Consider the following 216,158-nt stretch of genomic DNA (forward strand, 5'->3'; position numbering starts at 1 on the left):
GCAAAGGAAAGCAGAGGAAAACACCAGAGGGAACGATCCACCCCATACTCCCACGCAGTTCACACGTTGGCCGCGTATTTACCTCCCTTCGCCCCGGCCATCCCAGCAGAGCCGTGCACCAGCAGGGACACAGCAGCCAGGGCAGCCTGGGGCACAGAGCGGGGCCAGCTCAGCACCATACACACGGGGCTTAGGGCTGTAAAACCCTGTAGTTATTACAATTAAAAACATGGCTGGGGAGCGTCTTCCTAGGAAGGCGTATTAGAATTAAAATAAATGAGAGGCATCCCCACGGCAACACCTCAGCCTGTTCATACTCTGTGATTATTTCCAGAGGCGAGGGGGGAAGAGCACACTGCAAATGTCATCAGTTTGTGTCAGGAGATGAGTGGGAACAGACCACCTTTCCCCCAGCCTTTGACTTTTTGGGAAAGCCTTGGCTGGGTCAGCTGCAAACAGGGCAGGGATCTTTCATCAGCCCAGTTGCCTGCCCCACACCCCCTCCTAATTTGACAAACTCGTTACTACAGGTTTCAAGAAAATCTTCAGCAGGGTGGAGGTGAGAGACCTTCCCGGGGGGCAGCGGAGACATCAGCTTGTCCCCTGTAGGACACCAGGCCTTCCAGAGTCTCCGTGCAGAAGGTGGAAGAGGAGAGAAGCACATGTGGAAAAGCAAGAGCGGGGAAATAATTGAAGAAATAGCTGAGAAATACCTGACGTAATGGGAAAGGGGCATATTTTCCTCCATTTTCTAAGACTAGCCCTACTTAGAAAATCTTGGGATTCCTGGAAAGGATTTTTCTAGGGGAAAACAAAGGATTAGCCCCTTAATGAACAGACAGCAGGCTTGGATTTGCTCAGCTGTGTTGTCTGAAGAATGAAAAACAATAATCAGCTATTTCATTCCTGGGTTCAGCCCTCTTCGCACACTAAATCCCTTGGCAACATCACACCGACGTGATAGCTGAGGCATGTAACCCCCAACCCCATTTATCTGCAGCTTACACAGACCTCAGTCAAGTCCAAGAGCCCAGTACAACATGCAAAAACCAGAAGAGGTTCAACATCACTTACATCCTCCAACACCTTCCTCCAGTGCACAGAACACTGCTCGGGCTCCCCGCATCAAGCTGCTGCTCCTCCTGCAAAACCCACCACATAAACAGGGCTCACCCTCTGCAGGGAACTTGTAACTGATACGAGAATTATGGACACCTGGATGGGCTTTGAGAGTTACTAAGAAAGGTGGGAGACTGCTGGGGGGGGGAGTAAAAAATTGCTCCCAGGTGCTCTGTCTGGCTCAAAGGTGTGGTTTGCTCCAAGCAAGAATTAAACAAGTGAGCAATGCTATGTGTAACCCAAAAGTGCATCTTGCAGAGGGGGGAAACTGCTGTTCCATTGACAGCCCCTGCAACCAGGACTTGTTTCAAACTCATATGGCAATCACAAATATTCTTATTAGTTAGTTTTGTTTGCATAGCATGACTGCAAGAAGCTCTTAGGCACCGAATATATCCGGTACTAAGCAAGCACAGGCAATGTGGAGTCTCCAGCCTAAAGAGCTTTTGACCTCCCTGCAATACTCCTAGCAAGGAGCTATTCTAGCAAGGCCAAAGAACTTATAAAAGAAAAAAAAAAAAAAACCTCAACAAAAAATGTACAAACAGAAAGCAAGAGCCTCTTTCTCATGGGCCATGAAAAATACCATGCACCATTCATGTACACGAACACACCCTTTTTTTTTACTTTAAATGAAGAAAATTCTAATTACAAACTAAAAACCACTTTCTGAGCCTTTACACAGCAGTGGTAAGGGAACACAAGTCCCCGTCACAGCTCAGCCTGCTGAATGGGACAGAGCTCTTCCTCCAAGGAGGTGGGAGAAGTCCAGTGCAGAGACCGAGGCTCAACTTCTGAGCATCTTCAGACTACGTTTAAGCCCAGTTTGCACCAGCACGCTTTCTCCTAGCAAGGAAACAAAGCCAGACTTTCCCCTTCTGCTTGAAGCTAAACTAATGGTGAAATTCGGCATTTTAGAGAGAAAAAAAACCCAAAAAACAAAAAACAGATGGCAGGTTAAAACATCTCCCCGGGCAGCAGAGTAGCCCCTTTCCCAGACAAGCCCAGCACATCTCTTCCCTGCTCCATTGAAAGGGTAACCCCCCCACCTTTGGCCACTGCAAAGGGGCACCCTGACCTCAGGGAAAGGGGGGTCCCAAGCACTGTAAAATATACAAATGTGAAAAGTGTCTCGGGTCCTCCTGAGCAGTGCCAGCTCCTGGGATCCCACTGCCAGGGAGTGATGGTGTCTGCATGACGGCAGATGTGGGGAGGAGGAAAGACAAGAAGTTCTGGCCTGACCCCAAACAAGTTAATCGAGAAGTTCCTCTTCACTTTAATAGGCTTTAGATCTGGCCTTTAAATCCTAATTTTCTGATGGGGAGGTAACACCCACACCCTTTTTAACAAATTAAAAAAAAAGAGGTTTATAGAAATTGCACCGGGGAGGTTTAGATTGGATATTAGGAAAAAATTCTTCACCAAAAGGTTTATCAAGGACTGGAAAAAGCTGCCTAGGGAGGTGGTTGAGTCAGCATCCCTGGAGGTATTTAAAGGATGTGTAGACATGGTGCTTAGGCACATGGTTAGTGATGGACTTGGCAGTGCTGGGTAAACAGTTGGATTTGACGATCTATGGTGAATGATGGAAAAGTGGCTGAGAACCAGCATCCCCTCAAAGAGCTCTGGAGGCTTTTGCTGAAGGCGCAACCTGTTAGACCAGGGGTATCTTGAGGACAATTACAGAGGGTCCAGTGTCAGCACTCCCAGCCTCTTCTATCCCTACTTTTCATTGGGGAAAAAATACCCAAACCAGGCATGAACAGGATTGTTAGAGCTGCAGAAACCACCTGCACGTGGATGTGGTGAAAGACTTCCATGGAGCCGTAACCTGGCCCAGCCCCAGCAGCAGTGCAGGGGGACAGTGGGTCCAGACAGCACCCCCAGTCCTGCCCAAAAGCTGCATTCAAATGTACAACTCAATGCCACCATCGCTGTGGCGGTGCCTGAGAGGAGCAGTGGTGGGTTCACCCAGCTCTAACCATAGCCATCATGGCCCCAGCTGCACAGCCCAGAGGTTTAAATGCTTTAATTTCCCCCAGGGTTCTCCTGGACGATGCATCATCACAGAGGAACACTGGTCTGGCACCTCCGGCAAACTGTGGGACCAGAGCGGAAGAGCCCTGGGTCACCTTGCTGCCGTGCTCGGGGCCAGCATCTCGAGGCTGAAAGCTGGAGGATGCCAAAGGGCTGTGTCCTTGGCTCCCTGCTTGCAGGGAAGCCTTGAGCTCTCCCCCCTTGAACTGCTCGAGCAAAGGGTCCATGTCTGACACACACATGCACACTCGGAGAAGTATGTAGGAAATGAAAACTGGTATTTCCAGCCACTGTTGTACAGATTTCTGATATTTTGGGAGTTTTTCACTCTTTCAGGGGAAAGGGAGCAAGAAAATTTAAATAAAATGAGAAATGGGAAAAACTGCATCTTCAGAAAAGCCCATGCACCTGCAGCCCAGCCATGATGGAGTTTGCTAGAAGCCTCTGAGCACTCTGCTCAGCCCGATGCTGGGTCCCTGTCCACATGCCCCTGCAGCATCCCAGGTGGGATGCATCCTGCGCACACCTGCAGCCGCAGCCCGACACCGCTAAGCTGTCAAAACAAACATGGCAACGAAGCGCACGCAGCTTCCAAATCCGCACACCATCGGTTCCGGGACCAAAGCAGGGCCTGGAAATTCCCCCCAAGCTGGCCGGCAGCTCCAGCAGATGGGATTTACAAGCCTCACAGGAAAAATAACATCTAGACGAGCATCTCTAACTGCCTGTAAATACACACCAGATGATGCAGGGACAGATGAAATGGGGCAGAGACAGGGATGAGAATGGAAAACAGCAAGTGGGGGTGGGTGGGGGTGGGTTTGTTCTGTGCTACCCCTCCCAGCTGCTCACCTGGCTTCTTCTCCTCCTCTTCCTCCTCCCTGCAATGGCTCCTGGCTTCTAACTTTGTATTTATTCAACTTCAAGCAAACAAAATTAACCACCCACTGTCCCCAAGCCCTTCCCATCCCAGCTGGACTCTGCTCCCCCTTTTATCCAAGCAGCAGGATGAAAGCAAGCAAGGGGCCTTCCACTCGCTGAGCCTTCTACAGAACAGGATCCTCACGTTAGCAACACAAGGAAAAACAAATCTGGCTTCCCCAGGCCATTGCTCACATCCCTTTGTCCCCAGCAGCATTGCTGCCAGGCTTGGTACCCTGCACCCTGGGGCGCATCCCTGCCCTGAGCCATCCCTGCTCCTAACAGCATCTGCACCTTGGTCCATGCCTGGTGTGGTCATGGATGCTCTTCTTTGGAGATGGAGCTGGCCCAGGCTCAGGGCTTACCCTGCAGGGAATTACTGAACCGCACACTGGGCTTTTTGCTGATGAAGGAGCTGGCTGCAAAGCCCCCTCTGCCTCTGGTGCACCCAGGGATGGAGGCAGCTGTAAATGTGCTCTAAGCAATGCTCAGGATGAGTGAAAGTGAAGCAAGCACTAAAGAAAGGGGACAGATGGGGAGGGGAAAGAGGCAGTAATTTGGCACTGGGGTAGCAAAAAGGTGCTCTTTAAAGCTGGGCTGGCACGGCTGTAGGTGCAAGCCAGGCTGGATCAGAAGCTTTGCTTGCAGCTTTCAATGCAGGAGTAAAAGGGCCGTAATTGATGGGGCAGGATCATGCATTACCCTTTACAGTGAAAATAAGCACAGGGAAGTGTCCGCCTGCTCCAAGCTGGCCCTACAAATCCAAACGTCATCTGAAAACTGTCCCAGGGCCCACGGCGGGTCAGGGCACGCTGGTGAGGAGCTCACCCGGCACAGGGAGATGCTGCAGGTCAGGGCTGGGGAGGCTGGGGCACAGCAAAGCCAGCCAGTGCTATGCCCTGCATCCCTGCCAGGTGCTCAGCCCCTCACAGGATCAGGCCTGAGCAAAAAGGACACAGAAGCAGTTCAAAAGACACTCCTTGAGCATAACTGGCTAAGCATAGAGCACACCCTTATCAGCACCCATAGGCGCCAGACGCTGCAGCACACACAAAAGGCAAAAGGCAGCCCTTGGGCCAAACCAGCTAGTCTTAATATTTACATTTGGTAAAGCAAACCAATAAATCCCCATGAGTTTATCCATGCTTCCAGTTTGTATTTATTAGGAAGAATGACAGGCAGGTTTTCCTCCTGGTTACACAGGTAAATAGCAATACAGCTCCCACACCCTTCCCTTTTCAACGGCCTGGCTTTCTGTTTGCTCAGTCTCTGAACAAGCTGGGACTGTATGACTGACCGACACTAAAGGCAACCAGCCTTTGAAGTAAATATTCATTATGAATTCCAAAAGGTCCTCATCCAAGCACTGAGCTTCCCCCCTCCATCCCCAGAGCAGGGTCTGCAGCCGCAGGGCAGAGGACAGGCAGCACCAGTGCCCATCAGCAGGTCCACGCAGGCTGGGATTAGCAGGCTGCTCCCAGGAGGGGGGATTGCTGCTAAAAAGGATGCCACAGCATGAGCATTGGCCGTGGCATCGCTGGTGTGCACTGGACTCCTCAGGTCTGAATGGCCCAGAGCCTCTGCTTTCCCCATGGGAATTCAATCTCCGCACGCCTCAGCTCTCCTACACGGACATCGAGGCAATTCACACACGTAGCTTAACACAAAGTGGCAAGGAGAGATGTAGGGAATACTGCACCTGGCAGCACCACGTCAGCCAGCATCACTTCTGGCACACTGCCTGGCAGGGGTGACCATGGGACCATCACTTGGGGTGCCCCCCGTAGCCACAGCCTGTATTTCCATCCGGAGAGGTACACTGTGGCTCCCCAGCAAGCCGAGACAACGGGTGTCACAGCCAGCCCAAAAATCCAGGTTTGACTCACGGGTGAGAACCCCATAATTTGCCCGAGGACTGTTCCTACGCGCTGCTGCTGTCTGGGGCACAGCCCCAGCTCCACCGCAGCTCCCAGACCTGAGAGGAGAAACTACTAGGGAGAGAGTCCAGGGGAGCTCAGGGCACCCAGTACCACCAGCCTTACCCTTGTGCTGGTTTGCTTGCCATGGCTCCGCTCTGCACAGATGAGCAAAGGCATCGTGTGCGGCACAGTAACTGCATCCTAGCCTCCTCCTGCGCCCGCAGGACCCACTTTCTACCCAGAGAAAAGGAAGAGCAGGGTCACCCTCTGCTTTGGACCTACCTTGAAAAGAGCAGCGGCGAAGGGCAGACCATCACCTCCATCCCACCACGCTTCAGGGTGTCCGTGCTCACCACCAAGGCTCTGCTGGCCTGCAGGAACCAGCTTTGGCTGCCGGCAGCTCACCTGTGCCTCCAGGGTGTCATTTAATTGATGCAAATTAGTTTGACATTGGATTTTGTTAGGGCCTCCCCAAACCCATCATCACCACAACAAAAATCAAGTGAAGTTTCATGCATTTCTGGGCTTTGCTGTTCTCTCATAGTTTTGCCCAAGGGCATAACATGGCTCTTAAACTCTCCGAGGTGCTTGTGAGCTGAGTAATGGATTTCAAAGGAAAGGACCCAAGATTCCATGTTTCTGACCATGTTTCCGCAAGTTTGTCCCAGTGGGGACTCACCATGCAGAGAAAAGAAGCCAGGGCTATGCAGAGAACCTACCAGTTACAGCAGTGAGTTTGACAGAGTCACCGCGGTTGCACACCGAACAGATACACTGAATCCATGCTCATGAGGCTACTGTGCTTTTTAAATGAAAGGACACCTGTGGTTCTTCCTCAATCTTAAAAAAAACAATAACAGGCTATTTCCATTACATAAATATCCTTTTTATGTTGCATTTCCACACGGCACCTTCCGGTGCTTCGCATCAAGTCTGCAGGGTGGGAGGGAACACACGGCCAGAGACACGGAGCAACACGATTTAAGGGGAACTAATTTGGGTTTCAGTCGCTTTCAGAGCAGGAGGCGTGCTAGGGGAAGCTCAGGCGGTGATGGTTAAGGGTTGCAGAAAGTGGAGGGGGAAAGGACAGGGGAGAAATTTTCTGCAAAGCAAAGGCATTAAACTCCTGGCCTGGCTTCGTTAGGGCAGAGCCGTTTGCCAGAGCGCTGGTTTCCTGTACAATCAAACGCATCCCCTCGATAGGGCCATGATGTAAGTGTGGCTGAGCCAAGACAAATGGAAAAGAACATCAAGCACTCACAGAGGCAACGGGTTTTATTAAGAAGTTTGTTTCTGAGGGTGACATTTTCCCCCATGTTGACGTTCCCCTCGCTGTGGTTTGGCATGCCCCGCTCCTGCGCCCACTCCCCAGCACCATCTGGGCTGGGGTCCACAAAGGATCTGCTGGGGCCGAGGGGGCTCAGTCGACTGCAGCAGAACGACCCTCCCCGAGGCCACCCAACACCCATGACACAAGATGAGACTCTGCCAGACAGTTTTAAACCCTGGAGCACCACAATCACCAGCTCAGCTTCTGCCCCATGGCTCTTCCGAAGGGTTTCACCCCTCCAGTTCCCACCACAGGCATCAGCACTTTGTGACGCCACGTGCTGTGGGCTGGGCCCAGCCATCCTCATGAAAAGCCCAAAACACCAGCAGGCATCAAAAAAAAGAGCAGAGAGGTAAAAAAAGAAAAAAAATCCACAGCTGGTTCCCTGGAATCAGGCAAGCACTTAGTCCTTCACAGAGAAAAGCATGGAGCTACTGTTTGACCCACGAGCATTTCGCCAGTCATCGCCAGCACTTCCCAGCCAAAAGGATAATTTCCAAAGCCCAGCAGCTAATTAAGTTCTTTCGGCTCTGCATGGGGCTGGGAGCGAGGTCAGTGCTGGGAGGAAACCGCCCTTGCTGGGCTGGGGACATAGAGCCCAGTAAGTGTACGAGGGCAGCTGGTGGGGAAGCTGTTTTCGGTGGTGGGCACTGGGTGAAGGAGCTCCTGATGCTCCGTTGCTCCCTGGTGAGCTCAGGGAGAGCTGCTGGTCCCTGCTGTCCCTCTCTCTGTCCTTGCAGCTGAAGTGCTTATCCTCAGGAGGATGCTCCGGGGTGTTCTGGTCATGATGAGCGCTGCAGCACCTTGCTGTCTCCTCTCAGGTCCCCACACCCCGAGCCTTCACCAGGGACCCTGTGAAGGAAAAACACAACGTTAATGGAAGGTCCCAGCTGGGAGGCAGCTGGTTGTGATGAAGCAAGTTGTGGTTCCTCTTTGCCAACAAAATAAATGTTTGGAGCAATGCGTAAAAGAGGAGACACGCCAGCAGCCCCAGCGCCTCCCCTAAAAGCACCTTCAGCACTGGTGCCTTGGAGCTCACCCTATGATCAGCAGCACCGATGGCCCCATGCTTTGGAGGCTGAAGCCCATCCCAGGCCCTGGATCTTGGGACTGACGGGGACCAGTTGTGGCTGCAGGGGCCACATCTAAGCAGGCTGGGAGGAGCTCTGCATCCACAGCAGCTCTCAGTGACAGCTGAGCTGCCGGCACTGCCATCCAGATGCCGAGAGCAGAGGATGTGCTGACAGCACCCATGGCGAAAGCAGCATTACTCAGCCACGTCACTCCAGAGAGCCCAAAAGCAGCGGCAGCCCCAAGGCTGGGCTCCCATGGGATCAGCAGACATCACATGGGGCTGTGGGATAGCACAAGGGTGGATAAGAGACATAGCCGGGGGCTGATGGAAGAAAATCAAATGGCCATTTCCTTGCGGCCAGCAAAACAACGGCATCTGGGAACACAGAGGAAGGGAAAGCAGCTCATCTTGTTTGTGTGTCCGTGGGCTGCACTATGCGGTCCAAGGGATGTGCAGGTCGCTGATTTAACATCCCAGCGCTGAGCTGGGTGAGCAGCAGTGAGACCACCGAGGACTGCATGGGGAGGGGGGCCACAGGCAGCTCGGGTAGCTCTGCCTGAGCTCAACCTCCTCTACATACCGGGGGGGCTGCAGCCGGCCCATGCCCATCCCTGTGGCCTCACTGCTGTCCTGGGCAGCCCCAGAGGAGCCGGCAGAAAGGGGGTCCTCTTCCCAAGCTGCCACAGACGTTTGGAAGGAGACAGGGAGAGGAAAACAGTCAGACAGCAAAATGAGAACGGATCTCATTTGTCCATCTCTGTCCACGGGCTCCTCACCTACAACCTCTCAGATCAGCTGCAACATACTGGAGGATCCAGACTCCACCATTAACTGTGGCACAACCAGGTCCATTTGGCTCAGACAAGCTCTTGGCCCATTTGGGGAGGTTAATCATTTCTCTCCTCTTTGGTTCTGACCCTGCTCACTCCGTAGGATCATTAAACAGCTTTTCTCCCAGTCACACCCCACCTGACTCCCCGTTCTGCTCCAGCATTAACTAGAGGCACACAGAAAGAAGGATAGACGTTTATACTCATTTATCGTGCAACACTTATCATCTGTTTGCTTTGGACTTCTCAAGGAATATGTGGAAGCAAGATTGGTACCTCCTGGCCAAGATATCACACCCTCAGCAGTGCAGTGTGGAGGTATAAACCAGCCCCCAAGCCCCTTCCCCAGGGGAAAGCCTGACAATCAGCTTTGGGCTTTTGGAGAAGAAAGAGCGCAGCGTCTCCGAGTTTGCAAAACCCTGTGTGCAAGTGTCCCTGGCTCTTGTAAATGTGTTAAAAAATAAAACCCTTTAAGAGCTTCCAGATGTTCTGTTTATGTTGTGGTGTTACCCAGCTCCATCCTCCGGAGGCCAATACACAGCCTCAATGAAATTGCAGCAGCCAAGGGGAAGGCAGGGGGAGTGGAGGAGGTCGGAACCCTTTTCCTCCTCTTTCCCCCAACTTCCCAACTTTGCCTGTTAACTCCCATGCCACTGGCAAACATGCCGAGAGTGGCTGCAAATCCTCCCTCCTGCTGTGAGCATCTCCCTGCCTCACAAGCATCACTGGGGTTTGCAAGGCACTAACCCCAAACACCCAGACTCTGGGGATCACTGCACAGCAGGGTCTGGGACAGGGCAGGGAGCTAAATGCATCGGTGGTGCCATCCCAGAGGCACCCAGTGCCCACCAAGAAGGTCCAGAGGGTCCAACCCCACTGCATCCATCTACCCAGCCACCTGAGCAGGCCTTGAATGTCTACCAAAAACTACCTGATGCTGGTGTCAAGATGTGACAGGGCAAAAAGCCTTGTCAACGAGCCTTGGGCGTAGCTGAACACACATAGGTGTGTGTGCAGAGAGCCCGGCTCAGGACTCTTTGCACAGGGCGGTGCAGGTCCAGCGCACTGCTTTTGAAGTTCCCTTGAGTGAGCTGCATGGTTAGTAGCAATCAAAGCTCCATAAAGGAGCGATAGCACAGCTATGCGCGCAGGCTCTGATGTGTTATCTCCCCTCCCCAGCGGGGAGGAGGGCAGTCATTTCTGCGGCTCATTTGAAAGCGTGTTAGTGCCCAGAGATCAAAGGCGCTTCCTGATGTGCTCCACCCCGGCGAAGCCTTTTGGCCAGCGCGGTCCCTCCTCGGGTCGGGATGCAGCTGAAGCAGCGCGGGAGCATGGCGCGGTGCAGGAACCGCCATACAGCCACACGGATGGGAACACCAGCAACAGAAGCATGTCCAGCCCGGGCAGCCGCTGCAGGATGTGCTTCTGCCCACGTCGGGGACATTAGCACATCCTTCCTGCATGGATTAGGTACTTGTTTGTCTTCAGCACTTCAGAGCCCAGGCAGGTTCAGTGCTATGTGGGTGCCCCAGTTTAATCACACAGAGCACTCCGTTTTGTCCCAGAGACACCCTCAGTGAAGGACCATCCTCCCCAGACTCTAGTGATCTGAACAAAACCAACTCGGGACAAACCTCCCTCCTTCCCCCCTCTGCACATCTCCCAGCACTAAACCTAAAAAGACAGTAACGTCGCAGGTGCAATTTATTTTTTTCCCTGGGCTGGTTGCCTCCCACAAACCCCATGCTCCCCAGCGAGGCATCATCTGCTTCCCCGCACCCTGGACCACTCCAGCCCTGGGAGGACGAGCAGCAGCACAGCCAGGCCACACACTTCGAGCCCTGAGGCCACCGGTGCCTCCTGGACACCAGCCCCCGCGCTGCTGTTGTTCTCTCCATGCTCCCCCCGGGGCGGGAGAGCAGGGGCGAGACAGCAGGCGCTGGAACCAAGGCACGAGCTGCCTCCACGCACAGCAGCAGCCTGGGAAGAAGAATTCATCTGTCCAGAGCAAACAGAGGAGGAAGCACCGAGTTTGCAGCAAGAACGTTGATCATGTGTGCATTTGGAGATGGGGATCTGCCTCCTGCCCCATCCCCCCAAACACATGTTTGCAAAGGAGCAGAGCAGAGCACAGGAATAGAAACAGGACTTTCGGCTATGGAGGATGGGAGCATCGCGTCTACAGACAGCTTGAGCACAAACTGTGTGGGCAGCAAAGCCAAACAGGAAAGGAAACCAAGAGGCAGGGAAACTATTCTGGCAGCGCTCACGTTATGGCTCGCTCGGCACTCATACCTCCCTGCTGCTGCCTCTCCCGGGTGTCCCTCCCTCAGACCCCTCACCCTGCTCAGACATGCCCCAATTCCACTTATACTGTCAAAACACTTCCCATCCAAAGAACTGGATTTAGAAAAATGCAGCTGGAGAGCTAGAGCCTGTTTGCAGGAACCGGTCCCAGCACCGCCGCGTTAGCACCTCGCTGCGCTGTCCCCGTGCATACCCGGGCAGGGCTCAGCCTGGCCCCAGCCCCCGCAAAGGGCAAGGGCAGCTCCGACGTGGCCAGGGCTGTGGAGAGGAACGGGGACCTGGACACGCTAAGGGACCTGCAAAGGGATGGGGCTTCAGACCGACACAGCCAGGTTGGTCTTACCACTTCCAAACTTCCAAACTGTGGAGGCGAGGGGCGGCAGGAGGGACACACGGGGCTACGATGTGCCCTTCGCATCCCAGCCAGCGGTTTGGTACCGGCTTTAAAGCGATTTACAGTTTGGAGATGCAGGTTTATTCACATGCCCCAACGTGCTTAATGACCAAAGCGCTCTTCAGTGAACCCAGCAGTAGATTGTAAAATAAAGTCAATGAGGCAAGTGGATTAAAGAAAAAAAAAAAAAAAAAGGCAAAAGATCTAAGAAAGATGAAACGGACCCGTTGAGTCACAGCCTTCGCCTGCCAACGTGCCGTGTCCTCCCGAGCCTCGGCAGCCTCCTGCTAGGGGACAGCCAGACCTCCTGCAAATGGACCCCCGCTGCCACCATCCCCCCCTGTGCAAGCAGCCCCCCCAGGCAGGTCAGGGCAGGGTTTGAACCCGGTGCTGCCGAGGGGACCCATCCATCACTCCCTGCTTGTTTTGCACGTGTCCCATCTCACACGGGGCTCCTTGCAGCTCGTTCCTCCTCTCCTCCTACCCACCGGCTCTGCCGAGCCAGCCCCGCGCCAGTGCCAGCAGAGCCCCCCACGATGGGCCATCCCACGTCCACAGGCCAACAGTTATTGTCAGGAAAAGACAAAGCTCGACAGCGCTGCTAACTAACCCACGGCTGTGCTCGAAACACAACAGGGGCTGCAGGAAAAACTGGACCTTTGCAGGGTGCCTGCCCCATGCCCTCCCCGCGCCCCAGCAGGATGCAGCCTTCCCAGTGCAGCCACTGCCTGGGAGTGCTGGCTCAGCACCGCTGCAGAATGACTCCCAGCAGCATACCATGGGCACACACTCCATTGGGGTCTCTCCAGCTCCACCACCATGGCACAGCAGAGGTGACAACCCCAGGAGGTGACCTGGGGTGGGAACCTGGGATCCTTGGGGAAAAAGTATCCTTGCCATGCTGCTCATTCCACCACCAGCACTGTGAGATGTGCTGCATCCCAGCATGGCACGTGGCAGGACATCCAGCACCCCCCTGTCTGAAACTGCTGCCTCCAGCTACCTGCTCACACACAGTGGCAGCATGGCCACTGGGCTCCACAGAGGGCTCAGACTGGTCCTGGGGACCCCTCAGCCCCGGTGGCATCTTGCAGCTTCAGCTGGTGCAAGCAGCGCACTCCCGCCATGGACCCCACCAGGCACTCCTGCCAAGGGGTGGGTGAAGCCCACCCGAGCGTGGGTGGGTGGGTGGGCACGCGTGGCAATAACCCACAAGCACCATGCCAGGGGGCCACTTCTCCCAGTGAGGAGCCAAGCTGGCCACAGCACAGGCACCAAACCCCAGCCTGGTGTCCCACGGAGACCCTCAGGTGGTAGAGATAAGGACCCCAGCAGTGACCAGCCTGTGTGACCCCATCCCACACTGTCCCCAACCTGCAAATGAACATACAAGATTTCAGCATCCAGAGCTGCGTGAAAACCACACTCAGAAGGGATCATTCTTCTAAGAAAGCCGAGTGATCCAGAGGGAAAAGTGAGGGGCAGGAGCGGGGAGCCCAGCCTGCCCCCAGCTCTGCCTGACCTTGTGCACCTCAGCAAACGGCTTCTTCCCATCTCCCCATCCTGCCCCCTTGGACACATCTTTGTCTCACTCAATGTGGCTTTAATCTGGCCACAAAGAAGCCCCCAGGCTTGGGGTGACCCTTCGACACCGCTGCAAGACAAATGAACCTTCTCCTTAAACCGCCAGACTCCATTGCCCCGTTGCCAGAGCCAACCTAATTCCCAGAGTTTCAATCCAAAGAGATTATCTTCGTTTACTAACCTAAGCATACGATACAAAAAGCCTTGCCAAAATCCCAGCCAGCCTCAGGAGCGATGTCATTAAAACTCCTTCAGCCAGAGGAAGCGAAGCAAGTGTTTTGTTCCCATGCCGCCCTTTCTGGTAACGTGTTAATAAATAACTGTGGCCCAGACAGGTGCTGTCAGCTTCTGCCATGAGTCATCGACCTGCCACGGTGCAAACCACCGTGAGTCATGGGGAGACGGTCCCTTTAACCAAACGCACATCCACGTGCCTGCCGAGTGCCAAGGGCTGAGGGGGGATGCTCTGTGCTGGAGCATGGAGGGGTCAGGCTGTATGAGATGCCTCTCTCAATACTGGCTGTTTAACCCAAAGATAGCAAAGGGTATTTGTCCAGAGCTCGCTGTAAGATGCAATGCCCCAGAAAAACTTGCAAGGTTGAGATGCAGCAGGTTGAATTTGCAGAAAGGGTCCCGTAGCTGCTCCCAGCATCACAGCAGCCTCCTGCTCTCTGGAGAAATGAAAGGCAATAGCTGCAATTACCAGCGTGCACCGGCTGCATCCCGGAGGATCAGGGTCCAGGAGAGATGCTGCTGTTTGCCGACCCCACCAGGATGCACTCAGAGCACAGCATCTGCTGCAGCCCAGAAACATCGCTCCCAGCACCAGGTGCAGGTTTCCTCCTCAAGTAACACCCTGATCAACACCCTGAGACCTAAACACAGGCACTCACCCTAGAATAAGTAAGACTAAAAATACAACTTTTAACCCCCCCCAACAGAAACACCTCTGAGGAATTTCTTGTTGCGCACACACTCCAACCTGTTCTGCATGTGGGATGAGGCTGCCTCCTTCTCTGGCTCTTTCTAGCAATTTTCCCCCCTCCTTCCCCGCAAGAAAAGGCCACTTTTTTTTTAAAGCAATGTGTCACGTTGAGACTGACAGGCAGCTGAAAGAATGAAGAAAGTCCCATTCTCCTTCATTTTTGCACCAAGACGATAAGCACAGAATGGTGTTGGGGCTTGGACAACACGGACTCCCCGGAGAGGCTGCAGGCAGGTTTCGGGCAGGCTCCAGCACCCGGTGACAGTTCTGGCTCCTTTATTAAAAGCATCCCCAAAGTCATAACCCTCTGACAGACTGATCGATGGGCCTGAGCAGCAAAACGATGTTCCCCGAGCATGAACTGTTTACCTCCCAGCATTTTTGCTTCTCCTGCTGAAATCCAGCAGTCCCCACTGTGGGCCAAGCAGCTACCCCTTGGTTTCTGCCATCAGCGGGAGCCCCTGATGATACCATCAGATACCATCCGATACCTGGGTTCTTCCGAACGACGTGGAGGGCTTTTTCCCCTCCTCTTCTCACCAACAGGGAGAGCAAAGCCTGAACCCCCCCTCTGGCAAAGGGGATGCCCGAACCGCAGAGACCACATCCCGATCGACCATGGGGTGGGTGATCTCCAGCACAGACATAAGGGCTTCCCACAGCCCCAGGCAGCCCCACATTGCTCCCCCACCACCTAAACCCTCCTTTATTAGGACCAAACTAATTCACCCTTAACGCACAAATGCCTTTGGATCTCACTTAATCCTGTAGCAAGCTCTTCCCCATTGCAGGCTACAGGTGTAACCCACCACACCGGCTGCCTCCCTGCATCCTCACCCGATTTGGGCACTTTGATACCCACCAGGCTGTGGTGGGCTTTGCAGGCAGGGGATGGGGCAATCTGCCAGGAATCACCCTCCTGCTGACCGGCAGAGCCTGGGGAGAGGGGCCACGCGCTCTCTCCTTCCCACAGCAGCCCCCTACCACAGCAGAGCTGCTCTCCCAACTTCCCCGAGCGGCTCCTTTCCATCCCCCAGGCTCAGCCTTGCCATCCTCTGGGTTCTCACACTGAAAGAGACACAGATGCCAGTGCAGCATCACACAAAGGCACAAAGCAGCATTTGCTCTCCACCAGCACAGTATCTCCCCATATTTTGGGCTGCCTAATCCCAGAGAGAGAGAACAGGGAACACTCAGACCCTGCATTCGGGCTCCTCTTGAGCATGCTGGGGTCCCCTCGGAGCAAGACCTCCACTCCCTGCCTGCTCCAGCAGAGGCAGAGGACGGTGGAGGAGCTCCTGGACATACCGGGTGGGATAGGACAGCACCACAAAACCAGTCCTGGTGCATTAATCCCAGACTATTTCCAAGGCAGTTTGTGACTGCTGAGCTGCCCCCCGGGCTCTTCCTGGGGCTCCACATCCCACGTTTGTGCAAGACAGGCCTGAACTGGCCCGGCTGTCCAGGCAGGGGTTGCACGAACTGCCCGCCCCCCCCCCGCCCCCCCAGCACTGCCAGCGTCCCCCCGGGCTGCTCTGCAGCACCTCATGCCTCCAAGCAGAGGCAAGCAGGGATGGATCTCCAGGATACAAAGGATTACAAGGGGGTACCATCCTCATTCCCACACACCTCCCTGCACACCCATGCTGGTGCAGCATTGCACTGGCTCACAGGATGGGAAAAGTGCTGCAAAACCTTCTGGGTTGGCTCCAGGGAGGTGATGCGTTCAGCCACGCAACCCACAGGGTCCCATCTTGAGGATGAGCTCCTCTTCTCATTGCCTGGTGATGTTCAAAGTCCTCACATCTGGGTCAGGGTATTTTTTGGAAAGCTTTGAATCAGGGAGTGAACGTAGACAAGGGTGCAAAAGCCTCCACACTGGATTCCTGCCCTTGCTGGAGGCAGGATCCCTGCCACAACCCCCTGCCCTCTGAGAACAGCCCCGTCAGGGAGGCAAGAGAGGAAAAACCATCCGGCTGCACATTTATTTTGTGGCTTTGAGCTGATTTCTATCCCCAGGGATTACCAATTTAAGCAGTGTTTTTTCCTGTTCTGACCCTAAGCTGATTAATTCTCTGTGCCCCTTTCTCCCCCCATTCCCCTGCTTCCTTTTGCATGAAAAAATGAGGATATGAAATGCTGGCAAAGTGTGCCACGGCAGTGCCATGCACGCGGGGAGAGCAGGGCTGCAGCCGCTCAGTGCAAGCCCAGCAAAGGCAGGATGCTCCCCCAGCCTGCGGCGGGCCAGATCCCTCCTCCCCTACAGGGCTATCAGTCCTCTGGCTCTGGGTGTGCAGTCAGGTTCAAACCCCAGTTTTACTGTCTTTATCTTCTTAGTGCAAAGGAACCGATATCCCCGAGGGAGGGGAGAAACCTCCCCATCCGCTGATCCTAGCCCGTCAGGGTAAGGCCCATCGGCACCAGCATCACTCTCCCAGCGCAATGGAAACAACTGGCTTGTACCAGAGACGCTGGTGCGGACTCATCCAAGAGGAGCGCAACTTGCCCTGGCATGATCCAGCTGCTGCTTTCCGACTGTGGGAGCCTCCTCTTCCAAGTGCCGTTGCTCACGGCGGCACGTAGCCCAGCACACCAGCGAGCCCCATGACACACCGGGGTTTGCTGCTCTGAAGGAGAGGAGTAGGGGATGCTCCGTGACTCTGGGGTGCAAAAGCTGCAATTCTTGGGGAGCCTCCAGGGTGTTGCCTTCAGGGCTTGTCTTTGCTGAGGTGATGCAGGAGCTCAGGGACAGGCTCCGATGGGACAAGCCACCTCCCATCGCCTGCCAGCACCATGCCTACACAGGGGCTCCTCACCCATTTGGCTCTAGCAGCCACAGAAAAGGAATTTTGTTTGCAGAGTCTCTGCATGAGAGTGTGGTCCCTCATGGGGGACAGCTCAGGTCACCCTTTCCCCAAAATCCTGTGCTAAGACCGGCTTTCACTCCCAGAGCTGATCCATCACACCCAGCTAACCGAGGCGGATTAACCCTTTGCCACCTTAGGGCAGCTCTGCAGCCACAGACGCTCCCACACCCTTCAAAATCCAGATGCCATCCCACGGGAGCCACCAAACACTGACCCATCCACTGCTCCTCTTTGTGGTACCACCTCCACAGCATCCCTGGCTCCACCGAGCCCCAGCACCCCTGCGCTGGAGGGAGATCTGTAACAGACGATAATCCCCAGCTAATTGTCTCCAATCGCCCAGCAAACCCAGAGCAGATGCCAGGTACGGCAGAGCATCTCCTACGCACCGACACAGGCACCGCCAGCTCTGCCCCACGGTAGGAAAGCCCGGCACACACCCATCCCTATAAAAAGATAATTATACAATCTGCGGTGGTAAATTAGCACAGCAAAACGCTGTTTAATTCTCACAATGGACCTCAACACCGGATCAAGGGGTAAAATTACCTCTCACCTGCAGTGAGATGGGCCCCCGGGTCAGGATTAGGGCTTATAGCTGAGGCAGGGTGGGAAGATTCAAAAAATGCCCTCACCCAAAATTTGGCCTTTGGAGAGGAGCGAAGTTGGGCAGTTTGTCCTTTCTGGATGCTTGAAACTGGTGAGCAACAACAACAACAAACCTTCGTGGGCATAAACTGAGGCAGAAATCTGAACCACGGTTTCACTGGTCTTTTGGTTTCAAATGGTCAGGCATAAAAGTTGGAGATGTTGGGTTTTTTTTAAATCACTACATTTAAATAACTTCCCTTTAAGTGGAACAGAAAAAATGCATAGAACAACCAAGTCTCACAGTTGGTCCAGTCCAACCCAAGGACATGCGGCCAAAAGAACAAAATAACCCCGCTTCAGATACACGCACAACTCACAAACCATCCTCAGGGGACACAGAGCCCCGTGTCCTCCCTCGGCGTGACAGCCCTGCCACCCCCCCACTCCTGCCCTGGGCTCTCCCCATCGCAAACAGGGACAGAGAAACAAATCTGCCACCTCCTGCCCTTTGGGGCCTGAAGCGAAAGGGAAAAAGTGTAAGAAAAAGGTCTTTGTTTTAATTCAAATTCGTTGAAAGTGGGAAAGGCTCTGGGGGGAAAGCAAGTTTTTAAAAAATAATTTTAATGGATATTAAAAAAAAATTACTCTTATTACACCCTCACTAACACAAATCTATTGCTGATAATTCTGCAAATGGAACTGAACCACGCGTGGCCGCGTTTGGGATGATTTGGCATCACCCAGGGATGCCGTGCTGTGTCTCTCGTGGGCAGTCCCACGTGGTAACATCCAACATTGACCCTCAGCAGGGGACTTCTGCACTGCCATGCTCGGCAAGAGAGCTCCCAAATTCAGTTCCTGGGATGGAGGAGGTTCACGGTGAAGGTTTGGTGACCCCTGGAAATCCCTCGGGACCATTCCCAGCAGAAGGAAAGCAAGCAGCACCCGCCAGCCGGGCCAGCCATGGGGGTGACCTCGGCAGAGGGCACACAGAAATGTACTTTCAGCCCAGCGTTTCCTAGAATTAGTCAGGAATTTTTTGAAACTGTTACTGGCTGAGAAATGCCAATTGGTTGAAACTTAAACTTAATGCAGGAACATAAAAATGTAGGTCAGTAAAAAAAGCATCCAAGTGAAAAGCTCCTTGTTCCTCGGCGCAACACCTCGTCCGACCAGCCCTGCGGTGCCATCCCCAGGCAAAAGGCGTGGGGAGGGCTCGAGGTGAGGGGCACCTGGAAAATGCCTCAAACCTCAGGGTTTTTACAGGGCACAGCAGCCGTTCCTGTGGTGCCTGCGGCCAGAGGACAGCAGCAGTGCCATCGCAGTGGGGCTCGTGCTGCCAGGGCATGCTCAGCCCGCCCCGGCTTGCCCTCAGCCACAGGGCAGACATGGATTTCGCACAATTTCTATGTTTTTCTTAGTTATTGCAGGTACTCTGCTCTTCAGTTTAAAGCACAGACTGCAATGGAGCAGTAAACACCTGCTCCCATCATCGGGACAAAATCAGCCTGGGGTTTTTTGCATCCCCTGGGGCAAAGCAGGGAGGGGAAAGCCAAAAGGCAGCAATTTCCCAGCACAATGTTAAATGCCACCAGAGCAGTGCTACCACCCCTCGAACAGCGTCCTGACATTTGATCCCAAAAACCCACCAGCTGGGGTATAAAGGCAGTGGAGTTTCATGTGCCCCGTGAAAGAGTCCGAAAGCATCCCAGAGTCAAATGGGGTTTGCTTAGGCAGGGGCGCATCCGAGGATTTGTCATCCAAACCCTGGCAGCAAACAGCGGCAATTCTGTGCTGACCTCTGGGATAAACCCCTTCGGCTCAATCGATCCAGCCACACGAGCATCTTCGCCCCCTAATTGATATCCAATGGGAGATCGACACAGGAACGGATCTTCAGGAAAAATCCATCTTACAGAAAAAAATGGATGATTACCCCAGCAATCGTGGGGCACCCCCCAGCCCTCTCCCCTCCTGAGCAGGGAAATAGCTGATCCCTTTTCAACACTTCCACATATCCTAGCTGTAATTTACAGAGCTAATTTAACCACACGCAGCCGCGCCTGCGCCCAGCACTCACCATGCAGCACTGAGCTGAGCCCTCTGCAGCACGCCGCAACAGCCACCTCCTGCAATTTGATTTTTGTTTGCTTTAATTGAGAAAGCGGAAAAAAATAGAAAGAAGGAAAAACGCCTCTCCCAACCCCATGGTTTCATTTTTCAGGTGCCTTGATTTATCGATTGGCCTATTCCCTTTTAATAGGCGCTCCCTGTCCGGAGCCAGGGTGTTTCCTGCGGGAATGCTGCATGCACTGTGGCTCGAGGGGGTCCTGCCACATGCAGCCCAGGTTAGGGCCTCTCCTGCTCCCAGCAAGGAGACTAAGTCCCCAGCATCATCACTTTGATTTGAGGAGGAAGACAGCCAGGTGCAGCTGCATTCCTTCTGGATGCTGCTGTAGCCTCCATCCCTCCATCCCAAGCAGGCTACGGTCCAGCCCTGCTCAGCCCCAGAGGTGGGTCTCCCCCCTTGCAGGCAGCAGGCACCTTTTGGGTCTCTGACCCCCCTCTTCCCAGCACCCAGACAACAAAAGCAAGTCTACAGCAAAGAAAACTTCCAAGAGAAACACTTTCACGTGATAAGGAAAGAACCACAGGCACAAAATGTGATTTTTTTCAAAGCTACACCCACTGCTATGTTGGTTTAAAATCCATCCTGTTTCCTCAGAGACAAAACGTTGCCAGTGCTCCAAGAAACCCAACTGCTCGTCCTGCAGCCAGCGGGTGACCCTCACCCCATGCTCACCAGCATCACACCAGTAAACCCACGGCATCACTTATCGGGGTGATGAGACCTGAACAGCTGAGGCAGCCGAGCAAAGCTGAGGCACCTGGAAAGTTTGCAAGAGATGCTTCAGATTCATATACGTGAATTTTCTTGAGTTCATTTTGTTTCGGAATACAAACGTGCGCTTCTGCATATAACAGAAAATTAATGGGGTTAAGCTTTCAGAGCTGACTCTCTCTCCAGCACATAACCATCCTCCTTTAAACACCTCAGAAAACCAGAGCAGCACTAACTACGCCACACCAGCACGGAGCTCATGCTCCCCTAGGCACAGCACGCTCCCCCAGGAACCAGGACCAGCACGAGCAAGCATCTCCCCAGCAGCCCGGTGCAGGATGCGGGTGAACCCCTCACACTGGAACGTTACCCCCTTCCTCCCGGGTGCAATTTTATGGCTGAAGCCACCAAGCCAGGGTTTGGGAGGGGAAGCCCGAGGGCAGAACAGCTTCACCTCAGCCCCATCCTTAGGGCAGGCAAGGAGATAAACCCGGCTAGCGCCGGCGGAAGGTGAGATGAGCCTGGCACTGCCCAGCTTTCCTCCCACCACCCTCCTCCCCCAGCTCCCTTTGTTGCCTTGGGCATGATCCACGGCACGGTGCCCACAAGAAGAATTCCCAGCGGATGAGATCTACATCTCATTTAATTAAATTTTTCCTTTTAGATGAAATAAGAGGACTCTGCTGAGCCAAGGGCTGGAGGAGTAGAGCTGGCCAGCCGCCAAGCCCTGAGCCCACTGGGTTTTCCCTCCCAGGTTGGATGCAGAAGCCGGAGGAGAGGCTGACCCAGCATCTAGGAGGGTGCTCAGAGGAGCTGGAGACCTTTGGATACATGGCCAGGGAAGATGAGTGAAAACGCATCCTTTAGCACTGGAGATCCACATGCAACCCAGCTAACCCATCCCATGCGCTGGGTTGCTGAGGGCAGGGAAGGACTCGATGAAATGCACCGTTTGGGGGTGGGACAGCCCCCGCGGTTTTCCAGCTTTTCGGACTCTCTTCCACAGATTATCCCCAATTCCAGACCTGGGCCAGGCAGTCATTTGGGAGCCAGATCCCCACCCTGCTACCCATTAAGAGCAGTCAAAAACCACACTGCAATGTGCAGGACTTCAAGCAGCAAAACTAAAGGGGAAAACTGGACACCTACCCCCACCTGCACCCCTTCACCAGCCCCTGTGACAAGGGGGAGAACCACCAGCTATTCAAGGCTCCTTGAAGCATCTCACTGAAGATGGTGATGTTAAATCTGCTGCTGCACCCTGCGGAGCAGCGGGTGCATCCCCCAGCTCCCGCCTGCCCACTGGCACAGCTCCACCAGTTCAGACTGGGTAAAACTGCTCGAAGCCGCATTTTTCATCAGCACAGGGAGCAGGCTTGGCCTCTCGACAACCAGAGCTTTTTTAAATAATATATATATCAGTCTAGCTACGCTACTGGCTGAGCCCCAGATGACTGCAACTGGGGCCAATCCCCAGGATAAACACAGCCTACCTGGGTTTATAAGTGCCAGAAGCATGTAGGCACCATGCACGATCTCTTATATAAACAGCACTGCAAAAACAGCCCTGAGCACTGTAGGAACACTTGTAGTACGCACCGTACACGAGATGAAGTGTTTGGGAACATTACTGCAATGGATCCCGGGGGGGAGATGCTTTCCCTCCCTCCTGCCTGCCCCATGCATCAGCCTTAAAGGCAACCCTGAGCACGAGGCTCGGTCAGAGGAGGAGGATGGTGTGCTGCAGCCCAGGATGCTCTCAGCCACCCAGGGGTATGCGACATGCAGGTGGAGATGCCTCCACATCACTTAACGCCTGCTGGGGAAGGTACAATCCTGGGCAACCAGCACAGCAAGGGGCTGGGATGCAGCGGAGCAGGCAAGGTTGGACCCAGCCCTTTGGATGGGCACAAAAGGAAAAAAAAAAAAAAAAAGCTGCAGAAAAGGCCACAGGCTATGGGAAACCCAGGACTGAGGTCTCAGGCACGCTGGCCCTGCACGAGGTGCAGCTGCTCTGCGTCTGCACTTACAGAATGAAGGCTCCTGGCTCCAGCAGCGCTGGTCCCCACCGTAACACCTCATCTTGCAGAAGGAGCGAGGAAAGGTTCCTGCCCGCCAAAACTTCACAAGCAGGTGCAACAGTTCAGGCTGTGCCAATGTTTTCAAAGCTATTACAAATATCTGTGCTTCCCCACCCTGTCTCCTTCTACCTGGGCTTGCCCTCTAACCCTTCATTTTCAAGCCAGCCGGCAGCTTTTGGAGGGTTAAAAAGGTGTGTGCACCCGCAGGGCTGGGTTCCCCTCCCTCCTCGCCCCTCTCTTCCCGGCATGGACTTGGAGACCGAGGCTCTCCAGATTTAATCTCCAAGACAAACACACTGTAGCTGGAGCCTGCTCCATTTGCACTTACACCACAGATATTAAACAGCAACAGCCAGGCTCCCGGCTCTGCCCACCTCACCCCGCAGCATCTCCTTCCATGCATGCCATGTCAGTGAATTGTCATCAGCTTTGCAATGAAGCTGGAAGGGATGGTCTGTGGCTGGGAGTGAAGAAATACCCACCCCAAGGGCCAACGTGCCTCTGGGGGGCGAGGAGCTGGGGCTTGCCCAGGGTCCCCTCTGCCCAGCCTGAGCCAGCAGCACGGCCAGGTGCAGGCGGGAAGGGTGGAAGAGCAGCACAAACCATCAAATGTGACTGACAGCGTGGCTCAAGGTGCTGACCCGGGGAGGGCCACGCGTCAGTGTTTTGCAGAATCGACACCCTGACGAGGTGGTTCGTCTCAGAGAAGCCACGGTTTCATTCCCTTTCCTCCCGAGGTCCTGATGCGGTACCCAGAAACATCAGGTCCCCCCACCAGACACCAGGAGGAGGAGGTATGGAAGCTGCTAGAAGACACTGGATCCAATCCAGTGGTTTGTACATTGTTCAAGGCAGTTATTACTGTGGCAAAGGTGAAAACCTCATGTCAGACCAGAACGTGCTAAGCACTGCATCTCACAGAGACGCAGTTAACACCTGGACCATCTCGTTCAGAGGAGGAGGAAGGAAAGGGTCTCCAGGCTATTTGGCAACAGGAGCCTTCCAGTAAACACTTATCTCACATCTTACATTTCAGTCGGAAGTTGAGCGATTTGGTTCATTTTCCACGGGGAATGAGAGAGGCGAGTCTGGTGGCGCTGCCAGGCTCAGCCCCAGAGCTGCATGACAGGGCAATACCCAGCCAGGCCATACCAAAAGCCACCTTCTGTCCTTAAAACCTCCAGGCAAAAACCTGCTGTGCGTGAAGTTGGTCTGGTTTGCTCTGTGTGCTGCCTTTCTGGGCAGGTAACTTATTTCACCACTGAGAAATGTATTTTCCTGTGACAACACGGGACTTCGAGGAGAGAATAACTCACCCAGCCAAGCTTACAGCCTCCACCACAGCCTGGAAAACAGGAGCCTGAATTAGCTCCGAACAGGGTGAAAAGCTCAAGATCAGCCCGGAGCTGGCACGGGACAGCGCAGCAAGGGGTCCGATGGCAGTCGGGATCCCAAGCACCGTCTGCCGCTGCCCGAAATCCAGCTATAAAAATCACTTTCTGAAGATGATGCATGGATTAATCACACACACATACACACTGATGTTTTCATGAAAAAGGCTATTATATAAAAATTGTGGGAGCAATAAAAATATAAATAGTCCTCAAGGCACCGCAAAATGATGCCATTTTAAGTGCATTTATTTTTTCCTTGAAATCTGTGGGATGGTATTTAAAGATGAAGGGAGGAGGAGGAATACGTCCTGCTCTGTCCAAATGCCAAATAACCCCGCAGAGCTCTGGTGGTCTCCCAAAGCCAGCCAGGGGCTCCAGGTCCCCCATTTAATGACCTCTCCACACCTTTTATGTGCCACCCCACTGACATACATCAAGCATTTCGTCCCAACTGCAGGCCGTGCGCGGTGGCTACAGGCACCCGAGAAATGCCCAGCCCTGCTCCCCCCCACCCAAAAGGGTTTCTCAATATTTGCCTTTGCGATATCAAAAGGTGGCCACAGCCCGATTCCTGAGGTGCTCAGCAACTCGCTGGTGGTCCCTAAATGAGCAGCCAGATGATCTCACACCAAACATCCTCAGGTCCTTGCAGGCAGCCTTCATGCAGACCACAGAAACCTTCAAACAAGCCCTCTGAACAGCAGAGGCACAGTTCCCTCGCAGCCACCATCCTTCTCCAGCTGGATCCACCCAGGGGGACATTTCTCAAAGTAAACTCAGTGTTCTTGGGGTTTACCCAAAATACAAGCCAGGCAGGACAGACAGACGCTGGGAAGGCAGGCAAGAGGGAAAGAAGGAAAACCCACAAGCCCTGTTGCTCCATCCAAGTCACGAGTCCAGTGAGTTCCCTGTGGTTCGGTCAAGGGGAAGAGGATTTTTCCCGAATGGTACGATTCCCTGCTCACATCCCCTCCTGAGCCCAAGGAGGCACACAAAGACAACAGTGTCCCTCCACTCCCACCTCTCCAGGAAAGGGGGGACTGACCAAACACTTCTGATACCCCACGGCAGGCAGAGTGCCCCGGGGCCAGGGGTCCCCCGGTTCAGGGAGCTGTGGCTTGGTGGACCAAGAAGTTCCTGTGTGTTTCCTCATCCTCTCTGGGACAGAGCTGCTCATGTCCACAGGGTCTAGGAGGGATGGACTTAGGAAAATGAAAGCAATTGTGTCTCCTGCAGCAACAGTGATAGTAAGCAACTGCCACTGATGTGCTGAGATGTCCTTGAATCAGGTCAGTGAGAGGGGTACCACCAGCCAGGATGAGGGAGAGAGCATGGAAACTGCCGTACAGCCCAGAAATGGCAAAAGCCCTCAACCTTTTACTGTGTCCCAGTTAATTACTGCTGGAAAAATCATCAGCAGACCCTGCAAGTCGTTCACCTCTGTTTATCCTGGCACATGGGGCACCCTGAGCCACAGCCACAGGGGCCACCGTGCCATCCTGCAGCCTCCACTCACAAGTGGCACAAGGAGCATGGAAACCCTGCAGCAACATCCATCTCCGTGCTGGGGAGAGCACGGCGAAGAGTCTGCTCTTGCCTCCAACTCCACGAGTGGAGAACACGTCTCAGGATGGAGTTTCACCCTCCACACCTTCAGGTCAGGAGAGCATGCAGACGAGAGCAGGCTGAGGCTCCCTGAGCCATCACTTAGTGGTGGTCTTTCTGAAGTAACTGAATACCTGCCCAGCAGCTGTCATACTTTAAGAGGTGGTACAACAAAAATCCTTCTCTCTTACCCATGGGTTTGTTTCCTTCCAAAACACTCAATCCAGCTTTTTTTTTTACCTTCCTCCACTATCACTGAACTCTCTAGGTTTTCACATGGGCAAAGGATAGAACTCCAGCTCTTCTCACTGCTTTACAAAGCAGCAGCCTCACTGTCCATGTCACCCAAGTGGGGAAACTGAGGCACAGGGAGGTGGTCGACTCCAGAGCATTTGCCCCAGACCCCGAAAGGCTGCCCGGGGCTGCAGTGCCATCAGCTCATCCCTCTCAACCATGCTCATCACCAGGGAAAATGCCGCCAGCGTGATGGACTTGTTTTACCCCAACTCCCACGGGCTCCAGGGAAGCTGAGGAGTTTTACGAGAGCTCTCCTAAAGCAAACAGCTTCACCTCGTCCCATGCATGCAAGCAATAACCTCGTCATTAGAAACTGCAGCGCTTCCCTGCTACTTCGTCAGAGCTCGCCCCAGAGCGATGCTGGCTCCGCACACGCCCCGGCTGCCCTCTGCGCTCCCCCTCCACCGCTGCACTTTCTGTCCAACCGGTTCTGCGCTTTATTTTTGTTTCAGGGAGGATTATCGCCCCATCGATCTCCAGCTGACAGGGGCAGAAAACCCACCTGCCACCCCCGGCAAGCGCGCGTGGCCAGAGGCGGGAGCGGGGCAGTTGTCCCAGGTCCCACATGAGATCGACTAAGGAACAAAATCACCTCTTGCAAACGGAAGGCACTTACCAGCTGCGCTTTTTTAAGGCCAAGATAACAAGAGACCAAGCTGCTTTTTCCATTTGAAGTCTCAGAAACCAATGATCCAGGAAGGAAGAGTTTCTGCACTGGACAGAGGGGACAGCTTTGCGGTCTTTAAGCATCTGGTTTGCAACACCCAGGAGCCTGTTTTGGCCAGCAGCCTCATGGCTGGAGCACAGGGGGTCTTTAAAGACTTTGCAGCTGCTGGGGAGAGCCTGGCTGTGCTCCTGGCGTCCTGTGCCACACCGCAAGTCCCCAGTCATCATCCACGGTAAATCTGCACAAGGAGCCCAAGATGCCATTGCAATTAGTCCCTACCCCAGATTACCTGGCCTGAGAGCCGGGCTGGCTTTTCTTACCTCCATTTACATGTAAAAGAGTGATGGCAGGTAACAGTTTCATCTCAGCACTTGACCCTACTGACCACGCAGCAGCCCTGGGCTGGGGTAGAGCAGGCGAGCGCCCCGTCCCTGCCCACGAAGACTCCGGGCACCCAGGTTGGGAGCCCGCGGGCAGCAGGATGGCATGGATCAGCCCACGCAGCAAGAGTCCAGGCTGCCTCACCCAGTCTGAGCCTTCTCTCCATCACTGCTGGAGCAAAGGGCCTCCCGCAGCCTGAGCTGTTCAGCATGATTCGCCACCCTTCAGGCACTGGAATACACTGTCAACACATGAAATTTAGAAGAAACTCCAGCCCACAAGGCAGAAAGACACCCAAAAGCCAAATTAACCTGGGACCCCGCACCGTCCCGTGTCCCTTGGGTGTACGAATTTCAGTCTTGCTCCATCCTGGCCTGGGGACAAAGTGGAGATGGATCTGCAGATCCAGGCACTTTCCCTCCTTACCTCAGGGAACACACATGAATTTTAAGATTTCCTGCCAAGTATCAATTGTGCAGATGTTGAATTCTTGGCAGGGACCTCGAATGTGCTCCCTGAGGTACTAAAGAAAACTCTCCCGAGCACAGGCTTTGGCCAAACAGATTTCTGAAGCCCTGTACCCAGACACTGGGCTTGCACAGATGTCTATGCAAGCAACACTGTGCACAGGAGCAACACCCAGGAGTGGAGCACAGCAAGTGCTTGCTGTCTACAGAATTTCCATCCTGTAGCACTTTGCTTTCCAAAGGTGTATGCCTGCTAATTAACTTGGTCCTGGCCCCACATGAGGAGGCATGATACAGAGCCAGAGCATCACCTCCAGGGACCCAGCTGGCTGGCTGAAATCAGTCACACACCTTGACGGTGCACATAACCTGAGCAGAAACCACCAGAAATGCATGCAGGCAAGCACGCACGTCCACGCACACTCCCTCCCCACGGCAGGGTGACCCCAGCTCCCAACGCTCCATTTAGGAACTGTAGGAAAGATAAAAGGGGCTCTGCAGTAAGGCAACCTGCTCGGCAGGTCGACTTAGTTTGCATAAGCACACCTAATTTTCCTGAATAATCAGCATGAAAACCAAGAGCAGAAGCAGCACACGAACAGGACAGCAGAGGCATGGAGAGATGGCTGGGCTGTGGAGGGGAATGAGCCCGGTGTGGTGGCTGTGAGCAGTGCCAGGTGCCCAGGCTGGGGGCTGAGCTGCTGCCCGGGGCTTAGGGCACATCCTGCAACTCGCAGCGATGCCTGTGACGCTCTCCCAGACCCAGCACGCACCAGGGATCACCACAGCCATCGGAAGGGCAGAAAACGATCCTCTCGTTATGTCAAGCTCTTGGCAAGCTCCCCCCGATGCATCCTGTTCACCGCTTCGTATCCGGCTTGGGAATTCCAGGAACATCTGCACGCCTCCCTCGCCCAACCGCACATCTGCGTGTCCGTACCTGCAGCGCAGGCCATGCTCCCATCCCGCCAGCACGGTGCTTGCCCTGCCGTGCCCTCCCGTGCCTGCAGCAGGCATCCCCTGCACCAGCCCCACCGGCCCTTCCTGCTCACCAGGGGTGCAAAAAGCAGGGAGCCTTCCCGAGCATCACGCCAACTCCCTCAGGAGCCAAAATGTTTTGTCCCCGGCCAGTCCCCTTGGGTAAATAAATAAATCAGCTAAGCCGAAATCATCGCTGCTCATAAAACATCGTGCAACATCTGGAGAGGCAGGAGAGGAGCCCCCACACAACTGGGGTCGCTTGCAGCATGTATGGCCATGCATGCAGCATCTTCCCATCGCCTGAACAGATCTTGTCCTCTCCAGGAGAATAACTAGCAAAAATATGAGCATCACCCCCAATCGCCAGCAAGGAAGGGGCAGAGATGATGTGGCTGGGGATGCAGTGCACCCCCACGTGAGCCACCCTGCCAGGCATGCAGGATGCTTGCAGCTCTTGCGCAAATCAGATCGGTGATTTTTGAAAAGGAGCCTGTAAAACACCAGTAATCCTGCCCCGAATGCTTCATGGCACAGCAGGTAGAGCAGGAGGGCTCTGGAAGCCATCCACCGGCACACCAGGAGAAACCTGGGAATTACTCTCCTCACCAGGAAGCAACAGCACCGGCCCTCCCATCCTGCCCCTCTTGCTAGGTGGGAGAAAACTCCCAGTGGCAGCACTGATGGAAAAGGGGCCTGGCTGGGGCAAAGGAGAAGGAACAGCTCTGCCCCTCCGCCCCAGCACTCGCCATCCCCTTGCCCAGAGCAGATGGACCTGGCAGAGCCATGTTTTCCTAGCGCCTGCCTGAGTTTTATGGAGGAGCAGAGCTCACCTGGCATCTGCAGGCTGAATAATAAACCCTTTTAGGAGCAGGCTGGGTGTGTGGGACGGCGGGGGAGGCAGATCCCAAACCCACACGCCTGAGTGACTTACACACAGCCCAGCAGCATCGCAGACGCCGTGCTGCAGACGTGGACGGGACTGCAGGGCAGTGACTGCCCCATGGTGGGGTTCAGCATCCCACCCTGCTCCTGTTCAAACCTCAGCACTGGACTCTCCCAGTCTTCCCTCTAAGCCAGCCCGGTCAGACCCACATAGCTCCAAATTGTGCCCAGCTGGGAGGACAGGAAGGTCTGACCCCACAGCCATAAGCCATGCTCCTTCATTTTTCCCATGGGCATCCCAACACCCCTCTTCTCCATGGAGGTTCTCCATCCTTCACATACTTAAGGAAAACTTTATCCCACCCACCCCACCAATTTGCCATTCTTCATTCCTGCTGTCCTGGCCCATGCGCGGCATTAAACCTCTCCAACTCCTTTGTCCTTCCTTGGTTGATGCCCCTTCCCCAGCTTGAACCGCCGCACCGCAGGGATTCCCCCAGAGCTCCCACTCCCAGCACACACACACATCGCTCTGTCTCCACTGTCAGCAGGAACAGCCCAAACTGCAGAGGCTCCACTCCCCCCCTCGACCCCCACCCCGCAAGGGTTTGTACTCCAAGGCCACATCCACTTTGTCGACACTGAACAGTACATCCCTCCATCCCCAGAATTAAGAGGGCAATGAGAAGCTCGGGGGGGGGGGGGATCGGGAGTCTGCTCAGGGGTACATTAAGAAGGAAAATGTCCACTTGAGATGTTGCAGGCTGCAAAAGTAGCCTCATCTCTTCTGAAAGCCAAAACATGAATTTACTGTCCCCTCCACAGAGCAAAGCAGCCGTAAGACCTGCCCCTTCCCCACGGCTCACTGCCGCCAGCATAGCACGCTGGGGCTGGTAGCAGCTCACTACAGACCTGGCAAGCAAAGGATGCGCTTTGGCACTGAGACCCAGGACCTGGAGCTGGTGTGAACAGGGCTAAAAACTGCTGGTGTGAAAATATATATTAAAAAAAAAAAAAGTACCCAAATTCTGGGGGGTGGCGGGGCGAAGCTGTGAGCCAGAATATCGGTGATGGGGTGTGAGCAGCTGCCTGCAAAGCGAACACCTGCAGGTACGTATGGACTCACCCTCCCTGTGCCTGGACAGATGCCCCTCTGCAGACACACTTTCATACCTTTAAGGCACGCGCCTGCCCAAAAAAATCTGACGCCACATTTTCTATTCTCTTTACACAGCAGCTGAGCATGGTTTCATGCGAGCAGCAGTTACCCTGTGTTTATTTTAGCACTGTAGAAAGGTTCAGTTTTAAAAGGAAGGACTGTTTTTGGTGGCTCCAATTTGAAATTTTGTTTAACAGAGAAGGAGCAAGGGGGGAAATAAGGCAAGAAGGGGAAGAAAAAAGTTTGGGTGATATTTAAGAAGTCCCATAAACTTTGCTGAGTCCTGTAGAACATCCCTTGCAGCCCCACACTCCCACTGGAGCAGCTGAGGCTGCCAAGGGAGTGAACAGACCCCGTTATTATTAGGTACAGCCAGACCCTGCAAACACTTCTGCTCACAAGTTCTCCTCCAAATTGCAAGGGCTGGAGCAGTCGCATCCCTGCTGCCCGTACATGCATGGATAGGTACAGGTGTCCTCTGCCCCACCATTCAGGAGAGGAGTGGGCTGAAGGGAGATGGGTTCATCGGCATCAAATACACAAAAAACTGCTACAAAGAGGAAGGAGAAAACCTGGCAGAGGCAGGACACAGCGGCACCAGCCTGGGCTGCAGCAGCAATGGGGTGGACTGCCAGGACGGTGCCTACAGCCTCCTTGGAGAAGCTGGATGAACCCACCAGGGCTGACACAAGTAAAGCAGCTGGACCAGAGCTGGGCAAATACTAAATGCCACTGAGCTCCTTCCCAACCCTGTTTTTATAGTTTCACATGTCTCTGCTTCCATCATCCATCAGCAGGGATGAACCCCACTGTGCAGAAGAGCATCAGGGCTGCCCACAGGCTCTCCACCCTCATCCCATCAACACAGACCAGTACCAGGGACAGGCACAGAAAGCTGGGTTTGGTTCCCAAGAAAGAAAGGAGGGTTTGGCACGTGGCACACCTGCTACGAGGAACAAGGCTTCTCATTTCAGAGCTCATTTGGCTGCTGCAGGTAAATTAAGGGGAACAGGGAGATAAGAGGGAGGGCAAAGGGATGCGCAGCCCTGTGCCCCTGCTCCACCCCGGCCACCAGTGCGGCTCAAGGGCAGGCGATGCACGCTCCCGCACTTCAGGAATGAGATGGAGAAAGACAAAAGGGACGCTTTGTGGAGAGGCTAAATTAATTCAGTTTCATGCAAAAGGAAATTTGTTCCCTCTGCCAGAAAGAAAACAAAATGGAGCAAGCAGCGCAAAGGAGCGGCTCGGCACGGCATGGCTGCCTGCAGCACCCCGACGGCAAAGCAGCTCCTTCTGCCGAGGCAGCCGGCGCTGACCCTGTGCACCACGCCAAAGGCACCCGTGTCCCCCCCAGACAGCCGAGCAGGGTGCAGCACCTCCAATTAGGATGCCAGGGGACAGGGAATGAAAGGCAAGAGAAACTCCGCTTAATTGAGAAACGGCAGCCAGGCCATGCTTGCCTAAGATTATACAGAGGAATGCAAGTCTCCTTTACAGCGGGTTCATTCGCTTGAAACAGAAATGAATAGAGCAGACTCCAGGCGGGAGAGGAAAAGAAAAATAAAGATTCATATGACCTGGATTTAGGGTTGAGATGAGATCTGGTGACTGCCTGAGGACCGGAGAGCGGTTGCATGCTCCTGCCCCATTGCAGCCCCATCTGGTGTCTTCCTCCAAAAGCCTCAAGCCTGGCCACAAAACCTGCTGGGTCAGGAGCACCGAGCTCCTCACAGGCCCCCAGGCACGCAGAAGAAAGCCATCTCGTTTTCTCCCTAGTCCGTAAATCCAGACAGTCACCAGCTGGAAGGAGCCAGCTCCAGCTGCAAAGCAACACACTCCTGTGCCTATCCTGCTGCAAAGGGAAGGCAAAAAGCACCGGCATCCCCCTCTCCCAGGCAGTTTTACCAGGTCCCCATCCCAGTCAGAAAGCCGAGAGCCCTCAACCACCCTGCAGCCCCACATGCCGCCCCGACAGCCCAGGAGGCACTTGCTTAACCCTGCATCCATCTAATCTCTACTGGATTATGCCCATGGGGGAAAATTCATCCTCAGCATGGACAGGGATCACAGCATCTTTGGAAGAGATCGCTACTTAATGCTGGCCAACAGCCACCTTGCACCCACGAGCCGGATCCCCAGAAAAAGGCTCCTAACTCCTCCTTCAGCACTTGAGCTCCCAAGGAAATCAGCGCAAAGAGCCCAAATCCTTCTGTGGATCTTGGCTGAAGGGACTATTATCCTGGCCCAGGCTCGGCAGGCACAAGAAGGCCATGTTCTGTGCTCTGGCAGGGAGGGCAGCCCCCAGTCTCCCCAGCAGTGACCCTGCACTGCTGCATTCCAGTAGGATTCAGGATCTGGAGCAAATCATGCCATGTATTTGCATTTCCAAATATGATCTTTGGTCCTCGATATCCCTACCCTGAGCCAGGCAGGGCCAGCAAAGCTGCCTGCAGAGACACACTCAGGGGCTGGGGCAATGCCTTGGAGGAGGGAGGGCAAGCACAGCATGGGACTGCATTTTCCTACTCTTTACCTGCCCCTCTATTCTATTAAATACTGTTTTGTTTTGTATCAGGAGGTTTGCAAAGCTTCCCCTTCCCACAAACCTCCTCATCACCAGCAAGGCTCCAATGCCAAGGAGAACATCCATTATTGTCCACAACCCTTCTGCCCTCCTTCAGACTTCAAACCCACCAGATTTCTCCTTCAGAAAAAAAAACCAATCATCAGAAAGAGAGGGACCAGCACACAAGGGCATGCAAAGAAACAGCAGCACCAAAATCTTGCAAAACTGCATTTCAGAGAAACTGATGGGGAAAGCTCTTGGGGTGCCGGGTTTGGAAATGCAATACACAACGATCCTGCATGACAGAAAAACCCACGAGCATTTGGCACTTGCACAGACTGGCTGCAAAACCAGACTTTTTTCCTTTTGTTTTGCAAGTCTTATCTTCCTTGGAGGAAAAAGAAAGCGCAGTCACAACATCCCATCGCCACCAGTACTATGTACACAGACGTCACGGCTCAGGAGGCAGCCAGGCTCCCCCCCTCACGGATCCTGCTCACCTGTTTCAGTGGTGCTTGTGGGGATGGAGAGCAAGCTCACACTCCAGAGCAATTATCTGCATGGCTTCCAGCTCCCACTGACGATACAGCAGCATTTAAGGCTCTCACTGGAGAACACTGAGCTTGTTCTACGCTTGTAGGTGTAACAGCAACATTTCAAAACTGTCAGCAATTTTGGCTGTGAAAAGTGCTCTCTCCTGTCTCCCATCCTTAGCTCTGAGAAAAATTGCAGAATCATCCTAAAAATTGGTTACCTGATGGCATCTCAGGGCATCGCGTGCCTGCAGCAGCAGGAAGCCAAGCCCCACGGAGAAGCCTCCCCTACCCTTGGCCACACCACACTCAAGCACATCTTGTTTTAATGCCATCCACGCTGGGATAAAGGCGCTTTGTGTAACGCTCATCTCTCACCACATTCCCATATGGAATTTGATCAAATTGGACTTAGCAGAACTTTGAAATCCCCCCTTCTCCTCTGCTCCTGGCACAACCGCGGATGTCAGCTGTGACGCTGAGGGGAGGCTAGCACCCCGGCAGCCCCCGCACCGCCAGCAGCGAGCGGTGCTCCTCCGTGGAAGGTTAAGCCCAGCTTAATCTCTTGGTGAGGGGCAAGGCAATGCCACAGAAAACAAACAGGACCTCAGATCAGGGTGGGCACGCTTGGGGCCACGGTGGCCTCATAGCCCCCATCCCACAGGGCTGGTGTGCACCGGGCTCCCCCCGACCCCCGCACCCCCATGCAGACACCCCCCCTCGCCCAGCACAACTGGGGATTAGCACACAGCCCCACACCGAGAGGCATCTTCCCATCAAGGACCTCAAGAGATCCACCTCACTGCCCCTTCCCAAAGCTCCTCCTATTCCTCCTCCACAGGGACTGGAAAATGGTTTGCAGGGACCTTGAGGTGCTCACAATAGAAGCGCTGGCTTAAAGATTCACCGGATCCAACTTAAAGAAATAGAAGGTTAAACAAGCAAAGAGAAAGCAATTGTGAGTCTATCCAAGAGCAACATCATTTGGCAACTTTGTTTGGAAAAATTAATAATTCTACAAAATTTCAAGAGAAGGGAAGTGGATGGAGAGAGGGAAAGAAAAGGCAGTCTGGAAACCCAGAAACTCCCTTCAACTTTCTATCCACAATCAAAAGCAAGGCTGGGAAATAAAGAGAAACACAACATGTTGTTGATGACTTTTCCATTAAATACGCACATTTAAACCCCCTCTTTGTATTCCAGTCTTTGCTTGCAGCCTCAGCAGGCCCCACTTCTTTTTTTCCTCCCTTCCCTCCTTTTTAATAATAATAAAAAAAGTTATATGACTTTAATTAAATGTACTTATTAAAAGGGTGAAATATTTGGAGAGGCTGTTTTTACGCTGGAGGCACATTTTCCAGCATGCTGCAGAGTGTCTGCATCCGCCCGCCCCAGGCAATTTTTAATGCACAAATAAATCCCCACCTGAAGTGCTGACAGGTTATTATGCAGTGTGGCAGCCAACTAAAGTAAACACAGGGGCAAAATTTTAACCTCTTGCAGTCGCAGAGGCTCTCCCCCACCGAGTCGGGCTCAGGTGTAAATGACCAGCAGCAAAAGCGTCTTCCTCCAGTCCGCCCAGTGAGCCCTTAACAGGGACAAGGCAGGTCGGTGTGTGAGCACCAACCCGACCAGCCAGCACAGGCTAACAACCTCGAGGCATTTTCAGCTGATGTACCAACTGATAGTAATCAGTAAATAAATATAATAGATAAATATAAATAGAGTAATAGGAAAGGGCTGCCTGTCCCAGGTGGCACGCAATGCTTGGGAGGTGGCAAGTGACAGAAAAAAATGGGATGAGCAGCGGAGATGAATGTTTCCCACTGAATCCCGCTGGGGTGTTCCTGTGTCAGCATCCAGAATAAAGAAACTCAGCTCACCCAGGCTCTCCCGATACCGAGAAAATATTAAACAAACCAGAGCTCAGTGCATGGCCAGAGCATTGCTGACCCCCAGTGATGCCGGGCAAGCTGCAGGGATTTGGGGACAGCAAATCGTGCTAAACTTTTCTTTCTGCTCAGCACCATATCACGCCTGGCTGTGCCATGAAGAAGTTCCAGTTCCAGAAGATGGGCAGCTCCCATGGGTGCTTCCCACCCAGCCCTGTGCTTGCTGCAGTGGGGCTGGAGCTTGGGGATGCCAGGCTGTGGGTAGACCTGACCTCCTGTATGGTGGAGACAACATCTTCAAGTTAACCACGTCTGATTTGCATCTGTGTTTCAAAAGCCAAGCCTGGGGTTTGCATATACCTTCATCAGCGGTGAAACAAAGATGAAGCAGATAATTGACAAACCACAATCAAAAAACCTACAAACACAGGGAGGGAAGTAACCAAACCTACAAGTTGCTGCTTTTTTTTCAGGAAACCAGGGGGACACGTGGCAGCTCCCCCATTACTGTGCTGGAAAGCATCCCCTGTCAGCCTGGGAAACAGAGGAGTTTCACCAGGACTCCCACACTTGGAAACAGCAGCTTTTAATTCCGTGCAGCCATGTCCAGGCACCAACTCCCAAACCTCCTACCGCAATTAACAGCGACTAATAACTCCGTGCGCTCAGGCCCTGCAAAAGCCAAACTGTACGGGTGTCTTTGGAGCTCAGCTGCCAAAAACAGCAACTCCCAAAGCCAGTGGCCACCTCTTCCAGTTTGCAGTTGATAAATTAAACTGTTCTTTCCTGCGGCTGGAAAGATGCTGCAGCAATCTCTCTTTTCAAGGAGACTGAAGACCCTGGTACAAAGAGCAGCACCCCAATCTCTTGCACAATGTCATACGAGGAATACTCAGCCAAAGTAAGCTATTTACACAGAAGAGCCGGAGCTGGAGGAGGCAGGTCAGCCACCTGCACGGCTGCCTTTCACCATGGCCATGCACAGCCTGAGAGCACCAACTCGTCCTCCTCAGAGGGGACAAGAGACCTCGGGCCCTTCCAGCCCTGCGCGGGTCACTCGGACAGCACGTGGCGGAGACAGACTTGAACAGAAACATCCCTCTTGTCTTAAAAAATTAAGGCCTCCACTTTGCTTCCACATCTGACAAGACGCCGCATGCTTTGCTAATCCTTGGAGGAGATTAACTTTTTATTTAGAATTCCTTCCTCTGAATGTGGCAATTATGAAGGGTGGTTGGTTTTTTTCTTTTTTTCTTCAAGCTCTTGGCAAGGAGAACACTTTCTCCAAGTTGGCTGAAAACGGTTAGTTCAAAGTGAATCTCAAGTCTGGTTTTCCCTCTCTGATCAAACCCATGGGCGCCTCTTGCAGAAAGGGATGCCTCGCATCCCATAACCCCAGTCTGTCATTGTGCACATGGAAATCCAAAGCTACGGCACATTTTTGGAAGAAGAAGGGAGAAGCTGTCCCAATCCTGGCAGAAAACTTGGTACACAAATCTAATGCTATGGAACAGGCATGCTGCCGGCAGATCCTCATCAAAGGCATTTTAATTGCTGCTCCTCCACTGGGCTCAGAAACCAGCAAAGTGCTGTATTTCACTCTGAAATAGCTGCAGCTCACTGGTGGAGGAAGCCAGGCCCGGAGCATCCACGGGGACGTGAAAGTTATCATCTGCTCCAGGGAATCCCAAAAAAACAAGGCATTCAGTTACCTCTGCCAACATCAGAAGGGGCTCGCCCTGCTGAGCCGGTGCCTGGGGACAGCCGTCCCCGCTGCCACCCCTGCCCACAGGCTTGGATGCTGGCTGGCCAGTGCCCACGGATGCTAATTCCTGACCCTTGGACCTGACCCACTTGGAAGCTGATGCTGGAGTTATGTGACCGTGAGCTTCACCTGGAAGGAAGCAGCAGCAAGCTCCTTACCCCTGGGGATGCAGGGATGAGCGTGCTTTTTATGGCCCATATATATCTATACGTATCTAATCTCACTTCTCACTGGTGGTTTTCAGGGCTTCACATCACAGCTGAAGGGCTGCCAGTGCCAAATGAGAGGCCCCAGCGCAACACCACTAACGCAGACTCACAGTCATTACATGGCTTGAGCCATGGTCAACCAGCCCGAGGACAAGCCTGGCTGCCCAGCATTGATGTTAAGGAGACCTCTGGGCGCAGGGAGAGTTTGGACCCACCTGATTGCTCCAGGTTCAGCCAGCACATCATTTTCACAAAACAAAAATTCAACACAAGCTAAGACATATATATAGCGTATAAATTTGAAAATACGATGACACAGTATTTCTGCATGTGAGCACCGAGCCCGCTCCCACACAGACACCAGACCCTGCGCCCGCAGCTGTGCTCCAGGGCAGCTGTTTCCACTCAACAGACAGAAAGCAGCTCCAGCAGTGGTGAAGCAGTTTACATGAAACTCGAGGAAGGATGCCCCGAATAGAGCAAAAGCAACCCTTACCGTACACTAAGAAAAATAAGAAAAAAAACCCACCACACATATCAAGTGCCTGTAGCTGTCAGAAAGCATTTCTGCAGCTTTGGCAACTAATTTAGCACGGCCTCGCTGAGGTATATTAAGCTGTCAGTCTGGATGATACGAATTTAATCACTAGGAGCAGATCAAAGCTCTGCAGCACTATTGGTGGTGGGCTGGACACACAGGGATAAAGCAGAGGATGGATGTGCACGGAGCACGAGGAGCAGGAAAAGCCCATATGACATGCAACAGCCGCAGCGCGCTCCCGGGACATCACCTGCCCACGGGGATTGTCTCTGCGGGGTGTCAAGTCTCTACTGTGCAACGTGCCAAGGGGAGCTAGAGCTGAACAGTCCCTGCCTGCGACCCGAAGCCATCAGCTGGGCTTAGAGCTGGCCCTAAGGACTGAAATGCCAGCAGAGGGAGGACAAGCCACCACCGCTCCCAAAGGTGAAGGCTCGGGACAGCAGCGACCTCCTCTGCATCCCTGCTCTGCCGTCACAGCACCAGCCGCACCAGCCTGACCGAGCCAGCGCCGCGAGGACACCCCGATCCAGACCAGCCCCTGCATCCTCCGCCAGCACCGATGCTCCGCGCCGCAGCAGGAGAGGTGCGCGCTGCTGGCCCGGCTGCTGCTCCCGCCCTCGGCCCCTGCACACCGTGAACAGGGACATCACCCACAGCCACCGTTCCGGCTCCTGCTCACGCAGGGTACAACCCACAGCAGGGGTGTTCAGGTGCTGCCCCATTACCCCCCCCTCCCAGGTGAACATTCCTCTGCCAGGGAGCGCGGAAAGCCCAGGCTCCAGGAGCATGCCCTGCAAACCGGCAGCATTCATCGCCATGTAAGCATCCATCGAGGGGGGGGTGGGGGGGGTGTCTTCCTAGAGGGCAGCTGTAGCATTCCCACCGGACCTCCTATTACTAGGACCTGCCCCAATTTAAATCCCCGAGGGTCACACCAAGGCCCTGCACCCCATTCCCAGGGGCTCGCAGGGTGCTGGGTGGGGACAGCATGGCTCCCGAGGGGGGTGTGCTGCAGCTCTGCAATGCACTGATGCTCACAGACCCTGCCCGCTGCATCGCACTGCCACAGCCTTGGCATGCAGGACACGCGGGACGTGCCTCGCTGCATCCCCACCTCCACCCTCCCATTACACCTAGCAAAACCCACCAGCTGCACAAAGGCTTTTCTCCCCGCCCTGGCACCCCAGAAACATGCCCCGGTGAGCAGTCCTCAGCCCCAGCTGATCCCCGTCTCCATCCCACCTATGTGCAGGAGTGGCAGCTCTGCCTCTTGCTATAGAGCCCACCAAGCTGTCACAGAGCCAGCTCCTTTCCCCTGTCACTGCGATGCCAACGACGTTCCTTTGTGCCACTCTCCCTCATCGCCAGCAGAGGAGGGGGAACGGTGGCCAGGGAGCCAAAGGGAAAATTCACAATTCCATCACAGCTGGAAGAAAAGTCTCCCCTTGCTGCAGGGATTTAATCTACATTTCCCTGGGACGGATTAGCCTTTGACTACTCCATTAATTTTTTACTGAGGTTCGCTGGGCAATTTTTACTGGAGTTTGTTCAGCAGGAGGGAGCGGGCTGGCTGGGCCATCCAGATGCTGCGCGTTGCCTACCCAGCCGGGAAATTGTAACTGCGCCAACAGACCCGGGAAACAAAGCATCTCCCACAGGAATCTGCCCGCATCTGGGGCCCTGGCAAAGCCCACACCTCGCTTTTGGGCAGGAGTTGAACCGCAGTCTGCAGTACGAGGGGTCCACCGATGCTCGGCTGTTGCACGCACCCACGAGCAATGCCGCATGTTGACACAGTGCCACAGCCACTTCAATTAACCCCGCAAAAGGAGGCAACACTGGTGGGATAACCACCTCCTGATGATGCTTCACCTTCCAGGTGCACAGGCACCTAGTCCTGCGAGACAGGCAGAGGCTGCCCAGCAACGCTGAGCAGGGCAGCACGGCCAGGGAGCAGCTGCAGCCTCTGCGCTGCCACGGTCCGGAGGAAAAGGTGCCTGTGACACGAGACAAGAGGTCGGAGATATCTCCAGTCCCAGCAACAAGCAGAGAACAACGGTAGCTCCATTGCACAGCACGCATTTCTTGGTACTGCTGGAAGCAATGCTTTGCAATGCCTTTTTTTTTTTTAATTTGCAGAAGTTCAGCCCAGACTTCAGCAGTTCCAGTGGTCCCCAGGGACCCCAGCGTGCTTCCCAATTAACCAGCACAGCCGCCCCAGCTCTCCCCCCGTGCCCCTCACCGATTACAGGACGCCATGCGAGCCCGTTACATAAACCTAATTAGCAGGGCTCCACTTTCAGCATGGCAAATGGCTACGCTAATCCGGGATTTGTTCTCCTAGAAACTAATTTAATCATACAGTGCCAGCCAGCCTGCTCACGTGGCCGAGAGCAAACCCAAAATCCCCAGTAACGAGCCGTTACAGGTGAGCCAGCCTCGCACGCTGCCTTCCTGTACCGCGGCAGAGCAGCACGCACTTGGGGATATTAATCCTCTAAAACAGCCCCGGACAGAATCTACCACTTAAAAAAAAAAAAAAATAAAAATCTTGAGAGATGTGGGGAGAAAGGCCCGGCCATAATTAGACTGGAGCGACCTGACAGCCTCCCTCAGCACTGCCCATGCCAGCAAGCAAGCACCCGGGCTCCGGCGGCTCCCGCTTGGGATGGTGAAGAGGTCACGGCCACCGCCGATGTCCGGTTGTCACCTCATCCCAAAGCACGTGGCACCTCTGCTCCATGTTCGTCCAGCATGCAAGCTGGTGCATTAAAGCAACCAAAGCGGTCACCTGCTGAGACGCAGCCACACTGCCTGCCAGGGGCTGGGAACGCAGAGGGCAGAGCCCAGGCACCCCCCAGCAATGGGGGTACCGTGATGCCCAGCCGCTGCAGCAACAGCAGCCTGAGCAAGGCTGGGGTTTTGCTTCTTTAGCACGATGACACCACTCAGCCATAGAAGCAACATCCAAAAGCCCTTCCAAACATACTTGTGGTATATGAAAAGGAAGTTAATGTGCTGCCAACTTCAGTAAAAGCAGCTCTTTTTTAAATTAAGCTTAATTAGGTATCTCCAGGATAACCCAACATCAGGCTTCCCCAGGCACTAGAGCGTATCACCAGTGTAAGGTAATTGTACCACTCCTCAAGCTCAGTGGTGAAAATCACAAGATGGGTTTTTTTTAAAAAAAAAAAAAAAAAAAAAGGAAAAAAGAATCCTAACACTTGAACATACAGAAAATTTTGTTTACATCCTTTTCATTTGCTTTCTGGCTTTTGAGACTTCAGGGTTGTGTTTTCAGACTTAACTTTACAAAGCAAAGAGCTACAAAGTTACTTAATAAAAAAGAAAAATGAGACTAATGAGACTACAGTGTACTGACTCAACACCAAAATCTCTGATTTTAAGAAAAAAAACCAATTATCTCCAAACCTTTAATAAGCATGAAATTCCAGAAATTGCCACGGCTGCAGTGCTCGCTGCTTGGCTTGGAGCAGCACAGGGTGCACAGAGCGTATGGGGCAGGACACCCCCGAGCAGCAACACCTGCCCAGCAGCACTCCCAAAGCCTCTGCAAAAACCAGAAAGAGAACGAAGCACCGCACAAAGCCAACACCAAACTATTTTTAGTATGAAGTTTCCCGAGCACCAGGGGCTGCAGTACCTGTGCTGGCTCCCATCGCCCCAAGTGTGCTGGCACCAAGACTTCATCCTAAGTGACAGGGCTTTCTGGGATGCTGAGCTGGGACCAGGCTGGCCACCCCCCACCGTCCCCAAGCACAGCGATGCCAGCAGCCCCCAGAGCAGCGCTGGGGACCAGGCTCGGGGCCTGGCTGCATCTCATATCCCCAGGGCACAACCTGGCTGGCTGCCTGGGAAGACTTCTGCTCTCTCTTGGTGGTCAAACAAAAGCCTGTCGCTCCCCGTGCTCTCATTCCTCCCCACCACCGAGGGACTTCTGAGCCACAGAGCTGAGCCGGGGTCTTTGGCAGCCCGGTCACGGAGCAGCTTCCAGGGTGCTGGCCCAACACCCACTGTGTTTAATTTCCTCCTCTCATTTCTCTGTAGTGTCTATTGAGCCTCGCCGCCGAAGGAGAGCCTTTGAGCCAGCTCAAGAGGTAGCACAAGCTTCAGGAAGGGAAGACAAAAGGGAGGCCGTGCAGTCAGCAACTTCATTTCAAGTGTAGGGGCAAGGGGAGATGCTGGAGCCCTTCACAGGTACTAAATGGCTCAGGGGGGGTGGGGAAAACAGGGGAATGGCTGGTGGAGCTCCTGCCCACAGCGGTGGGATGCTGGGGGAGCCGCTGGCCCTCTCCCAGGTGGCTCCTGGATTTCAGATACTCAGGAATATAGAATCATTTTGGTTGGAAAAGACCTCTAAGACCATCAAGTCCAACTGTTACTCCAGCGCTGCCAAGCCCACCACTAAGCCACGTCCCTAAGCACCGCATCTATGCATTTTTTAAACACTTGCAGGGATGGTGATTCCACCACCTCTCCGGGCAGCTGGTTCCAATGCTTGAACTGAGCTGGGTTTTCGTCCCCCAGCACCCATGGAGCTGTCTTTCCCGCTTCCTCAGGGCACTAATCCTGCCAGGAACAGAGCTGTGAGAGCAAAGCCCCACTATCCAGGCTCCAAAACACAATACATGTAATCACAAGCTTAGCATCTTCTGGAAGGATGAGGGCTGGTAACTTCCAAATCCCTTGCAGCTGCAGTAGGGCTAGAGGAGCATGGGGTCCATGCTTCGCTCAATCTGCTGCAAGGCTCCTTTCGAAACCAGAGTGAAAACCTGCTGTCAGAGGCAGCAAAGAAAGCCCCATAAGCACAGCTGTGGCATCACAGCCCAGGCCTTGGTAACATGGCATAGAAACAGGCTTTAATTGAAAAAAAAAATTAAGAAGATGGGAAGAGATGGGTGGTCTCGCTAGCAGTGGAGGAAAACGAGGCCACACAGCACTGCCTTCAGCCTGCAGCACCCAGCGCTGCCGGAGAAACCTCCCCCAGCAAACCCAGCATCCAGATCCGTCCCAAGTGCCGGACCAGGTCAGGCACCAGCCAAGAGCCAGGTCTGCGCTGGAAGGTCCCAGCACAGCCAGGGCTCTGGGGCCAGCCCAGCTCCTCGCTCGGAGCCCAGCCCCAGCGAGCGGAGCGGGGCCAGGCTGGGGGGCCCGGCTACGTGATGGGTTTCACAGGGCACCAGCTCAGTATTTTACTATTTACACTCTTTTCTCTAGCCAAGTGTAAACGTTTTTTTCCCCTCGACTGCGGAAAGGTGAAGCAAGGACATCTGCAGCCAAGCGGCATCCAGACTTAGAGAGCTCTGGCAACAGCATTCAGTTCTGCAGCACTTTTAATTTATAACTGTGCTCACGGTAACCTTGGAGAAATTCAGAAATTTGACTCCTAATCCCTAAAATTAAAGACTATCCAGAAATCATAATTTGGGAGTTTTCTTCCTTCTGAGCTTTCCACTAGAGGACTTTGTTTCTGGCTTAAGAAAGTTGGCTTTCACAGACAGCCTTAAGTATTAAATCCATCACTGACATATGGCTCATCATTCCAGAGGATCCCAAAGCCCTCTGCAAGGGAAACTCCACCTCCCGGGCAGACTGTGTGGACTGAGTTCAGAGCTCCTGGGATGTAAAACCTGACTTGCCTGTTCGCTTAGAAGTAGTAGCAGGTCTATAAACCTCTTTATGCTGTCCAAGCACGAAGCTTTCCAGCACCGAGATGCTTGAAACGGAGCCACAGGCACCTGAACCAGTGCTGCGAGGCAGCCACCTCTGGGCGGGGGGAAGGGGCGATGCGTGGGCAGCACAGCCGTGCCACCACACCTCTGCCTTCCCCAAAGGTGAGTTATCACCCCACAGCACAGCAAACAATAAACCAGAGCCCGTGTTTTGTGTGGCTGGCAGGTGACAGGTATAGACATCACTGCTGGTCTCCCTGGGCGTGCTCCAGATGGGAGCTTGCTTTCACCCCCAGGCCCCGTGTTTAGCTTAAAGCCTGGCAAAGACTTGAGCACAACAGTTAAAAAAAAAAAAAAAAAAGAAACCACACAAAACAAAACAAAAAACCAAAAACAAAACAGGACAGGCTTTCAGGCTGACAGGGTCCTTGGAAATTTTTTTCCTCACTAGCACCCATCCATTCGGCAGAGAAAGGCAAGCTGGGCTCTTCTGGCACACATGCCACATGCCCTGCCCCATCCCAAGGATTAAGGATGGCTCCGGCAAGGGTGTGCTGGGCTGTGAGAGCCCCATCACCATCTCACGAAGGAAGGACCTGGCCCATGCCTCCAGCGCACGCTCCCCGCAGGGCACTGGGCAGGCAGGGAGAGCCCAGCCCATACACTGGCCGTGAGACCATTTCACGTGGGTGGAGAAACCACCAACCTTCACCGCGCGGCAGAGGTACGGCTGGAAGGGACTAGCCTCGGCAAGGGAACAGACACAGCACCTGCCAGCTGACCTGCTCCAACCCGGGCACACAGCTCTAGGACGTGCAGCAAAGCCCAGGACCCTTTGACTTTGCCCATGATGAACGTTTGGTCTCTGCTTCCTCCATCCAGAGCCAACTGTCATCTCCACTCACAGCCCCGTGCGGACAGGGGGACAGTGGGGACACCAGCACTTGGCCAGCTCTCCTGTCCTAGACTTGGGTGAGCATCTACCAACAGCCTCAAGCTTCAGCAAAAAAATTAAAAAAAAAAATATTCAAACAGCAACTTAGAACAAGCAAGGAAAAAAAATACCTAAGAAGTGGGAATATTAAAAAATGTAAGAAGTGGAACCTCCTTTCATGGGTAGACCTTTCCTTTGACCAGAGTTTCTGAAGACACAGCAACACTGGTATTTAACTAATCAGAGCAGAGTAGAAACGCATCCAAAGGGCAGAGGCTGCTCCAGACACGTCCCTTCCCAGCACTGGCTGCAGGTGCTGCTGTGCCCCGTGGGAAGAGCTCTGCCACTGCAGCCACATGTCACACGCAAGCGTCACCCCATGGCCTGGTGACTTGCCCTGTCTGGGCACGAGCTGCCCATGTCCTTGGTCTACAGCAAGCAAACATTCGGTTATCTCCCCTTGGCAAACAACCGGGCCATTAAGTGACGGGACTCAGACAATATTTAATTACCCTGATCGTGGGAAGGGGGCAGCAAGGGGGAGGCAGAAACTGCAGGGGAAATTCCACAACCAGAGATTAAATGGAGCTGCAAAACAGCGCTGACAGGTTAACAGACAGGTAATATCCCAGCAGTGTTTGCTTAACCAGGCGAGCTCCCCAGCATCCCGGAGGAAGGGTGCATGCTGTACCCCAAACGCCAGAAGGAGAGCACCAAAACCAGCACAGGAGAGCTGGACATTTCTCCTCCACCAGGCAGGGAGCTGCTGCACAGGGCCGGGACTCATCTCCTGGGAGGTGGGAGCTGACCCGGGGGGGAAACAGGGTCCATTGCTACATCAACATGACGGATACAGAAACCTTCAGCGCTGGATCCTGCCTCAGTGGGGTCAACCCAGAAGACCTTCCCTTGGACCTGCCCTCTGAGGTGGTCGTTGACACCCTAAAACCTCTCCCAGCAACGTCTCCATCCCCAGCTCCTGGGGAAGAGCAGGGCATGGGGAGGGCACAGCACGAAGCACAAGCGCTGCGGAGCCTCCCTGCTCTTCGCGTGCTCTATGGGGCTCCCCACCAGCCCTCGCTGGGTCCCCCGAGCAGTTGGGAAATCCTGGCACAGCAGGTGAGGTCCACAGGCTGCTGAGCACCATCCAAGCCACATTCAGCAGCAGGAGCTAACAGGTGATTAATCGAGGTTACAAGGCTGCATCAGACAGACAGGAATGTGTTATGAAGGGCAACGAGCACATCAGCAAAAGGTGTTAAAGAGCCCAACAGGTTGTTTATAACCCTCCATGAACAACTGATTAACCGTTAATCCTCCGTTAGCACCGCTCTTTATGACCGAGGACTCTCCCCGGCAGGGGAGCCCACCAGGTCTGTAGAGAACCAGAGGCACTTGGGCAAGAAACCCTGAAGCACACAGAAACCCATCGGCCTTGCTGGTGTTGTCCTCGCCCAGCAGGGCTCAAAAACCACGTGCTGTTTTGAGGTCAGAGTACAGGTAATCAGGGGGAGTTTAAAAAAAAAAAAAAAAAAAAAACACACAACAAAAAACAAGCAATGCCAGTAGTCAGATGTTTGTCATGTAGCTCCCACTCAGGGCTGAAGATGGACCATGGCCGAGGGAAGAACCGACAGCAGTGTCCTGCTCTAAGGGGATTTCCTGGTGAAATCTTGTTTCAGATGCCCACACTCCTGACCTTCAGCTTCCCAGCATCACCACCCTGTGAAAAGCACATTTGAGGTCACCCAGCTCCTTCCCAGCAGCTGGTTCTGGCCTCACCTTGGGATGGTGTGGAGACCTATACAGCCTCTCTCCACCTCATCCCAGCAAGGATGCTCTCGGCAGGCCTCAACACATTTTAAGAATGAGTCGCTTTTAGATTCATTACCAAAACAGCCGCCTCTGCCCTCACTCGGGGCGCCAGGGAAGCAGCATGCGGCCCAGCTCCCTGCGGCAGGCAAGGATGGTGCTGAGCGAGCGGCCGGGCAGGGCTGCAGCTGGGCAGTGCAGCCAGGGCTTCACCTGGAGGGCGGGCAGCCACCCCCCAGCTAGCACACACTAAACGCTGTGCCCCGTTGTCTTGCAAATCTTCATGCCTCCCAAAACCAGCCAGAGCCTCTTGGAACAAGTTTCAGGAGCTGGAGAAAGAAGTTTTTACGAGCATCCGGCTAAATCCTGGCCAAGAAGGGGAGGTCAGCACAGAACTCGCTCTACCTGTACCGACATCTCATCGTCCTTCTTCCAAGTGCTGGAAGGGATGCCAAAAACCATCAAAACAAAACACAGCTCTTGGGCAGACAACTTTACCCGAATGTTGGAGCAGGAGATGCCCCAGCAGGGACAGGCAACAGGGCTGCTCAGCTGAGTTGGTCTCTTGCCCTCCTGCCTGCAGGCTACTCTGCCCCTGCCCTTGGGGATTTTAACTGTATAAACTGGAGTTATTTGCCAGATACCAACTTCACTGCTGCCAGCAACAGCTGTTTCCTCTCATCCAGTCCCAAAAGACAACCAAAGAAGAGAAAGCCAAGCCCTCCCCACCTCAGAAATGACAAGCTGGACCATTCCCATCCTCGGTGCCCGCAAGGCAATGCATTTCTCGGGACCAAAGGGAAGCGATCACCACACAGACTGCCCAGGCCCAAGGTGCCTGGCTCCACGGCCAGCTATTCCCATCTCCCAGCTGGAAAAACAGCCCATGCTAAAAACTGATTTCAGGTTTACTCTATAATAAAGCTGCATACACAGCTCTGATACCGTGAGTCAATGGGGCAGAGCAAACACAAACCATCTGTAATAAACAGCGTACAACAGTCCTGAAAGCAAGACGTCATATTTTCACATGAAAAAGCACAGGGGAACGCAAGAGCAGCACCAGCAAAAAGCCTCCAGCAAGAAGAATCAAGCAGGAGTGCAAAAGGTACAACAGAGCAAGCAGCAGCAGCCGCCTGTGCGGGTGAGGGAGGATGCCACACAAAGCTCCCCCAGACACAAAGAGCATCAGAGCTCCTCCCTTTGCCTTCACACACTGCACAGGTTGCTCCAAGGTGAGCCGTATCACCAGCTAAGGGATTCTACTCTCCACTTGGTCATACATTTGCCTGAACTTTGTTTTCAAAGATTTGCTTATCACCCCCACCCCATGGCATCTCCCCCTGCTCCTGCCAAGCCTCTCCCATCCCATCCCAGCCACAAGGCAAATATCAGGAAATGAAAAAAAAAAAAAATAGGATGGAAACCTTGGTAGGTAAAACTCAAGGAGGAAGGAGTGGTCCAAAAAAGGCGTTTGCAATCATTGTGGTACCTTGCAGCTGCTGAGCAGCTTGGAGTTACTGGGCCATCACAGACCCAAGCTCAATGTTCTGCTCCAACCAGAAATTTTACACACGGGCTCTTGAGTAACTGAAGTGACTTGCAAGTCACAGCCTTCTTAACCAGGAAGCTTTAGAAAAATCCCAGCACTAATCCTGTGCTGTATTAGCTGCCCTTCCCTTCTGTAAAAAGGGGATAATATCTTCCTGCCCCAGAGGAATATTGCTAATGCCATTTTCGAGCTGCTCAGACGCTGGCTGCAGTGATAAGAACCTTGCAACAAGCTGCACATGGAGCTCCACGAGGAACTGCTCCCCAAACACCGCTTCAGCAGTGCCTTTCCCTCTGGGCATCCCCTGCCCCGGCAGCTACAGTGTTCATGGAAAGAGGAGAAGTGCATCCAGAGATACCTGCGCATCTTGCTCAAGACCAGGAACAGCAAGGCTGGGTGACTGCTCTGCCCCTCCGTCCTGAACACGGCCTGGGGCAAAGCACAAGGAGCAAAGCCATCAGCTCAGCCACAGCAAGACCGAAGGTGCAATCTTGCAGTCTCCACAGGGCTCTGTGCTTTGCCATCATTTCCCTACGTGATTTCTGGTAAGTTACTTCAGCTTTTGGAGCCTCAGTTTCCCCTCTTGAAAAATTAAAGAGAAGCAAATGCTGCTTCACCTGCCTGCCCGGAGGGGTTACCAGCCAGAGTCTGCAAGCAGTTTACAAACTGCTTGGAAACTACAGCAGGGAAAGCGTGAGAAAAGCCCAAGACGTGATGGTTGTTTATACGATGAAGAAATTCAGGCTGAGTCACAGAGTCAAAGCTGTGTGTTCCCAGAGGCAGGAAGCACACACTAGACACTCAACAAACTGGTTTCCAACGAAGGGATTTTGGTGCTCGGCCCAGAAGGGACTGAACAACGGCACATGGCTAACGGGGACCCTGTATCCCCAAGCTCCCATCCCCCCAGCAGGAAGGGGATTTTGGACCACCACTTGCAGGGGAGGTGGGATGCTTGGGGGACACACGCCATATCCCAACACAACCCAATTTTGCTGAGAGGCATTTCCAACCACACACTCAAAAATGAACTGTTTTATCACACAGGTGCCTCCTGCAAAAGGGGGCATAAAAGCTTGACTCACCCCTGCAAAAAGAGCGCTGCCCGTGGGGAACACACAGTTTTTCTTGCCCTTTAAATCACTCTTCTCCCTCCCTCCTGCCCACACCCACTCATTCAGCGATATTTATTATCGCTACCGATTTCCTAATCTCCAGCACATGATGCAAGAACAGAACTCAGAACAATGTTAGACATTAAAACCCAGCCACAAACAGACGTAGGAAAGCTCTTCTCTGCACAGTAAAGTCACTCGGAAAAGTGGGATCAGGGCAGGAGCTCAGGGCAGGAGCACTGGCAGCAGGTACAGCCCCAGACTGGCTGCCTAGGGAAGGATGTCAGAGGTTAAAAAAAAAAGTAATAATCCCAAGTTGGTTTCCCTGCTTCCCCCGGGACAGCCTCCAATGAGTCACTGTCCCATGACAGAGCGAGCAGCCACACAGGACTCCATGCTGGGGACCTCCAAGGCGAGCTGGAGGCTCCCATACTGCCACAGAAAGGATTTTTACTGGTGACAAAGTCCAGAGGACGCTGGGGCCGACAGAGGAGATTTCATGGTGCACAGGTGGGAGCAGCTCTGCAGCAGACTCCATCCCCACACCGCGGGACACCGAGACAGTTGCACCCTTTATTCTTTTATAGCATTTATTAAGTTTGGTCCAAATGCCCTCCTCTTTCCTCCAAGGAAAGGTGAATCCCCCTGCAGCTGGTCCAGCCAAAGCTCCTTCCGGAGAGCGAAGCCTGAAAGCAAAGCAAAGGAACTGCAGAAGAGCAGGTCAAGAAAAAGCCTTTAGAGCCCTTGACGCAGCTCCTGCAAATGCAGCAATGCTTCAACAAGAAAAGCAAGTGCCAGAGTTTGGTGGCCAGAAGACACCACCAGCAGCCCTGGAAGAATGAAGGAAAACAAAGCAGAAAGAAAAGGGAGGGAGGGAGGGAGAGGGTGAGTGGGACAGCCGAGGAGGGCACGGGATGGAAAGAGGGGGTAGGATCTGCTTGAAGCAAGATCTACAGCCTGTTCCTGAAACTTCCCGCTTGTGTGCCAGGCACTCCCGAATACTAATCAGAACTGAAAAAATATCAAACAATTAGGAAGGAAAGTCTCTTGGCAGGGTTTCTCCTGGAGACGTCGGGCTGGTTTTGTTTATGAGCTAGAGGAAGTGGTAACCGCTCCTGTTTGTTCTTCTGAAGAAAAGAGAAAGCTCCAGTGTTTTAATTTCTTCGCTGAAAACCCTGGAGATTTTGCCTTAAATGGATCAGAATGGCTGATCTAGATTCACCCTCAGCCTTTTGTTACAAGAAAATATTTTAGTCATTTTCTCCCTCCCCTTCTGCGTGGGGAAAGAAAGGGGCAGGGGAAACAAAGCAAGCATTTTTGTTCTCAGAAAATATCAATGAAAAGAGCATTCCAGAGGACAAGGGTGCAGCACAGCTCCTGGGGCGCAGGAGATGTCCTTGCAGAGCAGCTGGGCAGATGCACCCCCGAGGAAGGGCAAATCCATAAACTCAAAACCTCCTTCATGTCAGAAAGGCATGCGAGGCAATGCATGGGAAGCCTAGATAAAGTTTTGAAACAAGCCCTTTGCCTCACAGCTGACATGTGCAAGGCTGGGAGGGGGTCGGGAGAGCGGTGCAGCGCGGTGGGGTGGGCACACACACATTTATTTGAAGGTGCCACTTGCAGCTCATTCCATGCAAAGTCCCTATATAAACATTTCATTTGGTTTTCATGCAAGTCGTGTCAGGAGGGCTTGAGCTAGCACCTTGGCAAGTTAAGCCAGGTTTATTGCGGTTTGTAACAGCAAGTGGAAGGCACAAGGCATGCATAGAAGGAGTCAATACATCTGCCTGCTGCATTGCACAGGGACAGGTCCCAGCATGAGAAAAAAAAAAGTCAGTTCCCAGGACAGACCCATAACTCAGCCTCACACAGCACCCCAGGGGCAGAGGTGTGTGCTGGAGCCCACAGCAGCATAAGGACAAAGCTTGTGAGCCTGTCCCCAAGGCATCAGCTGTCAGAGGCCTTTGAAGCATCTCTGCTGGGCAGGCAGCTCTCCCCCAGAAGGGAGCAGCCAGCCAGGGAAAGCCAGAGGACCTCCTCCGGAGCAGCACGACAGCCCAACAGGCAAACAGTGACACTCATGGCAAAGAACTTCCCCAAAGCTCCAAGCTTTTAGGTGCAAAACCAAAATGCATTCACCATGGAAACCCAGTTCTGGGGCTGGTAGGCTGGTGGAATTTACAGTTGGCTGCAGCCATCAAGGAGGCAGCCTGGACAGTGAAACCTTTCAACGTGAATGGTGCCGACCAAGTAGTCTGTCACTGCTCTGGAAGTGCTTTTCAAGGCAGCCAAACACACTGGTTTATCCAGCAATAATTCACCCGCTTCCAGACAGAAGGATATGGAAGCGGAGCCAGAGCCAGACAGCGCTCCCAAGCCCCCCTTTCCTGCGGGAGTCAGAGGAGGGAAGGGAAGGATGATGAGAAAGGGAGAGGCAGAGCAGGTGGTTTTCAATACTTTTTCCTTGGAGAAAGGCTGCACATTGATCGTCCCTGCACCAGCCATGCAGCTCCAGGAATGCTGTGTAGGTGGCCTGCTCAGAGCACACTGGAAACAGGCAGGGACAGCAGATGCCTCCGCATCACACCCCTCAGGCAACCATCACCCCAAGCATCAGCCTCTTGCTCTCCCAGTGTCCTCCTGCCCCTGCGCACACCAGCCCCAATTCCCAAAGCAATGCCCCAGGTATGGTCCGGAGTTACCATGCGAGGAGTCCTCAGGACCAGCCCTGCCCTCAGCACCCACATTTCCAGGTCACGCTCATGGATCAGCAGCTTTTTAGATACAGCTTAGCATCTTTCCTACGTGTCAAGTGCTTTTGGCTAAAACCAGATCCAGAGATGTCATGTTTTCCAACCCAGATCTGCTCCCTCCCCAGCCTCATCCCTCACTGCTTTGGCATCCCGGTATCAGTGCACTTGCCTGTGGGTATATCCCTCCCTGAGCACCCCAGGATGTTTGGAACAGCTGGCAGAAACAGGGCTCAGGCAGCCCTGGAGTGGCCTATTGGGTACCCACCGTCACAGAGGATGCCCTCATAGGGGATTTAATTCAGGTCTCAAAGCACCAACAAACGCCCTCAGCAGCGGGTCAGCCACCTGCCAAGCCCACCCTGGGAGCTGCTGTGCCATAACCTCCGCTCCAGCCAGCGCGGGGATGCTGCTCATCCAGCAGGACCTTCCGCTCCCCTGCCCTCAACAAAACCACTTTCCATCTCTCCCTGCAGCCGCATCCAAAGGCAAACCTGAGGCCAAGCACGGCTTTGCCAGCTGCACCCTTGCACCCAGCCTCCGCAGGGATGGGACCGGGAGCGCACGGGCTGGGGAAGAGGGGGGGTCCGGGAGGGACAAGGGCTTCGCACAGCGGCGGCACCCACTGGCACCCCCCGCCCCCGGTGGCAGCTCCGGTGGGCGGTGCGCGGAGCATCGCTGCCATCCAGCGGCCGCGGCCCGGGCAGCCCTGCCGGCCCCCCCCGGGCAGCGCCCGTCACCCCCCGCCACTTCACCCACAACAGACAACAATCTTTTTTTTTTTCCTCCCACTATACCCCAATTCAGACGGCTGGGGATGGAGCAGCCCTACCCCACTCAACCTCCGCTCCCCGCGAGGCTGTGCCCCCCATGACCTGCCCCACACCTCCCCCCCCCCCCCTTTTTTTCAGCTCAGAGAAGAACAAGGGCAGCCTGTGGCATTTGCAGCAGGGATGAGCACAGGCACCGCAGCAGGATGTTTATACTGATTTTTTTCCTCCCCTAATAACATCCCATCTTCCAGTTTGACTCCTACTTGTACTGAGAACTATCTCAAGAAGTCTGGCTCCTTCTGGAGCTTCAGGCCCTCAGCACGTACCTACAGGTGGGATTCGCTTCCCTGTGAGGAGCAGCCTGGCCGCAGGCTCCTTGGGCGCACCCAGGGGAAGGGCCCCCAGGAGCTCCTGCAGATACGCACAGGAGGGGCTGAGCAGCAGAAGGGAGAGGGTTGGGGGGCTCCTGGGATGTTCTCCCAGCTCCCAGGCACCGCACAGAGGCTGCCCAGGCTGCTGTCACAGAACTAGTACCGTTTGCCACCTGACGCCAGCAGCAGCAGGGACAGCCCTGTACTTGCCGACTTTCTGGAAAGAAGCACCCACTTGGTACCCGAACCGAGCCCCCACAGGGTGCTCAAGGCTGTGAGGAGATAAAGAGGAAAGGAGCACAGGGAGGATTTGTCCCATCTGTCAAAGCACCAGTAACATCAGAACAAAGAGCATGCTGTTCATACCGCCTCTCAGCCTCATTTATTTTTTTATTAGAGATCCATCTTAAAAATTCACTGGGTAAGAAGAAATGTATCTGTTCTGCCACTCCTTTGCATTGACCACTTCAGTGGTTTGCAAGCACACCATGCTCTCCACAGCCATCTTCTCTCCTACCACCCAAAATCCTCAAAAATGGACTTCCAGCCTAAAACCCCTCAGATAAACCCCCCCACCAGCAATCACCACCTCGCCTTCGACACCCCCCTCTCAGCCCGAGGAGCCGCATGGCAGCTGGTGGGTTCCTTCCCTCCCTGGCCCCGGCAGAGGCTCACGCAGAGCTGGGGTCCGAGGTAGAATTTGGGGGAGTTTACCCAGAGAAAAGGGGTGTGAGGGGGGAAATTTGGCGTTTCCCAGGCCGCCAAAGACGCGCGCCCCCCCCCCCCCGCCCGCACCCGAACGCCCGGGCAGGCAGCGCCGCCTACCCTCGCCCGCCCCCTGGCGGCTGCGCGCGGCACTGCCGCTGCTGCCCGGTCCCTGCCCGCCGCTGCCGGCAGGGGGCAGCGCGCACCCAGGAGCGCCGCCCGCCCCGCCCCGCCTCCCCCCCCGCAGCCCCGGGAGAGGGGGCTCGGCCCCGCGAGGGGGGAACAGCCCGCGGGGGAGATGCGAGCAGGGAGAGCGGGGTGCATCAGACCCGAAAGCTTTTTGCCTATTTGCATGGGAGTTCCCGGGAGCAAACACCACCAGGCACCCAGCAGCACCCCTCAGGCAGAGGGTACCGGGCACGGCGCGGGGCGGGGGCAGGGGGAGGTGGAGAGGCCAGTCCGGGGATGCCACTGAGCAGTTAAAGGTGACAAAGCGCCTCTGACAGGCCAGAGTGCGTGACGAGGGATTGCCACTTAAGCTCATGTTAACAAGCTATTGCTGCCTGCTGGCAGAGGCAGGGATCTCCGCAGCAGACTGCGGTTTATGCTTCCTGCCGGATCCCTGGAAAGAAGGGCAGTGCCAGAAGGGGCTGCCCCAGCCCCCCCAGCAGCTTCACAGGAGGGCTGGCATCTGCACCAGGGACCCAGGCTCCCAGCAAGGTCCCTAGCGCAAGCAGGGCTCAGTGCATCACTTACTGCACCTGAGAGCAGCCAAGCAGACAGCAAAGGCATCCGTTCACAGGACATCTCTCCAAAAAAGCTGAAGATGCAAGAAATAAAACCAAACTCCAAGTACCAGCCTGGCCCCTTAGCGCAGAAGCCGGTGCAGAGCCAAGCAGGCCTGAGCTGCGCTATGCTAGTCCAGGGTGGAAAGCCTCTGCCTTGCCTTAGCCCCTCAGCTAAGGAGCTCGGCACTCAAGAACCTGCTGTGCTACCAGCGAGGGCACGTGCAGTCTCACCCCTCCTCCAGCCTGGGTTTCAGAGGCCCGGACAGGACAGAAACCCAAGAGACTCATGCTACAGAGGGATGGAGTCATGTACTTGGTACATTCAGATGCTCATCAAGGAAAAACCACAGTCCCAAGGGGCTGAGAAAAGGCCGAGATGTAACAGCACCAGTCAGACACTGACAAGGGAAGGAAATTAAAGCATCCAACTCTGTTCAAATAGCTGGAAGTTTGCAGTGCAGAACAGAAGTCAAGTGAGCTTCAGCCACTCAGTTCCTCAGGTTTGCATTTGCCATCTCCCTCCATCCTGAAGAGCACCCAGCTGGCAGAGCTGTCTCTCCAGGGAGGCCACGCACCTCATCCTCCTGGATCTGCACTCAGTGAAAGTGAGTAACAGCAGCTTTACAGTTCTTCTCCATTTCTCTTTAACCATACTGGCACAGCCCACTGCTCAGCTGCTGCAGAACATGTCCACAGCCATACTGGACACCAGCATAGACCTCACATCCCTGCCAGCCTGCATCAAACTTCTTGGACTGATTGATCACCAGCAAACAAGAACAGATGAGCTCTACCCAAAACCAGAAGTGTACTTTAATAAACCCAAGTCTCTCCCAGCAGCAGTTTTCCCTTTATTCATCACATCTCAGCCTTGTTCTCCCAGAGGAAAGTTCACGACAAAAATAGCCCCACACATGAGAAAGCAGTCTAAGCAGGGTGAACCACAGCAGCTTCCCAAGTGGAAGAGCCACCTCTGCTCCATGCCCCAACACCGAGCTGGACCCACTCCAGTTCAGAGCAAAGGGCCGCAGCCGCTGCAAGCCTGCACAGGGAACTGGGACCAAAGGAGGATGTCCTCACCAAAACACACAGGGACCACAGAAGTCAGGTGTCACTAGCAGGCCAGTCCCAGATGAAAACAAAGACAGGACCACTGCATTTATTTACCTCCAGACAAGAGACAGCACAAAAGGCTGGTGAGGGCAAACTCCATCTCCCCCAGCACAGGAACCACCAGCTATTCTCCACCGAAGCAGAAATCCCCATTCTCCCAGGCCACGTACCCTCACACATCCACAGCTGCTCCTGCGAAGCCCCTTGGGCACATCTCCCAGCATCACACCCCTGAGATATCAATGCTGCTGCAAGTCCCCTCAAAATACAAAGCCCTGGCAACATTTCCTAGCAGTCCCCCTGCTAGAATCCCCAGGAAAGTGGATATTCCATTGCAAGGAGGTTGACGCTGCCCTCCCCTCCAAAGGGAGCCTTTCAGCTCACACCCCCTGCATCCACCCAGGCCCCAGGAGCCCCGCGGTACCCCCAGGACAAGCCCCACATTGTCCCCAGTAAGCCCAACAAGCAGCAGGCTCCCCTGCACAGCCACCACTGCTCGCTTCGACACGTTCCAAGTGGGGGAAGCCAGGGGGGATCCCTCTTGCTGGGGAAAGAAAGGAAAACCTGCTTGGGGACTGCCTCGCTTTAACTCCTTTGTCCATTACTCAGCAAGGTAACTCCAGGAAGAAAACTCTTATTAGAGATTTCAGGCTCAAATAACACTAAGAAGTTAGCACTTTGGTTAAAACAGGAGGGGAAAGCCCGTTCAGCTGTCAGACACAAGCCTGTCTACTCTCCTACTGCCCCTAGTGCAGCAGGTCACTGGATTTTGCATTTTCCCTACAAGTGAGGGAAAATATAGTTTTCTAAGTAGCCAGTCCCACAGGAAGGCTTTTTTTTTTAAAAAAAAAAAAAAGAGGGGGGAGGAGTACATATTCTTGACTCACCTAAGGCCAGCAGGATTTGTCCTATATGTGCATATGGACTCCTTCCTCCTCCAGAGCCATGATGCTCTAAATAGCCCAGAACAGGAACTGTAGCACTGGGCTGTAACTGCTGCTGTTCCACATCTGTCAATTGGGAGATCTCGCTGAACGAAGCCAGTTCCACCAGATCAGTAAAAACCACAGCACTAGCTGAATAATACCAAAGAAATAATCCACCAGATTGAGAGAAGCAGATGTCCACAGCCTTCTGGCCATGACATTCCCAGCTACAGACAGAAGGGAGCATCCAAAACCCACACCAGTCCACGAGAGCTTATGACTTCAGAGATCCCAGCTGAGAGAAAACATCCAGAAACAAATCCTCTTGGCTCAGGATCATTTGCTTGGTGGAGCGGGAGAAGTCCCAAGCTTGCACATGGTCTGACTCTTGTTTCCTCGCTTCTAGGTATGAAGACAGTCCAACAGCTATTGTGGCTGGCAGCATCTGCCCCTTTCAGTAATGACAAGCTACCAAAACCTGTAGAGAAACAAGCGTCAGGACAAGGGAGCAGCAGTGACCCTCGGCCACTACAGCACAGTCAAGAGTTGCATCTTGTTCTCCAGGTCTGCCAGCAGCTGCAGGAGTATCTGAGGGCATCTGAGCACATCCCATGTAGCACAGCTGCAAGATATTCCCAAATTCAGCATTAAGCAGCCAAGACCGTGCCAAGATGAAGAAACATAAAGCAGGATTTTTCTTACTACTGCAGAGCAGAGGTGCCGGCCATGCTGGTGGACACGTCCCCAGGGAGCAGGCAGCACCAGCCAATCCCTTGCTTGGATGTTACTGTCCCAGTTGTTTGGTCAGCACTGGTCACGCTGGTTTCTGACACAGAGGATGACAGTTTAAATCCATCCACAGAAAAGAGACAACGATTTCTTCCCAGGGCAGCACGTCTCCTCCGCTCAGCACAAATCCAGCCACAAGGCTCACAAAAAGGCAGCAGTTCACACCACCAGTAGCATACCAGCTGCAAGGGCGTGCAGTGCCCACAGCAGGGCAAAGAGCTGAATTCTCCTCCTGCAACAGTTTCTTGATGAAATGAGCACCTGCAGCAGCGCTCAGCTGCGCTGAGCCCTTCCAAAGGTCTGGTCAGAGCTACAAGGGTCTGCTGAAGATGTGGCCAAGCACAGACCTCCCACAGGCCCCTTACCTCTGCTGACAACCTCAGCAGAGCACCCAGGACAGCACCAGCATCTTCCTCCCCACACCCCTCTTCAAAAGCAAACCCACGGAGATCACCAGCATGCTGCCCAGAGCTAGCGATGACCAGCTCTGCCTAGAAAGCAGTGGGCACACAGGATGGCCAGCATTTTTTCGGAGGGATTTTGATTTACTGCTCGTCTGCCAGGTCTGCGCACACACCATCACGTGTGCATGCACACACAATTTTATTAGAGATACATTAGTACGCACACTACCCAGCTTCGTTAGGGCGCTGCTGCTCTCCAGCACAAAGTCCGTATTTGTTTCCCTGCAGGGGTGGAAATAAAGGGGGTTTTGTATTTTCTTCCTCTTCTCTTTGCAGGCTGGAGTGAGTTTATTTGACACTCCAGCACTCTTTGTGAGCTGAGTGCCTGGGGATAAATGCTACCCTTAAGAGTTACTTGGCGTTAGACAGAGGGACCCTCTTCAGAGGAGAATGGGGGCTTGTTGGGATGGGGTGGGAGGGGGCACGGGGAGGGGGCCTCCGAAGAGCGCCTATGCAGCCCTCATAGAAGGGTCTCTGTCCTGGGCTTACAATAGAGCGAATTCTTAAAGATACCGGGAGCTGAAAGGAAGGAAGGAACTTTCCTCCTTTTAAAAAGGATTTTCAGGAACAATTGAAGAAGCTATAAAAAGGGGATCATTATTTCCCATCCAGTCTGCTGGGCTGGGAAGGCCCCCTGCCCCCTCCCGAGTCCTCGGCTGGGAGGATTTGACATATACCATTTGGACAAACGTAAGAGGTAGGACGACTGTCACCATCCAGTTCCCCCTTTGCTGAGGGAGCTGCCCGGACCCTGTGAGCAGATGTCTGCCTCCCTCCCACAGACAGGTACCAGCTACACAAGCCACCTTCTCCTCCCCAGAACCAGCTGCTCTGCTGCTTCCAGCTCCTCCTGCCTCAGGAGCAACAAGCTGCAGAGAAAGGGATCTCCCAGGAACAATGGTTGACTCAAATGCCCGCTGGTGGGCCAGGATGCCACTGTCCTGCCAGTGATACAGGAGCAACTGTGTGAACCCCATGCCCCCAGAGATGCAAGCCTGCACCATATCCCTGGCAAGAGGGGACAGCACTTCCATGGCCAACACAGCCTGCCCACCGCTCACATGGACAGACACCTGCCATCCAGCTGCAGGCCAGCAGCTCTTCCTCCCTGACTGCGATGATGAGTTCTCTGCAGACACACTCAGTCTTGCAGAGCTAAAGCCACAGCAGTTCGGCTGGTGAGCTTCAGCTCCAGCTTAGCACCATCACAGATCCCAATTGCTTCCAGAGTGACTGGTATCAGCTGTTGCTCTGCTCATGCCCACTGGTGACAGAGTCCCCCCCAAAGCACAGCCTAGCAGGACACTCTGGTACCCCCAAGGGCTGCATTGCAGTGTTTCTGGTATCTCACACAACACCAACCACAGCCCATATACCATTTTTTTCCCCACACACCCAAACTGAGCCCTGCTCATCATATTGTCACCCCAGAGGTACGCAAGCATCTCACCAGGACCTCAGTCCACCAGGCTCCCTCATTGCCTCCTCATTTTCAACTTGCTGAGGTGATGCTGGAACCACATGTGCAAAATTTGGTCCATAGCAGAGCTCCAGCTGCCCACGAAGCAAGCTGCTACAACTTGCACACAAAACCCTCCCCAGCAGGCAAGGGGACCTGCTCTCCAGAGTCTTGGAAACATAGAGAAGCTCCTGTCAGCTTTAATTCCTAGAGTTTACTTCCAAGCTCATTGCATCAGAGATAGGTGTTTGGCCATCCAGCTACAGAACAAGTCAGGCTGCCTCTTGGTGTCACTGGCACCCTAGGTCCCAGACGCTGGCAGGAGGCTCCCGTCCCTCCAGCAGTGACAGAGCCCACCTGGCCATGGGCCAGCCCTGAGTTTATCTGCAGAGAGCAGAGACAAGCAGAGGAGAATGCCACCTCACAGAAACACCACGACCATCCAGCCTACAAGACCCAAAACAATGCTCTGCCTGCCAGTGTGAGCCCATGCACTGAAAGTGTGTTTTCTCATACCAGCTTTGGAAAAAACTCCCAAATTTCAGAAGCCACTCCTGAAAGACACTGGCCTGAAAAGTGCATTTTAAAGGACCACCAGTGGTAAGAGCAGAAGCAAACTCCAGCAACAGCAGTAAAGCCCCCATCCATCCCAGACTGGAGAAGATGTGACACCGAGGTCCAGAAGCACCCTGCCTCCACCTGACCCAGCACAGGACACGTGTAAGCAGTCCACGGCAGCACTTCAAAGCCAGCCTAAAGATCCTGTGCAGTACCATGCAAAAACACCCTGGCCCTCGTGGCCAAGTCATGTTGCTTGAGAGGTTCAAGGTTGTCTTAGGCTGAGCTTTACTTAGAGCCATTGCTGTCAAGTTTTGTCCTTTGCAAGACCACGGAAGGTTTTGCTGCAGCTGCACCAGATAGATGACAGCTCTGGTGCCCCCTCAGGGAGAAAAGGCAAGAATAAAACCCCAGAGGAATAAGCTTTAAGAGCCTGGCTAGATAACATTTGCTTCCAGTATGAAACCCATTCTGGGCTCTTTTTGCAGGAAAGCTACACAACCACCAAGGGATCAAACACATTTATTTAAAGGCTTAGGGTTTAGCCCTCAGAAAACATCTGTGGCCTGGCAGAAAGAATCAGCCAACTGAAGAAAAAAAATGTTACCTTCTTAGGGCATGGGTGCAGCACAACCCTGGGACCAAGGTCCTTCACACCTCATCAGCTCTGTTTGGGAGAAAACACACTTACAGATGAACTAGAAGCAAGAACAACCTCCTTAACCACACGCATTCCGGTTTTCCTCTCGTGTGTCAGTCCTGGAAAGCACTGCCTGCAATTCAGATGCTGCCACAGGGGGGGAAAAACCCAAAAATAAGAAAAGGGGGAAGCTTTGAAGCACTGAAATCAGGCTGCAGAGCAGGACCTGAAGCCACACTGAACATGGGCTCTGTCCCCAGGGACTAATAAGGCAATGCACTGTAAACCCTAATCCTGTGCTAAGAGCTTTCATCAAAAAGGAACAGTATTTATTAGGGAGTTATAGAAGGTAATAAAAGTGTTTTCATGCAGTGTTTATACTAACATGGGGGACTTTATGCTAGCATTTGCCCCTTCATTTTTATTTTAAATACATCTTCCTGATGAAATAAGCCACTCTGAACAAGGCCGCCCTTTGTAATGTGGTTATAACTTTCTGGCTGGCCGTGGTAACTGGCAAAACACTGTGCTTTTCTTGCCCTCTCTTTTGTTGCTTTGCTTTTCTGTTCAAAGTTCAAACAAACAAAAAGCCCCCCAGCAGGCTGCATTGTGCTCCTGGCATTATCCCCCCATTGTCTGGGGCTCAGCGAGCCAGAGGGAGGGGGAGCGGGTGTGACCCAAAACTTTTGATCTCCTAAAATTTAAGGCACTCCGATCATTTCTTATACAGAATCCCTGACAGAAGAGCTTGAGCACAAGCAGTCTAGACCTGAGCCAGCTGCTACTAAAAAAAACACCCATCACCAAGGAGAAGTGATGCTACTACATCAAATATATTTAAAAGCAAGCACAAGAGGCATGCACAGCAAACCCCAGCGCTCAGAAAAGCTGGGTCAGAGTCCAGGGCTTCCAGATTTCACAGCTGGGCTTTGCTGCAGACAGAAGCTTTTGCTTCGGAGGGAGTCGGGAGTCACGAGTCGCAACATCCCCGAAGCCCTGTCTGCTCCACAGCCTGTAATCCACTGAGCCCCCCCAGGCAGTCAAGTGTAGATGAGACGGCACCTCAGTCTGGTTTAGCAACCTCCCTAATACATAGTTTATAGTAATATATTATTTTTAGCTGGTCCTCAAACAGTTCATGATGTCCACTGCAAGCAACAGCATGACCATCAATTTTCCTGGTCTGTTATAGGGCATCCCTCCTCTGGCAGCGCAGAAGGGGTGAACGCACCTTTCCCAGGCCACAGCTGCGGCAGGGCAGTGGCCGAGGGCTCTGCCAGGGTCCCTTCGTGCAGCAGCAGCTCAGTGTCTGTGAAACAAGTCCTGACAGAGTCCCCTGAGCTGTGGGGGTGAGACCGCCTGGGCTGTTGACCCCATGGCTCATGCAGCCCCCATCGCTGCAGGCAGAAGGATCCATTCTGGACTCTGCTGACACCAATTTAGGGGCTCAGCAGAGGCAGCTAGGCAGCGACACACGCCTGGTCCCAGCCTGTTGAGCAGGAGAAGCACCAACATCCCCAGCCGCTGTAATTCAACCTGCCAGAGCACAGCACCCGAGCCCAGCAGAGAAACCCGCCAGGGACCACGGCCCACCGCAGCCAGCATCTCCCCTGCCAGCTACAGCCTTCCCCACGCTCCGCAGCGGGTTTCTGCCATGCAAACAGAGATCAAACTCCAGCAGCACAGCCCTACCAGCCCGCAGCCTGGGAGACACCATGAAGGGAACACACCGGCTGTAAGAGCAACTTCACCTCCTCCTGCCAGCGCAAGAAGCGGACAGGACAGTATTTCCCTTCGCATACGTTGTACTTGACAAAGCACCTTCATGCTTCACTTAGGGACCCTCTCCCCACCAGAAACCCTCACAGCCCCACTGTCAGGAGGGCTGCAGAGAGTCACCCTGCTGCCACTCAACAGCACCCCAGAAACAGTTATCACCAACATGTCACACGAAGCTTGAGGGGTGCCACATCTCAGGCTACCTTTTGTTCGAGACACCTGAGCATGGAGAGCAACTGGTAAACAAGCAGCTTCATAGAAAGAGCAAGTTCAAACAGTTCTTTCTCAAAGACTTTGCTGCAAAAAGAGCCAGGAGAGCACAAAAATATTGCAACACCCTTCTGGCCCATGATGTCTCCTTGTTAGGGGGCTCAAACTCACCACAGCTGCAGGAAGGACATCCATCCCTAGTTTTACGGGGAAATGAGAAAGTGGATGCCCTGAAAACATCACCTGCCTGACAGTAGAGAAGAAAGGTGTCCTTGCATACCCTGCTCCAGCCTCCAGGCTGGAACCTCCCCTTCACAGTGCCAGGCAAACAGAGATGCAGCTTCTTCCCAAGGCCTGAGTCACTGCACACAGCCCTCTCCCCCCAGCTTTCATCCCACCAGCTGTGACTGTGATTATAAAAAGATGTCTCAATTAGCAAGAGAGCTGAGCAATTCCTCCAGTCTCAAAACCCTTCAGAGGAAATGCATTTCAAGCCAGCAAAGAGCAACACTAACAATGTCTGGGCAATAAAAGCTTCTCTTGTTTATATCAAAGTAACCTCAAACATCCTTTCCCCAAACAAGCATCCCTCGCCTTCCGTACGGATCAGCAGGCTCACACACTGGAAGGGCTGGTGTTCTCCTCGACACGCTGGGTCCCTTGGAGCAGACAGCACTAATTTTTGTGTGTGTTATTGGTTGCAGGTCTAGACTGGTGTGGTCTTTTTGTTGTAGCGAGCAAAATAAGGGAGTCATTCATATTTTTCCAGAATTCACACAAAAGTGCTCTTGTGCATCACAGATACCTTGCATCACCAACCCCGATCAAGTGTTTCTCGCTCCCGGACTCATGCCAGGCAGCACCAAAGGCTGGGGAGACCCCCCAGACCCCCAGCAGAGCTGGGGAAGGGGCTGCAGGCTCACCAGGGTTATACCTCACCCAGGCACCTGCCCAGGCACACGGAGCCCTCGGGGACCTTTCTAACGAGGTTTTCCCACAGGAAGGGATGGAAAAAGTCATGTAGTGTCCCCCCACCTCCCAGAAAAAAAAAAAAAAAAAATCACGAAGAAAAACACGCCACACACGTTTTTTCTTAAGAGAGCTGAGGAACCCCCCTCCTCCCTCTGCCAGCCGGGACCGCGCTCGCCCTCCCCCCGCGCTCGGCTGCGGAGCATCCCCGGGTGGGAGCCCCTCGCCCCCGGATCCGGCGGGACAAAGGCGGATGGTGCTGGGGGGTACCGGCACCGGGGGCACCCGCAGGTCGCCCAGCCCCGCCGTACCGGGCCCCCCGGGGTGCACCCACAGCTGCCCCCCCCCCCCCCCCCCCCACGGGGGCCGCGCCGACTAACGGGACCGGGAGGCGGCAGGAACAAGTGCCCGGCGGGGCGCCCCGCGCGGGGTCCCGCAACCCACCGTGGGCCGCCCCCCGACCCCGTTCCCCCCCGCCGCCCCCCCGGGGCCGAGCAGGGCACCTACCTCCGGCGGGCCGCACCGGCACGGTGCCGGGGCTCCGGCATCATCCTCACCCAAGGCCCCGCTCCCACCCCCGGTGCGAGGGACCCCCCCACCGCCGAGGGGCGGGATAGCGGCGGGGATGGCCCCGGGAGCACCGGGGCAGGAGCCGTGCGCGGGGCGCGCAGGTGACCGGGGGGGGGGGTGTGGAACCGGGACCGACTCCCCGGCGGGCGGGGATGCTCCGACTGCGGCGGCCGGGCCATTCCCCCCTTATATAGCCCCGGGGCGGCGGGCGGGCGGCGCGGCTTCACGGGACTTGTAGTTCCTCCCCCCCCGGGCCGGGAGCCGCCTCCCTCCGTCCCTCGTCCCTCCCTCCGGCCGGCCGCGGGGAGGGGCGGGCGCAGGCGGCGGGGGAGACCCCCGGGCGGGGCACGGTGGGGCTGGGTTTGCCCTGCAGCGGGCCCCGGGGCGGGGGGGAAGAGCCGGTGGCTTCGCCGGGAAAAGCCCGGCAGTTCCCCGGGATCCCGCAGCCGCATCCCGGTGGCACGGCGCAGCCATCCAGGGCAGAATCCGTCCCCAAACCGCTGGTGAATGAATAACCCCAGCAAGCGCTCAGCACGGAGACCGATTACTTCAATTGTCCCATGTATTGGTTATTGTTTAGTTTAATTATTCTCCCAATTATTAATTTAACTTAATTATTAACCCATCTGTGGAATGAATGAGCAATTAACTGTGCTGTTGACTGAGGGGCTAATTTAAGGCCCATTCTTGCAAGCACGCTCCGTCCAGGCAAAGTCACCTGTCTCTCCCCGCGGGACGGGGCCCTGTGCCACGCATTTCCCCAGTGCTTTTGCCTCCAGCCAGCGAAATGCCCTGAAGGGGACACAGGGCACAAGGTGGGTGGCAATAGCAGGACCAACACCACCATGCCCCCGTGCCTTCTCCAGGCACAGCCCCTCTGCCGGAGGGACGACCGGATTTTGGGCAGGGGAGAGGGTGGACAGTGCCAAAGGGGGGGCATCTCGCACACCCCTTGGGCTGGCTGGCCACTGGGCTCGGCTCTGGGTGGGCAATGTCCCACCCCACCGGCTGCGCAGGCGCAGGGACCTGGATCCAGCGTCTTCCCACCTGCAGCAGGTCGGGATTTATCCTCGCATGCTCAGGAGAGCTGCCAAAGCGAAACCACAGAAGTTTCCCAGGACAAGTGAGCAAGGAGGGCTGGGGAAGAAAGAGGGAGAGCGAAGGGGAAGGAAAAAAATCCCTCCTGGCAGGTTTTCAGGGCCCAAAGCTGGGGTGGAAATGCTTCCCTTCCCTTAATTGCTTCGAGACCAGATGAATTTCTTGAAGAAACCGCAACTGAAATGCTGCACAAATCACATTGTTGTGCTTGTGTTGGCTGCCTTTTTAAGGAGGTAAAAGGTCATCATTTATGGTATATTAAAAAGAAAAAAAAATAATATTTTAGGGCTGTGGAGGAGGGGGGTTGTGTTGCTTTTTCATACCCATGTTCTGGAAATTAAAACCTGTTTGGCAAGCGCCAGATTGCAACTTGCAGCAAAGAGCAGAGCTGGGAAAACGTGTGGATGCGGGGCAATGCCGCAGCCCCCGTTTGTCCCCCAGAGCCATCCTGTCCCCCGGCCGGGGGCGATGCCCATGCAGGGGCGTGGGGCTCTGGGAGCTGCTCCCACGGGGTTCGCCAGCCCTGCACTGCGCCCTGCAAGTCCCTGCAGCTTCAGGGCCCAGAGGGTGCAGCCAGCACTGTCTGTCTGACACCCCTGAGCTGCTGCGAAGTGGCAGGAAAGTCCTGATTCCAGCCTCCTGAGAGCTCCGCTGGTTTTATTCAAGCACAGAAATTTGGCTGCTCTCTTTTTCTCCCTTTTCTCACCCGTCAGTAAAATGATGGAGCCTATTCTCCTCCGGCTGGCTGCGTGTGAGCAGGCACTTGCTGCTCTGTGAGTCACGGGCAGAAGAGAGCTGCCTGCTCCTCTCCTCTCCCCTGGGCGCGGGAGCTCTGCTTGGCTCCAGCTGCCCTTTGCTTTTAGGAATCCTTCACCCGTTAGAAGCTGCACCTTCCCAAGTGTGGCAGGACTCGAACCAGCAAATGACAAACACAGGCAGGCAGCCTGCCCTGGGCACCAGGTGAGAAACCTCGGGAGCAGCTAACGAGCATGGAAAATAATAGCACCAGTGCCAAAAATGGCAGAGGCTAATTCGGTATTTATTGCGGGGAAGGAAGTGCTGGACATGCCCAGGTCCGGCGCGCTGTCCCGTGCCCAGCTCAGCCAGGAACCCCTCCTGAAAGCGGCTCAGGACTGGGCTGCAGGCGGACAGGCACAGGGATGCAGAACTGGCCCAGCTGCTCTGCAGGAAAGCCCTGTCGCACCAGGCAGGATGGAAGCACTTGGCCTTGTGATGCTCCTGGGCAGAATGAGACACAGAGCTCACTGGAGTCACGGGAATGGCTGTTGCTGACCCAATACCTGAACTGGGTCTCTAAAGGGCTCCCATCAGCTGGAGCGCTTGGAAGCACAGAGCCACATGGCTGGGTGGCCAGGGATTTCAGAAGGCAAATTACCATTTTAATAATTTAAAAGCTTTGCTCCCTCTTCTAGTGGCATTTCCTTCAAAGCCACGTGCCCACAGGCCGCGGCACTGTCAGACATCACCACCAGAAGCGACTCGCAGCGCTGTGAGGCTCTGCCACGGCTCCACAGGCTTTTGCTGGCGACATCTGACTGGTGTGAAGGACCATGCCAAGTACCCGGGTGGCGGTGAGGTACCCCTGCCCTGCACAGAGACCCTCAGTGGCCTCTGAGGGTGGTCTGAGGAAGGAATTGAAATGGAAAGGTGCGCAAATCCTTCACGGAGGAGCTTGGCATTGATTTATGGGATGCTCCCAGCCCTGGTTTTGCAAGAACATGACGTGATGGTTAAAGGTTTTAGAAGATGCTGAACTCTGCCAGGCCAGTGCCAGGTGAGGCAGCAGGCGAGCAGGCGCAGAGCCAGCAGCCCTGCACACCCAGGCATGGCTTTGCGTGACTACAGCTGGCTGGAAACACAAAGACATTGTTTTTAAGTGATAGCCAGCCCCCCCTTCCCCAGCTCCTTGCGAGAGGACAGCATTCCTGTCTCGCATTCCTCAGCCACTGCTGAGATGGGGAGGGGAGACCTGAGCCAGAGGAAGAAAGCACCAAGTTTTAACTAGGAAAGTGGCCCGTGTGCGTGTGTGATGGTGGTGGGTGGTGTGGGCAGGGAGGGAGAGCAGAATTGCCCATAAAGCAAGCTAAAGTGCATGCAGATCAGGTAATAAGGGTAATTACACAAGAGCCTGTGAATATAAGAATGTCAACCAGATGTTTCCAAGTCACGGAAAATCCGTCGTTTCCCAACAGATCCACTTAGAGCTGCTGAAAGCATCCTTTATCCCGCGAGGGCAGGGACTCGAGGCACTCCTTGGCGAGGAGGATGGGGCAGTTTGGTCCAAGGGCTGCCGAACACAGGCTAAAACACTGGCTACACCATCCCCGAGTTGCTTTGTGAAAGCTTTTAAGCAGAGGAAATCCTCAGTGCAATGGCAAGTGGAAAGGGAAGAGGGTTTTGCTGGAGAGGCAAGTTCTGCTCCTGGCTCTGGGCTGGCTTTGGGGTTAGGGGCTCTGTGTTCAGCCGAACGGGGCTGAAATACCACCGGGAGGATGAACGGGCACCGATTCTTCTCCAGCTGAAAATATCCTCGGGATACTGAATTGCCAATGGTCAGTGTTGGGCAGGGAGAAAGAACTGGGCTGCTGACTCCTCCAGACAAACAGGGCAAGCAGCACAAGACGGCAGGAGCCCCGCTGCCCTAACCTGCAGCTGCACCAGCCTTTCGTGGGAGGGTGGAGCCAGAAAAACTGCTTATTCTTGTAAAAGTTTTGTTAGTACAAACACCTTCTTGGTAGCACAGTTGGGTTCACAGCCTGAGGTCATGTTACTCTTACCACCCCAGTTTGTGAATGGCACATCTATAAAGTTCACCATGGACTTTGCTGTTGATTTTTACAAAAAAAAAATAAACAAACAAAAAAACCCAAATGCATTTAGTGACAGGCACCAGCATTGGCAAAATAAAAGCAAAAGGGATTTGGGAAGGGTGATTTGGGAATGAGTTCCCACAGGATGGCTGTTCCCAGGGCCTGGCCAGCACTGTAACCTCTGAAAGTCCTCTGACCTTCAAATACCCTCCCCAAATCAGTTAAATATATATAAATATATTGAAATATGGAAACAAAAAGCTTTTTATTTCATGCACTGAGAGTGCCAAGTGTCTGCAAGAGCCAATAAAGAACTGTTGCTCCAGGGAAGGGGGAGCTGCGTTTCAGGTAAAACACAAACAACCTGAATATTTACCCAAAACTTGAACCAATCTCAAAGTCCAAAAAAAAAAAAAAAAAAAAAGGAACAAAAAAACCTGAGGTTTTGTAAAAGAGGAGGAAAAGTGTGGTTATGTGTTTTCAGTGTTCTCTGGAGTGCTGGATTGCAGCCTGGACCACAGGCACACACCGGTGGGTCCTGGGGAAGGATGGGCTGCTCCCGCACTGGCACTGCTCCACATGCTCCGGCTGCCTCGGGCAGTGGGGAAAGTGGTGGGAAACCTCCTCGGAGGGAGCTGGAGCAAAGCTGGCCCTGAAAGCAGCCGAGAGGCCATGGGGAGCAGCGAGGGAAGGACAGCTACCCCTTGGTAAACACTCCTTTCACCTCCATACAGCTGCTGACGGTGTCAGCGTGCTTTGCTTGTGCAAAGCCAGGCTGTGTGATGTGGGGCCACGGTGCACGGCGGGGTTTGCCCCAAGCAGGTGCAGACAGGAACGCGTGAAAGATCTCGCTACCATCACTCGTCCCGATACATGATATGCTGCAGCTGGCTGGGTGATGGGGGTTCAGAGCGCTCGTACCATGCAATGGACAGGAGGGGCAGGGCCAGGCTGCCTGTCCTGTGCCCCGCGGCATGCCTGGGTCACAGGGGATGCCCAGGACCCCAGAGCAAGAGAGCAAAGCAATGATGTCCCAGTCTGGCTGTGGGGACCAGGAGCAGGGACTGCGACCTGAGCCACACAGGGACATGGGCTGGTCGGTGTGACGCTCCCTAGCACACAAGCAATCTCTGCCAGCAGATAACAAGTGTTACCTGTGCGCTTGCGAGGTGCACAGCTGGCCACAAGAAACTTGAAGGTTGACAGAAACCAAAGAATTCCTGAGCCACAGGGAGAGAAGTTTCAAGACACCCAGGAGCAATTCAGTACCCTGCTCCCGTGACTTTCTGCCCGCTCCCAACATCCCACCCACCCTCCACAAGCTTCCCAGCAGACTAGGAACGAAAAAGCCACTGCAAGTATGAGAAAAGGCACATCAGTCACCTGTTTGCATAGTGACAAAGGCAAAGCAGGGAAGAGAGGTTTACATACCATTGCCAAGGTCACACAGGAGATCTGGGGCACGGGACCCCGCTCGCCCGGACTGCTCTCCTCCACGGCACGCGGGTCTCCATCTCCTACTGGACTGCCAGCCCAGCGTCCTAGGGAAGACAAAACAGCCTTTAACACCAATGGCAAACGTGTGGTAAAACCCTCCAAGCCTTCATATAACAAAAGCAAAGGAAGGGAATAGGTAAAATTATGAACCGTAAGAGCAAAATGCGCTGTACATTGGGACTGGGACAAAGAAAATCCACGCTCCTGTGACGCTAACCCCATGCCAGTGTACATATAGGCTGTGTGTTTTAGACTTAAGTTACTTAAAGAGAACTTTAAAGCCAAAACACTGTTAAAAAGTACATTGTGTGCTCTGTTGTGAAGATAAATTCATTATTTAAACTTGAAAAGGTGACTCATCTAACATCTATTATAAAAAGGAATAAAAACACACACACATGCAGTGAGATTTTCAAGGAGTCCAGTGATTTAGTGTCTCTTTCTTTCTCTCCCCACACTTCTTGCCTCCTGCACAAGGATCTATTGAGAAGCTGCAGAACAAACGTTCCCTTATGCAGCTCCAAAAAAGTCTCCGTCAGTTTGTCTGAGACAGCTGCCTCCAAGCACGCTATGGTTACTCATTAACCGGGTCTCCCAGGGCAGGGGAAGAAGGAGTAAACTTAATAGACCCTAAACCAGAGGCAAAAAAAAAAAAAAAGAAAAGAAAATAAATACATCAGGTGTCCTGGAAAATGAAGTAGAAAAAACAGGTGGTAACCATGAGCACCTCCAAGGCAGAGGGTCTGGCCACGATGGGCAGCCAGCGACCGGAGCAGAAGGGCACAATGACATGGAGAGTAAACGTATGGGGACAAAAGAGTAAGATTATTAAAGGGAAAGAGAAGAAAGAGACGGGACAGAGAGGCACTTGTGTTCCACGGCGCTTTATATGCTCAGGGTGGCGGGGGAGGATTACTTCATTGCGGCAGAGTTGCCCAGCTCTGCTCCCCAACGGAGGGATTCATTCCCTCCCCCCTTGCACGTTTTGCATGAGAATGAGGGGCTGCTTTGGCTGGGGAGCACTTTCCAGTGGGTCAGTCCACTCCCGAGGCCTCCCAGCTGCCAGGAGAGCCGGTCACCGCTCCGCTGCCCCGTGGCGAAGCGTCCCTCCTGGCAGGTGAGAAGGACGGGCAGGTCCCCTCCTGCCTCCTGAGCACACACGTACGCTTGGCTTTCCGCTTCCACCACCGCACGCAATGGCTTCTTCTCAAGCTGGACCTTACAGACAAGATGCCTCATCCAGCCGAAGGCTGGGTCGGATTCTGCCCTGTCCACATGAGACCAGACGCTGCCCTGGCCATCGCCACCTCCTTCGCCTGCTCCCTCCCCATCACAACCCTCTGCAGAAAATGCTCCGCCAGGGCACGGGGGACGCGCAGCCCCGGGCTGGCTGCACCTCGTGCCTTCATTTCTCCCAGCCCCCGGGCAGGGGCTCTGGGGAGGAAGGCATCCCAGAAACATGCGCTCACCGGCACAGCAGCTCCGCGGCAAGGCAGGGGTCACCACCGGCTGGGAGCCAGCGCGTCCCCCAGTGCCTGGGGACACCAGGCAACATCACCTGCCCCCCTGGGCCAAGGCGGGCAGCCCTGCCTGCCCAGCCCTTGGTGCACGGGAGCAGGGAACGGCTGGTGCTGGCCTGACACCTCCACAGGATCCTGATGGAGAACAATAATTATAGTTGCAATAAAAAGCTGACTCTGTGAACAGCAGTAAATCAGCCCTGCCCGCCATTCAGACCCTGGTTCACCAAGCCTTGAGCCTCGGCCACCACCAGAATTAATTCTCTGTTTTCTATTTGCCCAACATGCTCCCCCCGGAGATAAGGCGGGAGGGGGGGGGGGGGCAAGGGACTGTAATTATCTCCCTGCCTTCTGTCATGTGCTTTTTTGAAACAATTAAGGGATTGCAGTCAAAGGAATGGGGTGGGGATGGAGCAGAGCCAGGCAACCACTCTCCTGCAGGACTGCAGCCCTCAACACTTTGCAGGATCCATCCTGAGCTGACAGTGGCAGCCTGGACCCACCTTCTGGAGGAGCCCAGCACTCTCAGCCCCACAGCAGCACGGCAAGGGCAGTGGCACAGGCATCCTTGTGCAGCCTCAGCACCCGGCCGTGCTCTCGCCATGTGGAGCAGAGCCACGGAGCAACCAGGTGCCCAGGGCTGTGCCAGAGCCCTTGGGGACAATCCAGACCTGCAGACCGCTGTCCCCCAGGGCCAGCAAAATCCCTGGTATGAACCTTTCCAGCTCTTCTCCCAGGATCCTCTTGCTGAGGCAGCATCTCCCATCCCAGAGATGCCCATTTCCCATGAGCAGGGGCCACAGGTGGGAAGCAGATATGCCCACCCATGACCCTACCTGTAGGCACCCTCCGACAGAGCTGTCAGAGCCTGAGCCACTGCAGAGAGCCCCTGCAAAAGGGATCAGCAAAAGGGATCAGCCCCTGTAGCCGCTCCAGCCAAGCACATCCCGGACCAGCTATGCAGGGCACCCACCCGCAGCGCCCCGAAGGGCAGCACAGTGACTCCGAGTCACCTGCGATGCACCAGGTCTTTTCTGCTCTCATGGCTGGGATCCGCTGGCAGCTGCCTGTGAGAGGGAAGGCAAAGGCTGGGAGGCAGCTCTCTCTCCCCATCCAAGTCAGCTGGTGCTCAAGTGAAACAGGTACCTTATGATTAAGTTTTTTGTGAAATGTTAAACATCTGGAGCTCAGCGGTACAAGGCGGCCTTTGTGCAGCTGGTAAATTATCTGCAATAAAACAGCACTTGTTTTGGAGAGCTTCAAGGAGAGGGGGAGGGGGGAAAAAAGAAAAAAAAAAGAGGAGAGAGAAGCCACCCCCACCGGAGGAGGAACCTCAGACCTCTTCTGGGGTCTCACCAGCATTTTCCACACTGTGCAGGGTGACTTGCTGCATTCACAGCAGCCTAAGACCCTGCAGAGACCCCTCCGCGTTGCCTGCAGACCCTTGCAAATGGGGTCTCTCAGCCCAGCCCAGCAGTGCCCCAGCCGAGGCACGCGGTGCTAAGCAGCCCCGTGGAGCAGCCTCCAGCTGTATTAAGTATTTGTGATTAAATACTCAGCATTTGGCTCTGGAAGGGACCTCGTCTCCTCCCAGCTTGCAGCTTCACAGCAGAAGGTGGTGTTTCCCACTGGTGTTTTCAGATTTCTTGATTTGAGAAGCGCTGATCAAATAATAATTAAAAGGGACCTGAAAGGTCAATGTCCTTAAGAAATGAAGGGCTGGGGTACACGGACAGTATCAAGCACATGGGGCTTGGGGAAGCTGGAGCTGGGGGTCCCTGTGCCTGGCAGAGGGTCCCACTCGCTCCTGCAGCTCCTGAGCCACAGCATCCGCACCCGCTCGCCACGGGAGATTGCAGTGCTCCACCTTATCAGCTTGTCATCTTGTCTGAGCACGGTGTGTGTCTAACCCTGGAAATTAAGAGGCAGACGAGTTCAGGAATTTTGCATCTTTCCTTGGCCGAAAGGAAAGGCAAGGCAAGGCAGCAGCTCCTCTGTTTCTTTCGGCAGCTCTGAGGGGTTTAGATAAACCGCACTGGCATTTTGGTGTGGAGGGGGACTCTGCTCACCTTTGCACAAAGCACAAGGGAAAAAGATTTGCACAAGTAAAAAAAAAATTTAAAAAAAAATCCCTTTTGCTCACAGGCCTCTTCCAAGCGTGGGGAAGCAGCAAGAGCAAGGAGCCGTCCAAGAGGCAATGAAACACCTCGGTGGATTTTAAGCCAAGGTCCGTTTAAAGAAACCATGCACACTTGGGAGGGCTGGGGAGCTCTCCCTCAGCCCCAGCCCCGGGGACAGGGACAGCACAGCACCTTGCTGGATGGGAGCATCACGTCAGGTGTCCCAGCCTGGGCTGGTGGTGCCAGCATGGCTGAGCCCCCAGCACCCCATGCCACCCAAGGGGGCTGGAGCTGCTGCTGGCTGTGCCAGGGGACCTGGGCGGGAGGAAAAATCCCCCAAAATCTCTTTGTCTCCTTTCCACCCACCAGTGCTGCCTTTACACAGCAATTACTGAGGCCTCAGGGACTTTCACACCCAGTCACCTGGGCCTCGCGTTCTAAACAACTTAATTTGTTTAATGACTTGGGAGGCCCCGGGGCCCCCTTGCTGTCTGGATTTGTTTCCCTGGTCTCCCAAAGGTTTTTGTGGGCGGTAGCCACCACCCAGAACTGGAGGGCACTGGAGGGCTTCTGTGAAACCTGCACCAAGACAAGTTTTAAGACATCTCCCCGGAATTCCTGGAGATCTCTGACATGCCAACCCCCCTGGAGAGTTTGTCCATCCCTGGGAAAAGCCAAGCTGGTTGGCAGGGCTGGAGGCAGAGCAGCTCTGGGATGGACCGTGACCTGGAAAGGAAGAGGGAAAGCAGCATATTGGGAGATGCTGCTTCATGCTCCAAGTCCAACCTCACACCTGCCCCTGCTGCCCCCCCTGACTGAACCACCAGCCTGGGAGAAACTGGGATGCCCAGCCCTCACTGTCAATTCAACCTTGGGAAAGAAAGGGAAATAAAGGGTTGGGAGAGCTGATGCTCTTTGCCTGGCCTGTGTGGAGCTGGGGGAGCAGCACTGCAGCTGGGGCTGGCACAAGTGGGGGTCCCAGCAAAGGTGGGGGCCCCGTGGAGGTAGGGGTCCCAGCAGAGATAGGGGTCCCTGTGGAGATGGGGTCCCAGTAGAGGTGAGAGCGCCTGTGGAGGTGAGATCCTAGGGAGATATGATCCTGGTGGAGGTGGGGGTCCTCGTGGAGGGGAGAACCTTGCAGAGATGGGATCCTGGTGGAGGCAGGGGTCCCTGGGGAAGCCGAGGGCGGCGAGGAGCCCTGCACCCCAGCCGTTACCAGCACCTCCCTCCATTGTTTCCCAGCCGGCATTTTTCCCTATGACCTAATCTTCCCTTGGCTCTCACTGGTAATTTTATGGCAGGGAAATTATTTTGCAGTAAAAGGAAAGCAGATCCAGGCCATTCTCTTCTCTCCTATTTTCATACGGAGTTTGGAGCAGCGGTTTTGTTTTCTGCTTCAGGCACAGCAGCAGGATTGTGAGACGAGATGGGGAGTGAGCGTGTGTCGCGTCTGTAATGCCTTAGTTGTTCCTGTAAGAACACGAGAAGGCAACAGTGAGAGAGAGATTTAAACAATTCCCCATGCAAACCAGCTCTGGACACAAAAGCTTTTTAGTTATCATCAGTATTTTGTAAGATTATATTAAAATAAACCTTCAGGCTCAGTTTCCTGCTCTCAAAACCCCCCTCATAGGATTATAAGGCACAAAAACATATCCCAGAAATCTCAACCAAGGACATACTAGGAATATTTTCTCCATGTTCTCGCACAAATGACTGCCCTCAACACTGCAAAAGCCTTAAAATAAGAAAAAGGTACTAATATTGGAGCTGTGCAATATGCAGGTCCCACAGTGTGTAATTTTCCCTCTTTTTCCCATTAGGAACAACCCTCCGGATAGACTGAAGTGTTTGCAGCAGAGCCGGTCCTGCAGCGATGGCATTTCACCCCCGTGTTGGCCTTTCGCACCTCACACACCACGTCAGGCACCACGTGGAGAGCATTCCGCCGAGGCGGCCAAGGAGCCTTCGCACAGCCACCCCCTTCGGTTGGCCGGCTGAGATGAAGGGGGTTCGGTGGAGCAGCCAGAGAAGGGCAACCAGGGGATCACCCATGAGCCACAGTCCCAGCACCCCAGCACGGACACGAGCACGTAGCTTTCCGTGGGCTGGATGACCACGCAAGGCTAAATACACTTACAGTGCCAACACCTGCCTAAAAAGAGAGAGAGGCATTAGATCTCCTCCAGGAACTCAATGACCCCACATCTGCCCTAGGAAAAGGGCACGCTGAGCTGAAATTCCTTTTCTTCCCTCCAGCCCCCCAGAACCAGGCTTGTTCCTGAGGCTGGGGGTCCACCCCGGGGCTGAAGCAAGGCAGCGTGGCACAGGCAGGGCCAAGCGCCATGGGCTCGGGGCGCCCGCGCCAGCCCGACGCAGGGAGAGGAGCCGCATGTTTGCTCCCGAGCTCGGAGCTGGGAGCCTGCGTGTGTGCGCACGAGAGCGAGCGTCTCGATTTTAATTGCAGCCTCGTTGCCAAGTACAACAAAGTCCGCGTACAAAGAATAGAAGTCATTTTGTCTTAAGGTTTGAATTGTTTCTTTCCTAAGGGGAGGGGAGGGAGGTGAAATCCATTCTTTTATAAGCAATGACTCAGGTGCTACGATCTACCCTGGGCGCGCATCTTGCAAGCCCAAGTAATGTTTTGTGCTGTGTTTTGTTTGACGGCATGGGCCCTAATAATGGGATTATTGTTCGGTTGCGTGCAAAGCCCTCGCTTGGGGTTTTGCTGTCCCCGCCCAACCCTGCAAACCGCAGCCGCCTTCGCCTTCCCCAGCACCCCGGCACAGGCTGGCGAGCGCCCGGCACCGCGGAGGGCCCACCCGCCCATTCCTGCTCCCTGACTCACGGCACCACGCACGGGCGACGACGTGAGCCATGTCATGCCAGTGCGGGGAAAGGCGTGCTTTCCCTGCCCCGGTTGCACAACCATAACCGTAACCCTTCACCGTGCTCTCTCGGGCTGGGCGCGAGTGAGCTGGGTAGGCAGAAGGAGCTGCCAGGGAGGGAAGAGCGGCAGCCGAGGCAGCATCATGCCACGAGAAGAGTGGCAGCCGAGCCAGCGTCGTGCCACAGTGCCAGCCTCTGCGCTTGCCACGTGCTTGCCACGTGCCACCCTGGCACCCACCGGGAGATGCCTGGCATCGTGCAGAGGCAGGGAGTAAGGTGGGATTTGCCTGGAGCAAAGGGGACGGTGCTTTCTCCTCGCACCGCAGCTCTGGGAGGGATGGAACAGCCACATCCCCGAAGCACGAAGCCCAACGCTTCACACCGCACACTCACCGCCCCAGGTAATCCCCTCTCCAAAGCCCTAATCCTCGGGCAAACACATCTGCAGTGCCTCGCACCCGAGCTATCAGCAGCCTCTCCATCCACCACTTAGTCATACGCACAACCTGCTGCCCATCCCCCGCAGCTCTCCTGGTTGCAGAGGAGCTTCCCCACGGACTCCTCCGCCGCCTCCTCGCCAGCCACCAACTGCCCGACCGGGTACCGTCCCCACGGCCATCCTGCGGGACAGCACCTCGGTGATTCAGCCTCTGAAAGAAAAAAAGAAAATAATCACAAGAAAAGCAGCAAAATATGCCCAGCGCTGCATCGCTGGGCTTTTTGTCACAGCAATACGCTTGGCGAAGCTCTCCAAGCACGAGCTGCACAGCCGGGCACACATGCTTGCACACGTAGTGCCGAACCCCCTCCGACTCCGCGCTGCCAAACGCAGCCACCTCCAGGGCCGTTAAGAATTGGGGGAATTTCCCATTTTCTACTAAACACTCGGGTCATCCCCCTTCATTAGCAGGGCTTGAAAAACCTCGAAACATCCACAAAAGCATCAGCAGGCAGACTGCAAACTTACGCTGGGGTTTTGGGTCATTTTTAAACCCCATTGCAAGAGCACATACATGCACTGCTTAGGAAAAGATCTTTACCGTTCGGGGTTTGAGGCTTTTAGATGGAGAGGAGCCACAGTTTAAGTTTTCCTCCAGCCAATGCAAAAAGTTATTACTGTTTCAAGACAAAACTCAAAAATCTGAAGTTTTTTAATTTTACTGAAAAATTAGTAGGGGGGAGAAATCACTGCAATTAGTATTACGCTTGTGAGGGGGTCAAAGGACACTTCAAACTGGTTGCAGGCACCGCTGTGCCCCTCCGAAGGCTGCCTGCCACCATCAGAAGGATGGAGAAATAGAAAAAAACCCTCCTCCTGTGCTCACCACGAGTGTATGTGTGTGTGTGCTCCGGCCAGGGGGTTCTCCCCATCTCACAGAGACACAGGACGGCTTCACCGAGGGGGCTCGGCAGCGCTGCCTGCGATGGGGAGGGACCACCTGGCTGCCAGAGCCCTCCAGGAGGGCAGAGCCCCCCTGCATCCCGGCACGGGTTTGAGGCCAAGCACAGCCTGGTCTTCCGAGACCCAGCTCCAGCCACGGGATAACTTTCCTCTTTTCCCTCCAGCTCGGTCTCTGCGTGAGAGCCGGCTCCTCCCTGCCGCCGAGCAGAGCCCGGCTCCATTTTGCAGGGCTCGGCTGTGTGTTTATATTACCTTCGCTCCCAACTCCACCTTTCCATTGACAACTATTGTATCCACGGGTAATTTCAGGCCTGGCCCCCAGCCAGCTTTTCAATCATACCAAGGAATAGATATATAATTTCATTCACCTCCAGGGTACAAACAGAAAAGAAGAATTTTCATATGTGCTTTCTGCATCACCCTCCCCACTCACTTCCTATGGGTCCAATGTACATAATTATCTCGGCTGGCTACATCTAAGCAGGATTAAATGCTTTACGTGATATTATCTCCCAGCAATCTGATTACAAGGCTGCCTTTAAATGTATAATGTGGGTTTTTTGTACCAGCTTACACCACACGCCAGAAATCAAATAAGAAAATATCTCCAACAGTCTGCAAGAAAACCCGACCCATGGACACCCCTGAGGTTTTAAAGTTTCAGGAAAAGGCTTTCGGCTGAAAACAGAGCGCTAAAAGCTTTGCAAACACTTCTACTGTGTCTAGAAACAAGGTGAAAAGCAGTGGGAGATCGCCCAGCCTTCCCACTGGTGGCACTGGGAAGGAGCCACTGGCTGCAGTGCAGGGAGCTCTTGTTCCCAGCCATGGGCAGGTCCCTTCCCTCTCCCTGCCCTGGGGCAGCAGGGACAGCCCTCGCCCACTGGTTTTAAGAAGAGGGTCCTGACACCCCTCATTTTTCCCACCAAGGGCCATAACCCCAAATTCCCCCTGTGCCCGGAGAGACCCAGCTCATGTCTGTAGCCCCGCGGATCCCAGGGAAGGTCGGGTCCCCGTTCCCATCCCTGTACCACAGGACAGCAGCTCTCTGGGCTGCCCCAAACGAGCATCACCCCTGTGGCTCATCCTGGGGCTGCGGGATGCAGGCACAGCATCCCACGGGGCTGCGATGAACCAGGGATGGCACCCACCCGTAGGTGCATGGGGGAATACACCCCCGCGTGTGAGCGTGGTACCGGCACCCCCGGGTCAGTGCAGGCAGAGCTGCTTCCCCCTACCCCAAGATTTCTTGCCATTGCTTTTTTCTGAGTCATAAGGCATGAACCAGTGACAGGCATTGCACCTGGGGGTGAGCTGGTCGGCTGCAGCAAACCCAGTGAACGCTAAAACACACTCACGGGTGCCTGGATGAGGCACTGCAAAGCTGCCTTCAGCTTTTTTTCCCCGTTTTTTTCCTTCCCTGAAGAGGCTGCCCTCCTGGTTGAGAGGCAGGACCTTGGAGAAGCCAGGAACAATTAAGCTGGAGAAAAGAAACGTAGCAGAACGGAGGAAGAAGCAGCAAAAGTATGGCTTTACAACATTAAAATAAATTAGAGCAAACTCTGAATTTCCCATTTATTTGAAAACAATCACAGTTAAAAGGTCAAATCCATTGGCAAACAGTAGTTTTGTATCATCCAGAGTGACACACGAAGTACAAATGAAATCCAACCAAAAAAATAAAATAAATGAACCAAACAGAAATGCATGGCTCTAGCTTAGCTTATTCAAGCCCGTTCCCTTTGGCCGCCCTTCCTGCAGCTTCTCCAGCAGGATGGAACGGTGGTCCCTGACCCCCCCACCCGCAGCCTCGCTCCCCCGAGAGCTGCATGGCCATGGAGGGACCGAGATGCAGGCAGCAGCCAGGCAATCCAGTTATTCCTGCTGAGGGGACTCATGAAGCCCTTCTTACCACAGACACGAGCATCCCTAGCGAAGAGGGAGGTGGGGTTCACAGCATCCTTCCACCTTCAGCATTTTGCTCCTCGCTTGAGCCTGCAGCAGGCACAGGGAGGGACGGGCAAGGCTGGCTCCTCAGCCTGGAAGGGACTAATCCTGCCTGCTTGGGAACAGCCGTTCAACAAGAGATGCTTGAAAAGCAAAGGGTGAAGAGGCAGGTACGCACGGTGCACGTTTCTGGCTCCTCAGGTACGATAATTAATTCACCCTGATGAATTATTTCATCCTGACGCTGCCCAGTGAGATGAGGGCTCCCAGCACGCTCAGGTCCTGGCTCAGCTCTGAGCTCTTCTGTGGGGTGAAGCGCGACCAGGGCCACCGCTGGGAAAGCCCTGCGCTGGTTTTCTGGGGAGTTATGAACCATTGGAAGCAGCAGCCGTAAACCAGCAATCGCTCAGCAAGGCCAGACACAGCCACGGGCTTGTGTGGAAACACATCCCGCTCTGCACCACGCAGGCAGCACATCAACGACAACACTGGTGACCACATCTTGCCTTTTCAAAAAGTACATGCTAGAAAACGCAAAAATTCTTCCTTCCCATTTGTTTGTTTTTTGGTTTTTTTTTTCAGAGAAAGCCTTGGGATATTGGACACAGTGCAGTGGATCAATGCCCCACCTAGGAGATAAACTCAGGAAAAAATGACATTTCCCTCTTACAGAGATCCCAAGACAATTCATTTTTATTTGCCTGGACTGTTTGCATCCATCAAAACAAATACCCTAAAACACTCCCAAGGCCCAGCGGGATACACGAGACCTGCGATCCCACAGAGGACTGTACGTGTTATCTTGGCCCTAACACCTTCCACCTGCCCTTCCAGGACAGTGCCAAGTTGAGGCTCTGTGAGGAGTTTACTCCATTCAAATGCCTTGGTACTTAACCACAGACCAGCTTAAACACGCGACATCAAACTTCTAATCTTCTACAGAACAAAGATGACCAAAACCCAGAGCGACCTAACTCAGAAACCAGCCCAGCGTGGCAGGGAAAGGACAGGGTGACCTGCAGCCTGGCCAATGTGGGGTCCAGCGACCCTCCTGGGAGGAAAAGAAAATCTGGTGGTGAAAGGAAACCAGGACCTGCACGGAACCACCCGTATTTGTGCTTTGAAAACCATCAACATGACATTGGAAGGGAGGAAGAGATATAAAATTATAGGAAATCAACACCGAACCAGATCCAAAAAAATATATATACAAAAAAAGTCTAGAGGATAACGTGTGTCCAGTTCCAAACACCGCTGCACAAATGGCTCTGAAGTCTTCTCCTGGGGAACGGCACACTTCCCTACCCCAGCCCAACGTCCAGGGACATCATCACCACAAATCCTAATATCGAAGTCCAGGACGCCAGCTTCCCGTTGCCACTGCAGGGAGAAAAGGGGAGGGTGTCAGCTCCTGGGACTGGCTTTTCGGATGGGGGAAACGCTGCTTTGTATCTCATCCAGGCAAGGGAAGGGATCTTCCAGTTCCCCCGTGTCTATCTGCCTTCCGTGGTTGTCACCGAGGGGCCTCACCTGGTCTGCGCCTCGGGGATGATATCGTCCATCACCACGTAGACCATCGCTCCGGCAGCAAAGCCCAAGGCGTAGGGGAGTAGAGGCTCCGCCACCACCACAGCGAAGGCACCAAAGATGCCAGCTAAGGGCTCCACCATGCCGCTCAGCTGCCCGTACCTGCAAAAGACCGAGACTAAAAGCCACCGCAGACCTGGCACATGGGTGGCACAGCCTTCCCGCGGAGCTGACGGGCTCTGCGCTCCCCGGCCCCACTGTTTTCCCCAGTGCCACAGTGGCCAGGAGCAGGTTGGCCACCCTGCCAAGTCACCCAGGTTATTTTAAACGGGCAATGAAGGTGTTTTGCCCTAACCCAGCTGCTTTTTCCAGGAAGGGAATTAAGGCACGATCTGATTCCTTCCCCCAGGAGCCCTGCAGGACTTGGGGATCCAGCTTGCAAGCAGGGATGGGTCAGAGAGGAAACATTTCCAACAGCATAGCTCAATCCCAAAGAGGCCATCTGGCCACAGCCTCAACCAGGATGAAACTGTGCTCTTCCCCCTCGTTGTCTTTCCCTCTAGGACTGTTTTAACTCTCCGGACCATGGGAACTCCCTTCCCGGCAGCAGCAATCCTGGTGCAAGTCCCAGCACCAGCTGCGCTTACTGCATTGGAGGTGGGTGGGAGGAAAAGAAAACAAAGCTTTGGCGGGAGCAGTTTCCAAGCCGCCCCCCTGCCCTCCCAATCCATCACCCGGCTGAGCACACGTGCACGGGCAGGAACGCAGCCCTGCACTCGCAGGGTTCATGCCCTTGGCTTTTTCACCTTAGGGAAAAGAAAAAAGAAAAAGTGGGTTTGAAATCCAGCTTGGAGTGAAGTAAGAGGAAAAACACAATAAAAGAAAAATGAAGAAGAAAAAAAATCCCACCAAACAAAAACCTGTTTAGTGCAGGATCTGGGAGCTCCCCACAGGCACTCGACAGGCAGCTGAGGCAGGATGGGGTGACCTGCCAGGGTCACCCATACATCCATCCCCTGGGAGCCGGAGGCTCGGACCTGAGCTCAGGCACTGCGGAGGGAGAGGGCAGTGCTCACCACCCTTCCGCAAAGCTGGAAACCAGCAGCGCGCCCGGCAGCAGCTCTCTGTGATGTAGGAGGGGACCAGGCAGGTTTGGAGTAAGCCCAGCCCAAGGGCAGCTCAATGACAGAGAGATGCAAACATATACAGGGATGAGATCTATAGGCACCCGCTCATCGGGAGCTGCTGGCAGAGGGCTCTCATGTCCATGGGTGAAGAGGAGCTCAGCTTACCAGAACGCTTTCCATGTTGAAAATCCCGCACCGCGTAAAGGCAAGCTGACAGCCAGGCCCTCCGGGAAATTCTGAATCCCAATCCCAATGGCCAAGTTCCTACCCACACAAAAAAAGCATAAATATATATATATATATATATTAGTGGAAAGTACAGCCTGGGGTAGGCTGCTGGGAGCTAAGAAGAAAAAAAAAAAAAAAAAAGGCGTTATTAAAGTATGCCATTTGAATGGAAGTGCACCTAGCCCTGGGGCTAGGCATGTTAATATTTAACATGAACACAGCAAATTTCATCTTCAAAGAGCTCCACAGCATTTCACCAGCATCAGCACCAGCCCTGGGAGCAACAGAGACCAGACAGAGAAGAAGCTTATCCAGGGAGGCCCCACGAGGCGTTTCCAATCCAAGCTTCCCGGGAGCTGCAGCATCCCCGGGCCTTGGCATTTCATAGAATCACAGAAGGGTTTGGGTTGGAAGGGACCTTAAAGATCACCTAATTCCAGCCCTCTGCCACCAGCCCAGGTTGCTCCAAGCCCCATCCAGCCTGGCCTTGGACACTGCCAGGGATGCTCTGGGCAGCCTGTGCCAGTGTCCTGCCGCCCTCACCATAAATAATTTCTTCCTTATATCTAATCCAAATCTCCCTCTTTCAGTTTAAAGCCATTCCCCCTTGTCCTGTCACTACAGGCCCTTGTAAAAAGTCCCTCTCCAGCGTCTTGTCAGCTCCCTGGAAAGTGCTCTAAGGTGTCCCCAGAGCCTTCTCTTCTCCAGGCTGAACAACCCCAGCTCTCTCAGCCTGTCTGCACAGGAGACGTGCTCCAGCCCTCTGAGCATCATGCCTGGAGCACTCCTGGGATCACAGCTTCCCCCCTGCTGGGGGGGGCGGTTTGCCAGAGGGACCCCAACACAGCCCCAGCCCTGGGGGGAGCTGGTCCCTCTCCTGTAACCTGCCCCAGCTCCCACTGGCACCATACTTAACCACTGCCTTACAGCCCTGAGGCTCGTCAGAAGAGTAGCACGTTTTAGCCACAGGATTTTGCTTGCTTTCTCTCTTTTTTCTCCCCTCTTGCATCCCATGGAAAGGCAGCACTTGGACTTCCAGAGCCAAAACCAGCCGGAGGGGAGAGCCAGTCTGTCCATCACCAAAGCAACACAGGAGGAGGCAGGCTGCTGCCAGGACCGATTCTCCAGGCACAAGAGAGAAAAAGCCTGATAAAGGGGGTTAGGCAGGCAGACACGGTGAACTTGAACCGCTCCAAGTAAAGCCTCACGTCCCCAGCAGGAGACAACACAGCTCTTAAGAGTTGACAGCTGAAGGACAGCCAGAAGAGGTTCGAAGAGACAGCCAAGTGCAGAGAACGAGGTGAGGTTTCTCCTTGCTTGACCTCTCCCCGTTGATACTTAAACCCTGTTTCAGCACCCACCTTCAGAGCACCCACCCGCTGCTCTCCTGCCCAAGCCTCTCCCATCAGCAACCCCATGGTGGGACCAGCACATCACCCAGAGCTGATCCAGACCGGGAATAGCTCTGTGAACAGCTGGCGGTCACGAAAGCTGGATTTCCAGTGGGAGGGCTTGTCAGTTCTTCTGCACCCCAGCTCCGTGCACCAGCACCTCATTGAGCAGGGGGTGCTCTCGGCACCCCCCACCCCCACCGTCACCCATCCTCAGCTGGTATTTGCTCCAGCCTTGGGAACGGTCCTTCCCCTTGGTTTTGATTTTTGGTGAAAATCAAGAAATTGGGATGGGGAGTTTTCTCCTTCACCCAAGATACAAAAATATTGCAGGCACCAAACCAAATGGGGCTCGTTTCTTTACGGCGTGGGCTCCTTAGGTTGAGCAGCTCCGTGAGAGCGGACGGGAACTTGTTCCACACTTGGAGCATTTCTCCCATCGTGGCTTCACTGGTGTGTGTCAGCGGAGGCAGCCGCAGCCTGTCCCTGGGGGGACACCAAGAGTGTGACCGTCCCGGGGGGCTCAAAGCTCCAGCAGGGAGGTGCTGGGCTGCGACCTGCCCCAGCCCACAGCTCGAAACGGGACCCCAGCGCCTCCCCGCAAGGTCAGTTATTCCTTTGCCAGCAGCTGAAAGCTCCCTTTGCTGCTTTAAACACTTGTTTCCTATTAGTAAAATAAGACTGGTGAGAAAAATCTCTCTGGGTTGTTTAAACTTCTACCAGGGTTTACAGAAGAGGGGAGGGGAAGGGGGAGAGGCTGTGGGTTTCCCTAACCAGGACAGGCTCTTACAATCAAAAACATTATTCAAGGGAAAGAGAGAGAGAACGGAGGGGGAAAAACATCCCTTTTAGAAAACACTGGAGCTGCTGTCTGTGTGCTGGGTTGTTTTTTTTTGCTCCTTCCCTAGCCTTCGCACAAAGCAGCTATTACTGGCCCCGACCACAACAAATTAATGGGGTGGGAGAGGGAGGTGTGAATGGAGGAGTCTGTACGGGAAGGGTGGTGAGCCCCCCCCCTCGCCCCTGGTCCCGCCGGGAGGAGGGAAGCCCACGCTGACCCCTTGCCCTGCAGCAGCCCCGGGGGAGAGAAAGCCCCGAGGGGCAGGAGGAAGGGGAACGTACCCCAGGGAAAGATCCAGCCAGAGAAGCCCAGGTGGGCGGGTTTGCCCCTGCTCCCCTCTCTCTCCAGCACACACCTCTAGCAAAACCCGTCTGGGCTCCCCAAAAGCAAAAACCAGCCCCAGCCGTACAGCTTGGGCCACCTCCCCAGCAGCACAAGATGCCCAGCGGGTTTGGCACGTGCTGGGGATGGGGCTGCAGCCGGCTCAGCAAGCACAGCAAGCAACGGGCTGCAACGAGCAACGTGCCATGTGCCATGGCACACACACGCCACGGCCAGCAACATGCAACGGCACGCAGCGTGCCACGCGCCACGGCATGCACACACCACGGCGAGAAACATGTGTGTGCAGTGGGTCACGGTGTGCTCCACACCAACATGGAACCCACTGGGGCCAGGCCACTCGTGTCCCCAGCCCTCGGCAGGTAGGCAGCACTGTGTGCCCCCTTCCAGGTCAAGATTTTAACCTGTTTTCCCCAGAAACACGGGTGTTGGCATCACGCCACGTGGGTGCTGGCAGTCGGGGCAGGCATGGGGCGCAGGCACGCGAAGCCTCAGCCGGCAGCACGGCAAGAGGCACAGGCCACCAGAGACCCATTGCCTGGCTGCAGGCGTTCCTGCACGTGGGGTTTCTTACTCCTGCCTTGGGACACCCACAGGCAGAAAGGACCTTCTGGGCTCAGCATCAGGCTCAGAAGGTCCCCAAGTCATCTCCTGGCCTCCAGCCCCGCCAGATCCTCACAAAGGTCTTCTGCTTGCCCAGACCACACTCCCCCACCCCTAAGACCACTCATTCCTTCAACGCTTCCTCCCATCACAACTCTGCTTAAATATTTCTTGGACTTTGGGGCCTTTTGAGCCTTTCCCAGGGACACTAATCTCACCAGGATGAGGATAACTCCATGACAACAAGGAGGCCAGGAACACATAAGCCTTCCTATTTGCTTTGCCTTGGTTCACTGCACGAAGGGTACCTCCACTCGCCTCTCAGCGGCCACCTCTGTTTGCACAGCACAGTGTCTCGGGAGAAGTCCAGGATCTATGGCAAAGAAGATTTACTTCCAGGGCCCAAGTGTGAAACAAAACCATCCCAAGAGACATTCCTCTCCCCCTTCACCACCGAGCTGTGCACACCTCACACCTTCTCCACAGCTCCTGTGTCGAGCTGGCAGCAACACAGCGGGTGAGAAAGCAACTGAATCAAAGCTGCATTGTGCGTGAGGAAAACAAAGGCGTCCTTATTACGGAAATAGGTGGGGATTCTTGGAAGGCTTCCCCTGACTGCAAAGAAATACATTGTAAAACAGATGCACAGACTGCAGCAGCCTGGCCCAGGGGAGCTGAACCGCTGCCCACGGTGAACGACTGGGCACAGAGGAGACGACAATGGGGAGACGAGCCAACGTAGCCAGAGGGAAAATCATCAGGATGAAATGTTCAGAGACCTAAGGGTCTCTAAGGGATGGCAGGTGGGGAATAAGTGATAGAGAGGTGTTAGAAGCAGATCCCACCTGGCCTGATGGGTCACCCATACGCAGCTAGAAGACATTTTGCAGACGAGGATAATCTGTGGCTCATCCCCAACCTACAAACGTGCATTGGTCTCAGTGCCCTGCCCAACATGAGAATGTCACTTGGGTGTCTTCTCCGTTTGGGCAGAAACAGAAAATTTGTTTCTCTGAGTCAACGGACTCAGGTGCCATTGGAAGCATCGAGGATCAAGGAACCAACATGCACTGGACATGTTACCTTTCCCAGCTCTCTCCCTCAGCTTCCCCATCTGTAAAATGGCCGTGACAACAGCGATGTCCTCCACAACCTTCTCAATCTGGGAACAGAAATACCACTAGCACACGTGCCATCTACACGTGAGCTCTGCAGAGACCCAGCAATGCCGGGATGGCTCTGCCCTTGCATTGGCTGATCTTCTGCAGCAGAGCCCAGTGTTGCAGTTTTAAGGAAGGAAAGGTAAAACCGTGGCATCCTGGCGGAGCTCCACTGAGGACCAGCTCCTTGTGGCAAGAGGGAAAGACTCCATGTCCCCCGGGAACGTACCAAGGCTGGACCTCCTACCCCCAGCTCGCCTGCCAACTGCTATGGCACCACGCTGGGAGACTTCAAGTTCACTTTCAAAAAAAAGTTGGCATCTCTGCATATTTGCAAGGTCAAGGCACAGAAAGCCTTCTATAAGCCTAAACCCTTGTTTTCAAGGGCCTATTCTTTTACAAACTGATTATGAAAGCAGGCTACATATTCTTAACAAGCCCCTTTTCACTACGGCTTTCAATTCCCTCCAGTGTATAATGTGCATGTGTATTCTTGCATGGCAGGCCCTTACATACTGTTTTGATTGTTATCGTCTTGCCATGAAAGGGCCGATTGTTTTGGGTTCCCAAGATTACATCATGGCTCCCACTCGGGCCGCCCGTCGAGGTGTTTGATCAGGGCTCGCAGGTGGGAAGGAGCTCTGCGGCCAGCGCGGGCCCCGAGCGCTTCCCCTACCTGCCCTACCTGCTCAACTCCGCTGCCGGCACGCTCTGCCCCGGCGCTACGGGGGGCTCTCACGCCTGGAGGCGGCCGGGGAGCGGCGGGGGGGACAGCGGTCCCCACTGCCAGCCCCCATGTCACGGGGATGTGCTCCCACCCTGAGCCATCCACGGGCACACGGGGCTCCTGGTGACTCCGTTGCCTGAGGTGCTTGGCATTTTAAAGGTCAAATCTGCAAAAGCAGGTAGGAGGATGTTACTCCCACAGATTTACCCTTTGATAACACAGTTATCTTTCATCTCAAATGCTCAAACCCATGAAAAATAAAAAAAGAAAAAGTGGATACAAATCTACTATGCCTCCTCCTCTTGAGTGCAGCTACCAGCCCTGGGGGCGCAGAAATGCATGGAACGTGTTCCCCCATCCCAGCCAGGGGATCCAGCACGTACCCCCATCCCGGGCAGGGGATGGGGCACGTACCCCCATCTCGGGCAGGGGATGCGGCACGTATCCCCATCTCAGGCAGGGGATGCAGCATGTGCTGCCCATCACACGATGCCTTGAGCCTGAAAGCCCTCAGGACCCCTCCACAGTGGCAAAGAAACAAGCAGGCTGGTAGCCACTGCATGATTGCCCAGTTACACAGACGTACAGACAGACTGGAAATTATATCTGAATGGAATCTGACAAAAATAGGCACCCTGTTTTCATCTGGAAGTCAACAGCAGAGCCTCCTCCCAAACCGTGCCATGAGCAAGGTGCTTTCCAAATGGCACCAAAGAAAGTCAGCACATCTGAAAGGAAACAAAGGGAAGAGGACAAGTGGCAGGAAGGAATTTGGGGCACAAACCCAGAGAAGAGCTGCAGAGATCAGGAGGCAGGAATGGGCTGGACAGTCACACGGACACCTATCTCCAATGAGAACAACAAAAGCACAAGAGGCAAGGGGCACAGGCTGGAGTGGTTTCGTAGGCTGTGCACCAGCCACGCCGCCAGCCTGCGCCAGGAGTGGAAAAGCACGCTGGATCCGCGCTAGAGCCATGCGTGGCAGCCACAATGGAAACAACACCTGCTCCACCGGTACTCAGCCATTTCGGCACTGCTCCTCTCAGTAGCCACTTCCATACCTCCTCCTGCCCCTTGCCTCCCTCTCCCTACCCAACTGCCTGGGCTCTAAGCAGCGTGCCGCCTGGTCTGTATCACATCTGCTCGGCTGGCCCAGCGCCAGCCTTAAATACACACCACCCTGGATCTGCATGCAGTAAACATTTACAATTTTAGGAAATTTTACCCTTAATTTATCCCAAAGGCACGTAAGCTAAGTTCAAAGTCATAAAACCTGCTCTCGCCTCTGACTACAGCAGCCAGGACGTGAACTTTAGCTGAAGAGCAAGAGATTTTCCAGTTTTCCCAATATAAATCCCCACCGGTGCCAGGCCAGCCCAGGACGGGGCTGCCACCCACCTCCCCTCTCTGGCAAACCTCAGCTCAGGCAGGGCTCGGGCTGGCAGGATGGGGAAGCCCCTGTGCCACCTGGCCAGCCACATCCTGCACCCCGAGGTGACGGGGATGAGTCTGTGCATGAAGCATCCAAACATGTTCACGTGCCTGAGCTGGCTCCATCTTCAAGTTACATCACTTTGCTAAAACACGCAGGACTCTTTTGTTTTTCTTTCCTTTCCCCAACCTGCCGTGTGTCGGTGCGCCCTGTGTCCTGCCCACGGCACACGGCCAGACTTGCACAAGTGCCGAGGCCCCGTCCTACCTCCCCTCCCAAATCCCAATCCAACCAGCATCAAACACAAAGCTCAGCTCCCCTCGGCATCTCGCAGTTGCTGCATCCTCCGGCACCCCCCCAGGAGGGCTGCCCCCCCAAACTCTCCCCACATGGACCACCAAGTTGTTGTCGTTTGGCCGAGGAAACTGGGGACTGGCATGTGAAAGGCAAGTCCTGGGGGCAGCTGGCTCAGGGTGTGACAACACCCCACAAGGTGCGGCACAGCGCGAGCGAGGGCTGTCACACCGGGTACCAGGCGCTGCCAGCCCGGGCTCAGATACCCCATGGGGCTGGGGCACCTCCCCCCCACCTCAGAGAAACCAGGGGGGCTCAGCCAAAAGCAGACAAGCCCCGACACCCGCCTCCAGCCATTCCCCAATGCCAGCAGCTGCCGGCAAAAGCAAGTTCAAAACCTCGACGTCAGCCGGGGCGGGCGATAAGTGATAGCAACCGCGGCTGGCCGGCCGTCATTGTTCTGGTACGGCAGGCGCGTATCTGCCGCCGGATCACACCGAGGGCTCCCATTGTCTACAGACTATTTATTCCTCTGAGGTTTTAAAATCTTTATTCTTATCTGCCTGGTTATTTATGTAACTGTTTGATTTATGAGTCAGACTCACGCACAGGGTAAAAGTTCACATCTCCCCTGATCCGGGAAGCACAAAGACATGTTTCATGAGCTCCGTGCACTCCTGCTCTCTTCTCTCTTTCGCCGTGTTCTGACCTCAGCTGTGCAGCAGGAAAAGCTTGGGGAGCCTCAGCACTTTCTCCTGCTGATAAGAGCCTGAACGCAACCTGCGAGTGCAGGATCTGGCCAGCGGCGGCCGAGCCGAGCCTGCCTGCAGCTCACAGAGGCTGGTACCTGCAAAACCAGGAGGAGACGTGACCGAGCCCTGGCAGGAGGTGCAAGCTGGGAGGAATTACCCTTGTCCTGCTGCTTGCTCCCACGGGACATAATGAGACGCAGGATCCATCGCACGGCCAAATTCCTATTTGCACAGTTACGGTCTACCTAGCTAAAAAATTAACAGGTACTTATAAATGCATTAAGTCGTCACTTCCCACTCTCAGCATTGCTCCCCCGTCATATTTACTGTGGTTAATTTCATGCCCGAGGAAAGGGACCAGCAGGAGACCCAGATATTCCCAGGTCCGACGCCAGTGACATCACCCACACCCGCAGGGGCTCCCGGCAGCTCTGCCCAGCCAGGCGGGGAGTGGGGACCTGGTCCGAGGGGGCACAAAGCTCTGGCTGCAGACAGTCAGCCCCATGAGAGGTGCCCCTCTGCCCCTGCAGCAGGAGCTGCCTCAGTCTCCCCATGCATAAAATAAGGATAGGAAAGCAGCACTAAAAAGCAGCATGTAGAGCGGCAGGACCCCTGCCATTGCCACTATTCACAGCATCTTTCCTTTTTCAGAAGCGTCTTTGCATCACTAGGGGCCACCCCAAGCCCTGCAGACACCCAGCCCCCAGGCACCCTGGAAATCCCACCCAATGGTTACAAGCAGAATGGCAACGACCACAAAATGAAAAGTTTTCAGGGATGGCGAGAGCTTGCACCTCATCAGAGCCGGCTCCCAGAGGTGATGTCTTGGCCAGAAATTTCTCTGTTTTCCAGCAGAAACCCAGAGCAGCCTCACCCAGCAGGCACCGAGGAGCTGCAGGCAGCACCTTCCAGCTCCAACCGTCACCAGGAGGCTTCAGTTAAGACCTACAAACCAGAAGCACCTATTTTTAAATACCTTAAGACGACCCTCACGTAAGCCCTTGTTAACTCTATTTTAAACAGTGTCAGGCTCCAGATAATTTAAATTTTACATATTCATATAGGCACGCCCATAAATAAAGCAGGATTTAATGACGCGGCTGCATTGATCTCGTGTAGGGATAGAGCTGGAGGGAGATACGGAACGTTGTGAAGGTTATTAAAATATTTTCTAAAAAATTAAACACACACAGAAGCTGGGTGGTCTAAAAGCAGGGCTGGGATTATGACCCACCTATAAAAATTCCTAATAATACCTGCCAATTAATGTTTATAGCTTCATGCAAAAATGCCAGCCCTCTCCTTTTTGTATCAATCTTCAAATTGTAAGCACATTTCACACAGAAAATTATTTTACATGCCACGGAAATCTCAGTGCAAATAACACGCTGGCACGGGGGAATGGTTTATTTTTATGGGTATTTTTTAGGGTATTTTTTCACCTTGCCCTCTAGATCCAGGCAGCCACCGGCACACGCCCCCATCGCTGATAGAACACAAAAGCCTCGAGCAAGGCAGAGGAAGGAGGATGAGCGTGGTTAATAAAGACACTATTCTTCCTCCCTGCTAAAGGGTGAAAAGAACGTGAAGGGAATCAAAACTCAGCTATACGTACAGGTAAATATATATGCATGTATTTCATGCATCCTCTCTCAGGCGCCTGCAGTGAGGCTGTGATGGAGCTCAGCATCCCCCTTGTCCCACCCGCCGTGGGCAGCTCACTGGCCACACAAGCAGAGCTCGCTGCCGCGGCAGGGCTGCATTGAGGGGCTCACCAAGGACTCCCATGTGCCCACATTTTCGCATCCTGATGGGGATCATTAGCTAAGAGCAAAATTAAAAGAACTGAAATGGTTTCTCCTCTTCCTTCTCCTGCAGCATCGCTGTTAAAGCATGCTGGGGGAGAGTGTGAAAGCACCAGAGCGGCTCCTTTATGCAGCCTGAAAACCTGGAACTAAACAATTTAGTAACAGCTGTAGCTATAAAAGGCCCTATTATCGCATCGTGTACAGTAACAATGTCTTCATTCAAATTGCTTCCCCTCCTTGGAGGGTTTATTTTTAAACCAGGCTGCTAAAGAGAGGAATAGGCCACTGGGGCTGCAAAGATGAACCTGGTGTTCAAAGTGAGCTTGGTTTGGCATTACCTTGATAAGATACACAGGGATAATGGATTTTTCTTTCTCTTTTTTTTTTTTTTTTGCCCTCTTTATTTTATTTTAAGGTGAACAGGAACTGAACAGGTGCACTTTGCAGATCAAAGCTGGGCAGAAGAGGCCTTTGCAGGAAGGTCCCAGAGAACACTGATTGTCAGGTTTTGGCTTTTGGGTCCAGGGAGGGAACGGCACCCGCTGCTTCATCCCGTGGAAGTGGGGACCAGGTTGAAAGGCAGGTACCAGCTCACCTCCTCCTGACTAACCCATCCTCTGCAGCGCCCGCTGTGACTGCCTGGCTGTCTGTCCTCCAGCCAGAGCATCACACACAGCCCAGGCTGCCACGGAGACCCCAGGACCGCTCCATGGTCCCCCCCTGCTCTGGGCAGCCTCCCCAGCCGCTCTCCTGTAAAACACCAAAGGATAACACAGACACCCAACAGGGCTGCAGTGAAACCCATGCATCACAGCACACTCAGCACCTCCTGCTTACGGGTGCTTGCAAACACAGAACCAAAGCTGCCTCCTCTTGCAGGACCACTGCAGGCTGCCGGGCCCTTGCAGCACCCAGCCGTAGCTCAGCCAGCACCCACTCCGTCGGCACAGCCGGGGAAAGCGTTGGGCAGCTCCCTGCGAAGCCCCCCAAGGGAGGTGAGAAGCCCAAGAGCTCCATGTGGGAGCTGCTCCTGGCATTCCCTGTCCTTCAGGCTGTATCTGCAGGCGCAGTGACCACCACAGAAAGCAAGCAACTATTACACAGACTTTCCACAGAGCCAGATGTTGTTTGGAAGACCAGCGATCTCTCCTAAGTATTACAAATCAACCAAAAACCCTCCTTGGTCTAGACACTTGAGTGAGGGATAAGGAGGAGTGAGAGAGAAGAGGAGGGGAGCCTATTTATACAAATGGTGATGTAAACGCGAACAGCCAGCGAAGGATTCGCAGCCAGCAGCCCAGCTCCCAGCCAGGCTTTGGAGACCTCCCTGCTGACTTGGGAGGTCTTCTCCTCCTCCAAGCCAGGGCAATAAATAAAGGCTCAGCACCCATCCAGCCCCAGGAGCTGGGGCCCAGCGCAGGCTGGGCTCCCACGGGCTTTCAACCCCCCCATCTCAGACACAGGGTGGGCAAGCGAAGAAGAACGAGCATTGCCACTGAACCTGCCATCACCCAAGTGGTGAAGGAGCCTCCGGCACACAGACACAAGCCACCGAGCCCAAGGGATTCTGCTCAGCCTGGCTCTGCCATGGGCTGCACCACTTCGGGCAGGTTTCCCCTGCTGAGGCACTGACTGAGCGCCTTGAATTTTGGTTTGTGAATTTCAGGAAAGCACAGAGCACCTGTTTCCTCTAGCTGCTTTCCACCTCCTGCAGTTTGGCTGCTTCTGGAAGATTCTCCCCAGCTCCCTCACCCCCTGCCCAGCACCTCTGTGGGACTCAGCAGCCGTTGTGCAGCTCTGCTCTGCAATTCCTCCTTCGGCATCTCCACGTGCTCCGCAGCAGCATCACCAGCCGAGAGTGACCTCTGCCAGCCAGCTGCTGTGGAAAGAGCAGCTGCCCTAGACGCAGCCACGCAATGGGAAACCACCCCTGGGCAGCCAAGTGCCCATTTGCAAGACTCAAAAAGCGAAAAAAGCATCCTCCAAAAAGCATCCCCCCTGCAGCGGTGCACGGGGACAGGGGGAACGGAGCCACGCTGACCTCCCCAGCCTGGCAGGAGGCAGGACCAGCCTCGCGGAGCCAAGGTAAACCATTCAGGGATGGTTTGCTGCCAAGAGCTACCGAGGAGCTGCTCTCCCGGCTGGAACCTTGCCTGACAGCAGCTGCTGATTTCAAACGGGTTCCCTTTGCCAGGGGGGCTCAGCACGGCTCCCCCGGCATCTGCTCAATGGCGGGACACAAGGGTCTTCCCACCACCGCCACATCACCCAGGGGACCTGAGGCACTGCAAGCAGGCAGGGGTCCTTGCTGGTGTCCACAGACCTGGGTTGCATCAGGGAAGTCTCTCCCCCAAATTTAAATTCACCCTGAACCCAGTCTCTAGCAACCCAGGTTGCTGTGACCAAGCCAAGCGACCATGTTTTCTGAGGACCAGCAAAATGTTTGTGCTCTGCTCCCCATCCAAAGAACGGAAAACAAGGTCTCTGCTCCCTGCCTGCCTCTCTCCACCTAAAGGACTGAGCAGCAAAGCACTGCAAGACCCCAGATTTAACTCCCCAGCACTGCACCAAAATGGGAAGCAGGTCTGTCTGCAGGAGGACAGACTATCCAGGCACTGCAGGAGAACAAATGTTTTTGTGGTGAGGAAAACATCTCGTAGCTTTGAAGGCAGCTCAATAAAAACACTGCAGGCCACACAGCTTTCCCATGACATTTTTTTTTGGCCGGCCCGCAGACCTGGCCACGCAAGGTGACAGGAGCCATCGGTAGCTCTGGAGCTGCTTTGGGAGCGGCTGAACACGCTGTTGTGTTTGGTGTCACGCTGATTTCATTATTCACACAGCAATCATTTTTCTTGCATACAGGAGGAAACCAAGACATCACTGTCAGTCTGGCTTCTGTCTGTCCATGGTTTAAGTTTGTTTCTCGAGGATAAGGAGCGGGAAGGGAGGCTACACCACTCCGCAGCCATCCTCCGTCCAGCCTTGTGCCAGGGGCTGCCCCGTGAGCTCTCACCTCTGCTGCAAACCAAGCGCATCAAGGCAGTCCTGCAGCATCTGCTACAGTTCAAACAGGAACGGGGGAACTCCATCCAAGACGACAGAAATGCTGGGGAAAGTCTTGGGAGGGGTAAGCACAGGCAGAGGCACTGCCTCATACTGCACAGCCCTACACACATCTTCGGGGAAGGGAGGAAGCGGTCTGAGCCCACCTCACCTTGCTTCCCAGGCACCCGCTTCCTTTTCCTGATGGCCAAGAGCAGCTGTAATATCTGTTCCCAATAAAACCTGTTTTCTGACGGGCAAGGAGAGAATCACAAGGCTCTGGCAGGAGGAGCACACGCGCACCAGCAATGCTGCTGCGGCAAGGCGAGTGCGCAGCATCTGTTTCCTCACAGCCAAACCGCAGTCCCGGCTCTCCCGGCAACTGATGGTGAAGAGGGCTTTCCAAACATCCATGCGGCCTCATTTCATCTGGACCGAGACCCTCTTCTGCCTAAATGGTGCGTTTCTTCTCTTAAAGCCAATCTGCACGTTTGCACACAGTGGCTGGGACATCTGCCCCTGAGGCTTCTCCTGGGAAGGCGCTGTCGCCGCTGGCAGGACCCTCCTCTCCATCTCTTCAGCCAGTGCTGATGAGGTTCATGAGCCACGATGAGGAAAGCAGAAGCTAAGAAGCCACAATCCTGTTTCATGGCTCACCAAACCCTTCCAGACCACCTTCTTCCTTTCTCCTCCCAAGCACCAGTGATGGTGAAAACACACCACGGAACCATCTCCACCATTCACAAAAGCAAACCCTCGAGAAACCTACCCTGCTCGGTAACTCTCAGTAATAAACACCTACCTTCAGGAGCGACTAACTAAAAGGTGCTTAACAAGTATCTTCCAACAGTTTTGTTTTGTAACCAGCAGCAGTGCTGGGCTGTGTTCTGCACCCTGGACAGGAGCAGGATTTGTCCAGGATCCCAGGGAAATGTGGAAATCCCTGTGCAGCCCCCCCTCATCCGCCATCCGTAGGTGGGGGTTTCTATTAGGTGTTTCCGTGCACAGCCTTGATCTGATTAAGAGGTCGGGATTTGACCCCACAATTTGATCCCACCCCAGCAACCTCTTTATTAGCTCCACTGTGGATCTATTCATAAGCGAGACTGAGATTGCATGTGTGAGAACGAGAGAAAAACCCAGTGGGTCTTCTACTGTCTCTCAGACCACAATGATTTCCATTCATTCAAAGAAAACACAGTATAAAATTTTTGCCTGGTTTCAATCTCCGTACATTAATCAAGCTTTTGCTTTTTTTTTTTTTCTTCCCCCCCCAGCCTGAGAGACACAGCGTGGGAGGCACAGGCTGTCCCATGAAATAATATTTTCCAAGCCATAGTCAAAGTCTGCCTGTCAACTCGAAGCCTCTTTTCTGTCTGTTTTACCAAAGCTGGACAGGAAACAATCTGTGGGCACAACAGATCAAAACAAGGCCAGCATTCCCAGCAAAAGGGCTGATGAATGGGAACCATTGTGCTGCGGTGGAGGAAACACCACCAACATCATCGGGGGGGCGCAGGGAATAAAAAAATATATCTGTTTACATCACTTCCACACTCACACCCGCTCTCCAGCTGCCCTAAATAGCAGCTTTCATTCAGGAGATAGCTGGGGCAGGTGGGATGCTGGTGGGAGCTCCGGTGCCACGATGTGATGGTCTGTCGGCACCAAAAGCACTTTGCAAGCTGAGCTGTGCCGGGGAAGGGCAAGCCCAAGTTAAACATGACACCCACAAAACCATGCACTTTTCCCCTTCCTTCCATCCACGGTGAGCAGGGCTCAGCCCGTAGGCAAAACATCACCTGCAGCTTGCAGAAGAGCATGCAACAAGCTCTTTGGTGGGATTTGGGTGGTGCGGAAGGGGAGAAGCAATCCACCCCTGCCCCGAGGAGCTCAGATTTTCGGTGAGAAAAGCTTGTCGGGTGCAGGTCCACCTTCCCAGGAGGGTCCCAGCCCTGGCAGTGCTGTGCCCAGGAAAGGAGGGTGCTGAGGGGGTGACACCCACAGCAGGGAGACATCTCTGCTTGAGTGCCGAGGGGTTCCCTCACCCTCCGACTGCTACAGCTGCTAAAGGGCATCCCTGTGAACCCCGAAAACAGCTGCCCAGGCACGCAGGGAAAGCTGCCATCGTCACCATGAACAAAGCCCCCGCCGACTCCCTCTGCTTCAAACCAGAGGCAGCAACCAACACGCTGCAGCCCCCCACCCCTAAACATACTCACCTTCATCCTAAGGCAAAGGTTTGCCAAAAATTTTTAACCTGAATTATTTGCATCCGTGGTATCCTATGAGGACTCGGTACCCAGACCACCCATGGCTTAACAAAACATTTCACTTTATTTTTTCAAACTTTTAGTCCTTGATATATATCATCTGCTCAAAGTAATTTACAGCATTTAACTCGATATTGTTTCCACTTCTTTGAGCGTTCTCCCGCATCTGGAAGCGCGGCTCTCTGCTAGGCGGCTTGCCAGCCAAAAAGCCGCATTTGGGAGTCCCGTTAGCCCCAGACGTGCCAGAACAGGCCGATAGGAACATGGATGTTACCACCTAGTGTCAGATGGGAGAGGAGCAGCAGCCAGGGATGGGGACAGGGATGGATGGGGACAGCACGGCCGTGGCCCTCGCTCTGCAGAAACCACCGGTGCTGGACCTTGGACACCTCAGCTTTCCTGGCCATCAGCAGGGACAGGAGCTTTCTACCCTTGTAACAGGGATGGATCTAAAAATAAAAATGCGCTATACACTTTTGAAGGGGAAGAGTGCAGAAAAAGTCCATCTGTGTTTTATTCTCTCTTTTCAGTTCAAGCCAGATTTGCTGGTATTTCTTGCCTGCAGCCAGCCAAGTTATTCACCGTTAACAGTCAGGTCCACACAGTCCTTATTCAGCTCTTGTTTTTGATGGAAGAAGCAGAGAGGCAGCTCTGCCCATCCATGCCAGGAGCATGGGGAAGGTGTCCAGAGCAGCCAGCAACAAAAATGCAGAACATAACAGGTATGTAGGGACAGGGCACCAGGCTCAGCTGTTCAAACCATCACACAGGCAGATATTTAGGGAACCAAGCACAGCAAACGTTCACCAAAGGAGATAATGCTTTTTCAGACCAGGCAGGAGTCACCCGTGGCCTCAGCACAGTCTGCCCAGCACATGGCACAGCAAAGCCGAAAGGCTGCGGGTGCACCCACGTGGGCAGGAGCTCCGGCCCCAGGCTGGGGATGGCTCATGGCACTGGCTGAAATTAAAATTAAATGATCCCTCTGTCAAACTTAGACCTCACTGATTACCCAGGACCTGACTGAAAATGCTACCGCAGTTGAAATAATTTTTTTTTTTTTTTGATATTTTATTTTCTGGCACATACTGTCCCTTGTGACCGGACTTAGCCTCGGGCGGTGACAAAGGCTGCTTTCTTACAGAGTTAACGCTGCAGCACACCGTGGCCCCGCTCCTGCTCTGTGTCACATGAGAACAGACAACAGCTCCAGCCCTCAGGGACCCAACATTCCCCCAGGACCCCCATCCTTTGAGGATGCTCTGTCCCTGCCTGGGGCTGCTGCCAGGCACCGCGGAGCTCACGTACCCTCTGTCCCACGATGGGGAGGAAGCCTGAACCAAACTGCCAAGGGCCATAAGACAGACAGTGAGGGCCAGGGAGCTGGAGGGGGGAGAAGGGAGGGCACCCAGGCAAAGAGTGCAGTTTGCGACACATGCTTACAAAAATCCTAGCAAAAAGTGCACTGGCAATCCTGGTTCCAGCACTTCCCAGGAGCTACAGGCTTGATTTTTCCAGCCTCAGTAATAAACTACCAAATTTTTAAGATTATACCCACAAGTGATGTTAAAATAATACTGAAGCCACGAGATAAAACACTTGGAGATTACACCGACGCAGCCACCGCATGCTACACGTAACACGGAGCCTGGGGGCAGAGCCCCCACGCACCTGCACTCAAGGGGGAACTGGCACACAGAGATTATTTCCACTGGAAGAGTATCCCTAGTGCACAGGGTTCACATCCCAGCTGGAAAGCAGCTCGGCCAGGGGAAAACCATGACTATCAGCCGGTGAATCGCCTGTTGCCTGTGCTGCCAGCTGGTGACGCAGTGAATATCCTATCTGCTGGAAATACAGCGCTGTGGTTCCTTACAGAGGAGCACACTGGCCAGAGAGGGGTTGCCAGTGAAGATCCAGACAGTTCAAAGTTAACCGTGCAACAGATTCCCTTCTCCTCCCCAAATCAGCCAGCCAAGGAAGCTGTCCAGGTCCAGGCACCGCTCACCACACAGACGGGACCAGCCGCAGAAACTGTCCCGCTTTCACCACTCACCCCCGTCTCTCCCCGCTGCTGGACATCAGATGTCCAGCAGCAAAGCCCTCGCCCTCCGTCCGCCTCCCCAGGGCAGTGGCTCCATACCTTAAAGAAATTCCCAAATCCTTCTCCTGTTACAAGCAAAACTGCTGGCACAGGCTTTTTACAGGAGTTTTCTCTTCGCTCTGTGGTATAACACAGGTACGTCCAGGAGTTCCTGCAATCCTGACCAAGGAAATTAATATTACGGTGAATTTCTCTTTGACAAAAAAAAATTCGCAGGCAGAAGCAACACTGTAAGAAAATAGATTTGACTTGTGTGTGCTTGCATACAGCACGATTACAAGCTGCCTCCTGCTTTCAGAAAGCAAAAAGCACACAGAGGATTTCTAAGGGGCAAAAAGCCAAACCAGGCTCCCACATCCCTGCTCTCCCCCTCCCCAGGACCCCCCTTCTGCTCCCCTCAAACCCTGTCACCACACCAAGGCAATGGCATGATGCTGGGTGGGATGGGGAGGGGGATGACCAGCCGCTCATGCTGATTCTCAAGGGAAGAGCCTCTGATGGGGCAGGGGGGAAAGAAAAAAGAGAGATGCCCACAGACCCTACCCCCCTGCTCTGCTCTTGTGGTTCCAGCCAAGGCAGGAGCTCTCACCGTGTGGGCATGGGATGCAGGAGTGAAGATGCAGGCTCCTGGGTGCCAACGCAGCAGCATGGAGGCAGGTCCCAAGGGAACGGTTGTGGTCTAGAGGGGACAGTGGAGTGGGCATGTGGGATCTTCTCCCTGCCAGCCCCGGCCCCCACCTCGCAGCTTCCCAGCATCGCAGGCATAACCCCCACGGGATGAGGGGCTCAGGGTCACCCCAGGGTTCACTGGTGGGTGCTTGTGTCCTCTAAAAGACACAGCAGGGACCTGGAGAGAGGAAGACCACCCTGACACACGGCACTGGCCCTGCACCGCAGCCCTGGGGATGGAGATGTGCAGAGCGTGGCCAGCAGCAGGGGCCTGCCCTGGCCCCTCTTCTTCCCACACACAGCCCCCCCAGGGAGGCCACTGCCAAAGCACACCAGCGCTGGACAGCCCTGCCCGCACCCCTGCCTGCACCTCTGCCCACTCTGCATCGGCAGAGCCGCCGAGGGACAGGCAAATTCAGCCCATCCTGGTCTCACCAGCAGCAGCTCCATCTGGTTCCTGTTAAATCAGCCACACAAGGTGGAGAGGGTTTCCTACCCCCACACTACGGTGTGCAAAGAGGGGGAGGTAAAACAGCTTTTTTAAGACATGGCTGCCCTTCTCTTTACCTTCCTGCCTGGAAGGCAGCCAGGAGCGGCTCATGCTCACATCTGGAGGGGACCTTCCCCTCCCAGGGCTCGCTGCACACCCCACACCGGGCACCGCTCCTCTGCGCAGGCATCGCTCCTCCACCCCGGGCACGCACTCGCTCTGGGTCTCGCTCCCCTTCTGGCACTGCAGCAGCTTTGTCCTGAGCCACTATTGCCAGCCCATGGGACTTTCTGATGTTGTTATCCTTGTGAGGAACTGGGCAAGCAAACCTCAGTCCTGCAGCAGGGAGGGAGGGATGCTCCTGCCTGAGAAAGAGCCGCGGCTCAGCCCCCCAGGGGAAACACGCCAAAAGCAGACTTTAGGCCACCCTAAGCCCTGTCTAAACTGCCATAAAAGCTACATCACCCTTCCAGAAAAGGCTTGAGTGTGCTGCCCAGCCAAAGGAGCACTGATATCCACCCATGCACAAAAGCAAAGATCCAGCCCCACCGCTGAGACCCACCTTCCTCTGGCACGGGACCGCATTTCGCTCACCTCCCCTAACAGGCCAAATAAAGCGGATTCCCCCCATGCTGCAACCAGAAATGAAACAGCTCGCAAGGCGAGGGGCTGTAATCCAAGGGCGAGCCCTGGCACCGGCGGAGAGGAGCTGCGGAGCAGCCAGATCGCAGGAACGGAGCTTGCACACCCGGTGGCAGCAAAGAAACGCGGACGAGTGCGGGCAGGGGCCTGGCAGGCAGCACCGGGATGCTCCGGGAGATGGGGTGGATGGAGAAGCCCAGAGGGACGGGTCCTGCAAGCACAGAGGTAAAGGGCAGGACTCCACCAGAGCCAAGAGCCCAGGGAGTGGCAGAGGTGACACCAGCACATGCAAAGCACCAGGTGTTTTAAAACGTGAGAATTCCACCCTGCTTCCTAATCACCTTTTTTTTGGTTTTTAACCAAACCCTGAAGTGTCGCCTAGACTCGGACCATCAGCTGCGGATCTATGCCTGCACTGCTCTGCTTACACCGCCCATGCCGGTGCTCCCCAGCCACGGTGGCTCCCAGCCAGCTCCATCTCTGCCGCACACCTGGCCCCACTCGGCTTTAAAACCTGAAATCGGTCCCTCGGCACGTTCAGCCAGCGCTGAGCTCGACCAGCACATCCCCTAGCGCAGGGCCAGGGCAGAAGCCCCACAGCATCCCTCCTGCTGCAGGCAGGCAGGGCCGGGAAACCTTCCAACCACCGGCACAGGGGGAAAGCCCTCCGCCTAGGAAAACCCTTGCGGGATCCTGCAAGGTATCAGGAACAGGGTGTTAGCCCTCCTCCAGGCAAAGCTGGGGAGCATTGCTGTCTTACAGGAAAAAAGCAAAGCACTTGGGGCTGTGCCGGCCAGCCGGGGCAGGCAGGGACCCTGCTGCAGCACCCACCCTGCAGCTGCTGCGTGCGCGGGGGCTCTCCTGGAGAGCTGGCTCAACCGCAAAGCGGCCCAGAGCAGCGCCCAGCCGCTCGCAATGCCCAGGCGTCACTGCTGCAGCACCGCTGCGCTTTGCAGGGTGCCTGGTGCTCTCCCTTTCTTCCTAATTGTCTCTTTGCAACCACACCACGGACTTGCAAAGCCCGTGGCTCTGAGAACAGCCCCTCAGGATGCAGCACTACCATGTCTCACCAGGGCCCCACAGCGAGCTGGAATGAATACAGGCTCTCTGCCAAGACTTCACCCCTCTGGGAGCAATGCAATCGGGCAGCGCTCCCCCAGGCCAGCCAGCATCCATTCGTCGAGCGCAAGTCGGCGAGGAAGGTCCTCTGGTTAGCGTGGGCAAGTCACAGCCAGCCCCGAGACATCTACCAGCCATCGGAAATATCCCCAGGCATCTGCAGCTTTTGCTCGGGCTCCAGGAGCGTCGGAGCGTTCATAAATACTTTTGCACGATTTAAGGTTTGGAAATAAGCCTTCCTGCGAGGCAGCTCACCCCGGCTCCAGCTCAGCTCGGTGACTCGCAGTTAGTCACACCCAGGGGGAAGCAGAATCAGAATGGAGAAGGTAAACAGAGTCACGCAGCCGTTTCATTAAAACACTATTTCAAAATAATGGACAAGAGGGGAGGATCCCAACTGTCGTGTCCGCTAAGAGCTGAGATTGGCCAAGGAGCAATTTCCCCTTCAGATGTGTCAAGAGTTAGCTATTTCTCACATTAGCTCACATCAAGTATCATTCCACTGCTATTTTCCAAGCCTACATAACGCAAATTAGCCACCTAAAATTTTATTCTTGGATATTTCCAAATAGCTTCACAGTGGAGTGGCTACACCGAGCAATTTTTCGGGCCGCCCGCAGATGACAGTGACAGACAGATTGATGGCAATGAAGTTATTTTGTCTCCTTTTGCAGCTGACTAAATTTGCATTGGTATTTTCATGGTACAGACTCCACCTTTCATCTAACATGATTAATGCTGTTGTAAATACAGAGAAAGAACCAGCTGCTTCTGGCTTCTTAGCTTCTACTGAGCAGCTGATAAAAAAAAAGTCCTTTTGTTCAAGCATCTCTAGAGCCTCTGCAGACTTTATGAAGAGCCTTTTATTTCAAAAGGTTAGAGAAACGTAGTGTCTAGAGACGGTATATCCTACTTTTCTCACCACAGATCTGGACGGCATCTGCTGCCGTGGAAATGCCTGGGGCAGCACACCCAGCGCCAGCCCGCGCTGTGAGGATGAGCCCCCCATCAGCCAGGGATGTAACAGGGCATCGGGTACAGATGGTTTTGCTCGTGTCTTTGCAAGGTCCCTTTGAGCACAGCTTGTGCCCAGCCAGAGAAGGGGCTGGATAGCCTGGAGGGCTCCAAAACCAGCCCCAAGGGCCCCCAAACCAGCCCCGAGGGCTCCCACAGATCCTCTGGCAGGAACAAGGTGGCTGAGACATCACAGTACTTTCATCCACGAGCCGTAAGGGCTGGGCAGTTATTCACGGACCAAACGTGCTGCGAGTCCCCAGACCACATAAACCACAGTGTGGGTCTGGGAAACAAAGGCATAGAGGAGGCGGTGTACCACGAGCCCCGGGAGTCTAATTCGAACAGAAAAAGAAAAGCTTTTGGTATCGGCACGTGGAGGAGCCCCGGCAGCAGGATGCCGTTTGCGAGCCAGCCACCAAGAGGTGCAAGCAGCTCTTCCAGCTTCACACCAGATTTCTTTCTTTCTCCCATTTCTTTAGCAGTGCCCCCAGTCAGCCCAGTTTTGGCTCTGACACGGGCAGCTGGGCATGGGGAGGCGGCAGGGCTCTCCCTGCCATCACCCACTCCCATGCCCAGGTTTTGCTCCGCTTGGTGTGAAGATGCACCCAAAGCCCAACCCCGTGCTCCAAGCAGTTTGGAGGAGCTGGATTAACACCCCACCACCGTGCCCACACCAGTCCCAGAGAGAAGCACAAAAGGGTTTGCCTGATAGCATGGGGGTAACGCTGGCACTGCTGAAAACAGAGCTGGGCGAGAGTGGCTGCTGGCAAGGCTGGAGCAGGCGAGCAGGGATGCCGGGAGCAGGGATGCCTGAGAGATGATTGATGACTGAGATGATTGAGAGCCTTTTTTGCCACCAAGTACAGAGTCCAGTGGCCCTGCTTGGCAGGAATGGAAAACAAAGCCACCACACACTTTCCAACAGCTCCAGCAGCTGCTCCTACCTGTTGGGGATGCTACTTCATGGAAAATCTCAGCATGGAGAGCGGGGAACCTGTGCTGGGGAGCCTGCCTGCTCCACGGGGAGCAAAGCCATGACTGCTCCCAGCTCAGCAGTGACAGAATAAGGATGAGGAGCTGATGGCATCCTTGCAGGGAGCCACGGAGACACTGGGCAGGGGCACTGGGGAGAGGAGGGTGCCCCAGCTCCTGCGAGCCTCTGCCACTCGCAATCACCTTTAAACTCTTGCTGCTGGCCCCGAGGAAAGGGATTTGCTCAGGCTAAGATGTCACTCTACCTCATCCAGATTTACATGTCTCTAGCTTTCAGTCTTATCTTCAGGGGTTTTTCTCCCCTTCCTCCGAAGTTCCCCAGGGGTGAAGCTCCCCATACAGAAACAGCTACCAGTGTTCAGCTAAGCCGGCAGCATCACCAGGGATGTTTACTGGAGATAAGGGAGAGGGGGAAAAAAACCCCAGCGTGATGCACGCAAACCCCTTGGCAGTGAGCAGCACAGTGCCTCCTGATGCAGCCCAGCACCCCCTAAACCCCCGGAGGGACGCGGGCTGTACACACCTCTGCAGACCCAAGGTCCCCCAGCAGCACCCCGCAGTGATGCCCACACATGCCGCCCCCCTCCATCAGCCACCCCAGCTCCACTGATCTGCCCAGCGAGGCAGAAACGGAACCATTGCAGAAACCAGGCATCGATGCCAGAAACCTTTTTACACGTCTAACAAGCACAACCACTAGGAAAATGCAACAACACTAGGAATTTCTTCTGCTCCCTCTGCCCACGCTTGTGCTTCCAGACAAGTTTCAGCCAATGCATCTCCAACCACCCCAGCACAGAAGCAACGTGGGACAGACAGACAACCTCCAAGAGGCAAAGGCGCGCACAAAACCTGATGCACGCAGGGCAGAAACGGTGTTGTGGCTTACCTGGCACTGTGGAAGGTCGCAGATGTGGATTTTCCAATAGCCCCAAATCCAACTCCCACTGCCAGACCTTCTGAAACGGGAAGGAAAAAACCAGTAAGGTCAAACCCTGCAAAAGCCCTGAGACCATCCCTCCTCCTGCATTTCAGTGGAGCAAAGACTGATGTGAGCAGAACGCCAGGCCAGGTGGTCACCCTTCTCGTTTTAACCTAAGCGCATTTAATCTGAGCCCTAAAGCAAGACCCTGCCACACTGCCCGGGGTGCTTCCCCACTGTGAACCCAAACCAGCAGCTTCTCGGGAAGCCAACACAAGGAGGAGAGGTTTCTGTATTTATGAGTGCACTGAAGGGGAAAAGATCACAATTCCCACCAGCTGAAATGCTTTTTTAATAAGGAGCACAGCAGTGCAAACCACCAATGTCTGTTTAGAAAGATTCAGGCTCAGCAAACCTCTCTGCAGAGAGGTGTCTCTGCAAGGTGCAGATGGATCAGTGCCCCAGGGAACTGCAGAAGAACCAAACACCAACTTCTCCCATAAAGTCTCTGGGACCAGGCTCCCGGCAATGCCACCTCCCCAGTTTCTGGTCTCCCTGTGCCCAAATACCAGCACAACGCCTGTACAGACAGTCTCCAAAGCAGAAGGAAACCCAAACTCTACAAGAAAATTCCCACCTTACAGATTATTTTAGATTACAGTGAATCCCATAATTTTAGATTACAGTTCTTCCCATAAACCCCAAAGAAAACCAGCCAAGAAGCCCTCCCAGGAGGGCGGTGGGTGCAGACCTGTGATCCACCACTGCTTCTTCCATGCAGCTCCTCAGGGATAACTGCTCCATCCTTCCCTGCTCCCCTCCTGCCCCTTCTCAAACTTTTCCTACACTCCCACCACTGGCACAGCTCTTTTGTCCCTCCCGGAAAAAAAAAATAATCTGACTTTCAGGAAGCACCAAACCACTGGTACTTCTTTTCCTTTGCTCAAAATGCCTTTCCCCCCCCCCCCCCCCCCCCCCCCCCCAGCCTTTCTGGTTCCACTCCCCTCCAAGCAAGGCAGAGGGGTAGGGGGGACATCAAAGAACAAAAGCAAACCTGTCTGTGTAGTGGCTGGGTTTTACTGCCTTCAAAGAAGGCAATTACCTGCTCCAGCTGCTGGAAACCATGCGAGAGGACAGTGGGGACTATTCAGATGAACATTCAAACAGGTTGAAAATGTCACTGAGAGTGTTTACCTGTGTACTGGAGGATAAGGTCTCAGAAGAAGACTGTGTCTGTGTTTGTGGTCTTCTGAATTTCCAGTTGCCTTGGAAACACACCATAAAAAGCAGCACTAACTCGGATAATCACGGCATTTGCATCCTCAAACCCAGGCTGAGCATGGCGAACTGAAACACTTGACAACCCCTCAGAGCCCTGATCCTTGTGCCAAAGCTCAGAGAAAACGACGGCAGCAGCCAACCCTTTGTACAAGGTTATGGGGTAAGGAGGTTCCAAATTATCCATAAAACACCACGAGTGGATGGTAACTCATCTAGTGAGACAGCCAGAGGAACTGAGGCACACGCCAGAGCAGGGCTCACTCGCTCGTGCAAAGTGCTCACACTGCCCCAGCAGCACCCACCCGAGCACTCACGGCACGAGCAGAGCTGCGGAGGACTGCGAGGGGGAAGGTCTCCGCTCTGCGGGCACTGCAGCAAACTTTGGGAGGCAGATCTTTCCAGAGGCCTTTAACGGCTGTGCTGGGTACGGCTGCGAGGGTGTAATGAAGCTCCACACAAACGGGTCTGGCACTGCTCTTCCGAACAATTTCTTCTTAAGCGAGACTTGCTCGGAGAGCAAGAATCAAAGGACAAAAGTGCTCTTTTGTGTGAATAGCAGAAATGGCTTTGACAGAGGGGGAAAACCACAACAATTTCCTCACTGCAAAGCGGATCTCATGCAATAAGAAACTCAGCAGCACAATTAATGAAAGCACAGATCACATACACATGGAAACAAATTATGGGAAATTAAAATCAACAGATGGTGTGTAGTGAACTGCTTATTTGGAGAGGGAGAAGCAGCCGATGGTGGAAGCTGCAGCATGGTGGAGATGCTCACCAGTGCGAAGGGGAGGAGGTGACCCAGCAGCCTCCAGCTATGGCCTTGGCCAGGTCCTCACCTCCCAGGAGAGGAGATAAGAGCTGGGGCAGGTTGAGCGCGACCACGAATCGGCCAACAGGCTGCTGAGCCCAGAGCACCCCACGGGGACGCACAGCCAAGCCAGCCTGGGGTCACACATGGTCCAGGAACAGCAGGGACCCCTGCACATCCCACAGCCCCTGCTGATGCCTGGGAAGGCTCTCATGACAGACAGTAGATACTGTGCGATGTACTCAGCCCGTTGCTGTGATTTGTTTCAAATATTTCATTTAGAAAAGCCTGCCAAGTTCACACAATAACTCTGCCACTTCAATAACACACGTTCAGCCTCTTTCAAAGAAGATGTCAAACCGCAGAATTGACTCTGCTTTGCAGGTAACCAAGCAGACACACAGAGATTTTTCACGGAAAACAAACAAAAAGCTTGCTGCCAATTTACCCACACCCAAAGCTCACAGCCAGTGCTCAGCCTTCTGGTTGCAGTCCCTCTCTCGGGCATTCTGCACATACTCAAATTATAAATAGCCCAAGCGGCTTCTTCAGGTGGGCAAAGACACAAAAAGAGAAAGGTTAATGTTTCTAAGTCAACCACTTCCAGATGCACAGCACTGCAGGCTCTGCAAACGCATGACTGGGACATCAGGCCACTGAAGACGGGGACGGCAGAGCAGATCTCATTACGCACTGAAGGCTCGGACATCAGCTTGAAAAATACACAGCCCTGTGTGATTCCTGGTTCTTGGCACCATCGCCAGCAAAGGGGCAGGGAGGAGCACAGTCCCGGGCATCCCTCAACCACCGGAGGATTTACCACGGGCCACCGTGCGGAGGGAAAGGCAAAAACCCCGCAGCTTAGCATGTGAAAGAAGGTGGAAGGCAGGCGCACATGTCCCATGGGAAACCCTTCCATCTCAGAGAGGGGTTTTCCAGGGATTTCAGTGGCCAAGGCAGTTGTCAGCCCCACTTGCAACCAGCGGCAGAGCTGGAAGAGCCAAAGGCTCCGCACAGCCCGGTGAGCCGGAGAGCTGGCATGGTGACAGCGCCAGGCTGGGTGTTAATTCGGCATCTCCCTGCAGCGCTGCAGAACAAAGCAAGAAAAACTACGACCAATTTCAGCCACTGTCAAGAAAATGCTTCTATTTAACCTAAACAAAGGGATTTTGTCTCTCTTGGGCTTCCTTGGCTTTACAATTCAAGACACTTTATCCTGATAAGGCATTACCCAGGGATCAGACTAATCCTACGCTAACTTAAGGATCAGCTACAAACCTTTAAGTCAACAGTGCTCGTTGCAAAGGCATGTTTTCCTCTCTGCTTGTTTTCCAAAAAAAAAAACAAAAACCAACTTCAAAACCTCTAGACTGAAAAGCGATAAAGTGCTGGAAGGTCACTACAGAGACTCCTGTTATTAATGCCAGACGGCTCTGGGATGCGTTACGGTAGCCTGCTGATGGCAGCGGCGAGGAAAAAAGCATGATATCTGTAAGTCTCCTTACATACTACATCTGATACGCAGATCTGATCTAAACCAGGGTGTCTTCATAGCACCATGGACCGTCCACCAGCTCCAGAGCCAAGGGAAATCCATTTTCCCTGCCCTGGGAGCTCATATCATCTCTGGGGCCAAGCGCTGCCATCCTCCTCCGCTCTCCCTTAGCTTCTGGCTGTTGCTGAGGACAGGATCAGCTCCCTCCTCCGCAGCCTCTGAGGGCACGTTTGGAGCAACATGGATGGGAGCCATGGGCACAGCAGGAGAGGACCACGCAGGAGCGAGGACAGCATGCAGGTCTAGTAGGACCATTGCTCTGAGCCCAAAAAGCGTTTCCATTTCAGGTAAGACAACCAGCAAAAAATTAGAAAAGGAAAAGCCAAGAGGGAACACCGCAGCAAGGAGGAGTCGGTGCAAAGGGAAGGACCGTGGGAAGGGGAGCAGAGCAAAGCTAGATGAGCACCCAGTCACGTCAAGGCACCACAGGCAGGCAGAAGGTGATGGCACGGTACGACACGACAGCCACAGCACCGAGCAGGGCAGCTGAGGAGAGATGAAAAGCTGGCAAGGAGGACGTCAGCCAAGGAAGCAAAGTGACGGCCATGCTGCTCCCAGAGCACCTCTGACACCTTCACGCTTGGCCTGAGGTCCCCAGCACTCAGCCACCAGCATTCAAGCACCAGCAAGCAGAGGGGGCTCGATACATGCAGCATGCTGTCACAGCTCTGGTTTTATTTTCACTTTAATTTCACTTCGGTGCCCCATCAGCAGAGCTGCAAAACAGCACAAGATGTTCTGTCTCATTGAGCCAGGAAGACAGTGACAATGTTCCCATCTGCTCTAATCCACAGGAGCACATGAATTGGCTGGGATGGGCTTTGGGATGAGCCCAGCACTGATCCATATCCTCCTCTGCGACATGGAGAGCTTCACACCGGGATGTTCCTGGAGAGGCCAAAGCTGAGGGGACCACGTGGGTTCCCGAGATGGGCTACAGGAGGGTGTCTTGCCTTTGGACTACCCCAAACAAAAAGTGCCCAGTGCTGCACTTCCCAGGGAACTCTTCTTGGCAGGGATGAGAGGAAGGTTTGCTCTGGCAGGAGCAAGGTGCCCACAGCAGAAGTGGGATGGTCCTGGGGCACCTGGATGCAGCTCTGGGCTGCCAGTTCCTAACCAACCCTGATACCAAAGACCTGGACAAGAAAAACGTAGAAAATACAAAAAGAACTTTAAAAAGGAGAAATTTACTGAAGAGGTGCTTCTACTTTGAAAGCAGAAGGCTCAGTCGCTAACAGAGACGGCTCCAGGCAGCCCAGGCTCGCTGCTCAGGCAGGCAGTGATGGTCTGTATGTGTCTGATCAAAGGGGATGAAACCCCGAACTACGCAGAAGTTGGGAAACTAAGAGAGATCGAAATCACCCGAGAAGCTGCTTTGCCTTCCCTGGTCTGAAATCTGCTTTTGGCCACCTTCCCTGATCTGAAATCGCCTTCTGCCAGTGCCCACAGCACTGAACATTGTTTCATCGCTTTTGCGTTCTCCAGTATCTACTTTCCAAGAAGCACCACGGGCTCCAGCCCTGCCCGGAGCGGCCAGCCACGCCGAGTGCCCGCTTCCACGCTCACAGAGGGGGGCTCGTCCCCCAGCGCCTCCGGCTGCAAATGCCACGCCAGCCTTAAGTTCAATGGATCAACTTGAAAGCGGAATGGCTGATCCCATCCCATCAAATCTCTCCCTTATCACCCACCACCCGAGTCTCCGAGAGCTTGGCAAGCTGAAAGAACCTGGTGAAATTAAGCAGGCTGCAATTTTAAATCCTATTCAAGGCAGCTTATGCAGCCAGGCAGGGATCACAGCCCTTCGCCGCCTGCTCTCCATCTCAATCAGCAGCCAGAAACCGCCCCCTGCAAAGCCAGAGTCCGGGTTCACGGGGCTCGCCGAGATCCTGCCCTCCTCGGCTCCGGTTTCGAGCATGAAATGAGCTTCACAGCCACTGTGGGAAGCCACTCATAATCCTTGGGAGACGGCCTGTTCACAAAACCAACTGAAAATAAAAGCCCTTCAGATTCCCTAGAAATCCAAACCAGTAAATAGCAAGCATCACTCACAGGGCCTTGATAAATTATAGCAGCAAGTAAATTAACCCCAGTTATTATGTTACTGTCATATGACATAAAGAGCAAGAAAATAGGCAGGGGATGGAGAACAATATCCTACAGGAATGTCAAAAAAACAGAATCCACTAAACAAAATTCGCTTTTCTCTGCAAATCAGTTTGTCATTGCACAGACAGGATTTCAGGAATAAAGCAAATGACGTCATAGCATCCCAGAGCTTGTGCCTTTCTGGGATCACGGCTATAACACGTGTCTGTTTTGCAGGCAGCAATGCCACTCGCCTGCTCCCTGCTCGGTCTCGTCTCCCATACGAACGCGGCAGCGGGCAGAGCGTGCAGGGATGCCGCAGGCAGACCTGACAGCCTGCTCCTGTGGAACAGCATCAAAGGTGTTAGGGTTTTGGTTTCCCCCCTTCTCCTGATGCACAAAAGCAGGTTAGGATGGCAGTGACAGGGGAACACAGACCGGCTCGTTACCTGTTAGCTTATCCCACGCCTCCTGCTCTCCGAGAGGATGCACTTGGCAGGGTGCCAGCAGCACAGCCCACCCATCACCCACCCATGGGTGTCTTTGCTTAAAATTACCCTTGCAGGAAACTCCTCTGGGGATGCAGCGTGGCCCTCCCAGACAGGCAGGGGAGGAGGAGGAGGATCCGTGGCGATGATAAAAACAAGCAGCAATTCACAGATCCTGCCGTCTGAGTAGAGGCAAAATCTTGGAAGGAGAGCAGAGATGAGAGGAAAAGCAGGGTTTGTAAGAACTTCTACCTACAGCACAAACACCGCAGCTCTGCCTGCCGGGGACATCAGGTTTCTGGGGCAGATACGGAGAGCACGGCTCAGCAGAGGTTTGTGCCTGCAGAGCTTTGAAAGAAATGGAAGGAATTACGGATTTAACAGCAGTAAGTGTCTTTCTTTGCGACCAAAGGAGAGTCTGTAATGCTGAGAAAACCCTTTGCATGAGCTGACTCAAACCTGATGACACACAGGACCGTGGGCACCAACACAGATGCCAGGCCAGAGACACGCTGGCAGGGTTAGCTGCAAAAGCATCCTCTGCTTAAAGGAAGGGAACACCGCTGGGCTGATCGAGGGCTGCCCGAGCCCGCCTCACCAGTAACGCCAGGTATCGCAACAGCCGCACGTACCTTCGGGCTTTGCATCCACTGACCCATGCTCTGCCTGCAAGGCTGGGGCCGCGTGTCCCCCACCGGCACCTCGAGCCTGGCAGCAGCGTCAGCAGAGCCGGGAGTGACATTATCTCCTCCTGCGAGGATTTACAAAGCTAATTCTCCTGGGTCAGCAAACGAACATGCTTCCTTTAGGAAGGTACTACAGATGCCAAGATGACATCAATTATTCATCCTGCTCTTTGAAGAACTGTTAAAGTCCTAGTGGGAAATTAATCTTGCTATAATGAGGTTTGTATTTCTATGAGAGTTTAAGCATGCCCCTGTTGCCACTATTCAAACTCCTAAGTATTTTCCCCCAAGACTGAATTCCAGTTCCCTCTAGGTAACATCATTTTGCCATTACTGCACAAGAAAGTGCGGAGAATACCAGATTTCAGTGATTTTCGTGTTTCTAGCTATCCACCATTACAAGACCAGCCAGCAGGAGGCTAATGTCGTTTTAGAAAGACCTTTTTTCCTTTTTGAACTTAACCAAGCCAGAAAGCAGCGGAACTCACTTTGCAACAAAAACCCTACTGCTGCTCCCGAGGTGGCCTTGCTTAGCTGTCACCCGCACGCACGCGGCAGCACATCCCACCAGCTCCAGTCCCAGTACGAGGCGTTTCCCCCAGAGCCCCGGCTGCCCTAGGACCAGAGGTCCTGGGCACAGTGCTGCGAGTGCTCTTACACTTGACAGCTGCTCTCCGCACCACATTTCCCTTCCACATCCATAACCACAGGCTCTTCCAAGCGAGAGCACCCAGATCTCCAGCACGACTTCCCCGTACGTAGCTGCCTGGCTGGATTTCCACCTCCCCGTGCAGTGCAGGAACCCTGGGACACCATTCACCTGCTTCAGCCCACGTGGCTGCTCCTCGGGGTGCCAGCAGCACCCTCCCTGCTTCCCAGGACTCCCAGCAAAAGGCACCAGCACAAGAGCGTGGTGATGCTACACACACACACACACACACCCCCCCGGAAAGCCCACAGCCCCAGCTCTCCAGCCCCAATTCCCTTAAGGGCTGTAAGGAGAAATGTGCCTTTTACAGACCCACATGAATTGCCCTGTTAGCACATTAAGGTTCTCCATCCTCACGCTAGGAACTGCTGCCGCCCGTGCACGCACGTACAACACACCTACGTCTTCTGGTTAAACGCTCATGGCACCCACCACGGCTGCCGTGCTCCTTAGGGAAACCAAAGCAAGCCGCAGTTCATTGTGAAAGATCGCTGCTCCTTGGAGTTTGGCTCTGATTCAGCTCACCCAGGCGGGACGTGGCTCGCTGGGCTCAGGCAGGGTTGCCACGGTGGGAGATAACCCTGGAGAGGTCCTTGTCCTCTAAACGTGTACGTGAAGAGGGTGCGGGGAGCAGCAGCAGATGGTGGTGTGGGCAGAGCAAAGGCGCGGGAGTCCCTCGAGTGTTACATTGTCATGAATTATTATTAAAGAGAGGGAGCGTGCTTGACCTGAAGGGAGCCCTTCAGCCACATGTACAAGCTGTCCGTAGAGATCCCAAGGCCAACAGGAGTAGTGACAAAGTGACATTGGCCAAGCAGGATTTCAACTTGGTTTATGCCTTCCCTGCAGCCCTGCATTAGCAGCCAGCTAACAGGGCCACATCACTCCTAATTATTACCTTAACCAAAAATCCTTTCATCAGAACACAAAGATAAAATTTAAATTATTAATTTGCAGTTTATAGCGGCACGTATTATTATTTGTGGTATGAATTATTCACTTGTCCCCTCTCTTCCCCAGGCTCCTGACGAACAAGAGCCTTTGTCTGAGGAACGTACGGTGGGATGGGGAAGTGGCCCGGTCCCCTTTTTCCCAGCAGATCCGCATGCCGCAGCCCACGCAGCACTTGCATCCTGACCCTGCCAACAGACAGTGACAGGACAGAGAAAACAAAACCCAAGGCACCAGCTGGATTAATCTGCTCAGACAAAGCAGTCCCGGGCAATCATTATCCTCACAACTATTTGCAACCACGGGCAGATGCAGGCAGCGAGCAGGCAGAGCCGCGAAGCCCCACGGATCCCACCCAGCAGAGCCACACCGCACTGCCCCTCCAACATGCCGGCTGTGAAAAAAGCAATAGCAGAAATAAACCCATTTCGGTGCTATTTTACACTGTGACACCCCAGAGGAAGGAAACAAATACAACATGAGAGCGTGGCTGGGCTCATGGGGAAGCGAGCTGCCAGCTCGCAGGGCTGGTACGGTGGGAAGCCCTGCAGTGCCTGCTCAGGTAATTCCGTGTTTGTGGGGGGGAAAAAAAGGTGTGTGGGGGCAACACTTGATAAAGGTTTGTGGGGACGGCAGCAGCTGGGGCGTACAGCAAAGCCGGGTGGTTTGAAAACAGACAAAAATTGCCTTTCTGGGTAGGGAACTGCAGGCAAGCCACCACAGGCCTGCTGCTGCATCGCACTTTTGCTCGGCTCCTCTCTCCTGCTCCAGGGACAGCTCTACAAACAACCCAGGAGCTTCCTCGTTAGAAGCATTAATAAAGCACCAATTCAGCAGCGGCTGAGGGCCGTGATGTGCATACACTAAGCTGAAAGAAGGTGAAACACGTCAAAAGCTTCTGACGTGCCCAGACAGCTCAACTCCACCGCTTTGATTTTAAAAGATAAAAACTAATGGCACAGCTTTGCCCCCAAGTTTTCCAGGGATTCACAGACAGGTCCCATCAAGGTTATGCAAGAGATGATGAAAAACAGCAGACGATGACAGGGTCAAGCCAGCCATCACCTGGAAAAGCAAACAGTCGAAATCCCCAGCTTGCCAGTGCTTAACAGCAAATGGACACAAAGCAAGCCAAACCACACTGCTGCGTGCGATGCCACGGAGTTAAAATGCCATTAAAGGGGGACTTTAACCCCCAAGGGGTACCAACTGTCTTACCCGGTGGGGTCCCAGGCGGTTCCACAGGAGCTTTGTCTGAAAAAAGCCTCCAGAACTGGGCACTCACACCAGTGAACCCACCTGTGTGCTACCAGCCGAGCTGGAAGGGTTTGCAACAAGGAAGGGACCAGAAGCCTGAGGTGCTTAGAGCAAACCTGGTAGGATGTGACATAAGGTGACTCTGAGCATCTCATGGCAACAGATATGGGTGGAAAAAACAGCCCAAGAGAAGCCCATGGCCTTGTTTGAGGGTTTGTGCCCATCAAACAAGGTGGAACTTGAGCAGCATGAGGCAATTCCCCTAACGCCACCTCCTGGTTTATCCCGCAGGAGCCAGACCACCTACATCCCCACCCCACTCCGCTTTTCTCCCCTTTTCACTCAAGCACAACGACATGGAGCAAATGGTCCTTTAAATCCATCCAGCTGCAACAGCTTCGCAGGAGCTGAAGAGGCAGCATGCGGCCACCACTTACACCGGAGGTACCTGATGTTAAAGAATAACTGCCCAACATCCCAAAGCTCCTTCCTCATGGAAATGCTTCTCTGGAAGAAGAAAATTCTTTCCCAAATTAACAAACCTGAACTACCCTAAAAGCAGGAACTGACCCGTGCTGGGAACAGGCTCTCCCTGACCCCACACAACCTGAATCCATCACAGGTATTTAATGTTTCATTTCTAGCACACAAATGATTTCTCAGGCCACTGCTCAGCGATGTTTAATGCAACAGACCTGCGAGATCTGATGGGAATAAGAAAGAAAAGGAGCTTTCACATGCATATTTCAGTGGACTTTCATTCCAGCTGGTGAAAATCCTGTGTTTAATTGGCTTTTGTCACCTCCGTGGCTGTAAGCGCTTACAAAACACTGATCACCAGATCAAAACGATACCGCAGAGATAAATGTACATTATCAGCTCTCTGCTGGCTTTCCAGGTGTCTGCCTACAAATTAGTTTTTGAAATACGAGCTGCTGTCAGTGGGGCATTAGAGACCCCGTGACTCTCACCCCCCTGCCCACACTCACCCCCCCCCTTTAATGGTGCCAGTGTGATGGGCTGTGACACCTCCAGGCTGCAGAGGAAAACTTCCCAACCATGCCCACGTAATACATGAAATTACATTTACATCAGGCTGTTATTTACGCACAGTTTCCCAAGGCACCCCGGACCCGAAGCCTCAGCCTCTGTTTGCCCAGGAGGAGCACGCGGAAGTCCAGAGGGAGCTGAGCTGGTGGCCACAGAGCTGAGAGCAGCCCAGAGCCAGGGCCAGGGTCCTTCCCAGCCCCAGCAGTGACACAGCCCTGCTCTGCAGAGGGGCACCCACATCTTGGGTGCACGCAGAGGACATGGAAACAGCAATGCACAGCATGCACAGGCACCCAGGAGAGCCCTGTTGTGCCCACAGGATTTCTTTTTAGCCTCCACCTTTACAGGACCAGGTTTTTGCAGATGATAACTTTCTCTGCTGAGCAGAGGAGCGGGGCAGAGCCATCCCGCAGCCACTGAGAGCATCACCCGCAGCTAGGGCTGCCACCCGCATCCTTCACCCAGTGCCTGCACCTCACCCCACCACCACCCTGCTCTTTACATCCCCTCACACAGCAGCTTAATGACTTTGAGCAAGTCGTTTCAACCCATCGAGGTGCTTAATAGATGAAAATGTCAAAATACGTGCTGATGAGGTGACAATTAATGGGAGATTTAATGAAAGGTTAAAGCAACCTTTCCTGGAGCAGGCACGTGCATGTGGCCATGCTGCTCCTAATCCCACATGAGTCACCGCCGCACCAAACACTCCGGTTAGAGCCGAGCACCCAGCTCGGTCTTCGTGGGCTACATCTGATCTGACCTTTCTCTGCTCACCCCGGCCGCTTGCGGGGCCATCACATCACAGCACCACTGTCAACAACAGCCACTCATCCCTGACACATCCACGCCCAAAGGGTCCCTCCAGAAATCAAATCTGAGACGCGATGGGCAGCAGCCTCGGAAAGCCGCATCCCAGGCTGGTTTTACTCCCCGGAGCAGAAAGCACTGTGAAAAATTCATGATTGTTCAAACAGTGCATCTCTCCATCCTTCTGAGCTGCGAGCGCAGGCTGAGCTGGTCCCAGGGCTAGTGCTCTCCTCTGCTCCCCTTGACCCTCCACAGCACTTGAACTCCATCAAATTGCTGCACAACACGCCCACTGCACACGCAGACATCCTCCCTTACCCACAGCTTCCTTCTCACTTGCTCGTCTGAAATGCAAGCTGCAGGGAAATCTTTTCCTCCTTTTTCTTACTAAAAATAACGCCTTTCAGTAGAACCCAAAAATGCTCCAAGAGCACCCAAGACTAACCGTTAATAGCAATGCAACCAGGAGAAGTGACAGTGGAAGGAGGTCTGCTGTAATTTCAGAAAGAAGCATCACACAGATGAGACACAGATTAATCGGCACAGCTAAATGGCTCCCACTCTCATGCTCTGCTGAACCCCAGTGGGTACTGAATGCATATTAAAGTCAACAATTGTAAAATAGTCTCAATTTTAATAGGCTAACAAAAAAACCCCATCATTCAAAATGAATGTTACCAACCTTTAATGGATTTCTGAGAATATTCATATAAATAATAATTTTTCTTTATAATTCAGATGCAATAGCACACTCATTGCTCCAGCCTTCTCTTGGGAGGCAGAGTGCATGGGAGTGCTTGTCCCAGGAGAATGAATCCAATCAATTTTTGCTAATGACAAAGCAGCCAGCCTGGAAATCACCCTCTCCCAAGGAACACCAATCTGACAGCACAGTATGCAACCTCTGCGCTGCTGCAGCCATCCACAAACCCCTCTCCCCACACCCTCCCCTTCAGCAGCAGGCAATCTGTTTGTATCCTCAAATTCACCATCATCTGAGGACCAGCTCCACCACAGAAAACACCAGCTCTGGTTTGGGTCTGACGGACAAGCTCTGTCTGAACCTTGCTGACTTCGCTTAAGGTTTAAAAAGCTACAGCCTTCAGCATCCCACCTCGCTGGCAGAGCATGTTGAACCTGGACTGTCAAACCACTTCCATGCATGCAGGATGCTCACCTGGGAGGCGTCAAACCACAGTGAGGTACAAACCTCACTGTGAAGCTCCCTCCTCACCGGTGGGAAGATACTATTTTGTTTTGGACACGTCTCCACCAGCTGACAATCAAGCAGCACATTGCACACCAGCATCGCACCCCTACAGCCCTCAATGCAGACAGAGACCACTTGGCTAAGGAGTGATGGATGGGACTAAATCACTGTCCACCACTAGAGATGTCCACAACAGGGGACTGGGCCAAGGAATGACAACGTTGGGGTCCCCACCAGCTTCCTCCACCTGCAGCTAGCAGCATCCCAGCTGGTGGAGCAGGGTGGCAGCAGCTCAGGGGTTCAGCTCCCATTTGCAGAGCAAGCTGCTAGCACAAAAACACCTCTCAGCCAACAACCAGCACCAAAACCTGCTGCCTGCTCCTCTCCCGCAGACAACCATAAAGCAGGAGACACATAAAAGGACATTGAAACTGGTTAAAGCTGCAAGAAGCCATAAAGAAAAGCAAGTGTCCAGGCAGCTCCCGTATGTAAGTGGGCAGTTTGCACTCCTGGGGCTGTCCCCAGCCAAATCCCACTGTGCGGAGGGCAGCAGGCAGGTCTCACGCTATCTGGTCCAAGGGCACTCAGCTGAACCATCCTCCTGCCCAGGCAAAGCTGCAAACAAGCGTGTTTCAAATCAATTTGACATTTACCATCCTTTGGTGCAGACTTCCCTTGTACCACCGTTTCCTTGGGATAAAGCAAAGCGGCAGCAGCACTTGCTTTACCTTCCTTAGGGACAGAGAGGTGCCACAGAGCTGCCACAGGGATGGGCAGGAGGTGCCTGGCTTAAATCAGTCACCAACGTGAGGAACTGCCACCATAAGTAAAGGACTCAGCTGTGCCTTGATGCCAGCCCCGTGACAAGGACACCGGCACAGTGCCAGCACTGTAAATCCCTACCCCCTCCCCTGCACCGGCACCAGGCTATACCTTCCCCCGGGCATTGTCTCACCCCCACTCCAAGCATTGGCCAGACCCTGACCTACAAGTTTTGGGGCTAAACCTCTCCCTCTTTGGCATGCAGAGAAGAAAGGTCCCCGAGAACACTGCTGCACGCCAAAGCACGGTGCCGGTGCCAAACCGTGGTGCAGCTGGGTGCCTCTTGCTGCCATCTCCAAGCGCAGTCCCAAGGGGGATGAACTGCAACGCTGTCACCTGGGGGTAAAGGGACCTCCCCCTCGACAAAGTGCAGCTTCCCAGGAGACTCATTCGTCCTTCCCATAGATGTCATCCTCTAAAAATTTCTGCATTCAAAATTTTTTCCCTCCTGCCTGTAGCAATCCCCCCCACATCCCTCCCTCCTCCCTGCAGCACCTTCACCACCAAGGGTGAAACTGTTCCGTATTTAGCTCACACACTTTGTCCTGCTCCTTGCTTTGTTCCTTCTCATTAAAAAAATATGTATTCTAGCTTATTAATGGGTTTCTGGAAACGGGAACCGGACAGAAAGCCTCAGGTGGAGCCATGCGAGATCTGGGGGGCAAGCAGGGGACATCAGTGCCACCTCACACCATGACCTGGCAGCTCTATGCACAGCACGGCGCCGCTGCCACGTCCCATTTGCTCCCTCCCAGACACCTCCGCTTAACGGTGACACTTGAGGCAGAAACATGGCAGAAATAGAATCAGGGAGCAAACACAGAGCGATAGGACTGAATACAGAAAAGCAGGATATTTTCTTGCAGGAAGGAACGGGCTGGAGCAGAGAACAATTCCAGCTCTGCTGGCAGCTCCTGGGGATGGGCTTGCCACGTGTCCCGGGGTCTGGGGCTGCCCCGCTCTGCCCACCACATAGCCAAGAAAAACGAAAATTCAGGTTTCCTTGGCAACGTTAGGGTGGCTAGAAGCATCACCTCATGCCTGCCAGCAACCGGCCCCGGCATCAGCCCCGCTGCCTTCCCCAGAAGCAAGCGGCAGCAGAGGAGGGTGCGCCAGCAGGGATGCTCCTCGGGGTGATGGAGGGATGGGGCACCACGGTCCCTGCAGCGAGCGGGATCCCAGCCAGGTGCCTGCCATCAGCTGAGCGGATTTTGTGGCAGAGAAACGTGCATTTCACAACTGCCAGAGGAAAGAAAGGCAGGCAGGGCATCCCACAACCCGACAGAGGAAACATCTGCATCCTTCCCTATCCTGCACACAAGCGTGTCCACTGCCATGTACGGACACTCACCGGGAATGGACAGACTCAGGCTCTGGTTAAGCCACCAAGGGTCCCAGGCAGGCACAGACCCCTGTGAGCACCGTGACTCCAGGGAGACCCCTGGGGCGTTTAGATGGTTGCAGAACATGGCCTTGGACCTGTCCTCCATCTCACCTAGAGCAGCGTGAACGTTGGGGGTTCCTGCAGCACCTCTATGCTGGAGGACTCCCCCCGATCTCACGCAGCAGGGACATCCCCACAGCTCAGCTCAGAGTGAAGCAGAGCCCTCCAGGACCACCCCTCCCAGGAAGCTGGTAGCAGAACCCCAGCCCCACAAGCTCCATCCTACCGGGCTCTCCTCCTCCCTTCTAAACGAGCACAAAGAGAAAGGTGGTTCAACTCACACCTCGGTAATTGTTATTTGTGATACACCAGTAACATTTTAATTAATCTGAAGTCTTCAGCATAACAGCCACCCAAGGTACAAAGATAAACCAGAATAAACAGGGCTTGATTAAATACATAATTAATGTTCCACTAAACCCAGCATATATGAATATTAATTAGCAGGAATACTCCACAGTTTGGCATCTCCTGTCATTATCAATTTATTCTTTGCATTGCCATTCACAGCTTTGGAACAAATTACCAAACCTTTTGCTTGCCGGCAGAGCCCACTATATACAAACTGAATGCAAGAGACTGGTCTTTATGTTCAATTCTATCACCTGCACATCGACCGGCTTCCAGCGTATTTGCCCGAAACCAAAGATAGATGCATTGCCAAGACTGAAACATGTTCATCCCTAAATGGGGCTCAAAGTAAATAAAACCATTCACTGGCGATTCTAAGAGCCCGTGCCACACCAGTGGGGGAGGAGAAGAGGGACAGACCCCAGTCCTTGCAAGGGTTTTACCCACGGGATGGAGGGACTTGGTAAAGTTTGGGCTCAGATGTGAAACACCGCACGTTTCAGAGGAGCAAGCCCATCTCCAGCCCGTCAGAGGCACTTGGGCAGCGCAGAGACGCAGCAAGATGAGCACGAACAGGAGCAGTTCCCCCCCTGCAGCTGCATCCTCCTTGCTGCAGCAACCCGAGCACTGCACTCCCCACCGAGGGATGTGAAGTTTTATGAAGCGTTATGGAGACAAGGCGAGGACACAAAACCCTTGGGAACTACCTGGACAACCTCTGATGGCTCCACACAAGTGCGCTGGGCTCGCAGGGAAGCAGAGCGAGCAGCAGATGCAGCACCAGAGCCGCGGGTTTCCATCAAAGCGAGCAGTTTTGCAAGCCCAGGGGCCCAGTGAGCCGGCTACCCGCTCCTGGCAGCTGTGCTGAGGCACTGAGCATCCCCAACTTCTCGGCTCAGCACCTCCCTCCTCCTCCCCCGGCACAGGCACTGCCACCCCTCATGCTAAACCGAGGTGTCATTACGCCGCAGGAGCCTGCACTAATTATAGTGTCAGCCTTTCTGCTGGCGGGGATGATAATTGAGGTAGAACATTACAGTGTTTCCAAACCCTGCGCCGCAGGCAGGGGCCGCAGCAGATCGGAGAAATGCCACTGGCGCTGCTGGGATCTGCTGGGAAAGCAAAAGACCTTTGGCAAAAGCTAAGCTGAGCCCTGTCCCGCTGCCCACCGAGAGCTGGACCAGCATCTGCCTCACGCAGGAAAGACCAGAGACCCTGGTAATGCACACAGCAGGCCACCAGCTCGCGGTTTAATCATAACCTGAATCATTTATTAGGGCGAAATCGGTGCTGGCACCCTGCCATCTCAGGCAGGGCTCGGGGCTGCACGATGGAAGACGCAGGCTCAAGTCCAGCCTCCACAACATGAAACCTCTGGATTTGGGCAAATCCCGGCTGAACGGAGGACGGTGGTGCTGGGCTTTGCCATCAGTGAGCGGCCCCACCGAGCACAAACAGCCACTGCCACCCACCCAGCCCCACAACAGCGCTGTGAGGCTGCTGGAAAGGCACATGCTGATGGGAAAAGAGCAGGAGGGGGACTTTGGGGACAGGGCTTGGTAGGGACAGAGCCCCACCCTGACCCAGAAACCCCCACCTAGCTGAGTGAAGCCTCCGGACAGGGGCTGAGCAGCAGAACCATCTGCAGGCCACCGCTCCCCCACACCTCTCTGGATATTAAGCTTTAATATTGTGACCTTTAAGATGCAAGAGAGAATTTCTGAGCCTCTGTACCTGTCCAAGGGTGGCTTTGTGCTCTGGCAGAAGCAATGAAAGGTTAGACTGGCGTCCCTGCGGGAGCCAGGGCCATGCTGCCATTAACCTATTGCTACAGGTGATGCTTTGTTCACTCCTCTACAAAACCTCCTTTTTTGCTGGTGACAGAGCCAGGAATCCCCGGCTGACACAGCCTGAGGCAGCCGATGCACATGCCACCCAGCCCTTCACCCCAGCTCCCTGACACTTTGTTTGAAGGATGAAATCCAATTACAGTTCGCTCGGTGCAAATGCTTCCCCTTTTTCTGCGTGTGTGGCTAATTTAAAGCTCCTACTTGCCTTGTCTGCCAGGCATCTGCCTCCCCCAGCAACACAAGGAGCTGAACTAAGGCATCCGAGTTATCTATCTAGAACCAAAAAAAAAAAAAAAAAAAAGGATGAAAAGAGGAAAATTATTTTGCTGTTGCTGACCAAGACTAGAGCTAATGTACAGAAACAGCCCGTGTTGGCGATGCACAGGCACATCACACACAAAAGGTGCAGTGAAATATTAACTCACACACACTCTCAGGGTAACAAAAGCCTGGCTGACTGGGTGCCCCAAGCTGTAGGAGCAGGAGCACCCAAGGGTGCTGGGAACTGATGACTGGCTGGAAGGAAGCGATTACTGCCCAGAGAAAGCAAGTTGCAGCCAGGCTGGCACAGCCCAGCTCCAACACCGAGGCAACCCACTCGTTCGCTTCGTTTTTTTCCTGCCATTTAACCCTGGAGTGCCCTTGGAGGGGGAGAAATAGAGAATCTAGGATTACAGACCCGTAACGGAGCTTCTCACCTGGGAAGCCCAGCCAGCGATGGCATTTAAGACGGATGCCCTGGCCTCGGATGAAAGTCGCTCTCAGAACAGACAAGCAGACATGACCCCACGAGGCAGCTGCCCCCTCCCCAGCTCTGACGGTTACAGCCAGCCCTGAGCTGCTGCAGCTCTCGTGGCTGACAATAGCCACCTCCTTGCCAACAAGCCACGCATTCACCCCAGCTCGGAAAACACGGCTCTTCCAAAGGCACTCATCGTTTTTCCCCACATTTACAGATCCAAGTTATGTAGAAAAGTGTTTTCCTATTCCACCTGAACCCAAGCTACAACCTGAAACAGGCAGAGACTGAGCGGAGAAGGGGGAAAGAAAAGGGGAGAGGAAGGAGAAGAGGAGGAGGAGGGAGGGGAGAGGAAACCAGGAACGCAAGCATTGGGAAAGGTTGCCTTGTATTTTTTACTTTCAACATCACCAAGAACTGCAAAGCAGCTGAGTGTCCTCAGCTGTTACAAATTTATCTCAGGGTTTGTTTTCTCTTATCACCTCTTTTTCCATAGTGTCAAAGCCCAGCCCCTGGCAGGACGCAGCCCTCTAAGACTCAGGGCTCTGCAATTTTCCATCTGATGGCAAACTCCATCCCTCAAATAAGAAAACCCCAACCGTATGTATTCCCGCAGAGAAGCAGCACCTTAAAACGCATCTCTTGCTGGTACAGAGATCAGAAGAGAAACTAAAAGAGACCAGAATTTGTTGTCTTTACAGTGTCGTCTTTCTCAATGTACTCTCAGATTTACAATTTTCACCCACAACAGGCTGGCAGTAGTGAGCGAGGCTGCAGATGTTCAAGCCTGAGCCTACAGGCTCCCCCCAGGCCCCCTCCCCGTAAGGAGTTTTGCTGCCAAGACCTTGCACGGTTCAGCCCTACCAAGACAGCAAGATTCGATGGGACAGATCTTGCCAAAAGGCAACCGGGCACCCACTTGGCGAGTGCCACCTGCGAGCAGCAAGAAAAAGAAGGGCAAGAAGGCAGCAGCCCTGTACGAGCCTCCTGGGATGGCAGCGACCCCGGGAAGCGGCTGCCCATGAGCAGAGAGGGACGGACAGATGGACAGGACTTACCTGGGATGTTGTGGATGGTTATAGCGAGGATCATCAGCATAATCCGCCTCCAGCTGCTGCTGCCGGCCGATGGGGCACCGTCCCTGGCCACGGGGAACGCTGGGGGGCCGTCTGGCAGGCTGGCCCCCACACCCTTCCTCCTCTGGTAGGGCTCCCCGTTCTCACCTTTGTCTGGGGGTACAGAAAAACAGCTGGGTCAGCCAAGGGGGCGACAGACGGACAACTGGGCATCTCCTGCCTCCCCTCCCAGAAGGAAAAAGCAGAGAGAAGGAATAACGCTGACCAAACAAGGGCTGAAGGTGTGTGCGTCGCCCACTTCATTTCAGGTCAGGGTAGGGCATTTCCCCCCATGCAGACTGCAGAGCCCACGGGCCAGGGAGACCCTGAGGCAAAGCAGAAGTTCACCCTCCGCCGCCTCCTCCTCCGGGGACCTGCTCCTGGCTCCACACAGCGCCCCAGCATCTCCCCTGGGCTCACACCTGCCTGCAAAGTCTCAGTCTGGGGGGGCCAAGCTCTGGCGCCGGCTGCTGACGAGGATGATGAGGACAGAGCTGCCAGGCAGCAGCCACAGGGACCTGTGGTGAGACTGTCCCCCCCCCACCAACCCCAAACCTGGCAGGTCTGCACTCCCGTTGCCTTTGCTGATGAAGGAAAAACCCTGCAACGCTTCATTCTGATTTCACCCCAGTCACCAAACGAGTGCTGTATTTAGCGACTGTTCCGCTACCAAAAGATTTGCCACTGCCATTTGCAGATACGTCACTGGATAACCCCAGGCTCTCCTCTGCTCCCAGCAGGACCATTACTACCGGCTCTATTTCAACCAGTTATTTAAAACCACACCACTAAAACCCAAGCCCCATGGAGAGCTGCGACGGGTGGAACAAGCACCAGGCAGCACCGCAGTAAAGCCAACACGCACTGAGCCCTTCACTGTTCACCTTCAACATGAAAAGGTGAAAAGAAGCCAAGAAACAAGGAGCACAAATTCCTCAACATCACACAGCAACAGCTACGGCTTCATATTAAAGCTCTGACATTTAGACAATATAATTATCTCCCCCTGGATTTACGTAATTCTCTCTCCTGTCCCTTGACCCACCCACTCCCAGATTTTTTTCGCAGACAGTGTAAGAAGCCATCTGAAACTGTTTTGATGGAATGCCAGTTGCTTCCCCTGCTGTTTGGCGGCAGGACGATGCCGACTGTCATGCCGCACATTGCACAGTGTGTGTTCTCAGCACCAGTTAAGAGCCTCGGCATAAGGGGGCTCATGCAAACTGACACAGGAGGTCACCTTGGGAAAGCAGGCGTGTCAGCACCACTTCACACCTTGCCATCTGTAACACAAAGATGGAGACGTAAAGGCATCCCAAAATGGCCCTCAACACCTCAGAATACAAACCCAAGGATTTCATGTATTTTGATACCAAAAAAACAGATCAAAGATGAAACCCCCACTTGACGGCAGTGGGATGAGGCAGAGCTCTGGTGGATTCCCTCCTGCTGCCCCCCATGCTACAGGAGCATCCCTGGGCAGCATCGCCAGGGCTGCAACCATGACACCGGCAACTCTCGTGCCTCCCCCCAGAAGGCCACCACCGCTGCCACGCCGTGAACAGAGCAAGATGCTGCGCAGATAATTATTTTTGTTAGCTGTAAGGAGCCAGACACTTTCTGTCCCCAAATCCCAGCCCAGTCAATAACACGCAGTAACATTTGATGGCAGAGCTGCACTCCAGCCTGTGGGGACAAAGACAAATATTTATTTTTTTGAAGCAATAACAAGAACAGCCAGATCCAGCAGGGTGGCTCATCCAATTCACTGCAGGAACGCTGGCGCAGCAGACCCCTGGCAAAGGGGCAGCCAAGGCTAAAGCCACTTACAGATGAAATTCCCTCCTTCTGCCAGACCACTGGATTACTTTAATTGCTTGGCACATGTCCCCCTGGCCCCAAAAATAGCGTTATCCTCAGCTGACCCTGTCCTGGCCACAGACCCATGGACCAGCAGCCCCATCGCTGCAGCATGACGAGCGCAGCGCTGCCCGAGCTGCCTGCACAAAAACCAGGGTGATGCGAGGATGCAGAGAGGTGCAGGAATCCCCCTCTGGTGTCAAGAGCTTTCCAGGGTGGAGAAAAAACAGTTTACATGACATTTAGAGATGTGCACTTACATTCAAGTGACAAAACACCAGCATTTCTCCATTTATAGAAAGCAACAAGTGTTCAATAAAAGCACAAGCGACCACGACACCGTGACAGCCTGGGCAACGCAGGCTCTCGAGGCAGTTTTGCGAAGTACAAACGCAGGGTGAATGCTGAAAGCGGAGGTCTCGGTGGCTGCTGGGGAACCTTTGCGTTTTGCAGACCTCAGGTATCTGCTGGGGGAATGCAGGAAAAACACAGAATGTGATTATCAGTGCCTTATTTTTAGTTAAATCAGGCCCCCAAAGCTGCCTGCTGACAGCGCAGTAGCACCTCCACTGTGTGCTCGTCTCTCACAGCACCAGCTACAAACAGCGTTACTGACACCAGACAGGCCACTCCATCGCCGGCAATTTTTTTCTACTTTTTTTTTTTTTTTTTTCCTTTTGCTCATCTCATGATGTGGCCTGGTCCAGTCCATCCTTCACATTTCTGACCTGAAGACTGTGCCTAAAACCAGACCCAGCTGTTCACTCATGTGCCGTCCGAGACAATGCCAGCCTGGGTCCAATGCATCTTCCTCTGCAATCTTAGATCTTCCCTTACCTCTTTCTCATCCACCCCAGCTCTACCCCTGACCAGGCTCAGGCTGGAGCCTGCCTCCACCTCCCCCGGCTTTATCCAGCCTCTTCAGCCGCAGCACAGCACGTAGCAAAATGCCAAGTCAAGGAGCCATCCATCACCCCGCGTCACTGCTCTGGCCAAGTCCTTGCCCATATCACCCTCACCTTCTCTGGGATAAACTAAATAATGAGTAACCAGGGTTTTACTTTATCAGGGAAGCTCTGACCGTTACAGTACGGCTGATGCCCACGTGCTGCCAGGCAGAGGATGGGCGCAGGAGGCAGGACCACCTCGCCCAGCGCCAGGCAGCAAACCCACAGCAGAGCCACGACGGAAACCCCAGATGTCAGTTATTCTCCCCATGGTTTAGGCAGAATGAGCCATAAAAATCAAAACCTCCCAAGCTGCTTTTCACTTGGCACTTCGCAGAACTGATAAACCAAATGTCATCAGCATTTCCAAAAATCTAGCTTTCCGGTTCTGAACAAAACAACCCTGCCTCGGCATCTGCTCTGCTTGCGAAAGGACGTTAATTTGCTCCCCTGCTATCACACTCCCATCTCCCTTTTGGCTATTTCCCATGCACCATTACCTGGGGAATCACAGCTCTCCCCGGACTGGCGGCAGGGAAGGGACTGCCCGCAGTGGCACCATGCCCAGGACTGCTCGCTGTTCCCTTGGGATGCGCACGGAATCCCCAGGAAGAGCAGAGCCACCTCCTGCTCCAGCCTGACCCAGCTGTCCAAACCCGCCCTGGCAATCGGGCTGCACTCACGCACGGGAACTCCCAGTGCTTTGAGCTGTTGGTTTGTCGGGCTTTTCATTGCCTTACTCCAGGCGTACTTTCTCCTTATTTCCCTTACTCCTGGATTTGATGGGTTCACCGTACAACTGCGCTGTCCCCCAGGACTCCTGCCGCAAGGCAGAGCAAGGCTTTTGCTGGTGTTTAAACATCAAAGCGAAGCCTTTCCAGGCTTTGATTTCAGCTCCCCCGACTCCCATTCGCGGGTGAATTTTCATGGAGAAGAAGCATGCTTTGCTAAGTGCCTGGCTGCAGCCACAGAGAAAGACCCGGCGAGGGGCAGCAAGCACCACGGAGGGACCCAGCTGCACCTCGGGGCTGCCCGCAGCCGCAGGCACAGATGCCCGAGAGCACCCAACATGGGCAGCAGCGCTCCCCCCGCACACCCCGCTCCGCTCGCAGGCACTCGGCTTCCCCAGCTCCGCGAAGGATCTGAGCAAGCGATGCAACAGCCGGCGTTCATCTGCTCGAGTGGCGTAACTGGGGAAGCTTCAGCTATCCCTGTTCTGCTGGGAATTCCCACAGTGCTTCGGCAGCGCTCCCTCCCCACTATCAAATTACCAGAAAAGATCCATTTCACAGCTCTCACTAATGAAAGCGAATGCCCAGACCAGCTCTGTTGCTTAATACGAACCCACCATCTCCTGGAGTACCACTTCTATTAGATAACTTTTTAATTTGTTATTTTATTTTACTTACAAGTAGTCTTCTTGCTACTGTTGAAAAAACCTTTAATGAAAATCAGACTTTTTGCAAGCATAGTTGAAGCAGATCCAAGGACAGCAGTGACAAAGGACAGGGGGGTGCCACGGTACCCACAGGGGCAAGGAGCTCTGCTCCTGCCAGCAGCAAATGGGGGAAATCTGTGGGAAATAAACAGAATAGATGCAGCTTTTCTAGGACAAGTTCCTATTGTGGTTTGGATGGACAATTTTAACACAGAATTGCCTCTCACACAAATTATCGGTGCATTAGCAGAGGATAAAGGCACCAACACCAAAGCCAGGGAGACAACCCCAGTGTCATTTTCCCGGTAGTGTCACATATAACAGTGAGACTACAAACCACAGATGGGTCAAGCGATGTGCTTTACTTCCAATTGCTGTTGGAAAAGATAAAAAATAATAATAATAAAAAAAGATAATTGCAGTGGAGCAATGATACCAGCTCACAGCGTCGGACACAGCCCAGGAAGGGATTTGTGTGGCTGTCACACAAAAAGCAGCACCCAGAGTGCTCCCAGCTTGAAACACTGCATCTTGCGCAGGCTAAGGGGAACAAAACAATAATTACAGCTAAACAGAGACTTGGCTGGAAATCAGGAAAGCCTCAACAGCAAATTGGCATAGTGATAAGAGCAGAACAAGGGGTGGTTTTTAAAGAATAGCTGACACAATCAGACAAGGGTACTCACAAGAGCGTTGCCAAGACAATTATTTGGCAAATAATTATCTGCGCCACATACATTATTTTAAATCTTGTTCACAAAAAAGTCCTCTATATATTCTACTCTATTTATCATTATTGAATTTCTTAGCAAAGCTGCAGGGCAAAGATTCTGCCAAAAGTTTAATTACATATGTGCAGCCTGCTGCATTTTTCATATCCTCTGCAGCCAGCACTGGAAAAAGATAAATGGCTTTGAGTATGGCTTAAACTGCTGGTGAAATATAAAAACCAACTGGCTTCTTATCAGCACGTGAAATGGCTTTTTATTTTTTATTATTTCTTAATGAAAACTGTTTGCATTAGCCGTGACCTCAGCTTTATTGCACTCGCAAGCAGTACATAAACAGACGAATACGCTATTTACTCTGTGCTCAAAAAACCCTCCTTACTGCATTACTTTAGGTCCCGAATTCAAACCAGTCTATGGAGCTCTTTAGCTTTTCACATCTGCTTTAGAGCCCTTGTCCTCCTCTCCAATTAGGCCTGGCTTTGGCCCTGCCTCTCTCCTCCTACAGCTCTCGCATGCTTGACGTTAACATGCTCAACCAGGCTGGGGCTGTTCAAATCCCCGTCGGCAAAGCCTCTGCGAGGAGCCTGTGCAACCCCTCTGAGGTGGCCCGAGACCCATTTCAGTCTCAATGCAGCTGCAAACCTCCCCCTCCAGCCCAGCCCCACAGCACCAGGGGGGCCCAGCACGGTGGGGGGACACAAGCTGGGGGACAGGAGTACAAGGGGGGCTGGAGGGACCTAGTACCCCCAACGAAGGTGTACCCTCCCTGGCACCATCCTGGTGTCTCCGCGCTGGAGTGAACACACTCATGGGAATCTGGAGCTTCCCTTGGCTGAAAATGCTGGAAGGAAAATCACTTACAGCTCCAAAATCCCCCTCCATCTTTTCCCCATTGATTATCCCATCAAACTCTTGCAGTGTGACTCTGTCTCACCAAGAAGGGATCTGGAGCTGCCAGTGGCCAAGGGAGGGATCTCGGCTCTCACATCAGCCCAAGTCCCACACTGGGGGCTCCAGGTCTCTTCCTTCAGCTTAAACTTGCAAGGGATGAATCAGCACCCTCATTTATACAAATTTGTCCGCTCCCATCTCTAAAGTGTGGGAGAAGGGGAGACAGCACCAAGCACAGATGCACAATAGACTTACTAAAAAATACGATTAACTGCCACTTGCCAGCTCTTGCAAAAATTGTTTGCTGATGATGCGCACGGGAACAAGGCAAAGGAAGAAAAGCATCACACTCCTATTCTGAAAGCCTCCACCCAGCAATGTCTCTCTCTGAATCTCTCATCTGTTTCCATGATACCCGTTATGATGGCACCCGCGGGCGGCAGCCCTAAGCGCAGGTAACAGCAAAGCTCCAGGAGGGAGCAGGAGAGCAGCAGCCGCATGTGAGGCCAGCAGCCAGCCCAGCTCCAGCCAAATCCCTCTCGGCTCCGCCGAGCCCCTCACCGCACACCACTCTCATTAGTGCCAGCACCTGCTTGTTTGCAGCTGGAAATCTGTATTAGGCATTATAGCTGCTCCATCAAAACCAGGAGAGCTGGGGAAGTGGGCTGACCCTTTGTCTGGGGGTGGAGTAGGAAAGAAGGAACAATTTGCAAAAGAAAATGATCACAAGCAGTTGACATCCCTTCCCGAGGTACAGAAAATAATTGCACATTAAATTCTCTCCCCTAATGGCTGAGATAAATCAAAATCACTTTGAAAATTTCTAAGATTCCCAAAGGCTTGATAGTCAATCCAAGCCCCTTAGAGAAACGCTCGCCCATTAATAGCATCGCGCTTGCAGTACATCTCCCACTCTGCAAATCCAAGCCCTCTCCCCGCTCCACTCGTCTCCATAAACTCTCGATGCTCCATTAACTTTAAGCAGATGTGACCAATGCTCTGTGGCAGCTGGGCTTCGTCCCCGTGGCCCACGGGTCCCATCAGTGCTCCCGCTCTGCAAAATCCACCCTGGACTCCACTCGTGCTGTAACAAAGGCATCGCTGGAGCCAGACAGGAAAAGCATCTCCATGGGTCCGCAGAGACCCCGGGCAGGGGGAGGACCACCCCTGAGAGAAGCATCCCTCCTTCACCTGAAGGCTACAGAAGGCAGCTGGTACTGCCCACGGAAGGGCAGGCAGCCCCTTCCCCCGTGCACCCCTTCACACATGGACCCGTGTGCACCATCCCCTTCTTCCCAGCCTCTTGTTTTCCTGCGTTTTTTGACCATGAGGAAGCACCAGAAGAGAAACTGCATCAAAGTGAACAGCCACAGCCTGCGGGAAGTGGAGCCAGACACACGCATGCTCCCAGCAGCACCCACAAATTGCTCCACGTTACAGCAACAGCATGTTCTGCCCTCTGAGGACACCACCCTTATCTTGCTTCATCTTCTTTTTCTGTTTTTTTTAAAGGCCTTTTTCAAGGATGAAAAGCAACACCTAGGTTTGAAGCCATCAGTCCAACTGCTCTCCCCAGCACCCAGTGCCCATCCCATAGCGGATACAAGTCATTGAAACTATTCCTCACACACGCTGGCAGCGAGTGATGGGAGCTCACCCTCCTCCTAAACTTCTCCACATCCTTATTTCCCTTGTCCTCCTTTTGCCACTGCAGCAGGAATTTCAGGGAGCACAGAAAGGCCATGATGCTGAAGAGCAGATGGGTGTTAGTGAGCATCTGCTCCCCGCTTCCGCACAGACACAACGCTCTTATCGGATACCTCCGTAAGAGGTTTTAATTACTGTAAGTAATTAAGCACAGCACCTCTTATGGGATAACTGCTATCTGCTTCGCAGACAGGTACGGGGAGAGGCAGCAAGTGCTGCAGGCTCCGAGCCAGGCAGAGGGGAGCAGGCAGGAGTCCCAGGTCGCACGTCTCTGCTCTGATCAGGTCTGACAGCACGGATCACATCGGAGCTGAAAATAAAACTGCCAAGGGAAAAAGGTTCTTTTTTAAGGAACGAGTTCCCAAAGCAGGGAAAATCCAGCTCCTGGAAAGCCTGCACACAGAGAACAAAGCTGCTGAAAAAGGAACTCCTTGGAGTTGCCCAACTATGGTCAAAATAAGGACGTATTTAAAAAAAACCCACCACATTAACTTACTGCTAGCAAAAGCTCGGTCTGCTTGCGCAGAGAGCACAGGCTGCCCAGGCTCTGGGTGCCCAAGCAGAGCCCAGTGCCACTGTGCTAGGCATTGTGGCCGGGATGGCAGCAGGACACCCGTGACACCCATTCGCATGTTGCGGCCCCAGCCTGCTGTCATGATCTCACCCCCCCACCCCCCCATACGTAACAAATTCATTTTCCAATGTTTCTGGCAGATAAAAAAGGCCCCTGCATCTGCTCAGGCTTTCAGCAAGGAAGATAAATAGAGTGTCATGACTCACTGTCTATTAGGCGCCTTCATTTATCCAAGCGTGCACAGGAGCTTTCATAAAAGGTTGTTTAATTCAGCATGACTGACTACACTTGCTGTCAGACACATGAATATTGCTGGGATCCGTCTGAAGTTTGGAGTCAGGAGGATGCTGGAGCGCGCCAGGGCACCAGCCCCACCAGGTCCCTCCTCCACCCCATTTCCAAAGAGGGCATCAGCTAACGAGCGAAGGAGAGCTTGATACCCAAACCTCAGCTCAAACATCACACTGGTAACAACCCAGCCTGAAAAGAGAACCAAGCATGCTTTCAGCACTCCCCCACTGCTCCCTCGGGGACACAGGGCACCTGCTTGCACCGCTCCCAGCAATTGCTCTGGAGCATCCTTGCTGGTGCTGCACTGGCTTGGCTCCCTTCCCAGCCTCCCCCAACTTTGCAACCTTGTCCCCCCTCAACCTTGATCTTAATGCCTGACCTTCTCCCCCACTGCTCCAGCGATCCATCATAGATTCTCACATGGAATTACTGTTCCAGCCCTCTGTGTGCCATCATTTACCCAGAGCAGCCTGAGAAACCACGTACCGGCAGATACATAATCCACAGATCTTTCCTGCTGTCCTGCTTTACCTCCTACCACCTTGATCCTTCAAGCTGCCATGTCATTCCCACACTCGGGAAAGCTCCCATCATCCCAGAGAGCAGCCAGCATGCATTCCGGTGCACTTTTATATGGGAAAATGAGTCCATAACGCAGCTCTTCATTCACAGGGAAAGGCGCAGGAGAAATGCAGCAAAGGGAAGGAACAGCACAGGTTGTCCCAATTTGGCCCAGGCAAACCAACCCTCCGGAAATCTCAACTGGAGGCATTAAACCAGCACCTCATTGCTCCAGAGCTGCAGGGATTCACCCTCACAAACACCAAACCCCTTGTTAACATAAACACTGATGCCGTAGCAGCTGCTTCCATGAGGATGCGGAGGACCATGGCCACAGCACAGGCTCTGAAGCGGGGTCTGCCAGAGGAGGGTCCCTCACTGCACCCGCTGTGTGCGGCAGGATGCTCAGGAGGAAGATCCCAGACTGGGAACCACCTGAGCCCCATCACTGCACGCTCCTGCCCCAGACATCATTGGGAAATCTCCCCGGAAAGGCACGGGACCTCCCGGTAAACAGTACCACCTTCACGGTGAAGGACCAAAACCCAGATGACAGAGGTGACACAGCATCAGTCGAGCACATGGTGACAACTCGCAGTAGTAGCAAGGTCAAGGTGTTGCTCACCCCTCAGGTGACACAGATTGCCCAGTGCCAGAAGGCAGCAGGAATACCAAAAACCTCACCAATTGATGTTTGCGGTGTTTACAAGATTAATTTCTTGGCCAAGAGCGACACTATGATGTTAAATGTAATTACATGCACGAGGTCCTTTTAAGCAAACTAATTCACACTAACTTCCAAGAGCTCTTTAAGGAGTTCCCAGTAGATAAAGTACATTGCTGAATCATTTTATGCTGAAATTTTACACTTTTGAGTTAATTTAATCACTTCATTTCGGAGGGCTGAGCTATGTTCGGATCTCTGATCCTTGGCAGGGAACAGCTTCTGATACGAGCAAGATCAAATGCACCAAATCTCTGAAGGAAGGGGGAAAAAAAATATAATCTCATTATCTGCTTAAAAAGAAAACAGGATTTTTTATCAGGAGCTGTTAAGGGACCAGGCAGCCCCTGCACCGGGCTCAGATGGCAGCCTTGCAGCGACGGGGGCAGTCGGGAGGACAGGGCTCACGCTGACCTTCCTCCGAGCACCCTGGTGCGGTGGCACAGGCTTGGCAGAGCCGCCTGCTGCTGGCACCGCCGGTCCCACCGCTGTCCCGGCACAGCGAGGCCACAGCTGCAGACGAGCCAGCGCTGCCTCCTGCCCAAGGATGCTCTGGCATCGCCTGCCCTCCGCACACACTCGCCTTCCCATCCACTTCTTATGGCCACATTACACCCCAGCTCATGTCCCCTGCAAGCTTCTCTTCCGCCTTTTTTTTTTTTTTTTTAATTAGAGCTGAGTAAGAGTATGGAAATCCACGGAGCAGAAACTAAGGCCGGCGCAGCCTCCGTGAGCAGTGATCGGTACAGATGTGGCCATGCTGGAGCTGTCGGCATCCCAGAAGAGGCAGAACAGAACGGCAGTTGTTGCCACTTGCCTTTTACCACAACATCTCTCTACACAAATTTCAAGATGCCAAACCAGAGACAAGCAAGATGGGCTGCTCAGTTCTTGCTCTCCATTATTTCTCTTATTCTTTCACCCTAGCTTACCCATTTATTCAAAGTCACCCAGCCTCTCTTACTCAGAAAGGACACGGTGGCTTTGGCTAGAGAAATTCTTTTTGCAAATTAATTAAATTTGTTTGAAAATAAAAATCAATGAAAAAACGCATTAGAGCCCAAAGGTTTAACTCGAGGTGGAAGCAGCACTGTGGAGCGGTGCCCGTAGTGACAGCTGAGTGACACTGTCAGCACCGAGTGAGAGCCAGCAACTGCCCTGCTCCAAACCCAGCGCTTCTCCAAGCGGCATCTTCCCTGAATTATTGCCTTTTTTTTTTGCAGACAAGGCTTCCTGGGGCAGGGGATAATTAGGAAAAATTATAAAGCAACAACTTTTTAAATCCAGGGGTGCAGAGGCCAGCTGCAGCCTCTGAATGGTCTGGGTGAGACCCCACAAAGGGAGGGGGGTTCTGAGGGGGATCTTTGCCATTCCCCTCGCTCTCTCCCACCTGCTCCGTGCCATGGGGTCCGGTACCCACAGACCCCTCCACCAGCTACGCATGCATCTCAGGGGACTCCACTGCCAGCCCCCACCGGGCAGCTTTGGTGGGCTCCGGTGCTGCGGCACCATCCCCCACGCCTCTGCCCACTGCTCTGCAGGGGGATTTACACGCCTGGAAAGGAAGGCAGGATCTCAGACCCATCCCCCCGAGCTGCAGAGCCAGGTACCAACCTCAGGCTGTCCCCAAGCCTAACGGGTGGCACCAGATATCGCCCTTCACACCGGCAAGCCACAGGCAGGGATGTTTCCCCAGCGTACGGCAGCTCCTCACAAGCCAGTTCCTAGAGTTTCCCCAAACCACAGGTTGCTTTTGCTGTTCAGTGGCTTCACGTGTGCTCTGGAATAAAGCCACCTCTGGAGGGACACAGCTGTGGTTCCCATCCTCGCCCCCCACCAGCCGCAGCCTGGCACGAGGGAAAGGCACTGACCCCCCTGGATCTGCCGCTGGCTCGGCCGGGCAGACCGAACACACACCTGGGGGAAATGGGCTGTTCTCACAGTCTGAAAACCAAAATTCAATAAATAAACAATTTCAGAGGAAAATAAACAAAGCGCTCCTTTGTTCTCAGCAGCTCAGCCCTTGGACTTACAAAATCAATCCTGGTTCCTCCCAAAGGGACAAACAGACTGGATCTTTGCCGGCTCTCCCGGCAAAACCAAACCGCCGGGCTGGAAGCACATTCCATCATCCCCCGTGCCAAGAGATGGGTGAGCTTCAGAGCGCGACATCCTGACGGTACCACACACACAAGCTAGGTTTCCTGAGCCACAGAACAAATTCCAGCGGAACAACAGTATTTTTTGCAAACAAAGCAGGTTTCAAATGGATGGCGGGATGGAAAGAGACCCGGCCAGCAGCCTGGAAAGGAGCAGCGCTGCCACGGCTGGTGCAGGGCTTGGGTGGTGGGACCCACGCGCTGTCCCTCCCACGGGACCTCACTGCAGCCGCATCCCCTCCCCACATCCCCCTGTGATGCCGGCACAGAGGAGCTGGATCCCAACGGCACCCGCGGGCACGCTCCCACCCCAACGGCCAGCCCGCAGCCGAGGGATGCTCATTAGCCAGCGTGTAATGAGCACCCAGGAAGGAGGACAGGATATTTCACTTCTCCCACTTCAGAGGAACCCAGCAGTTACAGCAGGGCAATGCCCTGGGGGAAGGAAACAGCTTTGAACTGAGACCTGTCAGAGGAGCAGAAGATGCCTTCTCACGTTAATGAAAGGATCCCAGACTTTTTCTTCTGTGTGACAGCACTATCTAACATCCTACTAAATTTTTAATTTTCCTATTTTAGGTAGTCCTTAGGGTAAAACCAGAAAAGCAAAACCAGGGCTCAGTCTGCAGCAGTATGTTGTGAAACAGGACTCATCAATAGCCTCAGATGCAAGAGGAGCCTCTTTGCTTAAGGTCTGGGCTTTTTTTCCATCAATACATTCTGATTTATGGATCTGGGATGAACGACTCAGAAACGAAAACACCTGTTTCTAGGAGAATTTAAGTAAGAACAGGCTGTGTGGCTACAGCCTTCAGCTCCAGCCTGGCTGTCCAGGATGGCTCGAGGGGGTCAGGACAGCCTAGCTCACACCTGGACTCCCCTGCACTCGCTCCAAGCCCTGAGGCAAGGACACACCAATTTTCCAGGGGTTTGACTGCATCTGCCCCCACAGAGAGTTATCGCTCAGCCCTGGCCATGCAGAGCACAAAGTCATGCCCATCATCATCCTCACCATCTACTAAGCTTGAGCTCGCTGCGGTCACTGGGGCTGGGGCAGAGAGGATGCTCCAGCAGGTCTCTGGTCCCCAGCATTTAGAAGATCTACAGGACCCCAGCTCCCAGGGGCTGTTCTCAGCTCAGCAGAGACCTGGAGCTAGGGGAGGGCAGAAAATACCTCTCAAAAAATCTATTTAAAAAGTGGGGACCTGAATCACCACCCATGTTTACGATGGGAAGAAGCTGGGCTCTTTTTTTCTCCTTTGAATCCAAAGCAAATCGATCTCTCAGCCTAGGGTGGGAAGACAGGGATGACTCAGCCAGCAGAACGGTGCTAAGCTCTCCTTCCTCCACTGCGGCACGGGAATTCAGCTGGGAAGCACACATACATGAAAAACAAAATCCATTTCTTAAATTTTCCTCTAGTATTTCAATAAAGGATTATTTTCAATAGCCTTTATCTGTTTTTTTCACAGAAAAACCCTCAACACTAAGCCTCCCAGGCAACTCCTGCTTCCAGTTGAACGTATTTCTGATCCTTTAACGCTGGGACCACAATGTGTACGACACGCAGAGACACGGTGCGGGGGCCAGTCCTGTTGTCCCCAAAGACCAACCCCAGAACCAAATCAGCCAGAAACTGACACAGCGCATAAAGTGACGGATGTTTCGCTGGGCGCTCGCATCCAGCAGCAATGCACCTTCCCGGGCACAGCCAACATCCCCAGGCCTGGCACGGCTGCAGCTCCGAGCAGGCTGAGGTCTCCTCTGAAGCTAACGAGATGTTAAGAGTCAAGTGCGTGGGCCACCTGGCAGCGCTCTGGGAAAGCTGTCGAGGTCCATCTGGCAAAAGGATGTGCAACTTAAAACAAAAAAAAGTTTTTCTAAATTGCATCTTCCCAGGATGGGATACCAGGGGACAGTCCCCAAGCGCTCACTGGAGAGACATTCCCAGGCAGAAAGAGCCTAACAAATATTGTACTGATTGTTTTTAAATCTGAGCATTGCTTGCAGATGCCGTAAATTCCCACTGCCCGCCTGCAGGGAAAGCTGCCCGCTGCAGCCCACGGCCGGAGCCCCTCACACAAAGACGAGAGCCGCCCATTAGCAGTGAAATAAATAAATAAATAAATAAGCACCATTTTAATTATACGTAATTGGGAATTCAGTGCTATTTCATACTGACTTTAAGGCGGTTCGCACCATCTGCTGCCACAGATACATCTCAGGGCTTTGAAGAGAATCAGGCTCAGCTTTGCCTCCTCTCTCCAGATGCCCTTGGGGCCAAAGTTATCGTCGAGCAACACGAGCCACGGAGGGCATCACCCGCTCGGCTCGCACCCAAGAGGGCAAAACTGGGGCCCGGGGCAAGCACTCTGCTGTGATGTAGAGACACAGATGGCAATGAATATGCCGGAGCTCTAGGACCTGCAGATAACACAGTTGAAAAAATTGAGACTTTGTTTAAGCTTAGAATAAATACAGATGAGAAACCACTAAGTCCTTAGGAAGAAAAAATAAAACACTTTTTTCTGCGAAGTTCCTGAGAAGCTGAGTACCAAACCCTGCTGCTGCCACCGTCCCTGCAGTGGCTGCGATGCCAGCAGCAGGTCCTGCCCTGCTGCCATCACCCCCCAGCACCCCAGCCCAGGCCCTGGTGATGGGGATGCTCGAGGGAACGTGTTCTCATCACACCTCCCTCGCAGGCTGCTGCCAGGCTTGGCTCCTGCTCTGGGTGCTGGGGCTGTTCCAGTCCCACCAACCCTTCTGCTTCCACAGCCTACTAGAAAAAAGGGGGGGAAAAAAGGCACAGTTTAAGATCTCTGCTCATATGCTACAGCTATTCTGCATCCAAACCCAGATGAAGTAACTCCCCGTGCAGCCTTCAAAGGGGAGGACAGCACCACTTCCCCGGATCCTGTTTGAGCCAGGAACTGTGCCGAGCAGCAAGCCAAGGAAAAAATAACCACAAGCCCAATAATAACTCATCCAGCCAGGCTGAATGCTGTTTGCCCCTCATACTGAGATGAAATAAAGCCCTCATTTACAACAGCCCGCTGAGCGGGACGTTCTGTGACGGACGGGATGCCTAAGCAGCTAACCCATCACAGGGCCTCAGCTTGAAACCAAAGTCATTCCAGTCCAGCAGTGCCTATGCACTAATTGGGATTATTTATCCAGCCCCTCTCCCGATGGCCAGGCAGACCAGGATCCCTGGTGCATGGACCTGCCCCAGCCCAGGCGAGGGTCTCTCCCCCCCCAGCCCCACATCCCCCTCCCTGTGTCCCAGTCACAAACCACATTTCCAGCCAGGTCCCCTGGGCATTGCTGAATGGCTTTGGGATGCAGTGGGCAGCACCAGGCAGGCTGGAGGCAGGGAAGGCAGGACAGCTGCTTCAAAGCTATTCTCCCTTTCAAGGAAACAAGCAGAGGAAGGGGGGGGATGACCTGCAGTTAGGGTTCCTTCCTCGGGAACAGCACCAGCAGGAATTGCTTCTCTTTAGATGCTGAAAAATTCAAATTAATTAGAGCCATTGCAAACGTCCTGGTGGCCACAAATCTTCAGCCACAGCCTCAGTCTTATTAGGCAGCAGAGACACAGAGTGAGGCAGGAGCCACAGGAACACAGCTCTCATTACCTCTGCCCCTTGCAGAGCTTTTTCCTTTAAAAACATAAAAATCCCCCTGTAACCACACAGCATCTCCTACTCCAGCCCTGGGGGCCATCTGTCTAGCCAGCCTGGCCTGGGGGGCCCCCGGGGAGCGGTTTGAATCCATGGTCACCCCAGTGCTGGGAGCAATGGACCAGACCTCAGTGCCTCTGTGTCTCCCAGTGCCCCCAGATCATGGGTGGTGCAGGACTGGGGTGCACTGGGGGACAATGCAGGCTGGCTTGGTTCAGGAAGAGGCCACTAACCCCAGCACAGCTGCGAGTGGGTGATGCACGCTGCTGACCACAGCATCACCTTTCCTTGAAGCAGGGAGAAACCAGCTGCCGAAAAGCAGCCCAAGATTTTTATGGTAAACATTAGTGTTTGGAAAAGCCCTAATATTTCTTTCCTGCATCAGACACCCTCCACGGCTTGACTGCACCACCCCCTACGGGGACTGGGGCAGAGCAGACACCCACCAGCTCCTCGCAGGCTGGGTACCACCTCCCAGCACAGGGACCCCAGGAAGGCGCCCACCACTGCTGCAGAGCATCATCTTTGTGCAAGGAGCAGCTCCATCCCACGGCAACCACCCAGCATCCACCAGCTCCATGAAGAGCAGTTACAGTGTAAACCCACCAGCCCCACTGATTTAAAGAGCAATTACAGCATAAACGTGGCTTTTATCTGAATAATCAATACCTGTATCTGGGAAAGCTTCCTGACCAGAGGGGGGTTGGGAAATAAAACATTGATTCTTAGTGAAAAGGCATATTCCATCATCCTGTGCCATATACCACATGGAAAAGGATAAAACAGAGCCCTGGACACAAGCAACTGTCTCAGGACACAGTGAACTGAAATGAAAACACATTGAAATTGAAATCAGATGGGAAAGAAATCACAAGCATAAATCACATCAGAACCAGTGATTAGGGGAAACAAACCTGCTGCCTTCAGAAGGAAAAACGGTTCCTGAACCTCTGCTCCCAAAGAGGATGGGCTCTGTCCCCAGAAGCTTCCCCAGCCGCTCGGCAGCTGGCCACGATCTGAACTGGAGCCAAACGGGTGTGCAAGACCAAAATCCACCAGGAACAGCTTCCTGCAGCAGCCGTGCTGCAGGAGACCTCGCCAAGAGCTCCCAGCCACAAACAAGATCAAAATCTTCATTTATCCATCTTTCCGGGGCACAGGCTCAGCTCCACAAGGCATTTGAGCACCCAAATGCCTGCCAGTCTCAGCTGGGACAGGGGGTGCCAGCCCACCAGTGGGTGCTGCCAAGTTTCTTGCCAGCTCTCAGCACCTCAGGAACCATTTACGCAGCCTTGCGAAGACAGAAAACCCCGCAAAAGCACTTCATGTTTTTAGGCAATTAAAGTAGGGTTCATGGTACTCCCCCATGCCCCTCTTTGCACCCAGAGCGTAGCTGCAGTTTGGCTGAGGAGGTTTGCACCTGGTCAGAGCTGACTCGAAGCAGAAGCAGAGCCAGGATGCTCCCAGCACGCCCCGACCACCACCACACACCAGCCACAGAGGTGATGATTAAAAATCCCAAAGCAGCTCGGGCTTTTACCTAAATAGATCCCTTGATGGCCACATTGCAGAGAAGAGAACAGATCACCTGAAAGCATGACCAGAACCACAGAGCAAATTAGCAAATTACCATATATATACACATATCTGTCTCCATAGTGTGGTCAAACCGCTTGGCACAGATGCGCTGGGGACCGTTTCAGTGCCCTCCCCTAACCCCACTTTGGGATTGCTCCAATCCCTGGCCCATCCGTTACAAATCCCATTACACACACCTTCACACGCTTGAAGCCACAGTCAATCCCAATGACACAGCTGGGTTATAGCTTTTTATCTACTTTGTTATCCTTAAAAATTTTTGTTTAGTTTGAATGTAGGGAATAGCTTGCCTTTTTTTTTTTTTTTTTTTTTGATGCAGTTTATTCCCTTTCCTTCAAAATAATGATGATGGCCTTCCTACACTTCATGGTACATGCCCTGGCATCACTCCTCAGATAATATTGCTCCTGTAATACAGAGTGACTGCTAAAGCTCCTGATTTTCATTTCACTCTTCCAAAGCATCCTTAGGGTGACTAAAAATTATTCCCATCTCCATTCAACTAAAGAACCATAGCTAGAAAATAAATGAATTACTGTGTTTATTGAATGAAGACAAAACAACATCCACTCCAGAGGCAACGACACTGGTTGTTAGTTCAGTTTAATAAACCTTGAAATTTAAGGGTTTCCTGAATGCAGCTGCAGTGGAGTCTGCTAAGTATCATTTGTGCTAATCCCCTTCCAGCCTGGAACTGGGCTGAGACAGGATTTCAGCCCTCCAGCCAGCTCCCAAGCCGCAGGACCACCACTCGGGGAAGACACGGGTTTGATGCCACAACACATCTCTGGAGATGTTCCTCAGGGGATGTTTTAACACCCCATTACCCTGCTAAGGCAGGAGAGTTACTTCTAGAAGACTAATTACAGCACCAGTGCCTACCCCTGCACACACCGGTCTGACTCTGCACCATTGCCACCCCCCAAGCACCACACAGAAGCCATCAGAGCTCGCTGCATCAACAGGCTGAGGATAGAAATGAGCTCCTGAGGAACTTATTTGATACAGCTGCAGAATTAAAAAGACTTCACAGATTGTCAGGTGTAGGCAGGAAATTAAAGCTCCTTGATAATATTGCAGAGCATTAATGAGGCTCAATTTGGGAAAGGACTCTTCTGATTAATGGCCATAAGCATCACAAAAAGCCTCTCTGCAGCTTCCACCTTTGCCAATAGATCTAATTTCAGAGCATGGGTCCTACCTAGCGTGTCATTCAACAGACTTCAATAAGCCTCGTAAATTAACAAATCGCCCTGAAACAGAAGGAGCAGAGAGCGGAGCAGCGAGCCCATGGAGCACGATGCTACGGGCAGCCCCAGCGCCCACGGCCCCCCAGGCTGGGTGCAGGGGTCACGGTGCCAGCTGAGGGGGCTGCCCGGGAGCTGCCACTCCTGCCCTGCCACGCACAGCGGGCACAAAGACACTCGCTCATCTGCCACCAAGCGCTTCAGATGAAGAACCCTGCTGCGTTGACGGACTATGCAGCCCTCTCTGCTTGCTAACTTCATTTTTCTAGGCAAAAGACATGACAGCAAACAGCAGCAAGGAAAGCCATGTCCTCAAACTGGTAAATCTCTGCCTGTGTTGACTTAGCCAGAATAAGAGGCTTACGGGAAAAGCCACCTCAAAGACAAAAGTCCTTCCAGTTCTCAGATAGTGTCTGTCCCCTTCTGCACCTCACGCACAGCACAAGGCATTGATGCACATTGCATCCTCCACCACAGCACCTGCAGAGCACAATTCAGTCCTCCAGCGACGCCACCAGCTGTACACCAAATCCCTAGCAAGCTAATTTTGTATTGACCTCTTCCACCCGCACCATCTCCCTCGGAAAGCTGAAATGCCACCTGCAGGTCCCACTGAAGGTCCCTTGTCTTGAAAGGGAGATGAGTCACAAGCAATAGGACAAGAGGAAACAGCCTCAAGCTGCACCAGGGCAGGTTACATCGGGTATTAGGGAAAATTTCTTCACCGCAAGGGTTGTCAAGCACTGGAAGAGGCTGCCCAGGGAAGTGGTGGAGTCGCCATCCCTGGAGGTATTTAACAGACGTGTAGCTGTGGCACTGGTGGACGCGGTTTAGTGGTGGGCTTGGCAGTGCTGGGTTAACGGCTGGACTCGATGATCTTAAAGGTCTTTTCCAACATAAATGATTCTATGATGGCAATAAGGCTATAGCTCTCCTGCAACTCTAATAGTTGAAGAGAATTAAACAGAGAAGCCTGTAGGTAGGCTAAGCCCTTCCGGCCACATTTCACTTCGGAGGACACTGGACGAAGCCCAGGAAAGGAGGACACATTAACAAGAAGCCGTGAAAGAAGACACTTGCAAAGAACAGCAGGAAGCAGCACAAGATGCCAAGAGCACAGTTCACACGCACAGATGTCATCTGCGGAGGGGGACGTTGTTTCCTCTTGGCACGGCACTTCTCCCTGTCCAAGCAATCATGAAAGCAGCAAGCATGGAGGCAGCTCATGCCTCTCCAGGCATGATAAAGCAGCTTTCCACCCTTGCCAGCAGCTCTCACGCTCATTACAGCGCTGTTCAACTGAGAATGAAGCAAAGGACAAAGCAACCAAATGTTACACCAGGCTTATTCTGAGGAGCCATCCCTCAAGTGTCCCCCAGTCCCTGACAGCCTTCCATCTCCAGACTTCTCCTCCTCTCCAGAGGGGCTGACAATCTTCCAACTCAAGATTTCTCCTCCTCTTGAAAGGCCGGCTGAACTCTGTGAAGACCTAACACGAACTCAAGAGTATCTTGGAACACCCATTCAAGGAATTTTGAAGTTATTTTGCCAGTGCTGCTGCAGCCTGGCTCTCCTTCTCCCTATCAGAAATAACGTAAGCACCACGATGTGTGAAAACAGGCTCTGCTCCCCCGGCACGGTGGAAATGAGCAACAGCAGACAGATGGGATACGCAACACTAAGATCCCCACCTCGAGAGCCCTCGGAGGCGGACAAGGGCAGCCCTGACACACAGGTCACCCAGAGCCAGGGCTCTCTCCTGACAGGTCACAGGTTGACATTTCCTTAGGGATCAGGCTGTCTGGAGGTGGAAGTCCTAATGACTTACACCCAGAGCAACCTGCTGAACTGGGTGGTTTTATTTACCACAGGCTGCGATAAGTGGAGGAGTGCAGATCTGGGTCCTCTGCAAATACAACCAAGACATACGTATCTTGGAAAGCACAAGAAAGGCAGACATTTACATCCAGTGACAATGCCGACCGAAAACAAAGGAGAACAAACCATCAGGCTGCGTTTAGCCCTCTAAAGTCAAAATTCCTAATCCAAGGAGTAAGGCTGTGACCAGAATAACAGGGGTACAGATTTACGTGTGAAGAAGGCACTTCATCAGTTTATGAGGGATTATGTGTTCCAATTGTTATTTATTTTTTTTGAAGCTGTGCGTATATAAATTCATATTTAGTCATGACTATAAAAACCAAGTATGGAACCCAGCCTGACAAGGATGGTCAATAACCATTTAAAACGCTCCAGAAAGGGGCATTAGGATGTTTTTAAATCAATACAGACATCGCCAGAGGCATTCATCATTGAGGCTGGCTATTAAAATTCAAAATGAATTGATGTCTTTTGAAAGCAGCAGTTTTCTGGGCCAAGCACAGTATGAACGTGTCAAAGTTATTATAAATACACTTGGAACCACCTAAAACTGGTGAACACCCCATTTTGCAGAAGGAGCCTTGTATTATATAAATTGCAATGACTTAATGAACCTTTCGGATGCACAAGCTAGGCTCCGGCTGAATTACTCCATTGAATCACAAGGGGTTTCATGGCTGAAGAGGCTTTATACATCATCCCCCCTTCACAGCCTCTGCTTCTGCTCAAGGAAAGGGGGAACACGTGGAAAGTTTATAGGGTAAACATCTGCAAACCGCTTGTGTTCTTATGATGGGAGCTGGACACTTCTATGGAGGCGATTTCTCCTTGACACCAGGGGACAGTCGCAGATCAGGACAGCCTGAAAAGCTGGGACAAGGCTGGACTTTGTGAAGCCAGCCGGTACCCCAGCCGTAACAGGGCAAAAAGTGAACTTTCTGGCTGCAAGGACACAACCAGAAGCAGAGGCAAACCTTATCCGTACGCCGCCTGAAGCACCAGTACCAGTCCCACAACTTGGCTCACGCCCTCTCCTTGTACTGGTCCCTAAGAGGTTTTTGCCTCCTCTTACCTGCCCAGCTCCCTTCCTCCCTTTCATCAGAAGTTTACTACATCATCCCTGGACTCGAACTGCCTGGGCACCGACGACAGAGACGCTACATGAGCAGGGTCTGCTTCCTCTCATATGGATTCCACTCCAGCAGCCCTGATGCACGGAAACTTCCTTTGAAGGGGAAAAATAAATCAAAAATGGAAAAAAAAATACAGCCTCAGGAAGAAGGTAGAAAATCAGAGCAGGTGATGCTGCCAAAACTGGCACAGCAAGTCTTGGGGCAGTGCAGCAGGCTGGGCCCACGCCGGGTCTGGTGCTGGTGGTGCCCCCAGCCCACGCGCTGCCCCTGCTCCAGGGCTTCCCTAGCCAAAACGCCGCCTAAGCCTCTGCAGCACTGCAGCTAGTTTGATGCAGCAGCTCAAATGTAAGGGAAAAAATACAAATTTATGTAATGACGTTTCTCTACAATGCCCCCAAACCCCATTGCTCATTTAAGTAACAAGTTTAATGAAATTTCATTTCTTAAGTACACTATTTCAAACACTTTTTCCAATTACTAAACCCATCTGTATTTACTTACTGAACACCTATGCAGGAACACCAGAATACCATTTCCTAAATCACGCCCCACCAAAAGGCAACTGAGTCATTACAACAAACCCTGGTTCCCTCAATAATATTAGTGACTTGGCGTTGGCAGCACGACACCACAGGCACATTGCACCCCTCGGCGCCAGCGTCTGTGCATCTGGGGCAGACAAGGCACGAGCAGAGATGCTGCTGGTTAGGCAGGTGCTTCAGTAGACATTTATTTGCAGCTTGGGTCAACAGCCAGCTCAGAGACTACTACTCTTAACTCCCAAGGGCTGGAGCTGTGCTGACCACTGAGGATGTTCCCAGCTGAGCACCAAAATGATATTTGGTGTTTTACTCTGAGCATTTACAGGCACATTGCTGCGCAGTCCCCTGCCCCAGCACACCTAGAAAGCATCTCCTTAGATGCAATCTCTCTCACCTGCAACAGAGTAGTGAGGACGTTAAAGCAAGAGTGGAAGAGGCTACTGTGGAGTATCGTTGCCCTCCTACTCCTCTCCATAACCGGATTTGGAGCAACGTGACTCATTCAGCATCAGGACACAATAAAGAATCAACACGCCTCGATGTTAAATATGCAGTTTATAGGAGCATGAGTCACAGCTCAGGTTTCAAGGTGCAATACTGTATGTAAATCCTTTCTGAGAACTACCCGAGAACACCGCGCACGTAGCTACAATTTCAGGGGTCAAACCTGGCCTTCCAGTCCTGCAGCCCGCGGTGACCCTGCCAAAACTATTTCCCCGGGGTTTAATGCCTGCAAACTCCAGCAAGCTGAGCTGCTCCGAGCCCTGGGCTGCAGGGGAGGCTTAGGGAGCAGGGCAGCCCCTAGTCCCCACAGCAGGGAGGGCACAGCCCACCAGGTCCCTCCACGGTGTCACAGGGGGCTTCGCCTGCACCCAGAGGAATGAACAACCCCCCCTCGGCTTTATCTCTATCTGTTCCAAGGGAGGCAGAGAAATACAGCTTACATCCCTTGCCTACCCGGATATGTTAGAGACAAGGCTGTATTCTCTTTCGTCTGTAGTAATTAAAGCCCTAGCGATTATCCCACTCGTCGAATGCCAAGTCTAGACAGAGACTTCTCACTGTAACTCATACCAAATCCACCCATACTCCATTTCACATGGATACGTGTGCCTTACTTCCCGCATCCACGAGGCAGCCAGCTTTCAGCAACTCACATAAAAAATCTAGTTTTGATTCAGCATCGATGCCCGTGATCGCACGGCAGCATCAGGCTGGACAGAAGCCAGAGGACAAGGGGAGCAGAGCCACAGCTGCAGCGGGAGCGAGGGGTTCCCAGCTCCATCTGGATGGTACCGAGCTTCCTCACTCCCTACAAACCACTCACAAGTCATGGGAAACCGAAGGATTTGAGATGATGGGGAAAGAACAGAGCCACCCCAATGCATTGCTGACTGGGGGAGAAAAGCAGAATAAGACTTTTTTTCCCCCAACAGAGTACACGAGGGATAGATCTAACTATTGTATTTCCTCCATCACCCTCTCTGCAGGTCTAGAAGAAATCTTCTCACTTGCTTAGTGTCGTTACAAGAATCGCACGACCACACAGTTGCTTCTGCTCCCAGCCTCTCACCCAGCACGTTAAATACACCTTTACAGCTCTAACACAAAGACCTCAGATACACAGGGCCCGGGAGAGCTGCGTATTTACACGTTCTCCAGCCACCTCCACACCAGCTCCCCTGCTCCTCACACCATCCCCAGGCAGCAGAGACAACTGCAAAACAAGGCAGTGGCATGCTTTGGGATTTTTTTTTTGTTTTCACAGCTTTAGCAATTTTAAAGCATGTAAATATGAAGGAAGGGTCAATGATTCAATAGTGATTAAGTCTGAAATATTCCACTTAGTACCCATTAGACTTCGAAAATACCCGTTATGTTCCCAGAGCATTCCCCAGAGCACAGCCAAGCAGTGCCCAGGGGTGGGGAAAGCTGCTTTCTCGGAAGGCTTGAGGTATCTTGTGAAAACACCAAGTTCGTTTTAGCAAGCAAGCAAATAAAAAAAAAAAAAAAAAATAGCGAGAGACAATAAAAGAATTAATGTATTATAGATTCTTAATACCATTTCCCCAGAGAGAGCAAAAACAACCAAGTCTAATGGAAATTTTCTATTCTCAAAACCATTTGCACTGTTATTGTTTGCAACAAAGAGAAGATGAAAACATAAAACCCCAGCAGCTTAAGTTTCCAAAAATTGCATGGCTGCCTACTTTTTTTTTTCTCCCTTGAAGAATAAAATTAAACTGCACCTGGGATGTAAAGTTTCCACCTTACAAAAATATCCAAATCGTTGCAACTATAAAGCCTTATAGTCTGCAGGGCTAGAGCAGTTTTCAAGCTTGCACTTGCCCCAAGAGCTAAAAGGACCCAAAAGCCGATTGAGTCTAGCACAAATCTTCCTTCCATCCCTTTGGAAAAATCCAAGCTGGTATTTCAAGTCCTGAAAAATCCTGTGGATTTGAAACGCTTTATGAAACACGCAATTAAGCAATGCAGTTAAATAACGGAGCCTGATTTAAGAGGCCAGCACTATTCTTTGCAAAAAGAAGGATTGTTTCTTCATCTCAGTCTGCTCCCAATTGTACTCAAGATACCATAAACCGCTATTTCTGTTTCTCTCCAACCAAGAAAAAGCAGAGGAGCAATAAGATTATTTCATTAAATTACATTTTCTTTGTCTACTGAAAAGCTGCTGTTAAGAAGAGAAAAAGAAAATTGTGCTGCCTCAGAGGACGCATCCCCACGCGGCCGGGTGCAAGGGTGCCCAGCACCCCCCACATACACACCCTGGAGCTGGGGAAGCCTTGATGAGGCTCCACCACCTTGACCAAAAACTTCCTTCTTCAAAATCTATTCAAGGAGGAAATAGCTGCCAACGAGACATTTTATTCCACGCTCTGGCAGCTACAATTCTATTAACCTCCAAACTAAGGAGTGACAGCATGAACGCCAGTCCTAGTCTATAATTAGGGAGGGCCACCAAGGGTCAGTGTCATGAGGCACCTCCACCGCGGCGTAACACGGCAAGGGCAGGGGTAGCGCTCACTGCGCCCATGCTGAAAATAAACTTGTCTCAAAGCTAAGCTGATGATTTCATTTCCCTGGTGAATGAGATATCTAATTATCAATAATTCATAGGCACAGACAGACGTGCAAGTGGTTTTGAGAACTGAAGTAGAAACAGAAGTAATGATTCTTGGAAGAAGAGCCAGGAGAAAGACAGATCCAGAGAGGGAAGAGAAAGTGCACTCTGCATGCACATGTCAAAACCAATCTAATTTCAATCACATACATGACAGCTTAGGTGCCAGTTTAAGAGGGGTATTTTCCCCGCACACTCTGCAGTTGGTATATGACAGGATGCTTGCCTGGATGGAGCCCAGCTCTACCTATCCGGATGGACAACTCGCTCTCGTAGTCCAGGGGATGGGCAGGTTCATGCTCATATTTTTCCTTCACCACTCGTTGGTCACAGCTCAAGGCAAACGCTGCATGGGGAGGCCCGCTGAAACCCTGCAAGACAAGACAGTAATTTACGGGGTTTTTTTCCTCACATCTCTCCACCAGCCTTCTCCCAGCGCCATCCTCAGGGACTGCTCTGGCATCTGTGTGGTTGGGAAGTCGATGGGGGCATGTGTCACAGCAGCTTCTCACAGCTGCGTGGAGATGCGTCTTTTGGGTTCCCCTCTCTCTCGACAGACTGCCTAGTTGTTTAGATTAAAATGTGCATTTCCAGCAGAAATGTCAAGGACAGGGTTAGGAGGAGCTATGGGCCACGAATTATGGGGCTAAAGAGGGAGAGCCAAAATTCACATGCATTAAGAGCAAGAAACACAATTCCACAAACACAAAGAAATGTAATTCCATAAACGCAACCCCTCCAAAGTCAACCTGGAGGAGACCAGCAGACAAGGAGGGACATTCACTGCTAAGCTGCTCACAGAAGGTCAAGCTGCTGAGCCACCTCTGCAGAAGTTTGATTTGCAGTAGGGTACTATTTCTTCAACATGGATTGAGTTTGCACGGGAAACTGTTCAAAATTGATGCGAGCACCAAATGAGGCACCACATTCACAACCACCCAGCATTAGTTCCGTGGGACTCATCCAGATGGCCCGCTGAAACTTCAGACTCACTTGGAGCACAATCCGACACTATTTGTAACCTCCAGAAAGCAGAGGGGGACGGCCAAACCCAATGCTATCCAACTATGCATAAAGTCTGCAGGGAATCCAAGCAGATGCCGAGCAAGCAAGAGGGAGCACGCAAGAGCTGCCGCCCCCATGAGTGATTTCTGCCAACCTGGACACAGCTCACAGAAACCAGCCACAGCTCAAGGATGTGCCAGTCTTTATCTGCATCAGCCAAAAAAACCCCAGCAGACACCATTTCTGCCTTTCCTCCGTTGGTGCTGGGCACGCGGCAGGAAGGTCGGTGTCTCTGGACGTCCCCAGGCTGCTCAAACCCACCCAGAGAGCGCTACAAAAACCAATAGGAAACACGGGGTTAGAGGCATAAGCACACAGCTGAGAGAAGGGAAGCTATGCCATGGTGGCGGCTGGTGTAACCAGCTGTACCCAAAGCACAGTGAGCGGGACCGCAAGTCCCCATCTCCTCGCAGGGCTGGGAATCAGCCCCCAGGAGTATCCACAGGGAGGGACATCCAGGCTGCACCCCGTGTCACCGGCCAGGAACACCGGTATAGCTGTTGGATTGATGGCGGCAGAATAAACGAACATACGCTGAACAGCCAGAGATGGTAATGAGACACCGGGAAGGTAAGGTCACATTAAACAAAAATAAAGGTTAAAGATGAATAACTAAATCATCTCTTCTCCCACCATTTGCATAATATAGTCTGACCGGTACTATTAATACTAATCACATATTTGCTCTCTGCTTTCTATTGCAGTTTAATCAGGGTGCTTTCACCTCCATTAACCCAGCAATTACAAGATGCACCGATGAGGTGCTCACGTTTAAATCCCGCTGGGAGAAAGGGGACCCACACCACCCCCCGCGCGGCAGGCACCAGCAACTCTGCGCCTTAAATCACGAGTGGTACCTGGAAGAGCAGGTAGAAATACAAGCATTTTCCAGCAAAATCTGGATGACATGACACCGCGAGGGAAGAGGGGAACTTCAGCATTGTGATCCAACTCGGATAAGGCAGGAAGAGTCCAAGAACGGAAACTCACGGGCTCGCCCTGCTGCTGGCACTTCTGCAGCGTGGTCTCCCTGTATCCAGAAGATACAGAGTCTGGTCCTGCTAAAGCTAAATGGCTTTTCGCCCTTGGACAGAGTAACATCACTTTCCAGAACACATCAACCTGAGGAGAAGCAAGGATGGGAATTGGAAGCTGCAGAAATAAAAGCCTCAACTGTAAGTGCCCAGGAAGGGTTGGCAACCATTGCCCCGGGCTCTCCAGCCCTGCTGCAGCCGCCAGCTGCCTCCTGCTTGCCATTGCTTTTGCCTTGGATGTGAGGAATGCCAGGTTCCACGGAGCAGAAGGCTCTCCTTCCACATAGCTCCTACCAGCATTTTGTTAAATGAGCCACAACCACTGCAGAAGCACCACCACCGCGTTTGTGGCTTTCCGCCCAGCCCAGAGACAGCTGCTCCTCTACCTGGCCCCGTCAGCGCAGGCAGGGAAGTGAGCCCAGGGCATGGCCAGAGCCCACACAACTCTGCAAGTCACAATAACCCAGCCAAGGGGAAAAGGAATCACCTGCACGAGCACGAGCAGGCGGGTAACATCCAGCTAAGCCCTCTGTTACCACTGCACAGCTACTGATGCAAACAAGCAAGGTCCTTGGGAGGGCAAGACCACTCGCCTCAAGGTCCAGTCCCGAGGAGAAGCCTCCCATAGTTATTTTCTGTGCCACCATTCTCAGCACGTTAAAGGCTCCTCAACGTGGTACCCACAGATCTGCTTGCACCGAAACGGAGGCAGACTTGAAGATATTTCAGATGCTTACTGTAAGGTCAGGTCACTTCCCTGTTGGCAGGCACAAATACACAATGCTGGCAATTTGAAAAAATATTAGTGACCTTCAGTAACGCACACGATTTATTCCAACTGTGATTGCTCTGAGTCATTTCAGACCGGTCCCTGCATGAGTCGCTTAATTGGAATGTGTCAGTGGGTTAAAAAAGCATTAGAAAGAAGAGGAAAGTCAACCCACATTAATTAGTTCATGCTAGTAATTAGTGTTAACTGAAATAACCACGGGGGCTGATTATTTCAAAAAGCAAGATGCAATGAGAGATTTGGACAGGAAGATCTTGGAGGAAAACTGTTCTGGGACGCGGGAGTCCCCACCGCACTCGTCTCTGCTCACGGAGCTACGACGGAAAAGTCATTAGACTGTTGTGGCCCCACGTGTAAAAGCAGACGAGAAAAAATAAGGTATCTTTGGCAGAGGGCAGAGAAGCACCCCGCTCCACACAGCACCCACCTCAACGGGCAGATCCTGCTTTTGTCACCCAAAAGCTGCAGCAAGCCTGAATTAACCCGTATGGAAACGTGCCCCTCTCCTGCCAGCCACGGTGCAGCCACCACCCCGGTATCGCAGGGTGAAGAGGTGAGGCAGGAGGAGGTGGCAGCTCCTCACTTGTAGATGAAGCAAGGATTTCAGATTGCACCCCGCTGCCCAGCCAGCCTCTTGCACAAGCTGCTCATTGAATTGAAACCAATCTTACAAAGAAATGAAGAGTGAATGATACCTTTGAGAAATAATCTGCTCTTCTCCACCTCAACAACGAAGGAGAATTAATAAAGAAACAGTGATGACAAAAGCTGATGGCCTGGCTTTGGGTAGGTCACTTGGCACTGAATTTGGCGGTGCTGCTCGTCTGGGAAGGTCAGTGACACAACTCTTCCTGTGCAATATCTTACTGGTTTTAACCCAGCAAACAGCCTGGAACAGGCTTTGCAAAGCCACAGGAAACAGACCATAATGCATCAACTAATGGCCGAAATCACTTCAACAGGAAAGAGAAATCGAAGAAGTTTTACTACTTTATAAAAAAAAAAAAAAAATAAAATAATTCCTGGACAAGCTGGGAACAAACGAAGAGACAATAAGAGACAATAACAAGCCATGCTTTGATGGTGCCCAGAGGCTCCTGTTCACACTTATTAAAAGAGAGACAGCGATAACATGTAAGAGACCAGAAAGCAGTAAGAGAAAGAAAAGAAGGGAGGGAAGCAAGAGAGGAAGGGGAGATGCTGCGTCTCCCAGTCCACGCCAGCAGCCACCCTGGCTGTGGGGACGGACACAGCCTGTCTCCGTGGCCACCCCATGCCCCCAGCGAGCTCAGTGCATCAGCCACTGCTCAGCTTCGCTGCTTCTGCACATCTGCATCTGTGTCAGATGCTGTGGCCTGACACCTCGGGGGGCAAAGGCCATGCAGCCACAAAGCAGTGAGTCCCCAGCTTTTCTGAGGCTGATAAACAGATTTATGTAAAAAACATGAAATAAGATCGGATAGGAAGAGAGCTCCCTTAGAAAGCACTTAGTTATCAGACAGTGCCCATTTGCATGTAAAACAGGCTGGTGTTTTGTTATTTGAAACATATCAAGGGCTGGATGCTCCCAAGAGAACCTCTGCCAGCACAGCACCGGTTACGAATCCCCATGCCGGCAGCGCTCATTCGTAGCCCACGGAGAGCCGACAAATGTGCAAAGCGATGGCGAGCCACCCCGCGTGGCCCACCCTCCCTCAGCACCCTTCGGTTTCATCTCTTGAACTCTCAGCTGGTCTCGTTGCTCCCAGCGTCCCTGCAGGGGTGCTCGAGGACAGCCCCAGCAATGCCCAGGGAAGCCTGTGTCCCATGGGACCTGCCGAGCCCCCGAGCAGCCCCGCTCCCCGGGCAGCAGCCCCCTGCCCCAGCCCCACCACCAAGGGTGCAGAAGGAAGGTCCTCCTGCTTGCACCCACACGCCTCCAAAGCTCTCCTTGTTTCAAACTACATTTTCTTTTTAATAATATCTTTTTTTAAAAAAAAAGGCAAACAGCACCTGGCCACGCTGTTTCCCATCCCAGCGCTGTGCCAGGGCAAGCAGCAGGCTGGAGCTCCTTCCAAAGGCTCCGTGTTGCTCTGTGGGATGAGAAGCCAGAGCTCATTAGAGGACCACGAACACTTGGGGTGGTGACGACACGCCTGGGAGAAGGTTTAAAGGCTGTGGTGAGTTGTGCTGCCAGAAGCTGCAATGCCAAGCATCCCACCAAAAAATGGTCAGCCAGCTCCATGTTCCCCCAGTACAGCATCCCTACCTCCTGTACGGGGAAAAAAAACCCAAACCAAAAACCAAACCAAAACAACACACCATGGTTTTGGTCAATATTGACCTGGCACAAAGGGATGGGTTAAGGGAAGGAGCTGGCAGGTGCACATTTAAGAGGACTTGAACTGCAGCCCCTCTCAAAGCCAGGATCACTGGCAACCCCCCACTCAAAATACCAAAATCAACAATTCAAGTCCAACTTTAAATACTCCACATGATAAAAAAAGGCCCTTCTCAACGCTGAAGTGGGTGCAGTCATATTTATGATTAATAGCATCCAATACGCAGCTCTGAGACAGAAGCAGATCTCCCTTACTCCTGTCCCCACAGCGCCTGGCAGCCCTGCACCCCAGCACAGCACAGCCCCACTGCTTGGGGTCACGGTGGTCCCACCAGCAGCACCCAAACCCCTTTGATCAGACAGGCTGTGCGCCCATAAAATAAACCTGGGGACACCCAGCACAACCTGGACCACCTCTACAGCTCCAGCTGGCAGAGCAACAGTAAGGAACCCCAACATCCATAAAACCTCACGTAACGAAGACAGAAAACCAAATTTATTTTCATATGAAAGTTTAAAGGTCTCCAAGTATTTCAGGTACATGTCAGTTTGCATTTTTAATTTGGTGATTGCTAATAAAGGAGCAGCAGCAACGGGCACAACAGATGGAAAGGCACTTTAATGCCAGTTCTTTTGGGGCTTGTTAACGAGAGCTGGGTCAGTGCTGTCTATCACGCCGAGAAACAGCTTTCTTGCATTTTCCCTCTAGAGTTCAACTAACTAAAGTTTCATGAAACCTAAGCCACAGCATGTGCAACCAGAGGCCATAATCAGAACCACCCTCTGAAGCCTCAAAGTGCTGCCAAATACAGCGGCAGGAGAAGATGAACCACACCGGAGAAAGTAAATAGAAAAGATGAGCACATGGGAAGCATCGCACAAGTGCTTGTGCTGCTGGTGGACATCAGCAGCCTGGGGAGTCTGTGAATCCACCCCAAGCCCTCATCCCAACAGCCAGGTCCTAAACACATCCTTGTCCCATCACAACAGCAGTGCAGAAGCTCCAGAGCCGAGTGCTGTGTACCCAGCCAGCGAGGGGCTGCATGGGAATTGTTCCTCAATGACAACTGGAATCCCCGTGGAAATGCACTGGCACCGGCTCGGCACCAGGCAGGAGCGGGGCGACCTGAGCAGAGGCATGGTTTCAGCTTCAGAGCCCAATGATCAATCCAGCAGTCGCTTAATGCAAGAGCATCCTCACGAAACTCAATTTCCCAATGAGGAACAGACTCCAGGGGCCTGATCCTGCAACCCACTGAGCACAGCAGCCCTCCCTGCAGCTCGGCAGTGCATGCCCCCCACACCAGTCCCGCTGCCTGCACTGGGATCACCAATATTTTTCCAGAACCACGGCAGGGGAGGCCCGAGGGCTCCCCACTTCGCACGCCGAGCATCTTCCATCTGGCTCCCCCAGCCCCGCATCCTCCCCTGGCCCAGCACCCACCCTGCCTGCAGCAGGCGGGAGGCTTGTAGCTATGGCAGCACTGCCGCGGGAATTGGAAAGGGAAGGTACATCCACAGACAAAAAAATTTCAGCATTTTTACAGCAGATCTGCTCCAGTAGTGCCTTGCGAGCAGCTCTCATCGAGCTGGGAGGCCTTTCTCATCCTGACAGTGCAGCTGGCAGCAACACGACACCAGAGCCTTCCCCTAATAACTGCAAACAGGGAAGCATAAGTGAATATTAAGGAAGGCTGGTATCAGTTTATCTGTAACTAATGTCATATTATTGCAAGTACATTTTATTCACTGCTAATTATCAGCCACTTTGATAACTCATAATTCTTGAAAATTGCAAACAGCAGCTTTAATCACCAACCTCTGCTGACGGGCTGCCAGGGCAGGAGGAATAAATCAGCTCTCTTCTGTGTCACCAGTAGCGTGGGGACAGCCAGGGTATCATGCAGGGTGACCCTAGAGCAGCCCCAGCTGGGGAGGCTTCCCTGGGAGCTGCCTCATCCGAGAGCAGCCGACGGGAGACCTTTAGCAGCGCCAAAACCTGCGGGGCTCTCACGTGCTGGCAGCACCGAGCGCACCCAGAAACACCAGTCTGGTGACCCTAGGGAGGGAGAAAGGTAAATTTACCAAAACCTATGCCAAACCCTCAAATACACCAAGTCTGTCCTCCAACAGGAATGAGAGGAAAGCATCCCACAGCGCTTCCAATTCAAGGGTGCAGGGTACCCGCTCCCAGCTGGTACATGGCATGGCTGGGCCATGCCAGCATCGCTGCCAGGGAGCGGGCACGTGCCACCGGCCCCACAGGAGCCACACAAGGGGCTCCGAGGGGAGACAGGCACAAGCCAATCCATCTCTCTGGCCAAAGCAACATTCATATTAAAAACAAACATACAGATTTTTCTCATTGGCACGTCCAGGGCTTTGACCCTTCCAGGAGGGAGGAAAAACACAGCAGGAATGTTGCTGGCAGCCGGTCTGGGAAGGACAGTGCAGGGCCAGGGCGAGCGCTGCCGGGGAGGAACACACATGCAATTCTCAGGCTCCTTGAGAAACCCAGAAGGTTTGTTACAAAACCTGATGTTTTGCAAGAGCGATGTTTTACATGGCAGAAAAGAGGTCGTTTTTGCAACCTTTGCCATTACAAAAACAAAAGCACAGGAATGTTTTCGCTGCTTTTGCCACACAACCTAGCAAAAACCCAAGCTTGTTAAACAACCAAAACCCACCTCTGCAACAGCAGCAGACAGGTTTCATGTCAACAACCTCCTGCCCACCAGGAAACTCAGAGAAACCTCGAAACACCACCAGTAAATTGATTTTTCAAAGGACTGGTTGCACCAGGTGGGGCTTTTGAACACCCAAGTGCTGCCCACCAAAACCAGTTAGGATGTATATCCACTTCCAGTTGTTTGCTGGGAGGAAACTTGCCTATTACAGCCACAGAGGATGTATAACCACTTCCAGTTGTTTGCTGGGAGGAAACTTGCCTATTACAGCCGCAGCCAGATCCTAAGGGATATTTTCTTAAGGACTACTCAACACATCACCAACCACCCGGACGCCGGCAGCTTGCTCAGCAGGACACGGCAGAGAGGTTTGTGGCATCGAGTCAGCACTACAATATGAGATTTTAATTGTTAGCAATAAACCTTTAAGCCTCAGATGGGATTAACAAGAGCTTTTTCTCCACATGCTTATTAAAGTCTAATGGAGACCAGCTTTGCCTCTTTCCTCTCTCCCTGCCCCCTTCCCACCTTGTGTATTTGTAGCATGGCAACATATATTTTTACAGTCCTTTTATCATGCAAGGCTTTTTGCAAGGGTAAGAGAAAAAGCAAACAAAACTTCAATTAACAGCTCATTTTTACACAATATACTCCTCAGTAATGATTTGCCATCAGCACAGATTGAATTAATGGGAAAGCAGGGAGAACAAAGCGGGTGGCTCCTGCTGCAGGGTGGGATGTCAGGAGCCCTGGGAGGGGAACAGCAGGGCCTCCTCGGAGGGCTGGTGGGATGTAGCAGGGCTCAGCCAGCGATCCATCACCCCTGAAATGAAGAGCCGCACCACGCCATTGCTGCCTAATTACATTACATGAAAACACAACTTCCTTTAGGCCCGCAATTAGCGGTGCGGACGGTGCACGAGTCCCCAGCAGATGGATGGAGAAGCAGCACTGCTGGGGCACAGCCCCTTCCCACACCCCCAAGCATCGCAGCCACGTGGGTACCAGCCCCAGCCTGCAGCCAGCTCATTCCCAAGGACACTGTTTCTGCTCTTTCTCCTCTCCACATCTTGTAAATCCCATAATTACCAAAATAGCACCAAAGCCCAGGAGAGACACCAACTCCTCTGCTCATCTGCAGGAGCTGCGGCAGAGTCAAGGGAGTCTCAAACACCTTCCTAAAGCACAGCGCAACAAATCCACAGGAGAGGCCCTTCATTCTCTTCAGCTAGTGCAATTAATTTGTTAATTCATTACAGAAGAGAGGAATAATAAGGGACAAGGCATTTCCTGATTACCACCACCAAGAAGCTAACCAACTTCCCTTCCTCTGGAAGCTCAGGACTGTCCCATGGGCACCGCTGAATCCTGAGCTGGGGAATGAGCTGGCTCCCCACGGGCAGGGCTCATCCCAGGCTTCCATGGGTTACTCTTTTGGGTGCTGAACTCCAACCAAAACCACCTAAAGCTCAGAAATTAAGCTTGCAATCAGCCCTCATAGCATTTATTTACATGTGTAGCATGTACCCCACCTATAAAGTCTTGACAGGCCTTAAAAAACACGCACAAGATGTAAACCAACAGCAAGATGCCTTCCCAAGCCTGCAAATAGCCTGAAACTCAAAGAGGAGACTCATCCAGTCAATTTTTCAGTTTGCATTAGCTCCGAAGCCTGTGGACAACAGATTAAAGTCACATCACCTTTACCACCTCATTGACAATTCAAGCACGATGGGGGAAGACAGCAACACACATCACGAAGGTTTTCACACCCTGATGCACCCCACCAGGACCAGCACAGCCAGAGGATGACACACCCCACGCCACAGCCACGTACCCAGAGCATCCAGTGGGTGCAAAACCGGAGACACCCACAGAGTCCCAACACCAGCAGAGCCTCAGCCAGGCTGAGCAGAAAGGAACAAACAAACCCCACACGCACACTTCCCCAGCGGCATGCTCCTCTCTGGCAGGTCGTCAGCCTAACAAGGCATGATGTTCCACCAGATGAAGAGCAAACGTCTGTTTTACCCCACTCACCACAGCCACCCATGGCACCTGCGAGCCGGGAGGCAGCGTGTCAGCCGGCGCGTGCAGAGCCCCTTGCACAAGGGCCTGCCCCCCCTGGGGACACAAGCACACAAGAGGCACAAAACTGACTTTTTACAGCTCATCTGCAAAGCAGACAGCAGTGTCATGTCAGTCTGGGTGAGTCAGAGTTTACCCTGAGAGCAAGTTGGCATTGTGCTGCAGTTATAGATCTGTGCACATATATTTTCTTGATCTACATGAAAGCAGCCTTCCTCTCCCTGACATTCACCACCCAACCGATTGCAACCTCTCTCACTGCTTCTCTGTCATTTTAATAGCAGGTTTACTTTTCACAGTGGAGGCATTAATTTGGGGTTATGCTATGAGCAAATTCAAAGGCAGATTTTAAGATCAAAGAACAGCCACGGAACCATCCATAGCACTCTGCGTGCCTGCGGAGAAACGGGGCCTCATTCAGGTGTTCAGAGTAAGAGCATGGATCGTAGAATCACTTAGGTTGGAAAAGACCTTTAAGATCCTGAAGTCCAACCCTTAACCCAGCACTGCCAAGTCCATCACTAGCCACATCTGTGAGCACTGCACCAATATGGGGGGTTTTAACATTTCCAGGGATGCTACAGGAACGACTCTTACAGGCAACGCAATCCTGGGGCAGCCGACTCTTTGCTATGAACCAGCACCACAGCCACAGGAGGCGGAGGCAGAGGGCTCCTGACTCCTTCCCCGAGTCTGCCTGGATGCAGGCAGGGCACAGAGCATCACTGCAGCAAGGCAAGGAGCTTGAAGTTTCTCAAGCACCAGCTTTTACAGCCCAGGAGGCTCCCACCAACAGAGCCCACCCAACCTGGAGCACGAGTGCAATGCTGGGGCACTCTGAGCACCCAAGTCCCCTCCCATCCCCACTCAACTGCGAGCAGTGGGTCAGCACCCACACCCTGCTCTCCCCCCTGGGAGCTCGTTGCCTGCCTTCTGCTTATTCCAGAACTAAAACTTCACACACGTGCTCAAATCCAATCAGCAAAAAGGTCAGATGCCGTCCAGGATCCAGCAGAACCCCCAGAACAGCAATGCATCGCTCCACATGATGCCAGCCAGACTCTTTTGGACAGCACGAGGCAGATCCAGTATTCCAGTGTGCTCTTCCTTTTGGAAAAAAATTATCCTCTCTTACAATTCTGAGTCTGGTCCCAAACAGTAGCTGAAATTCAATCAGCAAAGGCTGAGCCACAGAGAAGAGAAAAGCCCCATGTTCCATTACCAGCCTTATCAGTCAGTAATAGCCACTCGAGGCAACCAGCGGGGAAAGCGGTGCTTTATCGCGGGCGCATAATGGAGAAGGGAATAGTGGTGAAACATGCATCCAGTGCAGGAACTCACAGAACAAGGATTTAAGCCAGGTTTTCCTCAGCCCTTGCTTTTTTACAGCAGGATTATTTTTTATTTTTTTTTTTTAATCTCCTTGCTCCCCATGCAACCCCACTGGCAGCCCGCACAGCCACGCTGCTGCAATGCCTTGGACTGCTCCTGATTGCAGCTGTTGTCAGCAATTAGTGACTGTCCCCATAAACCTAATGAGGGTGGGAGGCGAATTTAACTTGACTCAGATCCAAAGCACCTCTACTGTTTAGCTCTAACTTTGGGGCTCCAAACGTAATGGGTTTTTTTGAAATGCTTAATCCATAATAAGAGAGAGAACTATAATTAAGAGCAGCTGACAAATTGCACTCTGGAAGTAAATAACCCTTTACCTCCATTAATAAAACAAAACGCTTTTCTAAAAATTAGTATAATTACAACTTCATGCTTTTATTTTTTTTTTTTTTTTTTTTGCAAATAATTTCACTCTATCTAGCAACAACTGGATTTCCATCACTAAAACCACTGCTCGTGGGCAGGGAAGGGTGGGAGGCAGGCAGGCTTCCCACAGATCATACAGGCAAACAGATTTTAAAGTAACCTTCAGGGGTTTCTGGGTGCCGGCCTCAAGAAGTGGGACTCTAACAAGAGACTGTCAGAGGATCCCATGGGTGGGCTTTGTGGTCTGCACCAGGGATCATGTTTGAATCCTGCCCTTGTCACCTGCCCGGGACAGGACACGGGGAGCAGATCGTAGGCATCAGTCCCACACGGATCCATAGCTGGCCTTGGGGAAGGGTGGGGTAGGGTTTATTTGATGAAGTAATTAGACTCGTGCGGAGGTACTCCTGTTTATTTAGGGTTGACAGGGAAGGACCTTCCCAACAGAAGGCTTTGCTGCGTTCCATGATGAAGCTCCCAAAGTTTCCCTTCTTCTGTCCTCACAGCCAGATCCTTCCTTCCTTCCAGAGCCAGTGGAAAAGGGCCAGAATGCCACAAAACAAACAGGAGGGCTGCTATTCCCCCCCCCCCAAGCAAAGGAAATCAGAGCAAACCAGGAATGCACAAGTCAAGCTGTGGCTCACACAAGCCCGTGTCACCGAGTCCCCAGCCACAAGGCAAAGGCCCACCTCCTGCAGTCCCTCGCACAAGCGAAATGCCGATTCAGGCTGGACCTGGTGCAACACCGCCGTGGCAGAGGGGTGTGAGAGCACAGTGATGGCAGCAGGGCTGTCCGGCTCCAGGGGGGCTGTGCTGCCCCCGCTTTGTGGGGGCTAAACCCCTGGCTCAGGGCAGCACAAGCACGGCACAGACACGGCTTTGCCATCGTGCATTCACGTGTTCCCCCCCTCTGCACCCAGGCACCCCCACACCAGCTCAGCTCTCGCCAGGAGGGATGCCGAGATGCGGGAAGGCTTTGCAGGCAGTGGGAGCGAGCAGCAGGGCTGCGGGGAGCACAGACCAGGAAATGCTGAACACATTCTGCATGTAAAAATGGGTAGAGGCACATTGCATGCTCCAGGCCACCAAAACCACCTCACTGGACCCCCTTTATTTGACCATTTTCCCAAAATTATGTGGCCTGAGACGTGCAGCTGCTGGACTGAGCTCTGCGAGATGCCACCCACACCACCGCGCCTGGGTCCCTGGGCTGCTCTGGACAGTGTTTCTGTCCCACACTCAGAAATTTAATAAGCCAGAAAATACAAATGCCCCACAAACAGGCATGTCCCTTGGTTAATGCTCGAATCAAAAAAGCCTCTACCTACTATGGCAAAGAGGATGTGCAGCTAATTAACTTTCTAGGAGCCACAGATGAACAGGAAAAAGCACATTAAGAATGGAAACTTGTGACGGGCATGTCTCGAAGGAATTAGCAAATTGCATAAGATGAACCTTTATTCCGATTACAAATTAACACCAGCAACAAGATCCAGCACATTTTTACTGCCTCACGAAATAATTAACCCATCAAATCCAGCTCCATGCAAATCAGAAGGGAGAGGAGAATTAAAGGCTTTCTGTCTTCGCTGGGTGGAAGCACACACGCTGCCAGTGCCAAGCTGGGAGCACCACTGACACCCCTGAACTGCACCCACACTGCTAACCAGTGCCCTGCCTCGTTACCCTGGGACACCAGCTATGTGCCAGGAATCGCTACCTTGAGTTGTCCCCCCCAGAAAAAATGCTTCCCATGGTCTAATCCAGCTGTGGTTTAGCCCCAAGAAAGAAATTACTAATTTAAATAACATGCAATGATGCCTGCAGCAGGTACAATGGTCTCTCCTCCCCCTCCTGCAGCTCCACCATCCACGCACTATTCCCAGCTTTCCCTCAGTGAGTGACTTGCACAGATTCAGCAAGAAAAATACACATCCTCAAGGCACATTCTGAGCCAAACAAGACATCATCGTTATTAAACAGGAGAGTACCCCTTGGATATCTGTTTACCAACTTCTCAAATCCTTCCCCAGGGTGCTTGCCAAAAATAGCCTAAAAGTCACTGTGTAAAATGCCCAGTCCCAGACTATGATCCAAAAAAGCCTGCAAGCTTCATTTGCTAAAACTAGAGAAGGGCAGGAGCACAACACAATTACATTTTGAGAGGGTTAATGGGATTCAGCCTCCTACTATGAACATCCACACATGCACCCGCTCCGCTCTCACCCATCCCACATGAAGATCCTCAGCCTGCTCATGAAAACTGTCACGCAGCTGCAAACCACAGCCCAAAATATTTCAAAACCAGTATGAAATGCAAGCCCCAGACCCCAGGCAGGGGTTTCGGCCACGCTGATCCTTTTTGTGGCACAGGGGGCCAGTGCTGACACCAATCACACGTCAACCCAGGCAAAAGGCTTTTAAAAGGCACTTTGGTTACTATTTGTTTTAAATCGAAGGAATGGTATACCCATCACACGTGGCTTTATTGATTCACTCTGTTCTCAGAAAAAAAAACCCACCCAACCAAAAAAACAACAAACCCTGTATCTAGCTGACAAGAAAAAAAAAACCAAACTAATCCAATTGAGATGGTATTTCCATGACAGAATTACAGCCCTGGCTCCCCATCCTCCCATCCCCAATCATCTTTTACACGAGAAGTATTGGCAGGCTCCTAGTTATAACTGAGTAGTGGCCCACCCGCTCTCTCCCTGGATTATGTGTTAACTCCTGGTTCTCCTGCAACATCTGCCTTCCCCTCCCCCTCGACCACCACTCAGCTCTCCTGGGGGGGACCCCGAGGCTGCCCCGACCCCACACACCACGGCATCCATCTGGGCCCTGGACCGAGCCTGGCTCCCACTGCAGACTTGCACCCACCACAGCTGCTTTCTGTATGTGGACAGATGTTTGAGCAAAATGAAGCCTAGAGGTAGAGGAGATGAAGCTGATTAAGCCTCATTATTCTATTTAGCGTAACGAGGGGGGAGCCATGAGGACGTCATGCAGCCGGGAAGCGGAAAGAACAAGACTGTTAATAGAAGCGCGCACACACACGTGGGCAGGCAGGTACAGCCGAGCTGACATGCAGCCTGCGAGGGGCTTATTACCTCCGCTTTGACCAGCTTGCTTTCTCCTCTCCCCTGCCTGTGCCACATTCCCAATGCCACCAGCACAGTGTCTGAATTCCCACTTGCTCAGAGAAGCGGTCAAGGGCAGTGATCTGGAATAGGCAGGAGCCAGGGAGCTCCTGGGAGCCACAACTTCAACACAGGTGGCTCTGCTGCACCCAGCCCCAGCATCCCACCCACGTGGGCACGGGAACTCCACCAGCCTGCAGCACCGCCAGGAGAGATCTTGAGGGTCCACCGGCTCAAAGACAAATGTAACACATGTGCATGTGAAAATTCAGGAGCCAAAGCAACCAGGGTCTGTCTGAAAACTGGAGTCAGGGCCGGATGCATCCTCTGGACTCTTGTGGCACTCCTCTGGGAAGAGGGAGGCCGGAGCAAGAAATACATCACAGAAACCCAATAAAACATCACACTGAACAAAACCCAGCCAAGTCAACAGAGCTGCAAGACAGATTTGAATGATGAGAATAATAATACTTCATTCCAGCATTCCTATACATTACTGTAGGCCCAAAATAGCTACTCTGTGATCAGAGACTTACTGCACTGAGCGATACTTTTAAGTAAGGTCTCCCTCAAAAGCTTCTGGCAAATGCCCTCAACCCCAACCCCTTTTAGTAGACAGGAGCATCTCATACACCCCTCCAACACCTGTCAATTCTCCCCATCCACCCCATTAAATACCAGTTGAAGGCCAAGTTCTTATATCAAAAGTAGCCATAAGGTTAAACTAGAGCAAAGGAAGGAGAGAAACCTGTTGTGGCATCACTGGGGCCAGGGAAGGAAGAGACAGACAGCCCATTTGTTAGCAGTTTAAAATATTCCAGAAACTACAGCAACATCCTGCTGCAGAAGCAGCTCTGCCACCACCTCCCCAGCCACCAAACCAGTGCAGCTGGTAGAGACACACTTTGGCTGAACACCACATTTGAGGAGGTGGTAATCAAAATGAGGGAGAGCCCCTTTTTTTAGGGCTCCTGAGGCCTCTCTGCAAGGGTCTCGCTCTCCAAGCACACCCAAATGCCCTGTTGCGGTTTGTTGTCCTCCACCAGCCCAGCCAAGCGCTCACAGGCCAGCATTTATCTCCTCTTCCATAAACTCAGCTAAAGAATGAACAAACATGTTAAAGGCTTCACAGAGGGAAATGGCAAAAGATAAAGATGTAATAGATTAGATCTGTCTTTTGTAAGGAATTTAATGACTACAGCTGTTCAGCATCATTAACCAGTTTGTCTTGAAGTTTTAACTCTCCCACCCGTTTGAGCAAACACTCGGGTACCACTGCAGCCACCCAGCTCCTGATGAGGCTGCAGCAGGAGTGAAGCCTTGCTCCCTCCTCAAGGAGGGGGGCTGGGATGATAAGGAGTCATTAAAAGCTTTTACTACCTGTTGCTATCCAGCACACCAATTACAGAGGAGTGCCAGGCAGAGAGAGAACTCTCTGCAAAGAGCAACCTGCTAAAACCTGATCCCTTGTCCTGCCCTCCCAGGGACAGCGTGCCCCATGGTCCCTCCAGCATCCCTTCCCCACCCAAGGGGAAGTGGGGTGGGGAGGGGGTGTACAAAAACAACCCTGAGATTTTAACTGACTTTAGAAGAAGCAAGAGTTGTTGGAAGTGCAATGGCTTAACCCTTGCCTGAGCAGCACTGGCTCCTGAGAGAGAACTCTGGCCTCCAGCTGAAAGGAGATGCATCTCAAGCTGAATTCCCCAGCCAGCACAGCCCCAAGGATGGCTCAAGACTGACCAGGCACCGGCCAAATTTTCATTTCAACACATTCAGCTTTAACCTCTACTCACACTCCTTCCACAACATCCCTCATAACTTCACCAAGTCTCTGGGCAGCCTGTCCTTTTCCTAAAGCATCCCAGAAGTCACATCTCCTGCTCATTGCAGGGTCCCTGAACAGCCCCAGGAGCCACCACCACTGCCTCTGGGCAGGGAGCACAGCAGCCCCCCGCACCCCCAAATGCCAGCTCTCCTGACCCTGCCCAAGTTATCCAGGGGAAGGACAAGCAGCACTTAGCATCTGCACAAGCTCTAACAAGGCAGGTGCTGCCTACTATCCAGCTGGAGGAGGCACCCCAGCTAAGGGACACCCCCTTTTTCTGGAAGCAAACCCCACAGGCAGCAGCACCAGCCATGGGGCATAGATCCCCTTCGTGCTCGGCGTTAGCACACGCACCAGCCACCAGATTCCCTGTGGGACAAGCATGCAGGGGCACGTGCCCTCCCACATGGCACAAGTGGCTGTGTCAAGCCAGAGGAAGCAACAGCTCACCTCCCATCAGTGTAAAGCAAGATATGATTGTATATTTTATACATACTCCACTGCTCCCTACAAGGCTGTCACCCTCAGCACCTTGCCACCACTCCATCCTGCTCTTCGCAACACAAGAATTTCACTGCCCCCAATGCTCTTCCCCCTCCTCACGCTCCTGTTGCAAAACTCAGCGGAGAAGAACACCAGCCATCCGGAAGAAGCAGGTTTTGTGGTGCAGCCGTTTGTCCACCCTGTTGGGAAACATCAGCTTCAGGCAGCTGATCAAACACATCCCCGGCTCCATCCAGCGCCTCCTAACAAGGGCGATGGCTGCGATGGGCAACGCAGGAAAGAGACCTCGGGTGACAGAGCAGAGGGAAGAAGCTGGGTTTGACAGCAAACGGCTTCCAAGGGCTCTGGCTGACTGGTGGCAGCACCCAGCCCCCACCACATCCTGCAAAGCGTTCAGGACCCCCAAGGAGAGGCAGGACATGGGCAGGCAGAGCGCAGAGCAGGGCCAGGCTTTCAGCAGTTTGACACCACTGTCATTTTATTTGTTTCTTCTTTACTTCAATGCATCCATTTGCACTGGAAGTGACACACCATAATATCAAGCAATTTTCTTCATAGGTGAGGATGTGTTTGGCTGTACCCGTCAGGAGAGGCTCAAAAAGCAAGGGAGCGGGGAAGGCTGATTGCTGCAGGCTCCCCTGGACACCGGGGTATCCAGCTGCACCGTTCTTCAAATGGAAAGCCTCACACTCCTTACTCATAACCACAGATAATCCCCCCTTCCTCCAAAATCAATACAAAATTTAAAAAGCTCTTTGCAAGTTTTTGAAAATATCTCTACTAAGCCATTCTTCTGTTTTCAGCTGTACAAATCCAACAGCTTCCAATTTATTTTTTTTTAATAATACTCCTCGACAGTAGGATGGTTCTTTCAATTTTGAAATGCTTAGAGGGTTGGCAGCTCTGTGAATTAAACCCCTGGGCTGAAACAGAAGGTCACACCTGAACTGTTTGCAAAGTGTTGCCAGTGAAAAGAACAAAAGCAGAAGCGTGAAGGGGGGGCGGGGAGAAGGAGGAAGGAAAAAAGTGCAGACAGCCTAAAGCTGCATTCAGCACTGGCAGAGCCACCCAGGATCTCGGAGAAAACATGATTTCATTAAATCTGTGATAGAAACCAATCTGTATCTGGCTTCTATCACAGCAGAGCTGAAGCCCCCCAGCCCAGGAACACCCACTTACCAGTGCCGGGATGAGCAGGTCGGCGAAGTACACAAAAGCTGCTCCCAGAGCGAAGCCCACGGCCACTGGGAAGAAAGCGAAGGCACCGAAGCTGCCGGACTCCTCTGCCATGTCGATAGCCGGGGCCAGAAGTGACCAGTAGGAAGCGGCCAGCATGACCTGGGAGACAAAAGGGGAGCAGTGAGAACCATGCAGGCACCGATGCCACGAGGATCTGACACCACATCTGACACCGACTGCTGCACGGCAGCACCGCCGGCTCCCCCCGCCAGCTGCCCACCAGCCAAGGAAATCCCCACGCTCACCCCCACTGCAACCCAGCAGAGCCATCCAAACCCGCTTCCCAACAGGACAAATCCCTGAAGGATGGAGAAGTGAGGGTTCTTCCCCATTTTCACCAAGGCTCTTCTTGGCTCCAAAGTCCCAAGCAGCAAACAAACACCACAAGATGATCAGGGCATTTTTCTGTGCCATTAACACAGCCACGACCGCCATCCAAACAGGAATGGCAACAGTGGGAGCAGGAAAGCCATCCTCTCCTTGGGTGTTCTGCAGTGACAGGAGTAGGTCCACGACCCTCTCATTCACTGCACCCCAGCCAAAGCCAGAGCGAACCAAATCCTTCTGCACCCAGCTCTGGGCTTCTCCACAGAGCTGGCAGGGGACGAAGAATGCACAGCCTTGATCTCATGCAGAAAAAAAAAATAAATATTGGATAGCAACTGGAACCAAAGAGCCATCTCCAAGCTGGCCAAGGGCACGTCACAACTTTGCTATACAGTTTTAAACCTGCTGCGGTTTAACGGCCAGCGTCCCCATCTCACCACCCCAGGCCAAGGCAACTGCAGCACGAGGGCTTTGCAACTCCTCTGCTTCTGCACGGACCAACACTTGGGCTGCTCCTGTCCCAGCATCCAAGCCAGAGGGCCCAGCCTGGGAAGAGAACAAGTTCCCACCCTGAACCGCAATGCACCAGTTCCCAGCACAAACCAGTGCTGCCAAAGTCCTACCCAGTTTGCACCAGGAATAATAAACCTTGCCAGCAGCAGAGGGCTTTTTTCCTTGCTTGCTGCCTAGCAGGGAGGGAGAAGGCACATCTACCCAAAAGACCACAGAAAAACAGTATTTTGGACTTGTGGGGATCTCCAACCCAGCCCTGCTCAGAGCTGGTTGCTCAGGTTGATACCCAGCGTGGAGAACAGAAAGCCAAGCGAGACACCAGTTTCACAAGCTTATATTAAAGAACATAATATTAACATGCATTTTATCACCTTATCTCTTCCCCTCCTCTGCGGCCCAACATACTGGGCTGGGTTAATTAAACAGTCATCAGCTTAGCGCAATGCCCTCGGCAGCTGCCAGTTTCTCTCCCTGCAGCCATTCAGCTCCATGGGAGCTCAGCTGTGACCAGCTCTGGGGACCAGTCCCATCACACACAGGGAGGAAGCAAGTGAGCAAGACAAGCACAGATGGGCTTAAAAATCACACAGATCTGTGTCAGGCTTTGGGAAACTGCACCAGCAAGGGGTAGGGATGCGGCAGCACCCGCTGCCCTGCCGTGGGCAGACGGGGTCCATGTTGCCTTAGGGTGGTCCAGGCAATGCTCCGAGCTCTCCCCCAGCCCTGCCTTCGAGCGGTGAAGCACATCAAAGGGGAGCTCTCGCCAGAGGAAGGATTGTGGGATCAGGATCCAGCAGGAACAAGAAAAGCAAGCCTGGAGACAGCAGTGGGAGGGATCTCCCTCACCTGTGAGGAAAGGTGACCCTGCCTCTCCATCCAGCAACCCACCCCAAGCACCCCACAAAGCCCCATTTGCAGGATGCTCAGAGGAGATGCTGCTCAGCCTGCTCTCACAGTATGGGTATTCGCCTGCGGAAGAGAAGTGCGTAACAAATTATTACATTTTAAATCACTTTTAAAGAAAGAACGAGATGCCTATTGCTGTAGACACCAGTCCCTGAGGGATTGTGTAAATCTCAGCTCGCTATGAGTAAGAAGAAAGCAGGCTGTCATGTCAGGCTTAACCACGGCTGTCAAACTTCATATTTCAAATGCCACCTCCTTTAAAAAACAACCACACACCCCAACATGGAAACACAAGCAACAGGGAAAGGCTCTGCAGAATTATATTGTCATCTTATGTTAAGATATCATTTCTCCATGGAAAACAGAGGCCTGACACTGCTCAGCCTCCAGATCCTGTCACCACTGGAGTCAGCAACGGAGCTCCCACCAGCTTCACTGGTACACGGGCTCTGGGGGAAGATGATGACAGAGCTTTAAGCCACCCCAGCCTCACCAGCTGAAGGAACAAACTGCTGGGCTGAACCAACCAGCTTCACTTGCTTGGTAAGGAAAAGCAATTTATTCCTACACTCTGATGCAGCAAAACCCCTCAACTCCACTTGGTGGGGGAGCTGGAAGTCATCACCCTGCAGCAGCCAGCAGAAGTGACAAGGTCCCTGTGCCTCCCCTCAGCCCACCTCAGAGCCCAGGTGTGAGCTCCCGGACACGGGCTTGACCTTGAGCCAAGGTCCTGCTCACCCTCTTCAGCATCAGACCTGGAATTTACCCCTCTGATTCAGCACCATCCCTTATCAGATGACGCTCCTGAACTAACAAAAGGGTGAGGATGAGGATCTTTTTTTGTTGTTGTTACTTAAATCAGGCTGCTGGCAAAAAGAATAATTAAAAAAAAAATCACACTTCATTTCAAAACTTTGAATTCTCCAGGGACAGGAACCCAAACCCCACCAATATCACTGAGCAAGCCAGCATCAAAGACAGGAATAAGAGAGAAAAAGCCTGCCTGGGCTCTCCTCAGATCAATAAAACATGAAGCCACTTTGGCGGAGTGTACAATTCTCCGCACAAAGCCTTCCCCTCGCACCAGCCCTGCTCAGCCCAGCCAAGATGGGGAGCAGGGGACCCATAGCGCACCGGCTTGCTGGCACCAGGACACATGCCTCCTGCCAAACTGGATTTGGACATTTTTGCAGAGACTTCGTGCTCCAGAGCCAAGATGCAACAATGCTGTAAATCTACCAGCTCTGGGGAAAATAAGCTGTGGTTGATGGGGGAGGAGAAAGCACACAGAAGGCAGCTGCGTATCTAAAGCATCCCTGGGTTGCCGGGAGCCCAAACCCTTCCCTGGGATACATCAGGGAAACTGGAGACAAAAGCCAGGCTCAAAACCTGACTGCCTCATGCCACGGAAGATGACTGAACCCAGATCTGTGTCCTCATGCTAATGGGAAACCCTTGAAACGTGCCAGGCAGCAGGATTTATGACGACACTGTGCCCCAGCACCTCTCCCAGGGTTTGATGGGTCTCCATCGCATCCCCTTCCAGGCAGGGACTCACTGTGGGTGCCCTCACTTCTCCCCACCCAGACCACAGAGCCAGCACCGCCTCAGCTCAGCCCACACGGCTTCAGAGCCACACAGGAGCTTTTTTCTGCAAATAATCAGGGCAACGATCTTCATCCCCAGCTGCAGCTGGCCCTGCTGGACCTCAGCATGAGGGGGAGCATCCTTGTAAATCCAAGCCCAGTACCACACCACTGCATTAAAATTAAAGCCCTCATCTTGTTTGCTGTGAGTGGCAACATCTCTCAACACTCCTGCACGATCATCAAGATGAGAACGGCAACTTCAGGGGAAACAGCCACGTTAACAGCGTGCGGATCAGAAAACCCAAGCCGCTCACAAGCGAAGGAGATCCCCTTGGCAGGACAGGGAAGTGGAAGGTGAGAGACCAGCAGGACACCTTCCCTGCCAAACTTTTCCACTTGACTTCATTAAGGCTCCAACAACGAGAATCAGCCTCAGTAGACCTGTGTAAATTACTGATGCTGTTTTAAGCAGCACTGAAAGAGAATATTCAATACCAGACGTGCCTACTGCAGTTTAAAGAGCATGTCTTTCTGATTTTCTGCTTCACCTGGGACAGAAGAAACCAAACTGCGACCCAGTAAGAGGAATAGCCATGCGAGGCTGTAGGGAAGGAGGACTGCAGGTTTCATGTAGTGTTTATGATGTCCGAGAGTACAGCACCTCCAGGATAACACTGAGATAACAGAGAATATCAGAAGGAAAAAAAAAGGTCTTATTTAAGAATATCAAGATGTAAGAGAAAAGCCAGAATTCCACATCAGATGCCCAAGCAAGAAAAGCCATTTCTCCATAGAAAAACATCGCCTCAGAGGTTTTCATATACAAAGCCCTCCATTATCTATAATTTCCAGAAAGGGAACTGAGGCAGAGAGAAGCTAGACACATGGACACCCAAGCAGAGGTACCAGGCTGGAAGAAGCTGAGCTCCTTCACACTGCAGCAGCCAGCCACACAGGCTCCCTTCTCCCGAGATGACACTTACGCCATCAGATGTGGTCAGCTTGACCTGTGCCAAAGGGGACATTGCTTTGCAGTCCGGATGCTCCCGGCACACCCCAGCTCAGGGCACGGGAACTTGACCACACGCCCAGGCTTACATCAGCTCCCCCAGATCAGATGGATTCTCTGAAGGCAGCGCCGAGCCGTAGCTTTCTGGACCCCAAAGGAACACTCTGCATCCCAGACCATCCTCCTTGAGGTCACCTAGACATCCCTGTCCCACACCCTCCTCCTGGCTCAGCAGCTGTAGAGAAGCTTTTAATTAATTCTGGTTTTATTTTGCTTTGCAAGCTCACAGAAGATGAGCAGGCAAATCATTACCAACAGGAGAGACAACCGTCTGTTATACCCTGTTTCATCAGCAATCCTGGTCTTGGAGAGCAGCGTGCATGCTCCCTGGAACCCAGATGACTAACAGAAATCCTGAGCTGAGCACCAGAACAGCAAGGTTAGAAGCGATACCTGCCTCCAAAAGCACAGGAATTGGAGTTTTGCTGGTTCTGACAGAGTACAACAGAAGTTTAATTAAACCTGGCAGCCCAGATTTCACAGCAGAGATAAAGAGGCAGTTAAGTTCTGCCTCTCGCTGCTCCAGGGCTCAGAGCAACAGCCCATCCATATCTGCAAGAGATCGACATCAAAGACATGGTCTCTACAACAGAAATCCCTTACAGCAAGATAAGTAGTCCACGATCAGAGCAGCACTGCCATCAGAAGAAACACTTCTTGAAGGGAAGAAGAGGAAGAAAGAACAGTACAAATAGGTTTCCAAACACTGCATCCTGCTTTTTGCCCTGCATGAAGCCAGCCTGCCAAAACACCAAGCGCCCACGCTGCTCCTGAGGTTCCTCCAACACCAGTTTTGCAGCACAAGCCTGGATGAGGTAGGAACAGCCCCTTGTCCCAGCCAGCCAGGAGGACTTCACAGCCCACCTGGGTTCCCTTTCCAGGCAAACCTGCCTCAGGCATGCCACCTACTTAGCTCCAGCATCACATCCCACCTCCACAATCCTGCAGTGAGCTGCAAGTCAGCCACGGTCCCTCTTGCCAAAGGGCTGAGTCAGGAGGCGGTTTCTCCTCCATCTTTTCCGTGGACTCTGCAAAGCTGCCAAGCACACACATCACTAGTGCTTCCCTTGTCTGTACAGGGAGGAAAATGTTTCTCGTGTTAAAACCTTTCAGGTAAAGAAAAGCTAAAGACAGCCAGTCAATCAATTACAATGCTGTCCAGCTGGGAAAAGAAAACCATCTGCTAGGAACTCAGGGGGAACCTGTTACCTGGGAGTAACACCCAGCAAACCCCTCCTCGGCGCCGGGCAGCTGCACTGAGGAAGCATGAAGGTGCAGGGTTGAGCACAGCCCTCTCAGGGGGGGTATGCCAGCCCCATGCCACGCAGCAGGCAAAGAGCTACAGGCACATCTGGAGCAAACTAAGGCAAAAGGAAGATAAATTTGGTGCTTTTGCCATGTCACTGCCACCCAAACACTTGGCCACCGAGCAAGAACCTGCTTCTAGCAAGCCCAGCAGCCCTAGAAGCAACCATGGCACAATCACCTGCAGATCTGTCATCTTCCTCCAAAAGAGCCATCCTGGCCATGCAGCATCAGTTCTCTGCAGTGACCCTGGGTGACACAGGCAGCTCAGCTCAACCCAACCAGCACCAGCTTCAGCAGCTCAAGCCTACAAACGCAACTTAGAAGCCTTCACAAATCTCAGCTTGTGGGTGGTTTAGGTGGCAGCACCTCCAGCCAGCAGGATGTGCCACCACAGGCTCCCTCACTGTCATTCCCCTCTAGACACTGCAGCAACCCCAGGGGGAAAAAAAAAGTTCCCTTTCCTGCTCCAAGCACAGCAAACTGAAAGAAGCCAGGGGAAAAGTAACTGTTTGTAGAACTTCTGCTTCACCAGCCGAGCCACGCCTCTGCTGCACAGGGATGACTCAGTGCTCCTGGCAGGGTGACACTGCGGCCACAGCAAGGACAGCATCATGCCGTGCTGGGGCAGCACCCGAACCAGCCCTTGGACAGGGCAGACACCCCACCATGCCCTGGTACCTCCCCAGATGCAGGACAGTTGTGCTGGCTGCTTTTGCAGACAGCAGTGCCACGTCAAGGGGACAGCCCAGCGCACGCTGTCCCCAGCAGCATCTCCCTGACACCACAAAAGTGGCTCCAACTTGGCTTGTAGGGACAAGGGTGTGTCTTGCAGAGAAAAACAGCTCAGAAATCAAACCACAGGGGAAGCTCCAGAACAGGCAATTCCTAACGCAAGTGATCCATTTATAAATGATGGCCCACGAATCTGCTACAACAGGCAAGCTGAATTATTCACATTAGCAGGTTGCAGGCACATTCCAGGAAAGCTTGTTAGGGAGCAAACCGAGCTCTGTAGCCTTTCACGTCACCCGCCACAGCAGGCTCTTGCTCAGTGCAGCTGGGTTTGCTCCAGCCACTGGGAACAGCAGACCTGCAATCTCCACAGCTGCGAACAGTTAAATTGCACCTTGATTAGCAGCATTGTGGCACCTGGGGGTGCACAGGGAGGAAGGGGCACAGCCTCGGCACAAGCAGCATTGCTGCACGCCACAGGATGGCTCACCCATGCTGCCAGGCTCGTGGTTCACCCTGAAACCTAGCAGCGTCGCCCACGCTCCAGGTGCCAGCTACACAGCCAGGCCACAGCGAGCGGGGCCTGGCAGAGCCCTGCGCCCAGGGAAGATGCACCTTCCACCCAGAGCACATCCCCTGGGCTCTCAGGCACACTCTAGCACCTGAAGGAAAACTAACGTGATTTAACAAGTCTGAATGAGCCTTCCACCTGCTCCCCATCACAGCAGGAGGTCTACATTCACAAGCCCCACAGTTTCATGTCTTCCTTCAAGAAGGACGCAACAAACCCCACATTTAGCATGCGCCTTCAATGCAAAGCTGCAGTGTCTTTATTCTCCCTTCTTCCAAGGGCTTAAAGCACCCACGCTCTGCAGGAGACCAAGAAGCACAAAGCCTCCAGGACAACGGCTCTCCTGTCCACCTTCATCGCACCACTGCTCCAGGAGGAGCAATTCAGAAGCCCAAGGAAGCAAAAAGAGTTTAACTCAAGAGATCCAAATCCTGCATGGGCAGCTTGACATCCTTGTGACCCTCCTCACCAAAGAGGCACAGAGACGTGACAAGACCTGAGCAGTACCACACCATGCTCTTCCCTGCCCCACCTACACCTCAGGCAATTATCCAAGAAACACTAACACAAGCAGGCAACCAAAGGAAGCATGGTAGAGCTTCAGAGGTGTCGGCAGGAGAACAAGCAGAGACAAGGAGTAGAAGGAGCTGTACTTACCCCCGCAGCAAAGCCTAAGCTCCCATCTAGGATCCGCCTCTGCAATAAAACACAAAATACACCATTTACTCCCAGTAGAAGCAGCAGAGTCAACACCACCGTAAACCTCGCAGACGAGGGAAGGCAGCTGCACCGCTACCACACTGAGATATCTTTCTTCTTCCCATTTCTGTAACCCAAGTGATTTCTGTGCTTTGAGGCAAAAGCCGTGCTTTTCACACAGAGCAGCCCACCATCACCAAAAGCCTATAGTGCATCCTGGCTCCCTCAGCCCACTGGCAGTGCCCAGATTGGGCTCAACCCATCCAGTGCCCATGTCAAAGGATGCAGAAAGGTAAACCAGAAACTCTCCTGCCCAGTTGTACATGCTGCCCTGCATTTCCCCTCCCTGAACATTTTGATTCCTGTAATAACGAGCTGCTACAAACAAAGCCATTACTCTTCCAGTAGCCCAGCACATACCCTGCCCACCTCACTCCCAGTGCAGTTTTTCTTCATTAGCACATCATCCTCCCCCAGGAAGAAAACTAACGTGCTACTGCAAAGGGAATCTCACTTTGCAAAGAACTCCTGAATAAATCATCACAAGAGAGAGCCATAAATAATAAATCCATCCAGGCAATTTTGAACACAACAGCAAGGAGGGCCTCTAATTCTGAAATACAAGATGACTTAAAGAGCAGCACTTGGCTTGCTCTGAGCATGGGCTGACCCCAATCCTGCACTGGGGATGCAGCAGCAAAGCCAGGTTACAGGAGGAGAACCTGCTGTTCCAAACACAGAGCCCTGCCTGCAGCTCTGCCCCATCTCCCAAGTGCCGTGAGCTTGCTACAGCACATACCACAGCCTGGGTCAGGAATTTGATTTCCTTCTCCTCTTCTGTGTTGACAGACAGGATAGAAATGAGCTGGATTTTTTTCTCCTCCTGTCCCAGGACCAACATCCAGTCCCTCACACTTGGGACCAGGCAGCCAAACCCCACCACGAGCATAGCACAGCCCCCTGCCCCGCTTGCCTCCCAGGGACAGAGGAGTGATCCCAGCACCCACCTGCCCGCTGGAAAACACAAACACCAGCGCCGAGCCAGCAGCTGTCAGCCCCCAGGTGAGGAAGGTTCCCAGCACCGCCTGGATCACCGGCCCGTGCCCTGGGATCATGCTGACCTAGGAGAGATTAGTTGCATCAGGAGAAGTGTGTGGTATTTAAAGACAGAGAATACCCCCCACACACACACCCCTCCTCACCGAAGAGGTAAGTTAACCATCCTCCCTGCTGAGCCTGTCTAAGCTTCTCTTCCCCTCAAGTAGGGCTTTGCAATTTAATCCAAGCACAGAGAAGAGGGACCAAGGAGGGATGGGATGCTCCACACCCCATCCGGTGCACGACCCCATGCCGATTTGGGGCTCAGCCCCCCAAGCTGGCACCAGGGCAGAGCAGCTCCAGAGAAACACACACCGCTCAAACCTCACCGAGTGAGGAAACGCTCCATCCCACATCCCCGGGGCAGCTCCCAGGCACGTGCACCACATCCCACTTCTCGGTGCCGCTTACTTACGCCGAAAACCCCCGTTCCCGGCGCTGGAGGCGAGCGGCCTCACAGCACCCCGCTCCGCTCAGCTGCCGGGACCAGGCAGAAAGGGGAACCAGGCCCGGGGCTGGGCCACCGAAACAGGGCTCGGGGCTGTGCCCGGGGGGGGTGCCGAGGGCGGGGGGGGACGGACACCTGAGTCCACCCGGCCCCGAGCGACCCGGAGCCGCGCTGCGAGGGAACACACGCGTGTGTGCAACTACCGACACGTCAATAGGTATGTAAGTACATACATATTTATACGCTTATATGCGAATATATCAAAATACAGGTGTATTTAAACGTTTATAGGTAGATTATGAGAAATACACACACCGTTCCCTTCCCTCCCCCTGCCGGGCCCCCCCAGGCCCCCTGCCTTGCCCCCGGCCCGCTGCCCGGCCCTACGGGGTGGACGCTCGCGTCAGACCCCCTCGGCTGCCCGGCCCCGCCAAGAGGGAGCCCCCCTGCCACTAACCCGCGCCCCCGGGGGACCCCGGCCCCGCTCACCGCCCGGCGCTGCCCGCCGCGGCCCCGCCACCACTTCCTGGTGCCGCCGCACGTGTCGCCGCCGCCCCGCCTATCAACGCGGCCGCCGCCAATGGGAGCGCGGCGGGGGCGGGCCGCCCGCGGCTCTGCGGTTCGGGAGGGGGAGGTGCGGGGACAGTGAGGCGGGCGGGCGGCGCGGGCGGGCGCGGCAAGGCGCGGGGGGAGCTGTCACCGCCACTGCCACCCCCGGGCACGGCGCAGCCCCCAGCTGCAAGGTGACCCCCGGGCAGGCTTCCCGCTGGGCTGCTTAAAGGCAGCTCCTGGTCTTTGGATTGGGGTGCTTCCATGGCGTGCCTTCCTGCCACCTGGCAGCTTGGGAGCATGGCCGGCATGGTGAGCTGTGCTCGTCAGCCGCGCTCATTAACAACCAGAAGTTGCACCTTAATGATCAGTACGTGGCAGCCTGCAATACCTAACAGGACCAAACAACCACTGTCCATCCCCGTCACAGCCTTTGGAGCATGCATCCGGCATCACGGCATCCTCCCCCAGCCGTTAACATCCCCCCAGAGCATCATCACGGGCAGAAGCAGCTCTGGCACCGATTCCTGCCCCAGCAGCTCAGCCACCTTGGCAGGAGGGTGAGGGGCTTACCCCAATGGCCATGGAGCAGAGGGAGCCGGGCCAGCCTCAGGGCTCGCTGGTGTCTCCTGCTTGTGCCGCGCCAGAAGGTGCAGGAGGTGGCAGAACGTCACATCCAATTCTTTTGCAACATAACCCTTCTTTATCAGAGTGTTTATCTTTTAAAAGCCTTTGATCAACCTCCCCTGCCACAGCTGGGAAAGGTCAAGGCCACTTGAAACCTCCCTGATTTAGGATTTAATCAATCTCCCCCTGTAATTGCCTGCATCCTTCATTAGCTCCCATAACAAGGCAGATGCAGTGCAAGGTGCCAGCTGGGAGGGACGTGGGGACAGAACAAAAAGGCTCCCCCCACCACCCCAGGGGTCCCTGACCAGCCGTGATGGAGGGGCTGGCAGGGCTGGGGACAGCTGGTGAGCTGGCGGGGCTGGCCGTGGGGACAGTGCTGACACGGGAGCCAGCCTGGCAAGCTGCCATGGGCTGGGGGCGGCTGGCAGGGATGTCCCTGCCTGGGGATGTGTGGGCAGCCCTGGGCACAATGGGGACAGTCGTGATGGCAGTGAGACTCCGTGCAGAAGCATCAGCAAAATCAATCGCATCCACCCCCCTTCCCCAGTGTCATTTCTACGTGCAGGGACACCTCCATGTCACCTTTTCCAGGAAAACAGGGCACCAGCTGTTCCCCCTCCTGCCTGCCTGCACAGTCCTGCCTGTCCTGCACAGCTCAGCCCCACAAGGGACAGGGACAGGGTCCAGGCCAGCCCTGGCCCCACAGCAGGCGGACGAGCCTGCTGCACCCAGTGCAGGCAGGCAAAGGCAGCACTGGCGAGGGCTGGCAGCTCCTCTGTGGCCTCTGCCTGTGGCAGCACCAGGAAGGATGAGACCAGTGGTCAAAACCATAGGTTACCTAGGGCCCCTAAAATGCATTTTAAAAAACAAAAGGGGCACAAATTCTTATGCAATCTCTCTCACAAAGGTGTGTGAGATGCTGCAAGGGGCAGCAACGCAGTCCTGGCTCCAGGGAGTCCTGGGGCCACCAGGCAGCCAAGACATAAATCCCTCCTTTTGTTAGTTTGTTTGTTTGTTTTTTCAATAAAGCTCCTTAGTGATGCCTGGGGTAGCTGTAGCAGGCAGGCGATGCAGAGAGACACATCCCAGCACAGCGATGGCCCAGGGCACTGCAAGCTGAGGCAGGTTTGGAGAAGCCCCAGACACGCCTCCCGCGGGGCACAGCAAATGGGGTCCCTCTGCTCCCACCCCGTCTCCCCTTTGCACCAGCTTGGCTCATTGCTGGGCTCTTTCCCAACCCAAATCCACCCATGTCAAGCTGGGGCGGTGGACAGAGCCAGCCTGGACCTGTACCAAGGCACGGGCTGAGCCGAGGGAACGAGGACATCCAGAGACATCCCAGAGGACAGGGCAGGGGAGCAGCACAGCAGCACAGGCAGCGCCAAGCAGGGGTAACACCATCTCCATCCATCTCCATCCTACAAGCTAATGTCACCTATTAGTCACAGGGCACAAAGTGACAGCTTTATGCTTCTCTGCTGGCTTTCAGCTCGCTGTGAGAGACACGATGGACCCCGCGTAAGGCTGGGACCCGCTGCTGCTTTGAACAGGAGGGGATGCGAGTACCAGCGGATCTGCACATGCTGTAACTATCCCTGACATTTCAAGCTGGAGCAGGAAGCCTGACTGCCAGACACAGAGTACTGTTAAGTCCCGGTTTAATGCACACGACCCTCCAACAAGGCAGGCACAGCAGGGAGAAGCATGGGCAGGAGCAGAGATTTCGGTCCATGGTTGCCAAAGACTCATTAGCGTCAGGGGTTTAGCAATATGATTCACAGGGAACCTGTACAGCAGCTTTCACTGCAGCTCAGTCCCGGGTACCCTCGGCAGAGATCAATAAACTAATTACGGAGGCAAATAACAGCAGGGTGAGAATGGGAGAGGCGGGAGCGGGAGAAAGGAGCCGGCTGCAGGGAGGTCTGCGGGAGCAGGAGGCAGCCCCGGGAAAGGAGCCGAATGCGGATGGTGCAGGGCTCCCCTGGGAGAGCCTCTCACCCGCCAGGGCTGCAGAGAAACCTGCATCCCGCGGGGTCTGGATGCTGCAGGGATGCTACCGCCTGCCCTGGCTGCAGGTGAAGGCACCAGCACTTCTCCTTCCCCATCAATCACCGCTGCAGACACTGCCCGATTAAATCTGGCAGCAACCAGCCTGGTTCTGCCCTGCCTCAGGGGTGCAGGGAGACGGTCCAGGCCTGTTTGTCTGGCTAATTAGCAGAAAGCAAAGCCTCCCCCCATTCCCATTCCAGGCATCCCTGTCATTGAGCCAGGCAGCCTCCAGCCAGGCATCAGCAGAGCCACCAAAGCTGCTCATGGCTGCTGGGCTGGAGATGGGATGGGAAAGGGCAGGGAAAGGGCAGTGCCACCCAAAGCACCCATGGGAGAGGATACACCACAGTCACCCCTGCCTGCACTGGCCCTGGTCCTGCAGCCACGGGGGACAGCAGGGTCCCCCAAGGGCAGCGTGCTGGGGAGGAGCAGGCTGGGGCAAGGCTGCCCAAGGAGGCAGGAGCTGCTCAGGGCCGGCTCACCACTCTGCAAAAGCGACGGTGAGCTCCGGGGCTCCTCGGGCTGGCGCTGCACCCTGCGCGCTGCCAGTCGGGACGGTGATGGGGACAGTGACGGGGCCAGTGAGGCTGCGCAGCATCACTTTTCTCTCTTCAAAGGTCCTTCCCACCACGCCACGGGACACTGCAGCCAGGAAGCCAGAGGAAAGGAGATGAGAGGCCGCTTTAACCCCCAGGGACCTGTCCCCCAGCACAAACAGGGTCCAGAGCCACGACCTGTTTTTTTTGCTATCAGTCATTAACAGGTAACAGGAGAGACCAGCAGAAGGGCTGTGGGCAGGGATACTCCTGAGGACAGCAATGGACAAGGCTAAAACAGGCAGGACATGTGCAGGGACCCCATGGCACTGACTTGGGACCCAAAAGTGTGTGACCAGCCCCCTGCAGACTCATCTCTCCCACAGCAGTGTGGGGTGGTGGGTGCAGGTGAGCAGAATCCTGGGGGCGCAAGCTGCAGGGCGAGCTGTACTCAGGACCAAATCCTTCCCACTGACTGCTGGAGAACAGCAGCTGCCTCCCAGTTCCCCCAGTTCCCTTCTACCATCTCAGTGCAGACCAGAGAGTCCCACCAGTCCAACACAGCCTCCTTCATTCCCACAAAATACCGGAGATCTCCCTGCCTCCCCTTCATCTATCGGGGAGAAAGGCTGGATCACCCTACCCCTCTGTTGGCAAACAAACCCCAGCTCCTCACAACACTCATTTCCAGGACAGGGGTCGAAAGCACTGTTTTCCACGGGGAGTCTTGCAGAACAGCTGGGAATAGATGGCAGAAAACTTGGAAGGACTTTAAAAATCACTTTGTGGTCACGTAATCCCCATGTCCCTCTCCCATGGGTTATATCGGCCCTCGAAGCCGTGTGGGAAGAGGCCATGCATTTCTCCTATATCCAGCCCTGCCAGTAAATCGCTTTTCAGCAGAGTGGATGCTTCCCAGGCTAAAGGACAAAGAGGAGTTTATCTGCCAGCACCAAACCAGCTGCTGGGGTACAACAGCTCTCCAAACCAGGGACCACCCAGAGATACAGATCAGACTCTACACTAGGGTTTAATTCAACCCTATATCTAAGCAGAATAAATAAAATAAAAAAAAACCAAAAAACTATCTCCAATAGGCTTAAGTATGGCTTCCTGATTCAGCTAGCTGCTGCTGCACTCCTTACTGGATGTATATCAGCTCAGATCAGCCCTTTAATACACACTGGCCCATCATTTCATTAGTTTTGGGTTTTTTTTAATGAAGATCAGATCTGGTTTTAGCCAAGCAAGCTTGCTGGACAAGTTCACACAGCTCCCTGGCCCCTGCATCCAACACCAGCTTCCCACGGAGGCGAAAGCAAAGGGCAGAGGGCAGCTGGAGCCCTGACACTTGGCAGGCAGCTGGAGCAGCCCCACAGCCAGACAGAGGCACCCCAGGACCCCCCCTCACCGCTCCAGGCCCCCGGCACAGCGGGAAGTGCCACTGCAAGCCTGAGCTGAGGTGGTCTTGGTGCTGGGGCAAGGGGGTCTGTAGCACGCCAACCCCCCACACGCAAGGCTTGCTGACCGCAGGGGCTGTGTGCCAAGGGACCCAAGGGAGGCATGCGGCAGCGTCACCTATTCAGGGGAGACATTCAAGGAGGCAGCACTGGAAATGCGCACCGCAAGGTTTCATACTGTCCTTCCCGCTGCTGGCAACGGCTGCCCATGCGGCTTTGAGGTAAGGGCATGGTCAAGACATCCCTCCTGGGCACAGGAGCCAGCTGAGAGAGGATAAAACAATGAAAAGGTCACAAGTCATCAAAACGCTCTCTCCTATGCCACACTGGTGTGCTGCACTGCCTCCTCCCCACACCTCTGCCTGTGTTTCCAGCAGGCAGAGCACCGCGGTGGCCCTGGGGACACGTGCAGCCACCCTGCCCAGAGCAGCATCCCAGGGAGCTGCACAGGTGACACTCAATGGGACACCCCAACCCCAGCAAGCACCACCCCACAGAGATCTGATCCCCCACCCACATTAGCCAAACCATCTTGCTCCCTATCCTCCCTCTTCATGCACCTTTACTGGGATGTTAATTTCCACATCATCTATACCAGAGGAAGCTTTTTCCAGCATCCTAAAGATTTATGAGGCTGATAATGATTCTCACTCACGCTCCAGGACCTGGTGTCTTCAGATCCACCTTGGGAAGTGGATGGCTAAGTGCAAATGAGAACCTCCCAGCCTCTCTGGCTGCAATCAGCAGCCTCGCTCTGGGCTCTTTGTTCCAAGTCACTCCTAATTTCCTGCTTTCTATTGTCTCTTTGATAAGTGATGGGAAAGGGGGGGGAGAGGAATCGCTATTATTTAATTGCTTTCAAGATCTCAAACAAACCAGAGCAGAAGGTTATCTCCCCCAAACCTCTCTTTTTTGGTCTTCCTCCTCCAGCCATTGTTACTGGGTAACTGCAGAGGGAGGGGCTGTGGCAGTAGCCACCTGTATTGCACAAGTCCCCAGAGCCCCCAAAGCTGTGGGCAGGCACCGCATCACCACCCTGCCTCTCCCGGGCTGTGCCAAGCCAGCAAGGACCTGCCTTGCCTTGCCTCTGGTGGCAAGGTGCAAAATCCTGGTGCCAAGGTACCCCCAGCTTCCTGGGAGGCTTTGGGACTCTCAGACCCCTCTTGGGTTCTCCAGCGGGGTCACAGCATGGCCATTGCGCTGCCAGCACCTGCCCTGCTCCGCCCCGTGCCTCCCGTGGCCCTGGAGACATTAGGGGAAGCTGAGCCCTTTGCACCGTCACTGGAAGCAAAATGTTGCTTCTGCAGCAGGAGCCAAGCAGCAAGGTCAAGGTCATGCAAGGGAAAGGAGCCAAGGGGGGTGTGATCCGACGGGGTCTCTTCTGCTGGAAGTCCCATGGAGTCAGGCAGGTCCCACCACACTCTGGGGGGAACCAAGGTCCCTGCACCCACCCTGAGTCCCTGGTTTTGAACGCCCTTTGCCGTGCACCAACAGCCTCTGTGGGCAGGGGATGCTCCGCTCCCCGGCACAAAGCCTGGGCCACAGGGCCAGCTGGACCTCCAGGAGCAGCACCCAGCACCACAGGCTGCCCTGCCTGGCTCCCCTGCTGCGGGCAGGCAGGGCAAGGTGGGCAGTGCAGGTAGGGCAGTGTGGGCAGCGCAGTGTGGGCAGCGCGGGCAGGACGGGCAGGGTGGGCAGCGCGGGCAGGACTGTCTCCGCCCCGGCCCCCGGAGCCGCCCCGCGCGGGGCGGGGCGCAGCCGGTGCGCTGGGTCCAGCGGCGGAGCCGCGCCGGGGACGGCGGGTGCGCGGAGCCGAGCGGAGCGGTGCGGTGCGGAGCGGTGCGGTACGGAGCGGAGGGCGCTGCCGGCGCCTCCCGGTGCCCCCGGGCCGGGGCGGCGGCGGGAGCAGGTGAGCGGCGGGGCCGCGGCCGGGGCAGCACCGCTCCGGGGCCCGGCTGCAGCGGCGGGAGCGGGGCGGGATGGGCCGGGGGCTGCGCCCGCCCCGAGTTCATCGGCCACGGGAGCCGTCCGGGCTGGGGTCCCGGCCGGGGAGGAGGGGGCTGGCAGCCCGGCGGAGGGCGAGGCGAGGGGAAAGGCTTTTCCCCAGCGCGGTGCTTCGGGCACCAGTCGTGCCCAGGGGGGACTCGCCGGCTGGATTTTGAGAATCACGAGGACTCCGGTGTCGCCAGCGCCAGGCGAGCTGTGGTGTGTCCAGGACACGCTGCTCGGCACCGCAAGGGCTGCGGAGGGGAGACGAGGGAGGTGGTTTGGGGAAAGCCCCTCTGGGAAGCATCTCTCTCCCACGGAGCTTGCCAGGCAGGATGGGCAAATCCTCCCCAGGAATCCCTTCATTTCTATTCATTCCGTGATTTCTAGAATCTTCTCCTCTGTCCCCACAGCAAGGGAAGATGACATCTCCGCTGCTCTGAACCTGCAACGCTGAGGGACCAGCAGAGCCATGGAGCTGGAATACGAGCTGCCCAATGCCACCGCATTCTGGTTCTCCCCGGCTTCCCCCTTTGACAACTTCTCCGTGGAGGCACCCACCAACGGGTCACAGAATGCCACAGGCCAGCACTTTGACCTGACCAGCAATGCCATCCTCACCTTCATCTACTTCGTGGTTTGCATCATAGGGCTGTGTGGCAACACGCTGGTGATATATGTCATCCTTCGTTATGCCAAGATGAAGACCATCACCAATATCTACATCCTCAACCTGGCCATTGCAGATGAGCTGTTCATGCTCGGTCTGCCCTTCCTGGCCATGCAGGTCGCCCTGGTACACTGGCCCTTTGGCAAAGCCATCTGCAGAATTGTCATGACGGTGGATGGCATCAACCAGTTCACCAGTATCTTCTGCTTGACGGTTATGAGTGTTGACCGGTACCTGGCTGTCGTCCACCCCATTAAATCCGCCAAGTGGAGGCGGCCCAGGACAGCCAAAATGATCAACATGGCCGTTTGGGGTGTCTCCCTGGTGGTAATCATGCCCATCATGATTTATGCTGGAGTGCAGCATAATCACGGCAGGAGTAGCTGCACCATCATCTGGCCAGGAGAGTCAGGCGCCTGGTACACAGGCTTCATCATCTATGCCTTCATCCTGGGCTTCCTGGTGCCTCTCACTATTATCTGCCTTTGCTACTTGTTCATCATTATCAAAGTGAAGTCCTCAGGCATCCGCGTGGGTTCCTCCAAGAGGAAAAAATCTGAGAAGAAAGTTACCAGGATGGTCTCCATTGTGGTTGCCGTCTTCATCTTCTGCTGGCTCCCCTTCTACATCTTTAACGTCTCCTCGGTCTCTGTCCTGATCGTGCCCACACCCGTCCTCAAGGGCATGTTCGACTTTGTGGTGGTCCTCAGTTACGCCAACAGCTGTGCCAACCCCATCCTTTATGCCTTCTTGTCTGACAACTTCAAGAAGAGCTTTCAGAATGTCCTCTGCCTGGTGAAGGTCAGCGGCATGGATGAGGCGGACCGGAGCGACAGCAAGCAGGACAAATCCAGGCTCAATGAGACCACAGAAACCCAAAGGACCCTGCTCAATGGTGACCTGCAGACAAGCATCTGAGAGGGCAGCAGGGTTGTCCTTTGCTCTCCTCTCCCCACTTGCTCCCAGCTGCAGCAGGGTGGTGGCATGTATGGAGCCAGGGCAGGAGTGCCGGCTTAGGGGACGGCAGTGCACACACCGATGGGCGGCGGGGGTCCTCAGCTGGGCTCCTCCTGAGCTGCTGGCGGGTTGGCTTTCAAGTGCTGGGAAGGGTACAGTTCAAGAGGAGCTGCCTCGCCAGGGAGACAAAGACAACTCATAGCAACACAGTGCATTTCAACACCAAAGTGCCACTGTGGGACACAGGTACTGCTGGGTGGCTCTGCTGGCTTCCCCAGCTCGGGGATGGTTGGCTTTGTGTGCTTTGCCCCAGAATGGGTGCTTGCACATGGACACACACGCACAGCAAGGTGACCTCGGGAGGAGCTGAGGCCACAGGTGTGTGCCAACACGTGTGCCGCCATGGAGATGCACCGGTTTATAGCAAAGAGCTGGTGGAAGCTCCCTGGAGGGTCCAAGTGTGCTCCCACAGTCACTTTCCCAGAGGAGACAAGGATATTTGGGGCTGCATTTTGCCCAGCTTGTAAGTTACTCCATCACCTCCCCTGAAGCTTCCCTGCTGCTATTTGACTGCATCGTTTGCAACAACTGTGCTGCCTGGAGGTGGCACGCCAGCACAGAGGTGGCTGCCCTGCAGGAAGCAGCTCTGCCACCCTGGCAGCCCCTCTGGTCCTGCCGCACTCCTACCCTGCCTCCTCCAGCCCTCATCTCCCGCTGCATGAGAGCCCCTTCCCTCCCACCGTGACGTCACCTGCCTGCAGGTTTTCTTGTTGGATGGAGGATTTCCCCCTTTCCTTCCCCAGTAGCTGCTGCCCCTCCTGCCACTCGTGTCTCCTCATGGTCAGTCCCACACTGCGCCAGCAGCAGAGATCGCTGCTCTCCCTGACAAGCCGCGTCTGGGCGGGCTGAGCAGCCACGGCTCGATCGCCTGGCACCCGTCTCTGGTGGGAAATCCTTGGAAGCATTTAAACAGCAGCAGCGCATGGGGTTTGGAGCACCGTGGCATGGGCTGCGGCACATCCCGCTGCCAACAGCTCCTGCACCTGGGTGAGATCTGGGCTTGTCCTGTCCCGGCTATGGCTCCGAGGATCGCCGGGGCTGCTGGCCCCACGGCAGGGTGAGCAAGCATCGACTGGCCACCAGTGACGCCTGCCCTGCTCCTTCCAGGCAAGTCATGCTGGAAGAAGGGGTGATGGAGAGGATGGGGGACGGGAGGTGGGAGGTGCTGGGGACTTGGCCCCAACCCTTGTCTGAGCCAAGGGGACCAAGCAGAGCAGATCATAGTGCTTCCAGCACCAAGCCATGAGGCAGAGCAGGGCAGCACACATCCAGCCCCCCAGTTGCTCTTCTGCACCGCAGCACGGGAAAGGGGACGCACAGGACGCAGTCCACAGTGCGAGGGGTGGCAGGTCTGGGCCAGCATTCACTGCATTTAGCTGCTCAGGACTGTCCTGGGGACGGTCCACGTCCACCCTTTCCAGCTCAGCACGTAAACCCAGGGCTTGGGAGCCCTGACCGCCTGCTCCTGCCCCAGCAAAGCTGCCCTCCTCCGCCAGCACAGCCAGAGCACAATGGAAAGCCCAGGGGAGAGGGAGAAGTGCCGTCTTCTTGCCGGAGCACCCAGAGCAGTTTCTGTGCCAGAGGCCAGACTCTGTTCACAGGCTCTTGCTCCAGAGCTGAGCCGTGGGAACACAGTAGTTTAGGTGGAGAAAACAGCTGGGTCCCGCTCACCCTCCCCTTTCCCATCCCACCCGGGCATCCCCACACCAGCCCCACTGCCGGCAGACATGGAGCCTTCACCTTGTGCTACGAGCACTGCGGGAGGTGAGGATGAGCATTGTCCACAGGATGCCACCCACTTTGGGGTGCTGCCTTGCTCAGACATGTATTCCCAGTCAATGTTGCGAGAGCACCAGCTCTGGGAGAGGTTCTCCCATGGCTCTGCCCAGCCCCTTCAGCAGGTCCCTGCCTGGGCATCACACGTGGGGCTGTGCCACCCCAGCATCCCCCACCAGCCCCACAAAAGGGCTCAGTGCCAGGCTCAACACCTGCTCCCCAGCACAGCTCTGTTGGACACCAGCTCCGGCATGGCAGCAGGGGCACTGGGGACACAGCGTAGGGCTCTACAGGCTTTGCAGAGCATTGTCAGCATTGATTTGCTTTTAACTGTTTACTGCTCCTCCGAGGAACATGTGTCTGCATTCAAGTGCTCGGAGGCACCGCGTGGGCTCAGCGCCGAGCGGGCACCTGCCTGTCCCCTCGCTGCCTGCGCCGGGCTGGGCAGGCAGCTGCTCGCCAAGCGCATCCCCGCACCAGCTTCAGGGAGGGAAATGAAGCTGAACCCGGGCTCCGGGCGCGCAGCTGCCCTGGTGATGCAGTGGGAATTAAGACACGAGCAGCGTGTCACACCACAGTGAAACGCTGGGGGGTGGTGGCTGGGTGGGGTGCTGCTGGAGCCCCCTGTTAGGATAAGGCTTCCGTGTCATAGCTGCAGCGATGCGTCAGCTTTGGGTATTTCATATTTGGTGGGCGGTGAAGGCATGATTTGTGTGGCAAGCGTGGGAGGCGGTGGGGAGGGGGGGCTGTTGAGCCCCCTGCCCGTCATGGGAGCTGACGTTCACAGCCCCCAGCACTCACCTGCAGTGGGGCCAGACCCAGACCTGCCAGCAGCCGCCTTCACCCCAGTCCCATCCATGCAAGGCCTGCCACCAACACCCCGACTAATGGTGGGGGGAGATGCCAGCTCCTGGCTGCACACCCATGGGAGTCTCCAGCAGGAGCCCCCAGCCAAGAGCATCTTCTGTCTGTGCTGGTTTAAAGTTGAAAATGCAGCAAGCCTGGACTTTAAACTACGGCAAGCCTGGCTTTCTAGTGCTGGGAAGGGCCCATGACCAGCACTGCATGTGTCCAGGTCAGCTTTGTCCTGGCAACCCCCCCAGCAGTGACACCCCTGCCAGCTCAGGGCTGTGCAAGGGGACTGTGATCTGCAATACCCTGCTCCACCCTTTGCACCCAGGGGCTCTCTTGGCTGGAGGTAACAGGGCTGCAGGTGAGGAGCAAGGGGCACATGGGGCTGCCACCGACATCCCAAAGGCCACCAAGGTGGGATGCTGCAGGGCAGGAGCACAAGGCAGCTCCTGGGGGCTGCCAGGGCACCCCACAAGTGCCCTGCTACAGCTCACCCCGGGGGAAAGGGCAGGAGAGCAAAACGTGCCACCTTGGTGGAGCGAGCAGGGGAGGGAGCCTCAGCCACAGCCCAACGCTCACAGTAAAACCAGCAAAATAAAACCTTCTGCTGGTTCGTAGCTGACTAATAAACAGCAGCACCATTGCTGCTGCAAGTCACAAAGTTTTGCCTCCCAGCCACTTGATTTTAGTGGAAACTTGACCTCCTATTGCATCTGTTCTGAAAAGCTTCACAGGGCTGCTGGCAGCGTAACGAGGCATCTCTCCTGGTTATTGGAGAGTGAATAGGCTGATCCTGCAAGTGCTGGAGTGGCTCTGCTGCCACTTTACACACAGACTGTCCTCAGGCAGGCGAGATTAATTACAGGTCCTGCCTGCCTGGCTGGAGCAGCAGGAACAGATTTATCACAAATCGGAGGCGATGGGAAGCAGTGTCCCCCGTAGAGCTCCCCTGTACACCAGGAGCACAGACCTGGCCCCGTGCACCTCGGAGCAAGGCTGGGGCTGGTGGCTTTGCTGCAGAGTTGCATATGAGACGGCTCTGCCTCGGCTGGGGCTGTCTGTGGCACTGGGGCTGTCACCAGGGGTGTTTGCAGTGAGTTATTCTTGCAAGACTGCCAGTCCCAGCACCTGCGTGGCTCCCCAGCGCCTGTGAGAAACCAACTCCCCTTCCCCTCCCTGCCACTGGCTTCCCCCCAGTACAGGTGAGGAACCCCAGCGAAGCTCCACAGCTTTCCCGAGCCCCTGTGGGACTGACCTGCGTGGAGGCATCCTTGCTGTCCCTGCTTCCTAAGCCCTTGGGGGCCAGGGCACAAAGCCTGGCGCTGTGGCTGGGCTGAGCATCGCCCTGGGCACCCTTCCAACTGTGCCCACCTCAGACCGAGCCTGGCTCCTGGCACGGTGGTGGCCAGTGTCCCCCTGGTGCTCAATAGCCAAACCTCACTCTGATGGGCAGGGGGAGGCTGGGTTTGGACCTGGAGCCTTCCTGTTGCATCTCTACAGCTCTTCAGCACCAAAGCTGCCTTGGACTTCTTTAAAATAGTGATCTCCTAATGAGCCACACAACCACACTGTCATGTCTCTGGAGGGCTTCCTGACTTTCATCTCAATGGGAAGAGCCTTGTCTTTGTTGGAGACTCCACGGAGAAGTCCCTTCCCTCCCAGACCTGCGCAGATGCAGCCGGCCTCGCGGGCAGTCACGCAGCCTGCGGTCCCCAGCCAGCTCCGTGCCCTGCAACAAGAACTCCCAGGCCCCAGATCTGTGCTGCTGCATTAAAGCGGGGCTTGACTCACATCTCAGAGGGTTCTCTCAGCCATCACCATGAATGAGCCGATTTCAAACTGCTCTGGGAGAGGCTCCATCCCCTCTGCTGGGGCTGCACACCCTGAAAGCCCCCTCAAATCACCTGCAAGGCACGAGCAAAGGGCACAGCAGACCCCAAACTGGGATTCCTGCTACTAAGTCCGAAACAAGAGCTGCCACTTTCCAACCCAAGGACACCTCTGCCCTTCTCAGCCAGCCTCTGACCCCTAGCCTTGCACCCATGTCTCCTGCCAGATTTCAGCTCGCTCCCTGCCTGCTCCAGGACCTGGACTGCAAAAAGCCGGGGCAGGAGGACAGCCAAGCCACAGCTGAGGTTTGGGGGAACCTGCCTCAAGCTGTGTCCTGACCAGGAGATAACAAGAGGCGCAGAGTCTGGGCACCCCAACCATGCCACCCCATGCTGCGCAGCCAGGAGAAGGGAAGGGGTGGGTGATTGTACATATATGTATATACTGCACATGCCAGCAAAGGGGTTTGTTATACTGCAGAGACACTCTTTAGCCCCCGTTTTGCTGTGGCTGCTGGAGCAGCCCCTGCACGCAGGAGCAAGTCAGACCTAGCACCTCAGGGGTCCCTTGTCTCCCCCTCCCTGTGTGCTGTGGGGCTGGTGGCACCATGCACGATCCAGGAGGGATCGTTGAGGCCGCTCCCACATTGACAAGCAGCTTCTGCAGGGCAAGGGAAGGTGAGCTTTGGCTTCTACTAAACGCAAGAGCCCTTCCCTGTAGCAATCTGGGGGTCATCCCCTACAGCAGCACTGCACGGTGCTGCCCACCTCCTGTACATACACTTCTGCATCTATAGCTGTGCTCTGTATAGTGTGCGTGGGTCTGCTGTACGACACATTGTGACTGGAACGCTCCAGAGAGTGTTTCTCTGCTTTAAGTCTTGCTTTCCTCCGTAGCAATTGTTTTTCAGTGTCAGTGTGGAACTAAGCCTTCCCATGGCGAAAGCTCCCCACTGCCATGGCCTGTGCTGTGGGGAGGGAGATGTGGATGGGGTGGAATTAAAAGACTTTTCCTAGTTTCTGGCTCCGTGTGCGTGTCTCAGAGCTGGGTGGGAGCAGCAGGGTATAACCCAGGCTTGGACACCTTTCTGGGAGAAGAGACACCAACCCTGGAGTCCCACCAAGGGGCAACAAAGGAAGAACCAGTTCTTCCCCACATCCACCATGCCGTTGGTGAGCAATACACCAGGTTCTTCACCCACAGGGTGGTCTCCACTTCGGAGGGTCCATGCAGCAGGAGAGCTGCATTTGCCCAAAAAACCCACAAGATTGCTCCCTGGGCAGCACAAACGTGGGGCACTGAAGCACAGGCATGTCTGTGCCAGCGTCAGCCCCTCAGCTAGATGGGTCACAGATGAAGCATGACCGCAAATAGCTCCTCAAGTACAAAGGGTCACAGAAATTCAATCTGAACTGCTGGATGGGAGAAGCTTCTCTTCCCAAGGTGACAACAGTGACAACACCTCCAGGCTTTGGTTTTGGTGAGATCAAGGGCATGTAAAGTGCCGGAGGAGTAATCTGCTGGAGAAACCAGCAGCAGGAGGGGACACGCAGGCACGTGTTTTTGTGCTTAAAGAGGGGCATTACCAGAGAAACACCCTGATGTAAAGAAATAAGCTTAGCTATAAACTGAAAGTTTGGCTCTGACCAGTTGCACAGGCCAGCTTTGCCACGACGTTTCCATGCAAATAAACACTTTCACTCTGAAACACCTATGATCCCCCCCCCCCCCCCCCAATTTGCAATGTAAACAGAGTTTTGTGGAATTTGAATATAACCATTACCAAGAAAAACCCCAACAGCCTCTCCCCCAAAACCATGCGCTCTGGTTACACCAGCATGTCCCGTGGAGCTGGATGCGCTCGTGCCCCTGGGGGTCTGCCTCGCGGGGGGCAGCAGCAGATAGCTGGGGCAGGATTTTCCTCTGGGAACAAGCATTTGTAGGAAAGGAATTACCACACTTACGGTGACACTGCATTGTATCTGGCTGAGTCAGCATTAGGTGCTAAACGGGTAGCTGGTCTCCAGGGGAGTTTTTCTGGTCAGATGTATATATAAGTAGGTACGCAAAGTGATGGCTCCGGGTTTCTGTCAGAAGGTATTAAGTCTTTACACGAAGGCTAATACCAGAGAAGGCTGCAACTGCCCAGGGAAGATTTTGCAAACAAAAAAAGCAGATCGGGCTGATTTCATCCTGCCTCCGCAGGCTGAAAATACAAGTGATGGAAAGCACAGGTATTGCAAGTTCGAGCCACATAAAAAAAGAGGGAGATAAAACCCGACTATTCAGAGGGGCCTTTTTGTTTCCGGGGAGCATCCCAGCTGTGCCTGCCCCGACACAAAACCACTGGGGACGATTTTGCCAAAGCTGAGCACGAAGAGCACTTTTTTTGTTGTTAAAAACACGTCAGATGGGGCTGGGGGCGTTTTGGGGCTGTTGGAGGGGCCCTCAGCGCCGGGGGGCAGCTCACGGGCCGGGGGGGCCGGGGCCAGGACCCCCAGGGCAGACCCGCCGCGGGGGGGCCCTGGGGGCTCACCGAGAGCTGAGGGGCCCGCTCGGCCCGTCCGGGAGGGAGGGGGGGGGGGGGGGGACACGCGTGTGTGGAGCGAGAGCGGCACCCGCAGGCCGCGAGGACCGGCCCGTTTCCCCGGGAAACGGGCAACAGCAATTAAATAAATAAAAATTAAATCGGCGTTTTCTCCGCCCCCGTTCCCCCCAGCCCGGCCGCGCCGCCATAGCAACGGCGCCCGGGCGCGGCCCTGCCCTGCACAAAGATGGCGGCGCCCCGCCCCGCCGCCAGCCCGGAAGCGCCGTCCCCTTCCCGTCTCCAAGATGGCGGCGGCCACATCGGCGCCGGCCGCGTCGCGGGCCGGGCCGGCCATGGCGTCGAGGGGCACGGAGGCCGACGCGCTGTTCGAGGCGCACACGGCGGCCGAGCTGCGGGCGGTGGAGCGGCGGCTGCGGGCCGGCATCGAGCAGAAGCGGGAGGAGCTGCGGCAGATGGTGGGCGAGCGCTACCGCGACCTTATCGAAGCGGCCGACACCATCGCCGAGATGCGCCTCAGCGCCGAGCGCCTGCTGGGCGCCGTGCGGGGCCTGCAGCGGGGCGGCGCGGCGCGGCCCGGCCCCACGGCGCCGGTGAGGTGGGGGCGAGGAGCTGCGGCGGGGCGGGGGGCGGCCGCGGAGCCCCCCTCATCCCCTCCTCCCCTCCAGGCCCGGCCGCCGGCTCAGGAGAGCTTCTACCGGGCGGCGGCGCAGCTGAAGCTGCTGCTGGACGTGCCCGAGAGGGTGTGGGGGGCCGTGGAGGCCGGCCGGTACCTGCCCGCCGCCCGCCTGCACCTGCTGGGCGCCCACCTCCGCCGCCAGCTGCAGCTCGACGCGCCCCGGGCCCGCGGCAGCCCGGTGCTGGCCCGCTTCCCCATCCTGCTGCGGCAGGTGGCCACGGCCGGCCACCTCAGGTGGGCCGCTGGCGGCTGCGCGGTGGCCGCGGGGGGGTGTTGTACGAGGAGGGTGGCGGGAGAGCCGAGCGGGCTGCCCGGAGGAGCTGTGGATGTGTCTCGGTCAGGCCGGGTGGGGCTCGAAGCAAGCGGGGCTAGTGGGAGGTGGCTGGGCTGGGGGGGCTTTGAAGGGCCCGTCTGACCCAAACTGGTCGGTGAGGCTATGGCCCCCGACCCTGTGGCTACCCGGGGCTCTCGCTGCCAGCCACCCTGCCCTGTGCCAGCCCTGGGGCAGGGGCACCTCACCCGGCCCCGTAACACCCAGGGAGTCCCCACTGCTGTCAGGGAAATGACACCCATGCTTGGGGGGGTAGCACGTAACCACACCCGAAGATCGCGGTCGAGCACCGAGACCAGTGACTGCCTCGTTCCCTTGCCAGAACCACCATCCTGCAGGAGAGCAAGTCCCTGCTGAAGAGCCAGACCGTGTCGGACCAGGCGGTGGCAGAAGCCCTGTGTGCCATCATGCTTCTGGAGGACAGCTCTCCGCGCCAGGCCCTTGCCGACTTCCTTCTGGCCAGGAAGCTGGCCATCCAGCAGCTTCTCAACCAGCCGCACCACGGTCAGTACGACCAGGCTGCCTCCCTTTTAAAGTTGGGGTAATCACCTTCACTTCATCTCCATCTTGCCCCACAGAAAAGCAGGTGGGTTAGTCCCATAAAGCTCATGATGGTGGGGACACAGCCACATCACGCTGCTGCAGTGGTGTGGCTGACACCGCTGGCAGTGTTTTGACCCAGTGGCAAAATACCACAAAAATTAACAAGCTGAGGGTCTTAAGCCAAGCCCATCTGTAATGGGGAAGCAGGTGGTGCACAGGGCCAAGCCCTTTGCACTCCAGTCCTTGCCTGGAAGGTTTCACTAGAACCACAGGCCTTGAATCACAGGGCTGCTCGTACTGAAGGGGCTGCCTTGGCTGAAAGATGTTTCTCTGCAGGTGCAGGTATAAAAGCTCAGGTGTGTTCGCTGATGGAGCTGCTAACAACTACCCTGTACCAGGCTCATGCTCTCTTCTACACCCTGCCTGAAGGGATGCTGCCAGATCCAGCCCTGCCCTGTGGCTTGCTCTTCTCGACTCTGGAGAGCACCACAGGCCAGCACCCAGCAGGTGAGCACCCAGGGAGCTCTGCATTAGGCCTCTGCCTGCCCAGGTGTGCAGGCAGGGGGTTACGCCATGCTGGGCTGAACCCCTGACCATGTGCTTTCAGAAAGAGGTGGGGTTCTGGAGGAGGAGGTGAAGCTGAGCAGCTGGTTCAGGTACCTCCCCAACTCTGTGGTGGAGTTCCAGCCAGCCCTGCGGACCTTGGCACACCCCATCAGCCAGGACTATCTCAGAGACACGCTGCAAAAGTGGATTGCCATGTGAGTGTGACAGCGTGCCCCTTTGCAGAGCTCTCCCAGACACCCCACGGCCTTTCTGCTGAGGCAGCAGCACAAAAGAAACCCAGGCTTACTTAATTCCTCACTCACTCCAGCCTGGCTGTGCTGCCTTCTGGCTTCCTGCCCAGCACCCCCTCTCCCCAGCAGTTAAACAGCCAGAGGCAGCATACCACCACCCGAACAGCCAGGCTGTAACCCTCTGACAACAGGCCCCCTAGGCTGCACAAAGATGTTTGTCTAGAGCCGCTTTACACTGCCATAACTGCCAGCAAACAAGCACAGAGTGAATGAGAAGATAATCCCTTACCTGGCTCATTTGGGTCTTGATCCAGCACATCCTTTCCCCTTGCAGCCCTTCCCTGGACCGTGCAGGGGCAGCCAGATGCCCTTTATTAGAGTTGCCAGCTCTGCCCCATCCCACCTGTGGATGGGGACGGACCTGCAGTCCTGCCCACCCCTCAACAGCCTTGTCAGTTGTGTCATTATCTGATGGAGCCGGCTGGTCCCTGCTGTCAGCTGCAGCCCCCGATGGTGCGCTTCCTGGCCCTAGGCTATTTCCCCAGCAACCTTTCCCACAGCCCCCACCTGCCTTCCCTGCCTGCCAGCTTTCCTGGGGCACCATGCTCCCAGCTTCGACACCTGCCACAGCTCAGGGTTCCTGCCAGTGGGCATGTGGCTTTCCTGTGGGGTCCCATGGTGCAGCTGCCTTGCCAAAAGGCAGAGGTACCCTCAACTCCACAGGTGGTTCTGCAGGCAGAGCCTCCTACAGACAGATTAAGAATTCCCCCACCTTGATGTAGCCGATGTTCTCTCCTGCCTTCCCCGGGGCTGCGTCTGAGCAAATCAGACTGAAGTGAGACGTTGCCTTCAGGTGCAGCGATGACGTCAGGGCCGGGGTCAGCAACCTGCTCGTCTATGTGAAGAGCATGAAGGGCCTTGCTGGGATTCGCGATGCAGTGTGGGAGCTGCTCACGAGCGAGTCCATCAGCCAGAATTGGGAGGCAGTGTGCCGTCGCCTTTTGGACGAGCCTGCGTCCTTCTGGGAGGACCTGCTGCAGAAGCTGTTCCTGGACAGACTAGAGGTGGGCACTGTGCTGCGGCAGTTCATGGGGAGCCTTACTCTGTGCCCCCTCTCGTCTCAAACGGTCCACTGGTGTCTCTTAGCAGCACTAAGTGTGCATTTTAAGCGCTAGGTGGCAGGAGGCATGAGTAAAAGGTGCTTTTTTTCTTTCCTCCTGATTCTGTTCCAGACCCTGACCAAAGAAGGGTTTGACTCCATCTCGAGCAGCTCCAAACAGCTGCTCACCTTAGCCTTGCAGGAACTTGATGTCAAATCCAGCACCTCTGCCCTGAGCAAGCACATCCAGTTTGAACACAATGTGGCCCTGTTCCTATGGTCGGAGAGCTCCAGCGACCTGCCTTCTGATGCTGCATGGGTCAACGTGGCAAACCGCGGCCAGTTTGTCAAGAGTGGCCTGTCCATGAAGGCCCAGGCACTCACACCATGTGTGCAGAGCTTCTGCTCGGCTCTGGACTCAAAGCTGAAGGCCAGGTTGGATGACCTCCTGTCCTACCTTCCCACGGACTCCTCAGCTGCCAAGGAGGCTGCTCCCACAGTGCAGCCACACTCTGCCTTTGACCGCTATGCTGATGCTGGCACGGTGGAGGGGCTGCTCCGTGACCACTGCATCACCTGCATCCATCAGATACTGGGCTGCGTGCGTGAAGAGCTGCAGAGTGCCCAGAGCCTGCTGGGGGGTCAGGCAGGTGCTCCCAGCGATGCCAGACTCAATGCTGTCCTCTTCATGGCGAGACTCTGCCAGTCCCTGACGGAGCTCTGCCCTCATCTGAAGCAGTGTATCCTGGGCCAGTCGGGCAGCACAGACGTGGCGCTGAAGGAAACGCGCCCCACCAAGAAGCTGGGGAAGGGGAAAGCCCAAGAAGTGACCCCTGTGCAGGCCAAGTGGCAGGGGGTGAAGGCAGAGCTCCTGCAGCAGAGCCTTTTTGCTTACCAGATCTGGAGCTCAGCTGTCACCAAAGTAAGGAGCTGTTTCTCATCACAGCTGCTTCCTGCATAGGTTTCACTCAGCTCCTTGTGATCAGTGCTGCTGCTCCTTAGCTGGCTGCTGAGAGCTCGCCTTGCTGCCGCTGTGCTGCTCAGTCAGCCTGCAGGGAGAGGAGGTGGCACCTAGTGGAATGGTCTCCATCAGGTTCACTCTGGGAGGTGCGGGGGGATGCAGGTCAGCCGGGGGGATGCAGGTCAGCCTTCCCGCAGGCAGGAGCAGGCTGCCCAGCCCTCGGAGTCCTGTTAGAGCTGTCTGTCCTGTGACTGGGTGCTTTTGTGTTTTGTGCTCTAGGGTCTGGTTCAGTGCTTTACCCACACGTTGCTGCTAGGCACAGCTGGCTCTGTCTTGGCCACAGCCACCAACTGGGATGAAATTGAAATTCAGGAGGAGACTGAGTCTGGAAACAGCGTGACGTCAAAGATCCGGCTGCCTGTGCAGGTACGAGAAATATCCGCTCGGTAAACACACAGTTGGGAGGAGAAAAGTGCAGGTTCCCAAACCCACCACTTTTGTCAAATGGTGCTGACCTGCTGTGGAGTTTGCTTGGTGTTACAAGCAGAGGGTAAATGCTCCCTGGTGTTCTTATTTGCTGTTTGAGATACTTGCCTCCTAAGGACAGAGGTCACAGGAAGGAAATAGATAGTTGCTGTTGTATATTCAAATGAATGCGATTGGCCCAGATCTTGTAAAACTGAGCCAAAGAAGGATTTAGGCCTGGCTTATACACAGAGGTCCCCAGGAGAGAGATTTCATGGAAACTGGATGCACTGAAGGACAGGGCTGCAACAGTGGGACTGTGCAAAGTCTAAGAGAACTCTGAGGGCTGCAGCCTTCCATCGGCGGGGTGGTGGTGCGGGAATGGTGCTCAGAGGGACAAAGCAGGTGGTGATTGTGTGGAGGGAGAGGAGGGCTGGGGCAGGAGTTCTGTGCTTGCACGGTATGGGAGGGGCTGGACAGGTTAATAGTCTTTTGTAGTCGACCTTGTAAGCTGAATTTTGTTGATTCCTAAGGAAAAAGCAGCCAGATGAGAGCTTAGGATATCTGGGAGGCCCAGGAGAAGGGCAAGGGAGTAAATAATGAGCCCAGGTAGTGGGTGGTCAGAGCAGGGTCAGTGTTGACAAAACAGGAGCAACAAATATTTCTGTTCTGACTACACTCAGGTGAAAACGTCTAGTAAAAGTACTTTTGGAACTCTGAGGACTGCTATAGCCAAAAGCCTGGTGTGTCAGTAAATAAAAACCCAGGAGATAGTTGAGCCATGCTATAGGAGCAGGTAGGTCTCAGCAACAGAGCTTTGTGGTTGCTGAGGAAGTAGGAAGCTCATGTCCCGAGAACTGAAGCAATGTTGTGCCGCTGATAAAGCTAACAGAGCTTACAGACCACGTGACAGTAACACTGCTTTCAACAGCCATCCTGGTACGTCCAGTGCCTCCTCTTCAACCTGTGCCAAGAGGTGAACCGGGTTGGTGGTCACACACTTCCAAAAGTCACCTTGCAGGAGTTGCTGAGGACCTGCATGGCAGAAGTGCTTGCTGCCTATGAAAAGCTTATGGAAGAGAAGCAGGAGAAGGTATGTGAGTAGAAGCCCTTCCTGCAGCTGGCGTGGGACAGGAGGGTCGCTGGGCACGTGGTGATGCACCACGCTCCTGTCCCTGGGAACAGAAAACATCTGCCTGTGAAGGCTGGAAAGGGCAAGTACGTTCTTCCCCTGCTTCCCCAAAAATGAGGTCAAAAGGGATCAGAGACCAGGTTGCATGCTCAGAACGGTTCAGTTAGCTTGGTGGTTTCTTGGTGGTGGTGTTTTTCAAACGTTTCCTCTGAAGCAGTCCTTTGGCAGTCTTCTCTGTGTGAGCGAAGAGCCCTGAGTTCCTGACTGTCCTATCTGCAGAAAGCAGGCACCTTCCCTGTGACGCAGAACAGAGCTCTGCAGTTACTCTATGATCTGCGGTACCTGAGTATCATCTTGATGGCAAAGAGCGAGGAAGCAAAAACCAGCAGGATCAAGCATGACTCCAGGTGTGGTCGGATACCAGCAGTAGTTTGCGGGGCCCTAAAACAGTTTATACCTGACCAGCCGTCAGGAGGACGCCTGAGAGTGGTGCCTTTGTGCCCCACAGGAGAAGGGCAGTGCAGGCTCTGAGCTCTGGCATCTTCACTGATACTAATCATAATATAGAAGAAGGGGTGGGATTCTCCGAGAGCTTGGAAACAGTGGGCTGGTCCCCCCTTGCTTGCATGCACAGCGTGCCTGTAGGGCAGTAGGGATACTGTCAGAGTATACCTGTGGAGAGCAGTTAAGCTTCCATCCACGAGTTAAAACCTTGTGTATGCTCCAGTCTTGAGAACTGAGGCATCTCTCTCTGAGGCATACCACAGGGAGAAGGTTCCTCTGCAACAGTAGATGTTGTAGGTTGTATAATATCTGGAAACCCTTCAGGTAGCTGCTGTTCTGCCGAGTAATTCCTGTTTTGATCAGTCACCTCTTGAGGGCAAGTCCCTCACTGTTAGAGGGACCAGTGAAACCACCCTGTTGGCATCAGCAGCTGTGGCTCGGCTGGAACCCCTGACAGGCCTCCTCTGCTCTGCTTGTAGGATTGAGAAGGTGACCGACTTTCTGGAGGGACACATAGATCCATTTGACTTGGACGTTTTCACTCCACACTTTAACAGCAACCTTAACCGCCTGGTTCAGCGAACCTCTGTAAGTTTAAGGAAAAGGAAGTGATGGATCAGGAAGCAGAGCTGCAAAACACGTTTTGAAGGGCAGCTGGGGGATGGCTTTACACACTGCTTAATGCCTAAAGATAACCACTGGCTTACACAGAAACAGGAAGAGTATTTAATGCCAGCTTAAGATAAGAGGAGCTTGCTGAGCTGGCTGCATAGCAAATAATCGTGCATGGAGTTGGCTGAACTTAGTATCTAACAGGATTCACTGGAGCCTGTGAAATGCTAATTGAGTTAAGTAGTGCTGAAACAGGCCTAGAACTCAACTATGGTAATAACAAATAATGATAATTAAATGCAAGAGTGAGTTAGAGGGGGGAAGGGAGATCCTTTGTGTTCAAACTTAAAATCGGTAACAAGTGGTGTGCCAATAGACTTGCCAGCAGCATATGGTGTGGTCAGCTCTGCAGTTGCCCCCAAACACAGGCAGCTCCTTTGTGCCTTCTAGGTTCTCTTCGGCTTGCTGACCGGGACAGAGAACCAGTACACAAGCAGGAGCGGCGCTCTGAGCTCCCAGGAGCTCCACAACATCTTGCCGTTAGCATCCAGCCAGATCAGGTAAGGTGCTCTCCTCTTCTGCATGTTCTCATGTCTCTTTGGGAAGCACGCCTAAAATTGCTGCTTCCCTGTGACGGGCCACATTTCTTTCCTCTGTATCTTAAGATTTGGACTTCTGCCGCTGAGTATGTCGAGCTCACGAAAGAGCAAGTCTGCTACCAGGAGCACAGAAAGAGTTCAGGTTGGTAACACTGTACCACCTTTTGTCAGTATTTGTTCTCCCACCAACACTGGAGCTCAAGGGGAATGAAGAAAATAGCCAAACAGTTAATATTTAACCTGATTTTTATTTTCGGTAAAATGAGAGAACTATTACGGCAACACAGCTTGAGATGGTTTGGATTTCCCCTTGACCCTCAAAACACCCCCCCCCGATGGCCCCTGTTTTTTGGGCGCCCACTGCTCTGTGGTAAAACATAGGCAATAACCACCATGAAAATGCAGCGAAGACTTACACAGATGAGGCATTTTGAGGTCAATGCATAGAAGACAATTCATGTAAAGATGGCTGCAAGAAACATTGAAGGATGCTAGCTAATTATTTGAACTCCTTTCCAGTGTGATGCTGACCTTTAACTCCTGATGAAGCCTGGCTTGGGTATTGACGCCTGTGTGAACAGAGTGGCTCGCTTCTTTCGCAAAGGCTCTGTGTTGTCCTGCTTCTATCAGTAGACAACAATTATGCTGTTATGTTTCCCTCAGTTTAAAATATCTGCTTAGAGGGGAGTTCTCTATGCTGAGGATTGAGAGAGCCAAGGAATACCTCATTGCTACAGGAAGCAGTATTTAGTAACCAGTTTCCTTTTAGCTATTAAGCTAATAACTCATCTGTGGCAATGTCTTTTCAACTGGGACAGAGGAGTAAAGGTCTGGTTTTAGCACAGCCAAGTGCTGAGATGTTGATGTTTACTCTGCAACTCTTGTTCTCCATTATTCAGACACATTAAGGACCATGTTGACATAAGGGTTGTTTAAAAGCCCAAAGCTTCCTCATATTAAAGGTATTCCTTACCTCTTACACCTCAGCTGTAGTAGAGCATAGAAGTGTGTGGTGATGTGTGGCTCACTCCTACCACTCTCCTCACTTGCTCTGGTGGCAGGTGTGTTCTGCACTAGCTATGCTTCTCAGTTCCCAAGAGACGCTTGCTCCTTTTTTGCTAAAACAGTTCTAGAAAGGCTAAAGTCCATAGTTACTAAAGAACAGCTCTTTGCAAGAGCTACAGCTGTACAGCTGTACTTCTACCATGCTGCTACCCCCCTTGCTCAGAGAGCAACAGCCCCTTCACTGCAATTCAGAATCATTTTTTTTTGAGGACTGAATGACATCTGTAAAGTTACCTGTTGCTAACAGCAAGGTGCTGTGCTTCTGCTACTCAGCACTGCCTCTGGCTGTCACTAACCAGGAGTGACACTGCTTAGGTTGTGGTTCAGGTTGCCTGGGAAGAGCTGTTCTGCTGTAGTCTACACCACCTTGCAGCTACTATAGATGAGGGGGTATGGAGAATGTCAAGGGTATGCTGTAATAGTTACTGATGCATTTGTTTTTAAAAACTAACAGGTTCTACCTCCTGCTCTCACACAAGCAGAAGATGAAGTATCACGCCCTGGCTCTTTATTCAGGCAGCTTGTAACAGAGGAGGAAGACACAGCTGCACCTTCTCTTTTCAAGCTGGGATGGCTTTCTGGTATGACCAAGTGATGCAATAAAAATAAAAAAAGTGTGTCTGTGTGTTCATCTACACTGAACTCACTCTCTCCCCATGGCAGGGACTGGTGACAGAAGTGAAGTCCTTTTCCATCCTTAGCCAGATCACAGCATGCTACTTGAGCCAGGCACAGGTCAGGATTGTCCTTGCACTCTGGCTGCTGGAACGGAGGTGTAGCTACTCTTCCACCTCCTATTCCTTAGAAAGCATTAACCTTAAAATCAAACTAAAAAAAACCCAAAACCATAACCAACCTCCACCCTGTAACAGAAAACAAAACATCTCCCAGCTAGAAGTAGGTAGTAGAGCAACGTAAGACTCCTCCCTCCTTTGAAAACCCCTCCCCAGACTACTCACTACTCTTCTCAGTGGCAAACCCAGCAGGCACCTGACACTGGCTACAGCTGCCTCCTCAGCGCTCCCAGTTCTAGTTTCACATTTTCTTTTCAGTACTGCAGCAGTACAGATCAAGCAAGATAAGGCTCATCACATCCTAAGCTGCACAGCTGGGGCATTCCTAAGGGATGCCAGTTACTATCTTATTAACACTAAGTGCTCAAAAAAATTGTGTTGCCAAATAAATTTTTTACTAGTTTATTGAAATTAAAAAAGACTTATAAAACTGAAGATGAACGCTTGAGAGAACTTTACATAAAGCAACAAATTGCTAACAAACAGATTAGGCAGTCTATTGGAATTGGAAATTTTGCAATACTATAACACAGATGTGGATTCCTCAGTCTCCTCTTGACACATACTTTATAACCACCCCAAAAAGAATCCTATAAAAATTGCTTCAAAGCCCCTTTTGCATTGCAATAGTGCAGCAAACCACAAGTAAACAATTTCCTGTTAACCTGTTATTTCAAATATAGACTGAAAAGGCAACAGGCATTTTGTGCAACTCCATTTTAACAAACTTTTAAGTTGAAATATCAAATCTACACAGTGCTGTCCCTTCACAGAAGGCAGGGAACTGCTGGTCCATCATGTAGGAAGGCGTCCCCGGCTTTGTAAGCTGTGAAAGTGTGCCTCCTTCAGGATCTGGTTGATGTGGAAGTAAGGACCTTGGCTTAGTGCAGACTGCTCATGGAAGGACTGAGAGGAGACAGGGCTGGATCCTGCAATTATCGGGTTTAGGCTGGTTTCTGCACCGCACACTCTGTCAGGGCTGTTGATGCTACTGCTACTACAGCTGCTGCTGCTGCTGCCGCTATCGCTGCTGGAGGACTGAGACAAAGAGAAGGTTAACAGCAAAATCACACAGTTTTCTCTCTTGTCCCTAATGAAACACCGCAGGTAAGCAAACAATCTTTACAGTTAAGTCCCTCCCTTCCAGATTTTTCAGGCTCACATTCAGCCTGATGGACTAATGTAAATCCACCAAGTGCTTTCTTGGCATTCATAGCTTCTGTTATTGCCAACACATGAAAAGCGTCACAGAGCTGAAGGGATGAGCAAGCCTTCACCCAGAGGTTCGCTGACCTCCAGCACATTGGATTTCAATCTTTTGGGTTTAGGCCCACCAGCTCTGTCCCCATGACCCACGTTAGCACTAGTGAAGTTTGCTGAATTCATCCGAGAATTGGAAAATAAAGAACATTCCTACTGAACTGCACGTGTCAGTAAAAGCAGGCAGGGCACAAGGAAAGTTTATCACTTCTGTTCTAGCAGACATTCTAGGTAAGCACCATGCAAAGCATTTCCCTACAAACTGATCTTTCTAAAATGAGATCTGAAGCATCCAAAGCAACAGGCTGTTAAAAACAAATGCAACAGGATACCCATTTTAAGTCTTTGAACACCTTGACAAACATACAACTACTCTTCTCCCAGTTAAGTTTTTCATAATAATTTACTTTCACTGTCGTGTCAAGAGCAACAGGCATTGAAAACTTCCACATGCAGAGAAGAGAACTTATGATTTAGCTTGCGTAGAGGACAGGGCTCATTTGCTAGCATTTAGGATAAACACATTTCATGGTAATGACTGGAAGAGCATTAGCCATCCTTTTCAGTGTTTCAAAGACATAAAACTGTTCGGCTTACACCATTTTAAGGGCTGCTAATAAAAGGTTCTATTAGTTACAGCTGAAATATTTCATTACTGTGCAATATGCTGTTCAGGACAACACTGCAAATATTTAGGTGCTTAAGAATCAATGAATGGCTACTTTGCCACCCCATAAGAAATAAATTCACAAAAGCAGCCAACATAAGTGACAGCAGATAAAACCCCCACCCAGATTTTTGTAAGTATTAAAATAAAACTACAGAATTCAAAGCTTGGTGGCTACAGCAGAGGAAGACAAATGTAAAGAAGTCCACAGTAATTTAACAGTCAGCACCACATCCAGAAGGCCTTGCTTTGGAGTAAATCTGAAGAATGGCACAAACTGCACCCCACAAGTCAATGAGCAGTGAGAAAGGCCCAGGAAGGCACTGTATGAATGTGTGAGGTGGACCACATCTCAGTGCCAGCTGGAAACCCCGCAGCACTGATTCCACAATCGATCATGACAATTCAACGATATAAATTTCCTTGTTTTGCTAAGCACCAAAAATGCTTCAGTTCTGTTGTAGTACAGCAAGCAAGACAATGGCACCAAGGCTGCACCCACAGCTGGTGTGTTAGGTTCAGCTAGCAAGGAGAAAACAACAAAACACATGTGAAGTCATTCTTGAGGAAGCAGCAGATGTAACTATATGAGCAACCAGCTCCTTTTCCTAATGCTGCTAACACTAGAGAGGGAGAGAGAACACTAGAAGGACAGAGAGGAGCCACAAAATGGTGCTTGCTAGCCCACCTCATTTTGCATAGAAGCACAAATAACTGAAATGCAACGCTGTTACACTAAACAAGTCACAGCAGCCTTGGAGAGAAACCCACCGCACAGGACACTTTGTTTCCTTTTAGTCTGTGTTCCTTACTGTTTTTCGTTACAGCCACCTTCTGAAAATCAAGGTAAAAATTGAAATGAGAACCTGGTATTACTTACTACTAAAGTCTCACATCTTAACAAATATTTCAAAGTGGTTAATAATTATTACTTGATGCATATCTTAGTTTTTTTTTTAAAGCTGAGATTGTGTCCTGGGACGTGCTTCCTACATCTAAGGCTGTTGACAGATCTGGTTTGTCAGACCCTCTTTATTTCCATTTCTCTAATGCAAAAATTCACTAGCACGTGAAGCCCGTTTATTGCCCAAATCACATCAAAGACCTACCATTTCCCCAGGCTGTGGTGCACATTCTGTTACGCATTTGGACTACAATTAGACAAAAAAAGAATCCTTAAAGTCATCATGTCAGCAATGACAGGCATCTACACAATGAAACAAAGTTTTAAGCAAAAGGGCAAAGGAAAGTAGCCCAACTAAAGTTTGAGTACTTTAAGTATCAAAAGGGCATCTTCAAGGTTTACCTGACTTATTAGCCCCTCTTAACATCACACTGAGTAGCTACAGAAGTTTTAAATAATTTCCAAACAAATGTCCTGATAAACGCGTTAATCTGCTGATCTGTGATGTAGCACCTCACTCACTCATGGCAGGAACTTAAGAAACAGCCACTCAGACCCTGCTGCTCTCAAAATCTTTCAAGATGAGTTTAACAGAGATGTTATCTGGTTCCAGTTAGAATTTAAGACCAGCCCTTCCTCAGTCATGTAATGCTAGAGTGGCACTGCTGCAATACTAGACAAAAACTTTGATTTGAGGGAAGCGACTGCTGCCGTGTGTCAGCAATCTCTACCAATAAACCAACAGTATTTCTAAGCTGTGGGGAACCCTGTCATCGGCCAGAACAACAAAGAGGAACCACAAGAAATCAGGTTTTACAGAAGTTATTTAGGAAGGAAAAGTTAGCCAGAACACTGCAGACTCCCTTCCTTCCCAGGGAAAATCTGAGCAAAGGCCTTTTCACTGGTGATTCCCCAGGTTGCAGAGCACAAGTGCAGGTTCTCACAATTCCCTCGAGCAGCTGCTTGCAGCTGGCCCCTCACTACAGCTGTGCCCGACTGGTGTACAGGCCAGCAGTGACGGGAGAGTAGGAAGGGCTTTCACTGGATTTATTGAGTACCAGGGAAAATACCACAGCTAACCTGGTAAACAAAGGACAGGCTGAACAGGAAGTGAAATGCAGTTGCAAACGCTCTGCTTCGCTAATGTTTAATGCTCGCTGTAGTTCTAGTCTAGTGTTTTCGTTGTGTGCCTGTGCATGGACTGAACTGCAAAGCAAAAGTTTACTGTCATCCCCAGGGTGGCTGTCACCTAAGGAGCGTGGGGGTGGTTTGTTCCAGGAGGAGCAGGAATTGCACATTGTTACAGCAATCTGCCAAGAAGCAGGGCTGACAGGTTGAAGAGAATCTCAGGTTCCCCCTGTGAAAGTCAGAGGCAAGAATGATGTCTACTCTGGGTGAAAGGACAATCTAGCGGGAGAAAGCAGCAATACCCTTTTGTATTAAACCTAGCTCACGTGAGCAGCAGGATTCGAAGTGAGGGACTGAGGGACAACATCACTGAACAGCCCATGTTTGAGCTGCCACCAAGAAAAAAAATATCTCCCCTCATCTTACACATACTGTGGTCAGCTATGAAGAGCAAGACATTAAAAAAACCCAACAAAACTGAAAGAAATCCTGACAAAAGCCAGTTTTAGTAACAAGGCTGCCTGATTTTCATACTGTTATGCTTTCAATTAAAGCACACTCTGTAAGAGAAAACAGTCCACTTTCAACTGAACGAAGGCAAAAGAAATCACCGATTTAGCTAATGTTTCACAAAAAGCAGGTGTGCATATGCCTTTAGATGAAAAGCAATTCTCTTCTCCTGTACTCTTTGAAGTTACAAATTGCTCCTACACACACACTTTCTCTCCTAGTTCAATATCCTAAAGCTAGTGAAGATTTTTAATCAGCAAGAGCTGTCTTTGCAAATGGTGAAGTATCATAAAACTAAATAAAAGCACTGCAAATGGCCAAGAATTTTGAAGTGACATCAATCACAAGCACTTGTGCACTGTAAGCACAGTAATTTCTCCATTTGGCACAAGAAACCCTTAAAGAAACATTTGAATAGTACTGACTTCAGTTTCTGGGCATGCTCAGTTCAGTAATCCTACATTACAAGAAAACAAACAAACAAAATCTATTCATCAGTAGATGACATTGTGAATTTTGTTCCCTCAAGAAAGGGAACATTGATTTTTGTAAAACTGTGTCCAGCAGGCGCATTCCCCCACTTTAGCATCAACAGTAAGAAATTATCCTTGTCTGCACATCAGGGTTTAATGTGTTAAAAACATACCTGTACAACACAAACGCATGCATGAAGCAGGAGTCCTAATGTTAGCCTCAGCAACTGAGCTCTGCACTGCCTGCGCTGGTGGCGGGGCAGACAGCTCATGCCCATGCTGTTCACTTGCAGGCACCCCAAACAAAACAGCCATTAAGGACAGAGTTAAGGTCATCCGCTCTTGTGTGGCTACTACAAGACTATTTCCATTTCTGCATTTTAGCGGCTTTGCCCAGTCAAACGCCAAGTGTTCATATGACAAGCAAAGGTGCTTCTGCCACTCACCATTAAGGTTTTTCCTGATATTCTTAATTTCATTACTCCTACTTCAATCCCTTGTTCCACACTAAATTCTTCCTCCTCCCGCCACAAAGCTTGTTTAGCCATTAACTACTCTACACATGAAGAGGCATTTAACCTGTTGGACAAGTGATTCAGTGTCAGATGGCAAGCAGCTATTTATGATTCTACCCGTTATACCCGAGAAGCAACACCAACTTCAACCCAGCAAGTCTTACTTCTGGCAAAACAGCAATACAGGAACCAGGAATGTTTTTCATCATGGCAAGTTTCTTTGTGATGAATGTCTCGGCTGTTAGAGCACTTTCTATACAACATCGCCGACTACCACATCAGCTACTTGCAAAGGTGTATGGGTTAAAAGAAAGTCTCCCTCACAAAAGGAACAGTGGGATACAGAGCTTTGTATCATTTTAAATGTCAATCTACATTTGAAACCATTATCATATGATAAAAGATATGTTGCTCAAAGTTACACAGCACTAAATACTTCCTGCAAAGTACAGTCAGTATTTCAATATAACCACAGTAGTTTGTAACTACTCATTACAGTCAATCCTCAGAGTGAGAAGGCTGTACAAAAAACTATAAGGATATTTCAAAACACTTAGAGAGAAATCCTTTCCATTAACTTCCAGGAGTTATTCCTTTAACAAACCAGGAGGGAGCCTCTGCTCTGCATGATCTTTTTCATTAACATTTTGCAACAGAACTACATTGCTAATTAGAAATGCATACAGTGAATTTTCAGATGATTAATACAGGCAACAATTCAGGAAATCTGGCAGCAGTTTGGAAATGAGCATTTTTTTTTTAAAAAAATAATCTCATAGCCAGCAAATTGTACTATCCTGGAACACCTGTCATGCAAGCGATGAGAGAATAAGTGACAAATTATCCCACGTCCAGCAAAAGATCACGGTAAATATGAGTAGAAACCAAATAGTTTGAGTTCCAATGTTTCAGCTGTGAACAAGTGAGTCTTGCTTAAACCAGCAAGTTCTGTCAGAGCATTTTTTAAACATCAGATAAGCACTACTGCTTGCAACAGGCACTTTGTGTATCACACTAGTTGGAATGCTTTTTGACTTTCTACCACAAATAATCACATTAGTGTAAGTAAATGCTAAGTTGGAAGAGTAGATGACCAGGCAAAGTGACCACATGCACTTGTAATCTACCCTAGTCATCTCCTTGGCTCTGGGTATGTTACAACTCATTTCAGACAGCAGAACTAGAAGTGGCAGCAAATGCTTTTCTTGTATCTTCACTTGGGTGCTACACATCAGTATTTGAAATACTTTAACAGAAATATTCAGGTCAAAAATAACCAGGTTCACTGGAAAACATGCTGGTTTCCAAACCACATTTCACAGATTTCAATCTCTTAAGTACCTAACAGAGTCAAACCTCATGACCTCATACACAAAGCAAAAAAAAAAAAAAAAAGTGTTTTCATTAACTACTGTCCGTGAATAAAATTTCACAGAATATTCAAACCATTATTTAAATCCAGCATTAAAGGAGACAATTTGCCCGAGAAGGCTCTCACCTCAGTGTCCCAAGAGTCCTGAAGGACAGTATTCCTGGTACTACGTTTTGTCTGGGGAACATGACAGTCATCCTCATTGCCATTCCGTCTCCTCTTCCTGAAGAAAGTTCAGGAAGAAAGGAAAAAAAAATATTATCAGCTTACTGAATATGCCTTCTGTTTTGTTCTACAAAAAAAAGCGGGAGAACTTGAGAAAGTAACAATGGTATATCTAAACCTCTAAGGTGCTGTGGACTTTCATATTCTTTTTAGCGGTTGTCTACAGAACAGAGAGAAAACGATTACGTTTCTCACCAAGCAGCCAGGCTGATGCTGTTGTATCAGTTTAAGGGACGTGGAGTCACACCTGCCATTCAAACCAGTGCTGAGCATCTTTCTAAAACTCGTTTGACAATTCTTAGCCTTGCAACTGCTCTCAGTACTCGGGCATGTCTAAAAATAAGCCTGGGACTTTGACTGACACCTGACAGGCTGAGAAAAGCAGCCCGGAAAAGTAGCTGTGACCATACTTCCAATAAATACCTGATTATGTTGATCTTGCTTACATAGGCCTGCAGTTAGCGCCTATGTATCATTTGCTTTATTCAGTCTCTCCACTCTGACAGCATTTGAAGTCAAGTTACATTCCTGAGCAACATTGCTTTCCATGTGGAAAGTTCTGTCAGAAAACACCTCATGGAAGACAAACCCTTCCCCGCTTCTGATACATTTGCCATCCTCTTATGACATCAGTGTTGCTTCACAGCAGCTGATCAACAACAGTAACCTAGAAATCCTGCAGACCAACATCTCTCAGTGTCTGCAGAATTTTAGTATTAATATCAAATGATTTTTCCCACACTACAACCACCACAGGTCACCCAGGACCTCAGTGTGCTGGGTACTATCCGAATTATAGGATAGAGCTGTTTGGTGCCTGAAAATGAGTATGTACTCAAATGAGTCAAAATGGACTCAAGTGAGGTATTTATAACCAAATCTTTTCTTACAGACAAGCTTCTGCAGCAGACTCAGCTACCAGTATTTGGTCCACGCCTACAGACCAGGCGCTGCCACCTCACTCTCCCATCCCAGGGATGCCCACAGCACTCTCAGCCGCTACCCACCACCGTCCACTGGCTTCTCCCTCTCCTGGAACCACTCTTCTCAGAGAAGCCATTTCTCTCCCTGCTCCACACCGGCGTCGCCTCCAGGCCCCTCCTTCTCTTAACGCCGGCAGCCCACAAACAAAGTCAACACCTCCATCGCCCCGGTCTGCCCTGCTGCCTCACAATGCCGGGCGCTCACGGCCCAGCTCCTGCGGCTTCACGGTCCCTCCTGTTTCTCCCCCACCACGCAACAGGGCCCGCCTAGCAACGGCCCCCCAGCACACCGCAGGCCCCCCATACCCTCGCCGTTCTCCACGCCCGTTTGATCTCCCGAAGGCAGCCAGCCGCCCCCCCGCCCCCGGCTACACCCTTACCGCTCACCGCCGCCCCAGCCCCAGCTTAAGCCCCTCCAGAGCCCAGGGGGCTGCCCCTCCCCAACCGGCCCCCTCGCAACTCGGCCCATCCGCGCACCTCTTCGCTCAAGCCGGCCCCTTTAGGGCAGCGCAACCCCCTCGGCCGCCACACACCCTCCCCACCCCGAGACACCCCGCCGCGGGGCCCGAAGGCCTGCCCCCGCGAGGCCGAGCCCCCGCCGCTCGGCCCAGGCCCCAGCCCAGCCACCGCCTCCCCTCAGGCCGCGCTCCCCTCCCCCACCCCGGCTCGTCCCCCACCTCTGTCTGGCTCCTCGCTCGCTCGGCAGCGGCTGCCGGCAGCTCATGGCGGTCTGGGCTGAGCTCTACGAGACGGGACGGAGAAAGGCGAGAGGCTGCGGCGCGGCCCCGCCGCCCACCGCTGAGGAGAGCCGACCCCGTCCGGCTCCAACCGCCGCTTCCGGCGCCTCCGCCTCCTGCGCCTGCGTAAGGCCCTCCGCGGGCCGGCCCCGCCCCCGGCGTCACCGCGCGCGCCGGGCGGCCGCGCATGCGCAGGGCCCGGGCCCCGCCGGGGGTGGCGGCGGCTGCGGCTGGCGGCAGCGCGGCCCGGGGAGGGTGGCGGGGCCATGGCCGCCGCGCCGCCGGGGCGGGAGCTGTGCCCGCACTGCCGCAGGCCCTTCAAGCGGCTCCGCGCCCACCTCCCGCATTGCAAGGCCGCGCCGAGCCCGGCCCCCGGCAGTGCCCCGCGGCCCGGCCCAAGCCTAGGCCCAGGCGCTGGGCCCTCCACGCCCGGCGGCGGAGCCGGCCCCGGGGCGGGCAGTGGGCCGCGGGCGGCAGCGGCCGGTAAGAGCAGCAAGCGGGCGGCCGGCCCCAGCGTAGGGCTGCCCGCTGCGGCCCCCCGGGAGGCGGCGGCCCGGAAGGGGAAGGCGGCGGCGGCCGAGCGGGGTGGGGGGCCCGGCCCTGAGCCTCGCCGCCAGCCCGGTGGGCGCGGCGCGGCGCGGCAGGCGGATCCCGCGGTGCAGCGCGGAGCCGGTTGCCTTGGTTTGCTCCCCGAGGGGATTAAAGATCCACCTGAAACGCTGAGAAATGGGCTGAGAATAGTCACAGAGAAGCAGCGCGCCGGGGTGACCGGGGAGAGGAGCGGGGGCACTGCCGCCGGGAGGCACTGCACACACTGCGCCCCGGCGGAAGGGCCGGATCCAGGCAGGATCCAGCAGGAGGGGATAACGGTTGCAGAAACCACACACAGAGAGACGCACAGCCATGGAGCTGTGGAGAACGTGTCTGCCAGCAAAAAGGGAGAAAAAGGCCGTAGTTTAAAAGCAACAAAAGCCCACGTACTTCAAGATCCCCCTGAAACTGACTGCAGAAGTGGCCCTGGTGACCTCATTCAGCAGGAGGGAACAGACAAAACAGTGACAGAAGAGAAGCAGGTGTGCCAAGAAGTTGATGTGGAACATAAAGCCCCTCTTCCTGCTTTGCATACCAAGAACCTCCATCTGTTATTGACAGAGCAATTCAGAGGTCACAATGAAGGGACGTCCAACAATTACCTAACCAGCATACAAAAGCATAGAGAGCGCAAGAAGCAGATGGCTGTAGTTTCTGAGCCCATCCTGAATGCAAGGAGGGACTCTGAGCTGGCACTCCCGCAGTTCTTGCTCCACACCTCCAAAAGCCAACCCATCTGTCCATCCCAGGCCTCTGGCAGGAATGTGCAGGCAGGTGCCATGGGCTTGGAGTGGTTTCCAGACTTACATCCTAATTATGATGGGCTGAGCATTTTTCCAGGGAAGCCTTTCCAAGAAGGCAGGAGGATCACAGTGAAGACACCAAAGGGCAATTTTGCAGAGGGACAGCAAGGTAACATGAGAAACAAAAGTCTTCGTTGCTGAGATTTACTGTGGTGTCAGGCTAAACTGTCCGATAGGAATGGGAAAGGAGGGGATGGGAATTCTAAGCTGCTGGGCTTGTTCAGAGAGGAGTCCAGGAAGGATCCAAGGCAGTTAACTGTTCAGCCCTCCAGCCTGCAAAACCAAAGGTTTATGTTTTTATTTAGGTTTAAGTCAGGCTTTTGCATGTTTGGGCTGATGGAGTGAACTCACTTTGTGGTAGACATGATTCACTCTTCATTTCTGAGGAGTCAGTCTCAAGCCACTTGCAGCCGTGTCAGATACCAGGTCTGTGCTCACCGTGCAGCACAGGGGACACAAGCACCACAGCCATTGCCCTCTCTTTCCACCCTTTGACCACTCTGACTTCTCACCACACAGGTCCCCTCTCAGAAAGGCATCTGATGGATGTAAGGCTGGGGGAGCTGCCCATGTGGCTGGCCACCTGCAACTTTTCTCCCCAGGGGCTGCTTGGAGGAGTGCAGAAAGGTGAGGCTAAATTCCTGGCTCTTGGGGCAGAATTGTCCCACTTCATGATTTAGTTGCTGCAGCCTGGTCCAAGTGGCCAGTCTGGATCTTTACCAAGAAGTAAATAAAGAGAGCCCAGCAATTTCACTTTGAAAAGTTACATGGAAACCAATGGATTCTTAAGGCCTGTGCATGATTTGACCTTTGCGTTTCTGTTCCAACAGCCTGGAGCAGCTATTACAACAGATACATCAACATGAAGAGGGGTGGACCAGTTGGGATCTCCATGCTGCTGGCTGGATACTGCCTCCTCAGCTATGGCTGGAACTATCAGCACATCAGTAAGATTTCCTTCTTGGTGTCTGTCTTATGTCAGGAATTCTCACTTTTGCAGCATGTCAATTCAAGCTCTGAAATAATTTAAATACTTCACAGTTAAGATTAATACCAGAGCTCAGAGAACAGTATTCTGACCTGGCTTAGGTAGGCAGAAGAATTTAGCTAACAAAGGCAGCAATAGCAGTTGCTGGTTCTCACCTTCTCCCTGGAGAGCACTAGGAACAGTCAGTAGCACTTTTAAACCCTGCATAAAGCAGAGGGAGGAGATACTCCAACACTAAGCACCCATTCCCTGGATTTACTCATAACTGACAAGGGATTTACTGGTGTTTGTGTAGTTTCCTTAGCAGGATTTGCTCTCATGTGCCATTCTACAGCACATGAACAGAGAAGACTGCCGTCAGTTTCATGCTCATCACTGCTGGGCAAAGCACATTCATGTAGTCCCTGAACATAGCACTGTGCTAACACTGTTCTTTGTTGTTTGGTTTTTTTTTTTCCTCCTCTCCCCTGTTTTTCTAGAAGGTCATCGCTGGCGTAAATACCACTGAAAGAAGCTGAAACAGCACCCAAGGAACCATCACCAGTGTTTGACTGTTGAGTCATCAGAAGTGCTCAGAACCGGTACCCCAACAGGGATTCAAATAAGCAAAGGCCCATTTACTGTCAGAGACAGGTTATGTAGTTGAGGGCTGCTCTTCAGTTACCCTCCTGTAGATGCCGACAGTAACAGCCTGTGGTTACTGCTTTGTTCAGGCAACACTTTGTACTGAAAGAGGTGTTGAGAGCCACCCATCCGAGGTCTGGATGTAGTAGAGTTGCTATAGCATGCAGAACCCAGATCTCTGGCTTTGGGACAACACAATCTATATTAACAGCACAGGTCAAGGAGCTGTCCTGTTAACTGACACATATGTTGTAGTCAGAGTGTTTGGCAGTACAGTTTGTGATCGGTTGTGGCTTCAGCCCTTTAAGTTAGCAGAGTTGTACCAGGCACAGCCCACCTTTTACTTACCCTTCTCCACAGGGAGTGGGGTGGGGTTTGCTGCCAGCTGGCAGGAGAAGGGTGGTTTCTGCAAGGCCTTTCCACAAAGGACACCCAGCCCCCCGCTTTGCCGTCAGCATGGCGCTAGTGGGACTGCTGAGGCTCTGAGGGAGGGACCTTTGTGAAGGCATGAAAGCAGCAGCACTGAGACCACAGCGCCCTATTTCTGGAGGAATAAAAGTCCATTGGATTAGCTGTTGTGCCCAAAGGGCAAACCGATGTCTGCATCAGACAAATGAGGACAGTTATGAGAGTGCTAGTTGTAGCCTGCCATCACCAAACATGTCTGGAAAAGGATTGGTCATGTGACAGGCATGAAGGGTAAAAGAAAAAAAGCCAAGAAGCCTGAACTGTTTATTCAAAGAGCAGTGCAGTAGTACTGTGTCAGAGGTGTTTCACCAAAAACTCCCTCTCACCAGCAGTAAAAACCTTTGTGAGTTTTCCTTTCCTGCTTGGTGTCATGTGTTCTCAAACATGGTGCTTCTTACCCTGTTTTGCAGGGGATTAGCACACCCACACCCTCATCTGCCCAGGACCCCAGCACAAGCTGGTCCCACACCCCATCAAACCTGTGATTGCATAGGGGCAGCGGGAGCAGTCACTGTCCACACACAGCCGGCTGCATGGGAGGGAACAGAGGCAGCTGTGAACAGTCCCACTTCAGTTGCATTAGGGAAGCTGTGACCTCTCTGCTGTTTGTGCAAAGACCTGTGAGAGCTGGTGCTGAGCAAAACCAACTGGCTTTTCCAGTCCAGCAACTGCCGTGGTAGCTGTCTCACTGGCTTCATTGCGCTGTATGGTGTCCTTCCACAGTCCATGCGGGAGCACTTGAGTCACTTCCCCAGCAGGATTTCCAGCTGCATCTTCCACACTTGGAGCCGTAATGACCTTTCTCTCCACACTGAAGGGTCAGGGAGAGGCAGGCATCAGTTTGTGCTGGATCAATCCATCGCCACGTTACCACACGTTCATTTTCACACTGGCAGCAAGCAGGCTAATGGACCCTGCCTCCTTCCAGCATGGCTCTCGCCTGCCAGCAGCAACCCAAGACCTCCAACTGCAATAAACCAACCCAGAGGGACACTAGGGTTCACTGATCTCCAGGCCTATTCCACTGGATGCCAAGTATTTATTACCACAGAAGTCCCTTCACATGCTGCCAGGTTATTTCAGTCCGAGTACAGCTTACAGCTCTGCCCAGTTGGTTCACACACCAGCTGCTCGAGGGGGCAGGCTGCAGGGCCAAGAAACATGGCCCAGGGAGAAGACAGACATCAAGTCAAGAAAGCTGTGGGAGCCCCCATGCCACACCCTGCCCCTTGCCATAGCACTTCACCCCCCCCTCCAAGGTGAGGTCATTGCTCCCAGCCCACCCAGTCCCAAAAACACTGACCTTGACACAGGTACCTTGTTCAAGTGAGCACTATGGGCCCAGGGAGCAGCTGTTGGTGTCCCACAGCTGTGCTGCCAGGTGCTGG

The 216,158-nt window shown here is 53.5% G+C and overlaps 5 protein-coding genes and 2 long non-coding RNA genes across 17 annotated transcripts; 4 read left to right on the forward strand and 3 right to left on the reverse strand.

Annotated features, from left to right (window-relative positions):
* Positions 1–7,253: 7,253 nt before the first annotated feature.
* LOC129737529 (uncharacterized) lies at positions 7,254–64,357 on the reverse strand. Its single transcript, XR_008735462.1, has 2 exons — positions 64,132–64,357; positions 7,254–8,178 (listed from the first exon to the last, which is right to left on the reverse strand). It is a non-coding gene; the product is annotated as an uncharacterized LOC129737529 (long non-coding RNA).
* Positions 38,350–44,241, forward strand: LOC114015159 (uncharacterized). Its single transcript, XR_003558922.2, has 3 exons — positions 38,350–39,039; positions 42,290–42,439; positions 43,460–44,241. It is a non-coding gene; the product is annotated as an uncharacterized LOC114015159 (long non-coding RNA).
* A 14,752-nt stretch (positions 64,358–79,109) lies between the features above and the next one.
* On the reverse strand, positions 79,110–177,609 carry SLC39A11 (solute carrier family 39 member 11). Its single transcript, XM_055728651.1, has 10 exons — positions 177,531–177,609; positions 176,503–176,616; positions 175,454–175,492; positions 167,722–167,880; positions 149,552–149,696; positions 124,162–124,332; positions 104,969–105,038; positions 82,315–82,413; positions 81,026–81,184; positions 79,110–80,875 (listed from the first exon to the last, which is right to left on the reverse strand). The coding sequence occupies exons 2-10, from the start codon at positions 176,608–176,610 to the stop codon at positions 80,797–80,799; spliced, it is 1,029 nt and encodes a 342-aa protein (XP_055584626.1). The 5' UTR covers positions 176,611–176,616; positions 177,531–177,609; the 3' UTR covers positions 79,110–80,796.
* Positions 177,610–184,086: 6,477 nt separating this feature from the next.
* On the forward strand, positions 184,087–191,395 carry SSTR2 (somatostatin receptor 2). Its single transcript, XM_055700936.1, has 2 exons — positions 184,087–184,174; positions 184,665–191,395. Exon 2 carries the CDS (start codon positions 184,724–184,726, stop codon positions 185,837–185,839), a length of 1,116 nt encoding a protein of 371 aa, XP_055556911.1. The 5' UTR covers positions 184,087–184,174; positions 184,665–184,723; the 3' UTR covers positions 185,840–191,395.
* Positions 191,396–193,216: 1,821 nt separating this feature from the next.
* On the forward strand, positions 193,217–202,357 carry COG1 (component of oligomeric golgi complex 1). Of its 3 annotated transcripts, none has more exons than XM_055728691.1 (14): positions 193,217–193,854; positions 194,274–194,455; positions 194,831–195,001; positions 195,102–195,255; positions 196,145–196,355; positions 196,524–197,312; positions 197,631–197,777; positions 198,748–198,909; positions 199,228–199,355; positions 199,932–200,040; positions 200,515–200,624; positions 200,730–200,805; positions 201,183–201,222; positions 202,183–202,357. In XM_055728691.1, exons 1-13 carry the CDS (start codon positions 193,229–193,231, stop codon positions 201,198–201,200), a joined length of 2,883 nt encoding a protein of 960 aa, XP_055584666.1. In that variant the 5' UTR covers positions 193,217–193,228; the 3' UTR covers positions 201,201–201,222; positions 202,183–202,357. The 3 variants fall into 3 exon arrangements, with proteins under 3 accessions (XP_055584666.1, XP_055584661.1, XP_055584656.1); XM_055728686.1 differs by lacking the exon at positions 201,183–201,222 and having other exon boundaries at positions 193,217–193,534; positions 193,610–193,854; XM_055728681.1 differs by lacking the exon at positions 201,183–201,222.
* A 551-nt stretch (positions 202,358–202,908) lies between these two features.
* On the reverse strand, positions 202,909–211,415 carry FAM104A (family with sequence similarity 104 member A). Of its 7 annotated transcripts, none has more exons than XM_055695875.1 (5): positions 211,237–211,415; positions 209,478–209,574; positions 205,559–205,600; positions 205,221–205,283; positions 202,909–203,560 (listed from the first exon to the last, which is right to left on the reverse strand). In XM_055695875.1, the coding sequence occupies exons 1-5, from the start codon at positions 211,281–211,283 to the stop codon at positions 203,318–203,320; spliced, it is 492 nt and encodes a 163-aa protein (XP_055551850.1). In that variant the 5' UTR covers positions 211,284–211,415; the 3' UTR covers positions 202,909–203,317. The 7 variants fall into 7 exon arrangements, with proteins under 7 accessions (XP_055551850.1, XP_055551858.1, XP_055551863.1 ...); XM_055695883.1 differs by lacking the exon at positions 211,237–211,415 and adding an exon at positions 207,638–207,750; XM_055695888.1 differs by lacking the exon at positions 205,559–205,600.
* Positions 211,416–211,476: 61 nt separating this feature from the next.
* On the forward strand, positions 211,477–215,127 carry C1H17orf80 (chromosome 1 C17orf80 homolog). 3 transcript variants are annotated; one of them, XM_055695859.1, is made up of 4 exons: positions 211,478–212,799; positions 213,210–213,317; positions 213,521–213,637; positions 214,161–215,127. In XM_055695859.1, the coding sequence occupies exons 1-4, from the start codon at positions 211,563–211,565 to the stop codon at positions 214,184–214,186; spliced, it is 1,488 nt and encodes a 495-aa protein (XP_055551834.1). In that variant the 5' UTR covers positions 211,478–211,562; the 3' UTR covers positions 214,187–215,127. The 3 variants fall into 3 exon arrangements, with proteins under 3 accessions (XP_055551838.1, XP_055551834.1, XP_014133157.2); XM_014277682.3 differs by having other exon boundaries at positions 211,479–212,799; positions 214,158–215,127; XM_055695863.1 differs by lacking the exon at positions 213,210–213,317 and having other exon boundaries at positions 211,477–212,799; positions 214,158–215,127.
* Positions 215,128–216,158: the final 1,031 nt, after the last annotated feature.

The sequence above is a fragment of the Falco cherrug genome, chromosome 1 (assembly GCF_023634085.1).
Source record: "Falco cherrug isolate bFalChe1 chromosome 1, bFalChe1.pri, whole genome shotgun sequence".
NCBI lineage: Eukaryota > Metazoa > Chordata > Aves > Falconiformes > Falconidae > Falco > Falco cherrug.

Coding starts and splice junctions, on each gene's coding strand:
- SLC39A11 (XM_055728651.1), bottom strand. CDS start 176,610: ATGATCCCAGGGCACGGGCCGGTGATCCAGGCGGTGCTGGGAACCTTC. Junction 105,039..124,161: donor AACCATCCACAACATCCCAG/GTAAGTCCTGTC, acceptor TTCCCGTTTCAG/AAGGTCTGGCAGTGGGAGTT. Junction 82,414..104,968: donor GCGACCTTCCACAGTGCCAG/GTAAGCCACAAC, acceptor TTGTGTGGGTAG/GAACTTGGCCATTGGGATTG.
- SSTR2 (XM_055700936.1), top strand. CDS start 184,724: ATGGAGCTGGAATACGAGCTGCCCAATGCCACCGCATTCTGGTTCTCC.
- COG1 (XM_055728681.1), top strand. CDS start 193,229: ATGGCGGCGGCCACATCGGCGCCGGCCGCGTCGCGGGCCGGGCCGGCC. Junction 199,356..199,931: donor AGGATCAAGCATGACTCCAG/GTGTGGTCGGAT, acceptor CTCTGCTTGTAG/GATTGAGAAGGTGACCGACT. Junction 200,806..202,182: donor GGAGCACAGAAAGAGTTCAG/GTTGGTAACACT, acceptor AAAAACTAACAG/GTTCTACCTCCTGCTCTCAC.
- FAM104A (XM_055695875.1), bottom strand. CDS start 211,283: ATGAGCTGCCGGCAGCCGCTGCCGAGCGAGCGAGGAGCCAGACAGAG. Junction 209,575..211,236: donor GAGCGAGGAGCCAGACAGAG/GTGGGGGACGAG, acceptor AACTTTCTTCAG/GAAGAGGAGACGGAATGGCA. Junction 205,601..209,477: donor AGGACTCTTGGGACACTGAG/GTGAGAGCCTTC, acceptor GTCTAATTGTAG/TCCAAATGCGTAACAGAATG.
- C1H17orf80 (XM_014277682.3), top strand. CDS start 211,563: ATGGCCGCCGCGCCGCCGGGGCGGGAGCTGTGCCCGCACTGCCGCAGG. Junction 212,800..213,209: donor TTTTGCAGAGGGACAGCAAG/GTAACATGAGAA, acceptor CTCACCACACAG/GTCCCCTCTCAGAAAGGCAT. Junction 213,638..214,157: donor CTGGAACTATCAGCACATCA/GTAAGATTTCCT, acceptor CTGTTTTTCTAG/AAGGTCATCGCTGGCGTAAA.